General features: G+C 43.0%; 19 protein-coding genes across 31 annotated transcripts; 15 read left to right on the forward strand and 4 right to left on the reverse strand.

Moving 5' to 3' along the window:
- The first annotated feature begins 2,039 nt into the window (after positions 1-2,039).
- Positions 2,040-23,729, forward strand: nkd2b (NKD inhibitor of WNT signaling pathway 2b). 2 transcript variants are annotated; one of them, XM_084027968.1, is made up of 10 exons: positions 2,040-2,274; positions 2,391-2,417; positions 2,523-2,614; positions 19,666-19,732; positions 19,936-20,063; positions 21,334-21,429; positions 21,555-21,696; positions 21,965-22,022; positions 22,114-22,241; positions 22,378-23,729. In XM_084027968.1, the coding sequence occupies exons 1-10, from the start codon at positions 2,250-2,252 to the stop codon at positions 22,989-22,991; spliced, it is 1,377 nt and encodes a 458-aa protein (XP_083884094.1). In that variant the 5' UTR covers positions 2,040-2,249; the 3' UTR covers positions 22,992-23,729. The 2 variants fall into 2 exon arrangements, with proteins under 2 accessions (XP_083884094.1, XP_083884095.1); XM_084027969.1 differs by having other exon boundaries at positions 2,042-2,274; positions 22,117-22,241.
- A 12,108-nt stretch (positions 23,730-35,837) lies between these two features.
- On the forward strand, positions 35,838-59,449 carry plekhg4b (pleckstrin homology domain containing, family G (with RhoGef domain) member 4B). Of its 4 annotated transcripts, none has more exons than XM_084026464.1 (24): positions 35,838-36,076; positions 40,771-40,968; positions 41,940-43,146; positions 46,776-46,979; positions 47,512-47,635; positions 48,130-48,223; positions 48,718-48,804; positions 49,033-49,149; positions 49,453-49,551; positions 49,791-49,933; positions 50,058-50,196; positions 50,317-50,439; positions 50,769-50,933; positions 51,050-51,906; positions 52,388-52,637; positions 52,966-53,055; positions 53,494-53,718; positions 53,907-54,077; positions 54,173-54,350; positions 54,464-54,580; positions 54,758-55,036; positions 55,791-56,026; positions 57,700-57,773; positions 59,120-59,449. In XM_084026464.1, the coding sequence occupies exons 1-23, from the start codon at positions 36,008-36,010 to the stop codon at positions 57,742-57,744; spliced, it is 5,217 nt and encodes a 1,738-aa protein (XP_083882590.1). In that variant the 5' UTR covers positions 35,838-36,007; the 3' UTR covers positions 57,745-57,773; positions 59,120-59,449. The 4 variants fall into 4 exon arrangements, with proteins under 4 accessions (XP_083882590.1, XP_083882589.1, XP_083882588.1 ...); XM_084026463.1 differs by having other exon boundaries at positions 57,700-57,769; XM_084026462.1 differs by having other exon boundaries at positions 57,700-59,449.
- LOC311024178 (uncharacterized protein) lies at positions 58,165-62,216 on the reverse strand. Of its 2 annotated transcripts, none has more exons than XM_084026468.1 (6): positions 61,906-62,216; positions 61,266-61,447; positions 60,479-60,598; positions 60,305-60,361; positions 60,109-60,216; positions 58,165-60,024 (listed from the first exon to the last, which is right to left on the reverse strand). In XM_084026468.1, exons 1-6 carry the CDS (start codon positions 61,994-61,996, stop codon positions 59,926-59,928), a joined length of 657 nt encoding a protein of 218 aa, XP_083882594.1. In that variant the 5' UTR covers positions 61,997-62,216; the 3' UTR covers positions 58,165-59,925. The 2 variants fall into 2 exon arrangements, with proteins under 2 accessions (XP_083882594.1, XP_083882593.1); XM_084026467.1 differs by having other exon boundaries at positions 61,266-61,489.
- A 69-nt stretch (positions 62,217-62,285) lies between these two features.
- Positions 62,286-64,843, forward strand: LOC311024177 (membrane-spanning 4-domains subfamily A member 4A). The gene is made up of 8 exons (XM_084026466.1): positions 62,286-62,415; positions 62,504-62,669; positions 62,783-62,878; positions 63,120-63,176; positions 63,785-63,892; positions 63,994-64,110; positions 64,259-64,331; positions 64,433-64,843. Exons 2-7 carry the CDS (start codon positions 62,508-62,510, stop codon positions 64,286-64,288), a joined length of 570 nt encoding a protein of 189 aa, XP_083882592.1. The 5' UTR covers positions 62,286-62,415; positions 62,504-62,507; the 3' UTR covers positions 64,289-64,331; positions 64,433-64,843.
- Positions 64,844-67,355: 2,512 nt separating this feature from the next.
- Positions 67,356-74,720, forward strand: ptdss1a (phosphatidylserine synthase 1a). The gene is made up of 13 exons (XM_084026101.1): positions 67,356-67,634; positions 68,157-68,248; positions 68,402-68,446; positions 68,528-68,652; positions 68,745-68,903; positions 69,183-69,334; positions 69,971-70,112; positions 71,425-71,537; positions 71,716-71,781; positions 71,942-72,041; positions 72,269-72,337; positions 72,939-73,005; positions 73,173-74,720. Exons 1-13 carry the CDS (start codon positions 67,453-67,455, stop codon positions 73,268-73,270), a joined length of 1,410 nt encoding a protein of 469 aa, XP_083882227.1. The 5' UTR covers positions 67,356-67,452; the 3' UTR covers positions 73,271-74,720.
- Positions 74,721-75,448: 728 nt separating this feature from the next.
- LOC311024228 (E3 ubiquitin-protein ligase NHLRC1-like) lies at positions 75,449-77,144 on the forward strand. The gene has a single exon (XM_084026545.1). It carries the CDS (start codon positions 75,566-75,568, stop codon positions 76,808-76,810), a length of 1,245 nt encoding a protein of 414 aa, XP_083882671.1. The 5' UTR covers positions 75,449-75,565; the 3' UTR covers positions 76,811-77,144.
- Positions 77,145-77,740: 596 nt separating this feature from the next.
- On the forward strand, positions 77,741-111,710 carry kif13a (kinesin family member 13A). 4 transcript variants are annotated; one of them, XM_084026620.1, is made up of 40 exons: positions 77,741-78,240; positions 78,453-78,543; positions 88,333-88,345; positions 90,582-90,642; positions 91,504-91,596; positions 92,572-92,752; positions 94,650-94,737; positions 95,303-95,437; positions 95,560-95,672; positions 95,863-95,974; positions 96,127-96,339; positions 96,482-96,592; positions 96,682-96,816; positions 97,665-97,795; positions 98,045-98,131; positions 98,222-98,397; positions 99,058-99,268; positions 99,924-100,086; positions 100,199-100,342; positions 100,420-100,569; positions 100,728-100,892; positions 100,982-101,155; positions 101,261-101,412; positions 101,510-101,642; positions 102,386-102,532; positions 103,033-103,065; positions 104,005-104,104; positions 104,204-104,330; positions 104,422-104,477; positions 104,560-104,684; positions 105,181-105,357; positions 105,467-105,559; positions 105,659-105,811; positions 105,905-105,982; positions 106,063-106,113; positions 106,483-106,570; positions 106,671-106,822; positions 107,613-107,789; positions 108,525-109,686; positions 110,103-111,710. In XM_084026620.1, the coding sequence occupies exons 1-40, from the start codon at positions 78,186-78,188 to the stop codon at positions 110,234-110,236; spliced, it is 5,940 nt and encodes a 1,979-aa protein (XP_083882746.1). In that variant the 5' UTR covers positions 77,741-78,185; the 3' UTR covers positions 110,237-111,710. The 4 variants fall into 4 exon arrangements, with proteins under 4 accessions (XP_083882746.1, XP_083882747.1, XP_083882748.1 ...); XM_084026621.1 differs by having other exon boundaries at positions 108,528-109,686; XM_084026622.1 differs by having other exon boundaries at positions 105,905-105,973.
- Positions 111,711-113,156: 1,446 nt separating this feature from the next.
- rbm24b (RNA binding motif protein 24b) lies at positions 113,157-118,573 on the forward strand. Its single transcript, XM_084026630.1, has 4 exons — positions 113,157-113,475; positions 113,847-113,970; positions 114,212-114,266; positions 116,963-118,573. The coding sequence occupies exons 1-4, from the start codon at positions 113,308-113,310 to the stop codon at positions 117,321-117,323; spliced, it is 708 nt and encodes a 235-aa protein (XP_083882756.1). The 5' UTR covers positions 113,157-113,307; the 3' UTR covers positions 117,324-118,573.
- A 1,964-nt stretch (positions 118,574-120,537) lies between these two features.
- On the forward strand, positions 120,538-125,126 carry grinab (glutamate receptor, ionotropic, N-methyl D-aspartate-associated protein 1b (glutamate binding)). Its single transcript, XM_084026504.1, has 7 exons — positions 120,538-120,695; positions 121,330-121,863; positions 121,956-122,059; positions 123,276-123,476; positions 123,902-124,030; positions 124,119-124,262; positions 124,737-125,126. The coding sequence occupies exons 2-7, from the start codon at positions 121,359-121,361 to the stop codon at positions 124,887-124,889; spliced, it is 1,236 nt and encodes a 411-aa protein (XP_083882630.1). The 5' UTR covers positions 120,538-120,695; positions 121,330-121,358; the 3' UTR covers positions 124,890-125,126.
- A 140-nt stretch (positions 125,127-125,266) lies between these two features.
- Positions 125,267-127,426, forward strand: LOC311024201 (speriolin-like protein). The gene is made up of 4 exons (XM_084026505.1): positions 125,267-125,909; positions 126,441-126,641; positions 126,745-126,869; positions 127,006-127,426. Exons 1-4 carry the CDS (start codon positions 125,750-125,752, stop codon positions 127,342-127,344), a joined length of 825 nt encoding a protein of 274 aa, XP_083882631.1. The 5' UTR covers positions 125,267-125,749; the 3' UTR covers positions 127,345-127,426.
- A 695-nt stretch (positions 127,427-128,121) lies between these two features.
- Positions 128,122-132,075, forward strand: smpd5 (sphingomyelin phosphodiesterase 5). The gene is made up of 8 exons (XM_084027619.1): positions 128,122-128,303; positions 129,283-130,517; positions 130,658-130,733; positions 130,830-130,970; positions 131,067-131,156; positions 131,256-131,319; positions 131,456-131,615; positions 131,721-132,075. The coding sequence occupies exons 2-8, from the start codon at positions 129,396-129,398 to the stop codon at positions 131,820-131,822; spliced, it is 1,755 nt and encodes a 584-aa protein (XP_083883745.1). The 5' UTR covers positions 128,122-128,303; positions 129,283-129,395; the 3' UTR covers positions 131,823-132,075.
- Positions 132,076-132,303: 228 nt separating this feature from the next.
- On the forward strand, positions 132,304-134,405 carry malsu1 (mitochondrial assembly of ribosomal large subunit 1). The gene is made up of 4 exons (XM_084026708.1): positions 132,304-132,694; positions 133,631-133,806; positions 133,897-133,978; positions 134,100-134,405. Exons 1-4 carry the CDS (start codon positions 132,391-132,393, stop codon positions 134,252-134,254), a joined length of 717 nt encoding a protein of 238 aa, XP_083882834.1. The 5' UTR covers positions 132,304-132,390; the 3' UTR covers positions 134,255-134,405.
- A 5,704-nt stretch (positions 134,406-140,109) lies between these two features.
- pals2a (protein associated with LIN7 2, MAGUK p55 family member a) lies at positions 140,110-149,972 on the forward strand. Of its 3 annotated transcripts, none has more exons than XM_084026370.1 (14): positions 140,110-140,259; positions 142,086-142,170; positions 142,676-142,800; positions 143,570-143,688; positions 145,425-145,583; positions 146,161-146,310; positions 146,487-146,714; positions 147,511-147,642; positions 147,841-147,943; positions 148,089-148,154; positions 148,259-148,420; positions 148,515-148,717; positions 148,802-148,930; positions 149,031-149,972. In XM_084026370.1, exons 3-14 carry the CDS (start codon positions 142,770-142,772, stop codon positions 149,205-149,207), a joined length of 1,659 nt encoding a protein of 552 aa, XP_083882496.1. In that variant the 5' UTR covers positions 140,110-140,259; positions 142,086-142,170; positions 142,676-142,769; the 3' UTR covers positions 149,208-149,972. The 3 variants fall into 3 exon arrangements, with proteins under 3 accessions (XP_083882496.1, XP_083882498.1, XP_083882497.1); XM_084026372.1 differs by having other exon boundaries at positions 142,703-142,800; XM_084026371.1 differs by having other exon boundaries at positions 142,706-142,800.
- Positions 149,973-152,518: 2,546 nt separating this feature from the next.
- gsdmeb (gasdermin Eb) lies at positions 152,519-157,436 on the reverse strand. Of its 2 annotated transcripts, none has more exons than XM_084026900.1 (10): positions 157,330-157,436; positions 156,776-157,004; positions 156,496-156,688; positions 156,023-156,197; positions 155,766-155,886; positions 155,551-155,658; positions 155,119-155,246; positions 154,863-155,028; positions 154,700-154,773; positions 152,519-154,595 (listed from the first exon to the last, which is right to left on the reverse strand). In XM_084026900.1, the coding sequence occupies exons 2-10, from the start codon at positions 156,978-156,980 to the stop codon at positions 154,386-154,388; spliced, it is 1,380 nt and encodes a 459-aa protein (XP_083883026.1). In that variant the 5' UTR covers positions 156,981-157,004; positions 157,330-157,436; the 3' UTR covers positions 152,519-154,385. The 2 variants fall into 2 exon arrangements, with proteins under 2 accessions (XP_083883026.1, XP_083883025.1); XM_084026899.1 differs by having other exon boundaries at positions 152,519-154,601.
- Positions 157,437-159,709: 2,273 nt separating this feature from the next.
- osbpl3b (oxysterol binding protein-like 3b) lies at positions 159,710-185,868 on the reverse strand. Its single transcript, XM_084026175.1, has 23 exons — positions 185,732-185,868; positions 174,979-175,124; positions 172,247-172,363; positions 171,645-171,698; positions 171,195-171,308; positions 170,784-170,948; positions 170,472-170,595; positions 169,601-169,704; positions 169,171-169,263; positions 168,936-169,095; positions 168,057-168,187; positions 167,368-167,469; positions 166,111-166,245; positions 165,402-165,495; positions 165,068-165,312; positions 163,238-163,375; positions 163,072-163,135; positions 162,875-162,953; positions 162,597-162,741; positions 161,510-161,654; positions 161,287-161,413; positions 160,724-160,846; positions 159,710-160,566 (listed from the first exon to the last, which is right to left on the reverse strand). The coding sequence occupies exons 2-23, from the start codon at positions 175,069-175,071 to the stop codon at positions 160,470-160,472; spliced, it is 2,649 nt and encodes an 882-aa protein (XP_083882301.1). The 5' UTR covers positions 175,072-175,124; positions 185,732-185,868; the 3' UTR covers positions 159,710-160,469.
- Positions 185,869-187,715: 1,847 nt separating this feature from the next.
- On the reverse strand, positions 187,716-189,916 carry spmip4 (sperm microtubule inner protein 4; the record flags this gene model as incomplete). The annotated part of the gene is made up of 8 exons (XM_084027417.1): positions 189,825-189,916; positions 189,672-189,731; positions 189,566-189,595; positions 189,295-189,473; positions 189,138-189,226; positions 188,873-189,038; positions 188,455-188,540; positions 187,716-188,378 (listed from the first exon to the last, which is right to left on the reverse strand). The coding sequence occupies exons 1-8, from the start codon at positions 189,911-189,913 to the stop codon at positions 187,716-187,718; spliced, it is 1,362 nt and encodes a 453-aa protein (XP_083883543.1). The 5' UTR covers positions 189,914-189,916.
- A 2,932-nt stretch (positions 189,917-192,848) lies between these two features.
- Positions 192,849-201,775, forward strand: pde11al (phosphodiesterase 11a, like). Its single transcript, XM_084027618.1, has 20 exons — positions 192,849-193,639; positions 194,305-194,463; positions 195,490-195,579; positions 195,743-195,883; positions 196,021-196,085; positions 196,271-196,391; positions 196,600-196,675; positions 196,760-196,827; positions 196,941-197,033; positions 197,929-197,979; positions 198,106-198,252; positions 198,346-198,453; positions 198,800-198,909; positions 198,997-199,087; positions 199,641-199,741; positions 199,956-200,033; positions 200,130-200,193; positions 200,396-200,470; positions 200,637-200,720; positions 200,823-201,775. The coding sequence occupies exons 1-20, from the start codon at positions 192,866-192,868 to the stop codon at positions 201,045-201,047; spliced, it is 2,721 nt and encodes a 906-aa protein (XP_083883744.1). The 5' UTR covers positions 192,849-192,865; the 3' UTR covers positions 201,048-201,775.
- Positions 201,776-216,271: 14,496 nt separating this feature from the next.
- cbx3b (chromobox homolog 3b) lies at positions 216,272-219,717 on the forward strand. 2 transcript variants are annotated; one of them, XM_084026632.1, is made up of 5 exons: positions 216,272-216,411; positions 216,798-216,938; positions 217,028-217,175; positions 217,579-217,739; positions 218,568-219,717. In XM_084026632.1, exons 2-5 carry the CDS (start codon positions 216,799-216,801, stop codon positions 218,686-218,688), a joined length of 570 nt encoding a protein of 189 aa, XP_083882758.1. In that variant the 5' UTR covers positions 216,272-216,411; position 216,798; the 3' UTR covers positions 218,689-219,717. The 2 variants fall into 2 exon arrangements, with proteins under 2 accessions (XP_083882758.1, XP_083882759.1); XM_084026633.1 differs by having other exon boundaries at positions 216,274-216,411; positions 216,795-216,938.
- Positions 219,718-219,936: 219 nt separating this feature from the next.
- On the forward strand, positions 219,937-221,689 carry snx10b (sorting nexin 10b). The gene is made up of 6 exons (XM_084026631.1): positions 219,937-220,086; positions 220,342-220,458; positions 220,532-220,632; positions 220,762-220,863; positions 221,030-221,239; positions 221,434-221,689. The coding sequence occupies exons 2-6, from the start codon at positions 220,366-220,368 to the stop codon at positions 221,546-221,548; spliced, it is 621 nt and encodes a 206-aa protein (XP_083882757.1). The 5' UTR covers positions 219,937-220,086; positions 220,342-220,365; the 3' UTR covers positions 221,549-221,689.
- Positions 221,690-231,256: the final 9,567 nt, after the last annotated feature.

Below are 231,256 nucleotides of genomic sequence, written 5' to 3' on the forward strand. Positions count from 1 at the left end.
ATGACAGCCTTTGATGATAAACCAAGACTTTTATCCAGGCGATCATTGCTCTTTAAAGAAGATATGAACTCCTCCTCTGTCTGTTCCCAATCCAAACTATCAGTTGTTTTTGCTTGAGGTGTTTTTTTTTGTTTTTGTTTTTTTGCATCCCATATGTATGCCATTGGTGTGAGTGGGAGAGCAAGGATGAGGGATAGAAGGAGAGAGAGATACCTTGTAAAGAGGCAGAATCCTGGGAGCCAGGCTGCATAAAGGAACGGTGATAATTAGGCACGGCAAGTAGGATCAAAGAAAGCTGCCATCAATGAGCATATGCAAATGTAAGCTCATCCTGTCAGCCGCAGAGAGTCTGCAAGGAGTCAAATGGCAGACAAATTGACAGGAAGAGCAATAAAGCTGCACTCCACATTCATCAAGGTATGGCAGTGAAACTGGGACACTATGATATAGCACCTTTTCACAGGATATAAGATGTTCTTCCAGCGGCACAGATGATATGCATCTCTGCTGCTCCTCCAGGCATGGCTGCTGTGTTTAGGTAATAAAGGATACGGTTTAGTGATTTCCTCTGTGATAGCAGCCCATCAGAGCAGTGAGTGAGGGACTGACACTTAAGCGTATAATAGAAGTTTATGCCTTGATATCATGCGATCAAAGTAACATCTCTGCAACATCTTGAATGTACTCTGCACAGGAATGTGATATTTACAAAATGCTAACATAACATTCATGTTTTCATATTGAGCTGAAGGTGAATATTCATAACTCTTGGCATGTGTTCTTTGGCCCGGGCCTTGTTTTAACACCCTGCCAAAGGAAACAAACTATAAAACTGCTGAAGAGCTTTTGATGTCTGGTGGGTTGAAGTACAGCGTGTTCTTCCCGGGGTTCCTCTATAAACAACGGTTTATCTTGAGCATCTGATGTGCACGCTCCTAAATCAAATAATGGAAATTATAACAGGCAGCGTATCAGTGTGTGGCTAGCACACATGCAACAGAAAAAAAATCATTTACTAAATAACAATGTTTTTAATTGCACCTTTTGTTTGCGTTTATCTCCACACACCAGAAAGACTGGTAAAGCTCAGTTCATTAAAATAGAATCTCATTTAGGTCGAAGTGCCAGAATAAATGATGTTACTGTTATTCTGGTTTAACAACACTACATTCAAACATAAACTGTGTCACAAATATAAATCTACACTGAAAACTATGAATGGAGCTTTTAGGAAAATCACGCCAACAGAGGACGTGGTTTCACATCCAGCATCACATGAGCTGCTAAGCGTTCAGTGTCGCTGGAACAAAGCCGGAAATCAATTAATGGTATTTTCAAAATAGTACAAGACTACTTTTTAGTAAAGCTAGAAATAAAAACCACACTGGTTGTAGAGGAAGAAATAGTGATTAACTTGGTCCGCTCAGAAGTTCCATTACATTTTCTTCAAGTAAAATACACACATAATTAACAATTAGTTGCACGAAATGTATACTGATTGCAAAATAAATAAATATGTATTTGGCCCACGAGGCTGCTGGTTAAAGCTTCACACTTTAAAGGGACCAAAGGATAATCTTTTACCATGATAGGCTACTATTAGATTTGCACTGTAATTTAGCAAAACGTGCACTATTAAAAGGTGACTTAACACCCATTTTTTAAGACTTATCTTTTGCTTATCTGCAAAATTGGGTCAGGTGCTGATTATTATTTAAGAACCCTATAAAGACTAATTACTACATTATTTTAATAAAAATATAACTGACCCAGATTAATCAGCACAACCCTGATGGAATGAAGAAAATAGATTAAACATGCTTACGGTTACGTAGGCTCGATATGTGATTATTATATGATTGATGTTGATCTAACATCCATGTTTGCTTATGTCATTCTATTTATTTTGGGAAAAAATTGTTTCATCAACGCTGGTATTTTATTTTGTAAAAGCGCTAACCGGAAGTTCCGCAGCCGCTCGCTGCCTTGACGCTGGTTCCGTCGCCTCTGCTGCGCTCGGAGCGCCTCCACGTTCAGTTGGACTGAAGGGAAGTCTCGGACCCTCTCTCTCCTCCGCACGCGGACGACTGATGCTTCAATGAGCGCGCGACCGAATGAGCTGCCGTTGGACGAAGTTGGAGTTTTGTCGTCGCACCACAAACACAATGTGACCATGTTGACGCAGTGACCGTGTCGCCCGCGTCCGATATCGGAGTACCTTTATTGATCCGGGGAAGAGGGACTTAAACATGGGGAAACTCCAGTCAAAGCACGGTAAGAAACGTTGAAGTTCCGCACTACCGAATAACACAAATAATGAAGTATTTTTGATTTTAGTCTCACAAAAACAACAACTAACGATTTGTCTTTTACATGCTGGTGATGTGCAGCGTGTAAGCGCAGAGAAAACCCCGAAGGTGAGGATGAATGTAGATTATTTTGCATTTTCTAATTGACGATAATCCGATCGGTGGAGTTTGGCATGTATAGCTGCTGATCGGTACATTGTCTCCGTGTCGCAGGAGACAGTTTTGTCGTGAACGCGTTCCTCCGGAGAGGGATGGAGGAATGTGAGCGGTACAGCGCGACGGATTACAAGTTGAAGAACATGCAGGTACCAGGCATATTTCTTCTTCTCTCTCTCTTTTATTTGTAGGCCTACTTGAAATGAAATGAAAACACTGTGATGCTTTGAGGCTGGAAGACATTTTTGTAACACTGACTACAGAGTAAAACAAAAACTTTATTTAATCTGAACGATGCAATGTCGACTGTTATAGTTATAAAGAATCAGCCCCTCTTGTTATGCTGCATGTGCAACATCCATGTTCATTTTTATGTGAACAAAATTCATTATTGGGGGGGAAAGAAGTGTGCAGTGTGCCGTGTGTGTGTGTGTGTGTGTGTGTGTGTGTGTGTGTGTGTGTGTGTGTGTGTGTGCTGATGGGATGGGCTCCTCAAGCACTTGAAAGCTGTCTGGGTGAAGCTGTTGCATCCACTCTTCTTGAAAGACGAGCTGAGAACGTGAAGACTCGAGAGGAGGGCAAAACTGTAAGACGTTTTTGCAAAGTTGTGGTTGTTGTTCTTTCTGTCACGGCGGTTATTCCCCCGCCAGCATCACTGGTTGTGACAGCCATGAGCCATGTGTGTGAAGCAGCACACACACACACACACACACACACACACACAGACTGTGGATGGAAAGGCCCCCTGACTGAGGGGACGTAACGTTGGCTCTTGTGGCTGCTGGCATCATGACTCGGGGCGGTGTCCCCCCCCCTCGATGCCTCCCGTTCTTGCCGAGGCTCCCGGTGGGCAGCCCACTGTGGCACAACATTACATCACTTCAATTAGTGTTGTCGCTTTGAGGGGGCACACGAGTCCGGAGCGGTCAGACAGAAAGTGCCAGAAGTTCACAGAGACTGACAGTCCGTGAGGTGGGTGGTTGTAACAGTGGAAGAGTTACGGATTATATCAGGGCTGTAAACCCGCCCACTCGTGGCAAATTAAAAGAGAACTCTGCTTCAGAGGAGTCAGCGTTCACACTCCCCATTGAGGGAAAACCACCAAAGGCATAAGCTTGGGACTTATTAGTAGGTGGGTCCCGCCCTTCCTTCTATCAAAGTCAGGCCTCTGATTTATTTTGTGCCATTAGTTAGATTCATTAGAAGCTGGTTCACAGACCAGAACTGGATCCCTGTCAGCATGAAGCAGACGATACCTGTTCTCTGAGACTTTAGGACCGGTGGAGAGGAGGGGGAGGAATCAAAATGCAGTCACGTCTGTCACCGCATGCTCCTGATATGTATTTAAGGTGAAATATTGCTAAATAAATAGTAAGTTATAAAATAACAATAATTAAACTCCATTTAGTCCTGTAACACTCCTTTGTCGTATCATCTATTCTCCGTCTTCGACAGAGATGTTTAGAAATGTCTTTATGTGAGGCGCCTCCAGTACAATAATTAAAAAGTATAGATTTTTTTTCATTTTGGAGAAATAATTGCAATATAATTGAAATAAGTGTGCTGGGTGTAACCAAACCCAAAGCATGATGCAAAGAAGTAGTGAATGAATCAAATGTAGGTCAACAAATAATGAATTGTTACATTGTTGTAGACCAAACGATAATCAATTTATTTGAGGTCATTTGCATATAAACTGATAATGAAAATATTGATTAGTTGCAGCCCTGATGCAAAGGAACAAATGCCAAATAATCGAGTATGAGGAATGAAATGGATACTATGATGACAGGTTGTATCGCAGAGGGAATATCTGAAGGCCTGCTGGTGTAGTGACAGCGACAGTGACGGCTCTATTCCTGCTGCCGAAGCCTAAATCTGCATTCATGCCCCGTCTGCATTAATGTAGAGATAGATGACGTCTCTGGGGATGTTTCTCCTGCCATCTAGTTTCCCGTCTAAAAGACTGACTTTCAACACATGTAGAATTTATCTCTGCTGTATAAGACGGTGCACCATTTCCCTCTTTTGATCCCACACGCCTTTAATTAATTCTTCACCAGGATCCCATTACATTGTCACTGTTCCAGATGTAATTATTGGATTATGGCTTCTTAGATGAGGTTTAGACAATGATTAAACGAGTCCAAGTCAAATAGAAAATAGCTTTATGCAGTATTATATATAAAAAGGGGATTTGAAGTTTAGATTTTTAGCCACATCCTTTTACCATTAGCTCACCAAATATGGCCACCACTCCTCCTGGTTGATGAGCAGAAGAGACTGCTGATGGTTTTGTACAGGGGGAGATATTGGCCAAACACACTGTTTATGTTTAGCTCTGACCATCCCCCCTCCTCATTGTAAACGGGGGAGTAGGATTCCTGAGCTTTCTGGCTGGGACTTCAAAGCACAGAGCTGAGAGTTATAAAAGGGCTCTGATATCAGTGGAGCCTCCGAACCCTCACCCCTCTATCCCCCTGTCCTGGGGGAAGGGGAGGGGGGGCTAAAGGATGGAGTACAAGCAGGGAATAAAAACAAAAACAAGCGCTTACATAGACAGTGCCCAACATCAGTTTGTCGAAACCTGTGAAACTCCTCAGTAGAAGCCGTCATTTCTATTCAATGAACTTGCCAATTGCTCTGCTGCATTTTGGCAAGAAATAACAAAAAGATCAGAGGACCCGTTTAAATATTGATATCACTGCAAACCACGATCCAAGATTGCAGCTGGCAGGTTGCCGTCAGAGTGGTGTTTGTGGACAAAGGCAGCGTGATTCAGCACCGTGACTCGTCCCGGGCCGCGGTCGGCGAGGTTTCTTTGCAGGTGCTCAAGGTGTTGCCTGTTGAAGCACCTGGTGTGATGTAGGAATATTACAGGTGAGATCAAAGCGGCTGTCCAAGGTGTAATCTCCCTTCAGAAAATCCGTCCGTGGTTATTGAATATGTAAAAGGAAGGGAAAAGTCCTCAGCCGGTTCTTAACCAAAGCTGTTCATTAGTGGAAGAGCTCTGTGAAGGTTCACTGTGCGTTTCACCTCTGGAAACATCAACACGTCAACAGTCCGGAGCCTCACATGCACAACCACGGCTTCAAACAGACGCGCTTGGATGCCCAAAATAATGACAGGCTAATTCAGCCTTTCAGCACCACCTTTTGTCTCCGAACTTCCCGCAGACTTTGCCCCGTGAAGAGGGAGCGTGTCAACATTTTAAACACCACAACAAAGACCTTTATTATTCCACTTCAAAAGGTTAATAATATCACACTTCGGTTGGATGTAATGATGTGCCAAAAGCTCCGAGACGCAAATGTATTTTGACTCGCCGAGCGTTGCGCAGCACTCGCCGCTCAATAATACATTTAGTTTAAGAGCAGAGTTCCCAAGCAGCTCACTCTACTAATTGTAAGGTAGGGTGCTTTTTTTAAACATTCATTTGGAATCTGTGAATAAGACTTTCCCCTTATATATTTAAAAAAATCCTCATTTGGTGATCCTGCTCAAAAAGGGATGTTGTTTTTGGACAATGTTGGGTATTTGGGTATATCTCCTCGTCGCCGTGTTCATGTGAGTCAGTGTTTGGATCTGAGGCTGGGAGATCTGTGTCATCAACACTGTGCCTCTGATTGACATCTTATTTCTTTAAGTTTCAAATTGAGGTTTCTTTTGAGTTGTGTGCACTTGTGTAGCTCCCGAAGACTACAAGCACTTTTCTCAAGAAACGTCGCCGGCGACACCTCGTGACTTTTCCCCTCCGCCTCTCTTCCGAACACAAAACGTCAAAAAGGCCCGTCGCTGATGCGGCACTGCCGGGGCGCGGTACGCAGCAGGGAGACGAGACAAAAAGGTGTGCTCATATATGTACTGCTTTTGAAGGGACTTGAAGGCATTTGGAGAGTTTGTTTTTTTCCACCCCCATTTTTTTTTTTTTGAGGGGGGGGAATTGGCTTCACAAGAAGGCGAGCTGTGAGCCTTCATCTCTGAATGAAAAGCATGTGGCTGGCATCCAGAACAGCGGGGTCTTTCAGCACGGCCCCGGCAGACATCTGTTCCTGGTTTGTACAGCAAAATCCTGGAGCAGAGAGAGGGGCTGTGGTGGGAAGGGGGTGGGAGAGGCTGGCGGGGAAGAGGAAAAGAGGAGGAGGGGGGTTAAGGGTGGTTTTTTTCATGGGGGAGATATTTGAGGGGTTTTTAAAGGTAGTGGGGGGAAGGGGAGTAATGGAGCGCCTCATCCGCAGAGTCCACTGCACCGTTGTGGGTGTGGCTGCCATTTGTCCAGAGCAAACAGTCGTCTCTGCTGTCAGTGTAAACACCATCACCTGGTCGGCTCTGACACTCTGTCACCGGCGCGACACGCTTGTTGAAGCGATTCTTCTTTCGTGTCGGAGTGTTGAAGTGCGCATCGCCGCATGGCTTCGCCTGAGAGTCAGAGGTCGAGTCCTCTCTCTCACTCTGCCCGTGTGTTTGTGAGTGAATGAGTCACGATGAGTCAAAAGAGGCACAGAGTGGTTGGTGAGGCCTGTGCCCTAATGGAGAAAGACATTAGAAACACTGCAGGCGGATTAAATGTTTATTTTTCTGAGGGATATTTATACAGTCTGAAGTACTTTGAAGCCATTTGCTCACTTTCACCCTAATTCCCCTGTGACCTGCACTTATGAAGGGAGCAGGGCCTCTTTGTGTCCTTCAGGAGGAATCAAGGCGTCATCACACATCAGTCCTTCAGCACAAACCAGGGCCGGTTTGTCTATCAGGGGGCTTATGGGAAAAAGTGAGCTGTGGGCACCTATTGACTCTCCCACCCCTTTGATTTTTGGGACCAAACTACATTTTTGCAAAAAAAAAAAGTTAAGTAAATCCTGCCTCCACCTTAATATTTTGGCCCCAGGCCGTTAGTCTTGGAGCAGATGCCTGTTTTGCCTAGTTGGTAATCAAGACTTTTTCTCTGAGAGGAATAGTTCAACATTTTGGGAAATATGCTCCGAGGAGAAGATCAATACCGCTCTCATGTCTGTACATCTAGCAGCACAAAGACTGGAAACGGGGAAACCGCTACGAATAACCTCCGAGCACCTTTAAAGGTGCTTTAAGACAGCGAGCTGATGTCGCTGTCACAACTTTTGGTGCAACCCAACATCATATGGCAAAGTGCGTTGTCCAATCACGAGACTCCATTCCTGGTGAATTACTTTGTGATTGGTCACTGCGTCCTGCCCCCAAAACAGTCCGACGAGATACGACGTGTTAGGGAGTGAGCTCCAGAGGGGCTCGTATGCACATTTTTGTTTCAGAGCCAGACCCAAGCTACAGTCAGATAAGTCCCCTGGCTGTAGCTGCATATTTACTGTACAGACTGGGAGAGGTATCAGTCAATAATATAAGCTTGTAATGCAGCATACTCTTTTTCTTTAAACATAATACATCAAAATAGACGTTTCATCCACATATGACGGCATAAATAATTTTTATATATATTTATTTCTCCTACAGCTCAAAAGAGAATAATATACTGTATATTTAGACAAGAGACGTAACAGTGGCTTCCTTCATTATCGGAGCTCTTATCTGCAGACATATGGAATGAAGCGCCGTCGCCTTTGGAGCTGTCTCGGTCCCATGGGCGCCGCTTTGAAGTCACTTCTTGTCACAGCTTTTTTCGTGATATTTATGAGGTATCTGATCGAGTGCTTCAGAGAGATCAGCAGGGCTTTATGGGCCTGGATTGCAGCAAGGCATGCAATTGTACGTGAATAGCTCGACTTCCTCAATGGAGCCCGTCCCAGGCTTTTTAAAGTGACGCTACATGACCTAGATGTGCGTGGTCAGTGATGACAGCAGGGAGACCTCACTTCCCCTTCATGGTGAGTGTGCTGGTGGCTGTTTTGGGGCAGCCCCGCCTATGGGTTAACACTGGCCTGTGTCTTTGCTCTCGCTCGCTCCTTGCCAGGGGAAAGAAAATACCTGAAGCCGGAGCCCAGTGCTTAGCGTTGACATTTTTGGCAAAGGCTGCTGGATCCGAGTCTGTGTTTGATCTTGTGCGTCTCCCAGCCAAGTAAAACACCGGGAGACTCAAAGGTTATTACATTTTAGTGTGTAAGGTATGTTTCCACATAAACCCCTGTTCCCCCTTAGAAAGCTTTAGCTCTCTTCCAAGTGGACTTCATTTCGCAAGCCTCAGAGCCGCCGGGGGAATATCATATTTTTTCAGTTATGGTTGTTGGTGGTGTTATTATACGCTGTCATTATAAGCCATTGTTAATTGATTACATTGTTGAAATGCCATCTCCGGTGAGCTTGGTGCATGTGTGGAGATCGGGGAGCACGCAGAAAGTCGATGTATATCTTAAACATGACGAGGAGAGTCGACGCGGATACATGTTTGCTCAATATTTTGTTGCTTGGAGTATTTGCAGCTTGAAAGAGAGAGGAGGGTTTTTTTTTTTTTTTTTTGCTTGTTTGTGTAAAGAAGACAGGGGATTCCTCTTTTGGACACGGGTTTGTTATCCTATGAAATCCAGCTAGTGGAAACTTGAGATTGTCTCCACAAAAGGTCAGATGCTGACCTGACATATATTCTATTATACAAGCACTGGGGGGGGGGGGGGGGGGGGGCACAATACACTGAGAGATATGAATGACTTAGAAGGTAAAACCATGGCATGGATACCTCTATTGTTGTTATTAGGATGTAAAAAAACAACAACAAAAAAACACTCATTCATAGTCAACATTAAAAAATAAGGAAGAGTATTCTCTAAAAATGTATTTATGTTTTTGTTTTAGCTACTCATCAACACTTTTTTACATTCACACAATTGCATTCACATTGTGTTGTTCTTGTACAATGCAGCTTTCAGAGTCACCCCTGAATGCTTCGAAAACCTCAGTCCTGCTCCACATTCCTGAACCTGACGCCCTGCTAGGTTTGAGACTGGAGAGTAAAACACCACACACCACAAACCCTGGCTTCCTGTATGCTAAAAAAAAGAAAGAAAGCCCAGCGGTGGGCACTCGGAGCTGCTGGCATTGTTGCTCATTGTTATGATGTTTAACACCTCTGCTTATGAAAGTATTACTTACATCTGGATCAAGCATTCTGCAAGGGTGTCATACTCGAGGTGTCCATACAAGGAGTCAATATCTTAAGCTCAATTGTATGTGTGGTATTCACAGCAGAACTGTTTGCGTAGGTGAACAGATTTTACTCTACATCCATCTTCCTGTCTCCCAGTTTTCATATAATGCCATAGCACGAGATTTATCAAACACGCCCCAAAACCCAGACCCCCGAGGAGTTAGGCATCCTTCTCTCTGCTCTGAGCCGAGCCTCCCCCTCTCTGGGACCCCGAGCCTGCACATGTGTAGGTATCGCTATTACTCAGCTCATAAAACGCCACAGTCCCATCTGAAAGTGGTTAGCTTTTTTGAAACACACTCGCAGCTTCAAAGCTCCGATCCAGGATCCGCAGACAGCACAGGCCCGGCCCTCCCTTCTGCACATCGAAATTCCATCTCCGATGGGGAATGGCTGCAAACTTGCTTTCTTTGCTACACAAAACCTGTTCCCATCATCAAAAAAAATCCTCAATGGTTCTCCATTCAAAGGAAGTGGTTTATTTTTGTCACGGGTGGTCATTTTTCAGGGTGGAAGTTAATTTGGGAAAACGAAGGACTGCAGGAGGATTTTTACTTGCGTTACTGTGCGTTACTGGAAATAAGAAGTCAGCAGTTCTCACCTTCTGAACCTTCTGGTGTCTTTCTATCCCAAAACAGCCTTTGTGCCTTTTTCTATACGTGACAAAAAGGGAGGGGAGAGGATGAAACAGCGCTGAAAGAGGCCACTGTTCTCATTTCCTCTGAAGGGAGCCTTCTTTTCTTCCCCCACCCATTTCTTTCCTGAGCCCCGTCCACTTCAAAAGCTGACCTGGCCCTGTGTGTGCCATGTAGCTTGTTTACCTAAAGGCTCATTTCAAATAAACAGCAGTTCTCCTTGAGATCCCCCCCCCCCTCACTGGGAGCCTTTCAGAGACACCATCTGTTTGGAGGAGGTGCTTCGCTAAGAAAACGCACTCTTCTAAATCAGGATTCTATTTCATGATATTGCTGTTGGGTGACTTTTTGTAGCGTGCGGCTTTATAAAAAAAGCTTACAGTGTACCAACGTGTGTTTAAAAAGGTAAGACAAACAGCTTCAGACCATAGAAAATGGGCTTTTGAACGTTTGTGGTAAAAGAGTAACAGTGATTACAGGCAGGAGACTTTCCTATAAATGAACACAGGACGGTTCTCAGATCCAGCAGCTCTGCTCAATAACCAGCACCTACTGCTCCTCCGTGTTGATAGGGGCCGACTGATCCTATCACCTAAAGAATGCCAGTGTATCAGAACTTCTGAACTCTTACCCCCAGTGTCATGTGCTCGGCTCTCTCCTGACAGCACCTGATTATCTCATATGCTTTTAAGGTGTGATAGGGCATCAGCCCCTGCGGGCTTTTTGAAGCCTAAAGTGCCTTTCAAGAACTTTTTATCCAATATTAAGTGTCCCACTTAGCGTTTATAAGTGGACGGCCTCTAGACGTGACAGACTCCGATCCGACCTGTCGCTTTAATACCTGAGATAAGGTGAGAACGCACAAGCAGCGAAGCTAAGCTAACTGGGCTCATGTTCAAGTGCTCTTTCATATTGCCTCATGGCCCTGGTTTCCAGTAATTATGGCTGTGAAAGCAGCGGCTCTCTGTGCGCTCCGCTGAGCTGCCCTCTGCACCGTAGCCTTTTGATCTCTGCTTGTGCCATGGATGAATTACGCTCCAGAATTTCACACTGGGGAACAGTGTTTCAGACACACACACGGCGAGTCTGTCAGGTCACTAAAGTGCACATATGGCAGCTCCAGTCCAAATGGAAGAAGCACAGATGTTGCAGTCTCGCCAACCGCCGCCTCTCCGCTCGGCGTATTTCTCTGATGTGTCGCAAAAAAAAAAAAAAAATTATAATTCATGGTTTGCACCGTCAGGCTTCTAAAAAATCTTCTCTTGGAGCTGCGTTTTCAAAAGTAATTCATCATACGCCACCCTCACATCCTTTAAAAAAAAAATTCGGCCAGTAATTCTCTTTGAGAATAATTCAACAGAAATATGAATGAGTTTTGCATGATTTTGGTGCATTGGTAATTGGCCCATGTGCTACTTTCTTTTTATTTTTCATCTGTTCATACTCAGCTTTATACTTTGTCCCCTCGTTCATGGGAGGTTGCGTTTCATATAAAGCATTACAGCCAGTGGGCGTTTGGCAGGGGTCCATTTTACACGTCCAGGCTTCCTCCACGCCGTCTGAACATCATGGAGGCTCCTCTGCACCTAGCAGGCGTGTGTTTTTAGGAATCCTCAGGAAAACACTTGGTGTTAACCCCGGGGTGACCCCCTGTCCAGTTCCAGGACTGTGAGGAACTTCACAGCTTGGATTTAAGCCTGTTCTTGCAGTGTCAAGAATTCTGGTGGTCTTTGAGACTGGCGATCCCCACCGGCTGGAACAGACAGTCAGAGAGAGAGAGAGAGAGAGAGAGAGAGAGAGAGAGAGAGACATACTCAACAACATCACGGCCAGACAGGAGATAAAAGAGGTGCAGCCACTTTGAATATGCAGAAGCTCGTTTTTTATGTCAGATTCAAGATATTTGTGTAAAAAAAAAAAAAGGTTTGTGTCATTGAGAATGGGTAAAGCCGAGATCTTAGGGGCTCCTCCTGAGTGCTGGCCTCTCCACCTTGATTATTTGTTGCATCCTACTGCACCGGACTCTGTATTTTGGCAGCCTGTGACCAGTGAGCCGGCTTCTCCCCGAGGGCAGGATGCAGTAATAGTGCAGTACAACAGCCGCCTCTCTCTCTGCCCAGCATGCCTCACAGATGGATGTGTTGAGAGTTCATGCTACATTACCAGCTGATTGGTCACGTCTGCAAAGGCTCCTCTTATCGTGGTCAGTCATATGGATCCGTACTCCTCTGTGTAAGTTACCCACAGGGAGCAGGAACTGGTGGACGGTAAGAGCAGTGGTTTTGACCCTGAACCTGTTGTTATCCCACTGGGAGACCAGTTCAGGGAAACCAGCAGGCAGCTGATCCACCAGCCCACAAGCCCTGAACGGCAGGAGTCCCTCAGCTTTAAGTGAGACGCCAAATGTGGTGGATTAGACAGACAGTATCATTCAAGTGAATTCTCCAGTGTTTCCCAACCAGGGGTTGATTTTCCAGGGGGTACAAGCTCAAATGAACCAAAATAAAAATGTTTTCATTGCAATTTCATTTAAAATATAGCCTAATATTTATGTTCGGAAAATAAACAGCTCACTCAGACTCTAAATGGGCTCAGATCTTCAGCAAATGTAATGTTTAAGCTGCACATCAACCTAAGTCAGTTGTCACAACATGTTGCAATCGTGAGTGGATAAGTAATAAGTGACGGATAAATGAAATAGCTAGAATAAATAAGGAAAAGAAAAAAGAAATACATACTTTGAAAAATTAGAACGTGTTATCTAGCAGATCAAATGAATGATTAAACAGTTGGAACTCTGCCACAGCAGTACAAATATTAACTTTACCAAAGCAACCACTGACAATTCAATGAAATAAAAAAACATATTGTAACAATATCCACTTAACATCCAGTTTATGATCCATTCATAAGAACACATTGGGAACATGATGAAGTGCTGTTGATGTAGAGGTCGCGGGGCTCATCTGATCATCATCTGTTGGCACACATCAGACACAAGGTTGGGAACCGCTCCACATAAACCTCGGGCCGTGCTGCTGCTCCTCCACGCCGGCGTGCAGCTGTCCTTCCCCAACACGGTTTGTTTACATTTCTCAGTCACCCACAGGAGCAGTGTAACGGCTGCAGTTTCACCAGCCTCCGACCACAGAGCCTCGCCCCTATGAACTGCTGGGCCTGCCTTTCAAAGCCGTGACTCAAATCCCTCGTAGCTTAACAAGAACGAACAGTGAAAACAGTGGCGTCGGTGGTTATCTCGCAGGTGAGGGCAATTATAAGTGACATCTCAGTAGGAGACAGACAGCCGGGAACCTGACGCTGACTGCACAAAAGGGTGTCTTGTACGGGTGAGAGTGGTTGTGTTGAAACGGTTTTCAGACGGGGGTTGGAGAAGGTGCTTTGTGACGCTGACAGACAACCAGTATGAAGAGTTGATCCAAATGAAACCCCACGTTACATCGCAGCTGATCAGCTGGACACATGTAGAGAGCGCCGAACTGTGAGAGGTGGAGTCGCTCTGGACAGTAATGGGATTGGCATCGCAGCCACCTCACCCACAACCTGGCATTCTCCGATCCACTGTGTTGTTTAAAGGGCCTGTGGAATGTGGAACAAATCCCCTCAGCTTTATCGGCAATGGGCGCGCTCCCCATTGGCCGGGCTTAAGAGCCGGGGGCCTGCGCGGGAGCTTACAGAATTTCACACGGAGGCCAGAAACAGAGGAACATCCTGTTTGAGTCTAACCGCCTGTCCCACACTGGCTTTGATATGCCGTCGCCTTGTGCACTCACTCCTTTCTGGTTTGTCAGGGTGTGTGTGAGCATGTTTGAAATCCTGACTCTTTATATCCTGTCTCGTCTCTGTTTACCTTTTCCTTTTTGCATCTGGTGCTGCAACACATCGTTCATGTGAAGGCCGAAATGGTTATTAAGTTCATGAACAATTCAACTTGTTTTTGGACGAAAAGAAGATATTTCAAGATGACAATTCTTTTTGATTGATTTCCTGATTTTATACATAGTTTCTTTTTAGTTTAATCAAGTTGTAGTTTATTCACAAGTGTTAAACATTGCAAGTTAAGTTTCAATTCTTAATATCTGCTTCATATTCCTCATCACAAGACATGTAGACTTCAGACACGACCGAGAGTGAGTGGAAACATTGAACAAAAACATTAAAGTCATGAGTTTTTACCCAAAATCCCAGAAGCAAAATAAAGTAAAAAGACATCAGTTGTGACTCTTAAAGGAACCCATTTCACCAAACTTTTGTCCGCATGTAACACATGGCACTGGTCATATATGAGTCCACGTAGAGACTATTGCATTACCCCGCCATGCCCTATTACCTCTGAAATTAAAGCAACATGCTCTCTGCGGTGCAGTCCTAATGTGTGTGGCACCACATTATAAACTTCACTTCACTTTTTCTGCGTTTCAAATACAGCGAAACCATTGCAGCCACTTTGTGTTTTTCTCCTTCCCGTAGCTGATCAAATATTGTTATGATCTAGTGCCTCTATAATTGAATACATTTGCCTAACCCAGATTCACGAGTGTGATACCAGTCTCTGGTATGGAGCACATGGTTTCCAAGTCCCTACAGTAGCTGCCTGTGTGACAGCTGAGAGGAGGGCACGCCATTACATCAGACTCCTATCAAAGTTCATTTTAATGAAGGCGAGCTGATTACAGCATTGGTGACAGATGCGGGCTGGTCAGCCAGCGATGCTAATCTTTGTTTATGCCGTCTGGCAGGTCACAATCAAAGCGAGAGGAAGATCAGTGCGAGGGTAAGGAGGGGACTGGAGGGGCGTGCAGAGTTTAGGAGATAGTCTCCGCTGATTGAAGGCGAGCGGGTGACTTTCGGTGGTTTACGTGCTCTCGCACAGACAGGCATGCGTGCTCATCTCTCCCCACAGCTGTTGTTATACTAGGGCCGAAGAGGCTTCACCCCGGTGATTCATGTCCTGCCAAGGGAGAGGTTCTGCCTCCTGTTTGACCTCAGAGAGAGTCCCGCTACCCTGAAAGGCCCATAACTAGGACATCTTGGCCACATGGGTCCGGTCCAGATGACAGGATGGCATTCTGCTCTGATCTCATTTCCATTCATAGAAAGACATGTCAATACCAGATCAAATGCCCTAATTAGTGGACAAAGGCACATTTTAGGGCTGTCTAGTAATGGCGAGGATTAAAAAACATGAGGCTGGAACTTGAAAATACTCCAAACCCTTTATAAGGGCCCTTGGCTCAGCCACGATAACGCTGCACGGTTAGAAACGGGATCCTAAAAACACGCTTTTAGCTTGTGTTTTAATGAAGGTTATTAGGCAGACTAACTCAAATCCAGCAGTGTATGCAGCACTGTTTGTTTTCATATTACTCAGTACAGGCTGAGGGCAGTCTGCTCTGTTGACTCTGAGCACAATAATGATCTTGCCTCGGACTGAAAGCTGACGCCTGATGAACCAGAGGGAGAGGGGGAAACCAACATATTGTTCTTTTAATGTCTTGCAAGAGAATAGATAGGAGTTGTGCAACTGGCCCCCTCTCTTCAGCTCCCCATATTTTCAGCCCCCCCCCTTCTCTCCACCCTCATCTCCCTCTCTTTTTACTCTGCCTCTCTTCAGTGTAACCGCTCACATCTGGTTTTGAGTCAAGGCCAGGTTGGTTTCTTCTGGAATGGAGGGCTTTTATTTCTCAATGGCCCCACTCCCTCTCCAGTTTCATCCTGCGGCTGGAGAGTATGCAGTTTGTTTATGAACTGGTGTTCCTTACTTTATATTGATTATATTTTCACCATTGACGAACCTGCAATCATCCCCCATTAATGGCCAGTGGGAGTGGGAATACTGGTCGGCTGGTGGTCACTGAGGCTTTCCTGTGGCGCCCTCCTAAGTGTCAGTTCCAGGTGACTTTGTATTCCTACAAAGTGTGTACATCCTGGAGAACTCCCCCTGTTAGCTGTTAGCATTCGTCTCCCAGGACCCTCTCTGCATCAAATCAAGAAAATAACTTAGATTTTTGCTCTGGTTTGGACAGAACTACGCAGTTGTAGCACCTACTGCGCTAATTACATTACCATTTTTATATAAAGGGTTAGCTATCTGAAGTATTTCAGGAAACCACATAGCTTAAAAGCACACGAGGAAGCATCCAGGCAGTATCCTGTGTTTTGTATTTTTTCCAGCATGTGTTTGTACTTGGAAATGCGTCCAGATATCTGATCAAGTTGCCGTATTTCATACCCCGAGGTCAGAGGAGCCAGGTAAACAATCTTCATGTGAGCCTCCCCCTGGTTTGAAGATGGGATTTTCAAAATCAGCTGTGCGCCGTATGGTTTGAAGAATGGACTAAAGTAGAAGTATGTGTACTTATATTTAGGGGGTGAGCTAGAAGAGGAGGGAGGGGGGGGGAGAACAAAGATGTGCAGTGTTTTCCAGCGGGAGGATGGGTGGTAGGCAGGCGGGGAGGGAGAGAGAGGGAGGCTGCTGGGGGATGTCTGATGTCACCTGGTAGGGAGCTATGAAAGCTTCCCCTGGTTACCCTATCCCACATAAAAGTCTGGCAGTAGGCTGAGGCTTTAGGGAAGCTTGGCAGAACTGCTGCATTAAACAGGAAAAAACATCACACACCTCTCCGCCTGTCTCTTATGTCGAGGCGTCTGGGAGACAGAACCTGTTTATATGGAACACTGTCGCTGCATATTTTCAACACGCTTCTTTTTGTCAGACAACGGAGATCTAATACCTTATTATCTTCCTGTCATCCTTGTCGAAGCGTCCGTCCCACACACGCAATCTTCCATCTCTCCCCCCTCAGTTACCTAATATCACACACCGTGTAGATGTGTGTGTATCGCGGGCCTCGGGCGTACATCACGGGCGGGAAAACTAGAAACACGTTGCTCGGAAATGCTAACACATTTGCGTAGCCCACTGAGCGGGCTTGTGATCTGATAGTGAGCGAATGAGAGTAGCCACATTCCTGAAAGCGCTTAATTACACATGTGGCGGGCAGATTGGGGCCCGACACCGTGGGCAACGTGGATGGAGATGCCATGTGTTTAGACGTTAAACTGCAGACTGTGGTCAGACGCAGCCTGCTCTCTCATTAGCTCCCCCGATGGATGTAATGAGCATGGAGGTGGTGGCGGTGAGGGGGGACGCCATGTGTTCAACACAAGGCCCCGATGGTCCCCCTCCTTGTGCACGCAGCGAGACGTCTCCCCGATATCAGAATGTTAATTAGAGACGAGGTTCACTTTTGGCAGTCGCCTGATTGATTTGTTTCATTCTATTTAACGGCGGATCCTGTCTTTCATTTAGAGGTGCTCGTACCTTGCCTCATGGGAGCGAGGATAAGGGGAATCAATGGTTGTCTTTGATGTTCCTCTGAGCTGCAGAACAGCATGTCTGTGTGAACTCCCTCTTCCTACCATGCTGCCCTTCATTAAGGGACTGCGCTACAAAGGGTGGAGATAAAAGCATCCAGCAGGGAAAGGAAACAACAACTTGGCTGAAGAAGCCACAGAAGATGGAGACATGTGTGTGTTTGTGTGTGTGTGTGTGTGTGTGTGTGTGTGTGTGTGTGTGTGTGTGTGTGTGTGTGTGTGTGTGTGTGTGTGTTTTCTTTTCGTGCGGGGATGCACATCCAGCTGTCTGGTTTCTAGCGTGTATATTTGGTGATTAAAGACTGCAGCTTGTTTGGGGCCCAGGGAGCGTTACCAGTTGTCTCCACCTTCCCGTGAAGCCTTCCACAGTCTGTAAAAAAACACCTCCACCTCTCCCACTGAGCTCCCAGGAACCTGGAGTAAGCAATAGATAGGCCCTATCTCCCCTTTAACAAACCACATCCTCCTCTGCGTCTGCTCTTATCTGCGTCTCTCCTCTCCCATCTTTGTTCCTCTTATCTTTCCTTCCCTCCTTCTCCTTTGTGCCCTCTTTCCTCTGCCCTTCTTCCTCTTTCTTCCTCCTGCTTTCCTGCCCCTCTCCCGTTTCCTTCTCCTCCTCTCCTCAAGGCTTGACTCCCATTCTTTTAGCTGTTTTCTCTCAGTGTCTCTGGTGGCCAATTTGCAGGGGGGGTGTCCGAGCCTTGACCCCGAGACTGGACCGGCTCCCCTCTTCCCCTCAGCGGTGAAGGTCAGGACCAGATTACAGGCTGGGGGTATCATCCTCTGAAGTGAGGAATAATCACGGGCTCTGAGATTGTTAAATAGAACCACAGGCCCTGGCGCTGTCATTACTCTGAGAAAGAGGGGAAGGGGAAAAGGAAGGGGGGGGGGGGCTCGTTCACCTAAATGCATGCAGATGTTCAGACTCTTGCTTGAGCCTCGGCTCTGTTGAAGGTACATGGAGTTCTTTTGTTTTCTTGCATCTATCTGTTTTTTATTTGTCTTGTTACACTGGGCCTCCTTGATTCAATCTGGTGGGGTTTTATTTCAAAGTGTGTGTGGAGCAGCTCAGAGGACCGAGATGACGTAAATAAGATGAATCATTTGTTGTTTAAATACTTGTGGTTTAGGGCCTGTGCTGCACTTAATTTTCATTGTTTCCACAATCCAGTAATTAAAGAATGGCTGTGTGTGTGTGTGTGTGTGCGTGTGCGTGTGCGTGTGTGTGTGTGTGTGTGTGTGTGTGTGTCTGTGTGTGTGTGCCCATGGAAACCCTCTTGCCTCAGTGTGCCTCTGCATTAGCACATGTGTGGGATGGTTATGAATACATTGTGGTTCTGTTTTTATGTAGGATATAGATTATTCACATATGACAGCAGAGCTTTCCCCCCTTTCCATCCCCTCGGCCTTGCTTTTTGTTTTACGACGATGGAATTGTGTATTTAATCAGTCCCATCCTATCTGCGTGGAAATTTCCATCTGGCGATTATTCTCCATTCAAAATAAATACGCACATGTTGCATGAGAGCTTATTGTGAGGTTGGTCTAACATAAACCCAACGTCTCTGAGGCGAGCTTTCAATGAGAAATACAACAAAACTTTCCCCTGAACTTCTTCCTCGCTGGGCTTCATGTCAAGCAGGATGAGAATAAACAGGTTGGCTCAGAGAGAGAGAGAGAGAGAGAGAGAGAGAGAGCACAGATGATGACGTGCATTATGGGTTTTTTGATGGATGCGAGGAGTCCGTTTGAAGGGCTTGGAGGAATCTTGAAAGCTTGGCTTTGGCCACACTCACCATGTCCCAGACAGTGAAACACAATAAGCGTGCAGATGTTCAAAGTGTTTGGCCGCGCTGGAGCCTCCAGCCCTCTCCTCTCATCTGAGTAGGAAATGCTTTAGCTGGAACTGTTTGTTTTCTCTGTGTCTGTGGTCTGAGCTGTAGATTCACTTACATCTCTGACCCCCCTCCCCCCTCTTCTCTCTCTCTCTCTCTCTCTCTCTCTCTCTCCCCCCTCAACTCTTTCCTTGTCCCAGGCCCAGGGATTTCCAAATGGTGAGCTGAAGGAAAGACAATTCACAGATCAACACTGTCCTCTAGAGGGTAGGTTGAGAAGGATGTCTTCTTACTCATAAGCTTTATACTGAAGCAATGCTTCTAACGTGTATGATAGATGAGCGTATATGTGCAATTAGTATGTATAATCCCTTCATAAAACATACATCTGCATTGGGATTTATTGTGGAAGTGTAGCTGCTGAACCACACAAGATGTCTAAACGTAAATGTGTCCTTTTGTGTTGACAGTGGTTCTTCCTCCAGAGAAGGCTGAGGGCTGTGAAAGCTACCTGCAGTACCTGCACTCAGAGGACGGAGTGCGGGAGATATTTAGAGATCCAACCAAAGCTCCCGGGAAGAAACACATCAGTCTCGATGTAAGCACTTATATTACCTGCCAACACTGCAGTGCTGTAATCTGTCACATGTTTGTACATGAATGTGCACCAACGCGGTGGCACAGGGATTTGTCTTGTAGTAAACGAGTCCAGGGGTCTGAGCCAGGCCTGTTCTGCTGGAAAGTGCATGTTCAGCCAATGTTGCAAAAACACACAGCTCAGGTAGATTGGGACCATTTATTGATGGGAGTTTGAGTGGTTGTCTATCTGTCGTGGTCTTGAGGTCCAGGGTCAGAAAAAGGTCAAGAGAGCTGAGTGTTGAAAAAGGTTTGTGTTCCAGTGAGTGAACAGGATTTAAACATAGTGTGGAAGATAAATGCACGGTGGGTAACCTCTAGCCACAGCTGTATACCTTCACCCTGTGCACAGAACATCTGTCTGTATGTTGACACTGCTCCAGACCATATCCTGATTGAATTTAGGGACCAATAAATAGAATAAATAGATTGTAATGTTTCGACATGCATGTTCCCAAGAACTGCTTGGATCTACTCTTTGGTGATCACGACTGGTTATGTGAGCCGAGGAGATATTATAGAACCATAAAGGGCTGCTTCTCTCCCAGGGGTCTCCTCCCCCCTTTAAATGCACACTGCCTTTCACACAGTGTCCGCTCTCCACCATGCCTGCAGCAGGGCCTATATTTCCAGATGTTTATTTTTCCAATTATGGCCATGTTACTAGATACATCTGAATCAAAATGACTGCCAAAAAAATGGTTGTAACTGAGAATGGTGGCTCTGCTCATTTTTCCTGGAAGAAAGTAGAAAGGAAAGGTCATCGCGGTAGGGCCCACCATGCTGACTTACTTCCCCACACAAGGTTAAAGTGATCTGTTTACATGTTGAAAACCAGAAGTTCTGTTGGCCTCTTTTCTATTGCTTTTGTGATTTTAAGCATCGTACACTTTTCCTTTTTTCTTTTTTTTTTGCATAGGAAGTCAGTCTTTACATTCACTTCCTCAAGTACATGATTCACATAAGGTGTGGTTGTGCTCAGAGAGGACAGAGTCATTAATACCTTTTATGATCAGTAAATATTCATGCAGAATGAAGGAAAACACATTTCCTTTTGAAAAATGTTTGTGAATCACACCGAAGACAGCATCTGTGACGGTTAAACTGGACGTACTTTGCTGCCCCCTGTTGTCATGAACGCCGTCTATGGCTTTACTTATTATTTGCAGAAAAAATTTAGATTGAAACTCCCAACTGTTTATGTGTGTTAAGTATGATCGTGTTTGTCACAGGACTTGGAGTGTGACGTTTCCGTGGAGGATGACAACCGTCAGGAGTGGATCTTCACGCTTTATGACTTTGACAACAGTGGGAAAGTTACAAAAGATGTGCGTCTTTTAGCATCCATGAGTTGCTCTCTCCTGTCTACGCTCGTATATATGTCCCTTTTAACAGTTTTCATTTTGTCAAAAGTAGGACTGCAAACATTACCGTGTTTTATCTGTCACTACAGGACATGTCCAGTCTGATGCACACCATCTATGACGTGGTGGATGCGTCTGTGAATCATTCCTGCCACAATAAGAGCAAGACTCTGCGTGTCAAACTGACTGTCACTCCAGAGCCCAGGTGCCACAGAAGAGAAGCAGGAACAGGTGAATGACGACAAAAACAGCATCGTACTTAAGAATTGTCCCGACTCCTAGTCTAAAAAATATTTCTAGATCATATATGTAGCTGTATTAAATACAAACAAATCATTTAAATTGTTAATCTCATAACTTCTGGCACCCAGAAGGACATTTCCTCCGAAGGCATGTGTTTAAAACAGCAGAAGTAGCAAACCCTGATGTTGATGTCTGGAAACATGGATGTCCCTGAACACTGTTTCCCGGTCTGAGCTCTTGTATTTGACCTCTTCAGATCGCTGTCACCAGGAAGAGGGACGTGCAGCTGACAAGCGGCTGTCTTCCTACGTCAGGTCAGCACTTTGCTAAGAGTGTTGTTATTATTCTTTTAGCTTATTTGTGTGATTAGCTCCTCTAATAATGAAACTTTTACTCATTTTCCAGCAGCAAAGGGCAGAGCAATGAGGTGCCAGCCACTGAGGGTCAGCATTACTGTGTAGATGAGAACACAGAGCGGAGGAATCACTACCTGGACCTTGCTGGTATTGAGAACTACACCTCCAGATTCGAAGGTGACAGTCTGCTTATTGTTGTTGGCTCCATCTGCATTATTATAATACTATGGCAGATTGAACGTTGACTATGGGGAAGTCAGCCCTGTTGTAAGTCATATGTGTATAAACCACTGACCTTTTGTCTGTCCTTCAGGAACCACGTCAGCCTGCCCTCCCCAGGAGCCTCATGTTCGGAGCTCCCAGAGCCAAAGCCGCTCACGCTCCCAGGAACCCGAAACCCAAGTCGTCCACCAGCGCCGCTCACAGGTCATCAGCGACAGCTACAACCCTGCGGAGTCTCGGAGCAGGGGCACACAGTTCGTCAAATCGCCCAAAGGAACCTATAAGGGCTCTGGAGGGAATAACGGGGGCAGCGGAGGTGGCAAATCCACTAAATGTCACGGCTACCACCCGCCTCTGCACAGTGGCAGCGCAGCGGGACACGGGGGTCAGGATGTGTACCACTTGCCACACCAAACCCAATCCTCTGGCCACCACCAGCACCCTTTGCAATACAGTCACAGCAAACGCCTGAGGACGAAGGCCCGCGAGGCCATGTCCCCATCCAAAACCCCGCTGTCTCCTCAGGCCCACCCCCAGCAGCAGCAGCCCCCGGTGCCCTCTGTGCTGCCGGGCCTGGAGAGGGAGCCGGCGTCCGGCCCACCTGGGAGCCCGGGCTTCGTGGTTCCTGTGGTCCAGCGTCACGAGCACCACCATCACCACGAACACCACCACCACCACCACTACCACCATTACCATCAGACATGACCGCGTTCAGTGTGCAGTGTCTGAAACTGTACAGGACCAACCACAACCAACCAACCACACCTGTCTGAAGGTGAACATCCCCCGGGAGTGACTCACGGTCTGTCCAGGATCTTCTTACTCTCCTCTTGCAAGCTATACAGATATATCCTGAGATGCGGTGGCTGATGATGTTGGACCGGAAGGATGTTTTTTTTTTTTTTTCCCAAGTCTTTGTGTAATAACAAAAGATGCGTGGCACAGTTTTGAAGTTTTTTGTAGATTTTCTGCTGGGACTGCTGCGGTCGTTAGTCGAGTACAGATGCCAGAAAGGAAACAGATCAGACGACTTTTTGATGTGACATCCTTTTCCTCTCTGATATTGCGGATTGAAGTCCCTGGAAGCTATATGTCAGAGTCGGTGTGTTGTTCTGTGTGAGACCTTTTTCCAAAACATGGATCTCAGGTGTAAAGGTGCTGCTGCTCTTGAGCTATTCACAGAGGCTTTTACCTCTGGGAGGCCTGATGTGGGCTGAGGGGTTTCCTGTTAGGGGAGGGAGGGAGCGGGAGGGGGGGAGTATGAAATCACCACTGCCAGTTTTAATGCAAAAATATCTTGCTATATGTATAAAAAAATCTATATATGTAAACACATTTTACTGTATAATTATTATACTGTATATGCATATTTCATCATGGATATAATTATGCATATATGTATTTTGTCTTTTATATATTTTAATAAACGTTATATAGTTCATTTATATTGTTTCAGCGACAGTTTATTTCTGCACATGACACACTTTATTATGGTGATTATGGTGTCTGCTGCCACCATGTGGTTGGAAACAGCAAAACCACTCAATACGATGTTGGTTGAGATTTAACATTAAATGGTAATAGCAATATTATTAAAACAAAATTGTATAAAAAAAAACAACAAAAACCTATATTACATTAGAACAATGTCCTGTGCCCAGTGTCAGTGATTTGTCCTTTTAAGCTATTTGATCAGGTGGATTAGCCTATGATCATGTGATAATTATCACAAGGAGATAAAGTACAAGCATTTGCATGATTTAAAGGTTAGAGACACCCTTCTATATAAATATACCGTGGGAACAGCAGAAACTGTTTACCAGTAATCTAAATTGAGTGTTTTTACGGATGGTGTGTTATTGGCCACAAAGTTGAAGATAACAAAAAAAGCCTTATCTTTGAAAACAGAAGTGTATCATGTCTCTTTCTGTTTGCACTTCCCTCTCTGAGAGAAACAGAGCTGAGAAAACGGTGGACTAGCTATTTTGGTTGATCGTCTCTATAGTGTGAACAGTCAGTCTTATTTAAGGTCAGAACACAAACTCGGACTCTTGAAGAGAGCTTTAATATCTGACCATACTGAAGTTACTTTCACCCCTCTGGTGGTTCTATATGTAGTATTTACTAGAGGTGTAACGATTCATTCGATGAATCGATGAATCGATTGTCAGTCCTATAGATACTAAATCGATCTGCTACGATAAATAAATAGAATGAATCGTTTTGGCTTCACCAATAATCGATATAAATGCATTTAATCGAATGAATCGTGACTCTTACTTATGATTAATGTTTTAATACGTTTAAGACACATTCTCCCTGCCAGCATGTAGTCTATTGAATAATGTTCAAAATAACTGAGCAATGTTTAATTACATTTTTGTATTCAGCATAAAATATTATGCAGGACTACTTTTTTAGAGAATAAATATGTTATTTTTCACCTTTCAGAAGAATACAGATAGTCTCACTTGCATTATTGCATGTTTATTTCATGGATATAGAATTTTGGTTACAAGTTATTGAATCGAATCGTGGTTTACAGAATCGAATCGTTACAACAACAAAAAAATCGTCCTTGAATAGAATCGCCAACTACTGTATCGTTAATTTAATCGAATCGAATCGCTGTGAGGCTAAAGATTCACACCCCTAGTATTTACCCCTGTGCTTGTCCTGGAAAACAAAAGGGGGCCCACAAACCACCATGAAGCTGGTCACCAGGTCTGTCTCTATGTCAGCCACTAGGTGGCGACAAATATCCATCAATGGTACCTACAATACAGTGTTGGAAGCCATCAGTGAAGTGCTCCTGGAGACACTGTGAAATTCAGCAGGGCCACATAATGTTACATCTACTGGATTCATGAAGTGAGTATGAAGAGATGATCATTGTGGAGGAGCATGCTCAGCAGACATACATGTATAACACAAGGTAAAGAGTGTAAACGAAAGAGCTGTTTCAACAGCAAAACAGAGACACGTGCTGGCTCTCTCAAATTGAAAACTTCTCATTTGTTCTGGTGTAAAAGTTGAGGTTCAGTATTCATCCTTGACCTTGGAAACAGTTGACAAAACAAGATCACATTAAAAGGTCCATTGAGAAGCTGTTCTGTATCTTTTGAGCACATCACATGATCTTCATCAGTGGATGCAAAAAAACTAACTTCAGGTATTCACTTGAGCCTCTACTAGTATAATGTTTTTGAAGCTGTTAGAGGTTAATTTACAGCGTTTGTAAAAAAAACAACAACAACAACACACTCTTAAAACAGGCTATAATAGTATTTAAATATATTATTGAACCTAATTAGTATTATTCATAGTTTCTGGTGTCAACATAAGTGAAGGGTCAAATTGAGCTGTCACCTCGGTGAACGTGCCTGTGTCACGTCACCACAGATGCAGCAGGTCTACCTGTCAGTCATGTTAAACTTTGGGATGAGCCCACTAAAGACAACATGTAAACTAACTCTCAGCTGTGCGTGGTTTGCGTTTTCCCGACGGCCAGATTATTTAATGCCGGACTATTATAATTTTAAAAACTGTTGGCATAATAGTGTCTTTGTGTGGCTCCGTATCAACGCGCTTTTGTTAATTGGCCGGCCGGCTCAGAGAAAGCAGCATTCCCCGCTCCGGTCGTCAGGGATTTAGGGAAGGACTGAACCCGAGCCCCGACTGAGACAAACAATGGCAGCTATGAAAGGAGAGGGGAGGGTCGGCCTAATGCAAATATCCACTTTGTGCGCCTTAGAGAACCTGCACTAAACACTGACAACTACCAACTTCCACCAGAGTGAGTAGCCTGCACGTTTCATTTTAGCACACTGCTAGACAGCTTCTTTTTGGGTGACATTCCTCGCTGTTTTCTTTAACACAACACAAGTTCTCTCGCTCCTTTGCTCCAGCGACGAGTGTGGAAGCGAGGCGGGGACCGGGTGTGTGGAGACCGGGACGCCGCCGCAGCATCTCCGCGATGCGCCGAGTGCACCTGCCGAAGGACCGAGCGGAGAGGTAGGAAACAGCATCCCAGTAAGCTAGCAGTAGCCTAGCTTACCGTGAACGTACTTCCTAAACTTCCTAAACTTCCTTTCCCGTCACTTCGACGTTCACGTGCACGTTTTTCCTTCCCCTGTTTCCCACATTCCTCTGCGCTACTTTTCAAATGTACGAAGCTTTCGGTGGAAAACTTTTTATCGCGCTTTAACATTTTCTTTTCTCCCCCGTGCGGCTTATTTAGTGCAGCTAAAGCCTGTCTCCGGGAAAACGTGATTATCCTCAGACCATCGATGCGCTGGCTTTCATTCAAGACATGCATGAGAAAGGCTTTGCAACATAATAGACCAGTGGGAGCCTGTCTGCTTGTATAGACGTGGGGCGAATGGAGGGGAAGCTCGCTTGAATGTTGATATATTTGGGGTGAAAAACAGAACAGCGTTTTTGTCTAAAGTATAGGCTGTTACGTGCAAAATGTGAAATGTGGTGTTTATTTTAATGTGGGCTGGAAAACACCATGAAAGCACTTGGTAGATTTAAAAAAAAAAAAAAAACTCAACTCTGATCCCCCTTTTGCATCATCTCTGCAGCCTGCACCTTTTTTTGTGCCAGCGGTGAGCAAAAAAAGTCATGGAGTGAAATGCTACAGTAAAATCCCAGCATATCCCCCAGAGAAACATCAAAGCAGACTCAACATGAGGCCTTTATCTGAACAATTGCTCCATTCTGGCCTGCACCCCCGATCCCCCCACCCCCCAACAACCCTATTCCCAATTTCCACTTGATTAAGCCCTAAACTGAGCAGACTTGAATCTGGAGGGAAAATGCTTCACTAATTCTGCCTCTTAAGGTCTGACACAAAAGAAGGAAGACTTGTTCTCTGTTCTAATACAAATCCATAGGCTGACGAGACTTTTCTCTTCCGGGTTGAAAAGCTGAATTGTTGGACAAATATACACAAATGAAGAAGAAGTGACGGATGAGTATTTTCCAGTTTAATCGTCGTAAAGCTCCTGTTTAATTATTCCAACCTGAGGATGCACAACTGTATCACTGCGTTATGTAATAATTGTAACATAGTTGTGCAGTGGAACCAATGTATCTGGTGTTTTACACCAAACCAGAGTGAGATGTTTATTATTATCATACACGTGTAACCATCTATAAATGAAAATGCACGGGCAATTAGGCTGTTTATTTAGATGCGGACGCTAGTTTTCAAGGATCGGTGTGAATGCCACCAAAGCAGTTTATGACAACTCTTTACAACTCAGGTGAACTGCTCTGGCAGCTCCTGTTTGAGAGTCTCTTTATTGTTGTTTAGAAACAAACCTCAACCAAATCTGAACAGCACATATGAAATCCATTCTTTGCCATTGATTTTTCCAAGTATTGGCAAGAAATGATCTGTGATGGTGGAAGTATGCAGAAGCAGCCTGCAGACCACTGTACACATTCCCTCTCTGCCGGTGAGGTTGCCAGGCAATGTGAGCTGCTGGATGAAGGCTGCTCGGCCTTATTTCTCCCCGGCTCTCTCCACCTCTTTCTGTCTCGCGACCCCCCACCTCTCCTCTCAGCTTGCCGCTCCTCTTCTGCATACTAATAGATGGACAAAATGCTGATTACAAACCAGGCCTGTCAAACCGATTATTAATATTCTTTGCTTCGCAATCTGTTTACAGGGACAACGGTTAATGTGAGCGTCCTCTATTGTTATTGGGTTATATTTATGGTGTTCACTAATTCACCGTGAAATACAGTACAGACAGAAAGTCTACCAGTCTGGTCTGCTGGTGCTAGTCCTGAATGTTTTTCTGTCGCATGTTGTCCACCAGAGGAGGGCAGCGTCCGAGTCCTGTTGACAGTAAAACCAGCAGAGGACTGTGTTTTGACCCATTTCTGCTGTGACATGTTTTGATAAAATGTTTGTGAAATACCTTTAGGAGCTACAAACACTTTGTACACGAGACTATCTCCACGGCATCTTTAAACAGGAAGGAATCATTACTCCGACAACAACTCACAAACAGATGGCGAGTGTTTAGTTGACGTAAAAACAGGCACTTTCAATTGCAAAGGGAGGGCGATTCACCGACAGCACAATACAACGTCAGTGTAATGAACATGGGAATATGCTGTTTGTATTTAGTAGTCTTTGGATTATTTTGTCTTTTTTTTTTAAATGAGGATGAAAGCAGCTGGTATTTCACAGACCTGGTTGACACAGTAACAACTACATTGTTCTTTACCCACAATCATTTTCCCATATGAATTTGGACATTTAGAAATGTTTAAATCATAACATTTTTATAATATCAGACACATCATTTCCACTTTAAATGATGTGTAAAGTGCATATATGTATGGATTTCCCTTTGGCTCGCTTATGTTTTCCATGTTATGCTCATTTGTGCATTACGTTATCTCCCCCAGACATATAGGAAAGTATAGAAACTCAGCGTTTTGTCATTGAGGAGTTGCTCAGTGACAGAATTCCTCTTCCTGATAGGCCCTATCCTCAAGAGACAGGTATAATTAGAGCTATGGAAACAGGAAACACCTCGCCCTCCCTATCGTTTTCTCCCCCCTCTCTCTACCCCCTTTTCTCTCTCTCTCTGCACCTCTCTCTCTTCTCAGATGTGCATTTATTTGTACAAATTATCAGGTGTAGAGCGGTAGAGTGAGGCCTATAATGAGTCCTGTGATGGTTATCAGTGTGTCTTACATCCTTGAGTTTACTGGAAATGAGGACATGGATTTTGTTTTTTTCATCCAGAAAGCAATTAACAAGCTTCAGTTTGGACAATTGGAAAAAAAACATGCTTTCATTATAGATTCAATTGAAGATTTATATATATATATATATATATATATAGTTAAAAACAACAAGTAAACAATTCCATTACTTAAGTGCTTCCTTATTGCCAAAAAGCACAAAGGCATTCGATTTACAGTGACATGAAATACAAAAAACAAATCTCTTTATTACAGTTTTTTTAAGCATCTAATACCGATCGTCTACAGTTTTGTTGTTGGTCCACACATTGATGAATTGGCTAGTTGTTGGAGCATTAGTTTTTAGTTAAAAAAAAAAAACAGAATGTGACAGAATTAAACAGACATGTTTATTTATATTAATTTTCTTGAGGATGTCATATATATGAAATTTAAATATGTAATATGTCAAATAAATGACATTAACTGCAATTTCATGCCGTCTTAACCTCGATCCCCTTACACTCTTCAGCTTGACTTGACTTCACAATGCTTCGGCTTTGACTGCCAGTGATTCATTTGTGGTGGATATTTACACGCCCTCGGTAGTTCAACCCAACGTGGGGGATGTGGGACAGGAGCCTCTAATTTCTATTCCTTCCTCCAAAGATTACAGACCCTGGGGAGACCAGGTGTACAGTTGAGACCAAAGATTAGCCACCCATCGCACGTCCCTTCATCTCGGACCGCGTAAACGACGTGCATCACACTCCGTCTCTGTCACACATTTGCCTTTTCAGAGCTTCTCTTCACTTAACCCATTTCACAACAGTCTCGCCTTCTGCCCCGGCACGCAGAGTTCAAGAGAGAGAGAAGTCAGTGCTTTTTTATTGATTCAGAGAAGCGGGTCCCACCTTTCCCCTTCCTGGTGTGGAATGCACACCTGGAGGTGTTTGCTGAGTGGCTCTAGTAATCCATATAACAATGCAGGCCAACGTCGGGTGCCATCAGGAGCACTCGAGGCAGTTTGCCCCGACAGGCGCTGCATTGTCTCTGCAGATCAGTGATGCTGTTCACCTCTTTATTGTGACATTTATCTTTAATCCTTTCTATTACCGACAGCACAATCCACGCAAATTGCAGTCCACGTTTTAAGTTGACGAGTCTTTTAAATTGTCAGGAAAGGGAACTGATTTGAAATAATAATAACATAAACCTCAATCGTAACTTTTTTGTACATTGAAGGCCATGAATCGGGCAGAAAGCACAGGTGAAGTGCAGTTGTCTAGACTGTGTTGACACGGCAGGCCAGTTGAGTTGCATTGCTCCCGGGTCTCCCAGTGTACACACAGGAGGGAGATGGGTGCAGATAAAACGACTGGGTTACGCCCCGCCGAGGAATTGGGATGCCTGGGGGGCTGGGAAACTTTCTGCCTGGCTAGCCTTAATATTGTGATTCTCCTCAGTCAACACAAAGCAGTGCGTTTGATGGAACATGTCAGGTTCCTCCAGGACTCGGGGGCCGGCCCTCTCCTCTGGTTAGACAGCTGTCAGTCCCAGAGAAGCAGCGACTCGTGCATGTGTTGTTGGAGACTTCAAAGCCGGAGAGCGGAGCGAGGTGAGTGCTGAGTTTCAAAAAACAGTTGAGCAGCTTTAGCTGGTTTTAATTTGGATTCTTTGTCAGGTCGTTGAGTTAAGTTGAGCTCAGTGATCTCGGGGGCATTGTTCTGTCTGCTTGTGTGTGTTCTTATTTGTTCTCAGAATTAAACCCGTCTTCTGTGAGCAGCAGCCACAGTTAATTACACTTAAATCTAGGAGCAAAGACAAGCTAAGCACTATGATCGTTGTACAGTGTTTCATATACAGGATGGCATTATTGTTGACACTTAATAGCGTGAAAATAGTTTAGATTCAAAGAGAATTTGAATCTGTTAAATTAGTACTACTAATAGTGCTTATGTCGATCTACTGTATACTACTTTTGACTGGAAGAGTTTGTATTAATATAACAGTGATAACTAAAAAAATATACAGTGTCATACAGCCACAATGCATGCTTTATATGACAAAGTAAGCCAGTTTTAGTGGTTGTATGTTGTTGTTGAAGCAGATTGGTGCGTGGTGCTTGTGCAGGTCTGTGCAAGGATAGTAAAGTGTGTTTTAATATAGAAAATATTTTTTCATGGCCTGTTCTTCTTCCAATTAGATTTAACTCCATGCGATTAGACGTTAAAGGGGAGGAAAGCTTGACTGTGTTAGGGATAGCTTATTAAAAGATATAAATCTTGTGCATTAAATTATGAAGTGTAGTCATACTCCGCTGCGCTGCATGTCTACAGTTCGTGCTGCCGTGAATGCACACTCGGTCCGGCTGAGCTTGTCCTCTCCTTGACTCCCTGATGATTTCAACGGTGGGAGCCACTGCTGTAACTCGACCTTGCCTCCTCCAGCCACCTGTGCTCGCGCGCTCAGAGAAAACACTGGCTTTTGTGTTGGAGTGAGACGTCCACACAGCGAGGGGTCTAAGCTACGTTAGTCGTCTATGACAGGTGGCATACTCTTCCTCTGATTCCCCGCAGTAAAGAGCATGAATGTGGTCGGTGTGGAACAGCTGTACGCCACTGCCTTGGAGGTCGGGGGGGGGGTCTCTTTTCTGACAAAGACATCAGAAACAGAACGTCTTTAAATGTAGTTTTTAAGACACATTTCTTTTTAAACGCATCATTCGAATGTATGCATGTCTCTACGCAGATCTGGATCTCTCCCTGCGTGGCAGTGGGAGGCTGGGGGTTAGGGTGCTATGTGGGTGTTTGTGTTTGTGTAGCTGTGTGCATTTCTGTAGCGAGGTAATCAATCTGAATCCTGGAGCCGAAGGGCCGCGTCTGTTGGAGGAGGAACGGTTCGTTCCGAGCCCCCAGTAACTGTTTTTACCCGCCAGCTGGGAGTGCTGGAGAAGGGGGCAGAGGGGGCAGTAGCTCAGCCTGTGTGAACCTGGATGGTGATGTGATGTGAGTTCCCATGGCTGTGTGAGGCGGTCAGAAGGAGAGTGATGACTCGCTCACTCTGTCCTCTACACGGACTCAGCTGCTGTACATTCTGACCTGTAAGTATAAAACCTCTTCCAAAATGCACTTCTTCTCTCGTTTTTGTTTGTATGCGGCCAGAGTTCCTGAGTTAGTGACTCCTGCTGTATCCTTGTAGAAGAATCGTAGATAGACTCATCGTTGGAATTGTGTAATTGTTTTTTTTCTCATGCACTGAGAGTTGTCGTTGTCATAAGCAAGGAAGTGTACATGTTAAATGAATTAGCACCATATTTGATGATTGATTGATGTTTTAAGGAATGTTACAAGCAAAGTGCCAAAATCTGATTAGTTAATCAAATGAGCATTAAAGTAAATGAGAATGTGGCAGGTTTTTGCTGTTGGTCGGACAAAATAAGACACTTGAGAAACAGATTGATCAACAACGAAATCATCGTTAACAGCAACCCTGATTGAAATGGATTTCCTGAGTTTTTTGAAAAGGATGTTCAATTTAGATGCTTCCAACGGAGATCCCGCTGCTGTAAAGACACATGAGCATTAAAATGACTCTTTAATACTGTGATTACTGACAACATAATGACTTAACTGTTACAGTTTGATATATCATGCTTTACTTTAATACGGAAAAATGGGGTGAGGTTTTGTTGTTTTTGTTGTTGGGTGGCCTGTGTGTTACTGTGAGGTCGATACGAAGTGAGGTAGGACCAAGGTGTCACATTCCACAGTGTGGTGTGTTTGTGTGTGTGTTTGTGTGCGTGAGTGTGTGTGTGTGTTCATCACATGTACTTGATCTAATATTGCCTAAATTTAAAACAGTTAAACCTCACATGAATCCCTCCATATTGTAGTTAAAGTAAAGTACGTGTGCATGTATGTGTTTATGTCAGTACATCTCAAACAGACTGCAAAAAAATCTTTCAATCTAAATCCAAACAACTACTGTGTCCATCCCCCCCTTGAATCTGTCTTTCCATGTTAGAGTAAGATACAACGATGAAAAATGATGAAACTGCAGCTCTCGTGTCATCTGACTAATTTGTTCCCCTGATTGCTTTATCAGATGGCACGTCACCCCCGGGACCGCCATATCTGCCTCTTCAGATCACATAAATAATGTTTACCAGAAGCCTGCGTAAATGGGGCTATTTTTAACCTTATGCCGGCTCATGGAATAATAGCAGGAAAAAGTGTAATTCTTGTTATACATTTAAATGGAGCTGATGTTTTACTGTCCCCAACGTTACTGCTGTCCTGATTTGAATCAGAACGGACTGTAGATAAGAAAGAAGCCCACACATTTAGTCTCCAGAAGTTTGGGCTCTATGAATACATGTTGTTTGCTTTTTGTCCCAGTGCAGCAGGGCTTGATCCTTAACCAGGAATACCAACAAACATAGATGGACAGGACGTACACATTAAGAGGGGGAAGTATATCTTTCACTGGATGACCATCATTTCAACTTAGTTAGGAGCCTAAAACCTGTCAACCTTCAATCAATGTTACATCTGATAAGAACTGATTTTGTAATTTACATTTATGTCCCAGTCACAATTTTGTTGTGAGCCTTTTCTACCTTTGGAACAGCTGTTTATATATGCCTATTAATGCCAGTTTTCTTCGTAGTGAAAAATTGCTTCTAAGTAAGGAAACAGGGAGTAACTTGTAGTGTAAGTGCCGTGCCAAAAGAAGACGGTTGTATGGAAACGTATTAGAAAATGACCCAATTTATGAAGCAGGGTGTACTTGTGTGGCAACCTTGTGATTGACAGCTTGTTACTACAGCATTGTCTGGTCAGGGAGGTGGTACTTAAACCTTTTCACACTGTGTTCTCAGTCCATGAAAGTTCATTGTAATTTTGATCACCTAACAATGTCTTATTCAGCGTTCAGTTGTACTCCACCCTCTGTTCTGTTTGCAAGAAGCCAGCAATCAATGGGTGATGTTACGGTGACTATGTCCACTTCTTATAAACACATGTCATGGCACACATGTCAAAAATCGAAACATCGTTTTCCCTGGTGGCCTCGGGGTTTAGGCGCCGGCCCTGGAACACAACGTTCCCAGCACGAGATCCTCGAGGGACTCCGCTACATGTCTTTCCCCCGCACTTCCCGTCGTCTATTTACTGTCAATTTCAATTAATCTGCTTTAAAATCTTAAAAACATAACTACTCACTACGACAGACTCTGCTGCAGCCAGAATAGTAAAGGGCTGACTACAAGCTGCTTCAGCGGGCATCCTGCCGGCTCAGTTGTCAGTTGTCTGACGCGCCAGCATCTTGGACGTGTGCCGACTTGAGACTTTTGTTGACTTCGACTTGAACCGTTGAACATGTCACTCGTGTACCATAATTTCAGGCCAATGAGATAAGTAAGAATTAAAAAGAAAGAAAAGAGGGAAAAAAAGAGGGAAAGGCGGCGACATAAAAGGATCAAATCTGCCCTCACTGACAGAGAAACCAGCCCAGTGGAAAAGGCCAGAGGAGCAGAAATTATAGGGTCCGGTCTGGCACCCACATTATGTGACTTTGAGAGACAGGAGTGTATATTTGCATAGTGCATATGTGAGGTATGTGCCCTTCTGTTTATACGGCAGATTATACAGTAGATATATACAGACTAAATGCAGATCTGCTGTATATATAACATTAGGTGTTACCGGTTTATTCGTACCACTTAGTTTACAGTAACGTCTCTGCTATTTTGTGACAAGTGTAAAATGTTTTTTGTCAACATGGGAGTAACCACAGAGTGTTTGTGTGAGCACATGTGTGCAGCCGGCCACGGCGTGTCTTCTCATCTGGTCGGGTCATTGTGAATCAAGTATCGAGTGCCTCTAAATATAAACCAAACCCAATTTCCTATCCTCACTGCCGTCTCTGTGTACACAGGCTGGCTTAATAGGATCCTCACATTGTCACACAAAGTGTGCATTCTCACCGAGCCATGTTTTTCCCCCGACTGTGCTGAGGAAGAGGTGGGAAGGAGCCGGTAAACTGTCACTTTGCTGCATTCCGGGGGTAAAAAGACGCTCACCTCTCCTGTGTTTATTGTGTCTCGTGAGGGTTTTCTTGTGACGCCTGTCAGATGTCATCTTCATGGAATGCTACCTAATGATATAATTGGGTTTCTGTGGGTGTGTATTAAACTCAAAGGCAGCCTGTTCTAAAAATCTGAAGGAACTCTTCAAAGAACAGTTTGTATATTGTTTTAGAATCTGCCTTGATGGGGTCCTATCCGTCTTATATAACAGGAGGATGTCCCGCATATGTCAGTGGTTTGTAAGGGCCAGTTAAAGGATTGGGTCTTTCCCTGGCAATATTTAAGAGGAGCGCCATTGTTGTGAGTGACCTGAGCCACCAATCCTATGCTGATGTCTTCCTTTCTTTTTCCTTTTGAAAAGCAGCAGAATAAGCTGAAACCCTAGTCCATTTGTATAGTCGGGACAAAGAGAGACCATTGTGGTAGGAGGGGTGGAGGGGAGCTGTCGGTGGAGGTAGGGGTGCAAGGGGTCAGGGGGGGCAGAGAGGAGTTAGTCCCGACCCCTGCTGGGTGGAGTGTGGGGGCTCCGGGGCGGTGGGGGAGTGCAGGTCAGGTAGTGTGTTTTCTCTCTGTCTCTGAATGATGAGCCGAAGTTGCAGCAGTATGCATTTATCCAGCTGGAAGAGGCTTCAGTAGCAGAGCAGCAGCAGGGCGGGGGAGGTTATGTGGAAGGGAGGGAGGGTGAGTGACGGGGAAGCCAGCGCTCTGCCTCTCTCACGCTCCGACAGGAGTTTATTCTGCTCCAGCTGCCTTCACCACAGCACACAGGGCGAGCAGGACAGAGAGAGAGAGGCTCGGGACCTGTTTGATATCACAGCGATGACTTACAGCACGTACAGAGGGGATTGTACACTGGATTCTAGCGCTTGGAGTTGACCACACTCATTTATTGAAGTGTGATATTTGGCCTGGTGCATAAATGCTGTCGCTGGGCAAAATGCACTCCAGAGCAAAGTCCCGGAGTTGTGACAACTACCTGAGCATTAAGGTACAAGCTTTAAATGTGTCTTCATCAGTTTCACAGAGACTTCTTGGACGTTTCTGTGTCTTTCTGTGTATTTTTGCATGCGTTTCAACTGGTCTGTATCGAGTGTAAACCGTGTGTTGTTGTGCACATAAAGGCGGATGTTTTTAATGTCTCCGCTCATGTTGTAGATGTAGATGGCTCATGTTTTGACTTCTTGCTCTGTAGCCACAACATAGCAGGTTCCTATTTAGACATGCATGAAGTGAGGGAGAATGCTGATCCAGCATTTTATTATTACTCCGTATATTTATATCCCTCTATTTCGTTTTAATTAAATTTTTTTCAAGGTCTTTTTTTTGTTGTTGTCAAAGTAAACATACCAACATACGTCACAGCGTGTAAGTGTTTGCATTTTTGTCTGCCGCTCTCTGATAGTTGCCTGTTTGTGGTACTCTGTGTTCACTTTGAAGGACATTAGCAGTGTAATTCTTCTTTGATGGCCACTCAACTTGTTCTCAATCTGTCGAATGACGATGACAAACTGAATGTGGTGATTAAAGACACATTAGGCGTTCAGCACTAAACCCTGCAATTGTAGACCATAACTCATAAAAACCAAAGCATTTCAAAGCTTGAATTTCCTTCTTCGGTAGATACAGACGTGGCTGTATTTTGGCCATCATGGTGGCAATGGTGGGCTTTTCTCCACCAAAGTGTTCTATTTAGCATTTCTAGAGTCAGTGAAATGCACAGGTTTGTATCCTCTCTGATAAGTCTGTTTCCTTTATCATCCTCCCACTGGTTTTGGTATGCCCCCGTGCTATATTTACTCTGCAGAGGTATCAACAGACTTTGTTAGTCTCCTTTGTCTCTCCTGTCACTGCTCATCACTGCTCCGATTGGCTGAAGGACGAGCATTCACTTTTTGTCTTGCTGTTGTTGGGGTTTCCTCGATGCAAAAGCCCTAATCAAATGTGTGGATGTTTTTTTGTGTTGTATACAGTACAACATCTATCTATAGGGTCTGTCAGCGCTGCCCAGGAACAATATCCTGTCAGTGTTGTTTGCATCCTGTAGGACAAAGTCATTAGGTGACGACATAAATCAGGTCTTTCTTTTAACAACGTGGGAATCTGTGAAATCTTCCCCCGTGCTCTGTTGGGGTACAGTTACATTTGGTCTTATTTAGGAAGGAAACTGCGCAGCTGTCTCTCCGTCTCTTCATCTTTTGTTTTGTGCTTTTTAATGACACAGTTTGAGAAAGTGTGCCATACACTTAACCTATCATATGTACATATAATTAGCATGTAACAGTCAAGCCATAGGAATGTTGATGTAAATTAAAGGGAAAATAAAAATAGTATATTTGGCTTAAGCGGGTGGTCCAGTTTATCACCTCCAGACTTCCATTATTGTTGATCTCGCTGTCTCCTCATGGACCAGCTGTGTTTGGCACACAATCAGTGTCGGCTTCACGGGGTTAAAGTTTATCTGCTCAGATAACATTATAACATTTACTGAAGTGTCTTTCTACAATGCCTTTCTAATAGGCCACTGTCCACTGGAGCGTGTGCTCTGTCGTGTTCATACACAGAGACGTAGTTTCTAACGTATCTGTATGTGTGTGTGTGTTTTGTTTTAATTTGATAGGAAGTTTGTGTCTTTAGCTTCGGTGCTTGTTAGGAGGGACTTGAAGCAGAAGTCAGATAAAAGATCAGCAAACTGCATTTAAAGCTCCCAGTAAATTTAATTTAATCGAGCAATGCTTTGATTTAAGATCTTTGTATAGCAAACATCCTAAATGTATCCAGAGTTATTAGTACAATGTTGAGATCTTTTCTCTGACTTTATATCACAGCCTCTCTCCTCTCCTCCTCTCATAAGATAGGATTTCTATCGCCACAGATCAAAAGCTGAATCAAACTGCGGGTTCAATGGTAAGGTCTCACTAGGCTCTTTTGTTGGCGTCCTGGCACCTGGAGCAGGGCAGGTCTGAGCAACCTGTGGCCATTGTCAGACCGCTGCCTTTGAGGCTGTTGGTTAGTGAGCAGTCTGTATGGGGGCTCCAGGGCTCTCCTGTTACACTCCCCTGGTGGCTTCATGCTCCACTGGAGGCCTGGTAGGCAGCGCCTTTTGTGTCCCTGACCCACTAAATGTGTCAGTGACCACCTCTCACTCTCTCTCTCTGTCTCTGTAGGTCTCTCGCTCTTTCTTTCTCTGCGATGCACCCCTTCTCTCTTTCTGTCCCTCTGACTTTGATTCTTTCCTTCTTCCACTTTGTGATCAGACACATGCTTTCAAAGGTGCTGTACTTTGAGTTACCAGCTCACTTACAAGCTCTGTGCACCTTCTGAACAGCTGGTTTACTGATGGTGCAGACAAAAAGCATCCCACCTGGAGCTCGAAGCCATTAATTACCACCTCGGTCCTCCTTCACACAGGCGGCCGCGTACAAAGACCTGGCATCAGAAGGGGAGGGACTTCCCAATCTGTTCCTGTCGTGGCTGAGGGACTGAGGCTAGACATACACAACCGTACACACTGCATTCCTCTGTGGCTCAGAGCGGATGGGATGCTCAGCTCGTGTGGCTAAGCTCAGTGGTTCTGCTTAGACATGCAGATATATCTCCCACTAGCCAGGTGACACTTTTTGAAAAGCTTGCCTGACAATAGAAAGCAATTATGTTGAACCTGATGTAAGTTATGATCTACGGGGTGATGATGTAATGCACATTTGTCACTACTCTGAAGGTAAACACTGTGTCATGCAGATATTGTTCAGATAACTGTGGTGTTGTGTCCATGTTTTACCATTGGATTGCGTGGACAGGAACCTGTGCAACAGCTTGAAAAGCATTTGATCAATCATTGATCGCACTTATGTGCAATAATCATTCTTCAAAACACTACCTCTGACGCTACCACTGTTTTTTTTCTGCCCTGGGAACCTCAAGAGAAACTTGTTGGTGTGTCCCAGCGATGTAGTGAGGGCTTTCCTCCCATTGTTAGCTTTCCTCCAATAAAACTCCATGTTATTCTTCTCCTCCCGGGTGCAACAGTGACTAATGCCCGGAGACATTTTTGTCTCACTAAGAGCAGGCTGACTGCTAATGGAGGTGGGTGCTTTGTTTTAGGGCCCCAAACACTGTACAGCACATACCACTTAGAGAGGCGGAGTACACAATGAGCGCCTTGTAGTGGAGTCGTGGCATGTGTACCAATGCACTGAACTGTAGTCACTCTCCTCTAATTGATGGTGCTGAGCTGCTTAGATCAACAGGACAGATCCTACAAAAGGGTGAAACATGGGCTGTCTGACTCGCTAAATTCTCCGGAGCACAGGCGACCTCCCGATTTTCCAGGCGCCTGTGTTTTACACACTTTTCTTGATGTGTAAATGCGACGAATACAAGTGAAAGTTAGGAGCTGCGTCCTCACCCCCCACGTTCTTAGGCATGGTGCGCAGTTGTCATAGTATGGGACTTTCCCTGGGCCTGCTATCTATCCGCATGGTTATCACTGGAGGCAGATGTCTCTATTCCACTGTTGTGTTCCACTCGGGAAGGACAGATAGCGGAGGGATGTTTGGCCTTGGCTCTCACTGCTGGGAGGAAGGTCATTGCCTGAACCGTGATCATAACTACAACAGCAGGTCATCCTCATCCAGGACTGCTGTAATCCCAAATGTCCAGTTTCATCCCCAGACAAGTTGTAGCTAACAGTGTCGGACATGCCGTCTGCTCCGGTGGGGCCAGTTGGTGGCGGCCCAGGTCATGTAGGGGGTCAGGTAAAAGTCAGCGATGACATGGTTGTTATTAGTGGGTAACATTTCATCTGCCCAGCCTCGACTGGAGTCCAGTCTGTACTTTCCAGTTCTGCTGTTTGTGTCCGCTGACAGTGACGTCACTCCGCCAGGTGTTTCCCCTCTCCCTGATGGAAAGACCATCATGGCTGCCATTTCCTGTCATGTTCAAACTTCCTGACTGTCTGACTAAGTGGCATCATGCTCTAATGTTTATCTGGTTGATTTCATGTACAGTAAGCACATCCTTGTTATTTGGGCATATTCATGCAACATTTATGATGTTTTTAATCACGTTGGTGGCATGGTTCTCAGCATGGTCCGCCAGTCTGTTGGTCACTTTGGTCCAGGCGGTTATATCTCAATCCTACTAATGTTTGTGATCCCTGACGTTTAATGAATAATTAAATTAAGAAACGTCCGTTAGCCTGTGCTGTGATCCATATTTACTGCAAATGCTAGCATGTTAACATGCCAAACTACCGTGATGTACATGATAAGCATTATATCTAGCTGCTAAATATGACCATGTTAGCATTGTCGTTGTTACGTGCTGAACATTGGTATTATGCTGAGCAAAAGTACAGCCTCACTGAGCCACTAGCATGGATCACCGTAGACAGTGGTGATGATTAAACTCATACGAAAATAAATCTGTTAAACAAAATTAATGTTTATGTTTTAGACTTGTCTCTATTGTTTTTTTGTTTAGTTCTGTGTTTTAATTAGCTTTTTACTTTCACTACTTCCACACATCTGAACATCCATACAATGGAAAGGGATCACAAACCAAAAAGGTTGGGAAAAGGCCTTTGATGTAGCTTTGAGCCTTCTTGTTACCATAACATATTGAGCACAAACTTGCCCTGATATAAAGATATCCAACCTAACCCAGCTCCTTTCCCCCCCTCAGGACACTGAGTCTTTGGACAGCTGCATACAGAGCACCTTGTCGGCCCTGTACCGCCCCTTCAGTGCCACAGCTGCCACCGTCCTGTGGCAGCTCTTCAGTGTGGTGGAGAGGCAGTACAAAGGAGACGGCCTCCGCTGCCTCATTGACTTCTTGCTTCCTGCCAAGAGGATCCTGCAGATAATCCAACAAGAAACCTGTGTGAGTTGTTGCAAGATGTGGGACGGCAGGTTAAATCCATATAACCTTCGGGGATTTATTTCAGAGTTCATGTTGAGTTACAACAGATTTACCAGCTACTAACCCAAGTGATTTCATGCACCGTTGGAAATAAAATGTTGAGAAAGGGGAAGTAAAGTCTAAACAAGGAAAATAAGACAAAAGCACCATGCATCCCTTTCATAGGACACGACAACTGATGTAAACAGTGAATAATAAACATCTTGAGAGATAAGCGACTGATGTGACAAGACAGAAACATGTTGTGATAAAAGAATGTGAGAACAGTGGTGCTGAGTGTGAATATCGTTGCCGAGTAGGCAGAGGGAGACTCCCACTGAGACTGAGTTGATTATTGTTCTGAAAACAAACTGAAAAGCAGCCAACTTGAAAAATTGTGGCCGGTTTGAGAGGCTGCCATGGACTCTTGGGCATAAAGTGAAATTCAATATTCTCTCTCACAAGCTTTGATTGCTGTGTGTTGGGACTCTACAACCAAAGCACTGAAACTTTATTCCTCTGTATTCATCTCCGCAGTGATTACACTGTGACGATAGCACAGAGCAAGCTTCACCTAAGCCTAGCCCCTGAGAACGGCTCGCCGTGCATGAGAGCCTTTGTATTGCAGGCAATATGAGAGGCTTCAGAGGAAGATCAAGTCCTCGGTGATTGCCATGACATTGATAAGAGATGAAATGAGCCTGTTTTCTATTCTGTCACAGTGAAGGCTTGTGTTTTGGTTGCTGCGAAACCAGGCCTGATCAGACAGGTTTTTCCACTGACAGTGATTCATCCAGCTCGTCCCATGAAAACATCTTGCCACTCCATTAAAGTTAAACATGTGTTTGAACACAGCGTTGCAGATGTCAGTCATACCACAGCTGAGCCATGACACCCAGAGGATAATCTTTTATGGTAGCGGGTATTGACTGATTTCTCTGTTTTTCCCTCAGGTGAGGTTCAGAGGACTGCTATTCTATCATGAGGGGTGGCCCCTCTGCATCCATGAGAAGGTCGTCCTGCAGCTCGCCCCTCTGCACAAAGTGCGTCTAAAGCAAGGAGACTTCTACCTACAGGTCGTCCCATTAGGCCGCAAGACTGCCAAGTTGGTAATAAAATGTCTGTCGGGCAGTGGGCAGGCCATCACAGAAGTCCCCATCACAGAAAGCATGTATGGTAGCGTCTTCACAGCTGAGTTCTTGCAGAATGTAACACGTGAGCGAAACCTGCACCCACTACAGAACTGCCTGCTTACCACTGGTACGGCTGTGTACAGGACGCCGTGGAAGAACGTGGTCAACCCACTGTTTGTCAGCAGCACGGCGGACAGCATCATGCAAGCACACTGCGGCAGAGGTGGCTTCCGTGGCCACCTCAGCACCTGCAGCACCAGCGGATCCACCGGGACTCTGGACAGCCACCGCAGCTCCAGAGAGTCCCTGCACTCTCAGGGAGCCGACTCCATCTTCTCTGAGCCCACCTCCCCAAACAGACGCCACAGGGACTCCAGCAGTGAGAACGGTGCTACGCCAGTCATTAAAATGGAGAGACCCACTGAAGAGTGTGGGACAGGGAGTGAGGATGGTGGTGGGAAAGAGAGAGGGTCTAAGATGCTCTCTTTTAGTACAGACCTCAGCAATCCAGGGCCTCGGCGCCGCCTCCCAAGGGACTCTGTTGCATTTGAGAGCCGGAGACTTTTCAGGAAATCTTACATGGAAGCCCTGCAGAACCCCATGAGCCTGGGATCCAGCTCTGAATCGATCCTGGAGGAAAGCCCGGAGCACAGTACTAGCCTTAGAGAGAACAGCGTGACACCAGGCAGCAGCCCCGACACCCGGACATCCTCCAGAGAACACTTATCTCGGAGGTTGGGTAGCCGGAGCTGGCTCAGCGGTGATGACTCCAGACCCAGCACGCCTTTACTCTACTTACAGAGAGGCCTGAGGAGCGCAGAGAGACGGGCAGAAAGACGTTCAAAGTCACTGGAGAGGACTAACAAGGCAGGCCAGGTGAAAGGCCACCGGGAGCGATCCTCTTCTGGAGGCTCAGTCAGCACCTCCCCCAAAAAGCTGATGAATGGCTACACTCTTCGTTTTGGGAAGCTGGATCTGGAGGCAGCTTTTCCTGGTTCTGAGAGGAGAAGCAGCAAAGACGAGTCAGGTATGTAAAGTTACTACGACGCCATATGTACTTTGCAAATTAACATTCTACATTCAAAACATATAACATGTTGAACACTCACCTGTAAACAGTATGAAGTAGATGAAATCAGCTCCATCTCAACCAGCTAAAAATGCTGCTCACACATTTTGTACATTTTGCTGATAATAGTACAATGCTGGTTTAGCTACTTGTAGTTAATGGATAACGCTATCCCTTAACTAAGTCCAGCAATTTGATTGTTTTTATGTTATTGCCAGAATCTCTTGAAAATACTCAGACCAACAATATCAAGTATTTTCTGTGTAACCAAAGCATGAAAAGGCTTAATTCTCTGTGCCAACAGACCTTCCTGCTGGTCTAAAAACTGTGAAAAACACATGATGTACGTGGTGCCATGAACATGGGCACTATTTGAGTCAATCCCATATATACTGATAATGATAAATACTCAATAGAGCATCAAAATATGTACAAAAATCTATAGTTGGATATAGTACCCCAATAGTTTAAACTTTTCTACTTTTCCTATAGTTCAGCTGATTTTGGAGTTTGCTTGGCTTTTTTGGGAGGGAACTACATTTTCTTTTGTAAAGATGTATATCTTCAGGAGGAATGAGTGTCAAAACAAAACCTTTAAAACCAACTTCTTCAATATTGACTGTTTTGTTTTTCTTCAATCATAATAACAGTCCATGACTCATCATGTCTCTCTTATCAAATACTATAACCTAAGGGTGTGAAACCCAAATGTCACTGGTGGTTTCTCATCAGGCTGAGTAATCATATAGCCTGCAGCAGTGGTTATTCATCAGGTGGCTGCAGTTGGAGTCTGAGTTGAGACAGATCTTAACTCTGGAGCGTTAACACTGTCATTGGTGAGAGATTGATTTTTCAAAGCCCACTCTGTGTGTTCTTTGGCACGTTCGGGGGACAGGTATGGCCCTACCCTGGAAACAGAACTTTACTCATAACACAGTGTTTTCTTTACCGCTGTCAGTCTGTTTTGTGTTGTTCATACAGAGTAGCTCAGGAAAGCGACAATGCCAGAGTACCACCTCGGGAATCAGGCTGTTTTTTTAAAAACACAGATTCTTCTGTGAATTGAAAAATGAGGTGAAAACTACCTGAGTTTATTGACTGATTTGATAAATAAAGGTGATTCTATTTAATATTTTGATTTAAATGTGTCAATTACACTGCAGAAACAGCAGAAATACAGTAGTTAAATCACATCACTGGTGCTTTCCTGAGATTACCTCAGAGGGGATTGTATTTCAGCTGTTGCAAAGCAGGTTTCTCACAACGACGTTTCAAAGGCAACAAAGGATCCTGTAAACCCTGTAAACCAACCACAGGACCCCAGCATCCCACAATGAGAAGACCCTACAGTGTTATTGGGGCTGGGGGCTGCACTCGTCCCAGATGGGTTGGCTCATTTATAAAAGTTTCCTTTGTGAATCAATCAGCCACAGGGGATCCACGGAAAAACTCCTTTCAAACTACGCCCGTGTCTTTGGAGAGTCCATTCAGTCCAGAAACACAAGACCTAACCTGCCCTGACTCACGCTCCTCTGAAAAAAAATACTCCAGAAGGGTCAGATTTAGTCTTGATATGAGCCGGCCAACTCAAAAACACGTACTCGTATTTATGCGATCAGTCAGTCAAAGCTCCAGCAACCAGAGCAATTAAGCCTCTTTGAGAGCGAATGTGTCGCACGGGCTGCACAAAAAATGGACTTTCACACAGGACAATACTGAGGAGGCTTTACTCTACGTTTGTCACTTCCTCTGAAAACAAAGCAATTTAGGAAAACATGCAGCAAACACAAGCCTAGCCGCACAGTCGCACAGGAAATGCAGTGACTGTTTGAAGACAATAGAGGCTGAGCTGGGAGGGTTTACTATCACAGGCCAGAGCAAGACAATACAAGAGGCCTCAAACTGTTAAAAAACACAACACACAACAGGTGACCATCAGACATACATCCAGAGTCACAGATCAGTAGAGTTGCTTGAGCAATGACCCAGCAAGGCTATTGTAAATAGCCCGTCAGTTCCTGGATGACTGATGTCTGTGTTTATGTCTACGCTGCTCTCTGTGAATGGAAATGTTGGTCAGCTGGCCAGTCCAACGCTTTGGTCCAGTCTGAAATATCTCTACAACCATTGGATGGTTTGCCATGCAACTAACGTTCCCTTGGGGATGAATCCTTATATCTTTGTGGATCCCACCACCGTCAGAAATTCACTCACTTTTGTACTTTTTGACAAAAAAAACAAACAAACCCTGCAACGCTCTTAACATTCCCATCAGTCTCAGCTTTGTTTGAGGGAAATCAAAATTCTGGTGCGCTCACAGGCTACACTACGATGGTGAAACTAGTAAACATTACACCAACTAAACATCAGCATGTTAGCATGCTGGTATTAGCATTTAGCTCAAAGCATCACTGTGCCTAATTATAGCCTAACATGGCCACAAGCATGGCTGTCTCTTATTATATGGTATTTAAAATGTTCTCATAAAATATAAGTGCTGTTTCACAGCCTGGTTTGTAGACTGTAACAAGGAAAGCACACTCAAGAGTACATCTGATAGTAAGATCAGTGAATTTACAACAAATTAGTAGAAATTCATGAGTCTGCAAGATCAGTAGGGTAGGAAGTGGAGGAGCTGCATTTAGTAAGTAATGCAAGTAAGTCAAGTTGATTTAGTATCTCCTATTACAGAACAAGGTCACCAATACAATCAATGAAGGAAAACCCAGCAAAAAAGCTGTGTGTGGGTCGAGGAGATCTTGCTGCTCTGGCATGGCCTCTATTAACAGGGCACACCGGGCCCAGATGTGGACCACACCAAAACCCCTGCAAACTGGAAAACAGCGAGTAGCAAACAACCAAATCAGACAGACTGTCACACTTTTTACTACAAATCTAAGACCAAAGATGCTACTAATGTTTATTTTTATTTTAATGAATATATTAAATAATCTGCCAATAATTTCCAGTTATTTTAATCAATTAATCATTCTAATACAGTTTCAGAAAATAGTGAAAAATGCAATTTAGTCTCGTCTAAAGTGACAGAATTCAGAAAGTCAGAATTCTTGCTCTAACGCTTAAAACAGACATATGTTGGCATCTTAGCTTGCGAAATTACTGAAAAAGATGATACATTTTGTTGCTGATTATTGTTCTGCCGATCAACTAATTGATTCATTAGATAATGGGTGCAGGTTTCCCGTATCCATTTTGACATTCACAGTACTTGGCCAAGTCTACAAAGAGTCAAGTCCACAAACTGTGTCAGGAGCATTCCTGAAAACGAAGCCTGGAGGTATGGGAGGCTGCGGAGTAGGATGTGAAGATATGGGAGACCAGTAACGGCATGAGTAACCCACGACTCTGACTAAACACCTGGTCTCCGTGATGAGTCAGGGTGAACTCACTACGAGAGCACACCTATGTCACCAATAATAAACACTTTCTTCATGACGTGTTACGGTTAGCACGGAGGTGAAAGGAAGCTTCTAATTTATATTGATAGTACTGTATTTTTGTACGGTTGTAACTCAGTAATTATCGCTTAGACAATATGTGCCCACTATTTATACTTATTCCTACAGGACAGCGTGATGACAGCATCGACGGTGAGAGCAGGAGGCACAGGCACAGTGGAGAAGAGTCACACATTCCCAAAGCTCCAAACGGGACGGCCATCAGGCCGGCTTCGGCGTCAGGCTCCTCCCACGAGATTAACGCCGCCCTCCCCAAATCGGTGTCAGAGGTCAATCAACAGCTGCTCACATCGGGTGCTGTGATCCTGCCAGGTAGCGGACGAGCGATTAGCACTCAGCTGATCTAAATTTTTGATGCATTTCAGTACATTCACTTTACAACACATTTACACATCTTTCTGACTTGGAATAACTTTGTTCCTTTTAACTTATCATATACATTATGATATATAGAATAGAATAGAATAAATCTTTATTGTCCACCAGGGTGGAGAATTATCTTTGGCTCACCAAAACATAGAACACATATCTCAGAGACATTTAGCTTGACAGATGGCAGCACAGACAAGGCAGAATATGGTTAAAAAGGTTAAAAGAAACAGTAGTGTGTGTGTGTGCGTGTGTGTGTGTGTGTGTGTGCTTGCTTTTAGAACATTCGTTTTTTTTAGTTTATGGATAAAAATTGTACTTTGATCTCTGGAAAAATGCTGAAATGCAACCCTGGATATTGCTTTGTCAGACCATTGCTTTTTGTGCTCTTATTTATAATTTAGCAGATATTTTTAAAAACAAGTACTGTTGTAAATTACTGCTGTAAATAACATTAGAATGTGATCTCTTCCAGGAAACAGAGATCGCAGTGGGAGGGCAGTGCTACAGGTGTGCACGAGAGCTCAAGTGTGGGCAGGTGAGAGTTGCACGGTCAGTGACCTCACCTGTTTACTAGGCTATTACTACTCCACGCTGCGGTAAGTCACGCATACTCTGGCTTTACTTTGTCTGTCTTCACTAGCTCTCACACCTGTCTCTTTAGCCCTCCAGGTGAATGTGACTGCTGTCCTGTTCAGTCTTTATTAATACTTTCCTTTATTTTAATACATTCATTTTTCCAATTGTCCTAAACCCTGTAGCTGTTATTTAGAGCTTCTAGAGGAATGAAAACATCAGTGTTATTTATATAGGACATTGTCCATAAGCTTGAGAATGAAAAAGTCTTGTCAGTCTCAAAGTGTTTCTCATGTAGCCGTTGTTATATATTTGTTTATGTTTGTTTAAATGTGATTGACATTTTCCAAATTCTCTAGACCCATCTACAAATGTCCCTAAATGATTGTACACTTCTGTGTTAAGGTTTTCCTCGTTTATCAGAGTGTATCCATTTTTTTGCTTTCAAAATATGACGTCGCATGCAGTCGAGTGTTTGACAAAGACAGCACACTAAGTCTAATTACTTTGGTTTCAGGAAAGAAAGGTGCGATCAAGGCCTAACTGTTGTAATAGACAGCAGGAGGACGCAGCCTGTTCCAGTTCTGTTGTCATCTCTGTCTGAATTGCAGGTGAGTCCGCAGTGGAAAATATGTAATTACTCTCCAACACACGTCCAACGAGTTTTCAGGTCCGGCTAGATCTCTTTGTCTTTTTTTGTAGCGCTGCGTTTTCATGGATATTATTACACTGTGGCATTCCCTGCACATTTCTTATTGTTGTGTCTCTCCGCCTCAGACACACTTTGGTTTTCGTTTTTGTTGAAGAGGCACACCTTTAAGTTTGTGGTGGCTACAGATCCAAGACATTTTTCTGAAAAAAGGCTGGCCCCAGGGGCCCTTATGCCGAAGCCTGTGCTTACTTGTCTGTTTCTAACCGCACACTGTGAGCAGGCTGGCTGCAGCACACTTACACATCATCATGTTATTATGATGGGTTTTCTTACTCACTTCTGTAAACCACAACACATGCATACAAGTCAGTTTAATCTACATTATATTATATATTATGATCTATTCTCTTCATTTAACATGACAATATAAAATGATTGATTGTTTTTTTTCAGGCGTTAGCACCAAATGCACTTTACACTGTCCTGTTCCTGGTGGACAAGGAGACAGCAGCCAAACCTGAGAGAGACATCGATGTACAGGTAAATGAAGGCTCTTGTTACCAGATTGATGAGGTATTTCAGATAAACTGATGTATTCATGTTGCTGAATGCTAGATGTAAGTAGATGTGATTTGCAGTTATTCAGTAATAGTTGTAAATGGATGAGATAACATTGAGATTTGATGAATTCCTATCTAATGTCATCAGCATAAGGCCGTGATGACAGATATGATCAAACTGAGTGTCTGTTTGTGTTTTTCTTGACAGACGGAAACGCTGTCATCTCTGAAAGCCCTGCTGAAGCACATTGACCAAACCCAGCTCACACGAGACCTGGAGGGCACCTTCCACTACGACCACAACCACTGGATCCACTTCAGACAGGTGGGTGGCTCCGCATCATAAACATTTGTACACTCACTGTGGAGCATGGCGAGGGTGGAGGAAAAAAGAAGACTAATGACTAAATTACTGTTTTGCCAAAGTTAGATCGTAATAAGAAATGGCATCTCTGTTAATGAAGTGAAAAAATTGATATTCTTGAATCAATCCGGTGCATTTCAGACAGGGACTTCTCCAGAATGGCCTGCAGATTTCTAAGAACGCCGACAGGCTCCAGTAATTTATTATGTTTTGACATTTCTAGTGCTAAAAATCTCCCTCCTTCTGTTTCTCTCTACCTTACAGAAAATTGACCCATTTGCCAGCAGTTGTAGCGCAGCCATCTCCTCCCTCCAGGACTCCATCAGCACACTGAGCAACAGCGGCAACCTGAAGACCTCTAAGGTCAGACCCAGACCCCTGCAGGCAGTCTGGCCTTCTGATTTACGTGTCTCCGCTGACACACAATAGCTCTCTGCTGGCCTCTTTCCTTTTAACCAGTGTAAACAGTTGACGAGGGTGTTTTATGACTCCCTCAGTGCTGTTGAGTTCAATAACAAGGTTTAGTTTAGTTTGAAAAATACAGATATTGAACTTCCTGTCATGATTTGTATGTTATTTACTGTTGTGGGTGTTTAATTCAGGCAGTGTCCGAGGTGATGGAAAAGCAGAGGCACCTCATGAAGTGTGTTCTCGACGACACGCGTCTAAACAGACTTCGTCTAGAAGGAGGAACGATCCTCGCCCGCATCAGGAAGGAAGAAGCCTGCGACAATGAAAACTACAGGTACTGTAGAAGGAATGTGTGGACTCTCAACCACATGAGTCAAAATGAATACAAGCTGTGGGGATAATAACATCAACTTCTCCTAACCTGTTTGGCCCTCTCGTTGTTTTCCTTCCTCATTTAGAGATGCTGTAAACATGTTGAATGCACTGTACAACCAAGTAGATGAAGAAGTCCATAAACTGGTGATCCTCTCCAACAAGTCTCAGAAACAGTTAGAGAGCCTGTTGGACGTGTGCAAGTTTGAGGAGCAAACAGAACAGGCGAGCTACAACTATTTCACTTTTTTACTTGTTCATCTGTGCTGCTTATTTTTCTGCTGCTGTGCTTCTCTCGACCAAATGAGATGCTCAATCAATAAACGAATCGTCTTCTCTTTCCAGATCAAACTGTGGTTCAGCGTAGAGGGAGAGAAGCAGCTCACACCTCTGGAGTCGCTAACGATGTCTGTGGCCAAAGTCAAGGAGATGCGAGAGAGCTTGGACCAGTTTCTGGAGGAGTCGGTGGTAAATGGGACCGCAGTTTTGTTTTGATTGTTTTCACAATAGACAAAAAAAAATGCAAATAGTCAATCGCAGATGACAATATCATGTTGACGTAGAACGTCAAAATAAAATGGAAAGTTTGTACCAGTAGTTGCTTAAATTTAAATACTTCCAAAATTGATTCTGTGGTGAGTTGAATTCCTGTGCCTCAAAAGATTTTCATGTTTCATCCTGATACAAGACCCCTAGAACTGTGATACATTACCTAAACAGAGGCTTGTGGGCCACAACCTATGGAACATTTTGAGTAGACAATCAGTGCTCAATCCGTTTTGTCGTCATCCCGACAGCACCAGCAGAGGCACGGCCTGCAGCTGGTGAAAGCGTCTCCAGAGTCCCTCCCGGGTTCGGTTCTCCTTGACTTTAAGCAACATCTGGGCTCCGTCTTAAGCAGAGTGGAGAGGAGGAAGGCCCAGCTAGACATCTTAGCCAACCTGTATGAATTTTATGACTCGGTAAGTATTTAAAGCTAATGTGGCTATCCTGTCAAAACTTACATTTCATCATATTTGAAGATTAAAATCAGAGTGTTTTATAATAAGTATCATAATGCTTACATTCAAATCTGCAGGCGAACCAGTGGATGGAGCACTGCCAGGATTATTTCCGTCATCTCAATCTGGACACGACAGGTGTCGCAATTTCCCCGACTGTGGTGCAGGTCCTGCAGGATTACTACACCGAGGCATCCAAGTTCTCCGTGGACAACTTCAGCACCCTGAACGACACGGTGCTCTCCCTGGAGAGTCCTCAGCAGCTGCAGCAGTGGAACACAGTGTGGCACAAATGTCAGCAGACCAAACAGCAGTTGGAGGAGACTTTGGCCCGAGCCATGACGGCAGCCCCGAACTCCACGGCTGCTGACGAGGCGGCTTCTTTAAAGACGGCAGAAAACCAGTTTGCTACAACAGACCTGCAAGGAGCGAAACCGTGTGTGCTCTTACCGACAGCGATCACACCATTAACTTTTGAGGACAACAAGCCGTTCTCCAAGAGCCCAACCAGTTCAATCTCCTCCACCTCACACTTTACATTCTCACCCGACTGCGACAGCAAACTGAGGCAGAGCCCGTCCATGTTCGACGACACGGACAGCGACTGCACCATCGACTCGACTATCTCTTGCCACTCGGAGCCCGTCTACTCCGGGGCTGCCCGCCTCCGCAAGCAGCCGCTGAAGAAGATCATGAAGAAGACCATGAGCTACGAGCTGACCCCGAGGGACAGCGGCCACTCCGACGTCAGCCACATCCATGGCTACACGGGTGTGTACATCAAAGGTTTGGAGGTGGCTAACAACGTGTCCGCAGAGAAGAAGCTGCAGAGGCCCGATGTGATGAGCCCTGCATTAGGACGCAGCCGCAGCATGTCCACGCCCTCGAGGATCCACAACCGGTGCAGCAGCGGAGACGGCAAGAAACAGAGCAGGTGAGGAGGTGAAGAACAGCATATACGGGGGTATTACTTTACATGTTGTATTTTAAAATGTGTACTGTATGTATTGAGCATGGAAAATATACCAGAAACATAAAACACTATGCAATTTGTGACCAACTTGTGTAAAACTTCAGTTAAGTATTTTCTACATAAAAATAATCTAACTGCTTTAAATCGGTCACATACTGTTTGGAGTGTATTCAAACGCGACGATTCCTTTGCAAACATAGTTTAGTTATGCTTTATGAGGCTCTTAATATTCACTGTATGATAAAACAATGCTGAGAAAATAAGCCTTATTTGAGATGCTCTAATAAGCAAGATTTTGTATTTTTAATGTTTCAAAACAATCATCTAATTGTGGTTCATTTTTCTTGTTGTTCAACTAAAGGTGTTTGATGTTATATTAGTCATTATAGCAGTGCACTGTAAATACCATGGATACTCACCATCATGTCGTTTTGTTCTCCAGTAAAATGCAGCACATCGTGGATGAAATGATCTCCACAGAGCGGGAGTATGTCCGCTCTCTCAGCTACGTCATTGAGCACTATTTTGCTGAGATGGAGCGCCTGGACTTGCCCCAGGACCTGCGGGGGAAACGCAGCATCATTTTCGGGAATGTGGAGAAACTGTGGGACTTCCACAGTCAGTACTTCCTGAAGGAGCTGGAGTCATGCGTCGACGCCCCGCTGTCCATCAGTAGCTGTTTTCTTAGACATGTGAGTCCAGACAGTCAGTCAGAGGCCCTGAGGCGGCGTGCTGACAGCCTAAAAACGGCACCCAACAACAGCGACTCTGCTGATGTGTTGACCTGTAGTTACTGTTTTTTTCCCCCCCCAAAACAACTGAATGTAGTAGTTTCAGGGTTTTACTATTACTTTTGTTGTTGCTCCAACGCCCATACAGTCACTCTTCGACAGCATAATGAACCTGAAATTACATTTACTGACTCTTGGGAGCTGAACACATCATAGTATCTGGCAAGGCGTACTGAAATGCATGCTTACTACTAAAGTCAGTGTTGTAACTTGTTAATCTTGTGTGCAGGAGGATCAGTTTGGAATGTATGCTCTGTACAGCAAGAATAAGCCCCAGTCGGACGCTCTGCTCAGCAGCCATGGGAACGAATTCTTTAAGGTGCGTCCGGAGACTGGTTGCATTCCTCACACACTGGCAGGTCAAATGCATGATGATTTATTATAATCCCTGTTTTAGGATTTCTAAAGAGTACAGACATTTGGTTTGAGTTCATTTAGAAACAGTGTCATTACATAGTTTGTCCACCAGAGAGCACTACAAGGGTGTTTTACTGAAAGTGTGCCACACAGTTCATATATTTGTCACAATTATTTAATAAGCATGTTTAAAGGATTCTTGTTTGTTTATATATTTATTTGAAAAATGAATATCTGCTTATATTTCTTTTTAACTTGTTGATACTTTTTATAGCTTTAATACTCAGGATAATAGTTGGTCAACACACGTCCGATTCCCAACACGTCTTCAACAGACTGTTTATTGGTAGAAAAATGCAAGCATACTGCAATAATGATCCTCTCGTTGTCTCTTCCCCAGAATAAGCAGCTGGAACTCGGAGACAAGATGGACTTGGCGTCCTACTTGCTGAAGCCCATCCAGAGGATGAGTAAATATGCACTGTTGCTGAAAGACCTGATCAAGGAGTGCAGTCAGTCCCAGGAGCAGGAACTGAGTGACCTGCGCACTGCAGAGGAGATGGTCAAATTTCAGCTTCGCCATGGCAACGACCTGCTGGCTATGGATGCCATTCGGGGCTGTGATGTAAGTAGAAATACATGGGCACAGATCCATGTGCTTCGCATTATGCTAAGACAATCTACTAAAACCACAAAGCTATTTTTGAACTGGAGGTCATCCTTCTTGTATACAGAGCGGAGTGAGGTCAGAGTCCCACCAGGAACTGTATTGTTCTCTCTGACGCATGTGTAACGGCCGTGCTTCCTCTCCAGGTGAACCTAAAAGAGCAGGGTCAACTCCGTTGCCAGGATGAGTTCATAGTCTGGTGTGGACGCAGGAAATACCTCCGCCACGTCTTCTTGTTTGAAGACCTCATTCTTTTCAGCAAGACCAAGAAGATAGAGGGAGGATATGACTTTTACATCTATAAACAGTCCTTCAAAGTAAGAGTTTATTGTTTGAGGATTGTGTTTGGCACGTTCTTCTGCTTGTTTAATAACAATAAATGGAGTTTCTTTTTAAATTCTGTTCTATTTAGACAGCAGAAATTGGTATGACTGAAAATGTTGGCGACAGCGGCCTACGCTTTGAGATCTGGTTCCGTCGGAGGAAGTCACAGGACACGTTCATACTCCAAGCCAGCTCCGCAGAGGTCAAAGCTGTGTGGACGGCCATCATAGGGAAGATTCTCTGGAGGCAGGCGCTCAGGAACAGAGGTGTGTTTTTAACTGTAACTTTGAGCTGAACTTTGAGCTGAACATCAATGTGACCCTTTCTCTCATTTAAGACCAAGGTTTTGTCATTAAAGATGTTCATCTCTGGATTCCAGAGTTGCGCATGCAGGAGATGGTTTCCATGGGGATTGGAAGCAAGCCTTTTATGGACATCAAGCCAAGTGATGCAGCGATCAGTGACAGAGCCATTGACTATATCATGAAGGGGTCAGGTGAGCTGCTCTTGTATGTATTTTAAACTTAGCCTGCTTTTATTTCTACCCCTTTTTTTTTTTTTTTTTTTTTGCATCTTTGTGATTGACGTTGTAAAAATGCAGATACACAAAATTTGTCTTTGCTAAAACCACAAAATCTAGCTTTCAGCTCACTGTGTTTGTCTCTCCCGACAGAGTCGAGGACCAGGGCGTCCATTGCGGTGTCTTCATTTGACCACTCCACTTCGTTCAAGAGACCTCACTCCACCATCTCCAACAGCAGCACCTCCTCCTCCAGCAGCCAGTCGTCCTCCTCCCTGCTGGGCTCGCTCAATCTCCATCTTTACTCCTCCCCCTCTCACCCGCACACTCATCCGTACCTGGTGACCGGCGTTCCCTCCTTTGCCCAGTGGCCCTACGACTGCATAGAGGAAGATGAGCTGGAGCAGGACACCGGGAGCCAGCCCTCCATGAGTGAGTGGCTATTTGACCTGCTGTAAAACCCCTAAGGCCCTTTGTTTATAGTTAGGTCAAATATTTTTTTGTTTTAAAGGTGAACATCAGATACAGAAAAAACATCAGGGGGTTAAACAAGATTTTAGAACTGTAGTTTAACTGTTAACTGTCATTTTCACTTTCTTGGGAGGACTTTGGCCAAAATCACCAGCTCATTTTTGCTTTTTTCCCTTCTTTTTCTTTTAAATTTGTATTACTGGAATGATTTTCTGAGCCGTCAATGTTGTAAAAGAACCTAATATAATTGAAACCGCTGTAATCAGCGTCGTCTTACAGCAACAACTTCTTGATGAGTGTGGACATACATATTGATGAAAGAAACTGAAAACAATGAAATCATAATAATATATATTTTGTTGCTCTATTCAAAACAAATACAAAAGTATTCACCCTGTTGGAAGTCATTAGGTTTTACTCTCTTACAGCATGAAATCAAAGTAGATTGAATTTGGCGTCTTTGACACTTGAAGAATGAAACAGATTTCTTTAAAGTGGTCTAAATGAATTACAAATAAAACATAAAAAGCAAAATACTTGTTTCCATAAGTAAGTGTCTTCTTTGCTGCTACCACTAGGAGTTGCCAATGTCTGAAAATCCCACACATAAGAGCTGAGTCTCGACTAACTCGACTGGCCACACAAAGAACTTTCTGTAACTTTTATCTCATATGCTGTTATAGTCATGCATCTTTCTCTTTGTGTCATGTGACAGTCACGGAGAGCTCAGAAACCTCCTCCCAGTGTACCTCCAGTGACAGTGTAACGGGGCTGAGTCCCCTCACTGGATCCAGGAACCCCAACAGTGTCATGGACTCCTACAACAACAACAACGAGGCCCCCTCCTTCCTGTGCTCCTCCACGCCTCCCTCCTCCGTCGCGTCTCCTTCGATATTCCAGAAAGAGGATGACCTCCAAACCCAAACCCAGGGCACCAAGTTCATCACAGCAGTGAGTGTTTGATCGTCTTCATCATCTTTAGATGACCATAAGTTCTCTTCATTCACACATTCATCTTCTTGTCTTCTTATAAATAGCTAAAAGGAAATCAAACCAACTACACAGGCTGATAAGACTGTCTGGGACATGGAAACCAGTGTGGGAAAACTAATTATATGAATAATTGGGAACGTTTTTATCTGGATTTCAGACTTTCAGAGTTTTTAAGGGCGCTTTCATGTTCGTCTGGTCCGGACCAGAGAAAAATTATACATTGTTGCATTTTAGTTCAGTCCAGTTCCTGTTCACCTTTTTACAAACGAACCAAGAGGAGGAAATATGACGTCATACAGAGTGACAGCTTGTTTATTGGACAGTTTAGACCAGTGTCATCAGAACAAACATCTCGTACTGTAATGTTTTGGGTCGTATTGCTGTGGGATTGCTGTCATACACTTAAGTACACAGAGTCTGAAACACGTGCAGCAGTTGTTTTTCCCCCACAATATCTTTATTGAATTTTCACAATGTTTCCAAAATACATAAATATACAGAAATAAGAGTGCTCTCACATCAAGGAAGACGTCAGGGATAACTAAATTATTGTCCAGCATTTAAATTGTCCTTCTTTGCAAGTCAGGTATTTATGAGATAACATAGAGCAACACTTAGGTGAAAGTATAAGTATATAAAAAAAACAAGACAAAAAAACAACAACAACCCAAACAATAAAGGTTTCTCTGCCTTATCAAGAGTTGGCCCAGGTTATTTCACTATTATGTGTGGATCAAAAATACAAATTTAGATGTACAGTTCACACAGAATAAAGAAATCAAACATCAAAAGAAGAGAAATTACTTTGGATCACTGCAAAGGACTACCGACATCTACGCCTCGTCAGCTTCATTCCCCACATTACTTAAGTCCACACTCTCCATATATTCCATAAAATGGCCCCGAATGTTTTGGAATAGTGGTAGTTTTCCTTTTATAATGTAAGTTATCTTCTCCATAGGTAAAGTTGTGGATATTTCCTTAACCTAGTTGATGAGTTTTGGTTTACTGGTACTCCTCCATGAGAGTGCTCTGACTCTTTTTGCAAGCAGTAAACATAAATCCAGGGCAGTGATTATTTTTCTAGACATGTGATGTCTATCAGGATATTACCCTAGAATAAATAATTTAGGGCCAAGAACTAATTTAATACCTAGTATAGTCTCTAAAGTTTGTTTAATCTCCCGCCAAAACTGTTGGGCTTTGAGAAGAGTATTGGTACGTGCAGCAGTTTTAACAGCTTTTGACTTTTGAATCAGGGAAAATATCAGCACCAACATGCATATGTGTTGATTTAATGAATAGGTTGTATACATGGCCTTATCCATATCAATTATAAGATCACTTCACCGTCAGCAGACTCATTTGTTAGTAGTTTAGCATTTGAAATCATGCTAGGATCACACACCTGCTGTCATATATCCTGTGATTTGGACGTTTGCTTTCACACCAAAAACTTATCACACCAGAGATCCAACTTTTCAAGACAGCTTTCACACCAGCCCAAAAGGAGCAGACGCTCGGGTTAAAGCAGACCGGACAGATGACCTGTGAGCGGGATCTGGGCGGTAGAGGATATTTGAAGCTGCCGTTTTTCACTCACCACCTTTTTGCTGTTTTGTTTTTACCAGAGCAAGAACTCTCATATAGCAGTAGGCCTCTCTACTGTGGTCTGACTCAGAGCTGAGGGGTTTTAGCTCAGTAAGTAAGTCAACATATGTTCTTCACAGCCTCACTAACAACTGTGAGGACCCCGACTGACTACTAATCTGTGTGAAAACGTGCTCTTCGGTGCCTGTGTTGCGTGCTGCATGGCGGTGTGTCCTGATGGGTTTGAGGGCGGTTTGCTTTGTAACCTTCTGGCTCGCTACACGTTTCCCTCATCCTCCCTTTTTCCTCTGTGCATCCGTTTTGACATGAGGGTGAAATATGCGTCAATATATGTTGTCAAGAGTATTTTATGTGTGTTTGAACACATGCATGCTCTGATGCAACCTTTGTTTTGGGGCTTTGGAATGCACTTCTGTTTTTTTGTGTGTTGTGTGTCGAACTATTTAACTTGTTGTTTTTATTTATTTTAGTTTTATATTTATTTATTCTAATGTTCAAATCCAGCATTAATTGTAGTAAAAAATACACAAAAATATTAAATGCATAAAATAGTACAATAATATGAATATAATATAATACAATACAAATAGCAGCAGTACATTGACCTGCTGGTTGTAGGAATTGTACTGAGCAGAATGAGATCAGCCTCACTGTAATGATATTTAAGCAAATTTAATTAATGTGGAATAAATGCACTGCTGCCCTTTGTTGTAAAACCTTAATGGCAATAAAATAGCCACATCCCACACTTTAAATAGAGATAATAGTTTGGTCAGCGTTTAACCAGAAAGATCCTAAAAGTAGCCTCACATATTTAAACATGTTTCTGTTAAAATGCTGTGATTTTGTGAAAGGTCAAAGTAATTTTTACTATATTATTTATGCATTTTATTGTGCTTCCCCGAAACCTCGCCTGCTGCACCGCTCAGTGTTAAGACGTGTTCTTTGTTGTCCCGTCAGTGGTAATATTAATTTTCATTAGCACAGTAATCTAGTCATAAACATTCATTTGTAAATTAATAGCGATGTTATGGACTTAAAGATTTCAAATATGTATGACTATGTACATAGTTTGACAATAACATTTCTTTAGCAATTAAAAAATATATATATATTTTTTTGAAATGCCAGAGTAAAGCATCTAAAAAAAATACATTTTTAATTTTCCACAGTTGAGTTTATCTCCAAAAGATTGTTTGAGTAACATTTTGCTTAAAAATCTTGTTACACTGGAGCAATTTGTTAAGTTTTACAAATTTAGGGTGACCCAATTATTGGTTTAACAAAATCTATAACCTCTAAAATAAGTGTTGTATGATGCCATTTTACAACTAAAAGGTGTTCTGACATTCTTCAGCTCGCATGCCGACACAAGTAAACTCAGCGAGTTTAAAAGGATGTTTTTCTAATTCCCCTTTCTCGTGTTTTCTTTCTGCGTAGCTGTGAAGTCGTCAGGCTGAATGATGCAACGCTCGCTTGTGCATCACAACGAGGAGATGCGAAGCAGAGGACCAGAGGATTTCATGGATGAAGCTCACCTTTAAAAAAACATTTCATTGTGATACTGTAAATTGAAAAGTGATACATAATATACACTGCCATGATGGTACGTCAGCGGTCTGTACATTTGTTTTAATGAGCTAGATACGAGTCGGTGTTTATATTGTAGATGAGTTTTATAGCAGGCAGATCTATCCGGATGGTCTTTTCTTTTGTTGCCAGTCTTTTTGTTATCTCAAGTTTGTACAGTTGATTAAAAGGTTTAAAAGATGCTGTATTCATTTCTTTGCCACAGATGACATGAAAAACATTTGGCTGCCGCCTGTAACACACAAATCCTGCACAGCTCGGTGCGGCTTTCTGTATGTGAAAGCAGCTGGGAGTGTGAATGCAGATGAAAATACATGCAGATATTTCCCCTGATAAAGAGCCGTGTCAAACCACACACACACACACACACAGCAACAATGCGAGGCCCACTGCTACCGGTACACAAAGCGAAGCAGAAGTTGATGAGCGTTTTTTCCTCTTACTTGCGACGAAATGACATATATTTACCACAAGTATTGTGTTCTCAGTCCGAGTCAAACATCAGACACAGACCACAGCCTGGGGCTCTGCAGAAGTCTCAGCTCAAAGCCACACATGGTGCACACACACAAAACAACAAGTCTGCTAATACAGATGCCAAATTGCAGAATTTGATTTGAAGTATTACATTTTCACGTCTGCTCGATCGAGCTCCATCACGGAGATTTTGCATGTTTCTCTTTAGAGAACCAGAAGCAGAGGACCGCAGAGACCGAGACCTCAAGCACCAACACGCAAAGTTCCAGCACCTCCATCTGTGAGAAACACAGAAGTTTTACACCAGCAGATGTGTGAATCTATTTCTGAATGTTTGTCATATTGTCTGCATGGTCTCTTACCCTCAAATGTTGATCGTCTTCATGACTCCAGTGAGCCAGGTCAACACTGATTAAACAAGCTGATACTGCAGCTACAATAATACAACCCCAGTTAACCATGAGGGACACCTGGAACACAAGCCAGGCATTATTATTGGATCATGTATCACCTGATTGCTGTGGGTTGTTTGTCGGGCGTGTAGGGAGTTGTACTTACAGGCAGTAATCCTGGATATTTGAACAACAGATTGGAAACGAGTCCAGCAATGATGAACTGCAGGGACAAAAAATGCAAAGTCGCTCAAATCTGGAAGACCTCATAGGTTCATCATGTGGTGCGTAGCTTTTTGAATTGGTTTAGTTGATGTTGGCCGTTTGAGCCGAGACTTACGAGCGCTCCGCTCAGCTGGGAAACTCTGAACAGACTGAAAAGAGAGTGTTGCATCTCCTGGGTTACTGCGAAGAGAATTCCCACGCCGACACTGAGGAGACCGCTCACAATCTGCACAGACTGGCACACGCAGAATGGATTCAGGACAATGCATGGGCTCTTACTGGATACACCAAATACACAAGGAATACAATACACATACAATATCTGTATGCCGCATGAATCGTGTAATTGATTCATGTTTGTTCCCCAAATTAGATCATCCAAATATCGATGATAGATGAACACGGTCTAAATGAACAAATAACATTGATTTAACCTTTGACAAAATACTGTACATATATTCACAGGAGGATTGTGTGAGCTTTTTACTAAGAACACCAATAAAAAGCCTCAACCAAGCGTTTCCTGTCCAAAGCGGCACAAGTTACGTGTAGGATGTCCCTCTTTTTTCGCACCTCTAATGTGGTTGCATGGAGTGAGATGTAAATGTATATTTTAGTGATGGGTGAAGAAAAAGTGTGTGTGTGTGTGTGTGTGTGTGTGTGTGTGTGTGTGTGTTTGTCTATCTTATCTACTGGGGTCATACACATTTTGAGACTTAATTATTAGGTCCCAAACCCAAGTTCAGTGCGAAGGATAAAATATGTAAAACTGGTGAGAGTACAACGCCGCCAACTCCAAACATACACCACGACGATCAGCCTCTGTGACACAATCTGGATGACAACGTGACCTCCTCAAAGGGGTTTCTATCGGCATGAAACTGAGTAGTTTTGGCACTCACCCCAAGTACAGCCGGTTGTTTCTGCAGCAGGTCATACAGCGGCCCTTTTTTCTCTGGTATGTGCTCTAAAGCCTGGTAATGTCTCGTCATGGGCGGCTCTCTCTGCCTGGCTCTGCGTGGTGCCTCATCAGCTCCATGGATGTCCATGTCAACACTGGCACAGGCCATGGTGCCTCTCTGACCTGGAGGGGTGATGGTGTCCTTTAATATGTTACCTGTGGCCTCTGAACATGGGACACAAACACGGCTGTAGCTTTAAAGAGGAGAGTACGTTGTGATGCGATGCCACACAACAATCCTGTAATAAAGTGTACAAATAAAGATTTGGCTGTTGTTTCACCATATTTTTGAGACGGCTTGTTGTTGTGGGATTACGTTATATTTGAATGTGTCATATTGTCAAAACGAAGAAGAATATCTTTCAATAAATCACCAGAAAGTACAGATTGGAAACAAAGAACCGTGAACAGCCAACAACATTTAAGAATAGAGTCAATCAAATCTAACACATTGAAGAGTCACAAACACTTCTGTTCCACTAACGTCCGTATGCAGACTTGAGGTGCCCACAAATTCATCCTCTCTGTGGCAAATATGTACGGCAAAGCTTTTTTTCAGTGCAATTCAGTGAAAATCTTACCTGGTTTGACTTGAGAAGTATGTTTTTCACTCTCTGCGTCCGTCTCAAAAAGGTGCCTCACTCTGGAGGCATGGTTTCCACTTCCCTGCATATTCTTTGAAAGATGAGGTCAGTTCACGCCTTCACTTCCTCTCTGACGCTGGTCCCTACCAATGTCACCATCTTCAGCTCAACACGGTGCAACATTTCTGATTCAACATTCAGACATTTCTGAACACAAATGAATGCAAATAGCAAGTTTTGGCGGCTTTTAAATGTTTACCAAATCAATACAATCAGTGAACAGGTGTGTGTGTTTGTGTGTGTGTGTTTGTGTGTGTGTGTGTGTGTGTGTGTGTGTGTGTGTGAGTGTGTGTGTGTGTGTGTGTGTGTGTGTGAGAGAGAGAGAGAGAAGTGGGGGAGGATTGAGAGACAAAGACAACTGGCGGCGAGGTCATTTCCTTGTCAAGCTCATTTGACAAAGCGGAGAATTTCAGGCCTGAATCAAGATAAGAGGAGAAGAAAACAAAGGTATGTTACTGAAAACCTCAACAGCACATCACCAGATCAAAAACAACATTATACATGATAACATTCTCTGCTCCGATCGTGTTCACAGGAGAATGAAGAAGACGTTTGTGTGTGATGAAGCAATGATCATCACTATTCCCATCGGGAGACTGAGGGATGCTGGAGACGGTCAACTAATGCCGGAGAGCTTCCAGTGTGTCTACAGGGATTCCTTCAAGGTCTTTGTTATTAAAGGGAAACCTAAACCTCTGGGAGTACGTCAAATGGTTTCTTACGCAAGTAGACATCATAATTCATATTTCATAACTTAATAATTCTATTTTTTGGCAGCTTTGTAATGCAGTATTTTCTGTTTTTGTCCTATCAGGCAGCCCAAGCCATCGCCGGTGTGTTCATTGTCTCGCTCGGTCTGATTCTCACTTCAGACAACGGCAGCCGGTTCTACACACTTCCCAGTGTTCTGGTACATGCAATACTACACTTTTAATGAGCTCCAGGAAGTATGTCATTACTCTGGATAACAGGTCACACTGCAATTACAAAACATTTTTTTGACAATTCCTTTTTTATGTTTACATATTATTTGCTCTTTACGTATTAGGGAGCAGTATATCTCTAGCACCGGTTCTCATACTTAATGTACATAATGTTTAACATTCTTTTGATGTTCAAATAATTTCTAACATGTTTTATCAATATCTTAGTTTGTGATCTGTGGCATGCTGTCCTATGCAGCTGGACAGTCTCCAAACATGCACGTGGTGAGTTATAAATTAAGTTTCATCTGTGAAAAATCATCTACAACTGGGGAATTGAACGTGAATTACAAAATAATGGCATAGGCTGACTGGAAAGTATTGTTTTAGGATGTTGTGTTTAATTGAGATTTAGATACGCTAATCAAGTTTATCTTGTAAAAATAGAGGAATTTGCAGGACGACTAAAACATAGTGACATATAAGATGAAATTGATTGTTTAATTTAACATCAGTCGTAGAAGTGGATGACGAATTAAAAGCACTTGTGAGTGGTGAAGTTATTAAGTTATTATTATTATAATTATTATTATTATTATTATTATTATTATTATTATTATTATTAGTAGAAGTAGTAGTAGAAGTAATAGTAGTAGTTGTATTATTATTATATCTGCCATCCGATTTTGAACTGATGGTTTTAAGTTATTTTTCTTGCTAAACTTGCACCACAGAATGATTGTAACTAACAAATATTAAGTATTTTGTACATGTAAAAGGTACAACGTCATCATAGCTTTTCTGATCCTGATTGTATTATTATTATTTGATTATTTTGACACCTTATGATTTTCAGTAACATCTGCAGTATTCACACTTTTCTAACCTTCCAGACAAAGCTGTCCTTCTCTCTGAACATCGTTAGCTTCTTCTGGTCCATCGCGGCCGTTTCTTTGTGCTTGAACGGTTTCCAGGCTTCACCAGGAATCAGCCCGGATAAGGTAAAAGCAAAACAGCACTTCTCTTTTCTTATGTGACCTCTGGCTTTCTGAAATACAAAGCTAATGTTCATTCTCGTCCTACTGGCTCAACTTTCATCCAGGTCCACGAAGGCATCAAGGGACTGATTATGACTTTGTTGGTTTTGGAGAAGTTTATCGCCCTTTCCTTGATCTACTGGTTGAGTAAAGCTGTATGCAGACAACATTTCAACATTTTGGTATGTCTTTTTCTTTACACACACACACACACACACACACACACACACACACACACACACACACACACACACACACACACTGCGGCACATGTTGCAAGAGGAAAACTATTTTTTTGTAAGCCATAGTGTTTTGTCGTGTTTTCTGCAGCCCATCATTCTGCTGAAACAGGGAGACTGAGGCTTGATGAAGCTCACAAGCCGACCAACCACATATTTACATGGTACTTTTAAATTCCTTATTGTATCACCAGTGGTTAACATCAGTGTAATGAACATCCTTCAGACACAATACACAAAGAATGAACTATTGTTTTTATTTCAGAAGCAGCTGAAGAATATGCAGGCATGGGAGACCCATTGGATGTAGATTACCCATTATTTGTGTTTATGTACAGCTAGCTGTTGATATTGCATTGTTTGACGTTTTGATAATTTTGTAACAGAACAATGAAAAAGAAGTATCTGTGTTTCTACACTCCAAAATTACCTTTTATTTCTCAGTCCTGGAGAATGTTGCATTTCCTCAACTCCTGGAAGTATGGATCATATTTTAAAACTCCTTGTATTTTAATGATTGTTTGCTGTAACTTTGTTTTGGGCAAATAAAGATGCTTATTTTGTTTATGTTTTAAAAGCAAATCTACATTTGGTATCACTTAGAAAAATAATGTAAAACATTTAGTTGAGATACATTTGCTGAAAGCTGCAAATTAAATGTTCCATTTGTAAGATAGCCTTGAATAATCAATGTATTGTGTGTTACAACCAAAAAAAGAAAAGAATTGCCATGCAAACTGGCAAAAGTTGTTCGGCTATTTGGTAAATAATTCTACAAAATGGTCCTGCAGTTTTCCTCAGTCTTCAATGTTTCCAGGCCAAGCAAAAGTGATATATAAAACATATGTATAATTATAATTATTATAATTATTATTATAATAATAATAATAATTATTATTATTATTATTATTATTAGGACCCCCTGGCTGATAGTGACACGATGGAGGGACCCTCTATTACATATAAATTGTGTTGCTTATTAAACAGGGCCAATAATGTGTAGTGCAGCTTATAGTTCCATGTATAACAGTACTTTGTAATGATGTATATACTGTATACTTTATAATGCTATGCCATTAAACTAGTAATTGTTGACAGATTCGTATTTTACTTCTGTGTTGGCATTTCTACATCACAATTACACAACATAATATTAACCCTCCTGTTATGTTCATTTGTCAGGAACAGCAATGGTGTTCCCGGGTCAATTTGACCCCGTGCATGTTTAATTATCCCAAGGATGTCTGAAACCAAAAAAATCCTAACAAGCAGTGTGAATACTTTACATTACTAACTCCATTACTAATTATTCTATCAATATTTAGTGCAATGGTGTTCCTTACCTCTAACAGGAAATGGTTCAATAAGGATAATTCACTCGTTTTTCATAAAAAGAAATACATGTTCAAACCTTTTTTTAATGTTTCACTACTTTATTACTTTTGAAAGACCAACATATAAAACACAATAGTTTTACATAACTTTGAAATATAACATTGAAATTTTGTTTTACATACATGCACTGTGAACCAGAAATGAACAAAATCGCAATACAACAATACAACAAATATGAACATGTGTGTGTGTGTCTGTACATCTACACAACACACGAGTGACATGTCATCACACTGTGCTTTGTGCAAATTAATTTTGCACATTTCCCCCAGGTCATGCTTGTCTTGACATCGTCAGATGGCCTGCAGACCTGGCACCTCTTCCTCTTTCTTTTTCCCTCAGCAACAACCTAGAAACAAGAGGACCATGATTACTTTACTATGGGGTCTTTTTGCTGATACCAAGACACACACAACACACTCTCATACACTATACACACACATGCACACACACACACACACACACACACACACTGACTTACCTCACGCACTGGTATAGTATAGTACTTGGTGCAGTCCTCTCCTGGATCTCCCTCCCCGTGGCTGCAGCGGCTGGGGTCCTTGGCAGGTGCTGCCTCCGTTGGATGTGCGGTGTCACAAACGCCTTCCCCAGCTCCTCAAGAAAAATGCTTGAGTGTTCATGAGCACAACATTTTTTCCCTTTTTGGGGCAGTAAGACACCAGGGCTGTGGTGTCTGTAAAGGCAAACATGGAAGATTGAGGGGCCCTGTTCTTGATTACCAGCAGATCAGCAGGGAGGTTTGAGTGCTGGGTCAAATTGACCCGAACAGTATCTATGTGATATAAACATACAGGGGGTGGTTGCAAATATGTGAGATGAACCATTTTCATATTATATGTTGATTACACTAATTAAGGCAAGCAGAAGAAGTTTCATACTGAAAAAATACTTTTAATTATTTTTCCTAGATCCTCAAACTTTAAAACGGGTCAATTTGACCCGTAACATAACAGGAGGGTTAAACAATATTTGTGGACATATTTACATTTTTGGAAGAAAAAAGTTTGGGATCAAATAATTTCGGGGATCCCCTGCAGTAACTCTGCGGACCCACTAGTGGTCCCGAACCCCCTGTTGAAGATCTCTGGGGTAGAAGTTAGTGATACTCCAGTACAAAACATGCTTTTTGCAACCTTGATTATCATATTTCTTATTGTGCATTATTCTCTGAATAGCTAGGTGCTCCATATTGACTGAAAGTGGGGAGATTGTGTGTGAAACAACTTTTCAAACCTCTCAGCAGATAGCTAGAGACCCCTGCTGGGAGCTTTTTTGGTTTGTTTTGGTTCCGTTACATGTGAAGCCACATGCGGCCACAAGGGGGAGATAAACACACACAAAATGAAGTGAAGTAAACTCAACTTTCACTGAAGGATGTCACGTTATTCTAGGAAAGACATTCATTTGACATTCATATAACCTGCAATGTTCAGGTTTCCAAACACCTGTAGGCTTACATATTTTATTTGTATTTCTGTTAAAATGGTTATTAATTGATCTGGTAGATTAAATCAACCTCTGTTCAGTTGACACGCTTTGACTGAAAGTCCTTGCATTGAGGTCACGCTCCAACAATCACAGCAACCGCAGCACATGATGGAGGGCATGTGAACTCTTCCGCTTTGGGACACTCCCTACAAACATGTACGCCAATCACAAACTAAAGTGCACAACTTCTCTAAAACTCTCTTTTTGAACCCTCCGTCGCCCATTCTGCCCAACAACATATCTGCTTTTACTTTACTGGCTTCCCGTGTAATCTCGTGTACTTGTTTGAACCGTCTCCGGTCCGTAGTATCAGTTGGTGACGGTTGCTGGATCACTTTCTCATGTGAGGAGCTGCTGCTGCCCCCCTGGCTGAGTCCTGCTATGGCGTCGGTGTACAGCGGGTCCCACACCTTGAGCAAGGATGATGTGAACTACAGAATGCATTTCCGAATGATAAACGAGCAGCAGGTTGAGGATATCACCATAGAGTTCTTCTACCGGCCGCACACGATTACGCTGCTGACATGCACGGTGCTCAGTTTGATGTATTTCGCCTTTGCGAGGTAAGTCGACGGCGGCTAGCGTCAGTTAGCTCGCCGGGCTAGCAAGGTTAGCTAGCGCTCGGCTAACGGCAGTGATGCTCTTGACAGCGCCAGGTTACGCGGGGCAGGTTGGCTAGCATTTAGCTACTCTTTCGTGGGGGGCATCGTCACGGAAATAAACTTTACATCCGCACGAAGGCCCCAGGATAACTTCCCCAGTGATGACTGACTACACCTCGCTGTGATTAATCGTAAACCTATGCTCATAAGGAAATAGAAATTATTATATAAGTGATGAACACTCTTTCCTGCGCTGCCGTTAGTTACCGTTACAGCAACGTAACTAGCGAGGAAACATTTACAGTGATTAAATGCTTTACAAACCACATTTCCCCTACAAATACGTGTGAGGCACGTTTACATGAGTGGAGTGTAAACCATAGGCTAACATCACGTTTACACCCGGCTGTTTAACATCTACCACAACATCACTGCTCATATGAACTGCTCGTTTAGCTAATGTTTGTGTTTCCCTGCCTGCAGAGATGATGGGAACCCTGACAATAATCTCTGGGTGGGGCTCATCCTCGTCATCTCCTTCTTCCTGGTCATCAGTGTTTTGGCATTTCCTAACGGTGAGAGAAACAAAAACCTCATTGTGATACTGTACAAGAAAGCAAAAGGGTCCAAGAAAAATAACTGATTTCATTATTTTAGCACTAAGAGAAAGTATTACTCCTGTGCTTTAGATTATATTTGACATAGTATCTGTATGTGTCCATCTTTAGGTCCATTCACCAGACCACATCCGGCAATATGGCGAATAGTGTTTGGTGAGTATTGCTGTGAGTCTGAGAGGGTTAAAAACCTCAGTTGACCCTTCCTAACGGCATGTCTCTCTCGCCGCTGTTCAGGTCTGAGTGTCCTCTACTTCCTCTTCCTGGTTTTAATCATCTTCCTCAACTGGCACCAGGTGAAGCGGCTAATGTATTGGTTGGACCCAAACCTGCGTTATGCCAAGAGAGAGGCAGACATAATGGTAAGCGACGCAGGCTCGCACAGAAAATATTAATTTTCATATTGATTCACGTGCAGTCGTCGTAATGTCCATGTCTGCACTGCTCTCTGCAGGAATATGCCGTGAACTGCCATGCCATCACCTGGGAGAGGATCCTGAGCCATTTTGACATATTTGCATTTAGTCATTTCTGGGGCTGGGGTATGAAGGCCCTGCTCATTCGAAGCTATGGCCTCTGCTGGACCATAAGTATTACTTGGGAGCTTACTGAGGTAAGGAGGAACTCGCCAGATGAGGTTATCCAATATCCCCAAGCATCACTACCTAATATCACTTTCTCTGGCAGCCTCTCTCTCTCTCGCTCTCTCTCTCTGTCTGTGTCTCTTTCTCATTATAATGGTCACATTTTAAGGTGAACTAAGCTGGTGATGCTTTGTTTTTTTCATTTCTCAGTAATTTCCAATAACCCATGTTTAATATTATTGTAGCCTGAGAAGTTGATTTTTCCAGATATAATGTAGAGTCTCATAGCCTGCTAATCTTCTGTTCAGCTGTTCTTCATGCATCTGCTGCCTAACTTTGCTGAGTGCTGGTGGGACCAAGTGATTCTGGACATTCTGCTGTGCAACGGAGGAGGCATCTGGCTTGGCATGACTGTCTGCCGCTTTTTGGAGATGAGGACCTACCACTGGGCCAGTATTAAGTATGATCCTACAACTACATGAAATCATGTTCATCCTAACTGTGTTGTATTTGTTTAGTTAGTTTGAGGTTGTGATAAGAGAAGTGGGGTTAACATTGTAAGTCTGGTGCATGCATTTTATGTTATCAGCCCTAATTAATTAAATAATACATCTAATATATTTGCACTAATACGTTATCACTGTAATTTAAACTGAAATGTAAAATATATCCCTAAAGGATGAAATCACAAGCTAAATATTTTTTCTGTGTTCTTTTTTGGTCTTTATATTTTATCATGTAAATTCCAGATTTTTTTTAATGCTAGCCCATTAAAAGATAGCTTTACTATATTTAATTACATTGATAACTTTTATCCATGCCATGAAAGTAAAACTTGTGTGTAATATTTAAGAATATCATCAGAGTTGGTAAGATATGTTAATTCAGGTGAGTAAGGGCTTTCTAAAACATCAAGCCAAAGCAGTTTGAGAAACCATAGATTCTTGTTGTGAAATATGATCTCACAAGCTCATCATGGTGGAGTGACTAATGAATGATTAACGTGGTGGCATTACCTTTCACCTGGCTTTGTCTACTGTACGGACATAGTATGTATTGTTGTCTTTTTGATCCTCCTCCTGTGCTTCCCACGCAGGGACATCCACACCACCACGGGGAAGATCAAGCGAGCCGCGTTACAGTTCACGCCTGCAAGCTGGACCTACGTACGCTGGCTTGACCCAAAGTCTTCCTTGCAGCGGGTGATGGGGGTCTATCTGTTCATGATCATCTGGCAGGTGGGTCACTGAGAAATCCTCTCTCGCCTTCTCGCGGTGGCTAAGTGCTGACTAGTCGGGGATCATCCGGTGTGCTCTGCGTGCTAAGTCCACGCTAATCTAATTGCCTGCTTCGCTGTTGAAATCCTAAACCTGTCTCGCATTGGGTCCATATAATGCATGAGTGTCCTGCTGTGTACACATTAACAGTTAATCTCATAGGGGTTAAAGACGTGCTGGATTACTTGGGAGCAATTTGTGGTAATGAGAAGACCATGGACAGAGAATTTGAGTAAGCTCCATCGCTTTCAACTGGAGAGATAATTTTAAAGCTACTGTTTCTCCCGTTTTTGTGTGGAGTCCGTCAATCCGGCAGTTCCCAACTCTCAAGGCTTTAAATAGTAATTATAAGTCTTTGATAATAAGTTGTGGGGGGGGGTTTCAACCACATAGCATCTAGGCCAAATGAGTGAGTAACACAGCAGGCCTTCCTCTCATTATCTTCCAGTGCGAATGCAAGGACGGAGTGTCCCCCAAATATGAGTTGCGAGATTTGTTGCCAATTTGTTAATCGAAGTGTGACTCGCATTATAGGAGAATCTTTGTTCGTTGGTGTCCCGGCTGAACCGGTTGACCTTTTCAGTGTATCTCCCCGTAATAAAGCATCTAGCATAAGGCAAGTTGAGTCTCATTGCCATAGATTTTGCTCACAGAACACATTTTGACATGTCAAACTCAGGTGTGACTAAAACATAAGGCCTTCCTCGTATGTGGGCCAGTTCCAGAGTTCTACTTTTGTGCATGCAGTCTCACACATTGGCATGTTAATAGTGCAGATCTGTCATAACATGTGATTGTGCTGCCATGACATCAAAACATCTGCTGTAGGAGAGATTTATGGTCCCTAAAAACAAACACTGATGTATGGTTAAGCCACTAAACAAAGTCAACTCATGACAGAGACAAGTCAAGATAATAGTAATATTTATGTAATGCTGGTCATACAAGCAAAGGGCATTCATGTCACCTGACCTTAATCTAACTTGCCTTGTGTTACCTTGTGTTAACTTGTGTTACCTTGTGTTAACTTGTGTTACCGTGCTAAGAACCACACTAAAGATGAAACTCCCCCTAGAAACAAACGATGTCACGTTGAATATTAACATTTTTGTGCAAGATTTGGAAGCAAACATTAAATATGAATACTTTATTTCTTCTTTAATACTTTATTCAAGATTATGTATATTTAGGATGTTGTGTGTGTTTATATATATATAATATAAAATCTTTATTATTATTATTCCCTTCTATCCGTGTCCCTCTTTGCCCATAGCTAACAGAGCTGAACACATTCTTCCTGAAGCACATTTTCATCTTTCCTGCAAGCCATGCTCTTAGCTGGTGTCGGATCCTGTTCGTTGGTATCATCACCGCTCCAACAGTCAGGTAAAAACACAAGACAATTTGATTAGTAAGGAAATGCTCCATGGAAACGATGGTAGGATTATATTACAGGCTACATGATTAGATTCAGTTTCTCAGTTCGACAGATAAGGCAAGCAAACTAACTAGAACTGCAGGTGAAATGAGCTAATGTTTGCATTGTGTTTGTTTTTTGCTCTAGGCAGTATTATGCATACCTTACAGACACACAGTGCAAGAGAGTTGGGACCCAGTGCTGGGTGTTTGGGTAAGTGAAACCTAAATGTTGCCTTGGAAAAGTAGATTGTCTTTTTTTTTCTGCCAGGTAAAAGCCACATATTTGTTTGTTTTTCTCCAATGAAATTAAAAGTTTACTGCAGGTCAGAGGCTTCAGTTGTTAATGTTTGTTTTTCTCCCTTCATTCACAGGGCGATAGCCTTTCTGGAGGCCTTGGCGTGTATTAAGTTTGGACAGGACTTGTTCTCAAAAACCCAGATCCTCTATGTGATCCTCTGGCTGCTGTGTTTGGTAAGATGACGATCACAGTAGTGTCGCATTTCTGTGTCAAAATGAATTACTCCGGTCTTCTGCAGTCAGTACTCGCCGGCACGCTTCAGAATGGATGAAATCTTGTGACTTTCAAATTGCTGCTGACACACCATCAATGTTCACGTGTCTTTCTGTTTCAACAATTCATCAATAACTCTGTGCTGTAAATGATTGATTATTAATTGTGCATTTTGTTCTGTTTTTAGGCCTTCACTACATTCCTGTGCCTCTATGGAATGGTGTGGTATGCTGAAAACTATGGTCCAAGACAAACGGTATGTATTTGTCTATAATAACGAAAAGTAACTAAAGCTTCTTCTTTAATCTCGTCAGGGATGCATGGAAACTTAATTTGTGTAAATAACCGGTTAGTTTATGATGTGCTTGTTAAAACAAAAGCCCTTTTTGGACATGGTTATGTAAATGTATACATTTTACATAATAAGCACCACTTTAACGTAAAAGTCACAGCACCAATGTTCCTAGGAATACATTGAAGTATATAATTAATGCTGCGTGTGATGAAAAGGAGAACATTCTTCTTCCTTGACGGTTCAGGCAGCTGTTCTCACCGTGCCAGGTGCTAAATACTACACATGTATAGTGAGCTGCAACAATCCTTGACACCGCTGTCTGAGTGACGACAAGGCGTTTCTTAAACATATAGAAGAAGCCAGGAATGTTTCACTGTCCATGTCTAAAGAATCAGCTGACTTACGCTTGAAGACTCTCTGAATATAAATGTTCTGACCTTTATCCTTTCAAGATTGTTATCATTCAGTGTGCTATGAAAGCTGTCCAGGGTCAGTTAACCGCTCTATGCTGCGTGTCCAGTTAACGGCGTGTCACGTGTCTGAACCTCTTCTCCTCTCACAGAGCCTCTCAGAATGTGAAGACAGTTATTACGGCGATCCTGCTGACAATGTGTCAGAAGTATTTAAAGGTATAGTGACGTCACTGTTATTCATCAACCGCATGAAACGGACTCATAAAAGTAAACATTAATCTTCATCCGTAATCTTGTAAAGGGCTGACCTCTGGTGTTTGGAACAGTGTTCAGTTAAATCGTTTTATGACCTCATGCCCAAATGTTTGATCCTCGTCTTTCAGAGGAGACCGATGACGACAGCCCTGTAACCCGACGTAGAGGGGTGGGCCCAGGAAAGACCAAATCCAGCAACGGCCTGGACAGCCAGTTAGACGATTGAGCCAGAGGCTGGCGTGCGACTCCTGAACTCACTCCAAGGAGCCAGGTGTGAACGATCACAGGTTGAAAAAGGGGGTAAAGATACAACCACTTCCTGGTGTAAATAAAGTCTAGAAAGCCTCCACCTACAATAGAGGGAGTCTAAGCGGATGAACAGGCCCATGTGGTGTTATTAGGAGTGCACAGAGGCTTGGACTAGAGAGGTGCACACTCCACTGTGTGCTGTAGTCATTAAAAAAACTCCTAAACCACTGATCACAGGTTTCTGTGTGCGTGAAGAGAGATAGAGAGAGAAAGTGTGGTTGTGTGTGAGGGAGAGAAAGGTGGCAATACAAACTGCCAGTAATATGTGTGACTGCATGATCATTGTAGCTGATAAACTATCATTTACAAACATTTATTCTACGATACAGTATATCATTGATGGTCAATGTACATTTGACTGGTTGACACCAGCCTTAACCCGAGTATGTCGGTTCAACACATTTCAATGTTCAAAGCCATTATGTAGAATTTATCACGTTAATTGGAGCCTCTATGTTTATAGCAGAGAAAGCAGTCTTTTTTCTTTTTTTAAAGCATTCATCATCTATTGTCTATTTACACCATAGATGTCAATGTTTTGTGTTTATAACTTGAATGTGGGCAGAATTTCAATGCAAGGCGGCTTTAGTTCGATAAGATCATCGACTGTTTGACCTGGAACAAAGCAAAGCACACAGTTTAAGCACTTTTCAGAATGTTTTTCTTTCAAACACCGTACACTTTGTAATGTTTGAGTATTTTGTGAATCATTGGGACCCTGAGTGATTTTAGTCTCCTTGTCCATCTGTGGCTGCTATACTTGTTTTTTACTGTACTGATAATGGAGGGCAATTATTAACATTTCTGCATGTGTCGTGAGGCCCTACTTGTCTTAGTGCAGGTGTGGCTTTGTTTTACTTTCGACTCTCTTGTTATGGCATATATTGCATTTGCATGGCTGTGTCAAGTGTTGTAGTAGGAAAGTAGTGAAGAGATCTTTATGTAACACCACACACCAGGGCGCCAGTATTGTTCTTTTTATGTCTTTCACTGTCATCACATTTTAAATCACCCCTTGTGCCTCTTTGCATCTTTTTTTTTTTCTTTATTCCCAACTTTTCTCAGTTTGTATTAAGATTAAGCTTTTTGTGTTCTGATTCTTCTGCTCGGGTGCTTTCTGGAACGTTTATTTTCATTTGCTCTGTCAGCATCATCTCAGTACAGATATATCCCTCATAATCCTCGACAATCCAGACGTTGACCTCTGTGGAATGGACCAGGCTCCTGCGCTGCAGTAGGCACTAAAAATGGTACATTGTCTTTGGATTTAGATGTAATTTGCCAAAAAACAATTCTGATGAAAATGGCTGTTCTTTTTCACTGTGAAATAATGAAACAAAATAAAATGTTTTACATTTCGTCTTAAACTCTCTGCAAGTTATTTGGGGTTTAACCATTTTGCTTATATCCTACTTTCACCTATAAATGCCTTTATTACTTATTAAATAAATATACATTCATTAAAGTAGGAGGCAGTTTGCATACTTAACAATAGGAGATCATGAATGACCTTGCTCGAACCCTGAAGTGCACCCTGCTACAGTACTGAAGTACCGGTTTGGCTGACTTCAGTGCTGCTTGTCTCATATCAGATTTCACTCCGTCTGCAAATGATGAAACTCAGAGACTGAAATAGCTGCCTCGTGCTGACCTACAACAACATGTTTTTGAAGGAACAGTTCATGTTCCCTTTTGAAAAGAACAGCAAAGACTGTTGTATAGTCCTAAACATGAGCGGTAATAACAGATGTTAATCTTGAAATTCTCAATGCCAAAAGAAAAAACCTTTGAATTTCCAGCAGCTGTCGCACCACAGTGAGTATTCGGCCACACGGTGGTGCCATGTAACTGCTCTCAGAGACCCTGGCTTTGAATTCGGGCAAATACATTTATATTATAATATTTTATTTAATGAATGTTTTTTCTGCTGTTATTCTCTGTTCTTGTGTGTTCAAACCGATGGGCTGTAAACACCCTTTCCAACATGTGTGTAAGCTGATTTCCAGTGGAGGGCAGCAGAGAGCCTCAGTGGTATGCAAAATGTCACGTGACCATTTGGGCCCAAAGCACCGACCAAACTACGACATGCTCTGCCTTCAGCTCCCTCTTGTCGTCGTTTCCATTTCGTTCTCTCTTTTTCTAGTTTCCTGACCCTCCAGGATCCTGCATCGACCGACAGATCTGTCTCCGTGGGTTTAAAGGACATCGGAATATGGCCAACAATCCTGGATCTCTGCGTCATGCTAGCCTGAGTCCTGAGAGGATTCTGAGAGAGATCCAGATCAACTTGCTGGAGTGTAAGGTCTGCTTCGAGAAGTTCAGCACTCAGCAAAGGGAGCACAGACCACAGAACCTTTCCTGTGGCCATGTGCTTTGTCTGGAATGCATCAGGGCTCTGTCCCACCCTCTCCTGAGGAAGCTGGAGTGCCCGTTTTGTCGACAGCTGTGCAGCGTTGACAGCACCTCCCACTGCCAGGCTCTTTGTGACCTGCAGGAGCTGCTATTGTGCCGGAGTCCAGCATCCTCTACTCCTCCTCACAGGGCAAAGGCGGGCCTCAGCTTGGCCGCAGGTCTGACATCATCAGCTCTGCACCTCTGCACAACCTTTGGAGGGTGGGGGACTCTTATCAACCCCACTGGGATAGCTGTTTTGGGATCTTCAGGGACAATAGTCGTGGTGCATGATGGAGAGAAAAGGGTGGCAGTGTTCAGTCCACAGGGCAGGAGATTGCATAACTTTGGGCGAAGAGGACAAGGCAGTGGGGAGATCTGTTACCCAGTGGATGTGGCGGTGACTCCCTGTGGTCACGTGGTGGTGACAGATGCGGGGGATAAATCTGTAAAGGTGTTCAACTCCAGGGGGAAACACATGTTGACCATCAAAGAATCCCTCCAGATGCCCTGGGGTGTGGACACAGACAGCTGTGGGCACATCCTGGTCTCGGACGTCCAGGTTGGCACACTGTCCCAGGTAAAGGTGGACTATAATCACGGTCTCGCTCTCAAGCATCTAACGGCCATTTCTGACCTGCAGCATCCAAAAGCTGTGGCCTGCTGTCGGGCGACTGGGAACGCAGCAGTGATGGAGCATTTACCTGATGACACATATCCACCAGGGAGGCACCGACATGTGAGGCTTAGTGTGTTCACCAAAGACTTCCACCTCCTTCACCAGACTGACAGTTTCAGTCTGACGCTGCAGTCCACAGTGAGGCTGAACATGTCGAGCGTGGCCTTTGATAGAGATGGAGACGTGATTGTGATCGACTCCGATCACGGGATGGTTTGGAGTTTAGGGAAGCTCCACAATGGGCCGGCGCTGACCCCACTGGTGGGAGACCACCTCGTCCACCCCGTTGGACTGGTGTCACTGAACAACACACTCGTCATTCTGGACAGCGGAGATCACACAGTGAAGATTTATTCTGCTAAATCTGATGCTGGGCCCATGATATAGTTTGCGTACGAACAGGAAACCTACTCTTAGTCCCAACACGCCAAATAACGCAGCTTGGTCAGCGCTCGCAGTCCTCACAGTGAGATGTCACTTATAATATTAGAAAATGATGAGGTGACCTGGCAGGTTTTACAATGAAAATGACAAATGTGAATATAATCAGTGCTATTAGTTACTGTATGCTTTGTTTTGCACTTAAAATCAATGTATAGCAAGTGTATAGCAGTTTATAGACAGTTGTGCAATGATGAGGATTAAACATATAAATGTTACATATAAAAATGTATATTATTATTGCTTTTTATTGTTGTTTTCTTGTGAAATATTGGATGGTTTCACCACACAAATCCTTCAAAGATTAAAAAATACACATAATTCCTGGTTGATTGATTCATGTTAATTCATGTTCAAGGTGATGATGGGTCAGACAGATAGAAATTACTTGATTTCAAGCTGGTCAAAAGATAGGAAAATACTGCTATACAAAGCTGTATCTCCATGGGGGATACAGAGAACATGTCTTTCATTTATGCCTATAAAGTAACCCACATGGAGGTTGGGGGTCTGAGGTTAGGCATCGATGAACTGATTTATGAACTGATATACAAGGAAAGCTGAATTACAATACATAATTTTCATGCTTTTGTGATTCAAAATATTTTTTTTGGTTGGATCCAAATATTGGTAGGTGGGGCACCTTGTACCTTAAAAGATCTGGCTACGGCCCTGCTGCTGTTTATTATAAATATGATTATTGTTATTATTATTATTAATAATAATCTGGCAATGTTTATTAAAAATGATGAACGATAAAAAAAAAAATGAGAAAAAACTGTGAGTCAGAGAGAGGGAGACACATGTTTATTATTACCGTTTAAACTTCCCTGTGAATTACCGCCCCGCTCTTCATTCTTCCCTCCACACTGCCTTTTTTAAACGATGCTTACGGTGGCAGCACGTAAATTAAGTTGTCAGCCAGCCTCACGTCCCTGGTCCTGGTTCCTCCCCGGTAAGCGGCGTGGTGCGTAGACCCGGTCCCCCTCCGCGGCTCCGCCGTCCGCCTCCAGTGTGAGAGGAGAGCAGTCGCGCTCCCAGCGGAAGATGGCGGTGGGGATGCTGTCTGCGGCCGGAGCACAGTGCTGGAGCCGGAGCACGGCGCTGGAGCTGCACTGAAAACTCACCCGGGTGGATATAACATGAACATACTGCTCATGTCTCTTCTCCTCGAGGTCTGGACTCTTTTTGGGGGGTTTAACTAGAGTCCGCTGCCCTTATTTCTGGCAGAAACCCGGGCTGCTCGTCGGGGGATTCACGGGACTATACGTTGATAGCTCGGCGCACAGACGGACAGGGAGGGGGCGAAAAGTGGACGAAAATGTCGGACTCCAAGGTGAAAGTTGCGGTGAGAGTCCGGCCCATGAACCGCAGGGGTAAGTGTTAAAACCACGGCTCCTCTTTTGCAAACACGTCTCCTCACATTATCACAAAGTTTGGATTTTCATTCGCCATTTCTGCTTCTCGGCTCGAAGAACCCGAAAGTCAGACTCGAGTCTAGTTCGCAGACGTTCAAAGTAGCTCGGATTTGTTTGAACTTTTCACACCCCGCTGTCTGCTTTACTTTGACAACAACTTCTGTCCGCAGAAATCGAGCTGAACACAAAATGTGTGCTGGACATGGAGGACAACCAGACGGTGCTGCACCCGCCGCCCTCCAACGGGAAGGGAGACAGCAGGTAAACAAAGCTGAAACACTGCCAAATGTTTAGATTTGCAAGTAAATCCGCATAAAAACGACTGTAATCAAGGCATCATTTGCATTGTTGTGGTTAGTTTGAGTGCAGAAAATAAAAATAAGTGTTTGCAGCACATATGGGAGAGCAGAAACGTGCAGAATGCACTTTCCCTGTACTAACCTCGTCCCTCCCTGGTTTTAAATACATCAACAACAACATTAAGGTCTGAAAATACACCAAGACATCAGACTGCACACGCATGATCTCCAAACCTGTTGACGTGGATTACAACCTGTACACTTTTAGCTTGAATTCACACAGTTTCTTCACATAAATCCTGTTAAGTAAATGCAGTAGACGATAAGCGGCACCCCTGCTGCTGCTGAGGACATGTTGCCTGTCACCCACCTGCTTGCAATGTGATATTATGTTGTGCAATTCAAGGGAACTTTCCAATATATATCACCCCAGCATTACCCTCATACTGTATGTCGCATATCTGATGATGAGATTCAAGACCAGGGGAGCTGAGTGTGTTTGACACACGATGATGGCTGTGAGACTCAACCGGTGAATGTCGAGCCTCAGGGAATCACCGTAGTCAGCACTAATTTAACTCGCGTAGCGTTCAAAGTGGTATTTAGACCACACTGTGTCTGAGGGCAGGATGCTGCACGCTTTTATCATTCCATTTTATGGCAATAAAAAAGTGTAGAACAAAGGAAAAGCTTAACATCCCCTGATGTTTCACACTCTGCCTGCGCGGTGAAGGTGATCTGATATGCTTTCACATTGTAATGAGGAGATCACACAACATGCAGGCTGATGATGGCTGTCTGCTTGGGAAGTCATTGGAATGTCATATATATATATATATATATATATATATATATATATATATATATATGCAGTTCTGCTAACGTTGGTGTCACATGTGATTAAACAGCTGAGCTGATTACCCACAGGCATAAATAAATCTAATAGGATACTTAAAAAGGAGGAAAAAATCATTTTTCCCTCCTTTTGATTTCTCAGTGAAATCCTGTCAACAACTCTCCGGTCTGCATGACTGCTAATAATGAAGTCATAGGAGGCATGCCACAGTCCAGGCTTTTCTCATGGCCCACATCCAGGCATCAGGTTAAAGAGTAACACTTTGTCGGCCGTTTCGTGTAACATTCAGCACTAATCGGTCGTGAGCTCGCTCCCTCGGCAGCTCGGCTCCACACATTAACCTGCATTTAAGGCCGTTTTCAGAAACAGAAATTGCCACACAATGGCGTCGTTCCAGGCAATTAAGCAAATCAAGTTCAAGGCTAACACATGTTGGAACGGGATACAAAACGAGCGAGCCCAAAGCTGCCAGGGGTGAGAGGTCAGAGGAATGACGGTGATTGTGCTGAGATTCAGATTGACATCTTCAGTAAAGAGTGCTGTGGGAATGAGGCCAGAAAACCTGGAAATGCATTTTTTGCCCGTCTGGTTCTCTCGTCTCAAAGTCAGCGGGTCCTTTTTAACTGGGTCTTTGGTTTAGACGCCTGCAAAAAGGTCTGTGGTTAACACGAGCTTAAGGGACTTTAACGCTTTCTGCAGCATTAAGTAGTCAGTAAATTTCCCACTCGTGAATTGTGAAGCTTTTACGTGTCTTTTTCAAAAGGCAGTTGCTAACAAGTGGCTAAATGAGACTAAGCTAAATGTCATCATGCCCATCACTAGTTCGCCTTTAACTCGGTAGCGGTGATGTGAGGTCATGTGACCGTGGTGTCGTTCATTTATAGGCTGACCTCAGTTTTGTTTTGTTATTGTTTCTACTCAAAAAAGTCATAAAAGTGGTGTTTACTTGTGAAGCTTGTCTAGCTGAATAAAATGTGTAAGTATCAGAAACCCGGCTCGCCACAGACCTTATGTTCTGTCAGACGATAAGCCGGCACACGTGACTCTGCATGCAACCTAGCAACTCGGCTATGCTACTGTCTTGGCTGCTCATTAGCTTCTGAGGCTAGCAACTAGCATCAAGAGGCTAGTAACCCACTGAATAAGCTAGTAGCTTGACTTTTTTTATTCTGCCAAATTAATTTCCAAATTTCAGCATTTTCATTTGTAACTCGTAAGGTGTGTGTGTGTGTGTGTGTGTGTGTGTGTGTGTGTGTGTGTGTGTGTGTGTGTGTGTGTGTGTGTGTGTGTGTGTGTGTGTGTGTGTGTGTGTGTGTGTGTGTGTGTGTGTGGGCTGCCATGGTTTTCTAAAACCATATAATTTTCCTCTCTGCTCAGCGGCAGACGGGGGACACCCTCATCACGGAGACTTTTCCTTGTTCTCAGGACACCTGTTCCTGTGTTCCACATTTAGTGGGTATTAACATACCAAATATGGCTGCAGGGCCAAGATCATGGGAACTTTTTTCTCTCTCATGGGAACGCTCAGGCACAGCCTCAAAAGGAGACGCAGTAATAGATGTTTTTCTGTTTATTTCATAATCTGCGGCGAACACAGGATTGAACAATGGAAAAAGAAAAACATAACATTGTTCAGGTTTCAGGGAAACTCTTTGTTCTGCATAACACCTGAAATACTAAATATGACTTATGTCTGGTGAGACATTAAGTCCTGTCGTGTTTGAACTTGTAGCCACTTTCATGTTGGATAATCAGTTAGACATTAAAAAAAAACCTTCCAACATGTCTGCATTTTTAAGCAGGTCTTGCAGAGACCACACAGCGGCACGAAAACACGCAAGTCACCTGAAGAATTTGAAGGAATATAAGGGATTTCCTTTGATGCTTAAGCCTCAAATATTTGCGGCGCTGAGCATTATGGCAACACTCGTGACCAGCAGCCCGCTCCACTCCTTCCCTGAGAAACGAGTGATAATCTCAGCGGCAGGCAAACGAAACGTGGATTGTGGCTCCAGGGGGACAGGTTAAGTTTCCCGAGTTTAATCTTTCACATGCCTGTTGAGTTGGCACAAATGCCACGTTTGAAATAGGAATCTGGGAGAGTAGTTTTGTTTTCACGCGCCAGTCTGCTCTCTCCTTTGGGGGTTTAGACACAATGACGGTGGGGGCGGAGAGGCAGAGAAATACCTGAGGCTGCTGTCTGCAGAGGCTCTGATTGGTGGCGCATCATTACAGGAAAATACCCTTTGCCTCACACAATGGGGGCCATATTACAGCTATCATGCCCCAGCATGTCCGTCAGCATGCAACAATTGAATACAGGGCCATCAAGCCCCCACCACCACCACCTTTTCTGCATATTCCAGTCTAAATACACATGTTGTGTTCAAAGCCAAAAACTAACCACAACTGACTTCTTAGAGAGCCAGAAGGGAGTTTGGTTTATTTCAGAGAAAGGTCTTTGCTTTTCATTGTTGCTAACTAAAACATGTCATTTTTAAAACTCCGCTGGTGTCTCTTTGTAGGGGTCCGACTCTTGTTTCCTCACCCTCATGGCTACTGCAGCCCTGCTGTGTGGCATTTCAAGATGATCAGTGGAAGCAAGTCTTTATCTGATCATGTCCGTAACCAGGCTTGTCGTTTCCGCTCCTTATCACTGATTGTTACAAGAGCTCAGCTGCGTTTGTTTACGCTTGACTGAATTGTCCTGCTTCCTTGGATCGTGTCATCTGAAGTGTGCCAAGAAATTGTGTTAATCAGTCCGTTTTTGATGTGCCAGCAATTCATTTTTAGAAACTTTGTTTCCAGCATTTGTGCTAAGCTAAGCTAAGCTAACCAGCTGTTGGCTGTAGCTTTATATTTACTGTACAGACAGTGGTGTCGATCTTCTCTCTGCCAGAAAGATATTTAGTGTATGTAGTATGTACCAAACTGTTCCTTTAAATGTGTGCACTGTCCTGTGCTGTGTTTCCTTTGTGATGTCCAACCCAATGTGGTCAACATGTGTTGTGTTAAGGCTTTTACAGATAGCCTCCAAAGCTTTCTGTCTGTTTCTGACCCTGACGATACACAGATGTCACGTCTGCTGAATGAAGGTGTTGCATGGACACGGCAGACCCCCGTGTCATTGGAGACGTTGGTCACATACGACCAAGTGCCGTCTTTCCAAAACAAGCTTTTACAGAACGACAATGCTGCTTGTCCAATGGCTGCCCTCAGGAATGTTCCCTTTTGTCTTCTCCATTTTGCTCCCTGAGTGCCAATAATCAACCTTTTCCATTCAGTAAGATGTTGTTGTCGGAGTGAGTCTTTCCTCTGTTGTGCTTCATTCACGCATGCTATTAGGAGAAAGCGTTGTGTGCCGCTGATAAGACACTTGCGTTCTCCGAAGGACCGTTCCCTGTTTGTTTAGAGGGTGGGACATTGTTTACATCTTGATCCGGAATTGGGAAAAGATGGCGCCCTCCCTCTTTGTCAAGTCTAAATTAATCTCAGATGTGGCTGCTCGTTCAGAGGTTCAGCCTTCGTGATGTTTCACTCTTGGACGTTTCTCCTATTTTTTTACAGCTTCTTCCACGATTTTTTACTTTTGATACCGTTGTGTTATCGTAACATTACATTAATGTCGTGGTGGGATGGGTTTATTGTGGACTCGCTTTCATTCTCAATCAGGGGAAGTGGAACCGAGCAACATTAAAAAAGTCAAAACAAGTTTTTACTCTACCTCTCACCAGACAGAAATACTCATTTCATTACCCAAGCATGTAACCATCTGTTTGGAATATGTCTCTATGAAATGAATGACTTTTTGTGAAGCATGCCTTCTCTTGCTTATGTTGTCTGTAGTCCTCAGCAGCCACAGGGCACATGCATTCAGATAAGTGACGTCTAGTGAGGAGGCTGGGTCAAGGGAGGTGTGTCCCGGTAGTAAATGTGTCACTTTCTTCCCCCTGGGGAGGAAGCCTTAACATATTAACAAATTGATGAAGTTCACTTCTCTTTCTGGCTTGTTTGCCTGTGAAACCAAACAGATTCAAGGCATTCGAGCAAATGTGGCAAGTATCCCCCTCCGTGTTTGAGCGTGCACACATTCTGCTGCTGGTCCAGCTTGTCACAGCGGCATCAGAAATGCCAGAGAGGATTAAATTAGACCCTGTCTGCGTCATGTGTTGTTAACATTTGTTATGGAAACTTCGAAAGTCCCACACAGGAGTCAGTGTGAGCAGTTTGCACACTGCTGATGGCGCTGCTGTTCATTAAGGCTGTTTTTGAGATCCTGAACTTGGCTTGCATTTTGGAACTTTGACTCATGAGGCTGGTCGGCTGTCCCGCCTCCATGTTGACCACCGTTGCTTAGCGACAGCAGTTGCCACGTTACAGAAACATTCTGGAGTTATGTTGATGACCTAATGAGTGATATCCCCCAGCCACCTCTGAATTGTTCACAGAATGCTAAGTTTAGCAGTTAGAACAATGAACCATGGACACATGGACTGCTCATCTAGCCAAGACCAACAGTAGAAGTACATATACATGTGCTCTTCCTAGACGTTCTCGTACTTGTTATGGAAGTACTTTTTACATCGTACTTTTTCTGAAGTAACGGATATGTATACTTCTTCCACCACTTGCATACACTCACAGTGGATATGTTATGTAAGAAAGCTAAGGGAGCTCCAGAAATGTGTCTGTTTGCAAGGCAGAAGTCAGAGTTAGCTGGTAGCTTGTTTCAATCCTGCAGGTCTCTTTCTGTCATCGATAGATGGATCGATGTACTTTATTAATCCCAAATTGGGATTGTGTTCCAGCAGCCGGTTATCTCAAAATCTGTCAATACATATCAACATGAGATATATATATATATATCTCTAGAATACACAATATAAACAATGTATATAATACACTATAAATATACCAAAGTAAAACAGCTACAGTATAACATCCATCCATCCATTGTCTACCGCTTATCCTGTATTCAGGGTCGCGTGGGGTCTGGAGCCGATCCCAGCTGTCATTGGGCGAAGGCAGGGTTCACCCTGGACAGGACGGCAGTCTATCACAGTATAACATATAAACATAATAAACATAAATTACTATGTATGTTAGACAGACGTGTGCAGCAAGCCAACTTCGCTCAATGCTGTTTTTACTTCATACTTCTGAATGTCGTGTATGTAAACCTCTAGCTTCAACCACTTGTCTTGTTGATGTTTGGATGGTTCGTGCTAAGAAAAGGGACAGTCTGCTCAATCTAACTTTAGGCCTTGGAATCATCTTGAGTGCAACTGCTCAGACAAGAGATCCACCGTCTCTTACTGTAACTCGCTGCTTGGCATTTTCCTGCTCTCTCCTGTCCGTCTGTCTGTCTGTCTGTCTGTCTGTCTGTCTGTCTGTCTGTCTGTGCAGCAGGGTGACCTCTGGTGTGAGTGGGTGGGGGCCGGCGTGTTCACTTCTAAACATACTCGAGGACCATCTGAAACATTAGCCTGTCGCCTGTGAGAGCAGTGTGGTGTAACCCAACACTTTCTCTCTCTTTGAGACAGACACACACACACACACACACACACACACACACACACACACACACACAGAGCCAGCCCTGAACGTTGTGTTTGGCTCTGGAGCTTATTGAATTGTAATTGTCTGAGGCATGTCGACAGTTAAGCAGAGGAAAGACTCATATGAGTCATAAAATAATACTGTTTGTGGGTGTGCGTGCTATAGGGCAGATGAGTGTTTTGAATGTCAAATCAATAGTGGGGGTGAACCTCATCCATGTGACCATTTGAGCAGCAGGATTATATTATCACAAACTCCTGCACAGCTTTTAAATCCCATTGATGACTATATCCTCCACGCATCAGCAGGGGAGCTACAACATGTGACTTTATAGATTTGGATTCATTTTTGGGGATCTGATTTGAAACTCATTTTCTGGAATGTAAAAGCACACGTTTGAGAAGATCAAACCAGGTCATGTTCAGTAGCTAATTTGCATCAGCCTCTGTATCTGTGAATTTGCCAGATTAAGTTATAAGCGACATTGGAAATGGAAATGTGTATTAGTCTGATACCTCTGTGAGCGTGGGCATGCAGTGTAATTTTTTTAAGTGTACATAGATGCTTCAGTTGCTGAATGATACAGTAGATTAATCTGGTGTTTTGCCTACTGGGCTAGAAGAGTGCACTTTTTCGGTGGCATAATAACCCAGTGGCCTTAATCCTGGTCCATAACTGGGTGTTTGGGGGGGGGGGGGATTCGCCTGCTCTCCCACTCATCGCAGCTTCCTTTTGGGCAGCAGACCAGCATACAGTACATGTGAGGAGGCTTTCCTCACTAAAAGTGATAAGAAATAAGGCAAAGAAGATCAAAATGTGCTCCTTTAATCTGTCTGCCATGTGATAGGATCAGCACAGTGGGGGAGAGTCACTGAGCGTGAGAGGCCAATGTCCACCCTCGGCCAAGTTGAAATCATTCATGGGTGCCTTGGCATCAGGTGGCTTGAGGCGTGGGAGCCTGAGCGTGCCCTTGATGACACACACATTAAGGCATGCAGAACCGGCCCCCGATGGGACTTTTACACTTCAACCATGCCCTGCTGGATCTGCAGTGTCCGCCTGCATCTGCCTTTGAGGGGGGAAGAATCTGATGTTATCTGGCACTTCTGTGCCAAACGGTACATGTGTGTCACACAACACAGCCTTTAATAAGCCCTCGAGCCGCGACTTAGCATGCATGGGAACCCTGGGAAATCATACTGGCAGCTTTTCAGTAATTGTTGACATTGTATAGAAAATAACTATTCATTTTATTCATTTAAATTGCGCAAAAATATTTCAATTCAAATAAATAGTCGAGTATTGAATCATTTTATTTTACATGCACCACCCTATGCATTGAACATGCATGGATATTGACAGAAAGTCTAACTAATAAACACAACTAATAATTTTGACCATAAAACCTTGAAAATGATGGAGAATAAAAGAAAAAACAACGATGATACATGTTATCTGCAGGAAAACATTTATACACCAAGCGTAGAGGACAGAGATTACATGCTTTTTACAAACAAGGTACAAAATTGCTAAAAAGGACACAGATTTCTGGGAAGATTAAGGAGATTATTTCCAAGGCAGAGTGGGAGAACTGGAGCCTAATGTACTTTATTGAGGGGGAGGTCTTAACATTTTGATGGGGGGAGGCAAGGAAAGACACTATAACACTGAATACCAGAACAAAATTAAGACAATTTTTGGAATTAAATGCATTCCTTCAGAGACTTGGTGAGGAAATGGTAGCTCGATGAAATCCTAAATATAGCCAGTTTGAAACAATTCCCCCCATTGTCTTGCTCAGCATACTGTACATACAGTATATGACACAGAGCCAACCAGCCACTGCAGCAGCTCTGTTTCAGTGGTTTGTTTCCTCCGCTGAAGAGTCTAGACTGCATTCCATAACTGCATGTTTTCTTTCACACATTTAATGCGTGCGTGGTCGCCGGTCCCTCTCTCTCTTTCCGGTCTTGTGTTGCTGCTGTCCTTTTGTTCTCCATAGGGATGCATCCGTTCTGCTGTATTTGTTGTTATAACTCTCCCACGTGTTCTTTCATCTCTGACGTCTCCACTTCGCAGCACTGCCATGCCAGAATTTTGTTTTTACCTCTCAAGTTAGCATGAATCACAACCGGGTCAGTGGTCCTCGATCACACCTCCTAGTCTGCCCATAGGAAGTCTTAGATGTGGGCTCCCTGCTGTCCGACGCTGCTCATGGCTCCTCGTGGACGGCCTCTGCAGCGTCTGATTGAGAGCCAGTCACAGTGGTTGTCAGAGGCCCAGATTCAGATTCAGGGTATGAACCCCCACGAGGACCTCTTCCTTTACTCCTCTGCCCACTCTCTCTGTTCCTGTCGCCCATCGTAATGAGCCCGAGCACAGTCAAAGGCCTGAGTGTAGTCCTCAAAGGAAATGTGTTCAGAATGAATCCATACCTTTAATCTAGTGCAGAAGAGTATGTTTTGTGGGTGTTGTCTTGCAGCTATCCGGCCGTGCTGTCGTCGGTGACTCAGCTCCGTTTTTGTGAGACACTTTGGTGCAGTGTTTCAGTCTTGCCCTGTATTACTTACTGTGTGAAGGTGATGCCCACCTCTGTCTCTGTGCCAGGAGACGGCTGCAGCAGGGATCTGCTGACTGTTGAAGGACAGGACTGTAGCACATGTAGCACCAGGGTGGTGTGCATGTTGTACTGCATCATACTGCAACATGCATGTGCAAAAAAAAACAACCCCTTAGTTTCCTGCATTCATGTCTTATAATGGTTGTGAGGTTTGTCAGGAACTGTTCCTTTACTGTGATAGTTTTCCAGCCTTGAGGAATATATATATTATATTACCCTTTTTGTCCTTGGTTCCGGCAGCTGCTTATGCTGAGCGTGGCTTCCCCAACCTGGCCTCTCTGTTAAGTCCACAGGCATAAGAGCTATTTACTCAACAGAGTCAGTGGGACATTGAATCCTAAATCTCTTCCCTTCCTCACGCTCCACTGGCCCAATTATGAACCCAATCATAGCGGCACCTACCAGCAGGAAATGCCACAGTGTGCGAGTGAATGAATGAGTGAGTAAATAAAAGAAGGAGTGAAAGAAGGAGTCCCTCCAGGAATTTGAGGATTGTAGAAAGTTAGAAAGGAGTCTGAGGTTTCAATAAAAGTAGCTTTCAGTGGCCACATTACAGTTCAGTGGGACGATGGGACGTTTTCCACTGTGAGAAGTGTGAACATGTTTAGATTTTAAATTGTATTGCAATACTAACATGTTATTTCTTCTCTCTTGTCTTTGTTTCTGGTTCTCCTGTGGGTTTCTTCTGATGATGGATTGCCCCGCTCCCTCAACAGGAAACAATCTAAGGTACGCAAGTTTCATCTCTTTTATTGCTACACAAATAAAAGAAGGCCAGCGTCAACAGAACTGTCAGTTGGAACAATAATCTGTAGTGACCGACTGTCCTGGTGTCACGGATACTGAACTCGTCCAGTAGCAGGATGCTGCACAGGCAACACTGTTCCCCTGAGGGGATGAGAAGCATCCTGCACAGGTCGATCTGCTGCTGCGGCGTTGCTTCTAGGGACATGACTGGGAGTGTTTTAGGAGTTTGGTGGGCCAGCAGGAGCTGGATAGATGTCCGTGTGAATGTGTCAGAGCGCTAAGATCTCGTGAACACCCACAAAGGGCTCTACAATGAGAGAGGGATGAGCGCGGACACTGGGGCAGTGTGTGTGCACATTCAAAGCTGCATTGTTGAGTGCACCCCCACCTCCCCCCTTGACAACACGCTGGTGACTAGCTCAGAGTCGTTTCACACACACCAGGGACGGGGGCTTTGTGCTCGGTGCACTCGGCCACTGACGGGAGCGTTAGCACCGGGCCACAGGCGTGCGTGGTCTCCGGGGGCCCGTGAACCTGAGTTACCCTGTAATACCCTTCAGCTAGACGAGCACGTGGCCGTCTGCTAAGTTCGACAAGCACTCACATTAGTCCCCCTGCATTCTAAAGGGTAATCGGAGGTTGCAGTCCAGTCACATTCGTTTTCATCCCAGAAAAAGGAGTGCATTGTGTTTCTCAGCCCCCATCATTATTTGTGCTGCTGATTAATAGTAATTGTCCAATCATGAACAATTTGTTGCACAGTCACACCCTTAGGCTGGGCAGAGACAGACCCGAGGAGGTTAAAGCCCTAGTTACCAAACCAGCCCCTAATTGAGAATGATGGCACTTTTGTTCCTGTGAATGGCACCCACTCCCTCGTCTGAAGCCACCAGAGGAGGTCTTGCTTTCAAAGCATTCAGTGATCTCAGTGCTTCCCATGCTGACTGTGCAGCCAGTGGTTCCCTGGCCAATAGCCCTTGTTATGATTAGAAGGGAGTTCAATTATTTCGGGTATTTGTGAAGGGTGAAAGTGCTTTGGCAGGGCAGCAGCAGCGCACTGAATGCCAGGACTAGTAACAGGCAGCAGTGTTGTGCTGGCGCTGCAGGATGACGGTGTTTCTGCATCTCAGGAGAAATCTTTTAAAAATAGAGGTGGCTGAGCTAGGATAAAAAATATTAGTTTTCCATTGCTTTTGTTTAACCAGAAAAGTCTCCGGGAGAGTTCAAAGTGTTGAAAAGCCACGTTAGGCAGTGATAACGAGTTACAGAGAAGCAAGATGAGAAAGATATCACGAAATATCAGAAATGAATAGAAGTGCGATTTAGTATTTATGAAACTGCCACTAAACCTTCTAATCCAGTCATGTAAAATATTTCATCTTAGAAACAACCTAAATGGTTGCCTTAAAACAACCCAAGTCTAAACTCTTAAACCAGGAATGTGAAAGCACACAGTTTCTGCAGCGATAATTTGAAATCACAAAGACAGAGAGCAGCAAACATAAAAGCTCCATTACCTGGTTGAGTCTGGACTTTGGGAAGATGTATATCTCAGATCAACATGAGCAGTGTTTTGAACGAGCAGAAACAAAATATATGTGAGATTGAAACAACTCAAATCAGCATCCATGCAGCATACAGTAGCAGGAGCTGTTCTGTTAGTGAGGAGTAGGGGTCCTCGGTAAATGAGGCCACTGCTCGTTCTCAGGGAGCATCCTCTCTGTGTGACCCACCCAGAGCTCATGCAGGTGCCTGGGAGACACAAGGGGTCTCTGCTGCTGAAGCCTGTGCTGCGAGACACGGCGGCGAGGGCTGAGAGCCAGCCTGCTCCGCCGAGAACGGCTACGGCCCCGTTTCCTTGGAGACGAGGGTCACCGGGTGCTGGAATTCCTTCTGGGGAGCGCTGACCCTGATTTATGAATTCATTAAACTCCAGCCACTATGACGAAACTCGGGGCGGCTAACAGTAGATGTGCAGACAGTCATGGCGCGGTTTTAACGAGCATCACCTCCAACAATACACAGTTAGACTTCAACTCACTCAGACGAACCCAATCCTGCTGATTTACTGCACGGTGGCATGGTGCGGCACAATGAGCCTGCTTCTTCTCCCGCAGAAGAAGTAAAAAAAGATCAAGTCGTGTTGTATTTTTATGTTGTGCATGCTTGGACAGGTGTGACAAGTGTGTTTACACTCCCTGTGCTGACTCCTCTGCAGGTGTTCGCTTTCGACCACTGCTTCTGGTCCATGGATGAGTCCAACGTTCCCAAATATGCTGGTGAGTCATAAATGCCCAAACTGATCCTTTTGCTCATCACCAAAGAACTCAAATCACATCCCATGTAAAGACCTGCCGAGCTTCATGCAGCAGGGAAACTCCCTTCTTGATGGTGAGCTGTTTTTGCATCATGCAAAGCACAGCGAGGTGTGGTTTTTATACGGCCATTTGCATTTCCACAGAATGCATTAGAATATGAAATCAAGGTTGTTGTCTTTGTATTGTAAACAGTAAAACCATCATGGGGTTTTTGTACAATATATTCTAAAACATTAGCCGTGTGTATTTGTATCAGGTACGATAAACAAACATGTCCTATTGTGCTTCTAATAGGTAATTATCTTCCATTCATGTCGCTAAGTAAACACTACGGCTACAGTTTCTGTAGCGTGTATAAAAAAGAGGCCGTTGCTGCCAGTCTAAAGCAGATTTACATAATCATTGTACATATTTTCCTTGTCATATCACATTTAATTTGCAATGGAAATGGTGTGCTTACATGTGCTTTGTGCTGAACCGACAAGGCAATCTGTTCGGTGAAGGGCTGCTCAAGGGCCCGGGCCGAGGCTTTATTTAGCTTGTTAAACAGCTGTCCCATTCTGCAGGAGCACGACAGAAAGAAACACAAGAGATGTCTCAACGCGGCCCCACACTTTCCACATGACCAGACAGGAATCTGTCATCTTTCATGAATTTTTAATTCTTCCTTGTTTCTAGTTTAGCGTTTGTTGTTGGTACATTTCTCTGTGTTCATGTTGTTGCACCAATTTAAGGATGCAAACCAGCCAAACTATTAGCACTTGTATAACTGAATGGTTCATCTGTTTACCAAAATCTCCATGGTGATTCTTTGTCTAAAAGGTCAAGAGGTGGTGTTCAAGTGCCTTGGAGAGGGGATACTTGAAAACGCATTCCAGGGATATAATGCCTGCATATTTGCCTATGGACAAACAGGTAACCGAAAATCCAGATGAATGCAAATTGAGTTTCTTTTTTTTTGCTAAATCCATTACATCATACAGTCCTTGAGGCATTTATAAATGATGAATTTCCTCTATCATACTTAAGGCTTTAAGTATATTTGCAGGTCAAGTTGTCTCCAGATGTGTCCGTAGAAAAATCAGGATGACTTGTATTTCTAATCACACTGGTGAATCACTTAACTCATTTCCTTCCTTCACTCTGGATCAAATTAGCTGCTTTAGCCTACTTCCTGTCTTAGAGCAAAAACTCTGTAAAGAGACACAGCTACTGAAACGTTTGGAGGGAAGAGCACAAATATTTCAAAATGTCAAAAGTTTTCTGCAAATGGCAATTTGGTGTTTGTCCATCATTTTTATCCAATTTCAAATATCTCAACATTTTCTTCATAGATTGCTACACTTTTATAGACTTTCTTTGTTCCCAGAGGATGACTCACTTTTTAGGGAATGTCTTGAAGTATTTGATGGAGTGCCATGACATTTTGTACAGACATTCATGGTCCCCTGATGATTGATTATAGTAACTTTGTTGATCCCTTAACTTTTAATCCTCCGGACCCTCATCAGATGAATACTTCTAATTGTCACCTACAAAACTAATGACGTTCCCATCAACCTCAGCTGAACGTTGTGTTTAGGGCTGACTACATGCTAAACCAAGATGGGGACCATGATAAACATGATACCTCCTAAACGGTTAATTAGTTTATTAGCATGCTAAACTTGAAGGATTTAAGCGAAAGCACTGCTGTGAAGTACAGCTTCACAGACCCGCCAACATGGCTGTAGACTTTTTGTATTGTTTACAACATGTAGAGAGTTATGTTGCTATCAGGAGTGCCATTTTTATGTAATATAATAATATGTTTGTGTGGTCATAGGAGATACTCAACTTAAGTTTTACTGTCATTGAAGCTGTATTATACTTCCATGTGTGTCCATCCAGGTTCAGGAAAGTCCTTTTCCATGATGGGGAATGGGGAGCAGCCGGGTTTAATCCCTCGACTCTGTTGCTCGCTGTTTGAGAGAGTCCACAGAGAGGAGAACGAGGGCCACACTTTTAAGGTGGAGGTGTCCTACATGGAGATCTACAACGAGAAGGTCCGGGACCTGCTCGATCCCAAAGGGTGAGTCTGATGTGTGGACTTTTTCTTCAGAAAAGGCACATGATGAGACCTTTATAACCTCGCTGAAGTGAGTGAGCTAATGCTTCGGTAATGATTTTGACCTGAGGCGACACACACACGGCTGGTTACACAGCCTTTGGTGACTTTGGTGGTTTTGTCACAGTCCTGATTCACTCCAACTCTGGCACGAGTGGTGACCTCACCGTCAGCACCCACTTCGTGTTAGTTTGCGTCGCCATTTATAGCTCTGTTGTGTCTAGCAGGCTGAATGGGTGACGGCGACAGAGTGATGTGAGTAGGAAGCTCAACCCAGTCATTTCCTGCAGAGCAGCGGCCAGTGCCGTCCTCTAACACTGCTGCATTCTTCGCCTCCGCGGTCTGATGTGGGTTGGCAGACAGACTGCAGGGGCGAGTGAACTATGAACGAGTGGGTTTCAGGGACATCTGCTTGTGAAGCTGGGAGCAGGAGAGTGCTCTGTGAGCCGAGAGACTACAGGGGAGTGCTCTGTGCGCTGCAGATGTGTGAAGATGCAGCCGGGGCCATCATGATGGCGACTTCCTCTCGCTTATATAACAAGCCTCACACTCTCTTGATTTTTAAGATTAAACATTGGCAGTGATATAGACGCGTGATATAGAGTCCAGGGTAAATAGGATCTCTGTCACACTATGAATTGGTCTTCATAGCGGCTGCATCCTCTTCTGCTGCAATGGGTGGAAGCAGGGAGCCTCAGTCGTTCTGTAACCATGGAGAGGGACTCAGTAGTGACTCATCTATAGGATTTCTCCTCAACATGTGGCAGGCAGCCAGGCCAAGATGAGTCTCAGTTTATCCACCTGCTCCATCTGCCTCCCCTCAGTTCAAGTTTGTGACCACAACACACGTATGTCAATACGATTTTGCTCTAAAAGTCGGGTAATATATATTATAATAGATATAATTGTAATGTCAGCAACTACCATGGCAAGGCCAAAACCAACAATAAATTACTTAAAAGCATCATCTGTGCAGTCGAAGCCTGATGAAGCTAATCCCTCTTATCCCTCATCTTCTTCTTCCTGGATCCCTTATCCCGTTGACCTCCATCAGTGAGCCATGCTGGTGCATTAAGTGGCATGTTCCTTCCTTATGATGATGTAGATGCTTTTCGAGTCAATCCCACACACATTATCCCACTGCGTTGAACCAGGTTGAGTTACCAAATCACAGCTGAGACTTTCTCCTGTTTATTTGGCCTTTTCTTCTACATTATTTGTGATTCACTAAAGAGAGCAGTGGACTGAGAGCCACAGGAAGACTGGGGAAGTAAGAGAGTATTTAGAGATGGAACCAATTTCTTTGGTCTTGAATAACATTTGTTGACAATAAAGAACAGCCAGCCTTGTTTTTTAAGAAATTCTGTGAATCATTTTGTTTCATGTGTCCACTTGGTATTAAACTTCTGTTAACATTTTATTGCAGTTGTGGTGATTGTTGAAGTGAGTCAATTATTTCAATACTGCAATAACATGCGAGTCATTCAGTTTTCCACAAGTAGTTTGTTATAACAAATGTAACTTTTTAAAATTAGATATCCAGCAACAGAAATAGTATGCTGTTGAAGAATAGCATTGGCATAGTTGAATTACTGTTCAAAGAGGAGGGTAAATGAGTCATGTGAGCTTCTCAAAACCCTGAAGCATTGATTTAAATGTTCCTTTACATCAAGGACTGGAGGTCGGGGGGAGATGGTTTCAACTTCTCCAAAGAGAGTATTTGCTGAGCTGCCATAGGTGCTAAGAAGGGTTTCATTAAAAAAGGACTTCATAAAGAGAGGAATGTCAAATCAAATGTGCATTATAAAACCCCGTTGATTGTCGTGTTGCTTTTCCCTTTTTTTGTCTTTTTTTTTTTAAGGAGCCGACAGTCCCTGAAAGTTCGGGAACACAAAGTCCTGGGTCCGTACGTGGACGGTCTGTCTCAGCTGGCTGTGACCAACTTTGAGGTACGCACTTTCACCTTTTCTGTCAGCGCATTGAATCTAGAGGCAGAACTGAATCCATCCCCGAATCTCCAAACACAGGCCTCATATTTCACATACGCACTCGCATAGACATGATTCATAGCATCCGGCAGAAGTACCTTCATATCTTATCCCCAGTTGTCAGGCCCATGATTCACATTCAGGATAACCCTTTAGGGTCACATCCTCCCAGTGCAGAAAGTGGAATGACACATATTCCTGATGTTGGAATGTAGTCTGGGTTTTGTGTTGTTTCTATGCCAAGCCTTGGCAAGGCCTTCCTTAATTAAGTTTAAACATCTCCACCCTGTTCTTCTGCCCTGCTCTGCCTGATATTAGTGCATCGGTTTTCCCCACAGCCTTGGCACACTGTCTGCCGTGACCCAGCTGAATCACTCTTCTCACGGCCGTATGAGAATACCATTCGACTTAAGTGTTATCATGATGATCCATGTAGGAGTTTTATGTGAATCCAGCGCAAAATGTTCAAACGGTGTCGTCATTTCAACCTCTCCCAAAAATGCCTTTTCTTTCTCTGCCTTTTCAGGACATTGAGGTGTTGATGTCAGAGGGGAACAAATCTCGCACAGTCGCGGCCACCAACATGAACGAGGAGAGCAGTCGGTCACACGGCGTGTTCAGTATCATTGTCACACAAACGCTTTATGATCTGCGATCTGGGGTCAGTCTTGCTTTTCACCACTTCTTTGAATCCACTGACACTAATTACGGCATTCGCATCCGTCGCATTTGTCTGATCACGGGTGATGATGACTGTTGGTCTCATGTTGTGATGGTCAACAGAACTCGGGGGAGAAAGTGAGCAAGATGAGTCTGGTCGACCTGGCGGGAAGTGAGCGAGTTTCTAAGACCGGAGCAGCTGGAGAGAGACTCAAAGAGGGCAGCAATATTAACAAGTGGGTGATTCTTTTTAATAAAGGCACACAAATGGTGACACCATATTCAACATTTAACACTGTGTGTGTGTGTGTGTGTGTGTGTGTGTGTGTGTGTGTGTGTGTGTGTGTGTGTGTGTGTGTGTGTGTGTGTGTGTGTGTGTGTGTGTGTGTGTGTGTGTGTCTGTTTGTGTCTGTGTGTGTGTGATAGGTCTCTCACCACGTTAGGTTGTGTTATCTCTGCTCTGGCTGATCAGTCTGCAGGAAAAGGGAAGGCCAAGTTTGTGCCATACAGAGACTCAGTCCTCACCTGGCTGCTGAAGGTTTGACCCTTGAATTACTTGCAAAAAACTGCTTATTTGATTAAGTAGAAGGAAGAATAATATTAAAATACCTACATAAAGTACCTCATTATTGTACCTAAAGGAAATAAAGTGCAGCTATGCTTCCTTGCAACCTGTTTTCTTGTCGTCAGGACAATCTCGGGGGCAACAGCAAGACAGCCATGATAGCCACGGTGAGCCCAGCGGCCGATAACTACGAGGAGACTCTGTCCACGCTTCGCTATGCTGACCGAGCCAAGAGAATCGTCAACCACGCCGTGGTCAACGAAGACCCCAATGCTCGGATCATCAGAGAGCTCAGGGAAGAGGTGGAGAAGCTCAAAGTTCAACTGTCCCAGGCTGAGGTTAGAGGAGGGATTGGGTGGACCGAAGAGACTCGCAAATTATATGAATGAATTCAATGCCAGACTGGTCATAAATCACAAGGTGATCCAGATTGCACTGATCCTGATGCTTTCTTTTCCCCTCCTGCCTTATTCCCATCAGTCACTGAAGGCTCCTGAGCTCAAGGAGAAACTGCACGAGTCTGAGAAACTCATTCAGGAGATGACTGTCACCTGGGAGGAGAAGCTAAGAAAGACAGAGGAGATTGCCACTGTATGCACATCAGCTATAAACACTCCAAAACCTCCGTTCTAATTCATATTTATGCAGTACAGTCACACTGTTATTATCTGTGTTTACAGGAACGGCAGAAGCAGCTGGAGAGCATGGGCATCTCCTTGGAAACATCAGGGATTAAAGTGGGTGAAGATAAGTGTTTCCTGGTCAATCTCAACGCGGATCCGGCCCTCAATGAGCTGCTGGTCTACTACCTGAAGGTAATACAGTTTTTATACGTTTTTAACTTTGGCCATTAGTACAGGATGTATACTTTTACAAAGTTCCAGGTGACCACTGTGGAAATGGATCATGAACAGTTAAATGCATTTTAATGGCACCACTGCTGTGTAGATTTGTAGACAGCTGTAAAGGGGAATGCCGTGGTGGATTTAAAACACTTTAGCTTTTTGTCAATAGTGGCTGGAAGAGTCACAAATCCAAAACACCTCATAATTGCTAAAGTTTGTACGAAACCCCAGAAAGTTCCCTCAATTACTGCCTCATTTTCGGGACTAGTCGCTGCCAAAAAGCCGGTTAGTTACTTATTAATTCTCTCCCTGGTATTACACCACATTGTTAACAACACAGACTCATTACCTCGGTAATATTAACTGTCGAATGAGGACCCTGAAGCACAGCATGTATGGCACAGTGATCCAGGTTTGGAGCAGGTTTGGACTTTGCAACAACCAGCTAGTTGGACCTGTAAGAGCAGAGGCATGTGTGAGAGCAGCCTGTGCAGCGCACAGAACAACAGGCCTTTGTTTGGTGTCTGCAGGCCGGCCTGACATATCGCTGTGGAATGACTATAGTAATGTGAAATCGGCGAGTTCTCTGGAGGGTAGGACGTCCTATAGAAGCTGGGGTGTTTGTTTAACGACGCCCACTCTGCAAGGAGAGCAACACCAGTTTTTTCACTTAGGTCTTCTTTGGTTTTATTCTCTAATTTAAAAATGAAACGTGTTTTATTGCAAATGTTTAAACTCTTGTGCATTTGTTCAATGACTTGAAAGTTGGAACAAGCTGCCATTGTAGTTTTCTCAATCTGTCCTCCACCTGTGTGTAGGAGCACGCGCGTGTGGGAGCCGACACGTCTCAGGACATCCAGCTCTTTGGGATCGGTATCCAGCCGGAGCACTGCGTCCTGGAGCTCTGCCCGGATGGTGATGTCACCCTGATGCCCATAGGAAACGCCAGGTGAAACCTCCAACACCCTCTATCTCTGTGTGTGTGTCTCTGTTGTCTCTGGCCTTCATGGATGACTGTACATCAGTGTTTCACATGACCTCACCGTACAGGAATCTATGATCTGAGCTCCTCGCTTTGATATCAGAGCCACGTCTCCGTCCCGCTCAATAAGTCGCCCTCCCCCCCGTTTGAAGATGAAGATTATAATGCCGTCTGACATCTTCTTCATAAATAGTTCCATTCCTCTGTTTTCTGCAGGACCTGTGTGAACGGGACGATGATTGACTCCTTGGTGCACCTGTGGCACGGAGATCGTATCTTATGGGGCAACAATCACTTCTTTAGGTACGAGATGTGTCGTAGTGTGGCCGCATGCAAATGTGTGAAGAGTTGTGTAATTTAAAACTGATTGGAAACATCACTGTTGCTCTGTAGGATTAATCTGCCTGCGCGAAAGCGGCGGGACCGTTTAAAGGAGCTGGACAGAGCTTCCCCCAGAGAGAGCTTCATCGAGGCGGATGTGGAGACCGCCAGCGAGGCCTCGTCTGAGCAGGACTACAGCTACGAGTTTGCCCAGATGGAGGTCATAATGAAGACTCTGGGGAACAATGGTATGATTTGTTTAATCTGCCTTCTGCAATCTGCATAATCTTTTAGGATTTCAGCTCACAGCTCTATACAGCATGTATTCCACTTCTGTTTCTAGAACGTCAGCTTGTTCCAGTTCTCTGGAAACATCTTTTAGAAATGCGTAAATCAATACTCTGCTTTGTTTGTATTTCCAGTATAGAAAAGCTCAGCTCTAGTATTAAATACAACAATCAGTTGTCAGCTGATTTTTGCAACCTGGTAGACAATTAGTTTGGGCTCAGATGATTATATTCATCATCGATTGATCTTTAGATTTGTTGGTTTGGTTTGATTACAGAAAATGGTGAAAAGTGGACATCAAATTTTCTTAGAGCCAAAGCCGACTTCGTCAAATTGCTCATTTTGTGTAATCAACAGTCCAACAGAGAAGCAGCAAACCTTAACATATGAGAACATATAAGATTGAGCCAAATATTCACCATTTGTGCTTGACAAAAGAATAAAGTATGATGATTTTTAGTTTGCAGAGAGGAAATGTAAGTTAAGGCACTTATCAATGATAATTTTATTAAATCTCATAACTTTGTTATCAGCTGTGGTGGTTGCTGTCCTGTTAACGGAGAAGCTTTGCCCAGTGCTGCTCCTGTTACCTTTAATAAATACTTGTATCTTGTGTGCAGACCCCATGCAGAACGTGGTCCAGGTGCTGGAGAAGCAGTACCTGGAGGAGAAGAGGACTGCTCTGGAGGAGCAGAGGGTCATGTATGAACGAGAGCTGGAGTCGCTACGGCAACAGCTGTCCCCCGAGAAAACGCCACAACACCACCGCAGCAGCAGCGAGCGCATTACGTTCCCGACGCACGGCAAACTGCGACTGTGGACGGAGGAGCGGTGAGTGGAACACGCTCACGTAACTTCTCTAGTCTCGGCGCCGCAGGGAGGCTGAGATGTGCAGTCGTTTTCCTTTTCTCACTTTTTCCAGTTGAAGGAAATTGGAAAGTATTTCAAGAAACGTAGAATTTGCCAAGAGATTATCCAACACTACTACTACACCAAAACCTTTCCGACACTTTAAAAGCACATCAGCTTGTACTATGCTGGGTTCAGCCTTGCATCATTGTAGCAGTGAGCTACATTTGTTTGCTTGATAGCTGGTAAGCCTTAGCCATTATCCTCTGACCTGACTCCGTTTTTATCATGTTCCCTTTTATTTTGCCTCCTTGATCTTAAACATCACGTTTTTCAAGTCATTCAGTAACTTCTGTCTCATCTCTATGTAGCTGTTCCTTTAAATGAGGACTGTGTCTATTTAAGTCCACACTGAGGGTGCATAACAGGTGGCAGGTCTTCATCTTCATGAATGAATCATCTCTGTGTTCTCGTGTGTGTGTGTGTGTGTGTGTGTGTGTGTGTGTGTGTGTGTGTGTGTGTGTGTGTGTGTGTGTGTGTGTGTGTGTGTGTGTGTGTGTGTGTGTGTGTGTGTGTGTGTGTGTGTGTGTGTGTGTGTGTGTGTGTGTGTGTGTGTGTGTGTGTGTGTCTCTCTCAGGGATGAGCTTTTTCGTCAGAGTCTCTCTCGACTCAGGGAGCAGGTTGTGAAAGCCAACACTTTGGTGCGAGAAGCCAACTTTTTGGCAGAGGAGATGAACAAACTGACCGACTATCAGGTCACGCTTCAGATTCCTGCTGCCAACCTCAGCGCCAACCGCAAGGTCAGACCTCTGAACCCCCTGAAATCACACACCACCACGTCGACTCCATAGAGGACACGGTATGTCATCGGTACAGATCTTATTGAATACCTGCTTGTTCACCTGTTTTTAGCGTGGAGCAATAGTGAGCGAGCCAGCCATTCAGGTGCGGAGAAAAGGGAAGGGGACCCAGGTGTGGACCATTGAGAAGTTGGAAAACAAACTGGTGGATATGAGAGACCACTACAGGGACTGGAAGGAAGGCACCGAGGAGATGGTACGAACCAGAGACAGGAAGAGAAGATAAAAACATTAACTGGAGTCATTCAGGTGTTTCTCTGTTTTTTCTTTCAGTATAACAAGGCAAACAGTAAGCAGTGTGACCCATTCTATGAGGCGCAAGAGAACCACAACCTCATAGGAGTGGCCAACATTTTTCTGGAGTGCCTTTTCCATGATGTCAGACTGCAATATGCCGTCCCCATCATCAGCCAACAGGGAGAGGTAAGGGTGCACCGACATAAACGGATTAATACAAAGATAAATTCTTTATGGGGCAGCTTTCCAATACGCTTATTACATCAGGTCCACATGAAAGAATAATGCACGTATATATATTTTTAAATTGGTGGACATGATGTGTCCTTGGTCTGGGTGTCCAGGTAACCGGCAGGTTGCACATTGAGCTGATGCGAGTCAGTGGAGCCGTGCCAGAGCGGCTGTCTGGGGGAGACGACTCGTCAGAGAACTCCAGTGAGAGTAGCTGCTATGAGGTGATGGACACCAACGGGGAGATTGTCCACATGTCAAAGAGACTCACCTGCAGGGTAAAAGCCCCTTTACACAGGGATGAATATTTATTATTTGTTTCACTGGGAGATACGGTTCCAAAGACAATCTTGTCTCCTTGCTGCAGGTGCGGATTAGGGAGGTCACGGGTCTGCCGATCAACCTCTCCAACTTTGTCTTCTGTCAGTACACCTTCTGGGAGCACGGTGAGCCCACGGTGGCTCCTCCCATGGTCAGTCCAGACAGACCTTCCCCTCGGAGCCCAGATGCCCAGTTTACTGTCCAGTTTGATCACTGCAAGGTAGATGAGAAGGAGCTGCTGGCTGTCTGGTTGCAACCTTAGAAATGTCATTTCCTGTCACTTTTATTAACTCCTTTATATTACAAACCTCTTGTCTCGGTGCAGGACTATGTGGTGCATGTGACAGATGAGTTTCTGGAGTTTATATCAGATGGAGCGTTGGCCATAGAAGTGTGGGGTCACCGCTGCGCCGGGAACGGACGTTCCCGCTGGGAGTTAGACGCACTGGAGGCCAAGACCCAGACGCTCCGAGACAGGTACACATGTCGCGTGTTACACTCGTGCTTTTGTGTATATATATACACACACAAACACACACATCTAACTCATGTGGGCTTGTTGTGCGTGTTCTAGATGGAGTGAGGTGTCACGCAGGGTTGAGCTGGTGATCTCCATCCAGGAGCTGAACGAGCAGGGAGAGTATTCGTCTGTGGAGCTGCTTCCTGGAAAAGACATCAGTACAGGAGGAGTCTTCCAACTCCGACAGGTCAGAGACAAACTATGAGCCAGTTTCCCTTTAGGTCAGACTGGCTTCCCTACACACACTTAAGCTAGGGTTGGTTAAAAAACAAAACAAAAAAAATCCTTTTTGTCATACTTGCTCAAACTGTCACAATATCCTGACATTAGTACATGAGACAGATACGCTATTAAAAGCTTCCTCTCCCTCCTTTTAGTGCTCCTAAGCAGCTGTCAATCACTGCTTGTGAAGCTCCTTAACTCTGATCAAACAAATATGAATCACGATTGTATTACGTCTTCAAATAGGAAAGTTTGCTCAACAGGGAGGCCGGGTCTCAAATGTCCTCATTTTTCAGCTTAACAGTACACTTGAGGCAAGAAATAAGCAATGAAGTAACATAATGATGATTCATATTTGATCAGTTCTGCCTAGTTCCACAGTTTTAAAGGGAATCATAGGCAGCTGTGTTAGAGAGTACTCTGCTCTGATTGGTTGCTTTTCTTCAGACGTGGTGGAATCTTGTAAATGCCATTAGCACTAAAAGGAGGCAGAGCAACATGAGATTTTCACAGATTATCTGTCTCGTGTTCTGTCAAGAAATAGTGACAGTTTGAGCAAATGTGACGAAATGTTTATTAAAGCTATCAACTGTAGCTTTAAAAGGATCATAACTAACGATGTAATTAAAGATAGCTATGTAGTGATTTGACAGTGCAGCGCTGCCAGCAGCAGTCTGATGTCGAACTATGGGGGTTTTGTCCAAGCAGGGCCACTCCAGGAGGCTGCAGGTGTGTGTGAAGCCGGTCCAAAACTCAGGCACTCTGCCTCTGCTGGTGGAGGCCGTGCTGTCTGTCTCCATCGGCTGTGTGTCCGCTCGCTCCACCAAACTACAGAGACCACTCGACAGCTACCAGGTCTGCGAAACACAAAAAACGCATCACATGCAACTCACACTACTGTGTTGACCAAAATTGGATGATGATTTGTGTGTAATTGATTTTGCCTCTGACAGTATGCTTGTGTCATGCCAGTGATAAACAGCATTATGCTGACCAAATGAGTCCGTCTCTGGTTTTGTGCCACGACTGGTTCATCTGGGAAGCTGGCAGTGAGTCTAAAGAAGGCCAAGGAATGTACGAACTCATTAGTGCCCTGTTTGCTCTGTTAGCATGCACTGATGTGCCCTGATGTAGGAAAGGAAGCAACACTTTGATAAACGCCTTTCTCTACATTCAGAATGATTAAGAGTAGATTCTGGGGTTGGGTGTAGAGTATAAAGGTGTTCACTACTCAAGAGCATACAAACATGGATATAACATGAGTTACGTGAGTAGAGAACGGTAAGCAATGAGCTGTCATGTCGGGGGCTTTTTCTGGTTCCCCACATTTGACTGAGTGTGTTCTCTCCTGCCAGAGAGAGGAGGAAGACGATATGGATAGTTATCAGGTACCCTTTCAGTCTCCTCCTGCTGCTGCTCCCCCTGTAGCTCACTCTGCAGCATGAAGGAAACCAACTTCATCGTGTTTGTGTGTGTGTGTGTGTGTGTGTGACTAGGCCTGTTGCTGAGGGCATGTGAGGCAGGAGGCAGAGGGCTGTGCCAACTTAAATTAGTGCTTTATTAAAAAGTAACTGCACATGTGGATGATTTCTGATGCCGTAATTATCAATCACACCACCCAGCCGTTCTTTGGCAGCCCTCTATGCTAAATCGAGTTCCACCCATGGCTGAGCTCCCAGCCGGCAGTCCGTCTGCCAGGGATCCTGTCCCACTCTCGCTTGCATTCCCCCTCAGGTTGCTGCACACTAATGCTGCCGTTTGCTTGTACTACTGAAGATCTGCGGGAGTAATGAACCTCACTGAATCACAAGGGCATTGCATGACTGCATGATTTACCGTTCTTTGCATGATGGAAGTGTGCTGACGTCAGAACGAGCGTGATGCGGTTGGCTTTGAGGTCTGTTGGTTACTGTGGTCCCCTCACAGAGCAGTGTGGTACATCCAGGTAGGACGTTCTGTGGCTGCATGAGAGGACGTGTTGGTGTGTGTGCATGAAGGCGTGTACGTGTGAATGCATGTGGGTGAATTTCAAAGGGGTTAAAAGGAGGTTTTATCCGTGTGTGTTTTTTAGAATTTGACCCATAATCGTTTTCAAACGATAAAAACAAGTAAAAACACACCTTGGGACCTTGGAACTTAAATTAGCTTAAATTAGCTTTCACTTGGCTTGGCTAGTGGGTGTATTAAAGAGCAGTTATGGTACTCCCTCAGACCAAAAAGCCCCATGCACCCTCTCCTTGTCCTTTTAACACCACACTGAGCCCTGCTGCAGACCGTTTGCTTCCCTGAGCCAGCTGGCACTGATTCTGGTCTCTGCCTGTTCCCAGGAAGAAGATCTCAGCTGCGTCCGAGAGCGCTGGTCTGAGGCCCTGATCAAACGTCGGGAGTACCTCGATGAACAAATCAAGAAAATAATCAACAAGCAAGGCGAGTTCTCGGCGAGTTCTCGGCCCCAGTAGCGTGACTGCTGTGTGTTTCTGTCCGTGTCCTGTGATTAAACATCTGTCTCCTTGTTAACGCATCCAGAGAAGTCAGAGGAAGACATTGAGCGTGAGGCTCGGCTGGTGGAGCAGTGGATTGGCCTGACCGAAGAGAGAAATGCAGTGCTGGTACCTGCGCCTGGCAGTGGCATCCCTGGAGCTCCTGCAGACTGGTAAAAACAACACACTCCCATGCACATGACTCACTTCATTTACAGCCTTTGCTTTTTTTTAATAACGTTAATCATATTCAACTCCTTATAGGAGCCCACCTGCAGGGGTGGAAGCCCACATCCCTGTACTCTTCCTGGATTTAAATGGTAAAGCAAACTCATCCTGTAGGTCAAACAATCTTTCACAGGTTACTCAGGCACCAAAGCTAACCGTCTTTCATACCACCAGCGGATAATCTGACAGTGAATGAGCAGCTGACCGGCCCACATGCTGCAGGCATTAACTCTATCCTTCCCAAGGAGCATGGGAGCCAGTTCTTCTATCTGCCCATCATCAGGCACAGTGATGAGGAGGTAAGCGATGGGTTTGATTTTACTGCCTCCTTGTGGTCAAAAAGGGAACAAACATGCACCAAGTACCACATCATCCTTTATCAACATAAAGTATTGCCGTCTCCATTTCTTCCTCATCCACTATTTCTATGTTGTGTATTTCTGTTTTACAAAGGATCTTTGTAAAAAAAACTGCTGATTTTTACTACTTTAATTGTTGCTGCATGTTCTTTTTTTCTCTGATAATCACACACAGACAAGAGCACTTAAGGGCAATTTATTGTTTCCGACAATAATGACCCATGTTCAAGGTTTTAAGAGAGCCATCTTACTTTCTTCATTTTTTTTCCCTTTGAGAAGCAGTGCTAACCAAACAACCATCACCGCCCTCTTTGTGTTTAAATGTCATGAGATGGTGATTTTTCTGCTCATTAACCAACTGCTGCAAACCCAGATTCTCTCCCTGTAGACGATTGTGAGGCTTCATTAATAAAACACAACTCTTCCACTCCACCAGGTGTTGGCAGCTTGTTCCTGGGACTCATCCATCCACGATTCTGTGCACCTCAACCGCATTACATCTCCCAACGAACGCATTTACCTGATCATCAAAGCCACGGTGCAGCTCAGCCATCCCGCCTCCATGGAGCTGGTGCTCCGCAAGAGGATCGCCGTCAACATCTACAACAAACAGGTCAACACAAGAGGGATGATATTAAATCAGAGGAGCTCCGCCCACAGCAGAGATGGGTGTTTAACAAAGGATTGTGTTTCGATGATCGACATAGTTTTGTTTCATACAGAGTTTCACTCAGAGTCTGAAGAGGAGAATGTCCTTGAAGAACGCGCTTTATTCCTGTGGTGTGACGTACGAGATTGTTTCCAATATACCAAAGGTACTTCTTGTTCGTTCCACCTCTATCTATTGATGGCTGCTTTCTGGGTGTGTGACAAATAACCACATGGGTGTTTATCGTCTTCCCCTTCCTTTCCAGGCCTCCGAGGAGCCAGAGGAAAGGGAAACCTTGGCCCTCATGGCTGCTCGCGGGGACAGCGAGGAGACTCCGGATGGAGAAACCTACATAGAGAAGTACACACGGGGGGTTCTTGAAGTTGAGAACATCCTCAGTCTGGAGAGGCTGCGGCAGGTATTTTTACACATAGAGTATACTGACATACTGAAATACAAACGATCTGATTGAGTGACACGTAAAGATGCACATGTTTTATTTTCTCTGAAGGCCGTCACAGTAAAGGAGGCTCTCACTACCAAGGGCAGACAAATAAGACGGAGCATCAGCACACCAAATGTACGGCATGTAATGAATTCATCACTCACCGAACCATTATTATTATGAAATAATATGACACTGACAACATCATGTTTCTTGCTCTGCAGTCTTTATGTAGTAAAACTGACCTGACTGGGTGTGAAGATGTAGACTGTAAGGTAAGCAAGGTGTGCTTTAACGATGTGTTAATCAAGAAACTTCTATAGTAATAATATAGGACTTTGTTATTAATCTAAGTAATGCTGCGTCACCAGAGCACAATTTGTTGTTTGTGCCTGTAAGCTTATGTTATGACAGTTTGCAGCTTTGCATATTTTCGAGTCGAGTAGAACTTCGTTGATCTTTCAGGCAAACATCACCTCAGGCCACATGTGTGACCTTGCTGTGAGAGAAAGAGACGGGTCTGGTTCTACGAGGGCGCAAAATCCTCCCTCAGTTTACTGACAGCTAAATGCAGCTTGATAATAAAAATCACACTTTTTAAGGTTTTACACAGAATGCCTCATATCCTGGTTATTATTGTCTAGGGCCACTGTGATAACGTTGACGGCATCATCTGTAATCCCCCGGAGGGCTCGCTTTGCACCACACCCATCAAAAGCAAGGAGAATCCAGGTAAACTACAGAAACAGCTAATGTGCTGCATTGTGTCCTGGTAAACATGTTCCTGCATTGCTCCATTATTGCTGATTTACCACTGAATATTACTATACAGGTTTGGTTCCGGAGAGTCCTACATTTTTCAACTCCAGCCCCTTCAAAGTCCTCTCCCCTCAGCCCCCCAAGTTCCTCAAGTCTCTGTTGCCCGTTAAAGAGGAGAACAAGGCGAAGAGAGTCCTGGAGGCCCGGCCACTGCTGGGACAAGAGGTATGGAGGATAAATTCACTTTCTCCAGAGGAGAGTATTCATGTTTGTGTTTAATCAGTCCTCTCTCAACCCCATTGTACGTTTTACCATGTCATTGATCATATCAAATCACATCTCCAACACATGATAAACTTATTCACAGTTACTAATTGTTCAAAGCTGCTCTGACCATTTGTTTGTGGAAATGGCTTTGACGTTGTGAAAAAAACGTGTATTGAAATGAAAGAGCATGACTCACAGGAGCATGGTTTCAACTAGGGAGAGCCACGACGCTAAATTCGACAAAGTCTTATGATTTTGTTTTTGATAATTGGATGCTGATGGTTTGTGGCTCTTCCAACCATTTAAACTAACCTTGCATATTTGTTTTCATCCGTGCTTGAAGTGGACCTAAAGAGGCACAGGTCCTTTACACACCAGGAATGTAGGAAAATGTTTCAGTAAGCAGCAGGTTTTAGAGCGTATCTGTGAGGCGGTATATAAATAGTTGCACCAATAAAACAAGCATATTGTTTCCCTTTTAATAAGCAGTCCATGGCACCAAACACCTTATATAATATTAAAAGATGGCAAGAGCTTAGCTGCGGTCTATGATAGTGTAATATTATGAAAGAAGGAGATCAGAGAGACTGCAAACACAAGATGTGGCGGTGCAGTAAAAGGTGACTCACACTCGGGACACTTCAAGCACTGGTTTGTATGAAATACATCTGCATGGCACTAACTGTGTAACTGGCCTGCCCAGCTCCATGCATGCTGTGTGTGAAGTGTTGTTCTGACCCATCCGCAGAGCATGCGCTCATGTGTGGACAGCCCTGCACTGCTCCCCCCTCCCTGCCCCTGGCGCCGGCCCAGGGCAGGCAGCGAGGGCCACTGCAAGCCTTCCACCTGCACCTCCACCCCCACCTCCACCTCCACCACCACTCCCACCAGCAGACCGCTCAGCCACACACTGCCACACACTGCTGTAAGTGCTACACACACCGGCACACCCACGCTCTGAAGGTTACTGGAAGAGTTTTACACACACACACACACACACACACACACACTGACGTGACACACGCTCACACTGCTGTAAGTATCACACTGACACGCTTTGCTTTAAGGGTTTCACATCAACCTTCTCAGCCATCCAAAATCACACACAACGCTCTAAATAATCAATATGTGTCTAATCGATCAACATACTTTTATGAGAATAAACATCAACATGTAACTTTCAGACACACTGAACTGTAATGAGCAGGTCACTCCCTTTGCCATTCCAAGCTCGTGCCCAAATACTGATTTGATCTAGAAAAGTAGAATCTTATACTTACTCTTACATTGAAGCATCATTGACTTAACAGCACCGTCTGCCATTGTCTGTTATGAACGTTGTCGTCACTACCGCATTGCTTTGTGGGATATTTATGCCAGCGTACTGTCCAGTGTACACTGTGATATTTCACTAGAAATAGGAGGCCGTTCCTGTACTGTTGGTTTCATACAAGGGTTTGGATGCACTAAAACATCTCAAAAACACCTTAAAGCAAAGTTAACGAAACTGTGCCACATTATTCATGTTCCATTACCACATTTTCATTGTCCTCGTTCACTTTAAAAGAGGTGTTTATATAGGCTAATGCTCCATACAGGCTAATAGCTGACATCATGTCTGGTGGGGTGTCTTTTGTCCCGCTGCTGTTGTTTTGATCAGCAGGACTCGGAGGACGAGGAGACGTATGTGGACATGAGTCTGAATCTCGATCGGGGTCCTCAGGACAACGGCAACTTCCAGCCGTACATCCCGGAGGACTTTGCGAACTTTGAGATCTACAACGCCACTCTGGAGAACCAGGAGGGGTTCCTATCCTCCCGGTCTGACCTGCGGGGAAGCCGCTGTGGAGGCGGGAGTGGAGAGAGAGAGGTGCCTCGAAGCCCGACGGCCAGCAGTTGCACTAGTGGCTATTTTTCACACAGTGCTTCCAACGCCACGCTGTCCGACATGCCTTTCAGCGCCAGTGAGAGCTCTGACCACCTCAGCTGCACCTTCAGAGACCCCTACGACCCTCTTGGCTGCCCTCCTGGAAGAGGCTGCCCCGATACCCAAAGTGTTTCTGCAGGGAATGACACCCAACAGCCTCCTCTCTCAACAGGTGGAGCTCGGGACCCTGCCTCCCCGCCTGTCAGCATCCCTAATTGCAAAGACAAGCAGCAAACAGGCCGTCAGCCTCAACACTGTGTTCTCAGTGCCAGCCAGGAGTTCACTGACTTTAAAGGGGCTGATGACAGTATTGGAGGCAGCGATATAGCACATTTTACAGCAGGATGGGAGCAGGAGGGATTGGAGAATGAAACATGTGACACTGGCGGTCAACACTCCTCTGATGTCTCTGGTATTATCAACACATCTGTTCCTGAAGACACTTCCACTGCTACATGCAACTGTCCAAATGATACAGGCTGTGTTAGCGTAGCCATGTCCTGCGCTAACACAGCAGTAGTTTGCACTTCAGCCAGAATCCCAATGTCTGTGCCTGACCCAGCTTTATCCCCAGCATCACCATCGCCAGTCCCACCTTCATCCACAGCCCCGTCTTCTGCACCGACTCTGCGAGCGGGAGGAGAACCTCCGATGGAGGAGCCAGCCCAGGGAGACCTGCCCCACGGGAGTCCCTGTCCCAGCCCGAACCCCAGCAGCGCCGAGCCCTCGGGGGATTCCAGCGGGGATGAGAGCACCCCGGCAGCTCAGCTTCCTGACTGGATGGCCCCAGGGGAGCAGGTGTGGGTGGGGAAGAGGAGAGGAACGGTCCACTATGTTGGAGGGGTGGAGTTTGCGAAGGGGATCTGGATTGGTGTGATGCTTGACATGGCAGTGGGTGAGCCCCTTTTCAAAATTTACATTTAACAATTTTAGTTCGACATATGTAGAGGTGATTTTGAAGTTGTGTCGTCATCACATAGTTTGTCCACCGGAGGGCGCTTTTAAAGATACAGCTTAGATCATGTCTTGGTCAGAATTCTCTAACAGTGGTCTGCTTCTGGTGGTGGAGAAGCAGACCACCATCTAGTGTATTGTACCAGCTACAGCAGTAACAGCTGCTGTGGACAGAGCCAGCAGCAAAGTATTTAAACTACCTAAAAGAAGTATAACTCAGTTTAAATGTACACTTTATTTAGAATATTTTCTGACAGAGAAATAAACTTATATTAACACTGTTGATACAAATGAAGGTTTGAGAGATAAGTTATCCACAACTGTTCTCTCTATCTGTTGTGATCGATCTTCCTACAGGAAAGCACAACGGGACGGTCCAGGGCAGAGTGTACTTCCGCTGCCCCCCAGGTCACGGCGTATTTGTGAAGCCGTCTCGTCTCACCAGAGGACCACCCTGCATGGACACAGAACCACAGACTCTCATCAGATAGGATCCGAAGAAGGACCTGCTGTCTGAGGAAAGGCGGGGACCCCGAGGGTGTTCCTAAGATGCAGTGCCTATGGGTGACCCTCAGGGTGACTTCAGTGGGGCTCCTCCCCTTTATAATGGAGGTGCTGATGTATTCTGTGTATTACTGTTCACTGAAAATTCACTATGCACATATCTGAGTTTTCTATACGGGGATATTTTTGATAGAGAACTTAAATATTACCCACGTACATATTCTTACATTGGTTTCTGAACATTATAATATTTTTGTAAGACGATGCATCCTCCCTGAGGCTCATAGTGGAGTAATCTAGGATATGAAGATTAAGAATGTACTACTGTTGATATTTACAAACAAATATGATCTGTCAGGGGAAACCAAAGAACTATGGTTCCATATCTGCTGTTATGAGTAATATGTTATTTTTCTAATGTGCGTATGTGGGAGTTAAACATTCTATATATCTGTGTCCAAGTAAAGCTTAGTGCCATATCTCTTGGAGTAATGCCACATAACCCTGAGCAGAAGACAAATCTGCTAAACCTGAGTTGCTTTCAGTGTTTGACTGCAGTTGTATCGTGTTAAATTATCCTGTTGAAGTACTGTAACACTGTGGAGGAAATAATCCCCATCCAGCATGAGACCGTTGCTGTTTGAATGCTTGCACTGGAAAGGATTCTTGGAGAGTTCGCCGACCGTCTTCCATATTGGACCGATGAGATATTTTCTAACTGAAGTGACCGAGACGCCGCGTGTCATCACTTTAATCCGGGGGAACAAAGCAGCCGGGCTTTGTCCGGTGCCTGGATGTACTGGTGCCTTAATGCCCTGTTTCCATAGAGGCAGGCACATAAACCCCCGACTCCTCGATGAGCTCCATAACAAGTTCACCGTGTTTTACACTAATTAACTGTGGACCTGAAACCTGTGTGTGTATCATGATGCCCAGAGGCGTTCAAAGCCACGCAGCCGTCTGACTGAATGCCTTTTTAACAGATTTTTTTCCATTTGCATTTTATATGTTATCGGACTAATATATAACACTACATGTTAAAGGGTACTCAATGCATTTTTTTTCACATGGAGTATTGGATGAGTGGGTGATGGACGGCATCACGTTACAGAAGGCGGCGCAAAAGTAGTTTAGTGAAGAAGAAGAAGAAGAGCTGTCCTGTGGACTTATATTTTTATGGAAGTGGTGAACTGTGGAACTGACTAGAAATAGTTATATATCCGAGCTGTAATTTCGAGTAAATGAAACAAACCCAATACCTTACTTTAAAGAAGAGAACAAAGCTGCTCTCCCTCATAAGGAGTTGTAAATAGAAATGTATTTGAACATAGTATTTACATTATTATAATGTACAGAATTGTATTTATAATGTATCACAAACTGTTTGAATTGGTACAAAATGTTCTAAATAGAACATTTTCAATCAGCGTAACGTGTCGTCTCTTCATTTGGCTCATTCTTATATGACTTGAAACATGTTTCCAGTAGATGTTTAATATATGTCATTTTTAATGCATTTCTCTTCAAATCTATTCTAATGATGTGTTTCTTGCTCGGAGCTTGTGTTCTTAGGTCTTTTCATAGTTTGGTGTGATAGCGTCCGAGCACAGCACGACCATCAGTTGTTTCTAGTTCCCTATGCCCTAATGAGACCTTATCAATAAGTCCATATCTGAAGAGGAAGTGGATTTTGCTGTTCCGGAAATCTGATTATTTGCTCGTCCTTTCTCAAAAAAACATTTGTGCATGTAGCTAAAGAATATTGTCCCTTTAAATTAGGTTATTCTAAAGTGTGTTACTTTAGCCATGCAGTGTAAACAACATAGAGTGGAGAGGGATTCTTTACTTCTAACAGTGATGGTTGCTGGACTCTCTGGCTTCTGTCTCCTGCCACTGTTCACAGTCCCCAGGATCTATCGTCCTGTGTGGCCGATATCAAGGTAAACAACACAAAGGTGTAAACATGTTGGCCCCTAGAGACGATGTGTGTGTCGTCATTAGATCTGCCACTAAATAGAAAGTCTGTTATTGTGTCAGATCTTGACCTTCTATAAATACTGCCAGACTACATACTCCCTCCAAGTAGTCTCGTTAATGAGGCCAGCGATGTGATGTCACATTTGAGTTAACTTAATTATAGCGCCCCCGTGGGGTCAACCGCTATATGTCTCTCAAAACGTGTGCTAGATTACAAAAATGAATATTCATGTGTCAGAGCTGGGTGGACAACCTGATACTGCGGCGCATGTGCAATGCGTTGATTATTCATAGGCAGCATGGAGTGGAAGTTAGTAAATCAACCCTGAATTTAAACTATTTTAAAGAAGAACTATTAGAGCAATATTGTAGAGTTGGCTGTTGAACTGATAAGAGACTTATAGGGCTGTGTCTGTTGGGACACTGAGGTTCTGTTGTTGTTGTTCTGGGCGTCTGTGGGAGGAGTTACACTGCAAAACATTTTAAAAACTATCAAATGAGTATTTAAAAAAAAAATGTACTGTTTGACCTCTTCAAAGTCAAAACAAGGTTTCAGTATATATAACAGTCTTATCCCTGGCAGTAGGGGGCTTTTAAACAGTATTTAGACCCTTGTGTTGGGGATCAAATTCATTATAAGTTAAACAACAAATGTTTTAGTATTTTGTTGGCGCCTGGTCAAAATGTTCAAGGGTGGTTGTACACTGAATGGACAAGGAAAGGAGCCCTCACACATCAGACAGAAGAACTCCAGTTTCCACGCTGCGCCTCGCCGCTGTCGAGCAGCTGCGCCGCCAGTAGGCCGCCTGGGCGTCTGCTGGTGCTGCTGGTCTGCAACTGGGTGGAGTTAAACTGGCTATCTGTGTCACACACTGACAACTGGGAAACCTCCCGCACCAATGTAACAGGTGTCCTCCTCCTCCTCCTCCTCCTCCTCCTCCTCCTCCAGACCCACAGTCAACCACCGGGGGGGCCGCCTGTCCGCTCCACACTCTCTTCCCGCAACTGATCCGGACGCTGCTCTTTTACAAACCTCGACCCTTTTTAAAAAATAAATACTTCCAGGAGACTCGCTGCGACGATGCACTCGGGCCAGAAAGACACCACGTTCACCAAGATCTTCGTGGGGGGTCTCCCGTACCACACCACCGACTCCAGCCTCAGGAAATATTTCGAGGTGTTCGGGGACATCGAGGAGGCGGTGGTCATCACCGATCGGCAGACGGGGAAGTCCAGAGGTTATGGATTTGTAAGTAGCAACCTGTTAGTGGTTCTGAGTTGCCCTCTCTCTCCCTCTCTCTCTCTAAAAGTTGCTCGCACACGTGCACGTGACGCGGCCAATTGATCCGGTGCGTGCGCCTGTAGGCTGAGAGATTGTACCGTTTCCTGTTCAGGGTGACAGCCAGGTTACTAATAGGTCACTCTGACTGTAGCACACTCACCCAGTCATATATATGTATATATATATGTATGTGTGTGTGTAATATGTATAATAAATATGTATATGATAGGACCTGGCCCTCTGAGATGGAACTTGAAAGCACATTAACCATCATATAGTCGCCCCCTGATCATGACAAAGAGGAATCTCCATGAGGTCGCTGTCGTTGTCCCCTGCAGGTGACCATGGCAGACCGGACCTCCGCTGACCGAGCCTGCAAGGACCCCAACCCCATAATAGACGGCAGGAAGGCCAATGTGAACCTGGCCTACCTGGGGGCCAAGCCCAGGGTCATACAGCCAGGTGAGGGACTGGACCACAGCTTTATTCACCAAATGATAATCAATATATATATAATAATATACAGGAACTGTTATGTAGTCTTCTTGATGTTTGGATGATGCAAGGTCACTGTAGGCTGATATGTACTAAGTATGTATTATTGCCCCATAGAAATGATGATCAATGAAAATCATCTCCACTGTAACAGACAGGTGTCAGTGTTTGGGACAGAACGTTTAACGCGTGTCTGCTTTCGTTCTAGGATTTGCATTCGGCATGCCTCAGATCCATCCCGCGTTCATCCAGAGGCCTTATGGGTATGTTGAGCTGCGGCCATTACATTTCTGAAATGACTTTTTACCATCTTATGTGATGTTTTTCAACAGTTGTCATAATTGTCATTGTTCATTGCCTCAACCTGTCAAATCCTGAACGTGTGCGTGTGGATGTGCTCTGCTTGGTGTTGACTGTGAAAGGAAGTAAACCTTTGTCCCCATGAGCCACTGCAGGACTTGACTCCATGTTGTCTATCTCTCTCTGATCTGACAGGGTCGGTAACGGTTAAAATAGCTGATGAAGGGACATGATGGTTTGAGGAATAGCTGAGTCTGCATTGGGCAGAGCGCTAAAGTGTTACCTGTATACTCTGACATACGAACTGAAATGGTGACTAGATGCATGGAAGTCTTCTGTTTTTTTTGTTGTTTTTTGTTGTTTTATTTTCCCCCAGTTTTCCATAGTTCATAGATTGGTGTGTGCCTTGTTTTCGGTATGATGTGGTGTTCAGCTTAACTGTGTGCTTATTTCTATTTGCAGTGGGGGAAGGTGGGATGGGGGGTGCAGGAGGTTTTTGTGCAGACTGAGTTTTGACAGGGAGATCTGCAACGGGGTGTCGATCCTTTTCTCCTTTTAATAATTGATTTGTGCTTTAGCCTGCGGTTTATTTTTTCCCCAGAGTTTCTCGTTAACATCGAGTCGATGATGTTTTGTTGTCAAAAGGGGGCTGACGATCACTCACAGTGTTATTTTTTTTTTTTAAATCGATCCCCCGCAACAAAACAAACACTGGCCTGCATGTCGGAGTTCTTTTTCTGTTTTCTTACCCATGATGCTGTGTTTTCTTTTATTAACCCATTGCTTTTACTTATAGCTTACACCTACGGGTTCATGATACCGAGTACACTTTTCTTTTGTATCTTTCTCATCACTCACGCTGTTGTTACTTTTATAATCCAATTAAAATGTGCAGTGGGAATGAAAACAAACACAGATACTGTTCCACCACAGGAGAGCACAGAATTGACCCGATGTTGATAACTTTACTAGCTTTTCATAAAGTAAGATTATTGAAAAAAGTTCAAATTAAAGCTGTATCACTGTCTGTGTAAAAAACATTTCTAGATGTTAACCAACAGTCGAGGTTATTATGGATTCATTATTCGACTTGGAGTAAACCCAAATGTTCATACACTTTAGGTCTGAGACGGAGATCTTAGTCGGTCTCTCAAGCAGCAGCTGTTGGCTACAATGATACAGGCTCTCAAATTCAGATGGAAAATGGGAGTCACTCAGCGGCGTTAATAATGTATGGCACAGACAGGGCCGCTCGGCCGTGGACAACAGGTGGGCCGAGCCATGTGCCCATGAAGCCTTTGGGATATGTGATGGGATTACCCATGTGTCCTGGTGATTTACAAAGCACCTTTATTTAGCTCGCGACGTGCACGACCGCAAAATGCCCCCCCCCCCCCCCCCCCCCCAATCTAATTTTTCAATAGAGATGGCTTAAGTCAGCTGTGCCCCTTATTGACGCTTGAACTGTTGATTTTAAAACAAGGTCACGTCACAAAAAAGGGGTACAACATGTTGAAATGTCAAGGTGGAAAATTGTACATGCTGTTATTTTTTTGTCCCATTGAATAACATTTTCTGTGATCATCTAGTAGCGATAGTACAAACCTGCTCTTGTAAACAAGGGCCCCGCTTTTAATAAGCCAGGACACTTTGAGACATTACAACCCGGCTGTAAATAAAGAAGTCAATTCGAGGAAGTCACAGAGACGGTAGCTCGGCTAAGGCGGCCATGACGGTTGACGAGTGCCCTGCCATGTGTTACTGAAGGAGGATCAGCTTGTCCTTTGGAGATGACAAGGGGAGCAAAAATAGCATGCTTCCAGACTCCCTTGTCAGTCAAGTTGGCGTGTGTATGTTTGTGGGGGAGTGTGTCTGCCAGAGAGGGGGAGGGGGCACTTGTGGCCTGATATAACAGTTTCACACCTGCTCCTCCATATATTTACGGAGGGTGACTTTAACACAAGTTTAAAAGCGGGGGCCATATTTACCCAGATACCCAGGCTTGTATTTATCCATTTATACCCTACCTTGTCTGTTTATAGATTATTGCTCCCCCAGCTAATCTAATCTACTCCTCCACCGTTATTGCTTTAAAATAGTCAAATGAATTTCTTTTTCCAAGCAAAGAAACACACCTCTGCATCCAAGCACCCACGTGATGAGAACCCATCCAGTATGGTTAATGCAGCAGCGACATGCAACGTACTTGCATTTCATAGAGGATCTATTAACATGTGTTGGCATGCCCGTATGTGTGGTGTTGGCGTGACAGTATGTGGACAGAATAACGTCCACCTTTCTTCCTGATGTGTTGTGGTGTTGTGCGATAAGCTCGCATTTTGTCAAATACCGTTTTCAGTGAAACACTGGGTGAAGAGCTGGGCTGTTCCTCCATTTAATGCCTTACCGTGTTTAAGATTCGGGTGCTATTTTGAAATTAAAAGCTGCGCTTGTGTTTCCTTGTGGTTTTTCTTTGCTGCTTCCTTAACTGTTCACTTCTAGGTAGGGGTTTTTCAGTTAATGAATGGATTTGCTGTGTACTGAGGACTGGATTGACATTTTTGAGGCGCCTGCTTTTCAGTTTTCCAGAGTTTTAGCTTCAGCATTGGAAAGTGGCTGTGGTTCTGCGTTGACCCCCGCGTGTCTTTGTGTCCTACAGAGTCCCTGCACACTACGTCTACCCTCAGGCATTTGTCCAACCCAGCATGATGATCCCTCACGTACAACAATCTGCTGCTACAGCAACAGCTGCTGCTGCTGCCACGTCCCCATACCTTGACTATACTGGAGCAGCATATGCCCAGTACTCTGCGGCCGCTACCGCTGCAGCCGCCGCCGCTGCATATGAGCAGTATCCGTACGCAGCCTCGCCAGCCCCGACGAGCTACATGACCGCAGCAGGGTATGGGTACGCCGTCCAGCAGCCACTCGCCGCTGCTGCCACCCCAGGAGCTGCCGCCGCCGCCGCCGCCTTCAGCCAGTACCAACCTCAGCAGCTCCAAACTGATCGCATGCAGTAAAACCATGAAAACTACCTGAAAGGAGGGAAGCATGGGAAGTCATATGAAGAGGGCGAAGTTATGAGGGGGAAGACCGTAGGGGCCGAATGATGGCTGTCCCACCCAGGTTTTAACTCAGCAGTCCTACTACCAAAGAGCCTGAAGACAAATCACCTAAAATGTGGAGAGAAATGAGGAATTACTGTATATTTTATTCAAGTGAGATCGGTATTTTGTCACTAATGAATATATATATATGTGAATATTTAATATTTATTCAGCAGGAAAATATTTAATGTTAACTGAAGTAGACTCACTGGACCTCATGTCAACCATTGCTGAATTTTGTAAATATATTGCAGTGGAATTTGTATAAAATTTCCAAGTGCATTCACGTCTTATGATCCGGTTTCATCCCCACTTCTTTGAAAACAAACCAAAACACTTGCATACATAATATGAGGACAGTATGTTACGTAATCATGCAGTTTTCAATATTTCATAGTTTTGGACCAGTATTTTGTTCGGTAAAGCTATGCAGAAAGTGATATAGAATGTTTTGTTAGGATTGTTCTGTTTTTTTTTTTTTAACAACAGTTTGGAGTGAGATAGATTAGTCGCCATCAACTAGTTCCCTTTAAAAGGTACTTTCTTGATAGTTTGTGAGACAAAATGCTGATGTGACAGCTAAGGCTGGAAAAAGCACTCACTTTTCTTGCCTTTAAATTGCACCTCAAGTCAACTCAGCATACGGGAAGAAACATAGTTGAATGTGAATCTTTCATTTTGAGAAAATGTTTCATAACGTGCCTTTTAAATTATGCTATTTATGTATTTATTATGGAGCCTTACAGTAATAAACCCTTTGTTTTGTGTTCATGTGTTAGTGCAAAGCCGACGGTAGAACATGTCCACAAGTGCTGCTGCATAATGATCAAGACCACGTGATGGATGTTTGAACTCGGCTTAACAAAGTGATACACTGTGTATAAAGAACAAAAAGATGAGTGGAAAAGGTAGCAATAAGTCCAAAGCATTTTCTGTAGCTTTAACGTCGTCGTCTCAAATAGATTCTTAATTCTTTAATGTCTCTTTTTATACTTGACCAGTTTGATAAAGGACAGCGTGAGTACTGTTAACTTTTTGAAATTTTTTACATTTAATGTTACTAGACATTAAATGTTTTCTAATGCAAGGACATCACCTGTTTCGCCTTGCACTTTGGAATGCACGACTCAAAATAATGCAACCATTTAATATGTGAAATAAAAGGAAATTTACCTTCAACTCGTTTATTCTTCTGTATTCTGTGTAATGTTTGTTTTACATCATTTGTGTGATGAAATCATGAAGTGTAACAGCTGGCATCTCAACAACTGTTTTCAGTTACTGTGTTTTCTGTGTGCAGCGCGACAGCATGAGCGCTGTCATTAGTCTCACTAGAATATGAACCATAGTAATTATATAATCTGTTTAACTTTATATTAATATCTCTCTGCAAGAAACAGTCTAATGCATAAGAAAGAAACCACCCTAGAAACCCAAGTGGCCAGATAAGCATCTGGGATACCTGTGTCACTATAACTAATAATGGATTCCACATTATTTAAATGATCTACACTTGAAACACTGATGGAGAGTTTGATGCTTTGCTGCTTTTGCATAGTAAGAAGGTGAAGTCCCTCTTCCCAATTTATGCAGCCATTAGTTGAAAAGAATATGTTTGCCAGATTCTCTCATGCTGAAATAAAATAAATCAAAAACATCAAATTAACCTTAAGTGCTGGGCATGTTGGCAAATCTAAAATAAATTGATACTGCGACATGGTTCTTCTGTGGCTGAGCAGACCCAAACAGCTGAAATGCCCACTTTGAGGTTTCCATTCATTGTTTGTTCACCTGTTTACATCCTTCACTGGTCCAACCACTTATACAGCTGGGAAGAGTGAGGTGACCAGGGGCATCACAGAGGAGCAGGCAGGCAGCTGCAGGCTCTGGAACAGTTCAGTCCAATGAAATACTCTTTTGTGACATTCCCTGATTACACTCTCAGGTTATTTCACCGTAGCCGTGGCCTCCTGAAACCTTTTGGTTCATTGCCCCCCGGGCACAAATAAAGTTTTATTGATGTTACAGTAGCAATACCACTGTTTCGAAAGACTCTTTTAGATTGAGCATCAAAATGTACTTTGACCAAAAAATAAATATGAATCAGAATAACCAAATATCAGAATGTAACACAATATACGTTATGTCATTATTGCTATTGATGCATTCATGTATAGGTAGGCTATCACTTTAATGTTGCAACTAGTAAAGGTGGGGCTAATTTGAACAATTACTTATTGATTCTATTTTGTATGAATAATATGAATCTGCAAAATAACCATTAAAGGTTGAGTAGGTCATTTGGAAACACAGAGACTTTGACTTTGAACACATGGCCGAGTCCCGCCCCTTCCTACAGACCTCTGTTCAAAGCCGCTCCCCCAGAACGAGTTCTCGAGATCGGCAGAATGTACGCAATCAGGAAGTAAGGATTGACGGACAGGCAGGCTGTCCAATTTTTAATGTATTCATTGCTATCGGTATGTTACAAGGAATTCAACAAATATAACAGAAAGTGTTTCATAATAGAATCACCTACTCAACCTTTAACTACGCTGTTATTTTAAATGCAGTGGAGTAAAATGTAGGCTACATTATTTCCCTCTCAAATGAAGTGGAATGACAGCATACCGTTGCATCAAATAGAAATACTCCTTAAAGTAAAAGCAGTAGTTAGGGTACAAGTACAGTAAATGTATTTGGGTACTTTCCAACAGTGCAGCTCAGGTACTATCATCCATCTACCCTTTGTTTATGCTTCCACATGGTGGAATGTTTCTGCTCTTTACTTTCGGTATACTACTGACGCATTTCGAGCAGACCGTCTGAGGTCACAGGGTTTCATGCTGCGTTCAATTTACCTAAACATTCAACAATATGACTGGAAAATTGGACTTGTCTGCAAACTCCGATGTTACTGCCGCAACAATGCGGAGATGTCTGAAAAACAAACAAACATGTCTGTCTTACGCTAATTAAAGAATATCGCTCAATGTAATTCAACCCATATTAGGTCGATTTTTCCACACGTCCAAACTGTAGAATACAACCGTGAGTTGTTGAAGATGAAGAGAGGTCGCTCCTCTTGCTGTCCACCGTCTGTAGCAAACATTCCCACGTGTCCTGAACGCAACATTCCGCATCCTGGGGGCGGAGAGGAAACCGCCGTTTACTGGCAGTTCGGCCGAACAAAAAAATCCAAGTGGGACCACAGAACCTGCGAAAATACACCACACATCATTTTGGAGGAAACCAGCTAGGATTGAAACTTTGATTGCGGTCAATGTGAGTATTCTTGAAAGACTCTTCTTACTTTGATATGTTGTCTTTCGGTTTTACAAGCGTTTTGGGTAACGTTATTGTTTAGGGAGGACATGGCCATCTTGTGTACGATTTAACAGAAAAAAAAAACAGGAACTCGTTCGTTATCGTGGTTATTGATCATCTCTGTGCTCTAATGTCGAATGTTCCGATGACTGTAGGTTTAACGTTAAACCGCTAAAATGCTGCTTATTGCCTGGAAGTGAGATCGGAGGCCTATCTTTAGGAAAACCGTGAGAAACTGAATGGAAACTCGAGGGGGGGGGGGGGGGGGGGGGGGTAACGTTATCACACCCAGAATCCCACACATTCCTTTAACCGTCAAATCAGCCGCGATGCTGAAAACACACCGCGTGTAATTAATCGTTTTAATAAAGCTGCCGATGGATTGTTAGTATTACGTTATTATGATATATACCGGAAGCAGCGTCATGTGGCCCCGGTGACGTTTCTGTGTATCTCGCCGTCCGTGGGGGCTCCACTCTGGCCGTCTGTCAACCGTTGTCATCTAAACAGTGCTGCGTATTCTTTTATTTTATACCATTTCACGTGACGTCTGCATTTTGTGTTTTACTTCCCCATCTCTCGTACACTCCAGCGGGTCTGTGCTCCCGGTCTCAGCCAGAGATGACCACCGAGAAGACGGCGTACTTCCCCGTGGAGGGGGGACCCTCTCCAGCCTCGCTTCCCGGGCAAACAGCGCTTCCTGCCGCATTTGACATGAACATGCCTGGAGCAAACACCTACGGAGCACCTGCTCCCAGTGGGTTCCTTGCCCCCGGTGGTCCCTATGCTGCTGGTGGCTTCCCTGCTCCCAGTGGTTTCCTTGCCCCCGGTGGTCTCCATGCTGCAGATGACTTCCCTCCTCCTGGTGGTCACCCTGCTCCCGGTGGCTTCCCTGCTCCCGGTGGGTTCCTTGCTGCTGGTGGCTTCCCTGCTCCTGGTGGACTCCCTGCTGCGGGAGGTTTCCCTGCTCCTGGTGGTCTCCCTTTCCCCCCACCGATGGCTTTTGGACCGGGTGTTCCTGGAGCTTTCGGAATGGCTAATAACCCTAAAGGCTCAGAATATGGAGGCAACCCGTCATCCCCGCCGTATTCTCCACCAGGCCAGGGCTTTAACGGACACTTAAATGGTTAGTAGCTTGTGTGTGTGAGAGAGTAAATCTATATACACAAAATACATGTTATTTAATCAATTTGATGTTTCTGGATGTTGCCACTGCAGATGATGTTTACCATAGCGAGGAGGACCCACCGCCTTTCCACGAGAATCAAGACTTCGATTTTGGATTAGATAACAAGAGTATAAGAAGGGCCTTCATTCGAAAGGTGAGCAGACAGTCAGATAAAACGAACGGGTGTGTGAGGCCATCATGGGCAGTGTTGCAAATCAGTGAGCGTTGTCATTTTTATCAATGCGATGCCACTGTAAATTTGCAAACAGCCACATCTGTCTCAACAATACAAAATGTTTAGGTTCACCTGCTTCTAGATATGGATTTACATCAAAAATCAATTTAGCAATCCCTAACCCTAACCCTGCGCCAAAATAATTCTTCTGTAAAAAAATTGCCATCTCGCCATACTTCCCATCCACATTTATTTGAAAACAAGTTTTTGACATATCCTGCCAATAAACAACTTAAAACAGAGCCTCAGGCCCTTCAGAGTTAATAACAAACTCTGATTCTGATTTACATTTCGACAGTCACGTTAAATCAGTAACAAAATCAGCCTACTATCACCTAAAAAATGTAGCAAGACTTAGAGGGCTCATGTCAGCTCAAGACTTAGAAAAACTTGTACATGCCTTTATTACTAGTAGGCTAGACTACTGTAATGGTCTCCTTGCAGGTCTTCCGAAAAAAAACTGTCAGGCAGCTACAGCTTGTTCAGAACGCTGCTGCTAGAGTTCTTACAAAGACCAAAAAATGTGAGCACATTACACCAATTCTTAAATCCTTACATTGGTTCCCTGTATGTCAGAGGATTGATTTCAAAATCCTCCTGCTCACATATAAATCACTACATGGTCTAGGACCGAAGTATATCACTGATATGCTCCCACTACATAAGCCTTCTAGACCACTAAGATCTTCTGAGACCAATCTGTTAGTGATTCCCAGAGTAAACAACAATCATGGCAGAGCATCATTTAGTCACTATGCAACAAATGGCTGGAATAAACTTCCTGAAGATGTAAGACTTGCCCCAACTCTGACCACTTTTAAAACTAGACTGAAAACTTTTATGTTCACCATAGCTTTCTGCTAAATCTTTTAATGTCCGCACTGTTTTTAATTATTGCAAATATGTTTTTATTCTCTTTTCTTTCTGTAATGCATTTTTAAATTTACCTTTATTTTCTTTTAATTCTTCTATTTTTTTTCCCACTTTGTTTTATGATGTGCAGCACTTTGAGTCTGCCTTGTGTATGAAATGTGCTATACAAATAAAGTTGCCTTGCCTTGCCTTGCCTTGATATGCTCTTTGTCTGAATTATTATTTAGTCACCTGCTGAGTAATGATCCACTCTTCCCTCCAGGTGTTCTTGGTACTGACTGCTCAGCTGATGGTGACGTTCTCCTTCGTGGCCATTTTCACCTTCGTGGATGAAGTCAAGATGTTCGTCATGGTGAACACCTGGACCTACCTGGTGTCCTATGTCATATTCTTTGTGTCGGTTTGTGTCATCAGCTGCTGTGGAAGCTTTCGCCGAAGACATCCGTGGAACCTGGTGGCATTAGTAAGCCTGCTCAGACTTTTTCAAAATAGAAGATGAGGTGCAAATCAGGAATTACTGTGGTATCTTGCCTGGACTATTGAATTAATGGCCTTCTGGTTTATGAATCATACACTCTTTTGAAACACATTTTTTCCTTTTATTTTTAAATTGAATTGGATGAACAACAATGTATTCTGTGGAATGGTATACCGGTACTTATAGTGTTATAGTGAGAGTTGCTTCGTATCTGAACTTTGACATTTTGTATTTATGAACTTAGCCTACAGTTAGGATATGAGACCTTTTCTTAAAAGTTTGCACAGATTCAATTCTTATTGAGCCTCACAAATCCCAGGCAACTTCAAAACAATTTGCCTATTTCACCACGAAACTGCACTCCACTCAAACATGCTAATTGCTAATGTATTTGTGCTTCTTGTTTTCAGTCCGTCCTGACTCTCAGCATGTCCTACATGGTGGGAATGATTGCCAGCTTCCATGACACCGACACAGTGGTCATGGCAGTGGGCATCACTGCGGTTGTGTGCTTCACAGTGGTCATCTTCTCCATGCAGGTTTGTATCCGAAAACCGCTGTTGGTATGCACGTCACGTACACCGACCGTGCTCTCACTCTCACGTTTCTCTCGGCTTCCTCCCACAGACCAAGTACGACTTCACTTCCTGTTACGGCGTGCTTTTCGTCTGTTTAATTGTCCTGATCATCTTCGGCATCCTCTGCATCTTCATCCGTGATAGGATTCTGCACATCGTGTATGCTGGACTCGGAGCATTGCTCTTCACATGTGTAAGTACTAATCTTATGCATTTTTGTACTATTTCCCTTTCTGAAATGTATACTAAATAGGCTAATATAGGCGCTATAGATTAAAGGCAATGTATCTGGTTTTAGGCAAAAACTCTTCAATGGATGATAAATCTTTGTGCTGTTTTGTGGCATTTGGGAACCTAATGTTCAAAGTTTAAAAAAATCCTAAACAGTATAAGCTGCTACACAAATCCAGCCAGAAATGGCACTGATGGAGTGTAAACATTTTCATTTTATATTTTTATAATACTCGATTGGTCTGTATTTGAAACCTTGACATGCCTTAATGGTAGCCTGTCAAGAGTCATCATTTCAACTACCCTGGTAGCCTAATGTTCAGGGGGACCACACACTATTTTTCGTCATCATTTTGTGAGTTGCAGTAACACAGTAGTTGCAGTCATTTTAGAAAAAGACGTATTTGACCCGTTGCGAATGTCTTCTATGTTACAGTTCTTGGCGGTGGACACGCAGCTGCTGCTTGGCAACAAGGAACTGTCCCTGAGTCCAGAAGAATACGTCTTTGCAGCTCTCAATCTGTACACGGACATCATCAACATCTTTCTCTATATTCTAGCTATCGTTGGAAGAGCAAGGGGGAGCTAAGCAGGAGGAATAACAGATGGAAATTCTGACAGAAAATTGCTTTGAGTTAAAGTCTAGAAGTGAGCTAACATAATCTTGATTTACTTTTTGTCTTGTAGTGTGCGTTGATCACATAGTTTGAGAATATTTTGCTTCACCCAGTGTAAATCTTTGTTTTTTATAATATATATATATATATATATATAAAGATTGTCTTTGTTGTAGTTTGGGGGGTTATTAAAGTTTTATGAGTTCGAACACATGTGGTAGAAACTTTGTTGATTTTAGAAATGTTATGCCATACAAAACCGTTCAACAGCATCAAGATTTGATACTAGCTTTTCCCAGAGTTTTCACGTGTGTCTTTGTGTATTTTTGATCAGTTGTAAGGAAACATGGACATTGTGATTTTCTTTGCACTTTGGGGATTTCTTTCCCAGGTTGGATGTGGAGACCTTTTAATTTGATTTATAAAACTCTGGAAAAAGTGTGTAAGTGGATGTTGAGTTGGGGTTATTTTGTCATATCACTATTTCAGGGTCAAGGTTGAACTTGCAGGGGCTAAAAAAAACAAACAGCTACAGAACATGTCAACACGTCCATCACCATGGTAACTGAGCAAAATCAGCTGGCTCACACTGATATGGTTGAAAGCCCTAGACAAAGCCAGACCCTGGGTTTTTGTGAAACTACTATGTCCAACACAAATAATAACCTTTAATACTACGTATAAAGTTATTTCCTTAACCTGAACTCTGTCATTTTTATGGAGTGAAAGAGAATTCCTGACAGAATTGCATCAGAGAATTCAAATCTGTTGTGATTTGATTAACAGTTCTGTCAGCCTCCTAACAGTTCTGGGTGTTGTGTTGAATCTCAAGATGGACCTGGAGCAAACTGTTGCTGCCCTTCTCTCAAAAAATGACCAACTCGACCAGGAAAATCATCTGTGCAAGTTAATGCTTAGTGTAATCCAGGAAAACGTAAACCTGAGAGCCAGGATGCAGAGCTCCCGCAATGAAACTCTGGAGGATGCAACAGGTATGGAAATTGTTTTTGTGTTGTTCCACTAGATGGCAGCCAGGGTGCAGTTCAGAGTTGTCAGGGCAGTCGCACAATTAGATTAGGTCAGAGTTTTTAAAGCAGTAACGATCACATTGGTCATGTAGTTTCTGATCACTGTGACAGGAAAGTGTAAGCATGCAATCGATTAATGATTCTACTATTAATGTCAGTCAATCATCCAATCACTTTGTTACTGTGATATATTTTGTGAAGAACTCTATTTAACTCAGTTGGTTAACAGAATTGGAACGGTGTGAGCCACGCTATTAACATTTACATAAAACGATACACAATAGAAGCTACATTAAAAGGAGCACCGGGTATCTTAAAGGTTTTAGTTGGTCAATACGTTTTAGATTCAGACATGTTAGAAAGGCTGTTGTAGTAACCAAGGTGTGACGCGGCGGTATATGCATGTGAGGTTTCTGTTTCTCAAGTGTCAACTTTTGAGGTCAGTGATAAATGAAGAATAATTAATTTAGTTTGAATCTGTTTGCTCCCCCACAGAAGGACACCCATCCAGTCTGTTGCAAAACACCATTCAGAGACAATTCAGAAAAGACTTGCAACAAAGCAGATCAACACATGACCAGCGAACCTCATCCCCCGTTGACTTCAAGTCTTTCATCCAAAACTCGGTGCTCGTGGACACAACTGAAAAAGCAGAGTTTCAAAGCTGCGGAGCGGATTTTCCTCCTGAGGTCAAAGGTGAGCGATGCCTGACATGCAGACATTTGTGAGCAGTAACAGTGGTGTTGCCAAAAAGATACAAAATCAACAACAATAATTCATTTTCATTACTTCATCACAGAGCCAGAGAGGCTGATAGGAGAGATTGCCTACCAACTGGATAAGAGGATTCTGGCCCATGTCTTCCAGGGCCATAAGAGGCTTTATGGTTTCACACTGCTCAACATTCCAGAAAAAATTAAAGAGGTCAGAAAGAAAGGCTTCTATTAATCTATTTAAAAAAAACTGGTTGTGTGACTTTGCACAGACAATTGATCCCATCTGAACAACCGTCTCATTAATTATCTACAAATTAAGTCACAAGCCTTTTTTCCTCTTGCAGGTATCCACACACCCACTGACAGGGAAGTTGGATGAAGGCTATCAGCTACATCTCACTCAGAGGTATACTGACCTCATGGAAAGTTTGAGCCAGTTTGGGTATAAAGCAGCACTTCACCCTCGTTTCACTGAATTAATCGTCAACTCCTATGGGATCCTGAAGGAGAGGCCTGATGAAATCATTACCAACAATATTGACTACAATAATCCAGACTTTCTGAAGAAGGTGATAATGACCACAGCGCCGGGAAAGCTTCAGAAGGACCTGCTGCTTGTGCTCACGTGCCTCTGCAGCATGGCTGAGAAGGATAAAAAGCCTCTCCTTCTCTGGTTAACATGACTGAACGCAAAGCCCAGCAAAGCTTAATAACATCTGCAAATTGAAAATAAACACTGATAAATAAGATGCTAAAGGTTTTGTGGGTCAATTTTGTGCACACAGGGAAAAACCTGCCATTCTATAGACGGTAAAACCCCAAATACATTGACAGTATTAGCTTATTCATAGACTGGTGAAATTGAACAGCTAACAGACTTTATGTACTATGTACTGCTAAGTATAAAGTATGTACTGTATGAACCACATCGTGGATCATGGGATGAGTGAGCCTGTCATGGACCGAACCTGAAAATCAAATTGAATTGCCATTTTATTTATAGTTCAGGTTGGCGGCTATTCGGAGGTCTGTAACAAGGCTAGTATGCATTTGGGGGAAAAAATGCTGTTTAGTTGAAAAGTGATGAGTCTCACTTGAGAGATTTAAAGCTATAATCTGGAGTTTGTTATGCTCCTCCTATTTAATAGTTCCATGAAGTGACATAATACTAATTACTGCTTCACTTATTCTGAAATAACAATAATGACAGCTGTAGGTTATTGGCATTTTGCCAAAGTTAATATTTATTTGCATGCAGCCATGACACACTATAAGATGTCCCGAAGTCACTGCATGTTTAGTTGGGGATGATATGAATCAAAAAAGTGCTACTCGCTTGGTAACAGTAAACTTACTACAAGACTTCTTGACAAGTCGACTCAGGTATGGTCACGTGCCAGGCGAGCCCGACACCATGACAACGCCATTAGGGCGTGGCTTAATAAAGCCACTGTGATGAGCCGCGGAGAGAGCAGGGTGGGTTAATGTACAAGGGAACTGCTTTACTGAACCGATTCTCTGCTTTTAAATAATTTCCTTTGAACACTTGACAACTAACAAATCAATGTAATAAAATAAATACAGTAGGAGATCGCTGGCTGTGTGGGTTCATCAGACGGAGCGTCCCAGTTTTCGCGCTAAGGTAAGATCACTGGGCTGCCACGTTAGCCGTGTTGCTAGCTAACGTTACGCAACAGGACAGGTGACAGCTTTCATTCTGTGGAACTAAAATGCACTTGGACCGTATGAAGCGTGTATTAACTGTGGGGTTTAAATAACTACGTTCTACAACGAAACGGCAACACCATGCTGTTGTAAATACCAATGTGGGGTCTTTCTGAATTGTTTAGTAATTGAAACTGTTAGCATAGCATACCTGCACACACAGACGAGCGAAGCAGCGTAGCAGCCTACCTGTGTGAGTCACAACTGTCAACAAGGCGGTGACACACAGAGAGAGGGCGCATCCCTGCACTAGAAAACACTGCAAGTTGTGGTCGCCTGCTTTGAATGGGGTCTTTGTTTGTATAATCGGGATGCTGGGGATTAGCAACTTCCTAGACTCGAAGCCCAAAGTCTGCAATGGAAGTGAAAGCTGAAACGAAAGGGCAAATCCACACTAAAACATTATGGTCGGATTATTTTCTCTGTGAAATGTTTGTAATCTGTGAAATGTACTCTTTTAATCGATGTCATATCACACGTTATAAACTTATTATATACGAGTTATATTATTTTCCTACCAGTGTGTACGGTTTTAAGACAGGCACACCCGATGACATAAGTCTAGTTTAAATACTCACAGAGGTGTGGTGTTCAGACAGGCTCATATCGCCAGTGGTTAACACTGCAGATGGCGACAGCTGGATTATAGCCTGTTGACACCATGTTTTTTTCTCTCCCTCCGTTGCCTCCTTAAAAGTGATCCCGATGCATTGCATAAGCATGGAGTGAGCCAGTCTGGTTTTTCCTCTGCACCTGTGTTGTTTTCCACAGCCGCGTGTGGAAGTCAATGTGACAATGAAAGTCAGTTATTCCTAAGTATCCATAATGTAATCAATTATATGGGTTGTAAGAACAGAGCCATGGAATAATTTTCTAATTTCTCTCTCCTATTTTAGTGTCCAGAGGAGCCCAGCAGAGACACCAGAATTGAGCTAGAACGGGAACGAGGCTAGAACGGCGAGTCCCAATGTTGCTCATCCTGATTGAGGCTTAGAAAGGGGGCAGAGGCATGGCCCTGAAGACGTCTCCATTTCCTAATGTTTGTGTCGCAGGAATCCATGCTGTGGGATGGGCATTCATCCTGCCTTGCTTCTGGTTTCTTGATCGCCTCATTGCTCTGTGCAAGTCTATCACCCCGGAGCAAACCCAGCGACTGGAGCAGGGATGCTACCTCCACCCCCTCAAGGTCTTCTTCGGCTCCCTTATCTTCTTCATTCTTTTTCTCGCTACAGCCCCCTTGGCCTTCCTGGGGTTTATACTCTGGGCACCTCTTCAGGCTTGCCGCCGGCCCTTTAACTACCATAGAGAGACACCATCCTCACCAGAGAACGAGACACACAGAGGCTTTGAGCTGGTAGGAAAGGCATCATTCGGATTTGCCACAGCTAACCTATGTCTGTTGCCTGACAGCCTAGCTCGATTCAACAACCTGGCACACACACAGCGCCGAGCGGCTGCTATTGGTCAGCACATTGTGCAGGGTGTGTGTCGACCCCACATCCGCATCTTTGTTGATTCTCCCAGCAGCTGCGGGACTCTCAGTCCCTCCAACAGCATACTCCCCACAGTTCTCTCATCTACATACGGGGCTACTGATGGATATGCACAGCCCCCAGTGAGTGATCATTCCAATTCAGCAGATGTCCACGTTTCAATCCCAAAGTCCAGTAGTCATGTGGTCTGTGTGCCCTGTGATGATACAGAAGAGCCCTCAACTGACTCACCCTCACCCCTCTTCAATTCCAACCAGAACTCCAACCAGCAGGGCCGAGCAGGTCATCGGAGGGCTCCCCGAGCTTTGCTCTCCCAGGGTCTCCGGCAGCAGGACGACGTACCCTGGGAATTGTCGTCATTGTTTCCAGCCAATTTGGATATACTGTGCTTAGAAGAGGTGTTTGACAAGAGGGCAGCAAAAAAGCTCACCAAGCTACTAAGACCTGTGTTTGGACATATACTGTATGACATTGGTGTGTATGCCTGCCAGCCACCATGCAGATGTTCCTCTTTCAAGTTCTTCAACAGTGGCCTGTTCTTAGCCAGCCGGTTCCCTGTGCTTGAGGCCCAGTACCACTGCTTTCCCAACAGCCGTGGGGAAGATGCATTGGCAGCCAAGGGCCTCCTTTCTGCTAAGGTACCTTGCTTAATACATGCCACTATCCGTTAATGAAGTGGTGCTTTATATGTTGCAGAATGTATATTAATTACTCATGCTGTCACAGTTTAAGCACAGTGGACACCAGATGTAATGCTTGTTTTTATTTTTATTTTGAGGTGCTAATCGGGCAGAATCATAAAGAGAAGAATGTGGTCGGCTATTTTAACTGCACACATCTTCATGCACCAGAGGGCAAGTCAAGTTTACTGAGTTGTTCTAAGGTTAACTAAAAATTTTCCTCAAAGAAAACAAAAGTAAGGATGGATCTGTGACATTTTCTTTTATCAGGTGAAGGGGAAATTCGTTGTGAGCAGCTGAACATGGTGACCAAGTGGATCGGCGATTTTCAAGCAGCCAACAAACTGCCCGACGAGGATGTTGCTTTTGATGTTCTCTGTGGAGATTTCAACTTTGACAACTGCTCGCCTGGTGTGTTTTTTTTTCTATTGTTTAAAAAAAAAAAAGGAATATTTTTCTTATTTTTAAGCATCTTTAGTATTTAAACATGTTTGACTGTTTGTCTAGATGACACCCTGGAACAGAATCACTGTCTGTTTGAGGAATATAGAGATCCTTGCAGGGCAGGGCCTGGAAAGGAGAAGCCCTGGGTCATTGGTGCGTACCATTTTAAACAATTAGACTACAGAATATACAAATTACACACAAGACAAAAAATGACAAGTCTTTTGGTATTTTATTGGTTTGCATCTATAGGTACTCTACTGGAACAGCCCACGTTGTATGAAGATGAAATAAACACCCCAGATAATCTACAAAGGTACAGTATACTCACTTTTTTAAGCCTCTGCACAGCACAGTCCTACGAAGCTGACCTAACCTGAACTTCTCGTTCTCTCTTTATTTGCGGAAGCTGATCTGAAGATCAACATTGTTTTCACTGTTTATCTATGTAGAACCTTGGAGAGAGAGGATCTGAGAAAGCAGTATATCTCCCCTCCTGTTCCTGCAGAGGACTGTCCGTTGGTTTACCCTGAGACTGGCCAGCCGTGGATTGGACGTCGGATTGACTACATCTTGTACCGCGAAAGCTCCATTTCAAAGCACTGTCGAACAGTACGTGTCCTTGTGTTTTCATTTGGCTAAACAACAGACAGTTGTCATAGAAGATATGTTAAATATAACCTATGAAAACGACACATTTTCTTTGTCTCCATTCAGGAAATTGAAGAGGTTACCTTTATTACCCAGCTGGCTGGCCTTACGGACCACATTCCCGTGGGCTTGAGACTGAATGTCATTATGGACTCTGCTGATCAATGATGACTATGATGAACAGAGTTTATCATACAAAGGGAACAGAATAAACTATGGTGGACATTGATCTATACAGGCACAATTAAGATTTTGTTAACATACTTGAATTTCTATGACAATGTGCTGACCATTGAAATTATACCTCAGAATTAATACAGATTTATTGAAATGTTATGTTTACAATTTTATACAATAAGCCCAGTTTAGGGTAAAAGTATTGATTTTGTAAAATAATATATTTTTCATTCCGAATTTTTCCTACATAAATAAATGCAAAGAATCAATTGTATACCGTGTCTCTTGCTTTTACTTTGTTAGGAGTTGCATTATATGGCGAAACCCTGTGCAGATATGGTGTTCTGAGGTCGATATACTTTGTGGTCGATAGGGGGTGCCCTTCATTTATTTCAGGCGGGCGACCAACGAAGAAGCTGCACGAACCAATCAAAATCCAAGGACAGGAACCACTTCCTGTTTTTAGCTCTGGTTAAACTCGTGTGGATGGTACAGCCTGGACAGCTCAGAAAGTTATATAGCGTATTTTCTGTGATATTGTTATGTCCAAGTTAAAATCATGAATATTCTCAGTCGCGCTAAGAAACTGGCTTCGTCGGTGTATAGAAGTAAGCTTTTACTGGAGCAAACGGGTCCTTTTAGAAGCGTCTATTCGTTCCCAAGAGCTCATTGCCTCGATCCGTGTTTGCCTCGACGTTTCACAGCAATACTGTCTTCATGTCAGCACTTGCATTATGTGAAGTCGTCCACCCTCCACTCGGAAACTAAAGCACCGTATTCAGAGACGTGTGGTGAAAGCAGCGATGCAGAGAGGAGCACCGGCTTGTTTCAGGACATGCACGATGACGGCACCCTGAGTCAAAGTAAGCAGCTTCAAGGGCAATAGACTAACGGATGAACTATATACACAAAAACATATTACTATATTAACTTTATTTCTGTGTGATGAACTGATTGATTAAACCGTTCACTCGGCAGCCTTTTAAGCACATTTTTAAAGGCAAACGCCAAATATGATAACAGCTTAAATGTGCCATGCTATGTTGCCGGTCCTTTGCTTATAATGCTTTGAACTTCAACCAATCAAGCCTTTACCTAGGTTTTTTTTTCTGGAAAAAAAGTTATTTTATGATCTTAAACACAAAACGTTTTTTGAATAGGTCAACTTGGAGTTTGGGAAACTGATGGCCATTGAATTGTTTTCTGATGATTAATGGTTAAAAAAAATACTGGCATATAAATCTATAATGAACATTATAGTTTGTCGCAACCCTGAAATGAAATCTTTGGTTGTTTGATTGTTAAACAAAACAAATTAAATGCATCACCTTTGGGGAAACTATTAGGGGGGCTGCAACTCACAATTGTTTTAATTGATTAATCTGCAGATTACTTTCCCCCAAATCAAGTAATCATTTTAATTATAATACTTGTGATGTTTGAAGTAGCTTGTCCAACAAACAGCCCAACACCCAGAGTAATTTGGTTTACTGTCATTGTAAGAAAGCAGCAGAATTTCACATTTGCTGATCTTGTTCTCTGTCGATTGATTAATGGTTAAATAGTTTCCAAGTTAGGAATTGTGACTGCCCAGTGTTTTCTGAAACAATACTGAAATACTGTCGTGCATAAGGTCGCTCAGTCTCCCTGCATTGCTTTGATTATTGAATGTGATGACATTTCTCTGTTTAACTCAAATATACCATGCAATGAGTGAAAAATACACTGTAGCTTCCACATAGAGAGTTTTTAATTTGTAATTATTGTCAGACACAACGTTTCACCCTTGTTTTCTCCAGGATCCCCTGAAACTTTCACCCTCGACGTGCTGGTGTCTCTGCTGCGTCAGGAAAACGCTGTGGACATCTGTGTGATTAATGTACCGGAGCAGATCAAATATACAGAGTACTTCATCGTTGTCAGCGGTGTATCACCAAGACATCTCCGCGCAATGGCACTGTATGCTATCAAAATGGTAACTGACATTTGTTTTTTCATTGTCAAATGTTCCTTTGTGCAGCCTGTGTTTGTTTTAAAGCTAAAAGAAATAATCATTTTTCTCTAGTACAAGTTTCTGAAGAAAGACGGAGCTCCGAATGTCAAGATTGAAGGAAAGGATGCAGAGGACTGGATGTGTATTGACTTTGGTATGTAAAACTTAGAGATCCCATCTACTAATATCCACTTCAGACAGTTGTATATACAAACGGATGTTTGTTGATGGTGTTCCCACGGGTGTTTACATTCCTGCTCCTCTCTGTCTCTCAGGGAATATGGTTGTTCACTTCATGCTACCAGAGGCCAGAGATCTGTATGAACTGGAGAAGCTCTGGACTCTCCGTGCGTATGATGAGCAGCTGACGAGCATGCCCACTGAGACGCTACCAGAAGACTTCATATATGATCTTGAAATCACAAAGTGACAATCATCACATTTGTGCAGACATAACTACTTATTTATGACTCCGGATGCATCTTCCTCTGTGAGTAGAAATAAATGGTGTTTTTTTTTCTTCTTTTTTGCACAAAAAAATGAATCAATTTAAATCACTGCCCAATCATATTAATTAAATATATACACCTTTTCTTTTAAGTTTTCTGGGAAAATGTGTTTGTTTTAACGTATTGTCATAGATGAAAATAAATTATTTAAATACCAATCTAGATATCTTCAAGTTATTATCAAAATAGTGTCCTTGTTGTGAGAGTTTGTTTCCCTCAACCACATGTACTGCAATGTAGTAACTAAAAGTACTACAAAGTATTACAAATCATGATCCCTTTTCTCTTTTTTTTGTTAAAATGACCTAAAATGTAAAGATAAAGAACCCCATGAAAAGGAAATATACAAGAATGTAACAGAAGTTCAAAGTTGTGCTGAAGCACATTTCTACAATAAGTGCACTGTCTCACCTTCATCTACGGCTCCTATTCACTTCGGAAGCTTAAGGAACATGTTTTCACAAAGAAATTTGTTTTGTTGGGTCATCAAAACAAACTATTTCAGTTGGCCTTTTCAACCAAATCAAAAAGACAAATTGCTCCCTATGGGAAAAGAGAGGCTGTTGGCCAAAGTGTTCGTCGTGATTTATATATTCACTCGGGGCTCAAGAGGCTGCTACACCCTTTTAACTTCCTAGCAAGTGACCATTCCGTTTCATTGACTTAAAGCCATGCTGGATCAGAACATTAGCTAAATGTAAAAATGTAATGACGCGGGAGAAGCCTGCACGGGAGATGCCAACACAGAGCCTGACGGGACTTGGCGTTTGAATGTTTTTGTGCCTTGCAATCGTGTTGTACTTACATGTTTGAATGACTCGGAGTAATGGTGAATCATTAAACATCAAAACCCCACTAAAATACATCTGTGGGCTTGAAATTGTTGATCAATATTTAAACATTTATGGTCTTAAGTCAGACTGTCAGATATTTGATCAAGTATGTTTTTATTGAGCAGTTGTTTACTGACATATTCAGAGCTCATTTTCATGGTGTTTAAAATTGCACCTGTAGCGTTGGGGTCATGTCATAGATATTTAAAATCTGTAATGGCGATACGGGTGAGATTGTACAAAAAAAATTAATGCAATTCAGTTTCTCACCTGTTGTGTCACAAACTACCGATGGCTTTCTAGTGGATGAGCAAAATGACTCTCGGGGAAAATTAAATCTAGGAAAAAGATAAGTTCTGTGTTTGACTCAAAGGTTGCTGGTGTGGGTAATGTTCTCATTAGCTGCACAGCCATTTTACCCACTGCTGTGTCGGCATTAATGGTCATGGTGTTAATATACTCTATGATGGAGGGGACTGAGGGAAAGAGCAGCAGCAGAGTATATGTCTTGCACAGTAGATTAATTGCTGTAAGGTCCATTAGGTGGCACACGACATGCCATTTAATTGCATTTAATAAAGTGGGAACATACACTATAAAGCGTATCCTTTATTTGAAAGTATAGTTCCATCGTTGTGTGTGCATGGCAACAGAGCACAGAGAAAAGAGCAAATTAATCAGAATCTGTTCATTACGCTGCTTTGCAATTGGCATGTGAATAAATCATTTCTGTCTCCAACCGCTAACCAAGACTTTCAGGTTCAATCCTCCTCATCTTCCTCCCTGCACTGTTATTCTAGAATGGGATGTGCAGTATTCAAAACAAGTGATTATTTAATGATTAGGTGGGCATTGGTGCCCTGCATGTGGGTTGGCACCTGGCTGCAGTGTATTACCAGGAAGCTCATCACCGGTGTTAGCCACGGCACTTAGAGGCCTCTCTGATCTTCATCCACCTGGTCCTCATTTGTCAGCAAGGTACTGTGCAAGCTGATGTATTTAAATCAGGCATTTATTATTGGGGTTTCTCCATACAGCGCATCCATTATTCCAGAAATCAAACTAACTAGTGACTAAGAAAACATCACCTATAGTATTGCATATTGGTTTTCATTTTGCTACTCCTCAAGCTGCTCGTGTTTGAAGCAGTCGCTACTGTGCAAGAATAGGAGGAATTTTATTCTCTACAACATATCCATCCTATTTCAGCTTTGACGATGACATTTTGGAGCATTTATGTCGCCACCGTTCTTCAATTCAATTCTTTGATTCTATGTAAATCCCTGTGTGAAAATGTAAACCCTGCTTGAATCAAGGGAGGAGTCCTTTTATCCGGAGCGTAATGTGAGGCAGAGTTTTTCCTTCATATGTACTTTTCCTGCAAATACTGTGCTGTTGATCTGGAACAGACTTCTCATATGACTGCCATAGGAAACGACAGCACCAATCTACTGTCAAATTTCACTAGAGTGCTCTTCAAAGAAATCGTTGCCATTAAAGTAATCTTACCAGTTAGGGACTGAAAGCTTTTTGTGCCTTCTATCAACCTGAGTTTGAAAATGTATGGGTTTGAGTGTTTTACTGCCCTTTCTTGTATGATTTGGAGTAATTTGGAGCCACACTTCCTGGTTTGTACAAAATGGTTGAGTTATTGTCTTCGTACAACTGTGTGTCAGTCAGAAGTGTTAAAAGTGGAGTTATATAATCTATATAGTTTGAATGAAGATGATATATGTGAGATGCAATCTCAAGAGAATGCAAAATTAATGGATTTATATTCACAACATTTATTGAGTTTGAGACTTTTACAGATTTGTTTTCATCTCGCAACCCACACACACACACGTCTCCATAACTCTGAGTCTATAACCTGAAACATTATCTTTCAGCTTAATGTGAAAACAATAGACCATCTTCTTCCATTTGAAGCTACGCATCGTCGGTTTTATTGAGACATGCTGGCTGGGACTCTTAAGCGGACACTCTAAATTAGAGGTCTGTCTCAGCTTGCGCCGCCACTTTGCAGAGGGATGTACTTTGCCATTAAAAGTTTGAAGAAGTGAAATTTGCTGTAATCAGGGGCACTCTTTTTCTGCCCTTCAAACATTTAAGGCCGCCTTTGTGTATTTAATTTGGAAACAAAAACGATTAAGGATAAATAACTACATTTCAAATGGATATGAATAAATTATGTGTGCCTCTGTGAGATTATGCATAATTAAATCTTGGAACCCATTTCCTATCAATCTGACGATGATGAGCCCCTGGGGGCAAGGGGGTATGTTTCTGAGGTTCAGGTGCAGCCAGCGGATATCCGGGCCAAGACCTCCTTTCCTTGTGTTTCTGGTATTTGCCTCCAATGACAAAATATTGTCCTGTTTCCGTATGACTGCAGAATGTGTTAATGAATATACATAAACTCATCATGTGTTGCCTAGGAGATGATTATGTTGTAAAACAACATTTTGGAAATTCAGGAATAATAAAAATCCTCATAGCACACATTTTGACTTCTGAAGTAAATTTGTAATGCAATTAATTTCAATATATTAAAGGGGGAAAAAAACATTCCTTTCCAGGTTACACTTTTTGGTCTTTTAATAATGTAATGAGTATCTTCATTTGTTACACTGCCTTGATTACTTAACAAATGAGGCAGTAGATGTTTCTCAGGAGTACCCTAAAAGAGAAGTAAATGACCCTCCCTCCCCCCCGCCTCACACTGTATAAAACACAGCCAGTGTTGGGAATCTCACAGAGCTTCTTTGAACAGCAAGAATATCGACAACGGCAGATTTATAATGTAAGCAATCTTTTTTCCTCCCATTTCACGCATTTTAATTGAAAGACACACTTTTTGATTGAATGTCCATCAGTAAAGTTGGATCTGGCAGCTTTTATGATGGAGTATCAATCCAATATGGAGCATCTACTTCTGATTTTTGCATTGTGATATTGTTGAATATTTCTTTTTTTATTATGCATTTTGACTGTGATCCAGGATTCGCTCCAGTGCCATGATGTCGCTGAGTGTTGTGGCTCTCTGCATGTTGGCTTGTATTCACGCCGGCATAAACGCATATCCAGCCAAGCCTGTCAGTCCGTGGGAAGGCGCGCCACCTGAGGAGCTGGACAAATATTATTCTGCACTAAGACACTACATCAATCTCATTACAAGACAGAGGTAAGTTCTTCCATTCCTTCTATAACACACGCATTTTCAGATCAGTTTTGAAAGTACATGCAAAGGAGTACTGATATATTACTTGACTCTTTTTTAAATGTTATGTATATGCACAGGTATGGGAAAAGAGACACCCCAGATACTGTATTTTCAGATGTGTTGGTGAGGGAGAACACAGAGAGTATTCCAGGATCAAACTACGCCAGGTACATTCTTTTTTTAAATGCTTTTATTCAGTCTGTTAATTTAGCAATTTGCATTGTGTGCATATGCAGTTGATGCAACTTGTTAAAAAAATATACAAGATGAAAAGTACAATGTAGTATAATTCAATACAACAGCCACACAATAAATCTATTCTTGTGAACCTCATAAAGTTCACTTTATGTTTCCACTTTGGAAAAGAAGTGTTGAATTTTCAGGTTCTCTAACCTGTTATTTCATTGGATTGGATTGAATATGAAACATGTTTTAATACACTCTTCCTCTTAAATGTGAATAGGAAAAAGGAATCTTACATATGTTAGTGTTTGTCAAAACCACACATTTGACTTAACTGCCTTGTGTTGTAGGTATGACTGGGTGCCGCTGTGGTGATGCTGCTGGAGATGTCACATCCAGGCTGACGTTGGCACAAAGCTGCTGCAACGTCTGACATGAAATGAACTTGTGCTGCATGGAATAAACATTGTGCAATGCAACGACTCTGGTCTGTAATGTTGCCAACGCTACACTTTGACATGTGACATTGATGTGCTGCCCCAGCGTCTCACATTGGCTTGACACACACCCAGTAGTACTACCTTGCCTGTGGAGTAATATAGGTAATGTTGAATACTGTATATCATGTGTGCCATTCAGTGATGGAGTAACAGCGCCCTCTACAGATGAAGAGGCGTCAACATGTTTTGAGAAGTGGCTCAAATATCTTTTTTGGTTCATGTCTGCTGCTCATGTTGTTTTTGAAGGGAGTAAAATAGAAATTAACTGCTCACCAGTGTTTAGTTCACTTGTTATATCAAGCCATCTGAGATGTACCTCCACCTTGCCCGAAACACAGATTAACGGTTTAATCCAATCAAGTGACCTGGATACATCAAAAGTGACTCACGCAACACTGAGAATGTGTTTAAGTATGTTATTACTGGCTCTATGCGAGCTCTGGCTCTCTACAGAAGCTTCATTGTGGATGAATAACCAGATTACTGATGGGTGGTACAAATGTAGGGAGTAGCTGTGGACAGATGTGGGGATGGCATATCACATGTGCTATTAATGGCAACAAGATCAGATACAGTAGTATCTTACTCATGGGGTAAGTGTTTCCTCCTAATTCAATTCTTGAATAAGTTGTTGGCTTTGCAATAGTAGACACTGATATAGTGCATGGTGCTGTGCCACAATGAGAATATCTGCTATTACTAGGACACTACTCCACTCCACCGACGCAGAACAGATTCAGTAAAGCTCTCTGCTATTCTCCCATCTATTTTGGCACATTTTAAAATTCAGAACTACAGAATTACAAGTCCTGATAGCTGCTGTTTGAATTCATGGGGATCAAATTGCGCAACCATAGCAGCCGCGAGGTATTTCACATTTAAGGGCTCATTGCATCTGATTGCGGAATCGATATTTACAACACCTTTACTTACTGGTATTTATTGTCGATGAAGTTTGCGGAAGATTATACGGGAGGGTTGTGCAGGATTTCAATTGGCTGGATAGAACTTGAACGGCATTGATGTCATTAGCACATCACCGTCTTCTGGACGGGGAACCGAGGAAGAGTCGCAGGCGGGCTGGAAGAAGTTAACTAGGCTGCTATTGCGTAATTGCTATGCGAATTACGAAACTCCGAAATGGAGAGAAGCGTGGACGCGTGACTGGATGGTACTGGTTAAATTAGGTAATGTATCATTCATTCATTTTGCCGGACGCTCGCGTAACTGTCTCTTCATTGGGACCCTCGTAATGTCTTGGCTCTCCCCACCAGCTAGCGTTATGTAGCTAGTCTGAGCCACATGATGTTACGGTTAGCTACTAACATTGGCTAACGACGGGATTGTCCCTCGCGACTAGTACTCGCAAAAAAAAAACTTAGCAGCGACGTTAAAATGGGTTAATGCCGCTTGCTTGTCTGGTCGTTTGTGGTAACATGGCGGTATTTGTCAAGTATGAAAGATACACGCCAGTGTTAGCATTGCTAACGTGCCTGTACATGAGCTACAAGCTAGCAGTAGCTAGCACCAACTTGGTACGGGACGGACCCCAGCGGAGTTGACGCCAAGGAGGACCTGGCAGCATGTAGCGGCAGTTAAACAAATTCAAAATAATATCGGGTCGGAATGTCTTAACGCCAGCATCAGTGTTTAGCTAATCAGCTCATTAGCCACTAATGGCTAGCTGTCGCCTTTTAGCTAAGTGGACGCTTCCCCGCATACACGTGCACCAGATTCGCCAGTAGCTTGACAGCACATTGAAACAGTGAAGCCAACACGCTGATCTCATGCTGGTTTGGTTCAGCGCCGCTGCATGTTACTTTAGTGTACGTCTGTGGCATCAGTGCTAACTCACTGTTAGTCGGCGTGTCTACCACCGTGAGCACACAGCGGTCTAACGGGAGTGTGCCTTAAAGGTCCCGAGCTGCAGCCTCAGCGCTGCCCCATTCAACAAGACCGAGTCCTCCCTTGTGAACATTGCGGCTGAGCACACAGTGGATGACTTACGTAGTCTACAGCAAGCAATGTGCAAACACGCTGGCACCACAGTCTTGGTATTACAACGATATTATACAGAAGGTATTCCCTGCAGTCTAATTTTTAGGCTGATACTGATAGGCCTATATGGTTTAAAAACAGAAACACTTGACACAGATCCCTTATCTATTAGAGAAGTCACCAACATGAAAAATCTGCTTTTCCAATATCGGCATGCCCAATTTATTTGTCTAGCTCTTATCTAAATATTCCCACTAATGAATGACAATCAATTAAAATACAGTTATCCAACAGCAACGTTTTATTGGTAAATAAGCGTGCTCAGCTGCTCAAGTTGATGCATTTTAGTATTATTAGTATTAATACATGTGATATTAGTGTTTTTTAACACTCAACAAGATCAACATTAAAAGTGTGTAGATCCTACATTATGTGTAGCCATGCACATAATGTAGGAGCTATACACTTTTAATGTTGGTCTTGTTTGAGGTGTTATGGTGAGAATTCTCACAAACTCAAAAATGTTTATGGTCATAAAGAAGTCAGATTATAAAGTAGTGCCGGGCACAGTGGTGGCTTTAATTTCCAGCCTATGTGGGCAACTGTAGAACAGTAAGACAACAACTAGAACAATCTTAATGGTAATTCAGTGAAAAGGCCATTAACATGTGTCCCATAAAATGAAAGTCGTCTTTAAGTTACAATAATCTTTGTAAACCCACAGAACAGAGGTAATACTCTCACTCTTTCTGTGCTGAGCTTTATCTGACTTGGCAGTAGTTAATGAGTATTTTTAAGACATTGGTCATGTGATTGACTCGGCCAATCACAACGGCTGCATTTACTATATTACTACATGAACAGGAGAAGCCTGGGCAATGCACCCTCGGGTAGAGAGGACCTTATTTACCAGCCTGAGCTGCTTTTAGCACCGAGGAGTGTTTTAGGTTGTCTTGGAAAAAAATCACTGAATAAGAATAATAATATGATTTTCTTTTCTTCATTCTCTCTTTAGTCCAGCGTTACCAGATGAGTGTTTTGTAGAAAACGTGGGCCTCCGCGTCGGAGTGCTGCACTGATGATTTGAACACAGTTTGTAGGTGAGTTTGTGCATTTCTTATTTATTTTTTGGCTCCGGATGATTTTCGGCCATTGTTTTGTGTAGATGGACTACAGTGTTGCATTTATGGTTTTTATATAGTTCACAGTGTACAGTGGGACTTCCTCTTTCTGTTTGTCCACCTTCCCAATAAGGCATTGGTAGGGCTGTTTTCGCATCATTCTGTTTGGAGATCATGTTTGAACAGAGTGAGCAGGGGCCTCTGTGTGGCTGGCACAACCTTTACCCAGAAGGATGGGGGACTCGTCATTATTCATTCAAAGGCCCTCTTTGTCATTCCCTTAAATTATACGAGAAAACTACAGACAAACATGTTTTCTGTGTTGTTGTTTTTTTGTGTCTCTGGCATCCACACTGTATCGGCATTTGCTCAACAGCTACATATGTTAGTAAATGTCATATTAATTTCATGACATGAGTTGTACATTATGAGGATCTTGGTGTTGTGTGTGTACTGACTTAAGGGGTTTTCCTACCTTCTCCAGCCCTGCAGTTACTCTGGTTTCTGTAAGCAGGCAGTTGGGCGGCTTTCGGCCGTGTTAAGAGACTTTCACCATCCGGAGCTGAGGAATATTAAACATGACTGTGGCCAATGCAAAGTCTGGCAAAGGTAAGCTGTCAAAGACAAAGTCCTAACTGATATTTTGCACAGGAACTGTTGTGATATTGTGTGCAGAGTTTGACATATCATTACCATTTGAATGGTAACCATTGCCCAGAGATAGTTGTGTAGGTGTGTGTGGAGCTGCCACTGAACATTCACATTTGTTCCTCTGACTTACAAAAAAAAGAAATTAACACATGAAGTACTGGCAAACAGCTATTTGGCTCCAATTGTGACTGCATTTATTTCTTTTATTTCAGATTATCTGGAAAAAAAATAGCTGCTTATTTTCATAGAAAAACAAAACAAAATGCACAAAAAAAACAATTTGAATGGAAAAGTGATTATTGTCAAGTGCAGAAAGCTATGTTTTATTTATTTAATTGAAATTATAATCATTTAAATAATTGAATATGACACAACTAGCTTTATTTGTCAGGGTCCTGGACTCCAATTTCTTGCTGTGTGCTCTCAGCCTCTACAAGGCAGATCTGTTGAGAGAACAATTCATCTGTGACTCTGTGTGTGTGCTTGTTGCTGCTGCAGTGGAAATAAGGGACCTTCTCTCTGAATTGCCTCATTGATAGGCTGTCTGCTTTTGTTCTTGCCTTGTAAGCTCTCTCTGTAGTCACATGTTTTCATTGGCTCAGAATTGTTATTATTTTCATTTTACTGGCTATGAGTTTTGTCACTAACACGTCTAGCTACATTCACAAAGTAGTAACTCTCAGCCCAATCTTTGACAATCTTTGATGTGTATTTTTCCCCCCTTCAGCCATGCAGCAGGTACTGGACAACCTTAAAGACCTGCCATCCGGCTCAGGAGCAAAAGATATTGACCTCATCTTTCTCAGGGGCATCATGGAGAGCCCCATCGTCCGCTCCCTGGCAAAGGTAAACACCCACACTTTTGCATTTTCATTAGCTGGCTATCAAGCTCCAGATATAGTTTAGAAGAGGAGCAAATGTAACTGTCAATCCGAGGAAATAAAGGTGTAATAAGTTTCACATGTTGCCACACATCCACCACTGCTTCCTGGCAGTCTACCCTATGAGGGTTAATAATATATTGCAATTTGAAAGTCAATGGTACTCGATGGGAGACATATTTCATGCTGATCTCTCTCTCTCTAAAACATACCTGTGTTTTTCTTTCCAAGCTTATGTACCACATCTTGTAATGTGAATGTGTTAACCCGTGATGTTGGCTAATCTTGCACTGTGCCCACTGTTCCTGTAATTTGACCAGCCAGATGGTTTGTTACACAGAAGCATCTGAGAAGGCGTCATTGAGAACTGTTTGGGAAAGGGCAGACACTTTCAAAAAAAGTATTTGGCAGATGGTTGGAGGAAGCATCTTGTCGATTGTGAGTCAGGAGAATAGAAAAGCCTTCAGTGCTGTTCTTTGGTCCTCATTCAATGAAGAAATACTCTCCAGTTATGATATAAACTGCTCGTCTTTAGACGAGAGAAACAAGCATCTGATTTGTTATGTGAAGGACAGTGTTTTCTGAATTAGTCAGCACGTAAAACATTGACTCAGTCGTCCTATTTCATTTTCACTTTTTGTTTGTGGGTTGGAAGGCAATCCAGGTGTGTAACTGTATCTGCACAACCGCTGAACTCGTTTTATGTGATGTTCCCCTTTAAAAGCAATGTAAAGCATTTGCTTAAGTTTGAGTAGACAGAAAATGTTCCTTTTTAACACCAGTTAAAGCAACATTTCACAGAGCTTAGAGGCAGAGACGGCTAGAAGAACAAATAGATTACATAACAGGAAAAATCTCCAACGCAGATTGAGGTCATAAAGTTTATCTATCATATCTATGAATAGGAGAAAACCTGTCACAAAGGCAAGCTCTTGTCCTTATTTCTTACAAACGAGCAGTGCTGTCCTTGTATTATATTATTATAATAATACTACATTGTTCCTGATAGATAGATAGATAGATAGATAGATAGATAGATAGATAGATAGATAGATAGATAGATAGATAGATAGATAGATAGATATACTTTATTGATCCCAAGCTGGGAAATTAAAGTGTAGCAGCAGCATTATACACAGTGACAACACAGTAACTAAAGATAAAGAACACAATAGGTAAAGAAACAACATATAAAAAGAGCAATATAAAATGTAAAAGTGAAAATCAGGTGCAGTGAACAGATAAACATAATAGGCTAAATGGAGTTTTAGCTGTTATTTTACAATGTGATGGCATGTGGCAGGAAATATTTCCTGTATCTGTCCCTTGGACAGCAGAGCCTGTATGTGGCTTCTGGCGTAGGGTCATATTAAATAAAGGTTTCTTTAGAGTTCTTCTTATCTGATGCCAGAGTCCACGGACAGAGGATGTCATAGAGATTATAAAATCATCTGAGGCAAATTTGTGATTTCGAACTATATAAATAAAATGTAATTGGAAATAGAACAGAAAAGTGTGATCCAAAACACAAACAATGTGGTTAATTTCCCTCTGTCTTCCTTGTATTGCAGCATACAGCAGGCTGTACTATTTTCACTGAAAGACCAATGTAGCACAACAAGCTCTCAACTTAACTGAGTTCCCTTTTTTCAATAGATTAAAAAAACGTGTGTGTGTTTGTGTGTTTGTGTGTGTGTTCAGGCCCATGAGCGTCTTGAAGAAGTTGAGTTAAATGCTGTGCAGGACGATAATGTTCAGCTGGTCAAAGAGATCCTGGATTCCCTAACCGACCTGCCAGGAGAAGAAGATGCTGCTGCTGCTGATGAGCTCGTCAAAATCCTTCAGGAGCCACACTTTCAGGTATCTTGGACCTCATTCCTCTTATACACAATTCATAATGTGGGTGAATGGCTTGCGTTCTACTTGTGTGTGTGAATAGATGTCAAAGAATGTTTCACCAACCACTGGTTAATATTCTCTGAAGTGGTAGCAGCTCTGCTTCCCTGTCACCCTTTATGTTCTCAACCCCTGACAAGCTGCAGCAGGGGAGGGTGGGGGTGTAGTTCCTAGGGCCAATAGCAGGCTGAGTTATGTGGGTAAAGTTAGGGGGAGAAGACTGTCGCTTACTGTTTCAGTAAATCTTCACATTTGAAGTCTCTGACCAATGCCAACTCTCTGTTGTGGCTCCTAGGGTAAGAACAGGACTGACTTATCTTCTCTATATATCAATTAGTCAAATGCATGCGGCGGTGTTTTTGATGGATGAACCACATAGACAGCAATCATCACTACTATCTTGAGAAGAAGATTTTGAAAATGTATTTAAAAGATATATTAAAATACTTGCACTTGAAGATATCCTAGAGTACAGAGCAAACCGTATTTTCTCTTATTTCTGTCTGTACTTCACTCTCCTGTTCTCTTTTTCCTGCCTCAGTCTTTGATAGAGGCTCATGACAAAGTGGCTTCAAAGTGCTATGAAATGTCCAACGCTGCAGTGAACAGCAACGCCTTTTTGACGAGTTCACTCATGCCAGCTGATGCTGTCAGGATGATCGGCATCCAGAAGAAAGCCGGGGAACCACTTGTAAGTTAGTCATTTATATCAAGCAAAGCAATGTGTTGAACAGGGTGACTGAGTTTTACATAGTAACTCGAAATGAGTTCCTTCTTTTACAGCAATCAGACGCACCATGCCAAGAAATAGACCGCCTGTATGATTTATGAAGTGCGGAAGCATGATACCAAATGACTCTCTTCCAGGGGGTGACGTTCCGTGTGGAGCAGGGAGAGATGGTTATCGCACGGATCCTCCACGGCAGCTCGATTGACAGGCAGGGCATGCTGCGCACAGGCGACATAATCCGTGAGGTGAACGGTCGTGAAGTCGGTCAGAACCCCCATGAACTCCAGGAGCTGTTGGGGAACTGCAGTGGGAGCATCACACTCAAGGTCCTGCCCAGCTACCGAGACACACTGGCACCTCCACAGGTGGGTGAGGAAGAAGGAGGCCCCATTTATGTTTTCCTGTGTAGCATTTCACAGGTAAGATAAAAAAATTCCTTTACAGTTGCAAAACTGAATTAACTTAATTTACTTTATTATGAGCTCTTTTAAACTTCACTGAAATCCTGAAATTAGTTTATTAAGTGTACGAGAATACAGGATGTGCTTGTTGATCCAGGTAAGTCTTCCAGGTGTACAAGGTTGTTAGGCGTCATACTACACCTGGCAGGGGTTGGTGGAGAGCTATCTGACCTGTGTGATCTCAGAATGCCAGGCTTCTGAAAATTGACCGCATGAGGGTCTATTAATAACGCTCCTCACACTATCTGGGACACACACCACTCTATTTACTGTAGTACCACCTCCCCTTCTTACAGTAACAGCCTCACAGCAGCTGACACCGAGGAGCAGTATGAAGGGTTATGTCAGACACTGACCTTTGTGCCTGGGAGGATCAAATGATCTAATTCCACTGTTTGGTTAAATGTTTGTTGGGTTTCAGTTCTGGTAAGAGTGGTGAATTAGAAGACGAATAGAATATAGTGGATGTAGGGAATAAAATAATTTATATTTTACAAGTTGTTGGACACATTAGTCTGTACTGTAATACTCATGGCACTGGTGATATGTTAATAATTTATGGTGTGATGATAAACATGGTTTGATTAACATTATCCAGCTGAGATGATATAGTTTAATAGGGATTTAACGTATTGCTCAATGCTATTGTGTATGTTCTCTGCATTAAATTCTGATATCTTGTTCACGCCCTAAAATACAGGTTTATCTGAAGCCCCACTTCAACTATAATCCGGCCACTGACAACTTGATCCCCTGCAAAGAGGCAGGCCTGGCCTTCTCCAAGGGCGACATCCTTCATGTAGTCAACAAGGAGGATCCCAACTGGTGGCAGGTGAGTCGATACATGGTAGGGAAGGGCAGAGCTGCTTTGATCACTAATAATAAGTGGGGGAAATGATCGTTCCTGACTGAAAGCTGCAAGAGGTGTCTAAAGATGAGGATGTTTGTGACAGACCCCTAGACATTTTATTTCTTTATCATGTGAAATATTTAAATCAATCATCTCTCAAGCACTCTGATTTCAATGTAGGCATGCAAAGTTGTTGGTGGAGCCACTGGTCTCATTCCCAGTCAGTTCCTGGAGGAGAAGAGGAAAGCTTTTGTGAGAAGAGACTGGAATACTTCTGGTACAGGTCAGTTCAAATCATGTTCACACAAGCAACAGCATTACCACCATGGTTCCTGTTACTCTTCTTGTTTAGTTATCATGATAGTTAAGAAACTCTTGGCTGTAGCACCACCATGTGGTGATCTGATACTTTTTACAATTTGTCTCAGGGATGCTCTGTGGGACTGCAAAGAAAAAGAAGAAAAAAATGATGTACCTCACTTCGAAAAATGCAGGTATGCATCACCATAGATTTTTTTTTTTTACATTTACAGTGTTAAATTGTAAGCGCAAAGAGGACATCATGGTACTCACCCAGCATGTGAATTGCCTTGAACAGAGTTTGACCGTTATGAGCTCCAGACCTATGAGGAAGTAGCCAAGATGCCGCCTTTTCAGAGGAAAACGCTGATTCTGATTGGAGCCCAGGGCGTTGGGAGGCGGAGCCTGAAGAACAGACTTATTGTCATGAATCCTCTGCGATACGGAACCACTGTACCCTGTGAGTGAGACAGGCAGCTGAGGTGGTTGCATTGCTTGCAGCTAGATTCCCTGCCAGGATACACGTAACGCCTCTCCTCACCTTTCATCTCCAGTCACAACACGACACCCGAGGGAAGAGGAGAGAGACGGACAGAACTACTGCTTTGTGACGCGAGAAGAGATGGAGAAAAACATCAAGGAGAACCGTTACCTGGAGCATGGCGAGTACGATGCCAACCTTTATGGCACCAAGATAGACTCCATCCATGAAGTGGTGAATGCAGGCCGTACCTGCATCCTAGACGTCAACCCTCAGGTTAGTTGAACGCACACACTTTCAATGTATAGATCCTCCTCCCCCCCACCAGACTTTGGTTGTGACATTATATTTTCTGCCTAGGCCCTGAAAATGTTGAAGACAGCTGAGTTTATGCCATTTGTGGTGTTCATTGCTGCTCCTGAACTGGATACACTAAGAGCTATGCACAAAGCTGTGATAGATGCTGGACTTACTACCAAACTACTCACAGTACGTTTTGATATTTATGGTTCCTAAATACTTATTAATTATGATGGACCTTTCAGGCCTTACTACTCATCATCCTAATGTAATCCTCTTTTTGTAACAGGAGAATGATTTGAAGAAGACTGTGGACGAGAGTGCCAGGATCCGTCGGGCATACAGCCACTACTTTGACCTGACTATTGTCAATGACAATCTGGACAAGGCCTTTGACAACCTGCAGGAGGTGGTAGAGCAATTATTCATAGAGCCGCAGTGGGTTCCAGTCAGCTGGGTCTATTGATGTTTTACACCCTACTGGAGAGACATAGCTGTCCAAGCTGCTGGGCTTGAGATGAAAGGGGACACCTGAAGAGACGGAGGATTCAACACTGCACTGACCACACAGACAAAGTGATGGAAGTGTGAATATGGGTCTCGCACAAAGCAGTCACAGTCACCTTGATCTGAATTGCCAGATTCCTTTCTAGCAAACTATGCAACTCTCAACACACAGGAAGTGTACTTATTTATTTTTTAAACAATCCTTTCCTTTCATGTGGATTGGAAGAAAATACTGGCCCTAAATCAGGATGTTTTTAAAGCAAATGTGATTTTTGTCATGTCCTGTTTTAATTCTATTGCTCTGTATGTAAAATAGTGTATTTATTCTGTAAAAATGAGGAGAGCTTGCTCATTGAAAAGAACGATACCTCAGTGTTACAGTTTACAGTGCATATGCCTCCAGTACGCCATCTCATTTTGTTTCCTCGTCAAGGCTGCATTTATGTTCTGCTGTCTTTGTAGTTGAAATTAATTTGTGGAAAATGTCATGCCAGCCACTGACATTGTACAGAAGGAAAAGTAATTTGTTTACCCATTATTTTTCTTTCACTCAGGCACAACAGATTACATTAATTATGTTGATTGTTTGTTAGACTTTTTGCTCATCAATGTATTTGACTGTTAAACCCATCGATATGGTGCCGTTTGTTTGAAAGAAACTTTCCACAGAACTCTTGAACAGGGTACTGCATCTCAGTGAACCATCCCTTTTGATGTGATTACTCAGTGTTTTAAATGAAGTTCATATTTACTTATAAAAAGTATATTTTACAAGATTACAGAAAAGGTGTATTTTCAGATGTCAAATAAATAACTGGTGTTTTCTAATGATCCTTTTTGGTTTTATTTTGCTCTTTTGGCAGAATGATTTGAAAAACGTGTTGTGTTGTGTTGAGTATGTGTTCACCAACTGGAGGAGGAGAAGAAGAAGATATTGACAACAATTTGAGGCACTGTGTTTTCCTTTTTATGTCTATGCCTCTGTGCTGGCAACAGCCATGGACAGGCATTATATTTTGGTGAAAACCATGTCTTTTTTTTTTTCTATTTTTGCTGCAGCTCGATAATTCTTATGCTAGTGCTTACAATTTCACTTCAATTTAGTGATACATGTTATAGAAAGCCACTAATAACTATCCTACCATATCATGCTATAAAAAGTTGTATAGCATGCGTAACAAGTCATAGTATAGCATGACATGAAAAATCTTCACAAATACACAGTATAGTATGACAAACATTAATAATTTCAAGTGTCATAAGACATTTTATAGTTTAACAGTCACATAACTATCATAGCTTGTGAAAAGTCACGGTATAGTATGTCATAAAAGTCAAAGAAGTCATAGAAAAATGTATTTTATGCTGTACATTTTTAACAAAGAAAGGGTACAATATGAGCCATACTATAGTATGACAGATAAAGTCATAGGTTTGCATGCCATAAAAAAAATGGTATAGTTTAACATAGTATAGTATGTGATAAAAAGTCATAGGATAGTATGTCAAAAGAAGACATACAAATTCATGTATCATATCAAAAGTGATAATAAAGTATGTCAAGAAAATATATTGAAAAAGTCATAATTTACTATGTTGAAACAAATTAATTAAAAAGTCGTAGAATAGTAAGTCATTTAAAAAGTCATACTAAATCGAAAAAAATCATAGTATAGCATGTTGAAAAGTCATAGTATACCATGTCGAAAAAAATCATAGTATAGCATGTCATAAAAAGTCATAGTATAGCATGTAAAAAAAAGTCATAGTATAGCATGTAAAAAAAGTCATAAAAAGTCATAGTATAGCATGTCAAAAAAAGTCATGAAAAGTCATAGTATACCATGTCGAAAAAAATCATAGTATAGCATGTCATAAAAGTCATAAAAAATCATAGTATAGCATGTCATAAAAGTCATAAAAAGTCATAGTATAGCATGTCAAAAAAAGTCATGAAAAGTCATAGTATAGCATGTCGAAAAAAAGTCATGAAAAGTCATAGTATAGCAAGTCGAAAACATTTTTAAAGTCATACTAAATCAAAAAAAAGTAATAAAAAGTTATAGTATAGGATGTGAAAAAGGTCAGTATATAACATGTCAAAAAAGGTAATTTAAAAAGTCATAGTATAGAGTATGTCAAAATATTCATAACAAGTCAAGTATAGCATGTCAAAAAAGGTTAAAAAAAATTCATAGTATAGTCAAATAGTATAGTATAGTATAATCAAAAAACAGTCATAAAAGTCATAGTATAGTCTGTCGATAAGTCATAAAAGTCATAGTATAGCATGCTACCAAATAAAACTGTACAAAGTCAGCCTACCACCAGCAATAGATGCTATATGCTAACTGAACTAATTGTTTGATGCCAGGACATGCAAAGCAATATATACGAATAAAAAATGCTTAGCTGTTGCTAATGCTAATACTAAATACCCCTAAGGCCAAGGCAAATGCTAAGGCTAATGTTAAGGTTACACATTGTCACTGCAGGGCAGCACACACTGCTACAGCATGGTATCACACAACCAAAGGCTAACTACGTTGCACTTGTACATTGTAAATAAACAGAAACTCACAGCCGTTGGTTTCGTAGCGTGACAAGCGAGTACTTTGTTGAAATGCTGCTTATGTGGGCATATGGGTGAAAACTGGAGGACCATAGAACCAACAACTTCCTGCTGCCTTTATAGATATTGCACTTCCTGTGGCACTACTTGCAAAGCCATCAGATTATGCCATTACACACATTCAAATGCAGGAAAGAAGAAGCCTATAGAATGTCTAAAAAGTCATAGTATAGCACATCGAAAGTCATATTACAGCATTTAAAAAATAGTCGTAAAAAGTCATATATAGTATCTTAAAAAAATTATAGTAGACCATGTCAATAAAAGTCAGAAACAGTCACAGTATAGTATGTCCTAAAAAAGGAATAATATAGCATGTCACAAAAGTATGTCATATAATGTCACAATAATGTAAAATTGTCATAGCATAGTATATGATAAAAAGTCCTTGTATAATATGTAATGAAGTCATTTAAAAAATAATTATATATATTCACACACACACATACACACAGAGAGAGAGATTATGTTTCATAATACAGCTATTCACTACCAAACAGGGGCTTGAGTTGAGTTATAAGCAGTTGCAGGTCAGAGACATGACATGATTATTCTTGGAGACCAACGTCTTATTGGAGAATAAAAAGGAAAACAAATGTTCACATTTGGGTAAAAATGTCAGTCAACATCGCATAATGTTGTTTCATTTCTTTTATTTTGAAGAAGTGACTTCCCATGCCTTCCCCATTCTCCTAAATATAACCGGCACAATGACATAATGATCCTTCTTCTTTTACATATTCCTTGTTTTTTCCATCAGGAAGGAATGGCAGCTTGCAGTCAATCAGAAATCTTGTATTCACCCAGACCATGGTATAAGACAATTACATACAGAACTTTCTGTAGATAGAATATAATAACATGAGAACACAATAAAAAAAAGAGAGATCTCTTTCTATAACCGAAAATAGGCACCAGGCTCTAATAAATGAATCCTTCCTCTTTCATTATTATTCATGGTCTCAAATGTATAAAATATTTTGGTCAAATGGTTAAGCTAAGCACATGGCCACTGAAAATCCTCAGTTTGGTTTGGCTGGAAGGTGTGGCTTAACCTTTAGTAGCACAAAACAACCATCACTAACTTAATAAAAAGTAATGATCTCAAGTTTGATCTTCTCACGATTGTAATTGTATTTATGCTGTTAAAGTATAGCATGCTATGAAAATTCTTCAAAAAGTCATTGTATATTATGTCAAAAGGTAATAAAAAGTCTAGTATTAAACAAATATATAATATGCCCTAAAAAATCATCATGTTGTGGATCATATGAAATTATGAAAAGTAATAATATATCATGACATTTCATATAAAAACTGTGTAGTGTAAAGCATAGTAGTGTGATGTCATGACTAGTATGTCATAAAAAGTCATAAAGAAGTCGTTATTGAATGTCATAAAAAATAAACGGCATTATTGTATGTCATAAAAAAAATTCATACAATAGTGTGTCATAAAAAGTCATTGAAAAGTATGGTATGTAAATTGTTTAAAAAGAAAGGCTATTAATCATATAATATAATACATCAAATGTCATAGCATAGTATATCATGAAAAGGCATAATATAGTTTGACATAAATAGTCAAAAGTCTTAATATAATATGTCATATAAAGTCAGAAAGAGTCATAAAACATCCTAAATAAGTTGCAGTCTGAAATGAATAGTCATAACTAGTCAGTCATATGAAGTATAAACAAGACATAATACAGTATGGCATGAAAAGTAAAAATAAAAGGTGTTAATATCTAATAAAAAAAGTCATAGTATAGCATGTCATGAGGTCATAAATAGTTAGTGTTGTGTTACAAAAATTCTCAAAGTCACAGTATAACATGAAAATGATAGTTATTATATAGTTTTTCATGAAACGTCATAATAATATATTTTAATAATAAAGATATAAAATAGCCATGGTAATAAAATGTAAAAAAAGAAAATTACAGAATAGAGAGACAGTAGGTCAAAAGGTCATAAAAAGTCAAAGTTCAGTATGCCATAAAAGGTCCCAAAGTGTCAAAGCAAATGAAATATATAGCAATAGCTACATGTCAGTCAGTGACATCAGCATGGTGTCAAAAGTACAGACATCATATACTCAAGTACAGATACTTGTGTTCAAAAAGTACGAATCTAAAGTTCTAAAGTTGATCTTTATATGATTGTAATTGTTTTCATATGAAATCAGAAATCTGTGAAAAATGTCCCTTAAACCTTCCCAGAACATAAGAGGACATCTCGAAAAAGGCTTGTTTTGTCCAAAAAATTGTCCAAAATTACCAAAAATAATTGATTGTCAAATTTTTGGACGATTTGTCGTCGATTGACTCTCTGCGCTACTTTGTTCATATAATGACTACAGTAAAAGACAACACTGTTTTAGAGGGTAATCTGCTGCACTCAAAAGAGAAACACTGATAAATAACACTTCAGCTACGCGATCCCCCTCAACCTCATTCCAGTGCAATGTTTCAAGTTTGTGGTGGATGCTAAAGTGTCTTCTGGTTAATCGCAGTGAGCCAACGAGGCGAGACCTCTGAGAGCGATGCACAGGACCAGAGGGAGGTTTCCTGGCAGCTGGCTTACTTGTGTCTTCACCGTGTTGCCGTCTCTCTTCAGGGACACGTTGGAGGAAGCAAACAAATGTTCAGTCTTTTCATAGATGTCTTCTGTCAGCGTGCTGTTCAGAGGCAACTCCCCCTTCCCCGATACACACTGCACCTAGATCAGGTGTGACAGGGAGATAAAAAGGATGCTAATTTAGTTAGATGCATCATGGGGAAAAAAATGGTATTCTTATTTGTAAAGACTTTACTCACCAGGAGCTCCAGAGCCTGTAACACTGTGGGGCTGCAGCACATTCCCAAGGCAGAAAGACAATCATTTGTCATCTCTAAAGACAAAAAACACAGGATGAAAGAGGAAATCAGCCACGACTCCACATACTGAGAGCTTAATTTCAATTAAGTGCAGCTTTCTCACCATCCATGGCGCTGCTAACGAGGTGAAGGGCCGTGAGGACCGGTACGGACTCCACATGGCCAGACTGCTCCGAAAGGTCCAGAATTGCTTGGATGTTCTGTTTTTGAGACTCTGTGGTTGTGACATCACCCGGGGCAGGTCTCTTATTCAGGCACATCTGGTCCAGCTGAGACAGAGGAGACGCCCAGGTTTAATGGTGAGTTTATAATGCTCACTCCAAAATATAACTCCACGTAGCCTCCCTGTCCCCGCTTACCACAGTCAGAAGTGCACTGACGGTCCCTCGGTCCTCCATAACCTTTGTGATGTGATGGAGCAGAGAGGACCTTGTGGTGGCAGGGAGAGCTGAAAGCAGCTGGAAGTGTTCACTCAGTTTCTCCAGCTCTAAGTAAAACACAACATGGACAAAAACATCATAAATAGGTCACTAGAACCGAAAGACTGAGCCAGCTTATTCAAAGAAATGTATAGAAAAAAAAAAAAAAAAAGCAAACAGCACTCGTTGACACAAGAGACCTTTCGAATATAGGTCAAAGCACAACTAACAGTTATCACGCCATTATTATGAGAGAGGCCTCTTCTAATCTCGAGGCTCTTAAAACAACATGCATTCTGAACACGTCATCAGCTTCAACAACCACCTACAGGAATGTGTTTTATGGCTGCTAAGAAGAAAACAGTCGTTTACCTTGTGTAATGTGGCTATTCTCAGAGGTGGGAGAGGAACCCAACAGTGGTTTCTCAGCGGGGCTATCTACTTCAAAATGTCCAGCGGTGTCTGACATCAGACACAGCTCTGTGGAAAACACAACAACATGTTACATTTGTTACATTTCAAATCCCCCCCGATGAGAAACGTACTGCAGTAAGAGATTCATCAGATGTGTGTGAATTATTTCTCACCATAGCGCCCATCGTGTTTGATCTCCAGCTCTAAGAGGGCATAGGCAATGTTGGTATGGATGGGGATCTCCATGGTAACGTCACTGTCTTTACTCAGGCTCCCGTTCTCTTTCAGTGAAACCTGCAGGTTTGCAAAGATCATGTTGATTTCACACCGTGACAGCTAAAGCATAATTTGTGAGAAACCCTCCTTACACATGAACTTACACTTGACGTTACAACGCTGCCACAGGAATGAGTTCTACGCTGTGCTGTACCTTAGTGCTCTTGGGCCCACAGAGGCTCAGTCCTCCTCCACACTGCCCTCCCTGCTGCACCTCCTCGATGATGGAACTGGGCTGAGTGGTCACAATACGCTCCTTCACGATCCCAAACGTCTGTCTCTTCTTCTCCTTGGTCTGCTGGACCAGACCGTGGGACATATCCAGGGTCCTGTCACATTGAAGTCACACCGCCGTGGTGTTCCACAGGGAACATTCTTGAGATATTATGAAATCTAGACAGACAGGTCATTCTGCAAAGTATTATCTTAATCTGATTTTAATTTTAAAATAAACTGAGGGAGACATCAATTTCCTCGCCAGTGTTAATCTTCAACGGAGCAGACCTGTTTCACGTCTGACTTTATGGTTGGACAAAGATCATTCCTGCTGTTTGCAGATCTTTAACCGCTGCGTGTCAGATGGTTTTTACGGTGTTTTCTCTACTAACCTGTACAGGGGGAACTAACCTGTCTTTGGAGTCATGCAGCAGCTTCGGCACATCCACTTCCTCTTTCTTCAAACTGCCAAAGGACGACTGGAGTTTGGAAGAGTCTTTACCCTCCACGGTCACGTTGGAGTGGGCAAAATTTGCGTCTACGCTTCCCTGAAGGTTGTCACCGAATGTCCCATTGTATTTGATGAAGTCGGTCTCTATGACTCCTGTGGAGCGTGAAACGCTCAAGATTTCTGTGATCTTGAAATTACAAATCAATACAGTATACTAGCAGAAAGGCTTCTGATGCTTACCTGGCTTTATAGGCGAGCCTCCTGTCAGTAAGTCATTGAGGTCAAAATCAGTGGGAATGTACTTGGGCTTCTGCCAGAGCCAGAAACGTCTGCGCTTCACCACCACCGTCAGGAGAGCAACAGTGTCGTTCAGGCTGGACACTGGGATCAGCAAACCTCCATGATCCACCTCCTCCACGAAGTTCCTGGTGGCCGTGGCGAACATCTCCCAGCCGGGGAGCCCTGTGAGCTGGTGATGACGGCAGGTTGGAGAAAAGAGAGGCGAAGCGTGAGGACAGGGGACACTCATGTGAGCTCCTCCTCGGGATTAAAGTGCAATTGCAGATTCAACAGCCTTCTTCTTTAAGTTGGCATAGTTCTCTCAAGCAAAACAGAATGATGTGACAATATTCGGATAAATAGCGCCTTGCATGTTTCACGTTGAAGCAGCAGCTACATGCTAATCATCATCCAGCAAACACATCAGCTGTTGAGCTCCCAAATCTGCTTTTAGGACGAAACGCGCCTCGGAATAAACTGCAAACGCTGCGTGTTTAAGACGGTGTGTTGCTTACCCGGTGTGCTTGTTTCAGAGAGGAAGCCGGCGAGAAGCCGAAGTTATTAGTGGCCGGACTTTTAGAGCAGATGTGCGGCGAAGCTTGTTTTGGTGGACAAAAGACATCCAGAGGCTCCGCCTTCCCTCCACAGCAAGCTGTGGGCGTGTTACTGGGGCTAAGAAAACACATTTATCATAATAATAATAATAATAATAATAATAATAATAATAATAATAATAATAATAATAATAATAATAATACAAAATATTAACATTAATAGTATGGATAATTACAACGATTAAAAAAATAATACAAAATATTAATAATATTTCCTTTGGCCTCACCACTATACACTGGGCACCAAACGTCTCAGCAACATATTGAGTTTTATGTATTTAATAAATATATTGCAGTAGTGTAAATGAATGGTCAGTGCAGGTCTGGCCCACATTAGTGATGACATAGTTTAAAGACTGAATGATCCACAGCAGCAGAGTTCATCAGGTCTTTATTCCGCCCCGATATTCGTTGCCACCTAGTGGGAATAAATAACACTTTCCCCAGCTTTGCTGATGCTGTTGAATTGTGTAAATCATATTCTCTGATTTGGATCAGATTTAGCCATCAGTAGGAATATTCATTATTAGTAAGTATTTAACTGTGTACAGGTAGATTAGATAGTTTAATGACTTAGTATGTTAATGTTCTCAACCATTATAACCTTTCTGACCGCGATGGCATATTCCTGTATGTGTAACACCTTTATATGTGGGTTTCAATACGCATCGCAGGCACTAGGGGGCACTAGTGTTATTTCACTCTTTCAGTGATTTTTTTCATCAATATAACACGGTTTATAGTTTATAGTATTAATGAATTACTTATTCAATGATGTATTCAGCTACCGTTTTTTCTTACTTCTGATGATTTTGGTCACAGTTTGGTAAAACGTTCAGCAGAATGGACAAGATGTCAAGCACACTCCAACAGTGAGTCAGCTAAATCACAAAGCAGTGAATTGAGTGAGTGAGTGAGTGGTGTGCCAGCATTTAATCAATTGTGACCTGAGGCAGAAAGCAGTTCACCCAGCATCTGTGTCACATGGCCACAATAAAAACTAGACTCTGTAACCTGCACCAGTTATTTAAGGCAAGGTTTCTATTTGGAGAACACAATCAGGCCAACCCATGATATTACAAGGTGGGAGGAGGAACCCTAAACCTGCAGCCACGAGCAAACAACATTCATTTATTGAGTGATCTTTTACCCGCAAAAGCACAGCAGTGAGGCTCACCTGAGATAAGATAGTGGATATAATTGTGTAACAAGTAAGGGCTCTTTCAAGATGATGCTGCTCCCATAAACAATGACCTTTGCAAGTGTTTGTAACCAGTTATGTTGACACCAGAGCCAACATAACTGAACTTACATTGGGTGTTCCTGTCCTCACGATTAGATGGCAACGAGAAGAATAATTGAGCTGCTCTAAAGGCACAATGTGGACTTCCTCCTCTGTGGACAAAACGGATGATTCAGTTGTTTTCTCTTTTCCTGTTAGGACATTTCACCAGAATATGACCAAGTCAGCATCTCAATGTGGAAGTTATAACCACATGTATAAAAAATTAATAATAGAGGGCAGCATGTCACATCTTCAGATGATCAAAATGGGCTGTATGGTCCGAAAAAGCAAAGCATTTTTGGTTTCATCCCCTCTACCACCAGTAGATGATGTCGCTGGGAGTTGTAGATAGCACAGTGCCAGGGATCTGATCCTGGGGGTCCAATCCTGGGGGTCCGATCCTGGGGGTCTGTCCTGGGGGACTATTCTCTAATCTGATCCCGGAGGTCCAATTTCCTTTTGCAGCCGTTACCTAGCACCACACCCACTGGGACTCCTTGTGCTGGGGTTTGTGCTGCTGGATGCTACAGCTAACCGTTTACTGAAGGGTCCATGTCCTGGAGCTGCCGCCTGCCCTACCAGAAATGTAGTCTCCAGGTGGTGCTGTTTTCTTGTTTCTGCCACTTAGGCTTTAATCCAATAAAGAAACTATGAAACTATACATGGACTTCCCTGTAGTTCAACATGACATGCCCTTGGGGCAGCTCTACTTCTTGAGGACAGAACGCTCCAGTGTCTCACTACTGCCTCTCGAGAACAAGTGATATAACAAGACAGGACGGGCTGGGGTCGGCTGGTTGGCGTGCTCATTTCAGTAGATAATAAATAGGCATCTTTGACATAGCGTCAACATTGTAACCTCTTTGCAATGTTTGAAACTAAAATTCTATCCAGATCTTACACACTGCACCTTTAAGTGGAAATTATGATGGGTAAATGATCCGTTCATAGCTCTCAGTGTTTGGAACAAACAATCACAAATGACTCCACTAAAAGAAAGCATCTCAGATTTAATTCGAGGCCATGGAGCATAGTTTTAGTCACTTTTCTTCCCACAGCCCAGGGTCCTGGTGGACAACGGTGCAATGGACAGAGTGAAAAACGGATGCTACTGCTGCTCAGAGTTGCACAATCATCCACACAGTCATAGCAAAAAGCAAGAATTATTGTGATGCGTCAGAAAGAAACGTTGAGTAAGGATTTAAAGATCTGAACAATTCTTGTTTGGTCCTTACAAAACATAAAAAAATGTCTCACAGATGACATACAAATAAATTAAACAATATGACCACAACAAATAAGGCATCAGGCAGGTGCTGAATAAATATTGGATGTGTACACTTGATCACTGGAGTATCAAGGCTAGTTTATCTCAGAGGTAGAGAATGTCCATCATAAGACGACAGCTATGTGACCAGTTGATCAATACATTTTAAGCTTGAGTATAAAGGATGACACGTCATGTCATCCTTTATACCAAGCCGTTTTCCTTTTCTCAGTTTAGGTGGTACAGTGTAACATATCAGGTGAAAATATGGGCAAACTTTGCCTACAAGTATCAACATTCTCATAATATGTTTGCATAAACATGTTCACACAATTTACATAAGCACTTGCAATTAAGGCGATCACTTTGATGAACTGTAATGAAGACGACCAGCATGTGGATGGTAAGACTGTGGATACAGACATCACCAGAAGCCCAGCCTGGATCACAGTAGAGGCTGTGCGGGTTGAAATGTGTGTGACTGGCGGTTCACCACAGCATAGGAAACTCTATCTGGGTGAAGCCTGGGTCCTTCCTCAGCTCCCAGTAGGTGTTGTTGCTCACCCAGGTCTCATCCTTCGACTTCCTGAGGAGGCAGGAGAAGAGCGCGTTGAAACTGAAATTCTGGCACAAGCTACTGTTACAGTGACGTGCTGCATATAAAACTATGACTGTAAGAAGACTCACTTTCCCATCGATGACTTTCTCAGTGATAAATGAACCAGCGATAATATTCAGGTTACCTGAAGAATTTCGGCTGATGTGTCACGTTGTTCTCTTCCAGGACTCTCCGTCTTTCTCTCTGCAGCTGTTCAATCCTCTGCTTCTGCTCCTCTGCAGCCTCCGAGTTCCCCTCCTCCAGCAGTCTGCCACGCAGACACATTCATTATGCATATGAATATATCTACACGGTAAAACATTAATTTGTAACATTAAAATTTAATATGGGGGGGGGGGGGGGGGGGGGCAGTCAGATAACCTAATATGGATAAACAGGCAAATATGAAGAACTAGATGTGGTGTCATTTGTTCCTTTGATGGGAAAGTGCTTCTTCTTTCTGTGGCGCCTTTATGTTTACTTCACAGACTTGTGTTCGCTAAAATTAGTTTGATCAACCCAAAAGTGTCTGCACTATTTTTAACATGACCTTTGATGTGCCTATTTTTGTGCTATTTTGATCATACAGTAGTGGTTGGTTGAGTGTTTTTTTAAGACAGCATGTCGTGAGGATGTGATGAAGATCTACACGTAAAAGATATCAGATGATATGATGATGATTCTCTGTCAGAAATCTGTTTCTCACACCTTTGGTCCACACGTAGTCTGGTGTCCGTCGGCGGTAGCAGCGGTTTCAGGGATGGGTCCAGCTCGTTCAGTTCAACAGCAAACTTGGTGAAACCATAGTACTGCTCAAGGGCTACAGGCATTACATCTAAATTGCACACAAATGACATCCACTACATCAGATGCTGTCATAAGGAGACAAAAAGGGCATTCCGTGCATTCTCATGAAAGAATCTCGTCATACTTGCTCTCCACACGCATTTGGCTGTGGGCGGGTCTCCACAGAAAATTGCTTCCTGCCATTTCCCAAAGAGTCTGCGGACCACCTTCCCTTTATTATCCATGATGGCTCCCTCCACCTCGTTCACACTGGAATTCCAGTATTTGGCCTGTGAAAAGAATTCACAGGTGGAGAAGAACACGTTGTTACGTTGCCAGTGAGCATGAATGGACAATGCAGGGATCACGATCATGTCCTCTCGCAGGCAGCAGATGTTGCTGTGATGTGAAACCGCCCCTCGTCCCAGCTGTGTGTTGGGCTGCTGCGTTTAATGGGAGATGAAGACGCATAATGAGCTCTGACATGTCGACTTGCTATCCTGCTCAGCTTCAGGAGGTCTTTCAAATGGGCACACGCTAAAGCAATTAACCTTCTCCTTGCAGTAAAGGCTTCCATACATCAAACGCTGGTAACATGGAGGGGCTGTTGGTGCCATGCAGGTGAAGAGCACCCTCTGTGTAGAAGGTCTACTACACCATTTACTTTGCCCGTGGGAGACTTATGGATGTCGGATAATGCCTCTTTTTCCAAGCGTAGGTTCATTAGATCAAAACCCCCTGGGGTTCACAGAGGCATGACTACCAACACAAGCAGAGAGGGAGTGGGAACAAAAAGAGTGCTACAGCATGAATGCCCTTGAATAAACTTTATTCCAATATTGTGGCCAATATTTACCACTATATTGAACTATATTAGATATGCTTGACTGGAAGTGTGACATCAATCAAAGTCCTTTAATTGCAATTGCAATTGCATTGCGTTTGAGAGGCACTACACACATAAATCTGTTTCGCAGCACCTTGCAGGGAGCAATAATTCAGCCTTGAGTGTCACATTTTCAAAATTAAGAATTTAAAGTCTTGTTTAGCCCTCCCTGTTGGTAGAATACGGAATCGTTATTTAATTTTTTAACAGTCGCTGTGTGAAAGGCCCCGCCTGTGTCATCAAAAAGTGAATGTTGCATCAGAAAAGGTTGTTAGCAGTGCTAATGGGGGTCATGGGGCCCCGCATACAGCTGCTGAACTTTTCCATCTTTTCATGTTCGCCTCACCTTAACAAAGGTGATCTTGCACTGACAAATATCACTGCTGGAGTTTCTGATGGAGATCTCCCCATAGTGCTCGATCCAGCGCTGTCCACTGAGAATGTTGTGGATGCAGGATGTCACCTTGTTCCACTCGTAGTGGTCTCCACAGCTAGAAAAAAGGGATTAAAAGAAACATTCATTTTAATTGGACACTTCTTATTTCACATGGCCATTGATTTGTACAGTCTGTGCGTGTTTTGGATCCGTCCAGTCATGAAGAAAATGTTGCAGACGATCCTCACCCTGGCAGGGTTACGTGAGTGGTACCAACAGGAACAATCTCCATTGATTTCCCCCAGAACTTGTTCTTACACCTCACATCTACAAAATCAATCAGAACAAAGCAATTGTACACATTAACAACATTGGACAACCAGCCGCTAACCACAATCTTTACAGACAGTGATAATGGATGAGAGTAATTTGTATTCACCCCTACCTTGCCAGAAGATGAAGTTTTTAGACTCTGCGTGGCAAGCTGAGATCGGTGGGTGATGGCTGACCTGGGAAAAAAAAATCGGGGTTTATTAAATTAAATCAATGAAGTGCATTATTATTAGACAACTGTGATGGTCGATGGCACATAAGTTGGGATGCACGGATACCTGCTCTGCAACGAATCGGAAGCCTTTATCTGGCCGGTCACATTCATACGTCTCCCCGAGGAGGGGGTTGAAAGGCTTTCCCCCCGTTCTGTAGAAGCTGGATGCATAGCCTGATACAACAAACGTAGCTATGTATACCTGCACAAAGAGAAACCAATACATCCATTTGACATTCATTATGTATGTGGCACGTTTGTCCTAAAGGCATGTTTTCTACACCTCCCATATGAAAGTATTCAACCAACAAACTCAATCTAAAGTCAGTTGATGCAAACGCGAGCAAAAGTAGAACACTGAAAGTGGCAGAATCGTGTCATCTTCCTGCTGGAAATCTGCAGACAGAGATTAGGAGGAATAACTGCCAGCAACAAGTAATTGGTCAATTCTGGCTCCTAAAAATGTGCTCGATAGTCACTTACAGGAAAAAATTGCCAAATTGTACGTAGCCGTCCAATTAGTGAGCTGTTGAGAGCAAACACAGACTTTTGGTGCCTTTGCTCAAATTGCACTCTGATGCCAACAGAAACGGATTCATTCTGCTGTATGAACCTCAGTCTGGGCAGTTTTTGCTGAACCCCGTCACCAATGGCAACCCAGAGAAAGTGTTATATGCATGAGCTTATAGGTTTTACTCTTCATTTGAACAGAGGTGAGCAGACAGCTAAGACCAGCAGCACTGAGAGGGCAGATAACCATTTAATAATTAGTTTTGTCGTGTAACACTAGCTTTTTTTTTCAGTTGTCTCTTAGCAAAATACTGAGTGAATTTAAGTTAGGCTTTTATTGTGAAAAGACAAACCAGAAGGAGTGAATCTGTAATCTGCAAGTTGAAAATGTGGAAAATGATGAGTTGCCGCCTTGGTTGGCACTACAGTGTTTTTATTTGATCAAGTATAGGTGCAATTTATAACCCTTTAGCTGGGCAGCAGTAACTCGAGTGCAATGCATCTTGGTACATGTAGGCACTGCTGGCAGCTTTCTCGTCAATATAACAGGCATTTAGGAGTTTTTGTTTCAGTTGACTACATTAACCACCAACACTGACTGGACAAAGGTGCATTTTCCCTTTAAATTTGCCTCTGCTGTAATTATCAGATTATTCCTACATCAGGCTGCTGTACAATGTTTAATATTGATTGCCTTTTCTGGCTTCTGACGTTGTAATTAAAGAATAGTTTGATTGATTTGGGAAATATGCCAATTAGCTTTCCTCGTGATTGGCTTAGCCTAGGGAATCAGCATGCCACTATTCTATTCAATGTTTATAAAATCTGTTTGTGAACAGATTAAAGAAATAAGATAATAAGAACATGTTAATAAGTCAGTTTTAGAGGTGCTGATAATTGGATTTTTCGCCCTCTGGAGAAAGATAGGCTAGCTGTCTCCCGAAGGCCTATTTTCAGTCTTAATGCTAAGCAAAGCTAATTTTTTCTCGGCTCCGGCTTCATTAACTGATAGATACAGATCATCTCATCCAACTGTCTGCAAGAAAGTGAATATGCCCTTTTCACAAAATGTCAGCGTATTACTTTAATAAAGTAACAACACCAAGAACGTTTGTTTCTTTTCATGAGAACCCTTAAAATACTAGTTTCTGATTTATGATAGACATATCAGTCACACCAGTCATAACAGAACTTTTTCTGCTCCGGGATGTGATAACTTTTCCACCAATTCTAGGAGCCAAACCCCTTTAAATCTCTGAAAACTGAGTCATTTCGTAACACACTTTTAACACAGAGGAGGCCAGTTAAGTGCTGCAAGCAAACATGAGATCTGAGCAAAAAAATATTGTGCCCACACACTCAAACTGTGAATTTGCCGTCTCACCATACGTTCAAAGGGGTCCTGTGTGCTGGCAGCCCTGTCGAGCAGCTCGCTGTACTCCAGCTCCTCACACAGTCTCTGCAGGGTGTTGAGCGGCTCGTTCAGTTGCACAGGCATCGCCACTTTGGACAGGTCTTTGCCGATGTTGTTCCTGAGGATGTTCCACAGGCTGATGGTGCTGTTGTTGGGGCTGGGCGAGGGCAGGCAGGCTCTGCGCTGACAAAGGACAGTGCCTTCTTCCACAGGTCCTGTTGTGTGGGGAATGTCATACGGGAATGGTTAAATGAGACCTAGCCGATGGTATCTGTCCCAGAGTTCTCTGTCCCATATCGTTTACCTGAGTTTGGTCTCTCACTTTCCATCCCGTTGCTGAAGTTGTCCATTGAAATGTTGTCACTAACATCACTATTGTATGAGTCATCCTCTGATACCTAAGAAAACATGTCAAATGTGAGATGATGGACACATTTAAATACACCTTGCAGGAAGTGACTGGTCTCCTTCAACCTCCTGTCGTGTGCAGAACATCTTCTGCATTAGAAATGAATGGACCTGGTGACTAATCTACACCTTGACTCGCTGTATTTTTAGATGAAAGTAATTAACTTCCATTTTCACATAGCTTCTGCTCCAGCTGTGATGTGATCTGGCATGCTGCATGAACACTGAAGGAAGTGAGGGCTGATTTGTTTCATGACACGCATCAAAACACTTTGCTTTCAGGCGTCGGTAAGTTAAAAGCCCAATTTCTCTCTTAGCAATAGAACCGCACTGGATTGTCACAATGAGCTTAAATGTTTAATACATTTCGCAGACAGAATGGATGAAATGACATGTGATAATAAATAAAGAACCTCTGGGGGTAATTTTGTTTGGACTCGTCTGTCTGGATTCATTTCTTATCTCAATTTGTCTCATCAAACAAATAACATGACATGAGATAACATTAACAATAATTATAATTCCATTACGCAGCAATAACTGTCAGTTTATGAGACTGGCTGATTCTGAGCTGCTAATGGTAACAGCTTAGCTCTCACATGTACCTCATTTTCAGAAGAACTTGCAGACAGCAAAACTTCCTGTGCATCGAAGAACTCAGACAAAGACTCTGTGATTGAAGCTCTGCTCTCATTGGACACTTGGTGCACGAGGGGACGGGACTCGTCGACATCCTGTTTCTAGGAGACACAGTTTTCACAGCTATAATTAAGAGCAAGAAAAGGGCAACGCCATCATAGTCAGGGGGCGGCGATCACAGGCTAATTCAGAATACAATCACAATGTGTGGTAATGAAAGCATCACAACACACACAAAATTTGACATGCAATATATTGTAAGACAGTCACCCACTCCCACATAGTACACTATATTTATTCATTTCATTATGAAACAGTTTCATAAAAGCTTACAGATATTCATAGACAACTGATTGTCTTTCGTTTTTCTCGTTTGACCAAATTATGAACTTCTAGAAATTGCAACACTTCAGAATTAAAATTTGTATAAAGGAAGGATCAGTTTCACAATTGAGAATATATTGTATCCTATTTCTTGAGACTGTATGACAATATATTAGTGTATTAATTATAAAGAGCCAGGCAGAAGTGCAAGTGTGCAACAAGTGTGCAACAAGTGTGCACACCCACCGACTGTCTGACAAGGTGTTAAAAAGATGCACATTCAAAATTAACCAAAAGCACGCATATAATTATTCTGAAAACAAATCAAAACACGTAACCAATTAGACAAGAAGTCCTTTTCCACAGTGAGCCCTCCATCCTTTGTAATTGCTGAAGCTGAATAATTAGTCCGCAGATAATTAGCCCGCAGATTGTGTTCAAAAGAAATTTACCCAGGGACACGCTTAAACAGATCAGCTCACACTCTCTGGTCAGCAAATCAGATTAAGAGTGCAAAGAGCTTCCTGTAGGAGATGATAATGACAGGTGCGGTCTTCCCCTGAGCCGTGTGACGTGAGAAACAAGACCACAGGACTCAGAGGAAGCACAAATAATGGAAATTCAACCTACTTCAGGTGGCCGTGTTCCCTGAAAAGTTTGCAGTGAAGAAAATTATGTTCACTTTTTTTTTTTTTTATAGTCACTGTCATTATAAAAGGAAGGCGGTGCGGAGGAGAGCAATATTTGTTCAATCTCGATGAGAAGAAAAAGGACAGCTCATTCATTCTGTGGCAAAGTCAAGACTGCGTGGGATGAAAATAAAGACAGAGATAATAAAAAATCATCATGACGGTGGGGAGGGGGTAAAGGGAGTAGAGTCACTGCATTCCCGCACCCACCTGTGCAGGGGCAGGGAGATTTATTAGTGTGGGCTCTACGATGTGGGACTCGGCATGAATCTTGCACAGGCGCTCTCTCAGCTCAGAGTTCTGGGCTAAAGCCTGGAAAAATGTAAACATTGTTTATAGCACACACCCGACCAATACTTCCTTGAATACTAAATGCTGAAATGAATACTTTGCTTAAGCTCTAAACATGCCTTTACTAGAGAGACGTGCATGTCTTATTGCTGCAGACATCAGACAGGAAGCCGCGGGAGTCCAACCTACATTCCTCACCCCATTACCGACTATGTGAGGTGGAGTAGGTAGCAGCCAACATCCAGCAGGGTATTTACAGACAGAGAAATGTGTTGGCGTGGAGAGCGCAGAACTTCTGATGTGGCAAAAGAAGTCAGCGTGATAATGGCCGCGTAACCGCAGAAGAGAAAATAAAAAAAGGCCTCTGGGTGGGAGGCAGCAGCCAAAGGAAACATGACTGTTGAAGATGGTCATGTTGAGGTGGGCAGACATCACACCGGCAGCTAGTAATCCCTCTAAGAGGTTCAACAATGTGTCACGCCTGACAAGTGGTGTGGGAGGACACGGCTTCTGAGAGGCGTTTAACAGTCTAAAAGAAAGTATGACAGCTAACCTACATCTACAGGCTGACCACAGCTCTTCATCTGTGTGTGTTTTACTTCACGTACCGTTGCCAGTGTGTTCTTCAAACCGACAACCTGCGGCGAGGTCGGGGGGATGGTGTCGTGGTCCACACATTGTTTTAATCGCTCCCTCTCAGATGTCAGTGAACTCAGGGCCGTTTTCATGGTCGCTTGCACTGCAGCAACAAGAGGAAAAGGAGGGGGAGAGCTTAAACCGCAGAGCAATGCAGGTACAGTCAGATATCCAGTGGCGGTCTATCACACCACGCTTTTAATAAAGTGGAACAAAGTGTGAAATTCTCATTATCTCCCATCGCTCTGCAGCCAGCAATCTTTGCTTTACGTTCATCATTTAACCATGCACTTCTTAACAGGTGCCGGGGGAGCCGCATTAGGGAGAAGCGCTGGCGATATCAATGCATCGTTGTATTAAATTAAGCCCATCCGTCGCTTCATTATTTTGAATGTGCACAAACGTGGTAATTGAAATGCCGAATGGACAGCCGCTGTACCCCGAGGAAAACCTTTTTTTTTTTTTTACAGAAAAAGTGGGAATTGTGATGGCATTATGTAAAACATAAATCATTCTCATTATGTCAAGCATCAGGTAGCCGGATATAAATTTAAATGAGGAATGGAAGAATCCTGATTGAGACCCGTATTTTGCCAAGCTTTGTGCTTTAGATCATGTAAACTTCTCATTAAGCAACAATTAACAGCTGGTGGTTGCTCCATTGTCACATCCATCTGTTATAAACAAAAACACCATGTCAGTCATATCTTACATGCAAATAAGGCAGTAGGCAGACAGATTCATGTGCACTGTGGAGCTTTTCTCAGTTTGTAAAAAAAAATCAAACAATCTAGAGTTCTAGAGTCGTAGAAATCTTAATTAAATTGCCCAGCACATAATATTTGACTCACAGTTGGTGGCAACGCGACAGAAGTCCTCCTGCAGCTTGGCCACATCGAAAGGGGAATCCAGGGATTGGGTCTCGGCCTTGTCGTTGGCGAGTGCGGCGGTGGAGAGGTTGGGATTCGAGGCATGGAGGCGGACCGAGCCGGAGGAGATGCAGCTGGGTACCTACGGAAGAGCAAACAGAGCTTGGAGGAGCTCGTACAAAAAAATATGAAACATGATCCCATTTGATATGTCTACCTGCAGAGTTGTTTTGACGTCTTTGTTGTAGTTTTTAGTGCGCCACTTCCTTGGTAGTCTCTTTTCCTTTTTGGGGCTGTCAAACGTAGATGCCTAGTGAACAAAGGGATGAGACGCTGACGGTCGAGACAGAGAGGAGACTTTTTCTTCTTTTAAGAGGAATTTGGAAAGAAATGTTTCATTGGTGACAGCGAGGTTGCAATGTGTTCTATATTTAGGAGCAAATTGTATGAGGGCATTAAAAAATATTGCTGAAGAGAAATGATAAAAGATGAAACAAGACAAGATACTTTGCATAATATTCTGAGTCATCTAGTATTTTGGATGTGAATAATTTGTGTGGTTTATGTAGATTACACAGTTTCTCAGATTTAATCATGAAGCTGCTGTGCATCTACGGGTGAAAGGAATCAGGAGTAGAGATGCTGACCTGCAGGGTTTGGATGGATGGAGCAGAATAGGTACGGTGCAGGACTTCCATACTCTGTAGCAGGTGGTTCAGCTCCAGCAGGTAAGCCTCACAGACCAGCAAGTCTGTTGGGAGTTGGGAAAAGATTTTAAATGGGAGAAGAAGGTCAGGAGGTGGGAAGGGAGTACAAACAGGAGCAGGGCACACACACTTGCATGTACTGGTTTGGTCCATCAGACTGTAAACCATCCGAAACCTACCATCCACAAAGTCAGGGATGAAGACTTTGATGTTCGTGGGAACAAAGTGAAAACGTGAAAACTCACTTCACTTGCTGACAAAAAGTTCCATTAGCAAAGTAGGTGTGGGGGGGGGGGGGGGGGGGGGGGGGGGGGGGGCTTATATAGATAATGTAGGCCGCTTTCTCTCTTCAACCCTGGTGTAGTGAGTGTTTCAGAAGAGGAAGTGGCGTGAATAGATAATTGTAGTATGTGAATAATACGTAAAACAACTAAATAAGTGACAATCCTCCCCACACTGAGTGGGTTTGTTGTGTACACGCCCAAGATTTCTTTAGAAAATCATAACTTTCCACTTAATAACTGGGGGAAATGTTGACAGGACACAGAATGGGAAGACTATTGAATGAAAACTGAGACAAACGCTGCTAATCATCAGTGTGTAACACAACAACAACAACAACAACAACAACAACAACACCATTACCATGCCAGTCCTATCTTGCTTGCAAATAGGACAGCAGGCAGACAGATTTATGATACAAAGTGCAGTATTTGACAAATGAAAAACCTGGAGTCAGCCAAATCAGATCTTTACATGAACGATGCACGAAAGATACGAAACATCACAAGGGACGGCCTTCCTGTCTCACCTTTGGAGCAGCGGTCCATGTCGTCGGAGGACTGGAGCCAGGCAGCTACTTTGGCTTGGCTGTTGCAGCTTAAAGGGAAGGCTCCTGCAGAATGAACGGTGGACTGCCTTCGTATAGACATGCACTGCAAGAGCAAACAGATGCAAAGGTCAATCCAATAACAATTTGCTTCCTTTCCAATTCTTCAATACAACTTCAGTAAATATTGTAGATGAAATAATGACATTCATGAGTAGAAGCAGAGCAGGCAGCGTTTAGTGAGTTTCTATCAGACCACGTGGTTTTCAGTATGTGCTGTGTGCGCAGGTATACCTTTCTGATGGAGGCACTCTCTGCCATGCTCGGGGAGTTGGGGGAGGGGTAGTGGGGATAGTAGAAGGACTTCTCAATAGGGCACATGGCAATCTCATTTTGCCGATAGAGTCGATGGTGACGCAGCTTGGAAACCCATTCATCAAACAGCTCCTCTGACTTAATCTGCAGAGCAGATACCACAATCAGAAATCAACACAAGGGCAAGGAGGTTAGAGGAGGAGTGAAGGTGGAAAAACACACACAGGTACTGTATTTCTCTCTCACCCATATAAGGGACATATTTAAAGTAATTTCAAATGAGAATCTGTTCTAGGCATCAAAAGGGAATAATCCGAAATAATCCATGTTTTACATCACTACCTGTAAATCTGTAGGGAATGCTTCACGCTCATTAGCCTTGTGCTTTACCTTCAGGTGATAGATGTTTTCCTCAGCGTCAAGATCGATGCACTTGGCTTTCTTCTTAATGGCCATGACAGAGAGACCCACGTCAATGCAGCCATGCAGTTTCCCTTTCTCAATCTGCGAGGCAACGTCAACACACCTTGTTAGGAATATGTTGGACTGCAGTTCATAACAATGCAACAGGATGCTGACCACAGCCATCCACATCCTCCCATCGGCCCTGGCAGCCCTGTGCAAGCAGAGCCTCTGCATGGCTGGTTTATAATTAAGTGAAATTGGCAGGCAAAATGCACTGTGTGATTCCTATCAACGACAATGAGGTTGTGGGGGAATGAGGGCCTCTTGTATCCATGGGCACAGATGGATATTGTGGAAAAGACAGCCAGCAGCACAACAAGACACAAAGTGTCCTCTGTAATCTTCTGTAACTGGCTAGGGGGCTTTTGTACTCACATCAGCACTGCACTTGCTATACTTCAGGATGCCCTTGTCCAGGAAGAAGTATCTCTGTAGGGAGACGGAAGGACAATCAGCAAATGAGAGGCAGCCGAGATAATGTGCAACATCCCCTGAGAGCAAATCTGAAGTCACTGTTCTGACGCTGTGATCATGACGGAGTCTCGTTAATTTATGTTGTTGTCGTCTTGCATCTCGTCTGCCTTTACTCTTCCCCCACACTCCAGTCTGTAAATGTGACTCTTTGTGCTGCATTGAAAGCACAAAGACCTGAAAAAGCCAGTCAATGCTAAACGTATACAGCGCTATCAACCAACAGGCCATCAGCTAATGCAGCCAGGTAGTATCATCCCAGTGAAAGCCTTTAGACAGAGCGTGAACAGCCACTGATCACACGTGACTCCCCCGCGGGTGGAATCATGTACCGCATAAGATCATTCAATTAGTTTAAAACACAGTTGAGTCATGTCAGCACATGTTTCGGGAAAGGGAACTTTGCCGACTGGGAAATGGAAGTGACTTTCAGCAGAAATACGTCATTAAGTCTAAGTGTGAGACAGCGTGGGTCATATAAGGACCTTGCAGCCGATTGGTTATACCTTGTGCCAGCCTTTCATGGGCCACTTTCTCCTCTTGAGCATGAAGCCCTCCTGTTTCTGGGGCTCCAGGACGTTGCTGAAGCCTCCGCGCAGGCCCTCCACGATTTCCCAGCTGTCCTGTGGGCACAGATATGAGAACTCTGACGTTTATGGAGAGACGTTAGCAGCTTGTGTGCATGAATGCAGGTCACATTTGCAGTCATGTTTGTAATATAAAACTCAAGAGACATCCACACAAGAGAGTCCAGGTCTTACAAAACGATTCTTGAAATGTAGAGTCAGTTTGTCAGTGGGAGGCTGTAGGAGATGAGAGTTTCAGAATTCATCACTATGAGATTTATAGAGCTTTACGCACTACTTTAACCTCATGGTCCCATTTAAAATATTATCTTACCTGTCTAATCTCAGCTCTTCACAATAATAATTTCCTGAGATTAGAACGCTCAAACTTAATCCCCCCTGAAAATGAAGAGATTAAGGTGATATTTCATCATAGACTAATCCAGACAGCTCATGTACTTCGGCGGTGATAATTCCAGGAAGGCAGCATAAACAGTACAAACAGAGGGTTTGGAAAACATCTTTGTGGATATTGTATTGTGGTATTTGTGGTTTATACCACTTTAATGTTATATTTTTTCGTGCTACTTAGCTTGTAAATTTTTTTTTATAAAAGTAATCCCTTATGATGTCATTGGGGTTATCTTGTCAATCACACAATCATTAGAAAAATGATTTTCAGCAGTGACCAAGAAAAAATCTGGCACCATCGTGGAACATGGAAGGTCAAATAAAATACACTATTGACTTGTACTGAGGGAAAACCCATATGGGGAAACACAATTCAGAACATCCTCTGCTGCTTCAATGTTGAACATGTTATCATGTTTTGTCCTTGCCGTTTGACAGTGTAGAAACAGGTTGCCATAGAGGGGGTTTCTTATGCAATAAAGATGCCCTGCTGGAATCAAACCCGGGAACATTGTGGTTCAAAAGGTTAGTATCTTAACTACAAACCATTGCTTTTTTTCTTTTTAAACCTGTCTTTTGTGAGTCTCCCATCTTACAGGAAGTGCAATGCTGAATTGCTGGTGAGCACAAATGCGAATCATTCCAATTCAAGCTCACCAAACATGATGCGTTTGCTACTTTTCGGTTTTTCATCATCGTAAATGTAATATTATTTGTGTACCGTTGCAGGAATGAAATGAATGCTGATAACGCAGTATTTTAGGATGATATCTTAAACTTTGTAAAGGGTCCCGCGTGGGATTAAAACTCAAGCACAAATGAAGTTCACACCCCAGCTCCCCACAGGCACTCTGGGTTCTTGGCAGAGGTTGGAGGTGACTCTGTGTTTGTTATCTCAGTGTGTCCCTGAATGTTCTAGTGTATAACAGCTCTGGCTAAACAAACTGTATCAGTCAGAGGAGCGGACTGCTGGAGGTGAGGCCGTCTAAAATAAACGCTTGTTTCTGTCGGGGGGTGGGGGTGGGCAGGGGAGAGGGTGTGGCTTGTGGGCATGAGCGCTTGTCACAGCTCCCACTGACACACTCACACAGTGAGTCATTGTCCCACACTGCTGCCTGGGCATTTTCTTCAAGGTCGAGAGATTCCTTCAGAGATAACTGACATGTCTGGTTTCAGGGGATAACTCGGGCATAGGAACATTATAAACTATGAATCCAAACTTGTCCATGCTGCAGCTGTAAGACGGTTGTCCCAAAACTACAACATGGCATTATACCTATCATGCATAAACATCTAAATCTAAAACCATAGCATGGAATTTATGGATATTTGCTCTCTTGCTCGAGATTTACGGCCTGAAGACGGCTAGCTTAGCTTAGCACAAAGACAGGAAACGTGAGGAGACAGCTGCTAGCCCAACTATGACCAATAGTAAAAAATGTTGTAATCCAAGGAATAGTCAGAAAACATGATGTTTTTATACTTGGATGGATGTATTTCCAGTCTTGATGCTAAGCTATGCTATCATTTCCTGGCTCCAGCTTCATTACCACACAGATATGAGAGTGCTACCAATTCTTTGCACCTTTTTTTTGTTGTTGCCAGAAACGGAAGACTATTATATATAAAAGCATATTTGCAAAATGTTGAAACGTAATTTCTTTTTATCGTGTAGTTCAATCAATTAGTTCAAAGCAAATAGAACTTATATTTTTTATTATATTATAATGTTTTCTGGTGGTCCTGCGGGCAAGACTGGAGTGAGCCTTTATTACGTTCATTTCCAAACAGAAAAGCTGCTGCGGGTAATTAAAAATGTATGCTGGTGCCTATGTCTGCTGCCTGCAGATAAACAGGGTTTTTTCTCATGCCATCTTCACTCATTTGTGTGTGAGAGAACTACACCTTTGATAAAATCGCTGCAAATGAGCATTTTAGTAATTGCAACAGACCCTTTGAAGAAAATGATTAGACTGAGGAATTTTTTAAGTTGGCAGCATTTTGTGCTTGCTGTTGAAGATATCACATGCAAAGAGAGGCTCAGACAAGGCCGTCTCCTTGCATTATCTGAGAAAACCCCAGGGCCCGTTAGCAAAAGTTTGGCCGGTCAAGGCATTTACTGTCAGGTCGTTCTCCTCCCACGACACAGAGATCCCTGAGGATGGGGAGTTGTTTTTCTTTTGCAATACACAAACTGTCAAGAAAAAAAAAAGGGGGTTTTTAATTCAGACTTTTCAAGTTGTAGCACTGTTGTGCGTTACCTGTCGGCTATCGAGTTTGGATGAGGAGCTGCTGTTGCTGCGTGACATGGATATCTTCTGCGACATGGCTGAACTGCGCTCCTCCGAGTCCATCTCGCTGCACGCCGGCCAGCGCAGGCTAAGACCGGAGCACCGGGAACATTCCTCTACAAAGAGCAGATGGAGTGGAGATGGGGGTCAGCAGGGGAAGGGTGGAGGAAGAGAGGGGGGGGGGGGGGGGATGGCTTTAAGAGGCAAGCCCTTTAAAAGCCTTTTAGCTGTGTCTCACTGAAAAATGCATTAGGTTATTTAGAGCGATTAGTTCTTCCATCCTCACGTAACGGGATATGAGATGTAATGAGAAAAACCTGCACAGAAGAATTCACAACATAAGCGAACAGATTTGACGGATAAGACTGGAGGACGTAAATTGGTCGACAAAGAGATGAGACTGCAGGTTTGAATAATTCATATCTTACCATTACAGGGAGTGATGGATTGTCAGCATTTAAGGATCACATGAATCTAAAAGACCCACTAGGACTAAGTGCATAAGTGTGGAAGACGTAGTCTGATTAAAAATAAAAGAAGCAATACTGCAACGTATTGAATGTTCCTCCAAATGTTTATTTAAGGAAAATTACAAATTATAATCAGCTAAATGTACTTTTTTTTTACTTGAAGATGTCACCTAATGCTAATACTGCAATATTCTATTCAGACTATACAATTATTTGATTAGTTGTACAAATATACATAGTTATAATAATTACATTAATATGTACTACTAAGACTACAAAGTATCTACAGGAATGAGATAAATGTAGTGGAGCAAAATATTCAACAGTGTTTTTCACCCACAGATATTTATTATTCTACTGAGTTACCGGCTCTTTGCTAGGTGGGATTTCATCCCGGGGTTCAGCATTTCATTAGCTGATCTCGATCACAGTCCGGTGGTCAGGAATCAGCGTCATAATGTAAAATCATCGCTCCAACAGTGTGAAGCTAACTGGGCCTCTTTAGGATATGAAAACGCTCAGTCAACTGCCGTGCTCTTCACACGTCCTCATCAACATTATGTGCCTGGTCTACCACATCAGCACATGGAGCCACATTTTGCTAATGCACTGTGAGCAGCAGTATGTCACAGTATGGAACGCTGATAAACACGCAGGCGTGAGGCGTAAATCAAGTTGGCCCACGTGGGAAGAAGCAGCAGGTCATCGGTTTAGCTTTACTGAGGATTCACAGATCTACTTAGTTTGTGATGTTAAAACACCATGTGTGAGATCCTGTCGAGGAGATCAGCATGATGTAGTTTGGTCTGAAGTTTCTTTTTACACAAAGTCGTGTCCGTGTTTTTTCCACCATAGTTTTGGTTACAGCTAAATGAGAATATACATGCTCAAGTATTCATTGGGCGATATGTTTAGTAAACATTACAATATTATTTAATCAAAGTGATATTTGGTGTAGGATCACAACTAATGATTATTTTAGTCAAGTCTTTTATAATTTAATATATGGAATCATTAAAAACGTGAAAAGTTGATGACAAAACAAGCAATTTGCTTGAAAGAAAAGAAGAAGATATTATAAGGTGCATCATATAAATCAACAACTTCTCAGATATTTGAAATCGTTTGGATTGGACATCATCATTTGTGATCATATATTATCAAGATTGCTCACATTGTACGATGTTGAAACACCCTTTTACATGGCAACTGAGCAAACTCTGTATGTTGATGAACACAAGATTTTTCCATTCCGCCACTGAGAACTATGAGATGATCACATAATCAATGTCTCCTGCCGGCTCACGCTGAATGAGACAAGCCACGTGTTGACAACCACTTTGAAGAAGCAGCGGCGTTTAATTACATTACCTTCACTGCAGCTGCAAGCCTTGTTCTGCATAATGGACACAACCATCGGTCATGTGAAACCACCGTTGCTCCGTCTGTGGACCGTCTGTGGACCGCAGATCTACAGACCGATCAGTTCACACCGACAGAGCTCCCAAAACGCAGGCACAGGAACCCAGAGGTGGGACACAATAAGAGGCCCCGAACCACAGACCAGCACTCCATCCATCCATCATCCATCCATCATCCATCCATCCATCATCCATCCATCATCCATCCATCCATCCATCATCCATCCATCCATCCATCCACCCACCCATCATCATCCATCCATCCATCCATCCATCCATCCATCCATCCATCTGTCCATCCATCCACCCATCATCATCCATCCATCCACCCATCCATCCATCCATCCATCCATCCATCCATCCATCCATCCATCCACCCATCCATCCATCCATCCATCATCATCCACCCATCCATCATCCATCCATCCATCCATCCATCCATCATCCATCCATCCATCCATCATCCATCCATCCATCATCCATCCATCCATCCATCCATCCATCCATCCATCCATCCATCCATCCATCCATCCATCCATCCATCCATCCATCCATCCATCCATCTCCACTTCCTCTCCATCACCTATGATTTATTCATCCACTTTCCACTGATCACACCAGCTTTGTCCAGCTCCTTCACACAGTCACCGCTCAGGCCAACCTTTCATCCGACATAACAGCAACACTTCTCAGACTTTCATGGAGGCGACAGCGGTATTAGACATCCCTGCTCCAGTAATTACCCTTTCCCAGTGAAGAGCACGTGCTCTTTGATGGCAATGAAGAAATGCTGTAAGGGACTGCAACAAAACTGCATTAGATCACAGAGGATCAGTGGGTTGGGGTTACTGTCAGTATGGATTTTTAGTTCACGTCACAGTTGTTGTTGTTCTTCACAGACAGAGAAACCCAAAGGAAACAGATATGAGAATATGAGGTGGGGAAATCCATGTGTGCATATACACAAATATCTACAAACCTGGTCATGATCAAATAAAAATGGCAATAAAGAATATAGGGCTGTCTTTTGCTGCGCACCAACTGCTGACGCTGTATTTGAACAATTCTTTTGTCATAAAGATGGTACTGACCTTTATAAAGAATTACTGTGATTCATGTATCCCATTAAATCTTCCAGGTAGTATGGAGGAAAAATATATATATATATACATATACAGTACATATACATATAATTATGTATCTCGTCAGATTCCCTCTGTATTCCAGTAAAGCTGTGACACCCTAACTGAACTTATACGTGCACTCAAGCACATTATTACTGGCAAGTTCACAGGCCAAGCTGTAATCTATGTAATATAAACGCAGATGTTGTTTTCCCAGTGTCTCTAACACAAAAGGATAAACAAGTTACGTGGAGAGGTGACAGTTATGAATATTTCAGTGCAGCGTGGGCGGATGGAACCCGCAACTGTTCTATAATGAGGAAGCCAGCGTAACTCTTGGAGGAGAAAAGATGTGCAACTAGCAGGAGCTTCAAACTCATGCTGGCTGTGCTGCGTGTCTCACCTAGAAGAATCATCGTCTTATCAGAGAACCTCCATCTGACCCCCAGACTGAAGCAACAAGACTGAAAATGAATTGGTTTTGCTCTGACACCACCAGCTGGTCAACTTTTTTAATTATCCAAATACTTTGGTTAATGACCATCCATCCATCCAATATCAGTAACCACAGTCAGGGTCGCGGGGGCGAAGGGTAAGGAACACCATAAACAGGTTGCCAGACTATCACAGGACACAGACAACCATTCACACTCAAATTCACACCTATGGGTAATTTCTCATCAATTCACCTAACATGCATGTCTTTGGACTGTGGGAGGAAGCCGAAGTTCCCAGTGAAAACCCAGGCTGACACGGGGAAGGTGCAAACTCCACACCAAAGGCCGGCTCGAACCCAGGATCAAACCTGGACCACTGGTAGGCGACAGTGCTAACCACTACACCATCATGCCGCCTGGTTTACGACCAAACACACTGTAACACAACATTACAATTAATTTAGTGTTTTGCAGTAATTTTAACAAATGTTAGCATGCCAGCACGCTAAACTAAGACGACGACCAGGGTAAATATTCAACCCACTAAACATCAGCATGCTAACATGGTCATTGTGAGCATGTAGCCATGCTAATGCTAGCATTTAGCTCATAGCACCACTGTGTCAGAATGCAGCCTCACAGAGCGAGTCTGCAGTCTGTTTTGTCTTTTAGTAGATAGTATGCATTAGTAGAGCAGACAGGAAATGAGAGGAGACTAATGGGACATGGCAACCATCATTTGTTATCTATACTGTCAGAAAATAGTGAAAAATACACTTGCTCCTTTCTTCATTTCTTGTTGTCTAACTGACACTCAACAAAGACATACGCATCGTCAGCATCATCAAACATCACACAACACATATGAGAGTAGTGAATACAATAGAGACTCTGAAACCAATGAATATTAGATCGTTTTCCCGTTTTTAAATTATCATAATCATATCAGATGTACATCATGCAGCAAAGATCTCCAGGTGGACTCACTAGTAACATGGCCTTCCAGGATGCTTAACAGCAGGCGTTTCCTTATCAAAATACAGCACATAATTCCAACATATAATGAGTAAAACTAATATTGTCCAGTTGGACAAATTCACTAAATATGTCTTCAGGTGCTTGACAATATTTGCCTTTCAAAGCTCATATTTTTACTGCGTTCCAGGCAACAAATCCTTGGTTATAGATCTGGATGAAGTCATAGATGGCTTAATGTCCTTTTAGGCTGCACTAACTAGATTGACAGAAGCTGAAAGCCCTCCATTTCATTCTGTAGTTCATGTTGCAGATGTTCCTCTCTCCGTCCACTGTCTCCAGTCTGCCAAAGGGCTGCCAAGCCTAACAGGCTTTCATGCATCATTAGGACGTGACTCACCAGAATAAACATCTAATGGCTGAACAGTGTGGCTTTCTTTAGGATATAGACTCACGTTTGCAAGAATTGATATGACACACTGATGCTCCGCTGTTACTGTTGGGTTGGGATGGACCATATAACACACTGTTCAGAAATATGAAGTGGAAGAAGTCAAATGTATTTTAGGAAAGACACTGTGAGAGTTCAGTAATGGTAGTGAGAGAGAGTGCCTAAAGCTGATCTAGAGGCATGGGAATATAGATAGACTATTTACTTTTACTAAGCAGATAAGGTGATATTTAGATAACCTTTAAATGAATAAAGATTTGAATAATCTTTCAAATAACATTTCATCTGCAAAACTCACTAGCTGAGAGAGATGGAATATTCCTATTGTGTTTCATTAGAGTAAATGATTTGCTGTTCTTGAACTACGTGTAATTTCATTTCCTTCTGTGTGACGGCTGGTTTAATGAAACAGAAGAAAATTGATGTTGATATAAAATAGCACCAAAAGGCAAAAGCTGCTCGAAGCTTCTCTCCGTCCTTTTCAGCTCCGGATTATTCAGCGTAAACTTGACAAAACAAATGGCCTCTGCATTCATGAAAACACCTAACATGGTAACCACCTTATCTCTGCGGCCCACGAGGCGTTCTCTGACAGGTCGTTCCTCCCAATACAAAGCTCTTTAGTCACAAAGCAAACTGGTACCTGGGGAGGTGGGTCATTCACTCTACCTTTCCTCCAATGAGGGATCCATCCATAAACACAAATCAGAACCTAAGCCCTTGCTTAATTTGTATTGCCTTTAATCTTCCTCCACAGGACATACTCATTAGATGAACAACCTTTTCTGAGAGCTGCTACTCACCAAAGCAGACACACAAGGCTCTCGTTTGCCACGTCTAAATGTTATTACATTCGTGCATTACCCCGCTGGGATGATGCCACTTAGTCGTTGTTATTTCATTATGTGAAATTCAGAACAAAAGGAGTGAAGGAGGGGATGGAATCAGAAATGAGCAGTAAACAATATAATCAGGCCAGTGGCCACAGAAAATGCTGCTGTGATTTGTTACTGCAATATATCTGCTTTTTATTAGTCCATATTTCTATATTTTGAAGGCAGCAACAAGTTGATGAAATTTCTTGGAAGGAAAAAGATCAAATAAAAGATGCATAAAATTTACTGTGGTATTTAAAGTATCATAAGAGTTTGATATTTTTCAAAATAAATGCCCTTATTTGCTTTTATTGAAAAAGTAAGAGGAGAAGATTAATAGCGCTCAAGTATCATCTCCTCTAACTCTCAGCAAAAAAAAGCGATCAGGGATCCAAAATGTAAAGTTATTTCAAACTTTCAATCATTCAACTGTGAGTTTTTCATTTTCAGAAACTCATTTGAAAATGAATTATTATCCACAGTCTCCTGAATGAACACTTTCAAAGAGATGATTCATTCTCTTATCTATGGGGTCTCATCGTTTTCAACTTGCAAACTTCAAAATATGACGACACTCATGCATATATGGTAGGAAGAAAAAAACATTTAAGTCTGTTGTGTCATTCAAAACCAAAGTGATTGGAGCTTGAATCAGTTAAAGAGTCGAAGTAACGCTGAATCTGAATCTGAATCAGCTTCTTATCCAAGTTTGAAGAGCAACTAAACAGGAAACAGCCCCAGAAAGTCTCTCGTTTCCTTTCCCTGTCAAAGACTGTCATTTCAATCAGGGCAGTAATTAATTGCCATCCCCAGCCATTAATGTTCCACTGTATCCTTAAAAAGACCCAAACAGTGTAACTGGGACCAGAGTGGGAGATCTACCGGCAGAATCAGGGCACCACAGAGTGGAAGTATTCATTTCTTTAAAACAATATTCATCCAATGATAAACCAGCACACAGCAAGCCATTATAGAGAACCGAGCAGCCCACATCTCGGCTACACCTTCTCTGAAAGCTGCACACAGATTTCTAGGCAGGCCTCTGATCTGGTCAAGGCCTTGGGGTTAAAGGTCGCCATGGCCAGAAAGAGCCACTCCGAGAACCGTGCTCACACTGCTGAGCTTGAAGTGCGAACATCAGCCTTTGCTTTCTGTAATCGTACATTTTTATCGGGATGAAATGCAGTCTGAAGCCTTTTCATATTCACCCCAAGAGTGAAAATGCCTCCAGAGTTAAGGTTGTAATAACGAGAGAGCGAGAGAGAGAGGCAGATCGAGGACCCTCTTCAATGACTTCCTGCAGCAGAAACCTTCTCATTCATGTCTACTACTCTCTGCAAATGACAGGCTTTACCACACACTCTCTTTAGCATCCTGTTAATCAACCACATCCTCGACGTCCCCCGTCTCCCCTCCCTCTATCTCTATTTCTTCCTCTCGTCTGCTCCGAGCGAGGCAGAGGTCCTCTCCTTTGTTATATTCAGTGTGTGGGAGCTTGACAGCCTCGTTACTCAACACCAGCTCATTAGGACGCAGAGAATAGTCACAGCTTAGCTCAACGCTCACTGACAAAAGAGTGGGGAGAAAACATTAATAAGAAAAATGCTCTGCTCGCTCACTTGTCACATTTTCCCCCCCAAAAAAGTGAAGATGACAATGCGTGCCAATCATCCCTCTGCTCTTACTGTGTAAAAGCAGCTTCTCCACCTCTATTCTCACATGAATTGAGGTGTTGACTCAGAATAGAGGAGGATGACATTGAGGTGAACCTTGTCCCTGTTAGCATGCTGTTCCTGTCTCATAACAATGGAGAAAAAAAACAGGCCTAAAAAGAAGATATCACAAAAACTGGAAAGAACATCTGCACCGCCACAAGCAATCCCTAAGTCCTCCGAGTGCAGATATATTTAGACATCGTCTTCCATTACCTTCCATTTATGGCCAGACAGAGATAAACTGTCCGACTGAGAAGAATTAGCACATCTTGAGAGATTTACTTCATGCCTGAACTCTGGACTGGTGTATGGATGAGCTCACAGCGTGACTCCTTCTCTGTGATAGAGGGCTACGTCAGAGAAGATAGACCGGCACCACAAACACACTCAAACTGCAGCAGAAAAGCTTTTTGTGGTTTAACTTGTTGTGTTTTGGGGATAATATTTGCAACATGAGTGAAGTTGGTCTGCCTTTTCTATTTGTAGAGTTTTATTGACCTAATTAACTGCAAAGTAAAGGAAATGTATGTACTTTCACTATATGATCCTAACACTAAACGGGATTATAACTTATAAATAGTCTTTTTTTTTTTTAAATGTACTTTTCTTTTTATTAATGCAGAGTCAATGGAATCATGAAGGCCAAAGGTGACAATGCTAACATGCTCATGTCTTAGGTGGACTGACTGACTGAAGTACGTTGCCATCCCGACGGCCATGACTCTTTCATATAGTTTTTCAATGCTTCAAATAATCAGTTATGATTTAAAAGTTACGCCCACATCAGTCTAAAGGTATTAGTTCAGAGGAGCTAAGCGATAACTTCAATGTCATTCGATAAGCTGGAGATATTATTTTCAGAGCTGTAAGATGGTGAACATTTTGAATAATTCAGCCATGCAAACTCCAGAGGATTTCTAGTATGAACGGGTTCAGCCATTGTTTTAAAGTTAGTGCTGCCCTCGTTAAAATTTCATGCTGATATCTAGCAGCCTCTACCAGAGTCATGAAATCAGCCTTCCAGCTTCTTCCAGCCACTCTGATGCCTGCAGGAGGCTGAAGACAACCTGCCATTAAAGAAACATGTCAGTAATGAGATAGTCCAAGTCACTTTGACGGGGAAAAGAGCCAGACAGACAATTACGTAATATCAAGTCTGATGCAGCGGTAACACATGCCCCAGTGCACACTGGGAGTGCACATTTTTGTCTTTATTTCGTTTTTATAGTGAATGTACAATAAGCATACATTTAGTTATCGCTACTGATATTTCATTGTATAAAAAATAAGATCAAACCATGATGGAGATGGGTTTACCTTATCCAGCAAATAGCAACTGAGACACTCAATAGAGCGTTTTCTACTCAACACATTGTTTGAGATCCGGCCATTCTTGATATTTACGCCTTTGGTCTGATGATCGTACGTATTTAATGAAAGTTAAGTGAAACTCTAACACTGTTGGATTTTGTCTTCGCTATCATACCTTTTTCTAATATTCTAGCAATTACAAAATGTCTTTGAATTGAAATAACAACAGTAAGAACAGACGTGGTTCAGAAGTTCAGTTCCTCTGCTGTGTAACAGCATAACTACCTGTTTACACGTGAAACCACATAAATTATTAATGTCTACCCCTACGCAAAAAAAGGCAACACCTGCCACATGCACAAGATGCTATTTAACCATGTCCTGCATTATTCACTTCCTGTTTAATGAGTCAGAGTTACTGTATGACATATAATGCTGTGTTTTGGGGTGATAGTTTATGGGTTCAGCTCAACACTCGGGGGGAAAGCTGCAATTGCCGTGGATGTTACCTCAGGCAATGCAATGTCCCGCTACTGTTTCCTGATTCCTTTATTTCCTGCTGCTGCATTCCACAAATTCTATCGATTCCTCTCCTTCACTGTCTCACTGTTTCTGAATGCAATCACTATTTTGGGTGTGCTAGCAAGCAAAAACCTCAGGAGCTGCAAGAATGACATATTGACCAACAAACTGTCCTCGGAGCGGAGTGAACACAGCTGTGAAAGGAGAAAAAGAGAAGTGGTCCACATGCCAAATTTAACTATCTCCCAGGTGTTTATTAAAGCAGCATTTCCAAAAGCAACGTTTCCAGTGTGTTTGACTTTGTCCTTCACCATGTAAACCATAGTGAGGCAGGACGTGTGCACTCTCCAGCTTCTCCATCCCATGTCACGTCAGGCATTTTTACAGACACTCTAAATGGCCCCTATTGAGCCTCACACATGTTCCAACAGGACAAACAGAGCCAAAGCAGCCCCTGAAAAGCGTGCTCTGTTGCACTGTTGACACAGCATCCAGAAGAGCTGATATAACCTTGCGCAAGTGCTGAAATGACAGCTACTATGAGTGAACCACAGAAACAAACAACAACAGCTCTGACTCAACCAAGTGTTTTAGGATTAACACAGATACTTGACTGTAAACCCTGTATTCAGCAAAGGGATCACTGTTATTACGGTGGATTTACACCGAATTGTAATCATCTGGGAGTGTGCTAATATTCTCTTGCCTACAGACACTGTAGTGTGTGAGCCACTGAGATCCCGATTACATCTGAAAATGGATCCTATCTACGCTCAATATCACACACACACACACACACACACACACACACACACACACACACACACACACACACACACACACACACACACACACACACCTACATCCACTCAGCATGAGAGATACAGCCACTCAAACATACAGGCACATTATTCATACTGCTGCTTTGAGTTTTACAGGCAGCTTGTTACTGTTATACGTGTATTGTCTTATGTGGAAACAAAAAACATCCTCCACAACTTGACTTTACTTGTCCAAAAATTAAATAAATAAAAAAAGAGGAATTGGGCTCAGAGTTACCATGGAGACTAAAAGGATCTATTGGTGTTTATTTTATGAGTCAGGAACTAAATATCGACCGTGTGGAAACCCCAGCAGGAGAGTCCAAACCCAGCAAAGCCTTTTAAGCAATGTGATGGTAAATGTAGTTTACATTTCGGCTTGTTTCACCTTGAAGCTTCACTAAGTGAACACATTTTTACAGCTTGTGAAACTGCTGTCAAATGTTCAGTTAGAAAACAAACACGACAATGAACGTTTTAATGCACATGACTGAATACAACTGACATGATTTCCAAGACATAATTAAACTATCTAGTGAAGGACAACTTAGTTTTACTCACCAAGAGGGGGGGGGGGGGGGGGATGAAAAAACGCACTCACCTTGTCAAAGTTCCAGATGTGAATTCCAGGTGTCGAGGACAGAGATGCTGGACACGGTGGGTTTAAAAGACTCCGGATCAGAGCGTCAGACAGGCAGCTGTCTCCGGTCTGACATGCACACACACGCAGCGTCCGGCTCCCCTCTGAGGAGCATCCAGCTCCACCGCTGCATCGCCCCGCCTGACTGACTTAAGCCTCCTCCAATTAAAATGCAGGGCAGAGCTCGGCGTTACCGTAAAGGGGCGGGGTTTGTTTCATTGACAGCATCTTTTTCCGTGACGTGGTCAGGAGGACCCCGAAAGCAAGCGTCGACCCCGTGGAGTTCTCATATGCGGTCTCTGGTGTAGACAGTCAAACTCATCGCTTTGTAACCGGCTCATTTAATTGTGATATTTTAGTTATTTCAGTCAAATAATATGTAATTATTTCTTAAATCCCCGAGTTAATAACCGAATGTTAAAAACTGTAACTCAGAATGATGAATGGCAGAGCTCGAGCCCGAAAATGAAGGTATACTGCCATCTGCTGGACATATTGTAGAATAACAGCTTTTCAGTCACGCTCACTGCATAATAATATACATTTAAAACATATTCTTGCTATATTTTACTTTTTTTGCGATTACAAATATTTTAATATGATAATCAGTTACTAAGCAAGTTTGAAAGTGCATGTGCCATTTAATACATTTTATTTGCATATATATATAGCCTACAGACTGTATATATGCAGGTTTTTTATGCAGGCACTTACACCACAGTAAATAAAAAAAATCATATCTTGGTTTTACGACGATTGTCTACATTATTCAGGAAGGAAACTGTACTGGACTATGTTGCAGTTAGAGCCATTCTCTTTTCTTTCTTTTGTGAATGTGAATGAAAGGATGTTATATCACACAAGGCTGCAGGCTTGCTGCTCAAGGACCTTCTGTCATACACACACACACACACACACAAAGAAAAAAACACTTTTTGCAGAGAGTCAGCCTGACTGCAACAGATTATGTGTGAAAAGGCATTTTTGCTTTCACACTGGCGAGCTAGAAGGTTACTGCAACACCTACGATACACAGAGGTGGATTCCGTAACACAGCCAACACAATGCGCAATGCTGAACTCAATGTGACATTTTTTATTGGTGGATCATGTTCATAGTCGTTTATTTCCCTCTGTATAATAAAAAAAGGTTATAAAGACCAAAGTATTCATTTGTGCAGCATTATGAATTTTCAGGCGCTGACTATTCCTTCTGTGTGGACTGTGCATGCTTTGAAGGCTATTTCTTTTATTTTACCCTCACAATCAGGCCGGGGCTTATGGGAGCCTTATGTAAGACCATTACTCTATAATACAGTCTAATACCAATACTAATGAGTCTCACAAATGAAACGCTAAGAACCGAAGAGCAAATTAACAATATGCTGCAAATTGGCTGTTTACTTTACTTACAAAATTTGGTTCTGAGTTGAATAAAGATTTTAGTTGCTTGAGGAAGAAAAAAAGAATCACAAACTATATTATTGTGAGCATATGATAAATCTTACTGTCACCAGTTCTTGCCATTATGAAACAAAAAGAAATCTGTAATAATGTGAGCCTTTTAAGCAACTGAATATCAGTTGGACTGTACGGGTAATGCTGAAATGTGTATTTTATTTGTAAACCATCTCCCATCTGAATGTGTGGGTTTTAATGTAAGTGGTTTACCCTCTGAATTCTTATTTCAAGGTTTAAAAATGTCCATATAAAAGAAACTATTTTCCAGTTTCACAAATCTAAAAATCGATCAAATTCATGATAAGAATTTCAAAGTTGAAGATCAGAGGTCCGATAGATTCCTTTCACCTTCAATTTCAAAGGAAATTCAAAGCACATACATTCAGATTGATGATTTTCAAAGTGAAATATTTCAATACCATAAAGATAAGATATAATAAAATCATTCCGAATATTCTAGCATATGAGGATTCATTTCCATCAGGTTACCCGTGCAGGTAGTAACAGTTGATCCCATAGAAGTCGTGCTTCTTCCCTGTGACTACATTGTCCCTCGGGTTCACGGCAGCACGTGTGATGGAGCTGTTGAAGTTGCGATGGGCGTTTGACTTACTGAATGAATTCTGAAGGTCCAGGAGACAGAGAGCAGTGCTTTCCCTTCCCACAGTCCCAAGTCCATCCACTGGGTGAATGCCAGGCAGGACGGGAGGCCTGGACCGGCTGAAGGGGTTAGAGGAACTGTGTGGCAGCTCTCTGCCCTTTGCCAGCATCTCCTGCTCTGAGGCTGGACCTACGATCCTGGCAGCGTTAGCCTCTTGGCTGCTTTGTGACTCGGTTACTTGCGTTGGATTTTCACCAAACTGGACTTGGCGGTTATCTCTCCCCCTGTCTTCATACGCAGAGCTTTTGCTCTCAGTGTACGGTTTGTGTAAGGAGACAGAACTGTTCTTTGACTGGTTGGGACCCGTTTGGCTTGGAGCTGTGATCTCTTGTGTCCTATGTTGGTTTACAGTAGCGGTGCTTCTGTTTGGAGCTGGAGAAAGATTCAAGAGTTCAGCAGCGGCGGTCCTGCAGGTGCTGCCCTGCAGCCTCCTTCTACATCCTCCTCTGGGTTCAGAGGTGACACATACAGGAGAGCAACTTTCTGTCTGTGGAGAAAGGAACTCAAAAGGATTAGTGTTGCACGCTGTTAATGTTGCTGTAAAAAGGTGACATGGGATTTACCGGTGGTGCAGTGTGTGAATTCATTCCAGAACCAGATCTGTTTTTCTCAATGTCGTTGATCTTAAGATGATTTGCTCGCCCTGATCCTTAGAAAAATAAAATATCAAAAGGGTTATTGATTATAAAGGACTGAACAATAACTATTGAGGATAGGTAGGTCAGAAAGGATGGAGAGCATTTTTCATGTTTCTTTTGGCTGAAGGGAGGTGAGTCTAACCTTTTTGGGAGAGCAGGGGATGGAGGATATTTAATTTCAGTCATTCCTTGCAATAGAGACAGCTTTCATGTGTGCTATAGGTCATAAAGGTGTATTTTGCCATATACAGAGAACAAAGTCCCGTCTTTAAATTAAAACTCCCTGCACCCAAAACCTGTTGTACAGTTCTGAACATATTAACATACGTTTAGGCATCTTTACCTGTGTGGTGCATTTGGTAGGAAGTGACCCAACGAGTCCTCTCCAAATCTTGCAGCATGTTTCTTGTCCGCTCAGATGACCATAAATCCCCGTCATGAAGTTTAGGGTTGGTCTTTGCAGGAGCAGCGTAGAGAACCTGGTTCTCTCCATTCAATGGCTTTGTATGCTGGATGAAGAACATCGGTAAATGTAGAGACTAAGCAGATCAATTGTGATTTGATTGCTAATCTCAATATGAAGCTATATACAGTATTTCATTACTCACATTCAAGAAGCTGTGTCCTTCCGTCCACATAACAGCTTTCTTCCTGGTTTTCATAGGTGTCTCCAAGACCTCATGTCTGAATGGACTACCTGCACATGAATACATGTCAAAAATCAAGTTTATCATCCACCTTTACCACAACATGTTGCCCTCTTACCTTTAGTTTTGCTCAGCAGGGTGATGTGCGGTGCACTGTGGGGGATGAGGAAAGGTTGGGCAGCCTTGAATCCAGGTTCAGGGTCCTCTGGGGAGCGGAAGGATGGGAACATTGCAAACTGGGAGATGTGGGATGAATAGGGATGGCATTTTGGAGTTGCCATCTTTATCATTTTCTCCCTGTTAGTGGCAGAAGGACATTAAAATGAAGGAGGAGCTTAAAAATAAATAAATCAGTCAATCAACTAATCAATCAATCAGAAAGTACTCACGCCATATTTATATCAGTTGGTTTTGGTATGCTGAGAAGAGAAAAATATGAATGCTATCCTTCATGTTGATAACGACTACATTAATGATAAATCAGTGGTTACTTACAGCTGGTCATTGAGACGAACTTTACTTTTCTTTCTGCCGGTGTTGTGAGAACGTTGTTGACTGATGTGCACGTGAAAGTAAACAACAATCTGTCATTAAACTACACTCGAGGTATGACATTTTTCATTTTTGTGCTAAATGTTTCACACTCACTCAGGTATGGAGGATCCTCCACAACCAACGAGATAATGGCCGTTTAAATAGGGCGGGACGGTGTGGTTGACGGGGGACTCAGGCTCCATCTGACTCTGAATAACCTTGTCTGCTAATCAATGGTTTAGTTTTTCCTTGTTTTCTTTTATTTCATGAGTGTTAATTCACAGCAATGTGTCGTATATTATGCCCACTAGTCTAATGATTGAAATATTTAACATTGACCCCAGTTTGTCACTTAAGGAAAACAACCAACTTCACTCACACACACTATGTGTGATCTAATGTGATCTAGTCAGTGATGCCTCTTCTAAGTTACATTAACAATAAATAATTATATAATACAACAACTGCACAATAATTAATCAATGATAATGACAAAAACACACCGTCATGTTCACTTGCCTGTCGAGTGGTTTGGACTGGACGGCAGAATGGGAAGAGAAGTGTCTTTTCTTGTCCTGGTACAGAAGCTGCTGAGGGTGAAAAGCTTTCTCTGACACAACAGGACTCCCTCCTCTCCTCTTGTGACGACTGAGGTGGGTTTGGATTCCTGGGACAGGCAGCAGAGTGCTGGTGTTACAATAAACAGGATCAGCAGTGACACCCAATCCAGCCATAGTGTGTTGCAGCGGTGTGGTTTAAACAGTTTGTACGACTAAAGAAGGGAACGTCACACATTCGGTTTGCTTAGACCAAACAGAATATCACCTGTAACCTTTTTAAAAAAAAGTGTTGTCCCTGTCATGTAGGGTTGTAATAACTGGATCGTCAAGACCGGCTGATTCTTCATATTTCGTCAATATTTCCATATGCCGGTGGGCAATCACTGCTCCAGATGTCTATCCAGTCATCAAAGTGCGGATGTGATAATATTACATGTTCACAGTTTAATGAACTCACACAACTAAGTGAAGGCAATGGAATGAAAATCAAGCTGGGTCGGCCTCGCTGACACCGGATACGGGCCGTGTGCAGCGCGGTGTTTGGTTGCAGGAGTCGTGTGTCTCCATTCTTACGCAACACAGAGACAGTTACACGTTCGGGACAGAAAGCCACGCAAAACGTGTTTTCAGAAAGCCAGGAACAATCTAGAAGGTGATTTCAGTCTGGATCATCCTGTTCTCGTGTTGATTCAGACACTACGTGCTCATTTGCTAGAACATCGTCTTCTCAGATTTAGACGGCTGGATGAGCGCTGTCCATGGTGCTGATATTCTGACACGACTGAGCATGCACGACGAGGACTTACATATCACTCCAGACGTCACCCAAAACTCTTATGAAAGTAAAAATGATTTAAAATGCAAATAGTTTCCCCCATTTTTGGAGAAAATGGTGATGTGTCAGGAGAGTTATGAAACTTTTCACATCAAAGGATTTGTATTAATCCTCAGACTCATTTGATAAGGCTTGCCCAAATTAAGCACCCACATTGTGTCAAACCCTCATGAGTGAAATAAGAGTGGTTTAACTAAGAGATCAAGCCTGTCCAATAAAGACTTTCCCATGTGAAATATCCAAAACCTTGTGGGGTTCATACTACCAGTGTGTCAGTGATTGAAATAAATACATTTTCAGAGCCCATAAATCAGCACACCTAATCTGCCCCCAATTCCGAAAAACGTCAGAAACCCGAGAACTGCATCTAAATAGCAGTTTTCAATGTTATAATCAATGCAGCTGCCTCTCCTCGGACATGACATGGACTTCTGCTTTCAAAGCTGCAAGGTTTGCTTTGTTTGTTGGCCCTCATGAGAGACCTATATTCTGCATTCTGCTTTTTAATTGGGATCCCCCAGAGACCTCGTCCAAAGTCTCAGCCAAACACCCAAGTGCTATAAGCTAAGTCCAGCAACCAATTACCCTGCTCTGCCCCAGCGGAGCGCCGCTCTCCGGATTACATTCCCTGCTGCTGCATTATGAAAGTGCCACAGCCTGCAGTGATTCCCCCTATAACATTCATTTATAGTGCACATGCAGGCTGATGCTTCATCCCCGCAGGGCTGAACTCACCAATTGGAGTGTGACTTAATCTATAGTTCTTACCAGTAACTTTGTAAACGCTGATAAATGAATTCACCTCCCTCTAAAGGAAAAACACATGGCATCTGTTGTTTTCACAGAATTGCCGGTTTAACCCACGGGTCAAAGAACCTGCTGGAGACCCAAACAATTTGCTTTGGGCCCCCTGGTGACCCTTAACTAGCCTTACCCCATACCACTGACCTGGCCAGGCCCCGGTCTTCTGTGTATTAGTTCATTTTTTGATAATTGTACTTCATGAAAACGATTGTATGTCTGATGGTTGAGGTTTGTTCACAAAACTAAATCCTCTTGGTTAAGGTTAGGGGAAGATGCCCAGTTCAAAGACCTCCACACTCAACCTAAGAGTCAGAGGCCCTTTGGACAGTTACCTGCATAGTCCAGTTGGAAAAAAACAACCTTTCACAACCACTGTTGTTTAAATGTGCACGTTTCTCTTTGTTGACTTTACACTGTCCCTTTAAAACAACCACATCGCTGCTATTACACACATTACATTAATAACAATGTGTCTTGGCTGCACGTTTTAGATGTAGATGAAACATCAAATCCGTGCTGGGTTTTGATTGGAGCCCAGCACAGAGTGTCTCTGGTGGTATAGAATAAAGAGAGCGAGTGAATATGCTGCCCTGCAGTTTTTTTCCCCCCTTCTTCCAATTTCTAAGAAGAATATACAGGCGCTGGGTTTTTCTACACCTCTGCATAGTAGAAATCCCCAGAGACACTTTCCATCTCGACTTGACTGACAGCTCACGTCTCTCAGGTATCATCGAGCCGATCTCAAATCAACTGCATGTGTTTGACCACTTTTGCTCCCAGTATTTAGTGGAAGAAGGAGTCGGGCTAATAAAGGGGGCATGAATGAATAAATGTTTTGAAGGCATCATTTCTCCGAGAAGCTGGGCTGCAGCCGCATCACCCATCCTTCCATCCTCGTCTAACTCTTCTTCTGTTGCAGTTAGTGCCTCGTTCTGGTCCTCGCAGCGGCTTTCACCATGACAACATTTGATTTCGCGGACGTAGAGGCGTTTCTGGACTGCCACCCAGATCTCTTCGAGGAGTACCTCGTTCGAAAGGCGAAATGTGACCAGGTTAGCAGATGGTTGAAGGAGCACCAGCCGTCGAAAGTAGCCGAGGAGAAGCGCGGCGCTGCTGCCTGCAGGGACCCGCTCTGGCCGACCAACCCGGACGGGCTCCGGCGCAGATCGTCCCACATGGAGCTGCGACGGAACTTCGCCCGCTCCAAAGCCACCACCGCACACCGCACCTACGACGAGCACGTGAGCCTCATCGAACACGAGTCCCAGTCCAGCATGAGGCGCCGCGCGCTCCTGCGTAAAGCCAGCTCCCTGCCCCCGACCACCGCGCACATCCTGAGCGCCCTGCTGGAGTCCCGGGTCAACGTGCCCCAGTACGCCTCCAGCGCCATCGACTACAAGTACAGACTCAAGGAAACCAACGAGAGGGAGTTTTTCTTGGAGTTGGTCAAAGACATCTCCAATGACTTGGACCTGACAAACCTCAGTTACAAGATCCTGATCAACGTGTGTATCCTGGTGGATGCGGACAGGTGCTCGCTTTTCCTGGTGGAGGGACCCGCGCACAAGAAGACCCTGGTGTCCAAGTTCTTTGATGTGCACTCTGGCACCACTGTCAGGCCGTCATCCAGCACCCTCAACTCCAACGAAGTGCAGGTGCCATGGGGGAAGGGCATCATTGGATATGTGGCAGAGCATGGGGAAACTGTGAACATCTCCAACGCCTATGAGGTGAGCCTGGTCGACATGATAAATATATAAATATATAATTTACATGTATGGCTGGTGTGTGCATCAGACGTACTGGGAGTCAATATGAACACAAATAGAAAAAAGTATGTCCAAAAAGATGTTAAAATCTGTTGTTTTGAAGTTGAAATCTAGTTTATATGCAAATGAATGACCTCAACTTAAAGAAATGGAGAAATACTCTAATTGTTTAGATTGTCAGAATAAAAGAAAACACCATAATCTATAACAGTCAACGAAAATAAAAAGGCTATCGCGCGTTGTAATTCTTCCCACACGCCGGATCTCTACCACATCATTATATCATGGCCCTGGGCTGCATAGAGGGGCTAAGGCAACACGACGATGCGGATTCCCCTGAGGTCTATTACTGCAATAATGTAGATATGTGTCAGGGGTATTATAGTTTTTGTCTGCTTATAGTAAAAACAAAAGGCACCCTGCAGAGCCACGGATTTAATTAGCCAAACAAACGCGCCTTGGCTGATTTATTGCGTTACACAAGCGCGTAAAACCAAAATATTTGAGGCAATTTAGTCATAATATTACAACGTAAAACGTGTGTGTTTGTGTGTGTGTGTGTGTGTGTGTGTGTGTGTGTGTGTGTGTGTGTGTGTGTGTGTGTGTGTGTGTGTGTGTTGCTCCAGGACCACCGCTTCAGTGATGAGATAGACAAGTTAACGGGCTACAAGACTCAGTCCATCCTCTGCATGGCCATCTGTAACAGCGATGGAGAAGTCATAGGTGTCGTACAGGCAATCAACAAGAATCCCATGGGCGCTCCCTTCACCGAGGACGACGAGAAGGTGAGCCTCTGTCTCAGATCCACGATTCCGGGGGGATTTGGACATTCACAGCCACTGGTTTGACCATTAAGGGCATTTCAGAAGTGTTGTTCAAATTGGATTCTTGTGTAACAAACACACACATACACATACACACACACACACACACACACACACACACACACACACACACACACACACACACACACACACACAGTAACAAAGCTCTTGCAGCTGATTTTACTGTTTATACTGTGAATCTTCTTAATGGCTGTGGAGAGCAGAACTCGAGGAAATTAAGGGAGGAGGTCAACCTCTTACCCAAGTGTGGAGCATTAAATATGTCTGGCTTTGCAACACACACTTAGGAAACACATTTCGAGTGTACACTCTCAATTGCTCCCAGAGCAATGCGTATTGAATGGGTTTCACTGTTCTCTGCATGTATTAGGTTCTCCTTTATTACAGTCCGACGTCTCATAAATACATTTTCATCCTCCCAGTTTCTTGATGAGAATATGATATATTGTGTATCTCGTATGTAGCGAGGCAATAAAAAAGTAACCATTTGACATTCACTTTCTGGTTAGTCCAACAATCTGTTTGTTTATTCAGCTTTAAGAGTTCAGCTGCACTGACATATTTGTCCACCAGGTGGCAGAATAAAGTAGTGGAAAGACATTTCTTCTCTGTCTTCAAACTTTAAACAACGTTTAGAGTTTTGAAGCAACTTGTTATGATATTTCTGTATGTGAATCTATAGCTTTTGTAAAAACAAACCCACTGACATCTTGATCTGCCAGTTTATCTCGACGCTTTAGGGCCTTGATGTCTCACTAAATGCCTTCTTTCTCTAAATCAATACTTCATTAACAGGGAATCTACCAGAGAGACATTTGTGCAGAGGAGCAGCTGACTCCATCATGACTTCAATCCCCACACACATATTCTACTTCTCTAACCCGGGTCCACGCCCTTTTGTTTAGCATAGCTAACATTATTATGGATTATGCCTTTCACCACTTTTTTTGGGGTACTTTTACTCAGGTTCTGCAGATGTATCTACCATTCTGTGGAATATCGATTTCCAATGCCAAGTTGTTTTCGGAGTCTCGCAAGGAGTATGAAAGGAGTCGGGTAAGATAATAAAAGCTGTGCATTTCAGAAAAGATGTTTGGTTGTTTTATAACCACAGGAGAATCACCAGTAGCATTCAATTTTTTATGTTTAGTTAAAAATAGAGAGATGTCCACACTGTGCAGTGCACATACATCATTAATGTCCTTTCTGGTTTCCACAGACTCTGCTGGAGGTGGTCAATGACCTGTTTGAGGAGCAGACCGACCTGGAGAAGATTGTTAGGAAGATCATGCAGCGAGCGCTGACCCTGCTGCAGTGTGAACGCTGCTCCGTGCTTCTCCTTGAAGACATCGATTCACCTGTGAGGCTCTTCATCAGGTTTATGGAGGGCGGGGGGGCTCATAGATTCATTTTCTTCCATAACTTTTCCCGTGTGAAACTCTCCTATCTTTGTCTCTGAATGTTATCATTGCTGGTTGTGGCGATACTCTTCTCCAGGTTGTGAAGTTCTCCAAGACGTTCGAGCTCATGTCCCCGCTGTGCAACATGGACCGTGACATCGGGTGAGAGAGACCTCAGGGACAAGGACAGACTTGTAGGGGGGGGATGCCGAAAACAGCAAAACACAACATAAATGGACACGTTTGAACGGGATGTGCATTCACACAACACACAACTAGTAAGAAGACTATATTCACTGCTGCCCGACCTGACTATTGTTTCCTGTCTGTGTCATTGGCCACATTAGCATGGAGAAGCTATCGTGTTCCGATTGGCTGATCAATAACAGCATTGCTGAGCTGGTGGCTTCCACAGGACTGCCTGTTAACATCAGCGATGTGTGTCAGGACCCACGCTTTGATGCTGAGGTGTGGACACAGTAGTCTGCCTATAAGGCCTCTCAGAGCTGCACACATACATGTAGCAAGCAGACACCAATACAAATGTTTGTGTTGTAATTAAAGCTCCACTCAAAGAAATAATGTGGGCCAGGGCAGGTCTCTTTTTAATTTTTGTTTTAAATTCAATATTTCTCAAACAAACATAACCTTAATTGTCACTGTCGCGGCTTTACAGGCAGATCAGGCCTCAGGGTTTCACATCAGATCCGTGTTATGCGTCCCTATCTGGAACGGGACTCATCAAATAATTGGTAAGTTGACCAGAAATAATACATTTTGTCCTCACTGGGAAACCGGTTGTCATAGTTAGTCAACGATGTGTGTGCTTTCTGAAGGGGTCGCACAGATTCTGAATCGGCTGGACAGGAAGACGTTCAACGACGCAGATCAGAGACTGTTTGAGGTTTGTGGTTTTTATATCCACAGAAACACCAAAAAGAGTTCATTGTCACTTTGGATACACCTCATGACAACTTTTAAAGGTTGCTTTTATGTGTGTTTTTTCTTGGTGCACAGGCATTTGTGATATTCTGTGGACTTGGAATCAACAACACTATGATGTACAATCAAGTTAAGAAGACATGGGCCAAGCAGTCAGTCGCCCTGGATGTAAGCACGGCAACATATCAACAACCAATTTGACTTTTTTTAAACACAGCGCTTAGGAAGACATAAGACATGCATATAGATTTGATTGTATGATGACCTCTTCTTACTGGTTTTTCTCTCTTCCCATCATCCCTGCTCTTTAAAAATGTGACATATCCCACAGAGATAATAATCACAGAGATTTTACAGAAATACTAGCTGCCAGTCCTTTCAGAGCATATGAATATGTTGCATTTTAAACTATACTGCTAATAAACATCAGTATATATAAATTAAAAATAAAATGCACTTATATAAAATGCTGTTGAACAGTGAGTGAGAATAATTTTATACAAATTTCTCTAAATAAAATATTTGAAAACAAAAATTGATATTCATTATGCCCTTTAACGATTCAAAATGAGCAGCAGTGATTAAGCAAAGAGGAGTCACTGATGAATGTTAACAGAGGCTCTCCATTCGTTAGCGTCTCCATCCGTGTCCTGCTCCATCGCCCGGTATCTAACCCGAGCAGTCACCTTATCCCCACAAACACGGCTCTGCTCCTCAAACATTAATATTTCAGCTGCTTTTCAATAATTCATGATAAATACATGTGCCAGTGGGCTCACCTCTCATCAAAGGCAACACACACTCCCGTACTTCTGTCTCACAATCTTTACACTTTCTTTAAACACCTGATGGATTTGTTTTTCCGTCAGGAGACCCAAAGTATAGCAACACATTGTTTTTTTTAAAGTGCTGTATTTGTCTTTGGAAAATATGTCATCTTTTACAAATTTTACACCTTTTTAAGATCTGCTCTTATTTAATTTAGGTTTTCACCTCAACAGCATGACATCAGCATCAGAATGGTGTTCATATCTTATTGCTGTGCATGGTTTCTTGTTTTCAGATGTTGTCCTACCACGCTACTTGTTCCAAGGTAGAAGTCGACAGACTCAAGGTGATCTCAAAAGAGAAACAACATCCACACATGCACTTGGAATATGTCATTTGAAAAATGTGTGTTGAGTGCGTGGCTGCCTCCCTCGCTGAGTGACTGACAGCTCTTTCCTCTTACCCCCCCAAGGCAGCGAAGATCCCCCTGAGCAGTGAGTTAGGCATAGATGAGTTTCACTTCAACGACTTCTCTTTGGACAACGACGCCATGATCACTGCGTCACTCCGGATGTTTCTGGAACTGGGCGTTGTCCAAAAGTTTAAAATTGACTATGAGGTGAGCCCCTGAATGTGTCCTGTTCTTGTGTGGATGGAGACTCCACATTGTATTGGTTTGCCTTATATCACCCACACGTCTGTGTTGTTGCAGGTTTTGTGCCGCTGGCTTTTGACGGTGAGGAAGAACTATCGAACCGTGGCGTATCACAACTGGAGGCACGCCTTCAACGTGTCGCAGTGCATGTTCATTATGATCACAGTAAGTGTCAAGAGCTCCAACCTCTCAAGTCGTGTCAGCCCCTCTCTGTGTTTGATGTCACTCTATACTGTCAGTCTAATTCAGTAAAAGCACATTTCTGTCAAAATAAAACCATCCAAACGTAATGATCTGTCAGTCAACAAAACAGCGATGAGGAGGAAACATCACAGGAGGAACATCAGTCAGAGAAAATTCAAAGGAGGAACATTTGGGTTAAGTTCATCTCCTCTCATTTCAATCTCCCTCTCATATCAAATGGCCAGAGCTACTACAGAATGAACTGAACAGAATGAATAGAGAATGAATGCTGGACTGGTCAGATTGTGTCTGCTTTACTTCTCGGCAGACAGCCAGTTTCCGGGATGTCCTCTCCGAGGCTGAGATACTGGCACTGATGGTCGGCTGCCTGTGTCACGACTTGGACCACCGAGGCACCAACAATGCGTTTCAAGCCAAGTAAGTGACGCAGGCCTGAAGTGTGAGGACGGACAGGGTCTCCCATAGCGGTCTGAGAGCATCATTGTTTGGGTTTCTGTCCTGCAGGACGGGTTCTGCTCTGGCGCTGCTCTACGGGACGTCAGCCACCCTGGAGCATCATCACTTCAACCATGCAGTCATGATCCTGCAAAGTGAGGTCAGACCAGTATTTCTCACAAATAGCTTTAAATGATGGTGTTTAATTTTTATTTAATTGTCTGTACATTTATGCCTCGATGCCACAAACCACAGCCTCAAGCTGGTTTTAACGCCTGCCCTTAGAAACACAAATGTGCACAATTAAAATTAAATAAAAAAATGAATGCAAAGCAGGACGACTTGTTCGATCCCTCTTTGGAACCAGTGTCTCCGTGTCTTAGAGCGGTGGGCTCAGAAAGCCTCTGGTGTGCAGTGTGAGCTTTGGGACGGTGATGGGACATTTACATGCACATTTAGGGCATTTAGCAGTGCTGGGACCAGCGGTGTTCTGGGGCTGCTTTATCAGTTTGATCATCAGCAACTGTGTTATTGATTTCTGTTTACAGAGGACAGAGGAAGTCTATACCCATTGCTAATTAACATTGATAACGAGAGCCACATTCGACAGTGAGCAATGACTTTACCAGTGGATTGTAACGGGACATTTTAACCACTATTACTCATCCTTGCCTGCTTTTTTCACCAAAAATGCTATTTTTTTCTTCTCACAGGGTCACAATATCTTTGCAAACCTCTGCTCTAAAGAGTATAGCAACATGATGCAACTATTGAAGCAGGCTATTCTCTCCACAGACCTTACTTTGCACTTTGAGTAAGTGGGCTTTTTCATGGATTCAGAGCTGAAGTATTTCAGAATTGGTAAAAAAAAAAGTAAAACTGAAGCAAATTATTTGAGATATTTGGATACATTCTTACACGTAATCAGAAGTAAAGTTCAGATTTCTGTGCTGGCGTGGTGAAAACCGTCTTTGATTGTGTTATTTTGCCTTTTACCTTTTTCCTTGACTGTCTCGTTGCATTGTAAGGCGCAGAAGCAAGTTCTTTGAGCGTGTTCTGTCTGGAGAATTCAGCTGGACAGATGAAGGACACAGAGAAGTTCTCAGGTTTCTACCTTTGTGATAAATAAAATGTTCCTGCTATGGATTCACTTTAACAGTGAAAAGGAGAAACAAGTAAATAAGCTTTGATACCATCAACAGGTCCATGATGATGACAGGATGCGATCTGGGTGCAGTCACCCGTCCTTGGAAGATATCCAAACAGGTTTGATGTTTCTCACATCTGTGATTTTATCTTTTGAGGGCTTGGAGATGTAAAACTTTGGTTGAATAAAACGACCTGTTTTCATGTTCTTTAATACTGACAATTGTAGGTTCCAGAAATGTGCAAAATACCAGAACTTCTCTAGTTAAATCCAAGTAACATAAATAACGATAATAATGATGGATGGTATTAATGTCCCAAGGTTGCAGAGCTGGTGACAAGTGAATTCTTTGAACAAGGTGATAGAGAGAGGTCGGAGCTCAAGTTGACTCCAGCGGTAAGTTAGCGAGCTTTCAAAGGCTTATCTTTCAACCCATTTTCACATAGATTTCTATGTCATACAGAGTTGCCAGCATTCACCCAAACTATGTACTTTATGTCAACATTTCCTTTGAAATGATGAATGTTTTTGATGATGGATGACGGTTATCACCTCTCTGTAGGCCATATTTGACCGCAATCGCAAAGATGAACTCCCTGCCTTACAGCTGGAGTGGATAGATGGGATATGTAAACCCCTTTATCAGGTAGGCCTCGATGTGTCAACCTTTACTGTGGGTCTTAACATGAAAATAAAAGCGTTATTTGGGAGTCTGAATGTCAACTGTACTATCCCGTGTGACTCCCAGGCCATGTTGAAGCTCAACAGGAAGTTGCAGCCAATGGTCGATGAGATGGACGCCAATCGAAACAAATGGCAGGAGCTCTGTCCGTCCTATCAGGAGGCAGGCGCAGCCTCGGCGTCCAATCAGAATGCAGATCAGAGTCCTGGGCCCCACAGAGCTGCAGAAATACATGAAGACCGAGACTCCACAGAGACTCCGAAGCCAGTTGCAAACACCAATTTGGGGTAAAAGTCTCAGTGCAGTGAGGATCTGAGGTGTGGAGTAACACAAGGTTCCTGTGAGGTTTAACCAGCATCAGCTGGCAACGTTATATCTGCAGGAACAAAGTGAAGTATAGGTTTATCTGTCAAATGGCTCACATGGGACAAACCTGTGATTTTCTAACACATGCACTAACCTAAAATGATTTTTAAAAACTCTGGGTAAATGCAATGCAGTTTTTATCTGCTGAGCACGTTACTGTTCCCAAGTGTCACTGTGTTAAACTCAGGAGCTAGAAAGATTCCTGATTAACTATATTTAAAGGGCAGTTTCCCAATTCTTTCTTTCTTTCTATCCGAATGCTTTTCTTTCCAGAGATGTATAAGAATGAACGACTACTGTTGAAACCAAAGAGGGCCACTTGTTGCTGTAAGGGTTTGTAATGGGAACTGCCTCACAAACACAAGCCCATTGGAACGCCTTTATAAAACAACAAAAAGGAATCACTGTGATCTCTCTCACATGAACACACAAATTGCCATTATGATCGGTGACCGGAGTTCCTGAATGTTCCTTACTGTCTTACCTCGGTTGCAAATCTTTGGCTGCATGGCGTTATTATTTTCAGTGTCGGTGGGTGAACCAAGCCTTCTGCCATCGACTTCTTCTGTGAATTGCATGTTTGTTTCATGAAAACCTTCTATCTCTAAGGAATCAGAAAGGCCAAATATCACTGCATTGGTTTTGTAAGGAAGGTCACTGAGAGAGAGAGAGAGAGAGAGAGAGAGAGAGAGAGGGAGAGAGAGAGAGAGAGAGAGAGAGGGAGAGAGGGAGAGAGAGAGAGAGAGAGAGAGAGACTCCTAATTGCTATGAATACAGATGGTTTTGCCTTATAGGTCTGAAAGTAACTTACTGTAAAGGTCTGATCTACTTTATGTTTACAAGCGTCCATATGAATGTTACTGATAGGAGAGTGAGGACAGTGTGTTGCAGTAAACCCTCAGGATGGCAGTGAGGAATCCACACATATGCATTAGCTGAGCAACGGTTGGCCAGTTGTATTGTTCCGTTTATTCATAAGCTGCAAACGGCATGAAAAATGAGTTTGTCTCGCTGTGGGTACGAAGGAAACGTTCTCCAAAAACTGAACTGCCTGTTGAAGACTTCAGCATTTTACACATTTTACATACAGTGTGAAAAAAAGATGAATAGAAGTTCTAAGGTTCTTATGAAGCAGAATGTGTGTAAACAGTACATGTATTTGAGATTCATCACAGTGTTTGTAGTTCTAGGCAGCATGCCGATTATGTTGAAACTGCATGCGTCATGTTCGATGTTGATACTGGACATTATCTCGATGCCTTTGATGCCCGATGAGATTTGCTTTGCATGAAATTACTATAAGTGGAATTCTAAATGTTGTTATGTAAGAATGTTGTCACCGCACTATTGTTGTTCAGAACAGACACAGATTTCTATTTTCGATCACAAACTGTACCAAAATTATACACTCATTATTTTTCATACATTGGACTCTATATTTATGCAAGATGTAGTAGAATTGGCATTTTCTCCTGTTATTTATAAACCAACCACTACAAAGAGATTATTAGAGAAGACAAGAATGTGCTACATTTCAGATAAAAGGGACAAATCAATCCCCGGCTGGTTTTGTGAATAAAATGCTGCAGCATGGAAACTGAATCTTTGTTGTAATTTGTTTTTTATACATTTGGGTTGATTTTCTCATAGCTTTTGTTCACAATTAGGCTACCTAAAGATTGAATATACGTTTACTGACAAACCTGTAACACTTATATTGACAGATAAGGTCACATTCAACAATGTGAAGTAGATCCAAAATAACGTGAATACACTGTTTTATATTATTATTATAACAAAGAAAATACATGAAAGATTGTGACTAAAGGAGAAACGTATCTGAGGTTATAAGACAGAAGACTCTAGTAAAGAACACATAGGCGACAGCATGTAAGGGTGGCCTTTAAGTGTAAGTTATAAAAAATAGTACTATATAGATGACTTTCAGTTCAGGTGGCAATACATTGCATTGCTCCTTGCAACTATCCCTTTAAAGGCAGAGCTAAATATCCATACAATTTGTTAACTAGCACTTTCCACATCATCTCATCACGGAGCTGGAGGAACAAGAGTCATCTGTGAATAAAATATTGCCTGTGAGGAAAACACTTGTGACCTGAGAAGTAATATTAAAGGTTAACTCATCCACGAAGCAGACACAGCCTCACAGAGAGCACATTGTTGAGAGAGGCGTTACATATTCATACAGTCTCTTTAAATCCCGGTATTCATCTGTGGAGAGTGTTTGAAGTTGATTTTAATAAGTCAGCGAGGTGAGGCAACAGAAGCAGCCGGCAGAAGTGTGTAAGCTCGGTGCAGCTCGACACGCATGCCGCCGCCAGCTGCCAAGCCATAGCCGGGCCTTAATCTATAATTTAACATGGATTGAGTTTATGCTCCTCAGGGTCGATGATCAGGGGAGAGCCGGATGGAGAGGGGAGAGGGGGGCTTCCAACCTCATTTTGATACAGGGCCATAGTCTTTGATCTCTCTCTCTCTCCTCTCCTGATTTTTTTCAGTTTTATCCCTCTCACACACACACACACACACACACACACACACACACACACACACTGTCCTTCACCCCCATTCATCCTGACGCCACATGCACACACGAACATACAAAGCACCAAATGACCGGATTAAGAGACTTGCATAACGATCACTGAGATATTCATACACCTGGAATGAGTCATTCCTTTCGAGACGGAGGCTGAGAATAGAAACCGACCAATCAGCTGATCACCTCTGAGAATGAGGTACTAAACGCTGTACGCGTAAACATAATCACAGCAATGAGATCACTCTTTACTGCCGCTTTGTAAATCCAGAGGAAATGTGCTACATCCATTTTTAGAAACTAGACTGTGGCGAGCAACGCTGTGCAAATATAATAGTGTGAAGCAGACTATAAATATTAATGCGTTCTCTCAATACTAATGGTACAGGAATAACTTTGTTTGCCTCATGATTATTTATTTTTGTGCATATATTTTTAATGCTGAAACTCTATTAGGAGTTGTTTGATAACAATCTCATATTCACCGGCACATCATGAAGGTCTGGGCTTGATTATTTGGGTCCAATGTTTGACCCACATTCACTGTAAACCAGCTTGTATTTATAAAGCACACAAACCAGTTCCAGTTTATTCTTGTAAACAATCTCAGCTTTGATGACTTTATTGGATTTGAGTTCATCATGTGTGCACTATTAATATTCATGCCTGCAAATGATTTGACAAGGTGCCAGAGACATAGAAGAGGCAATTATCTGAGGATTACTTGACCATTAAGGAGGCCACTTTCATGTACAAAATCAGTGTTATATGTGTCATATAATATACAAATATCATTCATTACTATCAATCAATCAATGTATATGTTTTTAGATTCAAATGCTTTTCTTCACCCCAATGTGCAAAACACCTGAATCCAAAACCACGACCCAAACACTAAACTGTGGGATTGTTGAACTGGTCGTTATAATACACATGAAGATTATATGATATTTCAAGCTTTCACCAGAGAACAAATTCTGTCTGCATTTTATTTTGTTCATGCCAGCTGAATTGATTTGAATGATTTCCTACTGACCATAGATTAAAACGTCTGAACATTTACATGAAGAGACTATATGCTGGGCAGGTTGTACCTTTATAGGCAAACCAGAAGGCGTTTGATCATAGCTCCAGTAACAGGGGAATTACCCACTGCACCACCTCTGGGCCCCAGATGCTGCATTGCAAGAGCCAAGACTTAACAGAAAAAAGCACAAAAGAAGTGAAGGACAGGCTGTCATTGTGAAGTACGGCTGTTTTAACCTTGTGATTTACTGTGAACATGAATAGAGCTGTTCTTCATCCCTGAGTGCAGAGAGACAGTCACAGATACCTTAAGCTACCTTTGAACATCGCCGTTATATTTCATTCTTTCTCTGACTGCAGATGAGTTGTGGTGAAACGATACTCATGGTTGATTACCCTGAGAGATAAATCAAGATGCGTCGTACTGCTTAACCTTTGAACCGACCGCTGTAGTCAGTCAACACCACCTCCCTGTAACAGTTTTGACAAAGAAGAATCTGCTCTCCTCCGTCTTCCCTGAACTGACCACGGCTCGCTGTGAATCCCACGTGGAAAGACTTACAGACGTCATGGCCTCCTGTTGATTCTCTTAACCGAGAATCTGTAAGTGCAGTGGAGGCACATGTCTTGTTTAGAGGTCTCTGAGTCAGGAGTCACATGATGACTCGGCGTAGATTAGTGCATGTTTGCTCTTTGCCATCGACTGCACTGCCTTGTCTGGCTGTCTGTCATAATCAAAGCATTTTCAGTGTTATGACATGGAGATGAATAATTGAGTCCTGCAGGCGGCTCGCTGGTTATGTAACGGTAGACCCAGTGAAGCATCGACGGGCTTCAGTATGACACCGTGCTGCAAGCCAAGACAGAAATGTGACAACGGCTTGTTGATATTTGCTTTGTGCTTATTTAAATGAACATAATTCACTGGATTGGTGTGATTCTAATTCATAGTTAATGACTATATACTGTATATATATATATAATGTAGAGATGTTGAAGACAAAACACTGCAGTTTGCGTTTTGTTGTAACAGCATCACATCGGTGTCGGCTCCTAACAGCCGCAGTGCACAGAGCATCATTTTAAGCAAACAATTTCAGCAAAGAGCAAAAGATATATACACACAGTATATACTGTATATATGAATAAAACTATTAAGGCTAAAAAATATTAATTGGTTAATCAATTGGCAGAAAATGAATCAACAGGAAGTAAGTCATCTTTCTTGCAAAAAAAAAAATGTAAATGTTTGCTCCTCAAATCTATCATTGCATATCTCTGTGTGTGTATGAAGATAATAGTTCTGAATAGGTTTTTACAACCAGGCTGCTTCTTGACATTTTGTTTAGTTTTGCCTCCCTCAAGTGGTGAATAAGAGCACCGGCATTACTGGGGAGCGAGCGAACAGTGGCTCCAATGAAAACTAATGTCGAAATAAAGTTGAATAACAAGCCTTTTATGCAAGTAGGAACATTTCACAAGCTTTGTAACGCCCGACAACACAACTGAACTGCAAAGCTGGCAAAACCTAAGTTAGATGACAAACTGAGGAGAGAGAGAGCGAGAGAGAGAGAGAGAGAGAGAGAGAGAGAGAGAGAGAGAGAGAGGCGGAGCATGTGGTCTTGACCAATGCAATGGATTTGACCAGAAACCCAGAGCACCCCCGTCCTGCTGACAGCTGGCCCGCCCCCTCCCCAACGACAGGCCAGAGCCTGAATTCCTTCAATGAAAAGCCCTTTGATTGTTGGCAGGAACTCCTCTGGTTTGGCTTAATGGCTGTCAGCTCTGTCAGGTGATGGACGGGCGGGTGTTTCACCCCTGATAGAAACAAGCCCCTCCAGCGAGCCGCTGACTTTCAGAGAGCAGGACCTCTGCCAGTCAATTTATAACCTCGTCCCAAACAGATGGAAACAACCACAAGTGAGATGAAGGGGTGTAAAAGTGATGCAAATTCTGCCAAAGAATGAATACGGCTCAATGCAGAGTTGTATCATTGAGGGTGGATGTTTTCTGGGCCACTTTCTACCAACATTTAAACTTTCATGAGAGGATTAATGTCATAATATCAAAACAAGCTCTTGGGATTTCATCTGCAAACACTTACTTGGACCTACCGGCTCCATTCACTCCATTCTTCTACACAAGCTTTTGGTTTCACATTGCTCCCATTAACCAAAGATGTTTTTATTCACACGTTTTTATGGAAAAAACATCAGTAAGTCTTTAAAGAGTTAGGGTGAGAAGGTTTCTATCTCGCAGCGCTGCAGCGGCATTCAGCTTGAATCGAAGCACCTGAACTCACCATTATGAGTGTGTGTTCCACGGCCCCAACATGAGCGCCAAGACGGAGCAGCTCAGGTCATCAGTTATTCTGTGAGAAGAAAGTATAAACAACTACAAACATGTACACCGAGCTCACGTCCCACCGAGCTCGGTCAGACAGCCGTATTTCTCTTTTCTCTCGCTTCATCCCTCTCCAACTCACACGCACTCAGAATACATCGACTGTAATTGTTTATATTGACTTCAACTTAGCCTAGCGCTCCCGGCATGAATCACCGCCGCGGCGGGCCTCGACGTCGAGGTGGTCTTTTGCATCGGAGAGAGGCGGCTCGGCTTTGTGTGGGCATCCAGCCAGCTCTGACCTTCGATCGTGTGAATGCAAACAGGAAATTTCTGTCTACAGGAGCCTCAGCGAGCTGTCAAGCTCTCTTCTCCCCGACTGTACGATGTTATTCTTGCACATTGGGGCCGTGGATAATACGCTACTGTAGTTCAATCATATTGTACCTGTAATATTTTAACATGACTGCTGTTAGCTGGGCCATTACGTCTCTTTTGTACAGACCTTCATGGTCCCCAGAGGATGAATCCTACCGACTGCCTGACTTTTCTTCTGGCATTTTTGGCATTTTGGGGAATGTTTGCCTTTGAATATAGAATGGTAACATGATCATGATCGAGGTAAACCTGCAAAGATGGCATTGCCATTGTGAGCAGCATGACTTTATATTTTATATTAGTCTGCATAAGAACAGCCTCACTGACCCACTAGCATGGCTCTAGACTCACATGCTGGTCCTGCAAGACCGACAAGCGGCGAGATAAAGCTGGTCCTGGTTCTGTGGATTTTGGCTCACTTGTATGGGTTGCTGGAGGGAAGAAATGGTTTCATCTGTGCTTATCCTGCTGTGATAAGTGAAAATGTCTGCCGTAAAAATAGGTCTATTGATTCTAAGTCTGGCGTCTCCATCTTCTTACGAGTCTTGCTGTAAGCGAAGCAGAAATCCAGTAGAATTCCAAACAAACGACTCCTTATGTTTTCTACCCGACTTGATGAATAAGTTAGTAATTCCAATTTCTTGTAAATCACGTCGAACTGCACCATTCAAACTTCAAACTGACTTTGCTGTGGTTTGAGGAATAATTGATGTCAGTATTTCAACTCTTCATTTCAGTCCGTTCGTCCAGAAATGTGTGTTTTTGTTCCGTCTTTCCTGGCAGCTGTTGCACTTAAGTCATCGCTCTGAGTCAAGGTTCCCGCGCTGCACAACGCCGAGGCCTGAATGTAACACTACGCCTTCACCTTTTAGAATACACGCACGTCTACTTTGTGTTGTTTGTCCTTCGTCGAAGTGCTGCATGATTGAGAGTATTGATTTATATGCTTAACAGCCTTCATCTGAAGGACATCTCATCACCAGCAGAGCACGATTTCACCTTCAACTATTCCTCCGGAAAAAGGCATTGTTGGCTGTTGCAGCCAGCATGAGGTTTCTTTCTGAAACCTAACACTGCAGTTTTGTCACCTAAACCTGTGGGGGTTTTTTACAAAAAATGTAAATCTTAACTATAATCTATAAGACATTTTGAACTCCTCTCAAATGCAGCAACAAATGTCATCAGTCAGAGAAGTCGCTCCCCTCACTTGTACATAAATTAGCTTCAGTTCCTTCACGTCGCTCCGCTCCCTGAAGTCCTTCCTTGACTGAGAAATAGGGGTGGGGGGTGTAATCTGGAGAAACTCAAGACCTCATGGCAACACACCACTCAGCCATCACAAGCACTTAAGGTCTTTTTGAAAAACCTTGTTTACTATTGGCTGTGTGTGAACAAAAAGCTGGAGCCCTGGTGTCTCCGCACTAACAAGGCCCATCTGAGAGCAGGAGGGGAAATATAAGACGGCCTGTGCTTGCCACTTCATTTCCTGGCTGGTAAGAGCCTGTTTCCTGTGCATCAGCCTAAACATGGTATTTCACCGGAGGGACTTTGCCACTTGTTCCACCCCCGACTTTCCCCTCCGTTGCTTTCGACTTCTCAGCTGCAAACAATTTATTTTCAAGACTCAGTGAGTAACAGTTTCCAGATTAACCCCTGATAGGATTCTAATTGAAAATGACATCTTGGAGGATGGACAATGTAAATCAGCTTCATGTTTTTAGCGGGTCCAGGCAGTGGTTCAAACCGAGGGAGGGGTTGGGATTTTTTTTCAGTCCCATTATACCAATATGAGCTCTGGAAACAAATTTTCGCACTCAGCCACTATACTTCGTGGCAAGTGAGGCGGTCTACTTGAGGAAGAGCTGTCATGCAAACAGTGGTGGCTTTGATTTTAACAGACTCAGAGTTGTGTCCCGCATGTGTGGGACAAATGGTGCTTCTTTTCCCTGTGAATTCAGAATAATAGCAGTTGGACTTCTTTTTGGAAACGTATTCACTTATTTGATGGGTTGCATAACATCACTATTACGTCTTTAGTCTACATATGAAGCAGCAGCTGGTTAAGGTTGAGTATATGCTTAAAAAGAAACATTTCAAACGTCACCCGACCACATTCGAGGACAAAGGAGTTTATAGCTTTTCCAAATGACGACACTCAATAGCAGGGCGGTAATCCTAGCAACATGAAGAGGGAGCAGACATGCTAATTGTTAATCACGGGGATAACACTTTCAACAAATCCCTGGAATCATTCAGTAAGCTTCACGCGAAATGTGACATGAACAGTTTGAGATCATTAGTTACATGGTGGTAGGTGAATTCTGTTTCCTCTGGACAGAGTGAGGCTAGTCCTGTTTCCCCTGTCCCATTCTGTTCATGCTGAACTAAACTAAGCTGGCTTTATATTGTAGATTATACAGTTATTCCTAATGAAGTAAAAATAGTTTCCTTCTAACTCTCATCATTCGTTTAATCTGTATGGAACTTTCCACCTCATCGTGAATGTGTTTGGTGTCATTTAAACCTGAAACACATTCAGCCTATCACACAAGTGTGAGGTTTTTATATCAAATGTTGCACTTATGGACCTCAACACCAAATCCAATTCTCAAACCGGAGTTAAGTGTTTTAAGCCTGAACTAGGCTGTTTACTCCACGGAATGGACCGTCAGTTACTGTGGCCTGTCTCCATCAATTACCCAGATTTCACCACAGTGTATTTTATGCCTTTGTTCAAAGTTTGCAGGGTAATTACTGGCAGGACCTGCTTAAAGCTGTTATTTTCCAGATGGCAGGCAGGCAGGACTCAAGAGCTGGTTAGTCTCACCATGTGCTCATGCTGGAGCCCGTACAACGAGTACTTAGCCTTCAGATGGCAGGGAGCTGCTAAAGGCCTGGCTGAGCCCAAATGGGTCATGGTCAAAGTACTTTTTGGCTGAGGAAGAAAAGCTTCAGATCCTCAGGACCCACAAAGCAAACGCTCTGTATTTGAGGGGGAAAGCCTTGCATCCAGACCCATGCAGACCAGACACGGAGTTTCCTTCAGCAGGGGGTTGAGGGCTTGAATGTTGATTGGATGCGGAGCCGATCTAAAGTTCAAAGCCTACAGCTGTGAGAGAGAGAAAGAGTGAAAGGTTAACAGACTGGATTCGGTGGTTGTGGAGCTGCTCTCGATGAGAAGTAGACAATCAGCAGCTGCACAGTGAAGGAGATTTACCAAGGCAACGGCCGTCTCACCATTCAAGGATGAGATACTATTCAGGTGCCTACTCGCTAAAAAAGGAGCCTGGTCATTGTTTTTAACTTTTCATATTCACATGATACCTACATAGCTGTGATATTTCTTATATGCCCAGCTAGCCTGGCTCCGTCCAAAGGTAACAACATCCACTTACCCCTCTAAAGCCCAATCATGCTACAGCTCATTTGTTACATCCAAACAAAAAGGAAAGCGTAAAAACGCCAAAAATGTCAAACTTTTCCCTCAAAGGCAGCTCCACGGATGACTTAGTACTGCAACTGTGAGGAGTCAAACGAAGCTTTGACTTCAACACTGCCATCAAGTTGAGCCCAACATTCTCCCGTTGTCTTCATTTCCCTTTGTCTATGAGGAGAAAACAAGTCAAGGGAGTGTTCCTTGTCTGGGTTCACTGGATGGTGATGGGCATCTGTGAAAGGGAACACTTAACATCGGGAGAAACCGATACGGTCAAGGATGTGTGACAAAGGCCGGACGCAAGAAAGCAAACAATATCCGCGTAGACAGGGGCAGTCATTGCTTTGTGAGTCACCAGTGGAGAGCAATCCATCAAAAGTCAGTTGCTATGTGAGTGTCTCACATTACATCACAAATGAAATCTGAAAATTAGAATTTTAGAGGTAATTTTGAAAAGTCCCTTTGTAGTGAAACGGGTCAGGTTAAGTTTACATATTTTATGCAAAACAATATTCATTTATAATTTGTGTATCCTTATTCTCTCTAAACCCCCTGACAAAGCCACATTCCTCTTTGTCCCTCTGAAAGGACATAATATAACTTCACATTTTACTCTGCCCTGAGTCTAGTCTTTTTCGGTTCAAAGGCGATCTTTCTCCTTCCACTCCTAACCATTCACTTTGTGCCATTGGCCCCTGGGGGGGAGGGGGGGTTGCTTGTCATTGGTGCCATTCACCCGTCAATCAGAGTGTTACGGGATCCGGTAGTCTCCGTGTTAGGGAGCAGAAACCCCCAACCAGGAGGCACACGGGATGAAGTCACCACCTGTTTATCGGACTTGTTCCGTCTCCTTGGCCCAGCTGACCCCGATACTCTGGTTTCTGATCCCGGAGGAACTACTTCCTGATTTCATGATCATCTGAAACTCTTCAGTACAAATAAATCCTGAGTTCTAAATTATGCCAAGAGTCCCGTTCAACTAGGTCCATGTGGTTTGGTTCTGATTTCTGATTCATGTTCCTGAAGCAGTGAGACTGACAGCAATACAGCGCCAGGAATCGTGCTACAGCCATATCACACGGGGGAGTAGAAGGAGGAGTTCTGTCCACAAATATGCATCTTGGACATGAGGGAGTAGACGGATGACGGGCAGGAAGTTGTCACTCGGACATTTGTGTAATATGTCCATGAACAATACATCCGTCAACTGCAAATGATTGATCTCTGACCTTTACAAAAGGGCACCTAGTGTATGTATGCATGTATATATATATATATAAAACATACACTAGGTGCCCTTTTGTAAAGGTCAGAGATTCCTGTGTGTACATATATATATATATACATATATATATATATATATATATATATATATATATATATATATATATATATATATATATATATATATATACAGAGAAACCACCGGTGAATGTAAAAAGTCAAGTACTCAAGTATGATACAGTATTAGAGAGGTACATTTTAAAGGCAATTTATTTGATTATTTTCATTTTATTCTACTTAATACTTCTACCCACGATTTGTCAGTGATAAAAGATTGTACTGCACTACATTTATTTAGCAATTAGCATTTGTTGTCTCTTTTTACATAAATATAATAACCCTATAAGCTTATTATAATAAGCCTATATATATATATATATATATAATTCCTTCACTGATCTACACACAGACATTTATGGTTTAACAATTGAAATCTTCCAATTGAAACCTGAAGTGAAATGAATACTCTGAAAATACATTCCTATTGTATTCATTCCCTGTAACTCTATAGACACTAAGCACAGCAATAAGTACCCCCTCAAGCCCTCCATGCCAGAACAAGGTATAGAGTAACACAGAGGAAAGTATCTGGGGGCACAATAAGTGGTCTGAAACAGGAGACAGATTTCCGCAAGCAAACCCAGGTGGTCTGCCGTCCCACGTCCTCTGTTACTCATGAAAAGTCACTTTTCTCTCCGACGCTGCCGCATTCATACCGAGGACGTAAACTGCTCTGGAGCCCGTTGCACCAGGCCCCTACTGATTCAGTGTGTGATCTGAAGACAGTGTGTGGAGCTGCTGAGGGTGCTGAGGGCTCCTGCAGTGGTGGCAGAGTTAGTGACGGTAAAGCATCTGAGCTCTCGCACGGCTGCCTTCACTCCAAACGTGCTGTTGTGTGTGCGAGGCTGCATTTCACGTGGGAACGAGCCCCGAGAAAAACACTCAGCAAATCAATCAATCTGTGAGTCATAAGCTCACGTAAATCACCTTCCCTCCAGACCAGCCATCAATATTACTGTTTCACTGCTCTTTATACAACTGGATTAACACTCGTTAAGAATAACAGGGCCGACGTGAATGTCCTCGCCCTGCCTGTAACCCGAGAGCCTCGAGGTGGTACTGGGGGAACGCCGGGGGCCCTCGGCGTGAAAAGCGGCCAGTCAGGCTTGGCCTGAGCCACACAGACCACTACTCACTCCATCCACAGCTCCTCACAGCAGGGTCCAGCCATCTGGAGTCATTCCCGCTCTGACAGGGTGCTCTCAAGACCCATCTGTATGAGGGCTGCATTCACAGTGGGCCCCAGGAATGTGCTTGACTGGGAGAGAACGGAGCTGATTTAAGGGATTGGGCCACAACCCGATATATCTTTTCACCCTTAACACCGAAGCATGTCATTTCATAAACATCTGTATTTCATTTTTAGTGCCCTGGTCAATCTTGGGTTCAGTCCGTTCCTTTTTAGGCACAAAAATGGGCCTCAAATCACTCGGCCGTCGGCTGTTGTTGAGTCATTTAGGCTACAAACACATGAATGAAAATATATCAAATATTTCTTCTAATTATCTTAAACCCAAAGAACTACAATCCAGGTTGTCATTTAATTTTCTTCATGGTTCTGTTTTTTTTAATAATTGGAGAATCTCTCTCCTAATATTTCCTGTCTTTATCTTATCTGTCAGTTCATTTTTTAAAAACATGCAAAATAAAATAGAAATTATTTCCCTGTGTTTTAACATTTCCCAAACTTGTGCTGCCCAGCTGAAATAACCTACTGCCTTTCCAGAGTTTGATTAAGATAACCCGTTGGGATCCACACAGAGCAGTAAATCCAGACAGGACCTCGTTGCATGCATTACTGCCATTCCCGCGCCTGCAGCAACAGCTCAACCCTATTAGCTGTTCGGTTACTATGGAAACTAGTACTTAAACCCCAAAAGGGCCGACAGGAAGGGGTCAGAGGGCAACAGCGGGTCATACAGCAGATAACCAACACATGTCTTGCTTTGGATTCTGGGTCTCCTCCCAGAGAACGCATACCGTGACCTACTGTAGGTAATATATGGTTGGCCTGGTTCTGTTGTGAAAACTAAAAACTATATATATGGTAGCACTTTATCATAGGGGACTCTTTACACAGGGTGTATCAGTTGTATAATAAATAATTTACTAATTATTAGTTATAGTTAGTTATAAGCACAATGTTTAGATTTGCATGTTGTCAAAAATATCTCTGGCTGGTGTGTATCCTCCAGCATAAACACTTGTTCTGGTTTATTTGTGGGGTTTTTTTAGCTTAATTCAGCAGACAGACTCCTTCAATTGAGCAGTTTAATAACTACAACTGATAAAAACAGCTTTTCAGTGACCATTAAGCGTTATTTAAGACAGAGACAGAGAATGGGGTTAATTGTTGAGAACATTTTCAACACAGTGTTATTAATTAATCACAGTGGGAAACAGCAGTGCACCACTTTGGCATTTATCATAAGAGAACCTGCGATTTGTGATGATCACACCAACGGTCTCCGTATCCTCTGCACTGGGACTCGAATGGAGGCGTATGTGCCAGGTCCAAATATCAGAGCATTGATGACCATGATCAATAAGCTCCATTTCTGGATATGATACACACCACATTCATCTTCCATGCAGGCATTCGCCAGCCTTTTCACAGAAAGCACATTTAATAACACCCCCAGGGCCTCCCCACTGTTTTATCATAGAAAAATGAAACTGAGGTATTCATTTTCAGAACTGAGACACGTCACCATGCGCTGCTTTTACTGTAGGCATGTCTGTATCTGTGTTGCTGTTGCAGTGAATGCATAAATGAATTTCATGAACAAATGCGCCCAGTGTTATATAATCCTGCCTTGAGGATGAGATAGTATCAGAAGCAACTGAACATCAGAGGCAGCTCCACCATGAGTCCATCTCCTGGTAAAAAACCTTTTGTTCTGCTCTCTTTTGCTATGAGCTTCCCAGCATAAATCCATTCTCATTAGTTAACTGGGGCGCAGGAGCTAAACCTGCAGTCCAATACAAGCAGGCAGCGCCCCCCAGTGGTGTGTTACAAAACTGTGCAGAAAAACTGGTAGAAAAAGGTAAAGTTACTTTAGTAATAGGAAGGCCTGTTAGTGGTCCTTGCTTGGCCAATCAGCAGCGTTGGCGTTTCCTATTGGCTTAAAGGGAGACGTCAATCAAATCCTCCAGAGGGAGTTTTTCTTCGGTCTTCTCAGTCCAGTTTAGGAGGCTGTGGAGTACAGAGCTCCTCCGTAAACAAAAAAACAGTGCTTCCTTCGAGACTGCAATACCACAGTATTACAAATTAAGGTTCTGCATTCATAAACCTCCTTAACCATTTTTAGTAGCAAAATGTATTTGCAATACATTATTAAGTATTAAGTAATTAAGTATTTAAAGTAAAAGTTATCTACATTAGACAAAATTGTACCTTTCTGCATAGACCTAACATTATTTACATCATATATATATATATATTGCAATATTATTAGTGATGCACTAAGCTGCATATTATTATTATTATTTTATTTTTTTGTTATAGATGGAGCTACTAACTACATATATAAATAATGTATCCTATAACAATTTATCATGTGATTTTGATCAGATGTTTTTATATATCAAAGCCTCGGCTGCAAACTAACTACCTACTGGTCAAATAAATGTAAATATAATATAATAGATATTATTTAACATATAATGTGGAGATTTCTGATAAGGTTTAATTTTTTCCTTGAACACATGATTCAGTTTACACTCCAATGAGATTCTTTAGTCTCGTATGAAGCCTCCAAATAACTTTATATTTGCTTGCACTGACAATGATCAAACACCAGTCCACAATCCCAGTGAGACATGCCAAGTGCACACACTCCCTTGCCATACCCAGCTGACGCCCATGGGTGGCAGGGCTGTTCCGGACCACTGGACGGGGGACGGACTGCTCTCTGATTGGCCCGCGCTGTGCGCGTCCCCGTCGTCTCCTCCCGGTTTTCCTGGCATGACCTTTTCCCTTGGCAACCACTTCCTCCGAGCATCCACGGCCATCTTTAATTCCGAGTCATTCATGAAAAGTTGTTTCGCTCATGTAAACACAACCGAGCGACACATTTCTGCGCAGAGAAAGCAGCTCGCGAGGGCGCCGCGTGCATGTAGTTTCCAGGGACGCGCGCCACACGAGCCGAGCAGCACCGCAGCAGCAGCTGTCCGCCGGGACTAAGTAACACACCGACAGCGTACGTGCATGTTGTTATTGTGCATCACTCGGCTCCACACGTTGTCAGGCTGCGGCTCAGTGTCCTCGAAGCTAAACTGTCTGGTCGGGTCATTCATGAGATAAAGCTCCGGCGGAGACGCTGACGTGTTGCGTCGTGGAGCGAACGAGCTCCCGACAGCAACGGCAGGTGGAGCGCTAGAATAAGTGTGCGGATCATTGTGTGAAGGGCACAGCTCGGCACTCACCACTGCCATGTTGTCCTGCAAGTAGCTCGGCAGCGGGGACACGGAAGTGCTTTTATTTCTGACAACACGGTGGAGTTTTAGCGCACTAAACGAGAACATGTCGACTTTTAATGTTAGTGTGTGCATATGTCATTATGAATCTGCTTCTCACTGACAGCAGGATGAGAAAGAAGCAGACTGCCAAGCAGAGAAAGACCGAGGAGACTCCAGTTGTGCAGGAGTTTGTGGTAGATCAAATAATCCGCCGCAGAGTCTTTAACGGAAGAGTGGAGTACTTCCTGAAGTGGAAGGGTTTCACCGAGTGAGTGGGGTTGGCTCTTATACTGTGGGATTCCTGCTTGTTTTGTTCATGCATGGTCTTAAAGTGTATTATCTCTTCCCCCCCTATAGTGCAGAAAACACGTGGGAGCCTGAAGACAACCTGGACTGCCCTGAACTCATCCAGGAGTTCCTGAGAAACACCCATTTCTTTGAGGGGAATGAGGAAGAGCAAGAATTCTTCCCCAAAGAAGAAATGACAGAGCAGGAGACGGAAATAGTGAGTATGTGAGGGACACAGCGGTGGGTGTCTGGAAGTTCAAATGGTTTCCATGTTATTCACACAACTTCCGCACCTAAATCTGTAAAAAGGAGGAAAAACCACAACATATTATTAGTATGCTTTTTATGTACGGCATTACACTTTCAAATTCAGGAAGCCTTTTCTCTTAAACATCAGCTGGAGTCAAGTATTTATATCTGAGCCTGTTGGCACTTTGAAGCTGAATATAAAACAGAATGGTGCTAGGGGGTGCTATGGTGTTCCAATGACCCTGGAAGTGAAATCAGTCAAATATCCCCTTTTTTCGCAATCGGCATGTACAGTAAAAATGTCTCCCTGATGTTGTCTTTGTGCTTCCTGCTAACCGCCGCACCTTTTGCCCTTGTCACTTCCTTTGCAGTCCTTTATGCAGGCTCAGCATCAGGCTCACACTGTGCAGAGCAACAGCGAGCCAAATGACGAGCAGTCAGACACCCCCACCAACCTCAGCACTTACCTCGAGCCCGAATGCATCATCGGCTCCACCGACAGACAGGGAGAGCTCATGTTCCTCGTCAAATGGTAACTCCGCCGCTTCCTCATTTTCCCCTCCGTCCTTGAATGAATGCCAGGGGTTGGGCAAATGTTTGCACGATGGTAAAAGTCACAGTTGTTCACATGTAAAGCTGTAATCTACACGTCCATGCTACAGCAGGGATGATGGAGTGCCTCGTGTCAGGTTTATGAGGGTGTTTCCACGTGCCATTGTAGCTATGTGGTGATAATGTCATGTAATGTGAATATATCATTAACAAAGGAGACAAAGTTAGACGACGCTGGTGAGCCATCTCACATCACATTCCCCAGATTAGTAACTGAATACGGAGGACATGCCACCATGATAAAGAAGCAGCACGCCCCCACACCACGCTCTGGTGCTACTTTTTATTCTGATTTAGAAAAAAAAACCTTTAGTTGCATTATGGGAAGTACAGGAGCTCGTGATTCAAAGCGTGCAAGTTTGCCTTCACGGCTTCCTGCCAGAATCCCTTTAGTTTACCAAAAAGTTTTTGGTAAAAAGAAAGCTTTGAAGGCAAACACGCAACGTTCAAATACAGAAGTAATTCAAAGTAATGCATAACAACGTTTAAGACATGATAGAATAAGGAAATCAAATAAAACAAAGTAAAATGAGAAAATACAGTACGATTTAAAATGAGGGGGGGGGAATAAATCCTCATTGGAAATTTCAAAACTAGTAGTATTATTTTTCTTTTTCAGTCCCCTTTGCATTTCCTCCTTCACCATAACCTTTTTTTTTTTTTTTTTAATTGGCAAGACTACATGCTGCTGCTTTACATTAAGAGTAGGAGGCTGCCGTTAATGGTCTCCCGGTGCGTTTCCCCACAGGAAGAACTCCGACGACGTGGCCCTGCTGCCGGCCCGTGAAGCCAGCGCCAGGTGTCCCCAGGTGGTCATCGACTTCTACGAGCAGAAGCTGACCTGGCACTGCGGAGACGAGGAGCAGTGAAACGGTTGGCGTGGGTTGTGTACAGAGGCGAGCGGATAAACAGCTGTGCTCTCACCTGAGGCTTAGTTTAACCTCCATCGAGTGTCCTCCTCCAGCTGACATTAGAGGCACGCTGTGTGAAATTACACCGCGTCTAGGGTTTCAGATTCTGGCAGGTGCCAGATCCCCAGCGGGGACGGATTTTTTAGTGCTCGCGGTGCCGTGGTGCTCAGCGAGGTCTCTGTGCCTTTGTGGAGACTGCGATGGGGACTCAAACTAACCTTTTGTGCAGAGCAGCTGGTTTGAGGTCAGACTAACCTGTAGCAGCTTTGGTCTCGCGTAAGCGGACACGATCACTGTGGACATGCGTTTAGTTTTGTTAGTAATTTAGCTATTTGTAGTCCTGTTTAACTCCATCTTGGTTACTGAGTATGTAATTTATATCTTTTTATGGTAACGCTATGTAGGCAGAGTAAACTAGCTGCTGTCCGATCCAGACCTCCGGTCCATGTAGCTTTTAGTCAGACCTGGAGATTGTAGTCCCGTTGTTCAAACTTGTTTTTTGTGTGAGGTGTTTAGTCACAGCTTTTACCGCGTCTCTGTATGACCCTTGTGTTTGATGTCAAATATTTAAAAATGTTGCCCAGCAGAAATTTCCCCAAATTTCCAATCCGCCGCTATGAACCAAATATTCCCTCCTACTGGGGTATTCCCTTCTAAGGGTGTTTTTATTTTTATTTTTGAGCAAGTCCTCGCAAAATTAATTCTAAAATAACTATTGATATGAACACAGTAACTTTCACGCTCCTGTGGTGGCTAATGAGGTTGTAAAATGTAGCACTTTAAAAATGAAACTGTCCAATGACTGTACACTGTACACTTCCAGGAATTACACAGGTCCACAATACCCGTAACATGTATGACTCGACACATCTCCCACGACTGTTAATGGGCAACTCAGCTGGACCTTAAACCTCCTAAAAACACATGCTACTGAATTACTGTAACTGTTGACCATGGATCTGTGAAGTCTCTGTGAATAAAGGGAACCTTTTTTGTGAAGCCTTTCTCTCGACTCTTTTGTGCTAAACATCACAGTTGTCATGTGTTGGAAACATTGACTCAACAAATGATCGCTTCATAAACAGTAGTGAAGGTGTCGGATGTGTTTTGACAGTATAAATGAAAGTCAATAGGCAACACAACTGATAAGCAGAAGTAGTTTGCACGGGGACGTTTGTTGATAATAACAAACGCTTAGACACTTAGAACAAGATTACGCTAGTCTTGTGACTTTATTTTGAAACCTTTGCTCCTGGATAATAAAAGCTGCTGGCACAGCGCTTACGCACAGCATTGTCCAGCTGACTTCAGACAAGAATATTGGATTATTAGAGAAGAGACAAAGCTGTGAATCAGGTAGGTTTGAAGTTACTGTAATTCTGATGACATTTCCTAAAGGATTTATACTTATTTAAAAGAATAGACCTTTAAAACGTTGAGTTCAGAAGCTTTAAATTCTGTTAGTCATTTACAAAAATGCTTTTTAGTGCTGAGCAATAAAGGGTATTTGGTGGGATTTTCATATCCTGATTCTAGCTTGCACTGTGTGTTGGTCACTGTACTTCCTCTATCTGCCAATAAAATACTTCCCCTTTTTCATCATTTCTTCAGTTCAGTGTCTCTCCTGCCTCCTCCATGCAGCAGGTGATCAGTGTCTGGGTGCGCGACCCGCGGATACGAAAGAACGACTTCTGGCATGCCTACATCGACTATGAAATTTGTTTACATGTGAGTAAAACAATAAAGAGGAACTTGTTTTAATTTTACAGTCTTTCTGTAACGCGCTTGTGTCCTGTTCTAGACCGACAGTGTGTGTTTCACCAAGAAGGTCTCAATTGTGAGAAGGAGATTCAGTGAGTTTGTATGGCTCAGGCAGAAGCTACAAGCCAATTCACAGCTGATGTAAGCCATTTTTTTTTACTGTATTCTGAACTATGATGATTTGGGCAAAAAACACAACACATATACTTTCAGATCAGATAATCTGCAGTATGGTTCCTGTAATTTTTCGGGCGTATTTGTGCTTTTCAGGGTCCAGCTACCGGAGCTGCCCCCGAAGAACCTCTTTTTCAGCCTGAACAACAGCCAACAGATCACTGAACGGATGAAAGGGCTCCAGAAGTTTTTGGAACAGTAAGAATGACCTCACAGATCAATTGACGTGAACATTGCAACACATACATAACGAAACTAGTGAATCACAGTTTCTAGGAAAACACTGGTTCACGTGACCTCTGTTCTCCAAAAGTACACTACACTGCACTCATACACTGATTTGCTTTTTGTCCTTATTCTGCAGGATCCTCGAGAGCCCTCAACTGTTGTCCGACAGCTGCCTGCACCTTTTCCTACAGTCACGGCTCAGCGTGTCCAAAATGGAGGCCTGTGCTGCTGGAAGGACCCTGTACTCCGTGGCCCAGGCCGTCCAGCGCTGTGGCCTGAGGAGATTCCAGTCTCAAGAGGATCTGCAGAAGGACCTCAGCATGTCTTGTGATTCTGACTCAGACAGGTTTGTTATATCACAGTTTTCTCCACTCCAAAAGAGTTATTTTTATATTTGCTTTTTGTATATGCTTTTATATATACCCACACTCTTTATACTTTATTTTTCCAAGACAGAAAATATGAGAATTCTTTCTGCGTCCTTCCCCAAACGATAAAATAGTCACTTTGCTTCTCCTGTTCTCGTGTCTGTCATTCCAGCTCAGAGTGTCGAGATCTAGAGCGTCGGATTAAAGACGTGTCAATAAACAAAGCAGATAGCACAGCTTCCCTGGATCTCATGGGAACCAGCACCTCTTCGTGTGGTTCTACATGAAAACGTCATCAGCGTATCGGCAAAAAATGCTTGGACCTGTGAGGAAGAAACTTGCCTGTTACCCCGTCATACTGCACTTTTGGCTACACGCTTGCTCCTAATTCTGTCACTTTCAAAAAATAAAAATGATGTTGTATTGTTGTCATTGGAGCATTTCAATGTGTAACATAGAGGAAATATATTTACCAGTATTGTCTGCACAGCCGTAAAGTTGTGGCGACAACTTGCCTGAAGATGGCAGTGTTGTTACATCAATCTGTATGTATAATGGCTTATCCCATGAACATATGCTGTAACTGTCCATATATAGCTCATAAACACGTCTACGAAGCATTACTGGTTATGGTCACTCACAAGGTGCATTTCAAGCCAGATATGTGGAGATAACAATGCGATATGTTATGCAGTGACATCCTGACGCCTCTCTGTGGCTGAAGTCACCCTAATAAAGTGTAAGGTGTGGGGAAGCTTGTCATCTGGTGGCCACTGCAGTGCTTAGCAGTATGACGTCTAATAGGGTCTCTGCAGAGTTTTCAGACGCCCCCCTTGTCAAGCGTGTGACTGGAAGGAGGTCCTGCAGAATCCCAATGGACCCCGCTCCTGTCTGAGAGGGCCACCAGGTAGACGGGCTACATTACTCCCCGCTGAACAAACGCCAGCTGCACTGACAAGCCACCTTTTCTACCTGTCTCGTTCTCGCTTTGTATTTGCACGACGGTCACGACGGTCACGTGTCTCTGTGAGTGTGTGCTGAACACACAGGTTCGTGTACTCTAACAGTGAGCGACACCGGGCTTATTGTAACCCTTATTACAAGTTAGTAATGGTTTACAGTAACGTAATAGCTTATCATTTATCAACAATGGGAATGTGGAACAATAGCAGAAGACAATTAGATTGTCAATAAATAAATCTCCACACTAGCATGAGAATTTTAAGTGTATTAAAAACACAAAAGTTTGGTTCATACATACATATAACATACAGGTACTAGATTCAGTGGTATTGGTCTCAAATTGACATCACATTCGGCTCGCCAACTGACTGGGAATCAATGCACAACACAATTTTTGTTCTTAAATTTCTTCTCTCGCTGCATTTACATCAATAGGCAATTCATAAAAATAGTAACATAAATGGCATTTATTGCAGTTAAATGGCATTTGTGCCATTTACATTCATAGTTTGTGCTATAAAGGTGTTTCATAAAAACAGACAAAAATCATGAGATTTTGAACAGGCAATAGACAGAATCACGCTAGCTTTGTTGTGACTAGTGACCATATGAGCATTTAACTACAGCAGTCTCAGATAAGCCGTTGGCACCTGCAACATGGCCATACCCATTAAAGCACATAAGCATGATGTGGCTAGGCTATTAGCATGATTAGCAGGCTAGGTAAATACTCACCGCTGTAGTGGGATCCACTGCTCTTAGCTCCGCCATGACAGTGGATTTCGGCACAGCTCTCCTATATCCCACCAAGCCATAAAGCAGTATCAGATTCACTATATTAGACGTTAATTCCATTTAATATTGTTTCTCCTCTTAACAAGGGGATAATTGCGATCTCCGTTGCTCATGTTTCGCGGCAAAATAGCAATGGCTGGAAGGCGTGACTGACTGGAGACTAGCTGATAGCAGGATTGGTCAACTCGCGGACTCAGAGTTCACCGATTGGCTCACTTGCCAGCCCATCACACAACAGCAAAAATAAATGAACCCTTACTGACTTGGCTCATACAGCTAAATAATACTGAACACATAAATGCTAAAAAATATTTAAATAACTTAACAAAATAAATGACAAGTTTTAAAATAATAAGAGTGTCATTTTTAAGCCTGGGCTACAGCAGGGGTAATGACCACTAAACAGACTGACAGCAGGCTGACATATCTGCACAGCTAATTAGATTAGCTGTGTCTCTCTGCGGCGGGTGTGATATTCATTATGAATTCAGGACGACAGGGGTGTGTTGCAGAGAACAGGGAGGTGACAGCACATCAGACCTGCTCTGAGCAGCAGAACAGTTTGGACAGAAGGAAAGCCCACTGACTCAGATTTACATTTACATTTACATTTATGGCATTTAGCAGATGCTTTTGTCCAAACATATCACTGCTAAAGTAAGAGCGAAAAAGTGGAAACAAGTGTTAGGTCCTCATCTGAGTAAAACAGTAGCTGTTCAGCAAGGATACCTTAAGTACAACAGTGCTATGATCAAAGTGCTATAGGTAAGAAAATATTTTTTGGAACTGAGCCATGCTATGATGCAGAGTCGAGGTTAAGTCTGAACAGGTGAATCTTGAGCCTTTTTCGGAAGATGGCAAGTGTCTCTGCTGTCCTGTCATCGGTCGGGAGTTCGTTCCACCACTGAGGACCAGAACAGAGAAGAGTCTGGACTTTGCTGAGCGACATTTGTTTGATTTCAGGGATGGTGGAACCAGCCGGCCAGCTGAAGTAGAGGAGCCAAGTGCTCGATTCGGGGCGTGTGGTTTGACCAGTGTTTGAAGGTAGATGGGTGCTGTTCCATTGATGGCCTTGAAGGCCAGTGCCATCGTCTTGGATGCGTGCTGCAACAGGGAGCCAGTGGAAGTCACGGAGGAGGGGGGTCACATGGGAGAATTTGGGTAGATTGAAGGCATGCTGCAGCATTCTGGATATACTGCAATGGTTTAGTCGCCAAGGCCGGGAGTCCAGCCAGGAGAGAGTTGCAGTAGTCAAGGCGGGAGATGACCAGTGCTTGGACCAGGAATTGCGTTGCGTCCTTTGTGAGGAAAGAGCGCATCCTGTGGATGTTGTAGAGGGCAAATCTGCAGGATTTAGGTGTTGGGGGGGGGGGGGGGGGGGGTAGTGCGGGTGTGTATATGTGTGTTCATGCACATCCACGTAATATGCTAATGCTGTATCTTTGGCAGCGCTTAACTGTGTGGGGAGGCATTACCCTGCAGTTTCAAACACTCATACCGAAGCTGCACCAGTCCAGAACCAGTCCACTCTCTATGAGCTGAACGAGCCTGTCAAACAGCAGAAAGTCCTCACTGAAGATAAATGTCGTCAGTGAAAGTGATATATAGACTCATTAATGCTAATTATAACCACACTCTATAGGTGATCCTTAATGTAACTGCATGCATGCATGAGAAGTTAGCTCCGCCCATGAACTCGGCCTAAGAACGCAAACATTTCTAACGAATCACTTCCGGGTGCAGCTTCTCTCAGGAGCTTCTCCAGAACCTTCTCCAGCTTCTTCTCTGCTGCAGACTGCAGATTAATCTCTTTATCAGGACCTTTTCATTTAGTCTGCGCCTTGAAATAGTACAAAAGTGATTACTTGTGACAAATAGTGGGCTACTATTAAAACTACTACTACTAAAACAATACTCAAACAAGTACAAGAACACAAGAAGATTCTGTTACAGTGGCGAGTTAATGTAGGATAATTGATTAAGTTCCCCACCTGGCTTAGTGCATGATGCAACCAGGTCTCTGTGACATTAAAGTGTTTGTTGCTGAGTCCCATGGATTGAAACGTTTACATTGCTGGTTTAAGTCTGACCTGTCCAGGAGTATTGACTCCTCTTTTAATGGTCTTTGACTCTGGTTCACTGGCCGTTAACCTTGAGCGCCTTTAGCCTAGCCTGTCAGTGCAGCTGCCATGACAACACTTGACACATTTAAACCCATCAGGTCGATTAGCTAACAGCTCCCTGCTCCATGTTGTGTGACCGCAAAGAGGGTCAAATGGCATGAAAACATAAGGAGCGAGTAATACGCCTCGGATTTCAGCGTTGGCTTTTAGCTTGACACAATTATTCAGAAGATTTGGCTGCCGCATCAGAATCACCTTTTAATTATTTCCACAAACGCTTTATCTCAGTTTAATCTAATTAGTATGCTTATTGTTTGACACATAAAATAGCAGAAGATAAGATAAAGGAGAATGGCCCCGCTGGGAGGTACCCATCTGCCTCTGACCAAGTCAGCACGTCTTTCTGCAGCGACAGCTCAAAAACCCCCATCTCATGTGTGTGATCTCACGCTTGACTTACTATTCCCTGTGTTATCTAATTAATGGCAAAATCGCAAGGAGCGAAAAATCGTTTTTAACAATTTTTTAGTTGGATACAACCAAATTGTCAAACTTGAATGCAACAATATGAAATCCCAATCAGGGTTCGTTTACGGAGCAGACTGCACAGAGCCAAAAACAAATGGAAGTATTGAGGGAGATACGCTCCAGTGGAGGCAAATTACAGATAAATCAGAGGCGGCTCATGCATTTTAAGTGCCACATTATACAGAATCCATTAGTAGCAATAGGAGTTCAACACCACTTGAGATATTAAATCTCTTTGCCTGCAACTCTGTGGAACCAGGACAAGTCAATATCAGAGAAGCCCAGCTGCCGTACCAACAGATAACGGATGAGACCTAAAGGAATGATGCCAGAGTTAAACACCAACCGCGGTCACATGATGCTGACGTATTTCTTGTGCAAGACAATCACATTTGCAGGGCTAAGAGAAGCAGCGAGCTAAATGATCTGGAAGTCTGGGGTTAATTGAATTGTTAATAACATATGCCTCCACATGGCTCTCCACATATTTCAAGGTCTCCCACATTTCATGCCAATACTGAGCGCTGATTTACTGAGGGCCACAAAAATTCCACAGCCAAAAAAAAAGGGATGTTCAGACGTTACCTCTGTCCTTGTAGCTTTGTGACTTTGTGTTTGTAACAGCGTGTGTGCGCTCAACAGCCTATAACCCTATATCCCAACACCTGTCTAAATCTGGGGGAAAGAAATACTCTTTTCTCAAGGCTGAAACATTTTTCTCCGTCGCTCAATTGTCACAGATGGAAATGAGCGAACGTAGGAGCTATCCGTCATTCGTCAAACCCAACAGCCCTGGTACCTATCTCCGGTTCTGCATGATTTGCAGCATACCTAGCTATTTCGCCTCCACATGCTGACGCCTTTTGGTGGAATCACCATACCGAGGCGAGCGACAGCTTCTCGTCTCCTGGCATCGGGGCTGATCCGTGTGAAACCAAGCTCCTCCGCATTGAACGCACGTGCCTGAGGGAGAACAGGGGAATTGAGATCACTGCTTCATAATTTCCTGAAATAATACGGTGCGCAATATCAGACGTGTCTGCTTCGGAGCGTACAAACAGATGGAGGCCCTCAAGGTAAAATAACATGTATACATACACAAATACCAAGCACATACCTTCACACTGTGCCAACAGGATCCATAAGGTTCCTAATGAGCTCATACACGTAAGAACTCATGAGATGTGAGGATTGTCAGACACCTTTAGTGTCTATGATGCTCATCCGTATATGAATGTGTGTCTTGGCACATGGGAGCAGCCCCTCTGTGTGTCACAAGATCATGTGTGAATAACAGGCCCTGCAGACTAACGGCTTGTTGGAAACCAGGAGTCAGGTGGAGGGGGAGCTCTTTGGTCAGACCCAGTCCGGTGAATGCAGAGACGCCCGGACGTGGCAGCGAGAGGACAATAGAAGGTGGAGAAACAAGGGGGGAAAGAATGGAGGGGTAGAGGGCACCGTCTCTTGAGGCCTCTGTGCTTCGCTGCCAGTGTGTGTAAATCAGCAGGCAGCTCACGGCTGCAATGAGGTAGAAAATAAAAAAAACATAAAAATGTCCAAGTGAAATAAGAGGCAAGAAGAAATCTTTTATGATGAGCCTAAATTCTCCTTACTCTGCAGTAGATCCACTGGCCGGCTCAGCTTGTCTTCTCCAGACACCGTCTATCATCCCCCGTGTCTGCATAAAGCCACAAATTACTCAAATTACCCCACCTGCTATTCATGTAATACATATGTAATGAGTATCCTAAATTCACATGATTATCATTCATGGTATGTTAATAGGGCTCATGTCAAATTCATTAATATGCACGTGGAATTATGTGGACCGCCAAACCAGAATGTCTGAAGTTCTGCAGATGTGGTTTAATGCACATAAAGTCCTGGACAGAAGTTTATCAACGTGTTTAAACTTGTGGTATTAAGCATTTTTCAACATTTGAGCATGGTACTTCATTCTTGACCTTTGGGGACACAGTTTAAACTCAAAGGTACTTACTAGCTTTTGGAGCTTTCATGCCGTTTGGCCTTCTTCAGCATGGTTTAGCGGCAATCACGTAGTAGGAGTTTCCTAGTTGAAACCATGGTGGGTGGACCTTTAATCTCAGATTATGTTGGTTACACGCTATCATCACATTTATCACATTTAACCACGGCTTTACATTTTCTCCCCCTTTAGCCATTAAGATGCCAGAAAGGCAAATTCTAACGAAAAAGAGAAAATGATTCTTTAATATCAAAAGGAAAAAGGGTCTCAACAACTTGATATCAATTAATTAACTTTTAAAATGCAAAATATATATTTGCCCACCCCTTATTAAAACACACCTAAAGCATCTATAGTGCAACCACATTGTTTTAGAAGAAACATTAGTTACTTCTAAAGGTCAAATTAATTGATTGTATTAGTTCATTCAGTGTCATTGTGCAGGGCGAATAAAAGATGCCTCCAATGAAAAACTCAAAATTAACTTGTATAGTAAGTTTCTAACAACATGAGAGAAGGTCCAGCAGGCGGAGGTCAAATCGTCTCTGGCCTAGTGTGAGGGCACAGACGAACACAAGTGCATCAGTTAGCGTTGCAGAATGATTTACAGTGAGAGAAAGGAAACCTTGATGACAGTCTGCCGCAGACAAATGGCTGTTGACTGACACAAAAGAGGGGAAATAAAATATAGATACTACTTTATACAAGTGGTTGTCAAATACGGCTACTTGGCATTCAACCACAACCAAAGCAGAACATATTTGGTCTCATTTTAAATCTTTTTTTCCTGATGTGCAGGAGCCAGGATTTTAGAGATACTGAGTGCCACATTTATATAAATTCAAGTGTTTTCTTCTAGCATTCAATTCAGAATCTCCCTTCACAATTGTCTGCTTGCTTTTTCAAAGCCTGCCCCACATTGTTGGAGAAATATGAAATGCCTTTATTCTGATTTGTGTTTTTGATTTGTGTGAACTCAAACAGTAACCTTGGTGTGCTAACCCTGATCCAGTTATTCTGTCCAGCCCATTAACAGGTTCTCTCTGTACTGACAAGCAGCCACTGGTGTACCTTGGCCTGGGCCCTAAATTAGCTCAGGTTAGCTTGGCAGGACCTTTGGCTCGCACGCACACCAAAGCTGACATTAAGTGGGAGTGATGGCAGCATTCTGCTATCAAGTGACTCAGTTAACTCAGCAAGCTCCTGTAACTCAAGCCTCATACCTTTACTTCCTCTGTGGGGGTCGTCTTACATAAAAGCTGCTATATTAAGGCTTGACATTGAGATGGGGATGTCAACCTGAATGCGGGGTGATCAGTTTGCAGCGGACTGCCAGCTCCCCGGCTGCAGCGAGGTGTGAGAAGGTTCGGCGTGGACAGGGCTATAATTACAGTTAGTGCATCTCTGACCCGCCTTGATTACAAACTATCCTCCCAGACCATCCAGGGTCATTACTCACCTCACTAACTAGCAGAGTAAATCAGCGGCAGAGCGCTGACCTGATATTAGAGTCACAGCCAGAGAGTAAACAGGGCCAGAGTACGGAGGCTGGAGCCTTGTAAATAATCGGCGAGGAGAGCAGGAGCGAAGGACGTGGGCAATGTTTATGGCAGGTGGACAAACACCTGTCACTTTGATAAGCTTGATTTAACCTGGATGACATATCAGCGCATAGCTCTACCCAGCTTGTGACAGTCGCGGACCCCCCCCCCCCTGTTTGTAGTGATGGTAAGGCGAGTGAGAGAGATGACAAGCTCTCTGCACCAACAACAGCTTCACCCGTGTAAAGTATCAGCTGTGTCATAGAAGCATCCTCCTGGGGATGATGGAAATGTTTTCAAGGCCAGAAACTTGGACTTGTGTCCCCCATCCAGCTCCCGAGACATCACTGTCTGCAGCTTGCAAAGGCAATTAAGGAGAAGGAAGAAGAGACACCTACGTGAGAGAGGTGGGTGTGGTTCTTGTAATAAATGACCTGTCCAGACCCATATTTACTGGCCTGCCACTAACCCTGCTTTTCAACTCATGATATTACACATTATATATTGAAAAATCACTGAGAGGCGGGAAAACCGAAGCATCAAAATTCCAGAAATATTAATTTTCAGAGCGGCCTGTCATGATGTTCGTTAGCTTTCACTTTAAATACGCCGCGTCTTCTTCTCACAATGTCATAAACCAGCTGAGGAAACCTTAATTTGTCAGCAGCCATGAGTTATGCCAACAGAAAATGACCTCAATTAAGAGTGACTTGCATTTAAAAAGTGTCTATTTCAGATTTTAAGATTTAGACCAGGGGGGGCTTTAATGGAATGCTGACAGAGGGCAAGTTGGAGAGGTAATACATTTCCTGCAAAATGCCAGTGGATACCACATAAATAAGGCGGTGTTATTCCTGACAGAAACTCTCCATGAAGCTGTGGTGTGATCTACGGCTGAATGACCCGGTTAAAGAGCAGCAGAAACAGCTGACAGCTTGATCAAGATTACCTCTCTAAAGTGGTATAGATCAAGTCTTTAGCCTTCTCGCCACCCCAGGGGTGATGCTATGAAATGGTGATGGTACACAATAATACTCAACGAGATGAGCAGCCATCACTGCGAGCGGGGAATATTAGTGTAGTGTGCCGATATTGTTCTTGAGTTATTTACCCAGAAGGCTTGCATTACCAGCGACTGCTTATTGGAGGTATAAATTATTTCTGGTTGTGTAAGAATGAATGCACAAGAGCTCTAAATTGTAACAAAATGACTATGAATGTATTCTGTCCTGAAGGGAAAATTTTGTTTTATATTTCCATCATCTTTCTCAGCAAATCAAATTTTATTTATTATTACTCAGCAGCTCAATCTATATATATTTGACCGGTAAAAGTGTATCTTTATGGTTGCTTGTATTAATTAGTGATATTCTGGTATCATTAGTGTAATTTAGTGCTCGCTAGATTAATGGCACGGTGGCATTTATCTATGAAACATTATATCTTGATGTTAAATTGCAATAAAAGAACCTGTATATTCTGCAGATATGGCTGTCCAAATCTAACGGAGGGGGATGGGGCTGTAGTTGACATCCATTAAGGAAATCCTTTATTGGCACATAAAAATGAGAGGCAATATTTAGCCTTACTTGCCTTTGGCAACCTAACCCATAGCCTAACATTAAAAGGGGACTCTTAGGGGGAAATACCACTCCACGTCAGCAGTAAAGCAATATTTGTGTTTATGTATTAAATCCACAATACAAAACATGTGTTAAGTGTTACATAATCTGCCTAAATGATGAGGAAACACACACTCAGCCATCGTCAGTCATTTTATCCGGTGATCTTCGCTCCCTGAGTAGCACATTGTTTCACTACATCCCTTCCCTCCCCTAAAACAAAGCATTTCCTCTCTATATCCAATGTAGTATATTCAATAACTAATTATGGTAATTCATTACATCTCCAATTAGCAGAGAGGCTTTATCGCTGCACTGTACCGTAAAGAGCAGGATTTATATTGGCTTTGAATGTCACCCAGCGGACAGAGGACTAGCTCATCACTCAACAAGAACAAAACAGAGAGACAGGAGCGAGAGAAAAAAATAGAGGGAA

The sequence above is a fragment of the Eutrigla gurnardus genome (assembly GCF_963514095.1).
Source record: "Eutrigla gurnardus genome assembly, chromosome: 14".
NCBI lineage: Eukaryota > Metazoa > Chordata > Actinopteri > Perciformes > Triglidae > Eutrigla > Eutrigla gurnardus.

Coding starts and splice junctions, on each gene's coding strand:
- nkd2b (XM_084027968.1), top strand. CDS start 2,250: ATGGGGAAACTCCAGTCAAAGCACG. Junction 20,064..21,333: donor AGAAACACATCAGTCTCGAT/GTAAGCACTTAT, acceptor TGTTTGTCACAG/GACTTGGAGTGTGACGTTTC. Junction 21,430..21,554: donor GTGGGAAAGTTACAAAAGAT/GTGCGTCTTTTA, acceptor CTGTCACTACAG/GACATGTCCAGTCTGATGCA.
- plekhg4b (XM_084026462.1), top strand. CDS start 36,008: ATGCTGTCGCTGGGCAAAATGCACTCCAGAGCAAAGTCCCGGAGTTGT. Junction 40,969..41,939: donor TAATCCAACAAGAAACCTGT/GTGAGTTGTTGC, acceptor TTTTTCCCTCAG/GTGAGGTTCAGAGGACTGCT. Junction 51,907..52,387: donor GACGGCAAGAAACAGAGCAG/GTGAGGAGGTGA, acceptor TTTGTTCTCCAG/TAAAATGCAGCACATCGTGG.
- LOC311024178 (XM_084026467.1), bottom strand. CDS start 61,996: ATGCAGGGAAGTGGAAACCATGCCTCCAGAGTGAGGCACCTTTTTGAG. Junction 61,490..61,905: donor TACTTCTCAAGTCAAACCAG/GTAAGATTTTCA, acceptor TCCCATGTTCAG/AGGCCACAGGTAACATATTA. Junction 60,025..60,108: donor AAGACGATCAACATTTGAGG/GTAAGAGACCAT, acceptor TGTTTCTCACAG/ATGGAGGTGCTGGAACTTTG.
- LOC311024177 (XM_084026466.1), top strand. CDS start 62,508: ATGAAGAAGACGTTTGTGTGTGATGAAGCAATGATCATCACTATTCCC. Junction 63,177..63,784: donor AGTCTCCAAACATGCACGTG/GTGAGTTATAAA, acceptor CTAACCTTCCAG/ACAAAGCTGTCCTTCTCTCT. Junction 63,893..63,993: donor CAGGAATCAGCCCGGATAAG/GTAAAAGCAAAA, acceptor ACTTTCATCCAG/GTCCACGAAGGCATCAAGGG.
- ptdss1a (XM_084026101.1), top strand. CDS start 67,453: ATGGCGTCGGTGTACAGCGGGTCCCACACCTTGAGCAAGGATGATGTG. Junction 71,782..71,941: donor ACCCAGTGCTGGGTGTTTGG/GTAAGTGAAACC, acceptor CTTCATTCACAG/GGCGATAGCCTTTCTGGAGG. Junction 72,042..72,268: donor TCCTCTGGCTGCTGTGTTTG/GTAAGATGACGA, acceptor TTCTGTTTTTAG/GCCTTCACTACATTCCTGTG.
- LOC311024228 (XM_084026545.1), top strand. CDS start 75,566: ATGGCCAACAATCCTGGATCTCTGCGTCATGCTAGCCTGAGTCCTGAG.
- kif13a (XM_084026620.1), top strand. CDS start 78,186: ATGTCGGACTCCAAGGTGAAAGTTGCGGTGAGAGTCCGGCCCATGAAC. Junction 90,643..91,503: donor CAACGTTCCCAAATATGCTG/GTGAGTCATAAA, acceptor TTTGTCTAAAAG/GTCAAGAGGTGGTGTTCAAG. Junction 105,358..105,466: donor TCAACATCTACAACAAACAG/GTCAACACAAGA, acceptor TGTTTCATACAG/AGTTTCACTCAGAGTCTGAA.
- rbm24b (XM_084026630.1), top strand. CDS start 113,308: ATGCACTCGGGCCAGAAAGACACCACGTTCACCAAGATCTTCGTGGGG. Junction 113,476..113,846: donor AGTCCAGAGGTTATGGATTT/GTAAGTAGCAAC, acceptor TGTCCCCTGCAG/GTGACCATGGCAGACCGGAC. Junction 114,267..116,962: donor TTCATCCAGAGGCCTTATGG/GTATGTTGAGCT, acceptor TGTGTCCTACAG/AGTCCCTGCACACTACGTCT.
- grinab (XM_084026504.1), top strand. CDS start 121,359: ATGACCACCGAGAAGACGGCGTACTTCCCCGTGGAGGGGGGACCCTCT. Junction 121,864..121,955: donor CTTTAACGGACACTTAAATG/GTTAGTAGCTTG, acceptor TTGCCACTGCAG/ATGATGTTTACCATAGCGAG. Junction 123,477..123,901: donor CGTGGAACCTGGTGGCATTA/GTAAGCCTGCTC, acceptor TCTTGTTTTCAG/TCCGTCCTGACTCTCAGCAT.
- LOC311024201 (XM_084026505.1), top strand. CDS start 125,750: ATGGACCTGGAGCAAACTGTTGCTGCCCTTCTCTCAAAAAATGACCAA. Junction 125,910..126,440: donor AACTCTGGAGGATGCAACAG/GTATGGAAATTG, acceptor GCTCCCCCACAG/AAGGACACCCATCCAGTCTG. Junction 126,870..127,005: donor TTCCAGAAAAAATTAAAGAG/GTCAGAAAGAAA, acceptor TTCCTCTTGCAG/GTATCCACACACCCACTGAC.
- smpd5 (XM_084027619.1), top strand. CDS start 129,396: ATGGCCCTGAAGACGTCTCCATTTCCTAATGTTTGTGTCGCAGGAATC. Junction 130,518..130,657: donor AGGGCCTCCTTTCTGCTAAG/GTACCTTGCTTA, acceptor TTTTATTTTGAG/GTGCTAATCGGGCAGAATCA. Junction 131,616..131,720: donor TTTCAAAGCACTGTCGAACA/GTACGTGTCCTT, acceptor GTCTCCATTCAG/GAAATTGAAGAGGTTACCTT.
- malsu1 (XM_084026708.1), top strand. CDS start 132,391: ATGAATATTCTCAGTCGCGCTAAGAAACTGGCTTCGTCGGTGTATAGA. Junction 132,695..133,630: donor TGACGGCACCCTGAGTCAAA/GTAAGCAGCTTC, acceptor TGTTTTCTCCAG/GATCCCCTGAAACTTTCACC. Junction 133,979..134,099: donor CTGGATGTGTATTGACTTTG/GTATGTAAAACT, acceptor TCTGTCTCTCAG/GGAATATGGTTGTTCACTTC.
- pals2a (XM_084026370.1), top strand. CDS start 142,770: ATGACTGTGGCCAATGCAAAGTCTGGCAAAG. Junction 147,944..148,088: donor CTGGAATACTTCTGGTACAG/GTCAGTTCAAAT, acceptor AATTTGTCTCAG/GGATGCTCTGTGGGACTGCA. Junction 148,421..148,514: donor ATACGGAACCACTGTACCCT/GTGAGTGAGACA, acceptor TTTCATCTCCAG/TCACAACACGACACCCGAGG.
- gsdmeb (XM_084026899.1), bottom strand. CDS start 156,980: ATGTTCGCCACGGCCACCAGGAACTTCGTGGAGGAGGTGGATCATGGA. Junction 155,659..155,765: donor CAAACACGATGGGCGCTATG/GTGAGAAATAAT, acceptor TGTTTTCCACAG/AGCTGTGTCTGATGTCAGAC. Junction 155,029..155,118: donor TCAGTGCACTTCTGACTGTG/GTAAGCGGGGAC, acceptor CCTCTGTCTCAG/CTGGACCAGATGTGCCTGAA.
- osbpl3b (XM_084026175.1), bottom strand. CDS start 175,071: ATGGACTCGGAGGAGCGCAGTTCAGCCATGTCGCAGAAGATATCCATG. Junction 167,470..168,056: donor TGAAGAACACACTGGCAACG/GTACGTGAAGTA, acceptor ACATTTTTCCAG/GCTTTAGCCCAGAACTCTGA. Junction 165,496..166,110: donor CAAGTTCTTCTGAAAATGAG/GTACATGTGAGA, acceptor ATGTTTTCTTAG/GTATCAGAGGATGACTCATA.
- pde11al (XM_084027618.1), top strand. CDS start 192,866: ATGACAACATTTGATTTCGCGGACGTAGAGGCGTTTCTGGACTGCCAC. Junction 198,253..198,345: donor AGTTTAAAATTGACTATGAG/GTGAGCCCCTGA, acceptor GTGTTGTTGCAG/GTTTTGTGCCGCTGGCTTTT. Junction 198,454..198,799: donor GCATGTTCATTATGATCACA/GTAAGTGTCAAG, acceptor ACTTCTCGGCAG/ACAGCCAGTTTCCGGGATGT.
- cbx3b (XM_084026632.1), top strand. CDS start 216,799: ATGAGAAAGAAGCAGACTGCCAAGCAGAGAAAGACCGAGGAGACTCCA. Junction 216,939..217,027: donor AAGTGGAAGGGTTTCACCGA/GTGAGTGGGGTT, acceptor CCCCCCCTATAG/TGCAGAAAACACGTGGGAGC. Junction 217,740..218,567: donor CTCATGTTCCTCGTCAAATG/GTAACTCCGCCG, acceptor GTTTCCCCACAG/GAAGAACTCCGACGACGTGG.
- snx10b (XM_084026631.1), top strand. CDS start 220,366: ATGCAGCAGGTGATCAGTGTCTGGGTGCGCGACCCGCGGATACGAAAG. Junction 220,459..220,531: donor ACTATGAAATTTGTTTACAT/GTGAGTAAAACA, acceptor GTCCTGTTCTAG/ACCGACAGTGTGTGTTTCAC. Junction 220,633..220,761: donor CAAGCCAATTCACAGCTGAT/GTAAGCCATTTT, acceptor TGTGCTTTTCAG/GGTCCAGCTACCGGAGCTGC.